The sequence below is a fragment of the Halichoeres trimaculatus genome, unplaced genomic scaffold (genome assembly GCF_033239565.1).
Source record: "Halichoeres trimaculatus isolate MK-OKI-2021-1 unplaced genomic scaffold, fHalTri1.1 fHalTri1_scaffold_19, whole genome shotgun sequence".
Classification (NCBI taxonomy): domain Eukaryota; kingdom Metazoa; phylum Chordata; class Actinopteri; order Labriformes; family Labridae; genus Halichoeres; species Halichoeres trimaculatus.
The window spans coordinates 24,912,078-25,200,435 of record NW_027437197.1 but is presented as its reverse complement, the minus strand read 5'-3'; the positions used below and the strand labels follow the sequence as shown (position 1 = coordinate 25,200,435).

At 39.1% G+C, this 288,358-nt stretch overlaps 1 protein-coding gene across 2 annotated transcripts; it reads right to left on the bottom strand.

Moving 5' to 3' along the window:
• Positions 1–105,982: 105,982 nt before the first annotated feature.
• epha3 (eph receptor A3) lies at positions 105,983–269,933 on the bottom strand. 2 transcript variants are annotated; one of them, XM_074694185.1, is made up of 18 exons: positions 269,749–269,933; positions 259,111–259,175; positions 245,711–246,371; positions 182,187–182,342; positions 175,565–175,924; positions 165,098–165,222; positions 154,141–154,303; positions 152,594–152,699; positions 152,091–152,155; positions 149,926–150,051; positions 142,964–143,149; positions 137,137–137,198; positions 132,461–132,670; positions 129,099–129,248; positions 128,405–128,598; positions 117,813–117,968; positions 112,245–112,357; positions 105,983–110,526 (listed from the first exon to the last, which is right to left on the bottom strand). In XM_074694185.1, the coding sequence occupies exons 1-17, from the start codon at positions 269,840–269,842 to the stop codon at positions 112,276–112,278; spliced, it is 2,961 nt and encodes a 986-aa protein (XP_074550286.1). In that variant the 5' UTR covers positions 269,843–269,933; the 3' UTR covers positions 105,983–110,526; positions 112,245–112,275. The 2 variants fall into 2 exon arrangements, with proteins under 2 accessions (XP_074550286.1, XP_074550285.1); XM_074694184.1 differs by lacking the exon at positions 112,245–112,357 and having other exon boundaries at positions 269,749–269,932.
• Positions 269,934–288,358: the final 18,425 nt, after the last annotated feature.

Here is a 288,358-nt window from a genome sequence, read left to right as displayed (position 1 = left end):
TTGAACAGCAACAATGCCATCCAGTGTTCACTGAGGTAATTGCCAGTTAAAGGGCACCTGGTGTTTCAAGAGTTAAAGAGGGTTTCATTACAACACACGTGTGCACTTGCACATTGTAAGTGTTGTATTCAAAAGCAGAACTACACAGCATAGACTACAGAAAATCTTTGAATAAAAGATGTTTTATTATTTTTTTTTTCCTTGGGGTGTTGTTAGATGTGTGAAGCCTGAATGAAAAGCTCATAGAGGTTATTACTATAAACAATGGAATAAGAATCAACATTAATGGATGAAGCTGGATGTCCTTTCTGGCCTTATTTCTTTCTTCCTTTTTCTTTTTCTTTTAAGACTGTTGAAAGAAGTAAAATAAGTATTTTTATTTTTTATCTGATAAAGCTTAAGTTGCTCCCTAAGAAAAAGTCACTTCAACTGCTTCACATATACGAAAAAAGGTCAATAAATAAATAAATAAATTAATTAAAATATTTATTTTAAGTTAAATAAATAAATAAATGTATTAATTTATATTAAATAAAAAAAATAATTTATTTATTTATATTAAATAAATAAATAAATAAATAAATAAAATTAATATTTTAGATTATCTATTTTATTTATTCAATAAAAAAACAAAATGCAATGTTGTTGTACTTGTCATAATGACAAATAAAGTTCTATTCTATTCTAAACAAATAACTGAATTTATGTTGGTCCAAATGTGATCTTTCTTTTTGTAAACTAACCCCATTTGGTCTTTATTTTGTAATATGTAGAATAACAACATCTTATCAGATCATCAATAAGACCAAAGCACAATCTGGAAACAAGTCTAAATATGTCACAGGGTAACAGGCTGCAGTGAAGCTTTCCATTATCATAAAGAAAAATCTGTGAGAGGAAATGAAGCAGTATTTCTTCGCTCTCAGAGTGGAGCAGCGGGGATCTTGAAGCCTCTGCTGACCTGTGCTGAGCGGGAGCGAAGCCTCATGGGGTAAATATCAGCTGTCCTTGAGAAGACCGGGCCATGGGAGACTACACAGCGCTCAGTTCAGAAACCTTTTTATATCTAACCCTGAGGCAGGTCAGTGAGAGTCACCCGCATTTCACCCACAGCCTTCTCCCTCTGCCTCCTTCTGTCTCCCTCTGTCCTCATTCTCTCAGCACCAGCCTCCCTGACTTTCAAGCGGGTACGCACTCTCTGAGCCACCCTGCTCTACGAGACTTGTGTAATGTTTATAGGTTCCACGGTGGATTTATCGTGTTTACCCTCAGCTCTTAAGTTGTTATCCGATATTTCATCTGAAACCACCTTGCCTGGAGCCAATCAGCAGTTGGTTCCAGGTCCTGGGCGAATCAGATTTGACATTTTACTCTTAGATCATCATTTTTGTTTTGACTAGAAGCACTACTGACTTTACAAGAACATCCTGTGCAAGGAACTTCTCATAAAGTATGAATAATAAACTGACTCACTGGACAAAAAGTTTTCTAACCGTGGTTACTGGGTCAGAGTCGAGGTAGAAAAATGTTGTTTTAATGTGTCAAATTAAGCATTTTAACTTAACACTCTCATTCAGTTGTGTGTTTACTTACATTTATCCCCACAAACACATGTTTACAGAGAGTCCCTGCCCTCTTTTTGGACAAAGCCCATCGATCAATGATTGGTTGATAATGTCCATGTGCTCACAAAGCTCATTCTCGCAGACAGAGACGTAGTGATGTCTGTTAGCGACTGTGTTTTGTTCATATTTCTTTTATCTGCCCCGTCACTCACAGTGTGATCCCAGAGACACCCTCCAAACATCTGAACAACATCAAAGCGGCCCTCCAGTGAGTAACAGCAGCTGTGGTTATAGAGAGCTGACATTACTTTACTGCCTGGTTTTATCACTCCCATCAAAACCTGAACGGGGAGATATTAGGACCCTCACAAAGTGATAAATCATAAGGGAAGAGTACAGTGAGTCTGGCAGCAGGAATATACAGCGGTAACACAAAGGCTACACTGATTCAGATAACTGAGTGTACATAATGTTGAACGCTGTTCAATGAATGAACACCCATCACATTTACCCCACAACATGAGCTGGTAGGGTCTGACTATAAAACTTTTATTAGAGTGGATGCTGAATCCATTTCCTAAAGTCTGTTTTAAGATAAATAACTGAAAATAACTCAACAAAAATAAATCCTCTCTTTGACTAAAGAGCTTTTCAAGGACATCCTGTGGCAATGATCCTACTCATGTCACTTCACTAACACACAAAACAAAAACTAAAATCTAAAATAGGTAGTGTTTTTTGTCTTACTTTTAGAAACAAATGTCCTAATTTTAGCAACAATGTCTCCTTTGACTTAAAATGAGCCACATTCTGATAAGACCAGACAAATGTTTTGCTTTAAGATATTAAAACACAGAAATGTCTGATGTAAAGAATAAAATTATATATATATATATATATATATATATATATATATATATATATATATATATATATATATATATATATAATAAATCCACAAGTACATAAAGTTCCTTGTCAAAAATACTGTCTTAATGTAAGGAATATATTACTATTTATTCATTTAATTTTATCTATTTATTTATTTAAGCACATTTTTCTTAAAGGAAAAAAAAAGTTCAGGCAGCTAAGGTTTTTTTATTTATTTATTTATTTATTTTTTATCTTCTGTTTATTTTGGTAAACAAAACACAAAAGACAAAACAAGTAGTGTTTTATCATTTTTATGAGCATCATCCACCACTGGTGAGATATGGAATCCATATGTTGTGGAGGCGAGTAATGGAAAAGAATAAAAAAAAAAAAAAATAATAAAAAAAAAAAAAAAAAAAAAAAAACACTCCTGGTTGTTTATGTAATCCTTGGTGACAGAATAAGACTATTTGAAATCTGGCATATAAGATCAATAAATCAGTAAATAAATAAATAACATCAACCCTACTTTCTGAAACCACACATTAAAAACCCCCAAATCCACCACCATCCACCATCGTAACATTCAGACCCACCCTCTCATCCTCTGCTTCAGAAACTCTCATACTCCTTCATAATCTTCAGACCGGACTAGTCCAACAGCATCTTCCCTCTTCTGAACTGCTTGGCCGCTCACCTACTCCTGCTCCAGAGCTCACCCCACACTCTTCCTTCAGCACCTTCACTTGCTCCTCAAACGGCCGAGAATCTACTTCAAGATCCTTCTCATCTCCTGTAAAGCCCTCACTGACCTTGTCGCTTCATACCTAACCAACTTTCTTGAACGCCTTTACCCATCTCTCCACCTCTGGTTGTCAAATGAAAAACCTCCTCACTTCCATACCATGACCAAGCACCACACCTTTGGGGACAGAGCGTTTGTAATCGCAGCCCCAATTCTATTATTATTATATTGTAGAAAAGAAGTTTGAAAAGGCTCGAGTATTGCTAAAACTATAAATCTATGTCTCTATGTCTCTATGTCCTGCTCTATGCTAGCTAAGTAAGGGAGAGGTGGCTTATCATTGGCTGCAGCTAATGCTTCATTCAGGAAGAAATTATAAAGAGATGTTTAAAATTTGCTGAACAGATTTTGAAAACTAGTTCCACATTTTTGTATGTAGTGACTCAAGCAATGAAATGAAGACTGTTAATTTTACAGCGAATGACCACTCGACATTCATAGGTACACTTAATTTTGAATGACATGGCATAAGCGGATGATAATAATATAAAACAGCAGAGATTTATATGAAAGCAGCTGATGTCCAAAAGCATTTGAAATTTGCTGGAAGGAACGAGAAACTGCTGCTATAATGTGCAAAAAATGACTGACTTTCATGGAGGTTGAAGAAACAGTTCTAATAGTTTTAATTCTGTTGTGAGAAATTCACCAAAGTCACAGAGAAAAACTGTTTAAAGAAAAATAAATAAATAAAAAAAATTTGGAGGCAGAAGTTTACTCAGTGGGTACACTTGGTCTCAACAGTTTCTCTAGTTACAGATAATATCAGGAACCTTTTTTCAGCTCAGTGAGAACAAAGGAGCTAAATAAAAGAAGCCAAAAGGAATTAACAATATGCATAGTGAAGCCAGTCAGAAAGAAAATACATGTTTGTTTTTTTAGTCTTAAAATAGGTCAAATAAACATAATATTAAGAAACTAATATTTTAATATATATATATTTTTTTGGGGGGGGTTGTTGCCTTGAGGCAATATTGTACCATAATGGTCAGTAATGAAAAAAGTTAATTATTTATTTATATTTCAACACATTTAACAAAAACAAAACATGGATAATGCTTCATGGCCTCAACAGTTTACGTGCCATAAAAAGTGTAAAAACTAAAAAATAATAATAATAATAAATACATAAATGAACGTTTTCTTTATTTATTTTTATTTATTTATTTTTTAATAAGATTTCACATCTGAATGTTGGACGAAGTAAACACTGTACCATTGAGGTGACAACTGTAGAGTTAGGAAAAAAATAAAATAAAATAATAATGACCAGTTTGGTTTTGAACAGTATTTCAACCCAGAGACAGTAACCAAATGTTTTCATGGTGAAAACGTAATAGTTCAGTGTTGTCTCAGGGCAACATTTGTATTTTTACATGTTTCTTCAACTTAATTAGCGAATAAAGTACATAAACTATGAAGGATTAAGCTTTACTTGTCTATTAATGTGAATTTTAATTTTTTTAGACTGAGAAAGGCCTGGTAAAAAAGCTATTGGACAGTTTTTAGGACAGAATTGGCTGAGTTGGTCCTTGCAAAAAAGTCTGCAAGAAAGGGTTTATGTATGACTTTCAAAGAGTTATATGACAAAACCAATCTTTTCTCTTTCTCAGTGTCTCATGACAACTGAGATGTATTGTGTGAGTGTTAGAGAAAGAAAGAAAGAAAGAAAGAAAGAAAGAAAGAAAGAAAGAAAGAAAGAAAGAAAGAAAGAAAGAAAGAAAGAAAGAAAGAAAGAAAATCCACCAATTTGATAGAAAAAGTTCCTTGTCAAAACACTGGCTTAATGTGGAGAATAAACTAGTCCTTTTTTTTTTTTTTTGGCCAAAAAGCACATGTTGCCTATTCTAACATGATAAGAGAAAACAGTAAGTTGATATTCTATTGTTTTGTAAGCAAGTTCTACACCACTGGCAGACTTTTTCAAGGCATTGTTTTTGTATTTTAATTTCTTAGAAATAAAGAAATAAATGAATAAATAATAAAATAGACAGAATAAGATTATTGGAAACTTGACAAAAATAAATAATTGGGCCAAAAATGGGTTTGTTGTCTGGAGTCAATGAGGAACTATAAAGGGTTTTAATATTATACAAGCAGTGAAGACGTTTTGATATAATCTGCTAAAGCAATATTATTAACAAAGGAAACAACTGGTTTATAAAGGTTTAGAAGACATTTAATGGCATTTTAAAAAGTGGAGCAGCCCAAAGTAGATATTAAAATGTCACATGCTGTCGAATGTGAAGCTGCTTTATATATACACAGAGAGAAAGTGGTTGTGTAAAAATAGCCTTAGAAGTATATACAGTAATTGACAGTGATAGATGATGTATGTGTTGATACAAAAGCTGTATAATAAACTGTAAAGTGTAAGTAGCTGAATGTCTGGTGTCACACATGGATAGAGTTTTAAAGGCTTCTGTAATGTTTGTGTTTCATTTGGCTAATTCCTCTTTTAATCTTCATTCTTTTCAGAGTGTTAAGTTGATCAGAGTTAATGTTAGGAGAGGGATAGAGAGGAATAAAAGCGTATATTTTATCAACAGTTATTTCAAAGCCTTGAGCTCTTTGCCATTTTTAGCTTCTTGTAAACAACCCGTGCGACCCCGACTGTGCGATTCAAGCTAGGAATATCTTAATAACAAACAGTCTGAAATTTAAAGGTAAACCATCGTCTGTCGCCCCAGTTTCGTTAACCAGTTAATGACAAGAGCTGGCTGTTATTTATCACCTATCGAAGGACAAATGTTAAAACTTAAATATTGTGTCAGGGTGATGTATGAGCTGCAGTAATAAGAGCTGTGGGAAGGTCGCTGCATGTTAAACGCGTGTAAGCCATCTGTGTAGATTCCATGCAGACAGTGAGCGGTTATAGACACATGTGTGTGTAGCTGTTACACTGACTTTAAAGATGTTTTCATCTTTTCTGACAGGGGGATGGATGAATGAACACTGTGTTTAATTCTCAGCACATGTGTGGCTGGTGTAAAACAGAGGGGAGCATTTAAATGCTGTGTGTGTCTATGTCAGCTCACTGTCACACTGTGGCCACTGTTTTTTTTTTGTTTTTTTTTGTATGTGGTGATGTAAGAACAAGGAAACTAAATGACTCTTTCCATTTTTTGAATCTTGACAAAGACAACGTGTCAGTGTTTGATAATCAGGGTCTTTTCTGTCTCAGGCTCTTTAGCTCTTCCCTTTGCTCTCCTTCAAACAAGCTGCGTCTGTCTTCCCAATCAAATGATGTTGTGATGCCGGCGGATGTGAAACACCACACGAGGAGATGTGCCGACACTTTGAGCAGAAATGATGCATTCTGCCGCAGCTGCAGCTGTGAAGGCAAACCTGTAATTATCCTGCCAGTCACATCACATAAACAGATTAAATCCTGAGCCTGCTTTGCTGTTCTCCTGCAAAATTAAACACACGATTACGAATCTCTCAGATAAGTCGTTCACGTTCTGAAGAGATAAGTCAGAGCGGAAAACAACTGCTGCGGTGTTTGCATCAAACTGCCATTCAGCTTCAGCATAATAAACTTTGATTTGAGGAACCAAAACTTCATATCATGAATCTCTAAGTAGAGTAAAGCCATTCATTCTCACTTGTGCTGACAGCGCTTTTAGCTTAAAGGTGGTTATCGGTGCAATTTTCTATGCTTGTATCATACTTGAAGTTTTTCTCAGTTGCTTTGGTACATTTATCAAATCATCCTTGCTATTTGCAAAACAGTCAGTGCAATTCTCAAAACAGCAGAACACCATGGATTACCTGCAAAAGCCAGTCTCTGTCTCAAAATTCTTAGTTCCTCTCTCAAAAGTAAATTTCTGTCAGTGAACATGTCAGTGCATCAGAATGATGAGTCCTGGTGTCAGTGTGTATGGATAGAACAGTCATAGTGCTGAGTCATGTTGACAGTATAACAGTGTACTCTGGAAGGACGTTCTGATGGAAATCAGTGATTCTCAAATGGGGGTACGTGTACCCCCAGAGGTACGCACGGGCACTCCAGGAGGTATGCAAGATTTAAAAATGCATTTTTAAAATACAGCAACCAAGCAAAATTCCTGCAAAACACAATTTAATCAATCAATGTTTGAATCCAATACAAGATAAAGTTCATAAATTGAATATAACAGATTAGTCCCTGCTCTCTGCTTGAAGGTGAGGTAATCAGTGAAATCAGCTGGTGGAGCTTTTGGTTGGAAAGAAAACCTGCAGCCTCTTGGCCCTAAAGGGTAGTAGGAGTTGGAGAACCCTGCAATAGACACTCAAGTACAGCACTGTGTTTCCCATTTTTTTTCCAACCACAACTGCTTTGCACATGTTAGGGGGTACTTGGCAGAAAAAAAAAATCACAGGGGGTACATCACTGAAAAAAGTTTGAGAACCACTGATGTAAAAGTTTTAAAGGCTGTTATCGTAACTATAAGTTACATCTTAGTGTATGTGGGAGATTGAATACAAGGGACTGAAGAAAATTCACATTTTCTCTTTCACTGTTTGTGTTGTAATTTGTTGACTGACCCCATGATTGATACAGAAAGGAGAAGAAGGCACTGTATAGCACAAAGGAAAAACAAACAAACAAAATAACAAACAAAAAAGAACAACACTAAAAAAAAAGAACAACACAAAAAAAATACAAAAGCAAAAAACAAAACAAAACAAAAGATACACAAAAAAAAGGTAGAAATGTGAACATAGAACAGGCTCTCTAGGGAAGTTCATGCAGTGCTGTGGGAATTACAGGTCAGTGCAGTCTTCCTCCACCTCCTTATGTTCCTGTATGCTGGGACACAAATTCTCATCCACATCACAACAAAGATCTTCTCTGTCCACAAAAAGTCTGAATGATTGAGGACACAGTTGTTCTCCCAACTTTTGACTGCATCCTTCAACCATCCTCAGCCAGCGTAAGTTGATGACTGAGATCATGGTCCACAGGTGTGATAGGTCTTTATTGTCCTTTACAGAAAATTTGTTGCCCCTGTCTGTACAGAGGAAAGTACACAGACATACTTACCGGTTGATGGTTCATGAGCTGAACCTTTGAGCTATTTCAGAAAACTGGTTGATCTTTGGCTGATCTAATGCTTCTCACATTTCCATTTGTTAGTGAAAGTCAAGATTAACCAGGGAGCAATTTACCAATCCAGACAGTTAGAATTTTTTTTTTATTTTTTTTTTTTATAGAATTGTGTAGAAATATTGTCTTCCGAAACTTTGTTCAACCTTTTTTCATGTAAAGACTTGTATGATGAACTCATAATTAAATGTTGTGGGGGGTGAGACTATTCAAGGGAGATCCATGATAATCCATTTTGATCAACATGAAAAAAGCAGCTGATAATGTGGGAAGCAGCAGAGGATTGAATATGATAATTTCCATGGATGTCCCAAAGTACTTGCAACTTGTTCAAAGAAACGAGAACCTGTTTTTTTATTATTATTATTATTATTATTATTATTATTATTTACTTATTTTTTGATGAGCATAAGTGACACAATGATGTAAAGCTTGAATAAGGAGTTTTGAGAATTATAAATCTGATCTGAGAAATGAACCAAAGAAACTGAGAAAAAAATGTAGTACATTGCCCTCGAAAGAGAGACTGATTTATTGTCTTGACTAATAGGAAGCTTTCTCTTTGACCCTCAGGGAAGTAGGAAATGGCCAGCAGAGGGAGCTGATATCCAAGTTTTATAGAACATCTGTTTCAGTGTACATGTTGGTGAGTTCTCCTGCACATAATAAAGTGATAAAAAGTCCCTCTCTGGCTTTAAACAACAGTTTGAGAAGTTCAGCTGTGAAAGCTTCTACACTGAGGCAAACTATAGCAGCATTCAGTGCCCCATTGCTGCGTTCTTACTTCACCCAACAGCAGCTCTTTCTGCTCTTCAGTTTTCAGTATTGATTTATGCTCCCAACAATAGAAGCTGAACAGTAGGAGGGCCGTCCAGGGCGCAGCTGACGCACATGTCAAGACGGAGGAGAGGTGAAAATGAAGTGAGACGTGGGTGAATAAAACATGTCTCTGAGGACGTTGCCTTGTTTCACCGCTCTTTAGAAACTGTGAACCTCCCTGATGGTTAATCCTATCTCTGAAGAGGGAGCAAACACATCCAGCTTCACAGCGGCACATTTAGACGAGTGCAAACATCCGACATGCAGGCGAAGACAGAGCGGCTGTGAACTCGCTTTTTCTCCAGTATCCTTCCTCAAGCAGAGACTTGTTTGTAAAGAGGGATCATCAGTCTAACGGCATCATAAAGATGTGCACGCATTTTGACAGCAGAAGCAGCGTTTAGTTCCGTTCATTCAGATGAGTTAGCATTTTTTAAACACTAAATTCAACCTGTTAGCAGCATGAAAATGTACAGTTGTTCTGTGGTTAGTTATCAGAAATGATGCTATACAACAGAGGAAACTATCAAGTTTGGATGGTTATAGAGCAACTGGTGTTTTGGAGTTAATAGCGACCGTGCTAACTGGTGACTCTCAGCCAAAGGTATTGGTACGGTGGCCCTGAAAGCTCACAGCGCTGCAGCTTGTGAAAATGCATGCTAAAAGACAAAACACAAGCAAATTGAGAAAACATCATCAATTTGACAACATGTTCGCAGCATTCAGAAAACGCGCTGCAAAGACCACAACACAATGAAAGTGTTTTCAGATGACACTTAAAAGTGCTGCACCTGTCCAGTGTAGCTTGTTGTTGTTGAGGTGGATTTTCAGTCATAGCGATAGGCAAATATCTGAATCATGAGATCACAAATCAAAAACACTTACTTTTATCTCATTTTCCAACACAACTGATGCGCAACATTTTTAAAGCTATGGCTTATGATTTGGAAGCTTGGTACTTATTAATAACACTGTTTTTGAGGCCGTTATGGTCTAATGATCCGATCTATGTAATGTTAAAAGCAAAAAGACCACAAAAAAAAAAAAAAAAATCCATTCAGTAGTTCAGCTGCAAAATTGTATAACAATTGAGCAATCTGAACCACCGTTCCCCTCATTTTGGGTTTGTGTGTGAGTCCCCTGCTCCGCACCATACCGTCCATGGTCCCGCCTCGTCCTTCCCCACTACCCCTCTCACGTCAGCTAGCTGCTCAGCTACTGAAGCGTCATGGAGCTGGAGATAGATTTTAGCATAAATTAGCCACGCATCTTAATCATTGTAAACTGAGCTGGTAAAGCCTCGCCCACAGTCGGCTCTGCTCTGATCAGCTGGCAGTGGCAACGCCAGACCTGCTTCGCCCCGCTAATTTATGGCTTTGATTGCGCCGGTCCAAATAAAAAAGCTACCACTGTGTTTTACAAGGGGGTGACTGTCGTGTTTGTTACATTTTCTGCCGGCCGCTTCTTTCACTGTCGGAGGGGGCGTGTTGTTAGGAGGCAAGGTAGGGCGATACGAGCTGGGGGGCGGGGTCTTGGAACACGGAGGGGAGGGGAGAGTGAGGCTGCGTTTTTCAAATGTGTCTCATCAGCCAAACTGGGTTTCAGATCGTAGACCATAGATTTAGGTGTCGTCTGGAAGAACTTTTGTTGTGTTGTGGTGTGTTTGCAGTTAGTTTGTCAAATGTGTTGTGTTGTGGTCTTTGCAGGGCCTCTTCTAAATGCTGCCCATGTATTGTCAAATTGATGAAAATGTTTTCTTAATTCGTTTGTGTTTTGTCTTTTTGCACATGTTTTTATAAGTTGAAGCATTTTGAGCTCTCAGGGCCACCGTATATCAGTGATTAACAGCCTATATTCACCACTTAACAGGGTCACACTTTACACTGAAACACCTGCGACGTCTGCGGGTGTGTAAATAAATGTGTCTTTTTTATTCAACCTCAGTTAACCAAGTTTGACCCATAGACTGTAAAAAAATGGACGTCCGCTTGCTTGGCTTGAAGTGAGGCCTTCACAAAAACTGCTCCCCCTGGTGACTGGCTGCAGTACAGGTTAAAAAAATCTGGCTTTCCAGCCATTCCAGATGGGCTGTGGTCAAACTTTAAAAAATAATTACTCCTCGTAGAAATGTTTCTCTCGTCTGATTGTTGTGTTGATTTGAAGATATTATTTGGCTGTCTTGTATTCAAGTCCTCTTTTTTTCTGAAAAGTTTTGTTTTCTTTGGTTATACGAGGTTAAAAATGAGGCTTTACATAACGTTTAACGATGATTGACAGCTGCCATTCTTGTGTATTTTTTTCAGGGATTGTAAAATATGTCACGAGGTATATTCAAGAAGTGATTAGACTCTCGATAGAAAAAATATATTTATTATTTTTCTCACCCAGCTCCACTTCTGATATTCAAAATCCAGATTTGACTGTGCTTGTTTAATGAAAAAATTGGTTTGGGGCTGAGGTTATGACCAAACATTGACTCAATGTAGAGAGGAAATAATAAGTGAAGCTATCAATGATGAGTAACAGAAAGAGATTTTTTGATCAAAGTCAAATTAGGGAATATTATGAAATGATAAACCAGTCTGTTAACCCTGAAATACTCATACTGGTTCTTTTATTATGAACTGGGTCTCTCTGTTTAGTTTGGGGGGGGTTTCTGATTTATTGACACATGTTTACGTCCTGGTCTGTCACAGTCTGGTAAGTGTCCACGGATAATGCAGTCGTGAGCAGAGTGTGACAGTTGTGTGTTTAAATTGCTCTCTGGGTACATGCTGGATTTCTCGTCTGTCCACCTGATATCTGTCCACTTGCTGATCTCTTCTATCCACTCACTGCTGTTTAATAAACCTGGGAGCCGTTCACCATCCGTAAAGTGATGATACTAAGTTAAAAAATGTGTTTTTTGGGGTTAACTCACCCACGTCAGTCGACCAACCATTATACTTCACAGTGCTTCTGCAGTCAAGTTGTTTGCGCATCCGCTGTTGCTGATAAACAAATAATCCCTCCATACGTTTGGAGGTCATTCCTTTGCCCTTGCAAAGTAGCACTGAAGCTATTAAGACCAATCCAGCCGATGTTGTCTCCGTGCAGACCGGTCCATGTAACAAGTAATCTGATCCTGACTCCGCGCTCCACTTTACCTTGTCATCAAACTCTACAGAAATTGATTAGATGGCTCCCTAAGCTTCATAATGTTATTTACTCTATTGGATAACTGTGTGGAGGCGGTAAGTGCATTCAGCACAAATTCTGCGATCATAATCAAAAGTGGAGGCTTGTGTCTGGTCTGCAAGCCAGAGAGTGAAGGGATTTTGCTGACATTAAGATGAACTGTTAACCGTGCTAATGCACAAATAACAAAAAGAAAAGCCTATAGGAAAAACAATGATGTCATTATTTCATCAATATATGAAAAGTAGACAGATTCCTGATGTAATTTAGTATTTAATTTAGCCTAATGTAAACGTCTCAACATTGTATCATGTTAGTCTGATTACTCAAGCCAATGAAACACTGCAGATTATCAACAAAAAATCTGTTGGGCTTTTTTAAGCAAGAAGTAAAAATCATTTAACTCCTCTATTGTTGATATGGTTCTTCTGTGAAGATAACACATGGGATCGATTTGAAAGAAACAACAGTAAATGTCACAGAATGTCTCCGTCTCCCCATTCAGTGTCACATTCCTTTTGTTGAAGCGAGGAAAGAAAACATCTGTGATTTTAGCGATTTCTGCATCTGCCGTATCTGCTCGTATCATCAATCCCCTGCAGTCAGGATGTATTGTCTATCTGTCAAATCTTATTCTGCTCTTATTTTTGGGGAGAAAAAAAAGAAACAAAAAGTTAGACATGGAGATGGATGAACTGTAGAGCGAGTCAAATTCTTTTCTATGATGTTATTCAAAATATCTAACCACACAGTTATCAGTGCATCATTTACAAAACTGAGTCAATACATTTGCAATTTCATGTGTGGTGAAGCTTTGAGGCTAAAAACACTGTATTAACCTAAGTATGAAATCAAAAACAAAAACAAATTGCTTTTTCTTTTTCTTTGAAGTTCAAGGTTTTGACCTTAAGCACTCATTTGTCCACAACAGTGACCCATACTTCAGGGATAAAAAGTGGAGTATCACTTTGACCGTCTGCATCAAAGTGGTGCAAAAGTAGACCAAGTTATTCATCCCCAAACACAAAGCTATGATATTGATTTTAAGATAATGATTATTGTAATATTTTAAGATATTATATTATATTATATTATATTATATTATATTATATTATATTATATTATATTATATTATATTATATTATATTATATTATTACAACTTTTTATACTTGCATGTTTCAACCATTGTAAATAAAATAAAAAGTTGACCTTTTGTCAAAAAAAAAAAAAAAAAAAAAATGAAACCCAGTGCTTAAAAATCAGACAGACTTTAATTCAAGTAAAATCAACTGAATTATTTTATAAATTATTTTGAGCATGCTAAACTTTCCTTACATTTTTACTTAATTAATGCAACTTTGGTGATTCTGTGTGGTTACTTGATATCCTTATCTAAACTGCACCAATTGATTAAACTTTTTGTTGTGACAGTGTTATGTAACAGTAAGTGTGGAGAACAGAAAGCTGGTCTGTGCCATGTGAAGCATAGACAGCCTGTGCCCTTTGCACATCATCTCAATGTACAGCAAGAAACTCAATTTTTATGGTATTTTACTTAAATCCACAAACAGCTTAAGTGAGCTTAAATTTTATTCTTAAGTATATTGAACCCCTGTTTTTTCTTTTTTTTTTCTTTTCTTTTCTTTCTTTTTTTTTTTAAAGATGTCTTAAATAAGATACCTCAGTTTTATAGTCTTTTCAGATAAAACTGATTGTTTGTTAAAAGCCTAGGATGTGTATTGCATCAATGCTTGGAAAATATATTACCTTTGCTTTTCTAAGTTAACTAGATAATTTTCTTGTAATTAAATGAAAAAAAAAATCTAGAAAAAACAAACGGAAAAAAATTACACCCATGAAGTATCCTTTTCCAGCTGACCCTGCAGAAGCAATGCAACCTTCTGCAGATCTGCTTCATTTATGAAAACTTGTGAGCACTGACAAGTTCACTCAAATGATTATGATTATGATTATTTATCTTTCAGAACCAGTCGGAAATAATCCTAATGTTTAAAATTATTAGACGGACACTTTTGAGTCCTCTTCTATTTTAAAAGGTGTTCAGTGAGGTTTTCAACCCTTCACATAGCTATGTTTTCTGAACCCTTAAACTGGTACCATCCAAACATTAGATTTCAGATCCTGTGACTGATTTTTCACAAACTTTAATAAGGGCTGACATTATCAGTATGAGATGAGTAACCTAATGCTACAACCCCAAACTGAAATAAAACAGGATCAAAAACTCAGTCCATGTTTGTTTCCTCATGTTCCTGACTGAGAGCCTCTACAGAGTTTATCATCAAGTCAGATAATCAAACAGATTTTTGTTTTTATGACGTGTTGCTTGTAGCTCTGAGATGATAACATTACTGATTAAAAACAAGCTTTTCACTCAAAAATATTCTTCCAAAAATAAATCTTTAAAGTGAAGGGCTAGTGTCAGTTTTTGATGAGAGTTACCTCATATGTAGATCAATGCAGTAGCTTTTAAGAAACTTAACAGATTTTGTTTTCCGTAAAGTCTTTGTGGTTTGAACTGTAAACACCTTGACCCGTTAAAAAGCGTTCACAGTGTTCAGCCTGTTTGTGTTTGTGTACAGTTTATAGCACAGACTGACGATGTTTGCTCTGGAGCTTATCTTTCATCCATCTCGTCATCCACCCATCAATCCAATAATTTGTCCATCTTGTTGGTATCATCCTCATTCTCTATCGTAACACTGTCCATACACACTCCGCCTGAGGGACAGAAAGAAAGCTTTCCCTACTGGCTGACAAAGTATAATGAGGAACTTCTGAAACTCATGCTGCAAATTTAAAGCAATGAAATAGCAGAAGCTAGAAGACAAAGCATGACGCGTTCTCTAAACAAACATTGATTGATAGAATTATAATCTTCCTGCTTTCCTCTCTCTGATTAAATACGTCCTGCAGCTCCACAGAGGGGGAGCTGAGCAGCCAACAATCATAAGTGTCACTGGGTTATGGATTACAGTGGTCTCGCCCCAGTCCAGGACTCACCTCAGGGACCTCATAAAGCTCCTGACTCCTGGCCAAGCCCTCATTAGACCCACACATCCTTTTGCCCTCTATCTGACAACGCTTGGCAAGTGTCTTCCTAAATGTGTGTGTGCTGTATGTCTACATTTATAAGGTGGAACTTTCCCAGCTCAGTGATGACAACACAAACACACACATTAGGAAAAGGTGTGTTGTTGTGGATGACTTACACAAGTCACAAGTTGTTTGTGTTAAACATGTCACATTGGTGGCTCAGTTTCCTCAAACTGTGACGTTTTTTGAAAAAAAAAAAAAAAAAAAAGAACAAGATAGAGGAGGCAGTGGGAGGAATTGTGTATAGAAAGACTATGAACTGAAGACCCAAAGGTGCCTGAAGACAGATTTCCCAGGCTCAGGACCAGACGTTTCCTCCACACCAAAAGTCCATTATGTTAGTTTTGAGGGTTAGTCCACCCAATTAATTTTATGGATGCTTTCACCACATGGTGCAGCCTCCTCTTAAACACTGCAAAAATTGAAATGTGAGCCACACTCACCTGAGAAGTCCAGAAATGTCTTGAACTTGTCTTGTAGTCTTTTTTATATCTTAGAATAATAAAATAAAGCAAATAAAACCATTTTATGTTTTGGCTACTAGAGGTACAATATGACTTGAATGAATGGTTTCAATGATTTTTTTTTATTTATATTTTTTTTTAATTTGGAAACAAAATAGTTTTCCTTTTATTTATTTATTTTCCTTTTTTAAAAATTTTGTCAGTGGAATTTTTTTTTCCAGTGAACTTGCTTCCTCGAATGCCAGCTTTTAGACCTTAAAATGAATTAAGAATTTTTTTCCTTTTTTATGTTTTTTTTTTGTTTATTTATTTTTTGTTTGTTTGTTTGTTTGTGTCTGTAGATTTTATTTTTTTTTATCCCCAGGACTTGCATCATGAAACCTACCAGTGCAATTCAAATTTTTCAAAATGCACATTTATATGCATTACAAATTAGAAAATGTAAATAGATAAAAACATATTATTATTTATTACATGAAAAAAAAAAAAAAAAAAAAAAACATGTATCGGAACAATCTCTTGACTATTAAAAGATTAAAAGACACCCACAGCAGAAAATCTGATTTTTATTTTTTATTTTTATTTATTTATTTATTTTTTGGGCTCATTTGATGTTTTGAGTAAAAATAGAGAATTATAACTCTGTTTTTCTCAGGAAATGCTTCGGAGCTCAAGCTGTCCGATGACTCATAATATTTTGACAAATTTGAAAGCTTGCACTTGGAGCTTGCACTGGGAACTGAAGCTGTGAGATTAACCATTTGTATTGAAACAACTCTAAGAAATTGGTCTTGTCTCATTTTAACAGCTAAGATCTCAGAGCAAAACATTAACAGAAATATAAGTTAGTTAGAAAAAGTTACAAAAAGTTGGAGCACTCATATGGGCCTTGTTTGAGCCCTGCAAGAGCCCATAATGTGAATTAAAAGAATATATAATAAAACCCTAGTATAATGACTGACCCAAAATGTAATATTCTTTTGCCAGTCGGTTGTTACATTATGTTTTTTATTACTTTTTTTTATTACGTTTTGGGTTCAGCACTTTCGTTACATTATCAACCAGTTGTTACATTTGGGGCTCTATGTTAATTTCTCAGGTGTCACAAACAAAACATTGAGGAAATTTTACAAAATGTCTTTTTCAATCTGAAAACATGCTGATTTGTGTCCATAGACACAGACAACATAATTATAGGATCACACCCTAAAAGTCATTTTGGAAATGACAAGATTTATGGCTTTATGGATGGTCTTTTCAATTCAAATTCAGACATTGCTTCCATTTGCTCAATTTATCACACTTTACCTGAACTGTTCTCTTTTAACTTATCAAAGAGGATCTCAGCTGAGGAGAAACGTCACTCACCGACTGCTTTCTTAACACCATCCAGTTTTTTTCTCAGTGAACAGCCTCCAGTGTCTGTTTGAACTTTATGCATTAAGAGGAGATACAGAACTTAACCCTGAAAATAACTTGTGACTCTTTACAGATATTCACTTAACTCAGAGCTGGTAATGGAAGCAGAAAAAAAAGAGTAATTGTGAATACATTTCCTATCATCCACATGGCCAAGATATTCTATTTACAAGCCTTTCTTTGGGTCTTTATATCCAGTTAATGAGATCTGAAATACATGTGAAGTGAATGGCAGTTAAATTGCTATTCAGTCTGGAGGCATGGCGCTGGAAAGAGAAGGAGGAGGAAGGAGAGAGGAGCTATTACTAGACCAGCTACACGCAGCGGACACAGCTGGTCTAGGAAGTGAAATAGTGACTGCTGCTGGTGTGGATTGTTTGATAGTTTAAGACTCTTAATGTACTGGAGAAGAAAAGAGACGCATGGAGCGACGATAATACAGAGGAGGTGAAAAGCTGTGGTTGTTTGAGAGTGAGTATCTCATTGTTTTTAATCGTAAAGTGGAGTACTTTAATTGCTTTATTCTTTTTGAAGCTGTGATAGAAGTGATTTCACTGCTTTTAGTGGACGATGAGTGATTATTGAGTTTAACATTAACCCAAAGCTAATCACTTCACAGGGAGAAGCACTAACAAGTATCCTCTCCTCTTCTCCATCAAAACATTTCGTCATCATGAAGTCCAGAGCACATGCAACCCTTCCTGACCCCTCTCTCAGCGGGTGACGCAGCCCACCAGAGGAATGAATAGTGATGAGCCAGAGATCACATCAAGGCTCCTGTAGGCTCCAAAAACTCATAGAGAGTACAAGATGAGTGAGGGATAGGCACAGAGAGGAAGAGGGAGAGTGTGAGATCTGACGGGCTGAGAGCTTCAGGGTCTATTCACGGGGGACCTGACGATTCCTGACACCCTCCACGACACCCTGTTACAACAGGGACTGCAAGAGTGAAAGGATGAATGCAGTGTCACAGGACACTTTTTTTTCCAGTTTTCTTTTTTATAACAACTTTGTACTGATTTGTTTATCTTACTATGTTTATTTGTCTGACATAGTTTAGAAACAATAAAAGGTGAAGTAAGGTTTTGAAGCATGCGGTCTTGAACTTTACACTGTGAAAAAAAGAAATCTAAGTAAAGCAAAGCTACCAAGATGTTTTTCCTGACTTGTCAAGTGACTGTAACCCAATAATAATAATAATAATAATAATAATAATAATAATAATAATAATAATAATAATTTATTTTACCAACACAAGACACAAACACTTGATTTGAATTTAATTTTGCAGTATAATAATTCTATAATTTCATAATTCTAAATACCAATAGGATAAAGTATTTTCACTCTAACTCCAAACAAGAAAACTGAAAATAAACAAGAACTAGGATAGCAAATTTCACACCACAAGAAACAACCATGAAAAAATTACCATCTTCAGTGACCTCATGGTGTGCCAGTACTCACTGGGCTGTGAGAAATATTTTAAAAAACATGTAGTTTTGGAATTTTCTGCTTAGCAACTTTAAATCGTAATTTTTTTTTTTTTTTATTTTTTTTTTTTTTCCAAATGTAATTCCTTCATTTTAGTCTTGTTTAACTGGGTTGAAAAAAAAACAAAAACAAACAAAAACTAAGATGTTACATCCCCTGAATAGATGTGGTGTTTTTTGGGGAGACAATTTGGCTCCAGATTGTGTCTATAGACATAATCATCAACATCCAACTATTTTACTTGGTCTGGTAAAAGAATCGAACAGGAAGGAAAGCATATCATCCCAGCCCTACCACCTCATGCCTTGAAGTGGTTATAGCATAGCAATGAGCCTGCCCGAACATTTTTTTCCCTATTTTTGTTGGAAAACATTAACCTGTTAGTATTTTGACATTTGGAGTTTCTAGTATTGTTCACAGAAAGTAATTGTGAAATTAGAAATTTTGATTTAAAACCAAAGTTACCACCATGTATGCTAACGTCTAGCAATGCAACAAAATGTGAATAATCAACCATGGACTTATCAAGCACAAAGGCTAATGATGTTGACAAATTGAACCATTTTTAATTAATTCTTTATCGGAACTGATTTACAACTCCCTACATTTACCTCAGTAATAGTAAAAGTAGACCTCAAAGTGTATATTTGCTGTTATATATTATGAATCCAGTACTGAAACAATTGAGGAAATGAAAAACGGACGAGGCAGAGGTGCCCACCACTTCATGGTACTGATGATGTGCATTTTACGTATTTTCTCTATTCAAAGTAACACACAATAAATAAATAAACAAAAAAATGGAAGTGTCAGCCTAATGTAACTTTGACAACTTTGTACTTTGTATTTTAGTTTTGTTTTCTCCATATCCTGACATCACTTTCTTCTGGCGGTGCAGGAGTGAAGCTTCCAAGAAAGACCACTGAGAGGGAAGGTCTGCAGCTGGACTGTCTCGAGGGAAAAACTCTCCAATGTATCTTCAGGAACCTGTATTAAAAAATAATCCTAACATTTGAAGTTATTACACAGGCACTGATGAGTGATACCATCCAAACATTAAATTACAGAACCTGTGTGTGATTTTTCACATACTTTAATGAGGGCTGAGGTTAATCAGATCCAAAACAATGACTAAAAGAAAAAGATTCTCAGATATTCAATACTAATTTCTGGTCAACCATTGAAAAACAAGAAAAAGAGTAGAAGTTTTAAAACCAATAAAACTGAAGAAATCAGTGTTTAGCCCTAAAACACCTCACCACCATGTGCTATAAGCTTCCTGCATTCTATTATTAAATTTTAACCTTTACAACCAAAACAGCTGCTGAATGAATCATGTGATTTAATGGTTCTTTCGTGACCAGCCTTTATTGATTATCTCACATTAACACAAAACAATATAAATGATCAACAGGTAAGGAGTCTCAGTCATAGACCATAAAGCAGCATTATAGATGAAGATTCTTTTTTTTTTTTTTTTTTTTGAAAAATGGAAAAATTGAGTTATATTGGACTGAAACGTTTTGTTAGAATATTGCTTTTTAAAATTATTTTCGTGGTCAAATATTAGTTAGGGTCCACCCCTTTCCAAATTATATTTTTCTAAAATTATTTTCCTTTTGTTTGACTGGAAGCACTACTTCTTACCTCTTCCCATGAGGTTGTCATCCTGTGTCAATCCAGGTTCTGTTCTTGATGGATGAAACCAACACTTAAGAATTTTATACAGAAGAAAAAAGGTAGAAGTCAAAAGGGTGCAGGCACCAGCCCCTGACATCGAAATGCCACAGCTGCCACAGTCGTGCTTCTAAAATGTCCTACCTGAACAGCACTCATAAATACTCACTGGACGCTGTGACTGTTGTACAGCTGGTTTTCTACTGCAGCAACATTCTTTTATAATGGTTTTAAGGGCTTTTGGAGTGCTTTTCCTCACAGTGGATGTCAGGAACCAAGTACAGGTCTCATTCATCTTGTCAGGAGTCCCACAGTGAAGGGAAATACAGCTCAAGAAAGACGTTTATCTCCACCCTCACCAAAAAGTTGTGCTATTTGTGACTTTTTTCACTGTAACTGTTGACTTCTTGACAGATTATCAGAACTTGGAAAAGGTGTAATCATATTATATAACCTTGGGTTCTTACTGAACTTACGAGGGAGGGCTGAAAAGTTTGTAGCCTGACCAGGAAGTTGTGCCATAGTAATGAAACTTGGCACATATTAAATTCAACATTTCCTGATACTTACAATATGGTTTATTTTCAGCTCAACTGATGCTGATGTCCTGTTAGAGGACTCTGAAGAGTAGAACCAGAGACATTGTGTAAGTATGGATCAAATTTGGCACTGTAGTGTCATCAAATACCTGCAGAAAAAGGGTTAACCCTCAAGGACATTCACGTCAACATGGTTGTTACATTATGGGATAACGCTCCAGCTGTATCAACTGTGAAAAGAGTGGGCAGCTGAATTCAAAAGGGGAAGGGAGAGCTTTGAAGATGACCCAAGGTTTGGACATCCTGCCACAGCAACAACCCAAGAAAACATTGATTGTGTTGAAAAATAAACCATGCTGTATTAGTCAGAAAATGTTGAATTCAATGCATGCTGAGTTCCATAACTATGGCAGAACTCCTTCCTTTGCAGCCCCCACCCCTTGTATGGCTGTGTTAGATGTTTGATTGTGATTGGTCAAAACCTCTTTACTACCCTTTGACTGTTATTCAGAGGTAGATGTCAGCAGTGTCTGCAGAGCAGGTGAATGTAACTTTAGGTTACTGGTCACAAGTAGAAACTTCAACCATGAGCGCTGGTGATGACAGCAGCAGGGTTAAAAGTTGTGACATTTGCCAGAGAGCTCAGAGCAGACAGAAAGCACATGTTAAATCAACCCGCAGATAAAGCCTGTTTTCACCAAGTGGTCCGGTTAGGATCAGATGTTTAAGCCTGATCTTTCCAGCCAACCGGGCCCTTCTTTGTAGGCGGCATATGAACCAGATGCCAAGAACCGCGTCAGTTATGCAATCGTGTGATGCCACAGCAACGCCATAGCAGTGTATCCCACTGATAAATCCAACCAAGATGGAAACGGATTGTAAGCGCTGCCCAAGTAGCTGCCTGTTGCAGAAGCTCTCTCTTCTTTATCCGTTTCTTGTAATTTTTTTCATCTCTTTTTCGTCATCTTTGTATTTGGAGTGGATCATTACTTTGTATGGTTCATTGTTGGTCATGGACACCAAACTTTTTGTGTCTTCAGCGACATCTTTACTACTTTTCTCCTGTGTTTGTCTGGAGATCCTACATGTAACCATGGCTGCATTGTTTACATGTGAAATTAGCTGTTAGCAGCCTGTAGCATGTCAATGCTAAATGGTGTAAGGCCTGATGTTTCCCTCAAGGTGAGGAGGAGGAGGTGAGGACGACGTGCTGGTTCTCGGGTGTGAGCTGGGAGGTGACGACGTGGACCTGTCCTTCCATCCATCGTTGTTGGGAATGTGGGATCTATCTCCGGTGGGATGGACGAGCTAGCCGAGCTAGCCGAGCTAGCCATGCTAACCCAGCAGCAGAGGGGCTGCCAGAGGGCAGAGTGGCATCGTGCTGTTCACAGACGTGGCTGACGGAGCTGACACCAGCTCACATTGGAGGAGCTTCACCTGCTGTGAGCAGACAGGATCCAGGAGACAGAGACTGAACAGACTGCTGGGGAGGCTCAGTCCTGGACCCTGTGGAGGTGGAGACTGGCTGGACTGGAGAGTGGTGGACGGGATGTCATCATCTATTTTCTTATGGACCTTTTTGCACTTTCTATACACTTTCTTACTTTTGTTTTCTTAAATGCTGCGGTGACTCCTGAATTTCCCCTTAGGGATAAATAAAGTATTTTCTATTCCAATCTATTCTATTCTGAACAAAGAGCAACAATGGAAGACATCCAACAATTTGTCCTCTTTGTGATTGGCATGTTGCTTTTTCTTACAAAGCATGATCAAGTTTTGTTTCAGAGAAGGCTGTGAACCGCCAGGAGAAATACAGCATCTGCTGTTGCACTGCAGTGTTGTAGCTCCACCCTCTGGGGTCAGATCAGAATCAGAATCAGAATTAGAATACTTTATTGATCTACTGAGGGGGAAATTTCATTTCAGTTACATCCCTTTCAAGACATATAAGAAAACAAACATGGGGGAAAATACAGAAATGAGATGAAACCAGGAGCTGCCAGCTAAGAAATGACAACATTGGGAGAGGAGAGGGGAAAAAAAGGTCAATTTCAGGTTTTGTCCCAGAGGGGGCGTAGTTTGAGATCGAGAAAAAAACACCTCAGTATGAAGCACATGATAACAACAGACAAAAAAAAAAACCTTGAAGACTTGCACAAGTATCACTGCTCAGCCACGCAGCCTCCTTGGGCGCTCACACACCACCCTCTACAGCTGAACTGTGACAGAGCCAAAGAAGACGTTGAGTCCAAGGTTGTGTGTGCCATGTGAGTTCATATGCAGATCGGTTTGTTTGGCACCCTGACCGAAGGGTACCATAGAGTGGGCTGGTCATCTTGGTTATTTGAGGACCTGCCCCGGGATTCGTTAACCTGACGCACCAGACGGACAGTTTCATATATCAGCCACGGAAATATTTCACGAGTCCATCTGGGTAGCAGCTCTTCAGATTTGTTTACAGAGGCGGACCTCTTTTTGACTTCTGACTCAAACTAACAGAAATACACAAACCAACAATGAAAAAAGCAGCTCTGTGACAGTCAAGACACTCACAGGGATATTTCCCTTAAAGCTGAAGTGACTGCCGACCATTACTGAACCCACTGTCCTTCCAACGTAGACAAAATGACCCAAATTACCCTTTCTTTGGATTTTTCTCTTATTTTCCTGCAGATCTCGCACACTTTGGTTATATTATTGCAGAATAATCTCTACTCCTCTCTTATTTTCTCTGTGGGTCTACATTTACAGATGAATATCTCATTATTCTCATCTCATCTGCTGAACAATTTACTGTACTGCAGTTAGAAAGACAGTTAGCATTACAGAGCGAGAGCACATTTATTACTATTAGAGCTTTTGGCAGAGGTAGATGTGCTTATGTATCATGACGGGGGATAAGTCAACTCATGGTAGATTAACATCCGCTCCTTGGTTTTCATCATCATCAAACAGTTGTCAAAAGAAACCTGACGGGGAATAAATGGATAAATGTCACATTACCAGATTTTCTCAAGAAACTTACAGACCAGTTACCAACAGTCACATTCTGATTGATTTCTGACAAATACCCAAGTTTTTGCACATCTTTCTGTGTCTATAAGGACGGATACACAAGGTCAGGTCATGATATTATTTTCCAGCATGTGACGTGAAACTTAATGGTTAAGTTTGAGGGAATGTTGAACATTAACTTATGGTTTCACACAGGACTTCTGGAAATCTGCGACTGTTTTTCCAATCCATTGCCCCATCTACCACAAGAATATTGGTCTTTATCTGTGTTTCTTTCCATCCTGTTTGAGAGGTTGTTTGTGGATGGCTTTCCATCGGAAAAGCCAGAGGGACCATGACAGAGCGGTGGTATTCGACATCTTGGGAAAATAGTTCTTGTGACCTGGGCTTGGTTTGAATTGAGCTGTAACCTCAAAACCAATAAAATTCATTTTCCTTACCTTCCCACTCGTATTCTGCCTCTTTTTAATTTGGCACGGTGCTTCTCTCCTTTTTTCTTATCCTCCCCTCTCTTTTCTCCACCAGCCTCATGGGTCTTCCTGACAGCTGGTTTCACTGACATGTGTTTGCCAACAACCAGCCAGTGAACAGTGATCACTCAATCCTCCGCTGTCCAAATATTTCAGACTGTTTCCATATCAAACTCGAATCATTGGAAACTCCACAGCATCTCTTATTCATGCTAGCCATAAATTATTCTCCCTGATATGAGCTCCAGTCACGTAAGGCTAAGCTGGAGACCGTGGCACACTTTGACACGGAGGAGATGGAAAGCAACAGACAGAAAGAAAAGTTGGAGGGAGGAACAGACAGTGGCGGTCCGAGGCAGAGATTGGCAGGATGGTCAACAAACTGGGAGAAATAAGCTGGAATAATGGGATAACTCCCAGTGGATGCCACACAGTCCCATCTGACAAAGGTTAAATAATGTGGAGGTTTGAAATAATATCACTCTGTTTTATGGCTTGGTGATATTTTTCTCCTCATTCAAACATTCATCATTGATTTTATAATTAATTTATTATTTAAAAACGTACATGCATGAAAATATAAAATGAAAGAAAACACATTATTAAATAAGATATCTATATAAAAAGTTGAATTCACCAAATAAACCCCCAAAAGTCCACTTCTGGATACACATTGTTTAAAGTTTAAATTTCATGTGCTTTCACAAGTTTTGCATTTCACTTTTGTTGTATACTTTAAAATAATAGTGAAGATGTATTCTGTTGTATTTAATATTTATCTGTTGCAATTTCTTGTTTCTGTTTTGCATTCATCTTCATAGAATAGTTATTAAACCTTTTCTTTCACTTCAAAGTTGGGTTTCTATAAGACTGTCTGATTTTCTTACTCAGCTTTCATCAAACCTGAAGTCTTTAACTGTTTTAAATCCAAAACTAATGTTTCCCAGAAGCTCTTCATGTGAAAGTTGTAGCAGGAAGTGATGATATTAAACACAGAAGTCATTAAACGTGTTGCCAGGATAACAGGCTTCACAAACCAGCGAGCAAGAATGAGCTTGTCTGGTTAATAACATTAATTAATTCTTTTTTATTATTATTATTATTTAATTTATTTATCTATTTATGTATTTATTTCAGAATTTTTATTTTAGATTTTTTATTAATTTATTTATTTACTTTATTTTTCTCATGATGTGATGCATACAGTGAAATTTAGTGAAACATTGCTAGTGACTTCTATATGTTTGACACAAAGATCTGGATTTTTATAGTGTCAATATGAAACAATCTGAGTGTTTTGTGTAGGATTTAACCAACCTTTTGAAAGGAGAATAACAAAAACAAACATCACAAAAAAAAAAAAAAAAAAAAAAAAAAGTTAGTATGATTGGTATTCACATGTTTCTATGCAAATTATTCCAGGAGAATGCATATACTTTGTGGCTCTTGCCTGGATGTGCAGGTATCACAGCTATATAGCCTTAATGCACATTACACGTGTAAGAACTTGCATTGCCACAGTCTGCTGAGAGTGTGTGACCTGACATTATTGATGTGAAGAAGAAAAATAAAGGAAAAAAATGTTATCAAATTATGACGACAACCTCAAAACCTACATTTAAATTTAAAAATTTTGAGAGGTGATCCTCTTGAAATGATTACCCCCCCTTGATTTCACAGTTTTAATATCACAGTGACTGAATATGAGCTCTTCTTACCTGTATGAGAAAAGAGCTCGTCATATGACCTATAATTTATTTATAGAAAATAGCTACCTGCAAATATTGATTGTGATTTGCACCTTAGTTTTGGTGCATTGGTCTGTTTGATCTTTAAAGGATATGTTTTTTTGTTTGTTTGTTTTTTTTATTCATTTGCTTTTATTGAATTTTTTTGTAAAGGAAAGTTCATAAAACCAAAGTTAAAATCGTTGTTTGAAAAAAAAAAAGTCTTCAACCTATTCTGTTTTCTATATAAAGAGAATAAACTGTGTGTATGATGCAAGCTTCCGTTATCACACTGCTCCTTTTCCCTCTGTTTACTGTCATTTCATCACATCCAACAGCTTCACATCTCACTGCCAGTTTTATTCAAAGACAGTTAAACACGCGCTGTAAATACATTCAAGGTTGTTCCTACATGTCTGCGAGGGCCACTGAGCTCCGTCATAAATCAGCTCCCTGCTTGGTTTGGTATTGTGTATTATTGTTGAGCCACTGCAGCCCTGCACTTAAAGCCTCTGATCCATGAAGAGTGTGTGTGTGTTACAGTGATGGATATCGTCATTACCGTGTCCTCCTTGTCTTTGTGTCTGTTCCTCTGTTCTGGGGCTTCTTCTGCTTTCACGTCCCATGTTTTGAGCTCAGGGGGGAGTTGAGCTGTGATAAAAAGGATTATTGTCGAATCAAGAGAAGAGGCAGACTGTGGTTTGTGTGTGAACAGAGGCAAGTTGTCTGGTGTTAAAGAAGTAATGTAAATTTAACCTCACAACATCACTTGGAATTATAGCAAATTTAATTTTATCTTAACATTTATTTTTGTTTTACCACTTTCTTTGTTTTCTTTCTTTCTTTCTTTCTTTCTTTCTTTCTTTCTTTCTTTCTTTCTTTCTTTCTTTCTTTCTTATTATTTATCTAATTATCTATCTATTTATTCCTTTATCTATTTATTTTTAATTTCATTTCATTTTTTCATTCTTGTTTTGAAAAAGTTTGGGTTATGACACTTTAAAGTCAAAATCTAAAGATTTAACGTGATGAAAATAAAAGATCTTCTTTTAAAGCATTTAATATTGGCCTTAATTTTAGCTTTTTTCTCTATTAACAAAACAGTCACAGTTATTCACCCAGTCGAAGGGATTTGCTTGCTGGTGTCACAGTTTTGTTTAAAACAAACTAACAAACAAAAAACACAAAAACAACAATAAAAAATAAATTAAATAAATAAATAAATAAATTAATTAATTAATTAATTAATTATAAAACAAAACAAAAAAACCCGGTAACAGACATGAAATTTAAAGCACATAGCCACTGCAGAGTTTTCACCTTTATTTTTTTTTTCCTTCGAAATAAATTAATTTAAAGAAGAATTTCAGCCAGACTACAAACTGCCCTTAGTGTTGCTGTCCTTTGTGAGCTTTGCTCCCTCTAAGCTATTTTTCCAGCTGTTGGGTGAAGGAGAGTTATAATTTTTCGTGATGGCATCAGCTTTCACATTTCATTCTCAGCCTCTGCGTACGAATTCCCGACTCCGACCGGCCTGGTGTTTGAATTTCACACCACACTGAGGAGGAACACCACATCAGAAGGTGTAAAACCACCTCAATTCACCCCCTGAAGGCCTTCAAGTATTCTCACAGTTTCCTGAGTGTTGTTGTGGTACATTTGTAGTCTGACACGTTCGGGGGTCCTGTGAATTAGTTTCCTCTCTATTACACCGAGAGGGAGAGGGGAGTAGTGGTTGGTGCATTCAGGAGAAATATTGACCGAGAGTCACCCCACCGCTAATGATCCCTATAGGGACAAAAGGCCACACACACATCGACCTCAATCTGGGGAGTCCATGAGTAGTTAAAGATTAGGATTGATCCAAAAAACTCTACAGTCATATACAAGGAGAGAGTGAACTGATAGTCTGCTGTGTCCATTAATATCTGTGCTTTTATTCTGGCTTTTGCAAAAAGAGGTAAAAACAAAACATGTGGAGCATCATATTCTGGGATGGTGTTGAAGTACCTGACAAGAAGAAACTGATGTATGCAGAGTATCCTCGAAAAGAGAAGTCAAACATGAAACTAAAGCTTATAAACAAACATGAAAAACACAAAAAAACACTTTTTTTTCCTTCTCAATGCTTTATTTGTAAGTCAGGTTTCAGCTACTGACTATTGTCAGGTGTTTTCTCAGTTTTTTTTCCATTCATTTATTTATTTTCTTTAACTTCCAGCTCTGGAAATCAGCACTGCTGGTCATATCAGGTATGGGTTTTGATAAAAAAAATTCCTTAGTCCTATTGTTTTGAAGAAAAAAAAAGAAAAAAAAAAAAAAGCAACAACAACAAAAACAAAACAAAAAAAACACAACAAAAAAAAAACAGGTTAACTCTTTAGCTTTCTATGTTTTCTGGAATTTTAGACCAAGACTAAAGGGGCCTTTGTGATTGCATGTCCAAGGAAAGGAAAAGTTGAAAGCAAGAAGCTCAAATAAATAGAAAAAAAAATATGGAAAGACAAAACAAACTGAAAACAGCCAAGCACAAGAAAATGCATCTTCTGAAATTTCTGAAAGTTTTATGCTAGAATAACAGAAAACTAAGCATTATTTTTTTCTACTCAGTAAGTGTACTGACTGAGGCTGGTTTCCTGCACTTATTTTCACAATTTCACATTGAAACAGTTTCAATATCAACAAAATTCAAAGCCAATCATCTGAAATTGAATAAAGTATAAAATTAAAAAGGTCTTCTGAAATAAAAACACCCTTTAAACAAAAGTCAGTGTGTCTCATGCGATCCCAGCACGGCTGTTTTTGACATTTCAGATTTCCCTGCCCGGTAAAAGAAAACACAGACGAGAAGGAGTGATATCTTTTATTCCCTTTCATAATAAGGTGGGCCTCATTCCCATGCGTATGCGGTGGAGGTTTTAATTGAAAATGGAAATTTCTCTCTTTAAGTCCTGATTATCATAGCAGGTGGAGAGCAATTAAAATAAATGAATGGTGATGTGCTTCTGTCCGTGTGTTACAAAACGCTGGGGGCGTCCAAACACATACCGAACCCCCCACCTCTTAGATTCTCTTATCACAGATTTCATTTAACATTTGGCCTATATTCAAAGAAGAAAGAAGAGGGTTGGACTGGTGTGTGTGCGAGAGAGTGAGTGTGTGTGTGTGCACATCTGTGTCTGCAGTGTTCGGGGTAAGAAAAGGAGGTTTACATTCAGCTTTTGTCCACTGAACAGCTGAGAATGCAGAAAACTAAGAGCAAGTGCTGTGCAAAGCATCTGTCATCCGCCACACAGAAAACTGAAACACTCACATCGTACATCATCATCATCAACATCATCGTCACACACGCAAGAGCTCACACCCACACACACATAGAGAAGATGACAGGATGTGGGAGAGTCCCAGCAGGGAGGGGACTTCAGAGAGTTTTATACAAAAATCTTCTGAATTGTAGCCAGGATTTATAAAAAGACAGAGATTATTTCTTTAACCTTTACTGATTTTTTACAGATGTGGAGTAAAGGCAGAATGGGTTAATTTTCAACGTACAAACGGCTCAGACAGTATGTTACCAGAGACATACAGTTTCATGAATTTAACATGTGACCTGTCTTTCATGATTGAAAAACCCAGGAGTCTGTAACCTTTACTTTCATAGGAGCTATTTTACCCAAGCTGACCTGGAAAAAAGTCCTTCAACAGCCATAAATTCTGCTTCATCTTCACAATGAAGGCAAAATAAATAAATAAATGAAAAATAGTTCTATAAATAGTAAAAATCTAGTAAATAATGATCTCAAAGAGAAGTTTCTTGTGTTTGTAGGATAGTAATAGTTGTAGTAATAGTAGTCAAGTGATGTCTTATTTTCTTTTCAGTTTTTGAAAATTAGCGAATATTTTTTTTTAAATGAAAAATGTGTAATGGCATAAATTCAATAAATCCGTAAAATTTATGAAATTTCAAAACATTTATGATTTTTTTTTAAATTGCAAATTTAAAAAGAAGAAATTTAAAAAATTGTGCAAAAATTTGCAAAAATTTAAGAAGTTTGAAGTACCAATGTTCCATAAATTTTCAAAAATAAAACAAAGAAATTTTAAAAAATTGCTTGATTTAAAAAAATGTAAAAAGTAATAATAATAATAAACAAACAAAAAAAAAAGTATTGAAAAATTGAATTAAAATAGTAAAAAATGGAATTATATACTTTAAAAAATATTTAACATTTCAGAAAATTAAAATTTGCAATTTGTAAATTTTAATTTTAAAACTGTTCACAACATTGGTAAAAATAAATAAATAAATAAATAAATAAATAAATAAATAAATAAATAAATAAATAAATAAATGGGAAAAATTGCATAAATCTCCAAGAACTGACAGCTTTTTTTGCAAGAGATGATGCATATTTTGTTCTTAAAATATCAAAGCATGATTTTATTTATTCTGACTGTCCTTTATCAACAGTAACATTTGTAAAAAAAAAAAAAAAAAAAAAAAAAAAAAAAAAAAATCTTTTTTACAATAACGTGTTTTTTTAAAACTACAAGGAGCCACTGCAAAGAAATCAGAGAGCTGCATGAGGCTCCAGAGCCACAGGTTGCAGACTGGAGTAACCCATTCTGTCCAAATGATCATCATGGGAATAAGAACTGTCATCTTGGTCAAATCCACTCCACTACACTGATTACATGCAGGAATATCTAAACCGGGAGTCTGGATTGTTCTGGTGTGGGTTTTAAAATTAAACTGCATGTAGGTGTATAGAAAGCCAGGCCTCCGTTTACCACAAAACTTGCGTAAAGTATCACTTTACCACAACAAGGACGGCCTGGGAGGTCAGTTTCATACAAACGAGGGAGTCGGTAACATAGGGTGGGTTTTCCTCTGATTGGAGCATGCCTTGTTGATATCGTTATACCCCTTCAAGCAGACGCCAGCTGTTGAGGTTGAACTCAACAGGATTCTCTATAAATAGACACAATAATTCACCGCTTTACATTTTCACTAAACACTTGGTCAGAAAAGTCAATGTAAATGAATGAAAAAGAGCAGTGTGCCGTGTTTTGTTTTTCATGAAAACCACCGAGAACAAAAGATAGAAGACAGAGGAGGAAAGTGAGATAACAGGAGACAAGCTGCTGAAGAAAAATGGGCCAAATGACACAGACACACAAGAGGATATGACTAAAAGGGAAGCAATGATGCACACAAATGCAGTAAAAAGAGATCTCAGAGGTGTGTTTGACGGGAAACACAGCCCCAGTGTCATGCTTCGCCCCAGTTGGGTGTCGTCTTCGACTTCAAGCCTCGGTGATGGATGATGAGACACCAGTGGGAGACTGGCGAGGTGGGAACGGCCGGAGAATTGGAACCAAAGTCTGGGGCAGCCTCTTTGCCATAAATTAAAACAGGACAGCGAGGGATTGAATAGCACACGTTGCTGTGTGTGTGAGTTTTTCCATAGCTGTATCTTTGTGAGAACGAACTCTGAGGTACAGATTGTGGGATGTTTAGACTTTCTTCTGATCTGGGGTCATTCCTGAAAGGCTTTATGGAAAGAAAAAGGTTAATCATGTTGTAGTTTTATGGATTTTCATAAGATCAAGGTGTTCATCATCATATTTAATTCTAATTTTTATGACGCTACTTTCCACGAATTGTTGTTTTCCCTTTTCCCTCAAATCATTGTATAAATGTTGCTTTTTGGTTCATATATCACCATGTCAATTTCTGATTTTTTTTTTTTGTTTCTGAGCAGTTTTGTCAACAGTTTTTAAAATGTGAAACATTATTTTCTATGAATGCAACTTAGGAAGTGTTCTTGCCAGTAGAGAAGCACAGATGACTATGTGTGTATATGTGTGTGTGTGTGTGTGTGTGCGTGAGATGGAGATATAGCGTAGCCGTGTGAACGATAACAGTCCGTGCATATGGATGCATATGTGCATGCTTGTCCGTGCATGACTATCTGAGAGCATTGACTAGCATGTGTTTGGAATCTCATATTGCATCCAGATGTCACGGCAAATCAATTCAAGTCAAAGACAGCCAAACGTGTTTCATAAGGCTCGCAAACCCACAGCAGGTGCTGCCCCCTCCACAGCTCTCAGCAACATGCTGGTGCTTGGTAAGATGGGTGGAAAAATGAACGGACATAATGAGTTATGTGGAGTGTTTAACCAGCTCTTTATTAAAAAAAAACTGGGTATGTACTAGTTCAGTCACAGAGAAAAATGCTCAGCTATGAAAACTTAGATGTCAACATTATAGATTCATCTACAGAAAACTAGAAAGCATGGAGCTACTTCTATGTCTGACAAATGGTTTAAAACCCTCCTTTATTCATTAACAGTTCAGATCTATTAACATACAAAATGCTACTGCTGCTGGCATCAAATATAAATGCTGCCTTTTTAAAGTCCAAAGTCAAGATGCAAAGTCAAGGTTTTAATTTCTCAGGTAGGGCATTGCTAGGGCCTGTGAACAGCAAGTTTATTTACAAAAAAAAAAAAAAAAAAAAAAAAAAAAAAAGGAAAGTAAAAGAAAGGAAGACAGAAAAGTCAACTAAAGCATGGTTATTTATAGCTTATGTAAAAAAAAGAATTTTTATATCACTGAAGCTGCTCCAGCCAGACGATCATCATAGAATATAGAATTATGGGGACAAAATGCCCTGCCTTAGGTTTTAGTCAATCACCCAAAAAATTTGTGGATTTATAAATCTTCTCTTCTTTGTGTATTCATTTGATTAGTCATGCACTACAATTTTGTAATGTCCCAGAAATCAAATTCTTTATTTAGGGACCTTAAGCAGAAATGAGATTAAAATGTGATTAATTAGATTAATTAATAGATTAAATACAAATTAATTGGATTATTTCTTTTAAATTGCCTAACAGCATTAATATATATATATATATATATATATATATATATATATATATATATATATATATATATATATATATATATATATATATATATATATATATTTAAAAAGAAGATTTATTTAACTAAAGAATAAAAACTGGCAGTACAAGACCATATCTTTCACTGCAGCTGTAATTAGATTACATAACATTATTTATAGAGTTTCTGCAAATATCTGATAAGTAGATGAATAAATGAGTGTTCTAGGTGATAAATTTATATATATATATATATATATATATATATATATATATATATATATATATATATATATATATATATATATATATATATATATATATATAGTGTCACAATCTTCATAAATAGTATTATAAAATGACAAGGGCTGTCAATGGATTACAATTTTTATTTGCGATTAATCGTATGATTGCTCAAAGTTAACTGGCAATAAATCTTAACTTAATCAATATTTTTTTTTTTTTTTTTAATTTAAACTTTAACATCTTCTCATCTTTACCTCTGCCAAGGAGGTTGTGTTTTCCGGAGAGTTTGTCTGTGAACAACATGGCTCAAAAAGAAAAGGATCTTCATGAAATTTTCAGCAAATGTTTAAAATAGGACCTGCAACCCTGAACAAGATAAGCAGTTAGGAAAATGAATGAATGAATGAATGAAGAACTGATTTGATTTTGGAGGTGATTTTGGATCACAGTCTGGATCCAGGTTTTTCTTAAAGGATTCTTTACCATTGTGAGATGGGGCTGTTTTCACCATATCTGCGATAAATGGTCAATTTGCTTTGCAAAACAATACAAGACAAGTTCGCCATAATTTCTGGCTGATGTAAAAGTACGATCCAGATCCTGGCAATATTCTGGCTACTAAGATCCAGAATATGAAATATGTACTGGGTCATCATCATTTTAAACACTGTCAGGCAACTAACACCAAATTGCAGACAGTCTACTAAAAGAGAGTATAACATTAAAGTAGGACTAAAGTGTTGGTGACAGTCTCGATATGCTTGGTGGAGGTCTGCACTGAGTGCTTTTATAGTTTCCAAATGTAACTTAAAGGGATAATTTTCAAGCTGTCAATACTTTTATCAACATGGAAGAAGACAAATAGTTTTATGCAATGCATGTTTATTATTGCAGCAACCTAAAACATTCACAAAAGGGCATCATGGCCTGAATGTAAAATTACTTTTTAATTCTACCACCATATTATATCTAATTATATGAACAGACTGTATTTTAGACAGCTTAACACAAACTGATTGAGCTCATGCATCACAACAGACACACACATCGTCCATCCTTTATAGAAATGGAAATTGAATCAGAAAGATAAGGAATTAGACCCTGTATTTATTGAGACATTAATTTTAAATTATGGAGCAGTTCTGACAAAATTGTTGTTTTAACCTTTTAATAAAGTTCAAACTTCAGATTTTTTTTTTTTTTCATATTGTTATTTCATTGTGGTCACAGAGCACAGTCTAAAACCTACAGCTACAGCTGATTTACTCCATTGATGCGAACTCAAGTGATTCATGGCGTATTCAAGTTCCTGCTGTTTCAATCACTTTTCATTCCTGGACCGACCACTTGGACAGAGATAACCCTCTTAAATAAAGACACAGTGGTTTCCTTCAGACTGCTTCATGGGAAAGTCTCATAAAGAAAGTTATATATGATCGGAGAAGTGTGATGTCTCACTGATTTATGCCCCATGTTCCAGTCCACGTCTCAATCAAACTCGTAACAGTTGCACATTCCCTGAGGTCCTTGTTACCGGTACGATCCCATGACCCACATACAAGCTGGATGCACTAACACACACAGAAATTCACTCATGGAGGTAAAGCAGGATCCATGTCTGACATATTTATGAAAAATATCTGCAACTTTAATAGTGTCTGCGTGCCAACTATTTCGTACCTCCAGCGTGGAATCATCTGTCATTGCAGCACAGCAGGATCCATTATACCAAATTTATATGACAAATAGTTTTTAGCAAAGGGAATAAAGTGAGAAGTAAGAGGATAGAAGAAAGAAATCTCTGCTGGAGAGAGGAAGAGAGGCAGCAAGGGACACTGTCATCCGTCTTCTTTGGATCTTGCAGCAGAGAAAATTTACTCAGGGTGCACAAAGAAAACACAATAAATTACGTGCTGTGGTCCTCATTCATAACCCAGGATTATCATCCCCAATCCATACATCACATGGAGAGGGTCGTTTGCATTTCGCACACATGCACAGCCATATGGATAAGGCTATGAATAAGGAAACACACACGTTCAAGCAGTCACACGGAGCCAAAAGCCATTAATCCACTCTGCGACTTGGAACTGGTCCAACGGGGCTTGTGTTTGTGTGTATCTAGGTGTCTGATGGTTGGGTATGAGCCATGAAGCAATCAATCCTCATGTACACTAATATGATTATTACTCTGTCTTCTGTAAATGCACCTCTGGGGGCTGTAACTTTAGCAAAGAGCTGACAACGAGGTAAAAACTGAACATGTCCTCTGATTGAAAAAGAAGCTTAAAGCTGATTTTCTCAACAAATGTGATTATTTTATGTTGCTCTTTGGTTAGTTTCACATTGGAAGTGCAAATGGGGATGGAGCCTAGTTTACCTGTATCATAGCAAGAGTCTTTAATGAGGACTTTTTGTTTGATACTGACCTCTGTTTGACTCAAAGGAGCAAATCTCACCATCAGCTATGAAACGGATCCTTTCTGTATTGTAATGTGTAATTCTTGCAGCCACTGCTGTGGGTAAAGTGCCAGATCAGAAGATTGACCTGACTCTGCCACAACAATCTGGGAAAATTAAGGCCCTTAAAAAGTATTAAAAAGTTTCAATCATGATTTTGTGAGGTATTTAATTCTATTGGTTGTTAATGTTTCTTTTTTCCTCCTTGTGACTACTGCAAACTAACCTGACAGTTCCCCATATCCGCCAAGGAAATAGTCTATCTGAGAAAGATACATTTGAAATTGTTTTTTCAAAGGCTCTCGAGGGCTGGTGGGTGTCAGACGATCTGCAAAGCTACAACACAAGCATCGCATATCACAACTAGTCCGAGCTGGTTAAATAAGGCAAAAATTATACCAGCATAGACCTCTTCGACAAACAAAGGCGGCAGTTTAACAGTCAGAACAGAGATATGCGATAAATGACTTTTTAGTTGTTACATGGAGAGTACAAACTCCCTTTTCTCCACAGTGACCTCTCTGGGCTGAATGATCCACGTCTCCCGCTCCGCTATCTCTTGCAGACAAGACGAGTCTTTAGCTTGCTTGTTAAAGGGCAACTCCGGTTTTTTGACAACTTGGCCTTATTTATAGGTGTGTGCATGCTCATATACTCACTCAGACAAACATCGTGCAGCTCAGAGTCCTTCAGAAGTTATTTAGATCTAACTGATTTTAGCCGCACTTAGCGGGGGCCACGGCAAGGGAGCTTCAGCGCGGGACACAATCTCTGCAAAATCGCTCATTTCGGCTAGATTTTTTCATCCATCGCTATCCATCGTTATCACAAACACACTCCTCTTCTGTTGCCATAGGCGAACACGGTCCACAAACGCACCACCAGTTTGCATTGAGTCGTGGACGTGCTCCGTTTGTTGTTCTCGAGCCAGCTCTTCGTCTCTCTCCCTCTGCATCCTGCTTTCATGGAGCTCCTCGTCCGTGTACTCAGGCTCAAACCGGTAAGGACAACCGTCAAACGTTTGTTTACCAGGTCAGCTCTGGGTCAGCTGACCCACCTGAAGACGGCAGACGAGCTGACTTTATGATAACACTGGCGATGGATGAAGAAATATAGCCGAAATGAGCGATTTTGCAGAGATTATGTCCTGCGCTGAAGCTCCCTTGCCGTGGCCCCCGCTAAGTGCGGCTAAAATCAGCTGGATCTAAATAACTTCTGAAGGACTCCGAGCTGCACGATGTTTGTCTGAGTGACTATATGAGCATGCACACACCTACAAATAAGACCCAGGTGTCAAAAAACCGGAGTTGCCCTTTAAAGCAATACATTTGTGACTCTAAGACACCTATATTTACAATCTAAACGTTATGACAAATGTTACCTGTTGTGTTTCTCTGGAGCTGGAGGCACCCGGGAGGCTGTCTCCATCCGTATTCAGCTCCATGTTTACCTCTGTGGCTTGGGTATGCGCAGTTAGAGGAGATCAATTGCTTTTCGTGTGACCTGTGACCTCAGTGACGTCATTTCAGCACTTTTTGATTCGTACTCGTAATCTTGGATTCGTATTTGTAGGGAAGAATTCATAGTCGTAGAAAGTTGAGTTGTATTCATAAGACTTTACACTCGTATAAAAACAACTGTAACCTGAACCCAGTTTCACAGACTTACGTATATGACAGCAGATTTTTGTGTGAAATAACTTTATTGACACTGAAATTTTTTAGATTAAAAATATGAATCATTAATTACGCATACGTCCTTTTTGACAGCTTCCTTGCACTATATCAATTGACCTGATGAGCATGTTTTTGGACTGTGGGAGGAAGCTGGAGAACCAGGAGAGAACCCACACATGCAAAGGGAGAACATGCAAACTCCACACAGAAAGACCCACCGGCCAGGCTGGGAATCAGTCCGGTGACCTTCTTGCTGTGAGGCTGCAGCGCTAACTGTTGCATCACTGTGCAGCCCATGGTTAACATCATCTATGATAGATATAGCTTTGTAGGAGTGTAACCTTACGATATCCTTCATAGTACTGATATTTCTTTATTTACATTGGCATTAGAGCTGTATTTAGCATAGCCTAAGTTGTCAAAAAAAAAAAAAATAATAATAATAAAAAAAATACTTTCACAACTTTTCTGTAGCCATAACTGTCATCTTAACTTCTGTTGTGGCTGATCTTCAGATCAGTCGTAGCTTTTGCATTCATCTTGTGATGTTTACATTCGTGTTGTTGCTTTTTTCACTCATCACAGACAAATCCAAATTGCTGTTGTTTCCAATGTAGAGTCGCTTCCTGCTGTCTGTAGCTCATGCTTCCATGTCATCAATGACATGCTGATGGACATGGAGAAGCTGATGGAAAGCAAACCACACAATCTCAGGCACATGTCCTAAATTTTGATAGAAAAGGATTTCTTGGCTTGATTTGGAAGTGACAGGGTTAAAAAGTAGGAGAATCCTTCCTGAATCAGGAGAGTTGGCAGGTCTCTCTGACCTGGCTGGCTCAGCCAGACACAGGACAGGAGCTGCAGATTTAACATGAGTGAGTGCTGAGCAGTTTGTGGGTTAAAACTGGTGTTTTCAGGATGGGAGTAAACAGACTCTACTTCAACGTCATTGATGTAAAAGGCAAAAACAGACGTGATCATTATTTCCCAGAGTAAAACCTGCTCAGAAACTGAATTATTTTGCAAAATTAAAGGTTTTTTTTTTTTTTTTTTTAACTAGCATAATAATCACTTCCCCTGGTAACTAATTTTGAAAGAGTAATTCAGTTACTAATTTATTTATTTATTTATTTATTTTTTTTTGAAAAAGTAACAAGTAACTTTAACTACTTTTAAAAATAATTTGCCCAACACTGCATTTAACTGAAGAAGGAAAATGGGAAACATTTGACAGTTGCCCTATCTTCCCTACCACTTATATACTTTATATCTTCTACAAAGACATCATTGTTGCATTTGTTTTTTCACCCTCTGTCTGATCTGTAAACATTTTGCCATTAAGCTCTTGCCTTTTTAGAATCTTTGAAGAAAAGAGGACTGAATGTTGGAAACTGTTTAACTTCTGCTACATTACTTGTCCTTTGCCAAGAGCTGTCACTGTGAAAATTGTACAAAGAGTTTGGACGACGTTATGGTCTTTGACACTGAAAAAGAATCCACCATGTCCTAATTATGCACAACCAAACAAAGCATGATGTCTTTAAGGCTTACATGAATATGAGTAGATCAAAGGCAGGAGAAAAAAAGAACTCATGATGCAGTTCCCAGCGCCAAGGCCAGCTTCTTGATTACTGGAAAGAACTGCCTGCTTTAACACTGAGTCCACCTGTAGATAATTCTTCTTCACTTCCTGTGCTTACCTCACTCTCTGATACTGCTGGGAAAGAAGGCGTAATTCTCCTTTTCACACTTCATTTCTAACCCTGTCCATAGCTCTCTCCTGTACATAGGATGTGATAATGGAAGACGGTGCCGTATATTCTCATGGAGCCAGTGATGATTCTGTCACATAATTCACAGCTTTCCATCTTACCAGCTGCTCCCACGCTAATTCACTGCTCCACCACATCTTTTCACCTTTAACACACTGACCAACGCACTCAAACCTGGTCCAAAAAGGTACATTTGGTCTGACACCATTTAATGTTATTACCCACGTCTGATCTCTACAGCCTTCTGGTGTCTGTTGCTCTCTGAGTGAATGACCTTCCCCCAGTCCACGATGAGATTTTCTCTGTAGCAGTGGCTGATTTTAAGTTTTCTTGGTCTTTTTTTTTCAGTGTTGCACATGCTTCTGTATCATTGTTGGAGTTAAGGTGAAAAGGAAACCGATGAAAGGAATGAAGCTTTATTTGTAAGAGCTCATACATCAAGTCTGGCGTAACACAGCCACACAACAAGAATACGATGACAAAGTCATTAAAGGTCCCATATTATGCAAAAATCACTTTATTAAGTCTTTTAGTGAAGTTTGTGGGTCTTTAGGTTTCCTCACAGCCCACAAAATGTGATATTTGATGACAAAACCTGTATTTAGTAGTGCTTGTGAATGTAAATCCTGACCTAAAACGAGCTGTTTGGATTTTGTGAATTTGCCGACGTCAGCGTTCCCTTTTTTTTTGACCAATCAGGAGCAAGTCTGACCTGATTGGTCCACCGGAGCAGATACCCCGGCACCCACTCCCCAGAGGAGGATGCCAAAGTTGAAGAGCCATCACTGCTTTGTTTTTGGCTGTAAACAGCCACATAGTTCCATGCTCAAGCTTCCCATCTGAGAAGAAGACAAGACTAAGAGGTAGAATTCATTTATGAGGGAAATGTGCCAGCTACACTCAGTAAAACTGTGCATGTGTGTGCTTGTCACCTCACTGCTGACTGCTTTTCCAACTTTGGACATTACAACAGAGGGCTAGAGAATAGACTGGTCCTGAATCCAGGCGCATTACCAACCATCCGCCAACAAACCTGGGACCCTGGAAATGTGAGTATTTTAAATGCTGTGTGCTGTGGAGCAGATGTAAGAGCTTTTCCTCAGTGTCCCCCCTGTCTCTGTGTTAGCTTCAGGATGCTAACTTTAGCTGTGGTTAGCCTGTTGTTTTAGCCTGTAATGTTACGGTAAACGAGCTTCGCTGTTTTCTAAACATTGTGCACTGTGAGCTTGTGGCACCGCTCTCAGTGACGCTGAAGAGCGGGGCGGTGTCAGCGGTGGCTCATTTACATATGAAGGACACGCCCACTGAATCAGAGCGTTCTGAACAGAGGGGCTATGAGAGCCTGGAAACAATGCTGCTGTGCTTGATTTATTGGCTTTCTGGAACAAAACATGTTACTACCATTTCATGAAGACATCAATGATCCATATTATGGATATATGTATATATACATATATGTTTGTTATTCTTTTATTAATCCCTCTAAGACAGTTGACAAAAATGAACCATACACTCCCCAACAGAGACTTAGAGTAAGATCATCTGAATCAGCAGTCAGTTGATTTAACTATCCAACAGATAGGGCTCAATGTGTGCATCCTCCTTTTTCAGTAACTGAAAGAGTGCCTGAAGGGTCTCTGTTAGGACCACTGCTATTTTATCTTTAATTATATAAATTATAATGTATCAAATGAACATTCAAACCTTTATGCCAATGACACTGTGATTTACTGGTCCAGATCAAGGGGCATCATCTGGTGAGTAAAAATGAAGCCAGTGCAGAAGTGCTAAAAGTTGCTGTTCATCGAGGATCCACTCGAGGCTGGCTTAAGAAAGACCAGAAGTCATGTACACACCCAGCCTTAAAAACAGACTTTTACGGCATTAAAAGCCTTATTTACAGCCTGGTTCACAAAACAGCTTGGGTCTGAGATGCTGATTTCACTATGGCACACACTGTACGGTGAATGAATTTTTTTCTGACTCAGCGGTTTAAATGTTTTAAGGATCGTTTGATTTTCCAATCAGAGACACAGCTCAGATCACATGACTGACGAGCACCTTGTAGCTGTTTGAAATGAAACTCAGAGCCAGTGTCATAACAGATCAGTTCAAGTGTCAGGGACAGACAGATGGTGTCGTGGCAGCTACGTCCATGTTTTTTCAGTCTATGGTCCAGATCCACTCAAGTCCCGAGCTCTTTGACTGTTAAAGTTTGCTTTTAATTTAACAGTTTTCGTGACGTTAAGTTTGTTTTAAATGCTGTAAAAACATAAATCTGACCCAAAAGATAGTTTGAGACATAGAATCATAAATAGAAATAAAAACAGTTTTGCTGGAAAAGACTGAAAGGGAAAGTGTTTGATGAGTGACAGTCCACTTCTCATCTCATGGGGTGCCCTCTCCCAGTTGTTTTCTTCTTTCTGAGAGAGGGTCCCATCTTTCATCTTTGCCCTGTATGAACTGTACTGACGCAGCACTATAGACACTGTACACCTGCTGCTGCTGTATGTGTGTTGATTGATGTATCAGTGTCTTCTCAGTAAAACCACTTTTACCACCTGTGCATCTCCATGAGTGCACTTTCATGGTGAACTTTTCCCTCTCAACCCTCTCTCAACTGTCTCCTGTAACACAAGTCTATCTATCTCTATATGTTCCCTTTACATTTTTGCCACTGCATGATTTCAGATACGGACGGTAGAAGCATTTAGTTTCCTTTTGTAAATCAACCTGTTTTTTATTGTTATAATACAAGAGTCATTCATTGACTAAATAACTTGCACATGTCAAAGCATGAGCTGTTCTCGATGCTTTGTTTTGTTTGTGTTAATCAGAATAAAGACATGAATAATCACAGCTCAAAGTAAAACTCGCTAATCCTGGTTCCTGGTGTTTGCCAGTAAATCCCATCCCTGCAAGGAAAGCTGCTTCACAGAGAGATAAGACAAAACACTTTTTCCCTATGGACTGCTGGATTAGTACAAAGAACATACAAGCAGTATTGCCAGTTTAGCAGTTTGTTGTAGCCTGGGATTTACTACAGTATCTCTTTTTTGAGGACTGCGGTTTGAACCTCTTGAACTTAAAACAACCAAGAAAAATATTTATGAAGGCAATAAGCTTACCACGTCATTTCCGCCTAGCTTGGTATTGAGAGACAAAGTTGTACCTCTATATAAAGCTGTTGCCTGGTCTAAGTTATACTAAAATAAGCAAGCACATATTTTTCAGAACACCTGTAAAAGAAGCTCCCGTCACGTCTGAAGTTTAATAAGATAGGAAAAGTTTCTTGAAAACTCGAAGTTTAACTAGCTGAAACCAATATCTAACAACTTCTGAGCCGACTGAAACTATGCGAGATTGTTGACATCACCACAAGGCAAAACTCCAAAACTCCAGAAAAAAAATAAAATAAATAAAAAATCCTGATTTTATTCTCAAAAGTGTCCCTTACAAATACTCAACTGTTTCCAGATTTGCAGTCATAAATGACTACTGTGTCATTTCCATACTTATATTTCCTTAAGCCACCAAAAACAAAGTCCCATTTTATCATAAGAAAGACAGACGCACTCCTAAAATTGGGACTTTTTCACAACTTTTTTTTCATTTTGATTGGGGAAAATTCCGACAAGCCTTGAATTTCTTATATGGATAAACATGCTAATATACCTAACACTGAGAGTTAAAGGTCGTAATTTAAACCCACAGTCTACTCTGCTAATGAGCAAAATGCCACGGGCAAAAGCAAGAAAAACCAACAACAATGCATCAATGAATCATATTTAGGAGACTAAGAAATGGATGCACTGTTGAAATCTAGAAAGCCAAGGCTTATTATTTCTTACAACATCAAGCTGTTTTAATAATGCATCTAAATTTGAAAACCCATCAATTCCTTATCTGACAATGGCTTATTCGACAAGCTTTCACTGCAATTCAAAGGCAAGGTCAAAATGCTTGGTTGTATTAATCAACATTATTTAAAAAAATAAATAATAATGTTTAGTATATTTATTCAGCTCTACACAGTCCTACAGCTGTCAGGTCAGAGTTCCAGCCTTGGTCAAGTGAGTCTTAAGAAATACTCAACGCTCTTGAACTTTTGGGTCAAATCAAGTAAATCTGGAGCTTTCCTTTTAAAAGATAGCAGGTTTTATGCCTTAACCTCTCACACTTGTTATTTATTTATTCATTTATTTCTTGACAATACGCGGCACTGTGCAGCTTATTCCATTGACCTCCGTAAAGCAATTTGACAGGAGACCATACACTTTACGAGCAGAGCCTTTTTCAATGCAGGGCTATCTATACAAGCAGTCAGTTATTCAAAAAACTTTAAGATTTTTCTTCTCTAAGAGATGTGTTGTCTTCCCCTTGCCCTCAAAATGAAAGGGCCAAAGGGAGGGTTAAGACAAGGAGGATAGGGTAAGAGTGAGCAGTGTTTACCTTAAAGGTGTTGGTTGGTCTTCTTTGTTGGGTCGTAGGCTAAAACACGTGCAAATTCTGACTTAAAAGTCTACCTATGGTCCGTCTTTTAAGTCCTCTTCCTTCACACCTTCTTGGCAGGCAGAAGAGTACAAGGACCTGGGCACTGGATTTTTTTTACGGTGTGTCACATTAAGGCCACAACTGAGATGGGTGAAAAGATATTTAGATTTGCTGCTCTAGAGAGCGAGACCTAAACGAACTGGTCTCAGTCAGAATGATTTTAAGGTGATGTTGATCAATCTGTACACAGAGATATTAAGGGTTCTGAATGTCACCTAGAATTTTGGACAATTTTTATAATGACTAAATCTGAAACTATCTGAACCAGATCAGTAGATTGTTGATATTGTTCTTTCTCGAGTCTTCGGACCTCTTACATTGTCAGTCAAATTCACCAATCAACACCACCTTTACAAGAGAGAGCTCCTCAGTAATAATTAATGCTATCCATGCACTGATGGTAGAGTCAGATCAGGGTTATGGGTCTTGCCCAAGGACACTTCGGCATGTTGTCAGAGGGACCTGAGATCAAACCCCCTGCCTCCCGATTGAGAAATGTCCAACTCTACCACTGAGCCACAGCTGGCTCACAGACATCAGGGACTTGGCAGCTTTTGAGTCTGCCTCAGCGATGGTTTGAGTAAGATAGAGATGACCAACAGGTGTTGGTGTAATCATTGGAACAACAAATCAAAAGAAGAGATGAAGACAGAGGACAGGAGAGATTACACCACGAAACCAAAAAACAACAGATGGAGCCAGGACCTAATTATGACAGGTGGCTAGAAAACCCTGGTGTCTCAGATTATACCTGGCTAACTGACCAGATACACTTAACCCCGGTCTCATTTGTCTAAATATCATTTTGAATTTCACACTTCTATTTATATCTCCATTATGTTATGTATATTATGTTTTTTTTTCCGTTGCTAGGCGCTTCCCAAGTAGCTGCCTGTTGCAGCAGCTCTCTCTTTGTCTTTGTAAGTTTCTTGTAATTTTTTTAGTCTCTTTTTCATCATCTTTGTATTTGGAGTGGATCATCACTTTGTATGGTTTGTTGTTGGTCATGGACACCAAACTTTTTGTGACTTCAGCGATATTTTTTACTACTTTTTCTCCTGTGTTTGTTTGGAGATCCTACATGTAACCATGGCTGCATTGTTTTACATGCGAAATTAGCTGTTAGCAGCCTGTAGCATGTGAATGCTAACTAGTGTAGGGCTTGATGATTTCCCTCGAGCTGAGGAGGAGGAGGTGAGGACGACATGCTGGTTCTCGGATGTGAGCTGGGAGGTGACGATGTGTAACTGTCCTTCCATCCATCGTTGTTGGGAACGTGGGAACTAGCCCCGGGGGATGGACGAGCTAGCTGTGCTAACCCAGCGGCATCGTGCTGTTCACGGACGTGGCTGACGGAGCTGACATCGGACGCCGGTGTCACATTGGAGGAGCTTTGCCAGCTGTGAGCAGACAGGATCCAGGAGACAGAGACTGAACAGACTGCTGGGGAGGCTCAGTCCTGGACCCTGTGGAGGTGGAGACTGGCTGGGCTGGAGAGTGGTGGACGAGTGGTGGACGGGATGTCGTCATCTGATTTCTTATGGACCTTTTTGCACTTTCTATACTCTTTCTTACTTTTGTTTTCTTAAATGCTGTGGTGACTCCTGAATTTCCCCTCGGGGATAAATAAAGTATTTTCTATTATATTATATTCTATTCTATGTTTCCACATTTATATTCTGTATGAGGGTAACTGAATTGTCATATTTCCCCAAGAAATAAAAGCATTTCTGTACGGTTCAGTTCAGTTCAGTGGTTGGACATTTTCTTGCTGTAAACCCGAAGGATTGCAAAGCAGCTGTTTTGCTGCCATTTCAAGAAAGTCACAGACATATATACCTGAACTTCACTTTATCACCCAGTTTCACTCTGACAATAATGCTGCAACAAGCTCTCCGGTCAAACTTATTTCTCACCTCACGGAAGTAAAATTCCCAGAGTGTTTTTTTCTTTTCTTTTCTTTTTTTTTTATTTTTTTTATTTTTTATTTTTTTTTTTTTTTGGGGGGGGGGGGTTACACTATTGATTTAAGTCCTGTTTCCACCAAGCTGTTCAGTTTGGTTCCTGTCACCTGAACAGCTGCCCATTACTGAACCAGACTTTCCCACTTTTTTGTACCCTTCTGTTGGGGTTCCAGACATATCAATACAACCCCAGAGAGGGGAGCTATAACACTGCAGACTGTTGATTGGTCAAAAGAATCGTCACTTCCTGTGCAACATTGGCTGTTGTATTTCTCCTGGTGGCACACAGCCTTCTCTGAAACAAAACTTGATTGTTCTTCGTAACAAAGAGCCACATGCCAATCACAAAGACGACAAATCGCCAAATGTCTTCTATCGTTGCTCTTTGTTTACTGTGTCACATTTTTTTTCCTTATTAAATGTATTAGCAGGGTACACTGTGTCATAATGCAATTTAAACATCACATAACTGACACAGCTAACGGCGTCTGGCTTACATGCAGCTTACCAAGAGGGGGCACCGTTTGCTATGGAAACACATAAGCCCTGTTTCCACCAAGCAGTTCAGTATGTCTCAGCACAGAACACATTTTACAGTGTTTTTACAGACTTACCCCAGAACAGATCTCCAAATAACCCAGACGAGCTGTCTCACTTTTTGGTACCCTTCTGTTGGAGTGTCAAACTAAACCGATCTGATCTCGGAAGGTGGAGCTACAACACTGCAGTCTGTTGATTGGTCAAAAGAATCGTCACTTCCTGTGTGACAGTGGCTGCTGTATTTCTCCTGGTGGCTCACAGCCTTCTCTGGAACAAAACTTTGTTGTTCTTTGTAACAAAGAGCCACATGACAATCACAAGACAAATTGGTGGATATCTTCCATTGTTGCTCTATGTTTAATGTGTCATGTTTTTTCTTCTTCCTTGGATTTATTGGCAGGGTAAACTGTGTCGCGCTGCTTTGCTGTCACACTAATCTGTTACTGATGCAGCTGTCGGCATCCAGCTTACATGTTGCCTACCATGAGGGGGCACCATTGGCTGTGGAAAAGCAAACAGGATCAAGCTTTACTGATCCAACCCGTACCAAACCGCACTCGGTGGGAAACAGGGCTTGAGAAAACCTCAATTTCAGGCTTTGACTCAAACATTTTTATGTAGCTGCTCTGTAAAGCTCTCCTCTCCAGAAACGTCCTTTCTGCTAATTGGCCAACCTTCTTTAGGTCTGTCAGGGGCAGGCCTGTGGGCAGACCTTGGTGTTTGAGGCCCTGGCACATCTTCATGTCATGAACCTATTGTTATGTGATGATTTCATGAATTCAGCAAGTCTCTAATGGATCTTACAGAGATCTTTGCATCCAGCATTGTTACTTTATGTTCATGTTTACGGTAAGAGAAAGCATAACACCCCTACTTTAAAGTCTGAAACCAGTGGCAGGGGTTTGGTGTCCCTCAAATCAACAGATGCTGCAGAAACACAATAAAGCAGGATGAGGGTTATTTAAATGATTATTTGCTAGAAAAAACTCTGTTCCACTGGAGTACCGGAATTAACACAACCTCTGTCCTCAAAGGAGCCTTACATCATCTACAGTAATGAGGTCATACTTCCTCATACACTGAAAGAAATTCAGGTTGATTAAAATTGTAATGTTTGGTTTAGCTTATAGGAGGAAATGTCATTTATTTTCAGCAGCTCCAGGCTTCTACAGTTGTTCACATGCTTCACCCTTATCTCCTTTACCTCCACTGTTCAATTTCTCCCTACAATGAACAGGTAAGATTAATCAGCAGGTGGGATGAAGAGTCTGGGACAGTAATATCGATGGTGTCTTTGACCTGTACAGACTCCTCAAACTCGTTCCAAATCAATCTGGCGTTCCATCAGGGTGACCCAGATGTCCATCCTTCTTCTCTGTCTCCGTCTCCCTCTCTATCTGTCCCCAATCCCCATTCATCAGCCTCTCTATCTCCATTCTCTCCTCTCATCTTTTCTTTTAGAATTACAAGTTAGACTGACTTGATTGTGAAAAAAGTTTGTCTCTCTGTGCGGTGCTTCTGAGAAGAAAAAGAAACGCGAGAATGTGTTCGACTTTTAAAAGGAGTTTGCCCTGAAACCTTTTGCTCTGTGGCTCTCATGCAGTATTCATATCCTCAAAAAAACTTTCACCGTCTTTTCCTTCACTTTTCCCCTTTTACTAATCAGGTAGACTTAATGACCTTGAGGCATGATGTAAAACAGTGTGACTCACACCTGCCGCCTTTTTGCTGTGTGTGCGTGTGTGTGTGTATGTGTGTGTTAGCGATAGAGAGATGGGGAAATGGAACCTTGTTTTTTCCATATAAGATGGGTAGGGTACTGCAGAAGTTACAATACAATAATTCATGGCCCATATTTAACTTTGGAAAAAGAGTAAAATCAGTCAATCTTTGACCTTGCATACTCTTAAAACAGGGGGCACTGTGATTGTTTTAGTAGCATACCATGATTTAGAGCCAACCTTTGTTATCTCAGCTATTACAGATAAGCTAATGAAGCTAAGCTCCACTAGCTAACATTAGTTTACCTAGAGCCCCTTGGACAACAGCTAACAATGATGTACAATCACCAAAAGAACAAAAACTAGAACAAAACAGGCCAATGAACTCCCAACAAACAGAGAGACAGGATGAGCAATACAGCGAGGAGCTAACGCTAGGCTAACATTAGAAATAATCCCAAAGCGTTCGTCTGACTGCGGTGGTGGTTCTAGTGTAATAGATAACTTTATATTTCTTTACAGAAAAGTGCACAACTTCATCAAAAGACACTTTTCTCTATTCAGCAGGGGTGGGCGATACTGGGAATTTTGGTTTTGATCGATACCAAGTAAACACAGGGCTAGAATCGCGGATACGGATACCGATACTTTTTGCATGAAACACAATGATCATTGAATAATTTTGTGACTTTGCCTTGAGTTGGTTGATTATGATTATGGTAAAACACAGCACAAAGATTTTAGGCAGTAAAAATGTTTTTTTTGACTAACCACAACAATAGAACAACATTTTCACTGTATAAAAGTAACAAAATAATTACTCTACCACCACAATTGTTTAGGGAAAAAAAAAATCACAAGTGCAAAATAACAAAAAGTTCCCACACATTTGCACAGAAAAGCGGCAGACGGAGGAAAGGAAAGGAAAGTAAATTGCTGGACAAGATAAGAGAAACTGCAGTATCGATCTCATCACGCTAGTATCGATCCGATACCAATACTTATACCAATACATCTTGGTATTGATACCTTTTCTATGTGTCTTAGAAAAGGGTCAGAAATACACCCCGTTGCCTGGCCTCTCAGGATACCTTGTGTTGGAATAACATGTACCCCATGAGCACCATTTGACTATTTTTAAACTGAAGATCTCAGAAAAAAATCATATAACTGAACAAAAAGTGACTTTCTGCAATATATTTCAATGAACATAGTAGTTATTGGCAAACCTTGGTGTTTGAGGCCCTGCCCCTCACACATGTCATGAACCAGTCATGAATTCTTTATGTGATGACCCCATAATTTCAGCAAGTCTCATGAAAAGAAATAAGAATATTGAGTTATATCTTTCCGTCAGATTCTGGATAAGGATGTTTCTATGCAGGACCCTTCAGTTGTTGAAGCTCACTGGCCACAAGATTTAGTACTGATGCACAGTTAAAGCAGACAGAGCACTGGGATAGAAGTAAATTCTATTTTGTATTAAGACAATCTGTTTCTTTGCTAACATTTGTCCAAAACTGCAACATGTTGCTGTTAAGAATTCACTTCATCTACTTGGAAACATTAGAAACTGTGACCCATTTTTATGACAAATCTTCTTCCCCTGGATGAAAATGCCAGTTTTATTTACAGACACAAACATATTAGAACTTGGAATACGAGTTATCTGCATTTTCAGTATCATTTCTCTTAATGAGACCTCGTTGTCAGGGTGGAGGACATTTTTAAGTTTAACTTTACCTTACTCTTCTGAAGACAAGCAGGGAGAACTCAAGGTGATTTCAAGAGTTGATACAGTTGTAAACAAAATTAACGGCAATACTTGATTGCATGCACAGTCAGATCTGAGGACTTGTCAGCCTAAGTAAAACTGTTTAATCAAGTTCAAAGAACATACATATCCTTGTGCTTAATGATTAAACTTTATTAACTCTCGAGATAGTGAATTAAAAAAGAGAAGAGACACAAGGGAGGAAAAAGGAGATGCTGAAGTTTCCTGTGAATTCTGAGTTCTGTTAGAGGCTGCGCTGTAAAAGAAACAATCATGAGCACCAAAAAGCATGGCAGGCGACTCAAATGTGCTGTGCAGTTTACCCTTTCTTCAGGGGCACTGATTTGGGTAGATGATATCATCAAATCACCATGGACCCACCAAAAGAATATAATTCTGAAATTAATTAAAACTCATTGACATTGCCACGTTATTGTCTTGTTTTCATCACAGTTGTAATTGCTGGACGCACATGGCCCCTGTCTTAACATTTCAAACATGTCCCATTTTCTGCGATAGGCTTAAAAACTCTGTATTGAAATCAAATGGGTGATGTCACAGAAAAGTAGTCCAACTATTATAAAGTTTGGTTGGACCTTGTATTGGCTTATTTGATTGGAGGTTTAATTCCTGAAACGTCATATGTAAATTCACTTATCTCTGAATATTTGCATGGCTCTTGACTGAAAATAAGAAGTTTTCTTACTTTTTTCCTGTGTTATCGTACTTAATTCCACAGAATCATTATTTATGGACCTGAACATTTTGATTTCTTTTCATGTGTGGATTATTTGAGATAAAAGTAATGTCTGGTAGAATTTTTTTTTTTATTTTTTTTATTGCATCTTTGGAAATAAATGTGATGAGAGAAAAGTTGACGCTTTCAGTACTTATTTTCCCCACTGTATCTCCCTAGTCATTCTAGATGGGCTGTGGTCAAACTTTCAAAAACTGATAGACCTTGTAGAAATGTTTATCACATCTGATTGTTGTGGTAATTTAAAGATATTATTTGTATTCAGGTCCTCTTTTTTTCTGCAAAGTTATGTTTTTTTCAGTAGTTATAAGAGATTAAAAATGAGGCTTTAAGTCACATTTAACGATGATTGGCAGCTTCCGTTCTTATACATTTTTTTTTTTTTTTGAAGATTGTAAAATATATATATATTTTTTTTCATCCAGCTCCAATGGTAAACGTCAGAGCCAGTACAGTTAAGGGTTATGACAGTTTGTTGCCATAGTCGAGTTAAATACAATCTCATTTGGACATGGTGTAATTTGTTTTGAAAGTCACTAGGCATTTTTGATGGTTTCCATGCACAACTTCCTGTCCCGCTCTATCAGCTTTTTTGTAAAATTGACACGTAACAGCTCCAGCATAAAACTGTGACCAGCCACTGACAGAACAAAGCCATCATTGCATTATTATTATTATTATTTTTTTTTTTAATGTTAATGACTGCTCAAATATTTGAAAATAATTATCCCCAATCCCTAATAGTTGGTGTTTCTAAAGAACGTGAAGTTTAGGTTGTGTGACACTTAACAGACTAAGCACTCCTAGTATGGACATTTGTTACAGCTAACACTGGGATTGTTTTGTCTCTTTTAACAAATAAGGACAGACTGCAAGATCACTTTAAAGGACAAGTCGTATGGGATGAATTATATTGGTGGCCTTTCATAACATATACATTAATTAGCAATAAAAACTGTCTATTAATAAACACACCCTGAGAAGTGACTGGTTCCATGTTTCATTGATTTATTTAAATTTCCTGTACGACATTGACCCAGTTCCTTGAGTCTCTCAGATGAGCGTAGGAAGCTCATACCTGATTTTAAAAGCCCTTCATTACAACCATGCACCCAGTTTTACTCTAACTTATCATGTCATTGTGATATTTTGTCGGGAGCAGAATGAGATCTGGACAAATCCCCCTTGTATTAGATTTGTAATCCCGTGCCTTCTCACCGACAGGGTATTGGAGCTTTAGCTGCGATATGAGTTGCTCATGCTATTTGCACAGTTCTTATCACACTGCCTATCTACTGTCACAGAAACCTGGGGATTACATTCACCTTCAGCTTAGCGGTGACAACAATAAATGGAGGGGCAGCTTCTGCTCTTTCTTTCTTTTCTTTTTTTTTCTTCCTTGCTTTCTCACCGTGATGAAGAGCCTCCCTGAATGCAAATTACATTAATGTGTGATGATGTGTGTATCTCACCTTAAGTTATCCTGACAGGGTAAATGGATGAAAGTTTTTCAGTTCAGTCGGCTTGATCACAGATCATCAAGGATAGGTATGAAGAGTAACATTATGGGACATTAGACAGGAACAAAGCCGAAGGCGTACATGGGGCTCACAACATGCAACAAAGGCGAGGACACAAAAGAAGAAGGGTGGAAGGATGCAAACTGAGGAGAGAACAAAGCCGAGAGAGGAGGGGAGGATATATAGGGGAAAAATATTTTTATCTGAAAAGAGATTCTGTACAAAAGTAGAAGCTATGGTTGTTTTGTTTCTTTTGTTTTAAGGGCCCGTGTAGGGCGAGCGGTGCAGTGCCAGAACAAAGAGCTGCAGCGCACATCTGTCCCTGCTGCTCTGCATGCAGAAGACCACCTCCAGCTGTCTGCATAATAAACACTCTCTAACACACACATACATACATACACACTACAAAACAAGCAAGTATTCAAGCCTGCATTCACACACACACACACACTCACACACACTTGCAGCCTCAGCTAGCTCCCAGTGAACATTGCTGTGAGAGCGAACATTAAGATGTTGTAATTTTGGGGATAATTAGTTGGCCTGTCAGTTTTATGGCTGTACCTTGCGAGCTCTGAGATTAGGCCTCAGAGACCTCCTGCTCTGCTGCACACACACACACAGATACACACAGCACAGCACCATTGTGTGTTTGTGTGTGTGGGAGAAATGGAGAGACTGGAGAAAAAGAGGGAGGCAGAGTGAAGGCCGCAGAGAGGGAATTATAATGGCGCTATTTAATTAGCAAAACCTCATTCAACTTCATCTCTTCCATCAGAGATTCTGAACCACTATCACCATTAAAAAGATCGAGATTTCCCCCACTAATATATTCTAATGTGTCTTTGCACATACAGTAATTGGGAATTCATCGCTGTAATTTATATTCAAATGTCCTTTCTAATCACTGTACTCATAACTTGGAGAGGGTGATGGGGAAAGTTTGAAACTTAGAATAGCATGATCTAAAAGTTTAAAGAACAAAGGGATGGGGGGGTTAAATGGTAAACTTTCATTTCCTTCATCTTCATCTTCGTGGAAGCAGTCTTTGCCTCACACATAATGAAAGCAGCATGTTCTTCTCTCAATGAGGCTTCATGTACGAAAATGTATACGTCCTTTTCAAACGATGCTACCATCACTGCTCACATACCTCCATGCCTCCTTTATGTTGGCACTGCAGTTAACCAATAGCTCCACCAGGGGGGGCAGGCCAGAGTCATATGTTTCTGACAACAATAAACTCAAAAACAAACATTGTGGAGGAGCTATTGCTAATGAACCGCTTGATACAGATTTTTTTTGCTTTCGATCTGATATCAATGCCTTTGTCAGAGAAATCCCGTACTCTGTTGGGTGATTCCGTTGTAAGTGAATCATATTCGTTGTATTACAGTGAGCCCTGTTGGTACCTCCTTGAGGAACACTCACTTTACAAATGTTGCAAGACACTGTTTTACTATCATTGCTCTCTAAAGAGAAGTAGTCCCGCACAGTGGTGGCTGTGGCTCAGTGGTAGAGTTGTCGCCTCGCAATCAAAAGGTCGGGATTCCAGTTCCTTCAGTCACATGCCTTGAGCAAGACACTGAAACCTGGGTGTGAATGTGTTGGATAAAAAATGAAGGTTTCCATTCATAAAAGTCTGCCATTAGTGTGAATGTGGTGTGGATAGGTGAATGGGGCTGTTTAAGTTCTGGTCCATTTACCATTACAAGTTTGCAACATGGTTTGATTTGCAGCAGCCATAAAGCATGGTGCTGCTGAAAACATGTGAGAACTGAGTTGATCCAAATCACGTAACAAAATCCAATGCTATCCATATCAGGTGCCAGAGCCAATCAGTGTATAGGATCTGGACATCGCTAACCTCTTGCATTAAAGATAAAAATGGAGGCAGAGTGTGTAAGGCCCACAGATGCTCAAGGCAGCGCGCATGCATGGGGGAAGGACTGTTGTTTGAAAGGACTGTTATTTTGTGAATGAACCAGGGTGTCATTATATGAATCTTTGGCTGTGTTTCACACTCTGTCTTTAGCTTATTGCTCATAAATTACGATTTTTGGTAAGCGACCATTTCCAGAGGAGCTACAGGAGATTCTTAGAAGGGTTTGGCCGGTTCTAAGCAACCTAAGGAGGTTTTTTGGGGTCGTGGGAAACTCACTCTCAATACCATTGATGTGTGGCAGGCGCAGCTTCCTTTGTAGCTCAACTATTCCCTTTTCTTTTAGATTTTTCTTTCATGGTATTAGATTTGGGGACTTTTGGACTTTTTATTTCAGGTTTGAAAACTGCGGTTTTTCTGTTTATTAAATCTGTCTCAGTGGGAGGGTGTTGTTGTGCTGGTTGGATGGTGGTTTTGTGTTTTTTTGTGTTTGAATATTTAATTATTTCTAGAGGTCGACCGATATGGGTTTTTTTGGGGGGCCGATGCCGGTGCCGATGCTTTCCAAATTTGGGCAGCCGATGCCGATATGCATAGCCGATTTTTCCAATTTGATATTCAGGCCAAATGTTAAATAAATACATATTTATCACATTTTTGTGAAACGCAGCAATTTCTGAGCAACTAAAAGTTGCTCTATTACAACAAGTCGTGTCCAGTCCTCTGAACATTTATTCAGCTTTCAAAACAATGAAATATTTTGTCTGAGTAAACACACAATGTAACAAGCAGTAGTAAACATTCACACTCTTCTTAAAATGTCAAAAAATAAATTTAAACTTATTAATATAATTTGAACAAAAGTATGTAATGTATCCAAGTGGTTCCACAAGTTTGAGGTGCTCATCTTTTTTGTGCCTGATCAAAAATTGCGTCATTTTATACAACGGATCAAAAATCGGCTTTTTAAAAGAAAATACGGCCGATGGCCGATAGAGACAAATGTCCAAATATCGGCCCGATATATCGGCCGGCTGATATATCGGTCTACCTCTAATTATTTCTGAAATTAAGTGACTTTTTTTTGTTTCCCGGAAATCATTTCATGAAACCCAGCTACTCAAGAGGTAGGCTATCAGGTCACAGAAGGTGGTATTTCCTTTTTGTTTGTCAGTTCGCTACGAATAATTGCTGACAATAAGAAACTGCCTGCCCAAGTTGTATGAGCCGCTGGTTGGTGAGGCCGTTAGATACATCGCAACAGTTCCGCCATTGTTAGTTCTTCTTTATGTTTCACCAAAGCTTTGTATCAGGTAATAACATTAACAGTGCCCCCACGGTTTCCTGTGGTACTGCTCTGTTTATGGAAACGTGAAGAAATGCTGACAAAATGAACGCAGAGCACGTACAAAGGCCTTATCTGTACCCAGATCCATATGTAACGTTGAGCATAAACGGTCTTTCACATGCATGTTAAACAAAAACAAGAATTATCATGGTAAAAAATAAACAAATAAATAATTTTTCAGAAACACAAGCACATTATTTTCTCCTTGTGTGAAATGGTAACGTTGCGTCAACACACACTCATCAAAGGATCTGACTTTGTCTTCTGAAAAGCCTAAACCATTATCCAGTTGTCACATTTTTTTACTAGGAGAATGGAATTGGCAACAAAATGATGTCTGAGATTTTCTTTTTTTCTTTTCCTTTCATGAGAACAGAGTCAGTTTGAGACGGCTTGAGTAAAAGAAAGACAGAAAGCTGAACAGAAAGACTGTTCACTGTTTTTATTTAGCACACGGCGGCAGCTTGTGGACATCTTAAACACTGAGTTTACTGGCTGCAGTCCATTAGCTCATGCAGGCTGTTAGTAATTCATTTCCGTAGAAGCTTACACTCATTCACCTGCACGCTCACACACAAAGTAATTATTCATGACTTGAAACAGGAGAAGACAAGTAATTGAATTATGTCCCCTATAAACAATAAACTCAGGAGAAATAAACCTGCTGTTTCCATACTCCCTCCTTCACATCCAGTCTTTGGCACGCAGCCTGGATATAACACAAATGCGCACACACAGAAACATACACACCCGTGAGCCCTTACACAAACTTTCTTAAAGCTCAACGCGTCAGACTTTGAACACAGTCAGCCAAATGACCATTTCTCAAGTCAGGAATGTTCTTCAGGGCAAAAATATTACTTTACACATTTTATAACAGGAAGAGTTGATATAATTTTTGCAGAAGTGACAAAAGATAAAAGCAACTGCATGTTATCTTGAAGGGGCTGTTGGGAGTTTCAAACTGATCTTGAAAAAGTCTCCTTTCCAAAAGTTCGAAGTTTAGTTGTGAGAAGAGAGATCAGTGTTTTTCTCCGCCAAAAACAATTTCTGTGATTAATTTTGTAGTGATGGTGGACACTGGAGCCTAACTGTCAGACAGAAAAAGGACAGAAGAGCAGAAGAAAGATAAACAGGAGAGAGACAGAGCACGAGTTAAAGGCTAAAACATGAGCTAAAGGCTAACACATGAGCTAAACTGTTTGTGCTAATGTCCATTCCAACCCACAGTCAGCAGTTATTCTGCAGTGGTCTGTTCAAACTTGAGAGTCTACCAATAAAATGAAGAGTGAGGTTACGTTAGCTCTGCTTGGTAGATGACTGACAGGACATAACCAGGATTCACTAGCGTTACACATTACAGACATGTCTTAGAGCACAGGGCTACCTGCAGCGCTACATTTAGCTGGCTACTTAACTAAGCTTCAAAATCAGAATGTTTGCTTGTCATGTTTTAAACAACAGTGCTACTTAACTGTACTGATAAATACCTTACCTTGGCGTGTTGTATCCAGTAAAAAGTTGTCTTGAACAAAGGAAATTTGTTCCGATCCAATCTCCACTCATTTCAGAAACAAACACATGCATTAACTCATTTACTGCCATCAACATTAATAGACGTTAAAACAATTGCAACCGTTGACTGCGTCAATAGAAGTAAATTGTGCTTTCTGCAGGACGAGGCGGGGTCTAGCGGAGCTTGTCATTCAATATCAGGCTTGCAAACTATTTTGGGTGAGAGTGGTGCACTTTTTGGGTGAGATCAGTATTGATATAAGGAGAAGATGTGAGATGACAGAGGCATAGTGAGATGTTGAAGCAGCTCACACTTGAACAGAGGATGTGTCACAGTAGTTCAGAGAGAAAGAGCGGGATGATGGTGAGAAAAGACAACAGAGATCATGGAGAGGATTAAAAGATGGAGTGCCGAGAAGATCACAATCTAAAAAAGTATGTGTTCCCTGTTTTTTTTAATCAAAATAAGAAAGAGAGACATGAAAGAGGAGAGTCCACTCTTCTTCAGTAGTTTTGGTAAGGGATGGGCAAGAACTGATACCAGGGATCGGTATCAGGCTGATACCAACCTTAATTTAAGGTATTGGTACTTGTGAAGGCTGCCAATACCAGCAGCTGATATTCAAGGGAAAAAAAAAAATCTTATGTCGAGCAAGTCCTCCTCCTAAGTCGATGCCACTACTTAACATCACAGCAAATGTGCATCAGGTCCTGTTTAAAAAATTACTTAATGCCTGACAGTTGTTAGGGTTTTTCTTTGTTGATTACTTAAAAAAAAAAGAAAAACAAAAAAAGAAGGTTAACCCAGAGAGAGTTGACTCAATGGCAGAGTGACTGTGCTGTCTTTGCTCAAAATGCTATGTCACCAATAATTGAAACTCTATGTATCAAAAGTACCTGTGGTATCAGTACTTGATATGTGTGACTACTGAAGAGACAGTACTTGTACTAGTATGGGTCCGAAAAAAAGTGGTATTGAACTTTGTGATTGTGTTTAGTCATCGAAAAAAAATATGATTTGGGACTTGAAAGATCAATCAATAAGCTCTGAAAATGGGTGCAGCCGATGAGTTAAGAGCATAGAATGTATAAAACATGGAGGTAGTCTCCCCGATGTCACCTGTCTGTTAATGAAACAGAAAATGAAGCACATTGGCAATAGCAGCCATGTTGGTAGTGGCAAGGGCTTTGCGTACAGCTAGGGCACCTGTTGGTCACTCGACTCTGAGCTGTGCCTCTGATTGGGGGACCTCATATTCTTAATATCCTCTGAACGGCCAAGTTAGAAAAAAAAATCACCCCTGTACAGTGTGTGCTGATGGTAAAATTAGCGACTCAGACAGGAGACTTTTTTTGAACCAGGCTGTAAATAGGTTCATTTCTGCTTTGAAAATGGCTTTTTTTGCTTGGTGTGTATGTGACTTCCGGTACTTCCAGAGCCAGCCTCACACAGACACTCGAGAAACAGCAGATTTTAGTACTTCAAGCATTGTCTCATATTCTTAGACTGGAGGTTGCTGCTTGGTTAAGTCACATCTTCATGGCAGTGTGCGTCAACACCTGGCCATAAGGTGTCACTGTAGTCCAATTACAAGTAGTCCAACAAGTCCTCCTCACAGCATGTTTTCGGAAAAAGATTGGAGGCAAACTCAGTCTGTTTTTTTCTTTTTTTTTTTCAATCTATTTAACATCCACTTGCAGAAGAGTGACAGTGCACTGTTTGTTTTTTACTTAATGAGAGAAACCAAATTCAAGGACATCCAGAATTTCAAACCAAAGATAAAAGACAAACAGGAGAGACTGAGAGAACAGAGGACTAAAAACGTCAAGCTTTAATTGATACGTGCTCAATGTACCACACATCACAGCGTTACTCCAACATTATACTTTATTTAAAGGAGCTGTTTAATTAGCATGTGTTATATATTTCTACCCACATAAATTTACATACCAGTCTGTGATAATATTCTTTATCCTGGTAGAGATAATAGTAGCTCAAACCAACAACTCTTCACACATCATGAATAATTCTCCAAACATGGCAACAATTCAACTCCCACCAATAGAGTCAGTCACTGCAACGTTACACACTCCACAGCGACCCAACAACCTCTGTGAAACAGACGACATCTAACAGTCTTCATGGTCTGAGACTCCTGTGTGATGGTACCCCACACACACACACACACACACACACACACACACACACACACACACACACACACACACACACACACACACACACACACACACACACACACACACATCTCCCCAGGCTCTGTCCTGAGCAGCATATGGCAGACCTTCAAGTTCAAGGACACCAGTGTTCCACAGATTTAGGAGATTCATCACTGACAAACACACATTCATCTCAGCTATACCCTGTGGAAAACGCTCACGCAGCCACATGCATCAAAACCAGTCCCCACACATATGCACAAACACACACAAAAAGGAGACTGTGACAGAAAGACAGAGAGATGTAAGGATAAGAGTAACTCAACACAGAATAGTGTCTTTCTGATGATTGGAAATGGCTTGACTAAAAGGCCCCTCAGGGAGAGCTTTACACTGAAACACACACACACATAAAACACACACACACACACACCATGTTTTCATTGACCTTGTGTGGATCTAAGAAGACTTGTAAAGTTCCCTCTGGTAAAGTACTGACGCACATGTCTCTTTAAGATTTCTAAACTGTGTCGATCCCTGTGTTTATTTCCTTCAAGTGAAAACTAGAGATGCTCTTGCTTCATTTGCTGAGGTGAATAGGATTAAACGTAATCCATCCACACAAACACAGCAACATGCAGGCGTGATGGCCTGATGTGGAACACTGACGCAGACATGCAAAGTGCTGCCGACGTGACATAGAGTCAACAAACCATTAGTGTTCGTCTGCTCCTCTTATTTGTCAACAGCCGAGCTCTGGTGTCACAGCCTGACATGTTTAAATAATCCTCTTGGTGCTCGAGTAAACACACAGCTTCTCCCAGCCTGACGTACTGCTGATTGATCATATCTTAAACAAACACAAAGACTGGAGCTCTGATCCCTTTTCATGTCACAGGTATGGATATAGAGGAGGGGGATGTTTTATCCATAGTTAGTGTCTTAGCTTAATATTTTGTTTCTTTTGTCATTAGTTGCTTTATTTTAGATTGTTTGTGATCAGTATACAGTTTTTTTTATTTTTTTATTTTATTTTTTTTTTCAATCATCAGTTTGGTGGTATTAACCAACTGGGTTTGCTTTCAAAAGTCGAGCCCACAAGTTTGGGAGTCGAGGCACTCAGGGTGAGGGCCCTCCAGCTTGCACGACTGTCCCCCCACAGTGTTCCGCAGTGTTCCCCCACTCAAAAGTGCGGCCTGCAGTCACACTCCTTCATAACCAGACTTAAGGAACACACATGGCCATCATCGTAAGACATTCATTTACATCAGAGGTCACCAACCCATCGATCGCGATCTACCGGTCGATCTTTGAAGGTTCCCTGGTAGATGTGGAAAATTATAAAAAAATGAATCGCTTCACATCAGGCATGATGGAATTCCGCCCTGACATTATAGAAAAAGCGGACCATTGCTTGAGGAAATCAAATCCGCACTTCCTACGATCATTTACCAGTGTTTACAGATGCACTATCATCTACTACCTCTGTGTTTTCTATGCTGTAATGATTCATCATATCTTGAGTATCCGGTGAGTTGTAGAAAAAAACTTCTGTTCTACTCTATGTCCAGATTAATAAGATTTAGAAGCAGTTCCTTCTGTCACTTTGTGTGGGTTATATTTACTTTAACCTTCATCTTAATCAGTTTGTGGATACCGCAATGATGAGTGCTGCGCTCCACCACTCGTGTATTTGCATCATCTGATTGTTAATCCACTCATACAGGAATCACCTGTCTGCTCCCTCTGGGACAGAAGTTATAGATCGTAAATTGTAAAAATAAAATTCTCTTTTAACCTCAATTTTGTTTCTGTCTTTTGATTTAACAAACGTTTGACCGTATTTTGAAACCCTGTCTCTGCCTTCATCAGTCCTTACCTGTGTAACCTTATTTAATCTTAATTGAGTCTTAAGGTGTAGTTCTTAAAGTGTAAGTCCCCAAGTGGTGTTGCTGTTTGCTGGAACTGTTTACAACTTTAGATATTACTCCACTCTATCACACTACCTTGTGGTAAATAGAAATTTGTCATGAACACTGCTGGAGCTCCCTGCTCCTCATCGTCTCCTCAGAGTCTGGACAATACGGAGGCAGCCCTTACCTCTTCCCGGACAGCTGCTGTACAAGCCATCAGCCGAGTTAGCTGTGCTTTAACATGGGTAAGACTTGTTGGTTTAATAACTTTGACGATTTATTGAAAAAAAAGATTACTCACCACTACTGTGTGACGATTAGAAAATGAGCTATTCAGACCTAAGCCATCCGTGATTCGGGCTGTAAACATCTTGAAGTTTGTTGTTAAACTGGCTCTTTTGAATTGGTGTGTTGGTTATTCCCCATGTTTTTGCAGCTAGCTGTCCACACCCACTGCCACTCCTCTGCTCAGATGTTATCAGTTACCATCATGCTCATTCAGTCACACAACTATGACCTGTTTGGTAATCACTTATCAGGTTTTAAACCAGTCAGTTTGAGTCAGTTTTGTGCAACATCACTGGAGCTCCTGACTTGTTCTGTGTCCAGGATGGTTTCTGTTTTTCTTCTTCTGCAGGATGTTGAAAAGAGTGGAGGATTCCTCTGTCTACTGTTTAATTTGATTTCTTATTCTCTCCCCACTTTTCCCTCTGCATCATTTTCTGCATGTGTGTGTGCGTGTGTTTTCTGAACTGACAGAAAATTGAATTTATTTTTTTCATCTATGGTTTCTTGAAGGCCTGAAACTGAAGTCCACACTTTGAAATGAGTCAAGTAGCCAACTGTTTGTGATAAAGGAGTGTGTGTGTGTGTGTGTGTGTGTGTGTGTGTGTGTGTGTGTGTGTGTGCGTGCGTGCGTGCGTGCGTGCGTGCGTGCGTGCGTGCGTGCGTGCGTGCGTGCGTGCTAATTAGCCTGTTTGTTCTACATGCTTTATAGGTCCTGGGGGGATGACAGGAGATGGGCAAACACACACCTTGCTCCCTGCAAAGGCCCATCTGTTGTACGCACACACACACACACACACACACACACACACACACACACACACACACACACACACACACACACACACACACACACACACACACACACACACACACACACAGCCTCAATAAAACTGCTGATGAGGGAATAGATATTGATGGGATCACTCATTTGATCTGCCTGTTTGGAAACATTGCTCTACTTCTCTGCTGAACTAACAATAAAAGCAGGAAAGACTTAAAAAATAGGGAAAACAGTGAGAAACTAAATAATATTTATATCGTGATTTTACTGTTAAAAAAAATCCTATTACAGGTTCTATATTCTGCTCCTTCACTGATAAGTCCCTGCTCTCTACTTGAAGGTGAGGTAATCAGTGAAATCAGCTGGTGGAGTTTTTGGTTGGAAAGAAAACCTGTAGCCTCTTGGCCCTCCATGGCACGAGTTGGAGACCCCTGCCATACAGCATCATGACTTTAAACTTTCTTCCTTGTTGAGTCTTCTACCCTTCACAATTACAAACAGGGGTGAGGAATTCCAATCGGAATTTAGGTTTTTGATTTTAGCCATCATACTTGAATTCTGTGGGAAGTCAAAAATCATTTAAATTAATAAACAACCACTAAAACACTTTTTTCTGTTCAGGAATACAGGTAAATACCTTTAAATTGGTAATAATGGGCCGGGTTATGTTTTTTTTTTTTTTTTTTTTTTTTTTTTTTTTTAATGGTACAATTGAAAATTCATAGATAACAACAACAATTATATTTTAGAATTAAATATAGCACTTTGATTTAAGGGCTAGCATTCACTGATGGGTTACTTTTACAGGAACATTAAATATCTTGATAATCAGCAACATCGTGTTCATTTAGGGCAGATGTGGCAAGTGCTTTTTATTTGCTTAAAACATACAAATAAAACCTCTTCAGTCCCTGGCTGATAAATTTTTTTTACACCTGTGGGACTTTACAGTACTAATCTCTCCATGTGTAAAATATTCACTTGAAAGGTGATAATTTCTCACATTCAAACACACATTTTATTCTGACACTTTTCAAGCTGTCAGTTAATCAGGGTGTTTACTATGAAACTCACAATATTTTTCTAATACCCCCTAAAATATCAACAAATGAATAAGCTGACTACAATCCCCTCAAGCAGTTTTATGTTTACTGTCTAATGAAATGCACTAACTGCAGCAGGGAACATCTGATTCAAAATTAGATTTTGTTTAAATGCACAAAGGTATAAAAGTTCACACAAAAAGTAGAAGGAACACACACTTCTCTCCAGTTACAGCCTAAAGCTGTGTACCTCCCAGTAGAGTTTTTTTTTTTTTTTTTTTAATTATCACACACATCGTGTGCTCACATACATACTGAATACAGCCCACGGTGACTGAAACAATGGGGATCTACTGCACACTCTCAAACTCCCCAAGAAAAACAAAGAGAGGTAGAGAGTCAATATTACACCTCTCTGAGAGACACATGGCTGTGAGACTGAGCGCTAACACGTCATGTGGTTAGCTCTTTCTCACTTGGCTAACCTTGAATGAAGCTTCAGATGAAAAGAAAATGCTATTTTCACCTGAGTCCAGAGCCAGATGTGTCTCTGCTATGAGCTCAGTGTGTGTGTGTGTGTGTGTGTGTGTGTGTGTGTGTGTGTGTGTGTGTGTGTGTGTTTGTGTGTGTGTGTGTGTATGTGTAATATTTTCAGCCAGAGATTGCTTTCAAATCACCAGGGCCATCTAATTACTGTTACAAGTTCATGAGATGATGAATAACAGTCAGATTGAGCTGGTATAAACAGTGTATAAGAAAATCATCAAAAAATAAAACCAATTTTTCTTCATTTATTTTAATTGTTCACTTCTTTGGATGACAGAGATCCACAGGAGTTCAAACAAACATGTTAAAGCTTGGGATCTGACTGGGATCAACCCATTTGAAAGGAGATGATGCCAAGCGAAAAAAAAAAGTGAGGACAACATTTTACAACACAAGTCTTCAAAATAAATCTCAAAAGCTGACCAGGCTTCTGTCAACTTAAAGAATCTCAGCCAATGACATAAAAGGTTAAAGATTTTATAAGCAATCCCGTACATATAGTCTCTTATTACCTGGTCTATCACAGACATCTACAATTTAATTAAAATAGAAAATAAATCAAACATGTAAGAATTCTTTTCTGTTTGTTAATTTTTTCAACAAAGACTGTGACGAAAAACATTTATTAACTAACATTTTTCATGAAGGATGAATGAGTGACAACCAAAATAAAGCCAGACATAACAAACACTTTTATCAACAAGTAATGATGAGAAGAAAATGTTTGGGTCCCAGGCCAGGGTGTCTCTGGGTAAAAATTTAAATCACAGTTTCCAGGATGTTTTAACAACAGTTACTTCTTTTACATTATATTTGACCAAAGTCTGCTAATATTTGGTTGACTAAAACTAAAATAAGACTAAAAGACTTAAATCTAGACTGAGACTATAACTCCCATGGTATTTAGTCGACTAAAACTAGACTAAGACTCAAATATGATCAAGACTAAATAGTGTGGTATTCAAAAGACTAAGACTAAATCAGAATTTGCTGTCAAAATGAACACTGCTGTATGCGTGTATCCAACGGGTACATCTGTTGGGTTGAACTGAGACTGCATGTTGCTCTGTGTATCCAAATGTGCTGTGGGTTTCTCCTTGTTCAAGAGACCTGGGATGGTTGTTACATTTCGGAGATCTCTGTCTGTTACTTTGGGCTTTTTAACCAAGTGTCTTTAAACTGCAAAATACTAAATAGCTTCTTTTATCAGCTGATAAATGGCCTGGAAATGCCCGTGCAACACAAACAGAAAATGGCTTAGGGTTTAAAGTGATACTCCGGGATGGAACAAGTTGGGTCCTATCACAAGGTTTAGGGCAGAAATTACCCCTACAGCAGTGTTTTGTGCAGCAGAAGCCCAGAGCGCTCGCACCAAACACCCCCTCCCTGCTCCTCTGCTGGTTTCCTCTGCACTAAGACGGGGCCATATTTAACTTGACCAAAAACACAAATAAACGGACTCCCACCAAAAAACTCTGATATCGGTCTGCATTCACGCTGTATTTAGAGAATTTTCAGTGCGTTACTTTCACACAAAAACACCGCTAAATAAGGCTCTAGTTCTCATCGTGTCTCTTTGTCCTGGCAGCACGCCGCACGCGTGCGGACTGATACACCAAGAGGCGAGCGCCTCGTAGCCAGCTGTGGCTCTGCAGCAGAGGTAGCACCGTTTTACGACACGATGAGAACTAGAGCCTTATTTAGTGGTGTTTTTGTGTGACAGTAACGCGCTGAACATTCTCTAAATAAAGTGTGAATGCAGACCGACATCGGATTTTTTTAGTGGGAGTCCGTTTATTTGTGTTTTTGGTCAAGTTAAATATGGCCCCGTCTGAGTGCAGAGGAAACCAGCAGAGGAGCAGGGAGGGGGTGTTTGGTGCGAGTGCTCTGGGCTTCTGCTGCACAAAAACACTGCTGTAGGGGTAATTTCTGTCCTAAACCTTGTGATAGGACCCAACTTTTTCCATCCCAGAGTATCACTTTAATGGCCAATGGCTTACTGATTGGACACAGAGTAAAACATTTTTTACTTAAATTTTGCTCCGAACGGGTTGGTAAAGCTGAGGCAAATGGGGTATCATTTTGAATCAGTGCTGAAAGAAGTGACTGTCTGACCACATGGTAGTACGAGCGTAAGGTCAAAGGATCGTCATAAATATGCAATCCAACCTGAGAGGGACATGAGTGTCTCTACTAAATCTAATGGTAGTCCATTTGAATGACACTTAAACATGCTTCAGTTAGCAGATCTTTATTTATTGAATATCGCTGTTCACTTTAATGAGCACCACCTCAATCAATGTAACATGTCCCAAGCGGGTGGAAGTGGAGAAGTGGAATTTAGTTTTCCTTTTACATTTGAAAAAAATAACAGGTCTGTTCAAACCCCATAACATTATAAACTGAGGAACACTGTAAGCCCAGAAGAGGGCTGTAGAACAATGACAAAAGGCCATTCAGTAAAGATGACACCATAGAAGGCGTAGATGAGCTGGCACTGCAATTATGTGCACTGCAATTAGCCTGTTAGCACAAACAGTATTTAGCCCGTGTTGGTTCTGTTCATGCTTAGTTGCACTATAGATGGATTCACTGAATCGTTACTGGGGAAGAGACAAGAGCAACTGAAAAGCCAGTTTGAGGGTTGTTGTGTGGTAAGTCCTGTTTGGGCTTTTTAAAACAGCTTTGATTGGTAAACACTGGTGATTTAGCTCATAGAGCAACCCTGTAGATTGAAGACTTTGAATGAGTAAGTTAGTAACCCAAGAACCAACATAGATCCTTGTTCCTGTGGCCAAAAAGTATAGTTAGTGAAATGTGCTATTTTGTCTTCAGGGTGCATTGTCATAAACTTAAATTTCCCAACAGGAGCTCTGATTTTCTAACTAGTCAACCAAACCAACTAAACTACGGATTATTTGATAGTATTTATACCTCTGGTAACCAAACATTTGGGGTCCTATCTCAGTCCTTTCTTGATGTTGTTGTCTGTGTTTTCCTCATCACACACCATCTGCACAGGATGTATTTTCTCAAGTCATCCCTCTATTCATCAAACAGCCAATGTTTCTATCTCTGTGGGATTCAGGGATCTTAACTACTTTCCCTATGGCCTTTGACCCTCCAGGTCACATCCTCCCTGTCCCTGACCTTTCAAGTCCCAGCAGCCTTGGGAAAGCGTTGGCGGTCTGATTTACTGATACATGGGATGGTAGAGCTCTGGGGAGGTCAGCAGGGGCTCGCATTGCCTCACTATCCCATGTACTAGGCCTGTATTCTGGGTTAGCAGTGATTTAGTGAAACTGCGTTCCGGATCTGAAGAGCGATGTCAGAGGACATGTGGGAGACATGTCGAAATCTGAGAAGTGTGTTGCAACAGAGTTATGTCTTTGTTTGCTGCTCCATCATCTTGGACAGGCCGGGGTTGGGAGGGGAACGGCTTCTGGTTCAGTTAGTCGACAGTTCTTGTAGAATGAGGATCGGGGTCTCTAGCCTCTTGGTATTCAACATGATTGATGGCTGTTTCTTGGCAGACCAACCAAAAGCAATATGAGCAGTGAAGTAAGTATCTCTTAACTTATGGAAAGTGCTGTGTGTTCTGGATGTTGGAGGGTTGGGGATATCAGACAGCAATAGTTCCATAAAAAAAATGTTTGTCCCTTATCAGATTTAAAAAAAAAAAAAACTCTTCATAAGGATAGGTTTGCAATAATGCAGCATCTTTTACAATCCCAGTAGATATACTCTTTATTTCTTCAAGGAAGGGGTACGTAATGTTAGGAGACACCTAAAAGGTCCCCGTAGAGAGGTTATTTCTCTCTGCCCCCTTTCACAGATAGGTCATAGTTCAGGGTCAACTTCAAAGCCACACCACTGGAGGTGGAAAATGTTCAGTCCCATCTTGTTGATGGTAAAGCTGTAGTTTTTAAGGGACCCATTAATTTGCCTGAGGCGGCTGTTTATCAGCATGGTGTCCATAATGAGAAAGGCAGAGATCTTTAGCGCAATGTTTTGAAGTTCATACCAAATATCTTCAAACCATTTGGTCGGAACTTGAAGAGATGTCATATTCACCTAACATTTTGCAGTTCAAGGAAGTATGGTTTGTTATCTTTACTCAAACAGTGCCCCATCAGAAATCCCCCTTAGTAAGTTATGTTCTCAAATTAATGGGGATGCCAAATCACCAAGAGTACTGTGTTGGCTAAAGCCAGGGTTTTCAGTCTGCTTTAACATCTGCTCAATATACATTATCCTTCTAGCGTTAGCAGTCTCAAGAAGTATGCTAACAGGCTGGTTTGTCATAGTCCCCTCAAAGCTTTTTAATATCAGGTTCCTCTGCTAAAGAGACACACCCCATCAACATCAACATCAACATTAGGAGTGGTTTGGATTAAATAAATAAATAAATAAATAAATAAATAAATAAATAAATAAACAAATAAAAACCTGAAAGGATTTCTATGATAGCTGCATTCTCCCTGTACATGAGCAGAATGCAGTTTCAAGTTTGTGCATGTTTATCTGGCAGAGAGGATTAAACAGTGTGCTTACAAAACCATGTCTCACCTTCATCACTTTTGCTTATCTTAGCTGTGTGAAAGAGTCTTCCGTTATATTTTTTTCAGATGTATAGCATATTAATCACAAAAAGAGGACCTCACATACACATTGAGTAAGTGACTCATAGGGGTGGGTGGAGCCAGCTGAAGGGTTTTTTTTTTGGTAGTTGTAATGATTATCTGAGAAAATGGATAAGTATAGCAAACTATGAATGGGTCATTTCAAGACTCTCAGGACACCAAGATTCATTCCTGAAGCTCATTTTTGGACTATATTAAAAGTGGACAATGCCCAAAGACTGATCTCACACATGATGAAAAAAAGAACTCAGATATCTTATAGATTATCTATTCACCCTTTATTTATTTATCTTTTTATCAATTAATTAATTTTTTGTTGCTTTATTAGGAAGATATGTTACTTAATTTGACTATGTCCTCTACTTTTTTTCTTTTCTTTTTTGCCCCTCTTTTTCCAGTGGAGACAAAGGAAGGGTTAGGCAGGCAAGGGATACTGCAAAATGTCCAAGGAAATGTGTTGAACTGGTCATGTTTAGAGAAGAGAAGAGAAGAGAAGAGAAGAGAAGAGAAGAGAAGAGAAGAGAAGAGAAGAGAAGAGACTTTATTTATCCCCGAGGGGAAATTCAGAAGTCACAGCAGCATTTAAGAAAACAAAAGTAAGAAAGTGTATAGAAGGTGCAAAAAGGTCCACAAGAAAATAGATGACAACATAAAGTTTGGACTAAACTGTTGAACAAAAAAAATAGAAAAAAAGGACGATTTTTTTTTTAAATGAAATAAAATATGGAAAAAAAGTTGCTGAAAATTGGAAGTGAATATACATGCAAATGCAACAAGGACACGTTATTTACCCACTCATTGCTACAGATTAGCTGCAGGCTTCTTGAGAGGAAGGTTTGGGGGCAACAGACAAAGCAACTTCTGAGAGCAAAGCTCCAATGTCTACTGATCAAAACTTGGCTTGTTAAAACAATTAAACAATGAAAATGTCGATGCCTGGTTTTATAGCGACTATATATATATATATAGGCAGGAGAATTGCCTGTTGTAGCTTTACTAAAATAACTTCTGATACAGAGTGATATAATAAGCTTGGTAAGGACTGAAAGTGTGTACTGCCTGTTATGATAGCCTTTGGCAATCAAGGGAGTTTTTCTTGTTTACGCCTGCCAAGAGTTTCTAGACTGGTAGGAAAATATAACAGGCCAGGTCAGGGTTGAACCCACCCCATTTCCTAAACCCAGTTTATTACCCAAAGGAAACATATACCACAAAAATACAGTTTAAAATACACACAGCCCCCACTGGCAAGTTTACTTTTCCTAAATGTGCAAAACATCCTTACAGTTATTGACAACTATGGCCACCTTTACAAGCCTCTATGACCACATTGTAAGTAGTAGTGATGTAGTGAATACATCCTTATTGTTGTGTACAATTTTGCTTTGCTTACATCAGAAAATGAAAGAAAACATGTGTTTTGAAGTTTTCATACTGCAGAGAATTGTGTTAATAGCCAACTAGACAAATTAAAATAATTGAAAACAACCCCCACTAACACTGAGTTGTGTTTTGAATTAAAACACACACAAAAAAGGGGGAGTTAACTGTGTACTAGGGTTCCGGGGAAGTGTCGGCTTGGTGTACAGAGGCTGCACCCACACGTCACTCTCGAGGGTCCACAATCCTCACAGAAAGACAACCCTTAGGGGCTACAGCTCACTATGCAGACTAGCGACTATGTGCAACCCTGTTTGCTCTGGAATGCTTTCTTTCCAATGCTGAAACTGGATTGGTGATGGCAGACCAACAACTTTGACAGACATATCATACAGTGTGGTTGTTTCTACTGCATAACAGTTTCAGGTCAGTTATCCATGACACATTTTAAATTTAGATACAAATACTACTTCTGGCACCATCCTGAATTTAACTGTAATATTATTACCAACAAAGATGACCCAAGTTGTCATATTAAAGTGCTTAGTAGAACTTAAACTGTGCCTTTGGCCTCTCTCTCACGGTGGTCCTTCATTTATTGCCTCCATTAATCATATGGCAGTCATTAATTCAGCCAGGCTCAGAATTACACAGATTTGTCCCATAACAAACATAAGCCATTTCTGACGTGTTTGGAAACAATGTCAAATCACCTAATGACAGCTCTCGCTAAACAGACAACTGAGAGCTTGACGTGCTTCCAGATTTGTTCATGTGCAGGGCTTTACTCAAACAAACATCATCAATTTTATTCACAGATGTTTTTACTTTTTTTCCTGTGGGGGGGATAAACTCCTACACCACATAAACACTATGATGAAGAGTTTCCTTATATGAAGTTGTTTCCTCTATTAAACAAAATAGGACCACTGGATCAAAACATTGGTTCAAAATAAAAAAAAATAATAATAACTTTTTCAGATGTTGATGGTCCTTTTCCTTAACTTTGAACATACTGTTACAGTTCTACAGATTCATTTAGCAGACTTTTGTCCAAAGTGGAAAGAGGAAAAACCATAGTTAGTGTGACAACAGTGCTACAAGTTATTCTGCTGCAGGTGCTGCCATTAAGTGAGAGAATATATATATATATATATGTGTGTGTGTGTGTGTGTGTGTGTGTGTGTGTGTGTGTGTGTGTGTGTGTGTGTGTGTGTGTGTGTGTGTGTGTGTGTGTGTGTGTGTGTGTGTGCAAAAGCAACTGTCAAATGCAAAAGCCACAACAAAAGTTGAGATAACAGTGATCCTTACAGACATGTTGTGGCTTTTGCATGTGTGTTGTAGTTTTTGCATTTGCATTGGAGCTTTTGTACGTGTGTTTTTGCCCTTGCATTTGTGTTTTGGATTTTGCACTTGGGTTGTAGCTTTTGCATTTGTGTTGTGTCTTTTGCATTTGTGTTGTAGCTTTAGCATTTGTGTTGTGTCTTTTGCATTTGTTTTACAATTTTTGCATTAGTGTTGTAGCTTTGCATTTGTGTTGTGCCTGTTGCATTCATTTTGTAGCTTTTGCATTTGTTTTTTGGATGTTGCATTTGTGTTGTGTCTTTTTTGCATTCATATTGTTGCCTTTGCACTTGTGTTGTAGCTTTTGCATTTGATTTTTTGCTCTTGTCGTTGTGTTGTAGCTTTTGCATTTGTGTTGTAGCTCTTGTGTATCCATTGTAGTTTTTGCATTCCTGTTTTTGCTCTTGCATTGTGTTGTTGCTTTTGCATTAGTGTTGTAACTTTTGCATTTGTGTTGTGTCTTTTGCATTCATATTGTTGCTTTTGCACTTGTGTTGTAGCTTTTGCATCTGATTTTTTGCTCTTGTTTGTGTTGTTGCTTTTGCATAAGTGTTGTAGCTTTTCCATCCCTTTTTTGCTCTTGTCGTGTAGTAGCTTTTGAATTTATGTTGTAGCTCTTGCATTTCTGTTGTAGCTTTTGCATTCCTGTTTTTGAACTTGCATTGTGTTGTAGCTTTTGCATAGTCTCTGACACCCACAGGTCACTCTAGTTAAATATATATTCAACAGATAAATACAGTGTCCAAACCCAGGGATACCTGCCTCCAGAAAATGATTTACTTACATTAGTGAGTGAACCAAAGAGTAAATGTATTAGTTATATTTTTTCTGTCAATGTGATTTTGGTTTGCAACTGTTTTGAGTTCAATATTTAATATTTTGTAGAGTTTTAATTGAATGGATGAAAAACACTTTTTTGTGCGAAGTGCAATGTTTTCCTTTAGTCTCTCTGCATATTTTCAATAAGCTCAGCCATTTTTTATGTGCATACACTAAAAATGCACACACACACATCTACAGCCCTAAACATCAATAACTGCTCAGCAAATCCCCAAAGAAACTCCAGCCGGCAGCTCTTCACACATTAGAGAAGCAGACATCATGCTGGTATCAAACCCCACAGTCTTTAATAGTCACACAGCTTACATTAAGAAGTACAGTATAAACATCCATATCCATACTTCAGACTGTCTGAAATGCAACAGTTGCTTTTAAAGATCTGTAATAAGCGTACTAAGCCCAAGGGCACGCATTAAACATTAACACTGGGCCTATACTGTAATCCAGCCATTCCTTGATGTGAGTGAGGAGGCCTGTCCATCCAGCTCTATCAGCGAAGTGAGTGAAGTCTGAACACAGATCGTCAGCCACAAGTGTTCCACTTCAATGAAACGACAAGTTCAGCTGGTCTCTTTGAACTGATCTGCCTGCTACTTCAGTGAAGAAGTTAATGCACGCCGTACCCAAGGACCAGAAACCAGACTTTGGTGTCACTGAAGGAGACAATTTATCTGCAAGGGTTTTAATCAGCTTCACTGTTCTCAGGCTGAGGCGTAATGTGGGTCTGTTACTGGTTTTGTTGTCTTTGTTTGCGACCCATGGAGCATGTGGATAGTCAATGAAGAGTGGATTGTGCTCAGTGAGTAGCAAGTTCTCTTCTTCTAAGATCAACCAGTTGTATGTTCCTGTTTGATGCAGCTGAGAAAAATATAAAAAATAAAGTCCTGAAAAAATCTTGAGGTCATCATTCGTGCTTTTATTTCCTCCCGTTTGGACTGCTGTAACTCTCTGTGCATGTGTTTAAACCAGTGCAGTGCAGAGGTTACAGCTCGTCCAAAACGCAGCAGCAAGACTCCTCATAGGAACCAAAAAGAGAAGCTTTTACTTCACTTTTAGCTTCTCTTCACTGGCTCCTCATACACATTTTAGAATTGATTTTAAGATTTTATTATTAACTTTTCAGACAGGCTCTGGTTTTGATCCAAAGTACATTTCGGATCTCTTCAGTCCATTTGAGCCCAGTTGTAACCTGAGGTCCTCAGCCAAGGCTCTGCTGGCCGTCCCAAAGTCAAGGCTGAGGACTGAAGGTGACCAGGCCTTCTCTGTCCGAGCTCCCACCCTGTGGAACAACCTGCCTGAGGAGATCAGAGCTGCAGACACTTTGTCCTCTTTTAAATCTCTTCTAAAACACGCTTTTATTGAAGATTTTAGCTGACTGTGTTTTGGAAATGCTGTTTGTATTTTATTTTTAACTTATTTCTTTTACAATATCATGGGTAGGATCTTAAATTCTTTATCTTTTGTTTTTCTAATTGTTTTAATCTTTTATTGTTTTTGTTTTCTGGATGTTTTCCTTTCCTTCATGTGGTAGTGGTTTTTAGCCGTAAAATAATGTTTTATTTTTTCCACTCCTCCTCGTATTACTGTTTTACTTCTCCTTTATTTAGTCTCATTTCTATCATTTTAATGTTTGTTTTTATTTTGCAAAGTACTTTTTTTTAAATTCTACGTACATACATTTATTATTATTATTATTATTATTATTATTATTATTATTATTATTATTATTATCCACAGTTGTTTTGGGTTTTGGGGCTGTTTGAGATTCTCACCTTAAAGGGCTGTGAGGAGTTTCTGAGTGATCTTGAAAAAGTCTCTCTTCTAGATATATGCCTGATCATAATCCACACTTTAAAATGAGATTATCAGCACCAATATTACAGGTTACAGCTATTGTAAAATGCTACTTCTTGACTATGGCGACACCACTGACGCACCCCTAACAAACTTTAGTAGAGAAAAAAAGAGATTTGTGTTTTTCTATGCTGAAAACGGTTTCTGTGATTAATTTTGTAGTGGTGGTGGACACTGGAGCCTAACTGTCAGACAGAAAAAGGACAGAAGAGCAGAAGAAAAATAAACAGTAGAGTGATAGAGCACAAGCTAAAGGCTAACATAGGTGCTTAACTGTATGTGCTAATCAATTCCAAACCTCATGCAGCAGTTATTCTGCAGTGGTCTGTTAAAACTTGAGAGTCTATCAATAAAATGAAGAGTGAGGTTACGTTAGCTCTGATTGGTAGATGACTGGCAGGACATAACCAGGATTCACCAACATTACACATTACAGACATGTCTTAGAGCACCGGGCTGCCAGCTGTCATGAATACAGCCGGCTACTAAACTACTTACGAACTGACAGTGTTTACTTGATGTCACATTAGCCTACAGATATGTCGAAGCACCGGGCAGCCGATAGCGCTACATATAGCCAGCTACATCAACGTTTGCTTAAAGTCACGTTTTAATTCATAGCGCTACATAACTGTACTGATAAATACCTTACCTTGTCGCATTGTATCCAGTAAAAAGTTGTCTTGAACAAAGAAAATTTGTTTAGATCTAATCTCCATTTAAATCCAAAACAAACACGCGCCTCACTAAAAGTCATCACGACAGTGTGTGTGAGACACCGGGCCAGAAGGTAGCACTCTATTTAAAACAGATCCCCTTCATAGTATGTTTAAAGGAATTAGTTGCTTCGTTTTTACTTTAACTGTCTCTCAGTGATTTATTTTTAAAATGACTGACATGTCAGATGATATTGCTGTATGCTACTGAGATCATTGGATTCATCTGTTCTCCACACGCTCCCTGTCTCTTCAGCAGACAGTGATTGTTATACAGCCTCAGCTGTGGAAGCAAACTGGTGATGGGTGATGATTAGCTGTTGTTTTGTGCACATGTGTGTGTTGCTGAGTTACTAAGTGGTGGTCTACACTGGGGATATTACTTGCATACTTCAAAAAGACTTTAAGTGAACTTTTCCCTAGAAGCACACACTCATATGAACACACATACACATGCAAAGCCTGGTCCTATTTAAAGAAGGAGAAATTAAGCTGCATTGCTCTGTGGTTTGCAGTTCAGCTCTGGTATTAATTGGAAACTGGATAATCTGTTTTATCGGGAGCAGACTCTGGGGTTCATGTGACGTAAACTTTCTTTAATACTCTTCCAAATTGGCCTTTTGTGTGACTCTAAATGAGAAAAGGATGCTGTTTCGTTTTTAAGGATGCTGCTACCACAGCAGCAAAACATTTCTAAATTTTCTAACTTTAAATTTTGAAGTTAAGAAGTTTTTAGAGTTGCAAGTTTTAAGTTGTTTACTCTAAGAGCCTTTAACGGATTGGAGGACACAGCAGATGATCGGGTCAGGGTCTTGACTTTGGGGCGCTCAATTTGCTCATTTGGTATCTTTTAAGTAAATAGTGTTTTCAAACCTTGTGACACTACTTCCCTATTTATTATCATACTTTAAACATAGCTGAAGCATATCAGGAACTGCACAGCAGAACATTTCACATAAAGAAACCTGTTATTTCATATAAGTACATGAACTCTGCATTTCTTCCCTTTTTCATCCTGCTCCTCCCCCCTCCCTCCCTGCCCTGCGTTGTCTTTGGTTTTCTTTGTTTGACCATAAAAGGAAAGCGAATAAACTTTAAAATAAACCCCGTGCAGTGCTGCAGAAAGTGCACTTCATAATCTGAGCTATCACCATACCATATTATGCTTTCAATTTAACGCTCAAGTATAACAAAACCACTGGAAATACTACACTGTATCTCCCTCAGGCCACTGTCAAACAGAGAACAACCTTAGTGAAGGGAATCAGACAAGCTACTGCAGCTGCTCAGTCGCTCTCTGGTTTCAAGTACAGGGAGATGTGATGAGTACACACTTGAAAGGTAAATCAAAATGAACCAATGTGTCATAAAACATTCTTAAATTTTTAAATTTGTGAAATTAAAAATAATAAAACAGGTGAAAAATCAAGCCTTAGTCAGATAGGTGAGCCAGGCACAAGTTTAAAATATATAATTGCAGATTTTTAAAATTTTTGGGCAGAAAACATACTTACTAGATACAAAATAAATGTGTTGTGTAATAAAGATAATGATGGTAATAAAAAGACAATCTTCATGGTTCGTACCCTATAGAACTGTCACTTTGCCAGCATCCATAAATAAACAAAGTAACATTACCATATTTACTTTTTGGGACAAGAAGACAAACAGTTCTCTCTAACTGAAACGGGACATGTACAGTGGCTTGCTGGAAGGGGACCTGGCATCTCTCACAGCTTGTCAGTAGTTGTTGAGTGCTCTAAAACTGGCTGATGGATTGGTCCAACACCAATGGGTGACATTGCACCCTGAGTCGTTACAGACCCCTCGAACTTTACATTGGACATTGGACATCTTTTTCACTCCATCAAACTTTACGGAACCTTGATTTCTAAATGAAACACAACATTGGTTTTCATATGGACCACAGTGTTTACCCTACCATTGTATAAGGTGGGCACCCCCCCAGAAGTCGAATTAATTTTATTTTTTCATATTGCGCCATGACAGGATGTCATCCGTACATCTTCGCGCCAACAATTCTCCTCAGCAGGGGGAAGTTCTGCCCTAACACGTTACACAGACAAGGACGTGAGCACATTTACACACACAGACAAGCACTTTACGTATAGTGGATAGAGAGCTGGGAAAACTACTTCCCCAACTGCTGACAACATCACTGCCCCCCCAAGGCTGTAAACCTAGGGGAAACACTGGACCATGAAGCAACAATCTGGTTGACTTTCCTAAAGATATCCATGCGTGCTGACCCTTGATGCACTGACATTAGATTTAGCCTCATTTTGTGTCCTCGACCTTTCTCTCAAGGCTGTGGTCATCCCTGTTGCCTGTGTACCTTTACCTGATCCAGTCAACTTTCCATTACTATGCTTTTATACATCCCTATGCTAAAGCCCCGTTCCCACCAAGCGGTTAAATTTGGTTTGTCTCTGCCTGGACAGATCCCAAAATAACCAAAACGAACTGACCCACTTTTTGGCACCTTCTGTTTGAGTGCAAGACGTACCAATCCGATCCCAGAAGGTGGAGTTAAAATACTGCAGTATGTTGATTGGTCAAAAGAATTGTCACTTACCGTGCTGCAGTGGCTGCTGTATTTCTCCTGGCTGCACACAGCCTTCTCTGAAACAAAGCTTGTTGCAGTTTGTAAGAAAGAGCCACATGCCAATCACAAAGATCGCTAGATGTCTTCCTGTGTCTTAGTTTACTGTGTTGTGTTTTGTTGTTAGTGTCGCTACTATGGCGTCACACTACTACGTAACTGATATGAGTATCCCATTCTGGCTTACATGCCACCTACCACAAGAGGGCACAGTTGACTGTAAAAATTCAAATTTTACTGATGTAACCTTTACTGAATTGTACTGATCCAAACCAGACCGCTTCGTGAAACAGGGCTTAACAGTCAGCCTTCTCAACAATGACCCTATGAGCATCCTCATGTAGGGTATTGCGGATTATCTGGACAACTGTCATGTTAGCAGACCTCTCTGTGACTGTGGTTGGTTACTTATTCTGAACTGGATCGGGAGACAATTTGTATCTTTTATTTGAAGCAGGGATGGGCATATCAAGCAAAAGAGCTCTTTGATATTTGCTTCTTATTTTTCGAAGATAACTCAAATACATATGCCAACAATACATTTTGAAGAAAGATGGAGAAGGTGTTTGTGCTCTGAATGTTGATCATCAAACTCACTTCTTCAGGTGACAAAGTCTACCAATGACTGTCACACTTTCCGCTGCATGCCTCTCTCTCATGGCTGTGCATAGTTGATGATGACTTATGATATGTTAGACCAACCTTTGCAGAGTTTGCACTGTACCTCTTTTTTGTTTATTTTTTGGAAGGAGTTCCCGCACATCATGATCCATATTTGAATGTCTCCTCGATTTTGTTTTGACTGTAAATCCTCCAACCTGTTCACTTCTGGTCTGGCTCCGTTCATTATGTCAGTTTTTTGTTGCCGTAGTCAAGTTAAATAGGATGTGGTTTGGACATGGTTTGTTTTATTTTTGAAAGTCATTGGGCATTTTAGATGGTTTCCGAGCACAATTGCCATTCAACCCCCTTTTTTTGTGTGTGAAATTGAACAGCTTCGGCATCCTGAATAAAAGCTGTGATCTACTGCAGACAGGTCAAAAGGATCATGACATTAAGTATTTAATTTTTTTTAATGTTATAGACTATTTGAATATTCGACAAATTATTGCCCATTTTTTAACCAGCAATTTGTTAAAACTTGGAATAAAAGAAATAGTTTATTTCTTATTTTTCATGTGCCGTGGGTCATTGGAATTTAAAGACAAGAATTGTTTGAAACATTGTACCCTTCACCAGTAGTGTGTGGTCAGGGGAGGCAGGGGAGGCAGTGCCTACCCTAGGCTAACAAGAAAAAAATATATATTTATATACATATAATATATATAATATATTTTCATTAAAAAAAAAAAAAAAATTCCAGTTGTTCGCCTACAATTTGTCAAAATTAAAAAACAAAAAAAGGAAATTGCTGATTTGTCAAGAAGAAGGAGGCTAACAGAGGGCACGGACAGCGTTTCGCACTGGCTTCATGCTTGTAATGTGCGTCGGAGGCAGAGAATCAGAGAGAGAGAGAGAGAGACTGTTTACTTGAAATCACAACGTTTTGCAGGTTCGCGCATGTGTACTAAGGTCTAACGCTGATTAACGTGGGCATCGATGAGGCACAGCGCTTCTCTGCCTCTGCAGGTTGTAGTAACGCACCCTCTTTGAGGTCTCGCGATAGTTTGTTAGTGCAGACGTTTGATAGAGTATACCGGAGGTGCCTGGCCTGTGTTCTTGTGTTGTTGAGATACGAGTTATTTTTGTTAATATTTTGCTCTTGCTCCTTTGATGTAAATCCTGTAGAAATGCAGGTGAACGTATGTTTCGTGTTTTAATTGGCATTTTGTCATGTTAACTCCGGGACTTCAGTCTGTTTCCAAACCGTAGATGGGAAAGCTGATTAACATTTATTTACTTGGCTCGTTGCTGGTAACCGGTGTCTAGGAGTCCGGGCCAAAGTGAGAGAAAAGACTAAAGAGGAGGAAAAAAAGGTGCACCTTGTGCACAACCACACATTTATTGAGGAAACAAAGACCAAAATAATGTACTCCCACCCCACACACATCATGCATGCACTCAAACCGTCTCTCCTTCTGCTGTCACACGCGTGCACACGCACACACACACAGCACAGACTGTCACCGCGTTAAAGGGCCAGGGCTGGCCAGTAACAGTTTGTATTAGCAAATGTGGGCAGTGCACCGTATATATAACACACACATATAGAAATTTCAACTTTAGCTAGCTGCCTGCCTCCCTCGTCATGGACCTCACCGCACGTTACTGCCCTTCACATAGTTAGTGTAAAAATGTAATTATTTGACTTCTTCAATAATTATAGGAAAATAATGAACTTCTCCATATTCGATTTTTTGGGCTGTACCTGAAAAACAGAACTAGAACATATAGCTTACCTAAAGCATACTCACACACATGCGCACACACACATACAGACATCAAAGGGACCAGTCGAGCTAGTTTTTCTGAAATTAAGGACAAAGTTTTATCATTAAAAGTCTGGTCTCAAACACCACTGAGCGACAGCACAGACCTGCCTTTGCTTTTGATGTTAAAGCCCACATTATGTGTGATATATTGGAGGCCATACGTTTGATGGCACAGTAATTAGGAGCCATATATTTTCCTGAGCAGTGAGACGTCAGAATCATTACCTCCTATTGCTGTGATGAATGTTTCATGAGACTTAGCGGCTATGAATACATTTGTTTGTATAATGTATGTTCATATTCAAATTGCGGAAAGCTCCTCTGAGTGGTTGGTTGGAAAGATTTAAAGTCAATTTGTCGCCCTATTATTGGCATCAAACCTGCGAACAAATAAGGAAAATACAGAAAAATAAGCAGGGTGTTTCTTTTAACAGAGGATTCTTGGGGAAATTTTGAGATCTAATAACAAGTGGAACACAACTTCAGCGATTGGCACCACTACTTTAAACATGCCATAGTTGTCTGGGACTTTAATACATCAAACTATATCAGTTTCTGGATCAGTGAAGGCATCATGGAAACAAAGAGTTTTGGCCAAGCAAGGGGAAATTGAAAGTACTGTAATCCTCAGGCGAAAGACGTAAACTGAGCATAAAGAAATGTAAATACAGACCACTCAGTGTTTCCGACAATGTAATTTATCCCTTATACAAATGTGGCCACACAGGCCTGAGCAGTGTGTGTGCGTGTGTATGTATGTCTCTCCTCTCCCACTGTAACTCACATAAATACTGGTGCAGGTGCAGCTCTTTTGACTGATGAGCCTGTGAATGTTTCCACAGTACGAGCTACTCTGTGACAGCTGTCTCTACATACACCAACATGAAACTCTCCATCCCGCCCTCCTCTCCCTTTGTTCTCCTCTCCTCTCCACCCCTCCTTTGTCTCTCTTTCCACTGTGCCGGAGTTGCACTGGAGTCAATCTTTCATCCCGAGGAGCGAAGTGCCAATTCTCAGGGTACGGCGAGAAGAATAAAACTGAGTCATCCAAAACAAGTCCTCTCTGTACCATGGTCCAGTACAGGGCAGATTGAAAACCAATCTGTGGTGGTTAAGGCGTTCGGACCTAAGAAGGGAAGCAGCTGCAGCTATGCCACTGCCAGAAATGCATTTCTATGTCCACACTTTGACAGAAAGTTCAACAATGACCCCAGAGCCCAGCCTCAAAATATGATTAGCATGGACCCAGATGATAATGGCTTTTACATGCAATTACTCCAAAGGGGGAATCACCCTGTGTATGGGAATAGTGTAGCCTGGGAATGGGACGATTGCTCGCTAATGTCTGTTGTTGTCTGTTCTGTTTGAAATGTATTTACTATAGGTTTTAATATTCAAGATGGCTGCAGTTTAAGTAATTCATAGGACAGATATTTGCGAAAGAGTTTTATTTTTGTGAGTAAAATATCTGCAAGGTGGCTTATTGCATTCATTAAAAAAATCCTGTTTTTACAAATAAATATTTTATAAAACAGGAATTCATCTAAATTTGATTTTCCTGATTTTTACAAGAGACTCTCCCATTAAAACAGGAATTTCTGAAAAATCTTAATGGTTGGTCAAGTGACATGAGGGTGTAACCACCAAAAAAACACACTTTTTACTTAACAGCTAAAATACACCAGATGCTTCTGCAGTCCATCTCTGCTCCGTCAGTGCAACAGTCAATGTGTGACCCTAGGCCTTGTACACTCGTAGCCAGACTTTTTCAAAAACAAATATCTCCCTCTCATTTGTTTTTAAACTTTCTTTGTCCACACAGACCGGAGAAACCTGCTCATAAATGCCGCTCAAAGAATGCCAAACCCATATTTGGAAACTTTGTTTACTGGTGTCTATTCGAAAAAACCATTAAACCAGAGTTCTCCAAACCTTCACTTTGGCCAAAGTTTTCCGAAAACATAATTTAGTGATATTCAACTGTGGTTTTGTGCGGATGGCAGGCGTAAACGTATAAAAATATATGCGTCTTCTTAGATACCCGGCTACATGTGGACATGGCCTAAAACTGGATCTGTTCCATTGCAGTCTGCCTACGTGGCTGCTCTGTCATATCGCAGGTAACCCGCAGCTATTCTATTTTGAGCTGTGATCCATCCTGAAAGTTGTTTTTAAGGGCCTAAATGGACTGGCCTCACAAGTGGTGTCTCCCATCTTTAAAAAGACAGACTGCTGTAAGACAATGACGAGGAGCATAAAAAAGCAAAACTGTAAAATCCGAAGGTACAGGACAACATTTGGACCATAATCCCTCTCAGAGCAAGGTATGCACCTATGGAATTTCTTACCACCAGAAATTAAATCCCGAACAGAACTAAAGAAGTTTAGTGTGAAAGTTAAACACTGGCTTAAGCAGCAGCAGAAGTGTGAACATTAATTTCTCAAAAGTAATTATAAGTGTAGCACTTTACTACTGTTGTGTTAAATTTCACTTGTTTTTTAACCTGTAATTTACTGCGACTGTGTTTATTTATTTATGGTACTGATTCATTGTATCCACTGTACTACTCACTGTATTTTTTTTATTGCATTTCTATCGTATTCTGTAGATTTTATTCGATTCTAAGGCCTGACCAGGGACAAAGACTGCAAATAAGCTGAAGCTAGATGCATATATGCATCACATTTTCCCATTACCTGTGGCAATGTTGTATGTATTGTCCCTGTTAAATAAAAATTAAATAAATAAATAAATAAATTCAGCATAGGGAAGATTGAGCGGGACAGGAAGTTGTGATCGAAAACTATCTAAAAACACCCAGAGGCTTTCAAAATAAAACAAACAGTGTCAAAATCAGTTTGTATTAATTCTAACTACAATAACAAACAGACACAATGAGTGGTCTGTCAGTCATACAGATTGTTGGACTGAACAACGCACAACGAACCAGTCTGATTGCAGATGTTTCTGGTGTATAAGTTGCGTAAATTATGTTGCCCAAATGTGTGCGCATATTTATGATGACATGAATCCTGTTTTTATTAGAAAGTATCTTGGAAAGACAAGGACATTGAAAAGGAATAAATTCCTGATTTTATGAGATATATTGTAAAAAGGGGGGAATCCAGGTGAATTCAATACGCCTGGGTATAAATGTGACACTTATTAAGTATGTTTGGAAAGTGGAGAAACTGAGAGGAGATGACAAAAACACATCGATCAGAGCTCACAATCATCTGACTTAACCAAATCAGCCGGAGTAAGTTAACACCCAAACTGACAACCTTCCTCAGCCTGTCTCCCTCTTCACTAGAAAGCCACTTCTTAGGACAAGTGAGAACTCACACAAAGACGGCAGAATGTTTGTGAAGATTGTGTTAAATTGAAAACCGCTATCACACAACTTGTATGATGCACCACTTACTGAGGTGTGATACTGTTTGTCTCCTTCTGTTGATTTCACTGCAGCACAAAAACAGTCATCACTTCCAGTCACTCTGTTCAGTTTCATAAAAGTTGCAGACAAAAAAAATCTGAGAGAAAACCAGAAAAGGCATAATTGCAAATTGAAAATGTGAATTCTTACAAACACACAAAAAAAATCTTTTCCATCAGCTCATATGCATCCCAACAAGCAACAACATTTTTCAGACAGTAAAATACAGAAAACATACAAACTAAAAAATGTAATTATCGTCTTTGTGCAGCATCCAACCATAACCATGTTGCTAAGATCTTGTAGTAAATGGGTTTCAAGAATTTCCCACTGCTCTTTAAAGAAGACCCAGCAAGAAAGTGGCCAAACTTTTTTTATTTTTTCCCCTGCCATGCTTAGTGTTTTTCATTTTATCTTATTGTGGGACGGGTGTTTCACCTGCACTCCTGCAGCAACTAAGCTACATACAAAATGACAGTGTTAAATTGTTGTCACAATCCAAAGAACAGCCCTACATGACTGTTGATACATTACCTTTGCACGTTGTATCCAGTGAAAAGTTGTCTTAAACAAATAAAATTAGTTCCAAAAAACACATGCCTGGTTAAAAGTCACATCTTCAGGACAGTGTGCGTGAGACTCCAGGCCAGAAGGTGGCGAGGTAGTCCTATTAAAACAGATCTTCCTCAAAGAATCTTTTACAATTCCATGCAAAATAGAATAAATAAATAAATAAATAAATAAAATTCTACCAAATGAATTTTGAAAAGCAGTATATCTTTTTTTTTTTTAACTTTTATTTATTTATTTTTTTTTTTTTTTTCAAATATAACCTGGTAAAATATAAAAACAAAAAGAAGAAAGAAAATAAACTGCCAACACCAACAAATGAAAGAACGCAAACAGACATATGAATAGGCATGTCAGTCCACACATTAACACAAGAGTCCAGAAGAGGGCCATATAGTCAGAGATCAACCCTTGAAGTATGATTGTTCAAAGCACCAGGTATTGAAAATAACACAAGTGGATACAGTTCAATGCAGTGAGTCTTGAGGTTGCTACATGTCCCTCTAGATATAATCAATAAAAGGGGCCTGTGGAACCTGTGGTAAGTGTCCAAAGTATACCGGATCTCCTCCAAATTTATGCAAGAAACCATATCATTCAACCATTTTTGGTAACATGGAGGATAGACCAATTTCAGCTCCCTCAAAATAACCTGTTTAGACCAACCATCCCAAACATGAGGGCTTGTTGAGGTGGTAAGGGACAGGTGAGAGAAAAATTAAGCAGCATATTACTGTCAGGAATCAGCTGCATAGCATTCAAATCACTGTACACATGAAAAAAGTCATCTCACTAATTCCTAAGCTTAGGGCAGGACCAAAAAAAGGTGCCCCAAGGTCTTGTTAGCAGATCTCCATTCATCACAAGTAGGAGAGACAGAGGGAAAAATCCTGTTCAGTTTGGTCTTGAAAAGTGTAGCTGGTCTGAATAATTTTTGGTCTAGCATTAACTGAGAAGGTTTTTATCATAGCCAGTACCTGAGCCCGTAACATATCTGAGATAGTATCACCCGTACCCATTTAAAAAGCAGTATTTTAACAGAACTTAACATTTCAGGAAGTCTTGTAAAGATGTCATGAGGATCTCGTGCTATTTTGTAGAACAGATAAGAGCAGGCAGGAGTGGAGGACCAAAAGCATCTGAGGAAAACACTGGTCATGTAAGACAAGCCTTTTAGCGTTCTCTGATTCAATATATCTACTCCCCATTTGGTAACAACTTACACATAGCTGTCTCTTTGCTTTTGTTATAAGTGCCTTAACTCTTTCACTGCCATTGACATATATAGACGTCATTTCAGTGCAGAACGTTGCCCGCTAAAGAACAGAAAAAAGTAGAGACAATCTTTTTTTTGATGAAAGAAGAGAGTCTACTCTTTATTTCAGTAGTTTACAGAGTCATACAACTCAATATTCTGTGGGTCTTGAAAGATAGGTCAAAATGTGCTAAAACGGCTGGCAGTGAATGAGTTAATTATAAAGATACTTTATGGAAATCCTAGAATTTTGGGGGGCATGTAGATATAGGCCTGAACCACACGTATATGGATATATTCCTAAATGCGCATTTTTCTGTCCGATTGGGCCTCTCAACCACACGAACACGGAGATTTCACCCACGTAAACGGAGATTTTTAAGACGGATAAAAATGTGAAGAAATAAAAAAATATCCGGTTGAGTGGATCCGTGTAGCGGTGTTAAACGGAGCTGGTGTTGACATGATGGTGTCAAGCGCCCAGCAACAAGTCACTGTGTTTGACTGCGCATGCTCATAATGTTCTTCTTCTATGGTTTTCACATTTTGCTAACCTGCCATTTATCGGCCAGGCATGGCCTTGCAGGCTTCAGAGGCGATCGTTTTCAGTTTGGCCTCTTCGTATGGACAGAGATATTTCTGTGGTGTGGACGGAGATTTTTTTTTAAACGAGGGAAAAAATATCCGATCAAAAAAAAATCCATATACGTGTGGTTCAGGCCATAGTAACAGAAGTGTAATACTCTCATACATGTATTTAGATTCAAATGTCTTTGTAATGTGTTATACAATAAACTCCATTGTACTCACCACATGAAACATGTAAAATAAGGTCTGAGTAAATTGTGATTCTGGCAGCAGAATGCATCAGCTTAACTCCAGTCATAACTATCACTTCCATGGCGCTCCACTTGATTTCTGTTGTTTAGAAAGTCTGCAGTCAGACTTCTTACGAAGTGCTGTGGCTGCTGCCTCACAGCGTCTGCTTTTTCACTGCGAGTCAGCTGCCTCGTCTGCTGGTGTTGGGTAACCTTGAGTCAGAGCTCTGTGGCTTGTCTTGGTGTAAACAGATGGTCTGGGCTCTGATGACTAGTTTCTGATCTCGCTCAGATAGGGATTCAGGCTGTCAGTTGAGATTCCCCACTCAGCAGAGGTGAGATGAGTGAAACAGTTCAAAATATGCAGAGGGTAAACAAAGGCCCCGGTCCGATTTCCTGGCAGAGGTTGTATTTGGACAAACACAACTGAACTGTGTGAAGAGTGACATGCTCTAATGAAGGAACCCACTGTTCGAGTGACTACGGTGTACTATTCTGGACTTAAGTGTGTCTGTTCAAACAAAGAAATCTTATTTATTAAGAAGTTGTTCAAGAAAATGCGACCATTGACAAGAAACAGCCTTCTGTCCCGCTTGCTCAAACACTGTGTCACAGGTTCTGCAGTAAACTCGTTCTAGTACAAAGACTGTAATTTGGAGTGGATCTCACAAGCTCTTTTTGCTCCATGAGGTGTAAAGGTTTAAAGCTGCCCCTGTGTAATTACATTTCAAAGGTTTTTCACTATTATTATTCTAATTATTATTATTATTATTATTATTTTTATTTTTATTATGTTATTAGTAGTATTATATTATATTTATTTATTTTTAATTTGTTTATGTTTTTATTTATTAATTTATTTATTTCTAAGAAAAAAAAATAAGTAAGCTCCCATTTAAATAATTTATGTCCATGTGTTGATTGTTTGACAAGTTTTGTTTAAATAAGTTATTTAATTTTAAAAAAGCGTTACAACTCAGATTAAAAATGTCTCCTACTGCATGCCATACCTGATTAGTCCAATAGAGGAGGAACAGTGCGAGAAAACGTAAAAAGAAAAAAAATCATAAAAAAACTTTCCATAACTGTAAGTGCTTTGAATCGAGTCGCTGTCTCTTTGTCGGAAGGTCGAGGGTTTGATCCCAGCTTCTGCAGCCTTCTGCTGAAGTGTCCTTGAGCAAGACACTAAATCCCAAATTTGTCCTACTGTTGGTCAGTGGTGTGTGGATTGGTAAAACTGGTGGACAGCTGGTCCATTTACCAAATCTTTACAAGAAACCAGTGGCGTGGCGTGAGAATTTTTTTAGAGGAAGCCAAGTGAGACAAAGCCTCTAATCTGTATGATTTTTAGAGAGTGGGGTACAAAGACTGTGTTGCAGCTTGTATATCGCTATTTCATGTAATGGAATAACTTGTTAAGAGCGCCCAGAGAGCGCTCACTTTACTTACACACACTTGTTATGTAACCAACACTTTGAACACCGACACACACCATTTCACTCTCCCAACCTCAGTCACTCATTCACACATGTAAATTGTCCTCTTGACTTTACTTAAATATCGTATTAATTTACTCAACCATCCACACAAATGCACAACCGGCCGCTTCATGCACACTGCTAAAGTGCTAATCTCCCTGATTTTCATTCATTTGATTCATGATGATACTGTGATTTGATTGGTTTGAGGCCAAAAACGGGGTCGCTTCCCTTGACACAGTCTTGGCCAATCACAGGTGAGCAGCGTCATGACCCATGTTAATCATTTTTGTTGTTTTCACCAAGGGATGCCAACTCGGTTTGGCCTCCTTTCGGACAACAGTGTGCAATATCATGTTTTCACCACTCATTCGCCACATAACATTTAGGAGGGCGCTGTTTTACACATCGTAAAATGCTCAATAAGTAGAGGAGACAAATAAGGAAGAGATGACAGTGACGAAACACAGAAGAATTATAGAAACTGTTAAAAAGGACTTTTTCATTTAATCACAGCTACAGTCTGAAAAAGAGAGGAAGTGTGGCCTCTCCCTCTGGGAGAAAAAGCCACTGCAAGAAACTGCTGTGCAGTGGACTGAATCCATCAAAGGGACCTTCAGTTTCGGGCCTGGTCTGCCAGCTGTCAGTTGTGTCTTCTTTTGTCTTCTGACCATTCAAAGCACTTTTACATTACATGTTCAATCACCCATTCACAAAACATCTTGCACTGATGGCATCTAGTCCTGTGTGAAGCCTATCAGTTTTTGACTTCTCTTAAAAACAAACTGATGCCACATCATCCAACCATCAATCTTAAAACTGACAGACTCAACCGCTGAGCCACAGCTACATCGTTACACATCCATTTCATCCCAGTTTAACTATGACAACTTTAGTTATAAAGGTAGAATGTTGAGTTGCATGTAACTTTTGTCTAATTTGATTTGACTGTGGGCCTTTAGAGAGGAAAAGTCTAGACTAGGTTCATAAAGTGTGCCTCGTGGCTTAAAGGAATTACCTTGGCAAAATACACACTGGCTGACTTTTTACCTTGGGGTAAGCTGGCAGTGCTCATCACACATCAGGGTACAACACATTCTATTCAAAAAGTATTTGTAACAGTTGTACAAGCAGTGGAAAAAAGTGCATGTTGAAGAAACTAAGTTAAAATCTTTGAATGAACTTTCTGAGGTCATTATCCACGTGTACTTGACCCACAGGAACCCCCACCTAAAAAGCCTTTTTGGAGTGTAAAGCCTGAATCATGCACCAGCCTTGTAAATACTGTACACTGACAAATGGTGCCAGGCCTGGCTTTAATGAGAACCAAGAGCCCTTGACCTTTACTCACCATGTCCAACATCCTTCCCATTCCTCACACACTGATGGCATTCATCTCTTCCATGATGTCACTTCAAGAGCAATGTATATTCTCCAGACAAGAAAGGAGAGAGGAGGAAGGACTTTCCACGTTGGATTAAGTGATCATCCTTTGGGGTATTTTTCTCCTGAAGCTGACAAGCTTGAAAAGGGCCAGGTTATCCAAACCGAGCTGCTTAATACAGCAAAAATATCCCGCCAGAGCTCTGCACCTTGCTCCTGAAACGGTAGACACCGTGAGGAGGGGATTTGAAGGGTTTGTGTGGATTGTATTTGATTGGACTGGACCTTTACGAGGATCTCCTCACATTTTCCATCTAAGAGACGGAGAGGCTAGCAGACCATCACATCATCGCAAAGGCTTTGATAGCTCTACTGCTGTTATAAGGGAAAGTAGGAAAGGTGCCCTGTGTGTGTTTTTGTGTGAATAGATACGTGTGTGTGTGTGTGTGGCCATCTGCCTGCCCATCTGACTGAGTCATATCTGCCAGTTTGGGTAGGTAAAAGATTCCAAAACATAGCCTGCTGTTTTGTATACTGTGTGTTACGACTTCAATACGTCTTTAAAACGTTCTTATAACTCAGTATCGAGCTGTGAATTGAAGATCCAGATAAAGTTGTAGATTGAACCATATCATCACAGTCAGTGGTTTTCAATTTCACAATAAAAAAGAGCTAACTCATGGTTCAGTTCATGCAGACTAAAATGAAATAGATTAACATCAAAGTTCATTCATTCATTTTCTGTATCGCTTAGCCTATTCAGGGTCACAGGTGACTGGAGCCTATCCCAGCTGTTATTGGGCGAGAGGTGGGGTACACCCTGAACTGGTCGCCAGCCAATCACAGGATGACACAGAGACAGACAACCATGAATGCACACACTCACACCTACAGACAATTTAGAGTGACCAGTTAACTTGATGAGCATGTCTTTTTTAATGTTTTTTTTTTTTTTTTTTTTTTAATGTGGGACAAAGCCAGAGTACCATCAAAGTTTTATTTATTTATTTATTATTAATTCATTTATTTAAAAAAAAAAGAAAAAAAAGTTCATGTTTTGAATCAATTTAAAATACATGAATTTATGAATTAACATTGTCCACAAGCGCACCACCAGTTGGCATTGAGTCGTGGACGTGCTCCTGTTAGTTGTTCTCGAGCCAGCTCTTCGTCTCGCTCCCTCTGCATCCTTCTTTCATGGAGCTCCTCGTCCGTGTACTCAGGCTCAAACCGGTAAGGACAACCGTCAAACTCGAAGTCGTAGTCTGAAGACGGTAGACGAGCTGACTTATGATAACACTGGCGATGGATGAAAAAATATAGCCAAAACGAGCGATTTGGCATAGATCATGTCCCACTGAAGCTCCCCCGCTAAGTGCGGCTAAAATGGGTTGGATCTAAATAACTTCTGAAGGACTCCGAGCTGCACGATGTTTGTCTGAGTGAGTATATGAGCATGCACACACCTATAAATAAGGTCCAGGTGTCAAAAAAACTGAGTTGCCCTTTTACTCTTATCAAGTGTTTTTGTCTTGTTTTAAGTTGTTTAAAGACAAATACGACGCCTGAATTGCTTCTAAGAAGTAAATAAATAATTTAATCAATTAATTAACAACAACAACAACAATAATGATAAAAATAATAAAAAATAATGATAATAATAAAACAGGTAACTTTTCTGTCTTTTTTTTAACTTTTTACAAGCAATTCAGACCTCATTTTTGTCTTATAATAGCTTGAAATTAAACATTTTTCTGGACTGGTCAGGTGAATGTGGCTCATATTAAGTCTAAAGAGACATTCTTTGCTAAAAACAAGACAAAACACTTGGTAAGATTTCTTTTTTTTTTTTTTTTCCAGTGTGTGATTGATTACTCTTTCTATTGGATATTGGATGTAGATGACTTGAAGGTCATGTCACACTGAACTAAATCTGAACTGTACAAACTGAAATTGAATTTTGTATTTTGGAAATTTAGGAATACAGAGTGTAATTTTCTAATAGCTTAAATTCAACTTTAAGGCAAAATAAATATATTCGTAATTTAAAAATATATATATTTTCAGGGCACGGTTTTCAAATATAACACAATAATTCAAATTCAGTTTATTGTGGCACCAGTGTCAGCCCATAGAACACCCAATGCATATATAGAGTTGGATTAGAGTTCCTGTATCTTGCTCAGTCTAGGTTAGGCTGGAACCATCGCTACTACTGAGCAAAAACACTGTTGTTTGGTGTTTTTTCCAAGCATGCTCAACAGAAAATGGACAGGAATGGAGTCTTCTGGATAGATTAGCATTTGTGTTATTTTGTAGCTCCAAATATGTTTTTCAGTAGAGCTGTATTGGATTGCACAAATGCTTTAGATTTTTAGATTTAGCAACATACCACTGCACATATTATAAATCATTTCAAATCACACTCCACTTTGGCATCACATGTTTCTATACATACTAATATACATGTGATCAATAGAGCAAAAAGGCTTTTATTCCCCCTAAATGCTAAGTTTGTTCCTTCAGTGGTCTGCTATAATGCTGTATTAACTGCATAATGCCTCCATTAGGACAAAGTCTCATCTTACTGAATCAATACCAACATATCTGACAGTCCCCATGAGTCTGTCCTCCTGTCCGTCTTTCTGTCCCCTGCTAGCTGTTTATGTCATTAGTCCATTACAAGCAGGCACTTCCCTGAACTGTTTGGATGACTGTAACTGGAGAGGAAGTAAGAATCAGAGCATGAAAACCCAGCCAGCCCGGCCTGGCTCGCAAATGTTGTTTTCCCTCTTGTGACAATGATCGGAAGTGGACTGGTTTTATCGTTCCAGGTTGAAACAAATCTGCAGCATCCGGTTCTTGAAAGCCCTCACTGGACCTCCAAGTCTGTCAGTACATACAGGTTCATGTGTTCACATGACAAAAAAGACACATACAAATGTCTCATACCTGCCAGCAGACCTTTGGCTCTGCTAGCACCGCGCATGCTAGCATTGATTTAAAACTGTTAAAACAAAAGCACAAATCACAGAGTGGGTAAAGATTCCCACAAACATACTTCGCTACTCAACACACACACACACATACACACCCACATAATAATGTCCCATGAAAGGCAGGAGGAGATCTGAGGGGACCTAACTAAGTTTGACAGTCAACAGCCCTATTAAAGCAGGGCCCGCTGCAACCAAACACAGCGGTAATTGTAAATGTCAGGCAGAATTAACACAAATACAAATAGCTTCACTTTCCTTGTGGTTACATATAAGAGAAGGAATGGGGAAACATTACAGCGCAGCCCTGAGACACAGCCTTGCACAAGTCAGTCATCATCAAGCTTCATAGCATATGAGCTGTATAATCTTAATCTTACAGGGAATATGAGCCCAACTCAAAGGCATCAACTTGTACATTTTGACTGTATAAACAGATTACACATATGTAAAACACGTAACATTTAAGGCTTTCAACACAACACCATACCATACCATTACGCTTATTTTTCCACATTCTCTTCCCCCTGTGGATTAAATTGCAAAAGAAATGACCAATGATGAAAAGACTAACCCAGAGCTGGACTCTTCCTCCACATTCCTGCAGGACTCGTGTTGTATGACTGACTGACTGGTTGGCTGGAAAACAGGCAGACTGTGGTCAGTCTGAATCAGCTTTCTTTGGGAAAAGGCCGGAAAGAGCTTGTCACGTCTCTTCTGCTGACACGGAAACCTCACAGGAGAAAAGGAGAATAAAGAGAGGCAACGTGAGAGAGATAAAAATCTTGCTTTATGCACAATGTGGAAGCATTCATGCATGTATGCTTTATGGTCCCAGTAGTAGTCTGCTTGTGTCATTTGTTGTCACTGTATCAGGATCCCAGTTTCCTGATTCAAACAGCTCTGGTGCTGTTTGGTCATGATCTCCATTCCCTAGACTGGGGATGAATTAGCCTTTACCCAGAGAAATACCTTCACAGAAGCTGCATCTGATTGGTTCAAAGAGTTGCTGTTTTAATACCTAGCATTTTCTTAAAAATAATAACATGTTAAATTTATACAATTAGGGCCATAAAAGAGTAAATAACACATTCATTCAGGGTATTGTGATATCAGGTCAAGATATGAGACACAATCATCTAAAGGAATGTATCACCAAGCAAGCATACTTCAACTGTGCAAATGCAAGGTCATCAGCAGTGGAAAACACATATTAAGATGTTGTTTTAGAACAATGGTAATCACATAGAGCACATGATATGAATGAAAACATGTATTTTTTCTTTGTATGGAAATTTGTGGCCCACTCTGTAAAGCTACAACAGTGCCTGATGTATTGAACTCAATTGTGACACTGTTTAAAGTGTTCAGTGAGATCATCAGATAAGACAAATCCTGGGACAAGATAAATTGAGTGGACATAATATCTTTTAAAGTGCAGAAAAGCGCCGAGGTTGCAATCTTTTTTGAGACCAACAGAGGTCATCAACAATGAAAAGTAAAACTGAGTGGAATTAGAAAACAAAAGTACTCTACTTTAGAGTACTCTACTAAGCAGCAACCTTGGGCGGTAATGTGAAACTGCAGAAACATTCAGTTCCCTGGGTGTCCACTTGAGGCAGATAGCAAAACCCCTGGAATTTTGGTTGGGACCAGTGTTAAATCTAAAATTGTACAAAAATTAATTAAAAAAAAATTATTACTAATGTACCAATTTGGCTAATTTGTCTATTCTTAAAAACTGTATTCCTACCCATGCTTCAAAACATATCTCTATAAACAATGGTGACATCATGTAGACAATGTCAATATATGATAAAGCTAACCATCCAAACTGAGTCACACAAAAATGTTCCTGATCCAACAGTTGCTGGTGACATGATGTTTTTGTTTTGTTTGTTTTTTGTTTTGTTTTGTTTTTTGTTTTTTTTTTTGTTTTTTTTTGTGCGGCATATGTACATAAGATAGTTACTGAGGAGTGAGACACGTTGCATTCTTACTATTTCTGCTGAGAGTGGCATAGAACAGCGTCCCAAAAACAACAGGTAACAAAGCAAAACAATGCACACACTGCCCCTGCTACTAGCTTTGCGAGGTAACCATTGTTGGTGTTGTGATTTAATTTATCTTCAATTTTTGTATTGTATTTTTTGTATAATATTCTGTAATGTTTGTGTTTTGATATGCAATGTTTTTTCTTCTATTTATTGTAATGTCCATACTGTACAAGTTGTCCTGTAATGTTCCTGTTGTGTATGTATCTTTGTTTGGGACACCCTTGTAAACGAGATGATTCATCAGAATCAGAATCAGAATCAGAATACTTTATTGAGCCCCAAGGGTAGATTTTATTTTAGTTACATCCCTTTCAAGACATACAAGAAAAAAGACATAAGGGAAACACAGAAATGGGATAAACCTAGGAGTGCCCAGCTACCAAGTGCCCTTTTGCAATAGATATGAAAAAAAATAAAAAAATAAAAACAACAATGGGAGAAGTGGGGGTAAATTCCAGACAGTTCTCAACAGAGGGCGTAGTTTGAGATTGAGAAAAAAACACCTCAGCATATAAGCACAGTCTTAGTCGGGCATGTGCCCATCAACCCTCTGCAGCTGAGCTGTAACATAGCCAAAGAAGGTGTTGAGTCCAAGATTGTGTGTGTGCCCTGTGACTTCATGTGTTTGTATGTGTAAGCCCATGGACTTCATCCCCACCCAGACTCAATGATGCCTCTGCCATCTGATGATGACAAGGCGACGATCTCGAAGAGTTCTGATCCATAGACGAGTTCACAGGAGAAGGTGCACGATGGGAGGGGGTAGAGCATCTGTCTGCATACCATCCAGGAGAGTAGAGCTCTTATCAACCTACCAAGGCAGACGCGGAGGAGCTGAAAGAGAGATCTCCAAGTTGTTATCCATCCTGCGAAGAAGTCCAGGAATCACATCCGGCCTGCAATTAAGTTTGCATATCGCTAAATCAGGAAACCGCCAGCTCCAAATAACAGAAAGCCTGTTATCAAAATTCCAAATCCTCGACGGAACGTATCGACAGGCATGCGGTCCTCCAGTAACCCCAGGAGTCGATCATATACCCGGCTGCAACCATTCCACCAGGGCAGGCGGGCTCCCCTTTGCACAGTTTCCTCGTTGAGGAAATTTGATCAATTGCATTGAGAAACCAGCAGATCCAAGATTTGTTTTTGTTTTTTTTTTTTCAAATTCAGTCCTGTTTTAGGGGTTTATGAAACTGCCAAGGGAGTGTTTTTTATTATTATTATTTTTTCACCCAGAAGGGCAGTTTAATGTATTTTGCTAACCAAGAGAGCACTTCAGCCCACATTTTCAACAACAAGGACGGGCAACTGCCCCCCCCCCGTGCACGCCACTGGTCGCCTGGTAATCTTGACCCCAAAATTGCCCTAAAATTCAATCATGTTTTCTTCCTCCACTAAAAGACTGCACATGGTTACTACATTCTTTTTCTTACATGTATAAATAACTTGAAGGCATGTCTTAAGTTAAATACAGTGATGTTAAATAAAAAAAGCTAACTACTAAATAAACTGTTTCCTTTTATTTCATTTTAGTAAAAAAAAAAAAAGAAAAAAAAGAGGTTCTTGATTTTTTTAATGAAGTATTTCATATTCCCAGCAACTTTTTAAACAATTTTAACTTTTGGTAGAAACAAGTCACTCAAGCAAAATAAAAACAGGAGGTTATTTTCATAAATAATCTTTATTGCCACCCGACAGAGGAGATACAGTATATGACCAATCCTTAAACACTGCAGCAGCTGTTCTGCTGCCTGAAACATCTCCTGGACCTCAGCTAAAGTGGCATTAACATGTGGCCTTTCAATTGGTGCAGGTCAAGCTGGGAAGGAAGGCAGGAAAGTGCCAGAAACACCAGTAGTCAAAGACAGACCTTGTCAGAAATGTATCCCTGTGTCCCTGGCCCTCGACCTCAATCATAAAACTCACAGACACAGAGGAAACTCTCCAGTAAATCAGCCTGTCGCTGGCTGACAAACCGGGTTTGATCCCAGTGATGTATGGCCTTAATATGTGGATGGAAAGATGGGGCAATGAAGAGAATGCAAGACCGACACTGAGGGAAAGAAAGAGGGGGAAGAAAGAGTGAGGATAACGTGGCATGGCATATAGAATTACTTTTTGAGTTGGTGTGAGAAGAATATTAAAAATGTCCCTGAAACAAACTGGCACAAGAACACAGAGAAAAGGCTTTTCCCTCCTCACCTCCACCAGTTCTTAAAATGACTAAGTGCTCGACTCTTTGCTGGAGTGTGAGCAAAGATTTTAAGTAAACAAAAACCAATCATGCTCCTGAACAAATGCTCTATCACACTCAACTATGTGAGATGAATCCAAGTGTATGATGCAAAAACTGTGGCAGCAGTGGAAATTGGGCTCATATTTAGCATCATGAGCTCATCAAGTAATCATCCTGCCTGCTGTATGGGGTGAAAGGCAGAGGGAGAGCCTGTGTATTTCATTTGAGTTAATTGTAATAAGCTGTAAATGTCTAAAAGCCAAGGCTCATGGACATGATGTTAATTGCAATAAAATACCAATGATGAAAAAACAGACTTGAAGAGCAAAGGACAAGATAAAAAACAGAGAAAAGGAGAAAAAGAGGAGTGCTGAAAAGTGCTCACAGAGGACGAAGAGGGGAACAATGGAAAGTTAGAAGAAAATAATGAGGAAGAGAAGTGAGGGGGAGGAAAAAAAAGACTTAAGGAAAAGGGGAAAAGTCAGTGACAGAGATGATGTAGAGAAAAAGAAGGACAGATAGGGATGACAGAGTGCTGACATCAGAGGGCCAGCAGCTCCTCCACATCACTCAGCCTTCATGGAAAATCAATTCTCCCCGGTATGGACAACGGTGTCGACAGCAGGCAGGACCAGCAGCTCTACAGCCTCACTTCAGCCATTAACAATAACAGACAGAGTGGTAATAACGCAGACTCTTCATTACAGTCACTCCATATAGAGGTCTGGGCTGGGATCCAGACTGGGGTTTTTTATACCTTTCATTGTAATGACAATTTTTTTTTTTGGAAGCCATTCCATTGAACTGGGTTATGGAAACAGAAAATGTTTCCTCATCGTATCAGGTCCCTATATATATATATATATATATATATATATATATATATATATATATATATATATATATATATATATATATATATATAGGGGAAAAGAAGTATTGAATGCATCAACTTTTTTCTCATCACATTTGTTTCCAAAGATGCAATTCAAACAAAATTTCTACCAGACATTGGTATTAACTCAAATAACCCACACATGAAAGAAATCACAACGTTCAGGTCCATAAATAATGATTATATGGAATTAATTACGATAACACAGGAAAAAAGTATTGAACATGCTAACTGAGACTCATCTAATACTTAGTGGAGAAGCCTTTGTTTGCAATGACAGCTTCCAGACACTTCTTGTGGGTTTTAACTAATGGCCCACACTGCTCAGGTGATATTTTGGCCCATTCCTCTGCACAGATTGTCTTTAAATCTGAAATATTCTTTGGTGCCCTCTGGTGAACCCTTTTCTTCAGTTCTTTCCCCAAATGTTCAATTGGATTTAAGTCAGGTGATTGACTAGGTCATTCTAACAGATTGATTTTCTTTTTTTGAAACTATTCGAGAGTCAACTTCATCATCCTGGTGGATGGCAGCAGATTCATATCAATAATTTCCCCATACATGGCTCCATTCATTGCTCCGCTAATTATTTGAAGTTTGCCAACACCATGAGATGAGAAACAACCCAATGCCATGATGCTTCCAGCTCTAAACTTTACTGTTGGTATAGTGTTTTTTGGGTGATGTACAGTGCCATTTCCCCTCCAAACATGGTATGTAGTATGACAGCCCAAAAGTTCAATTTTGGTCTCATCTGACCAGACAACATTCTCCCAGTATTCTACAGGCTTGTCAAGATGCTGTTTAGCAAACTTTAAACCAGCTTCAACATGCCTTTTCTTGAGGAATGGAGTCTTGCTGGCTGAGCGTCCATAGGGGCCATTGCAGTGGAGTGCATTGTCTATTGTTTTCTCTCTAACAATTGTACCTGCTGCCTCCAAGTCTTTCTGGAGCACTTTCAGGGTGGTCCTTGGCTCGTTGAGTACTCTTCTGACTATTTTTCTGACTCCCTGGTCAGAAATCTTGTAATGAGCTCCAAGTACCAATTCAAAATCAAGCAGTACCAAGCAGTATTCAAGCAGTAAATTATGTCCACTCAACCAGAACCCATTCATGTGACTGTAAGAGAGTACAGGAGAAGTTAATTTTCCATGCTAGACACCAGCACAGCATTACAAATTTACATGTGTAGAAATAAATATGTAAAGAACTATCCTATTCAAAAAAAAGTTGAGATTTTATTATCAAACAAATTCATATTCATTACCGCATAAACACACTGAAAAAAAGTACCAAAAACTGATACTGCTGAGTTTTTTTAGTTAACACACCAAAACCTGTACCTCTGAGCAATGGGACACGCAGTAGAGTACACCTTGCTGACGGTGGTTGCATTTCAGGCCTAGCTTCAAAAAACACAGGCATACCTGAGCTTTCCACTTAAAATGACAGATGTTGTAGTTTTCTCTCTGCTGTAACCACTGAAGAGGCTGTGATGATAGCTTCACTTCCCTTTGTGATGGCCCCATTTGTTAAAGTGACAGAAGTGGAGAGAGCACTGCAGTCCAGGGACCTGTGTGTGTGAAAGGGGGTTGTGATGATGCCACTGTCAAGAATCACTGTGTGCTAAGGCTCCTCAGAGAGCACAGGCTTCACAAAACAACCACCCAGCAGCCATCTATCTTTGCATGTGCTTATGTACATGTGTGGCACAGACAGTGTTGTGACAGCTTAGGGCTCCCTGCAGTGTGGATGTGTACAAGAGGATCTTCTTTGTTTAATCAATGCCTCATTTGTGTGCTCTGCAATCTCCAAGCGCAACCCCACAAAACAAAGGAGGTAACTGTAGAGTCTTCCCCAGTCTGCTGCTGCAGACAGTAAAGAAGTCTGAGTAACTAAGAAAACTAATGCATGGATTTGTGCTCCTATATCAGTGAACCTTCAACCCAGGAAGTGAACTTACGAGGATGACACTTTCCCAGTGGGCTGCAGGGGTGACTGAACCGAGCAGTATGAGTTTGAAACATGGCCCCTTCAGGCCCAGCAAAGCAGCTGCACACAGCTGGAGGCCTTTTTTTTTTTTACTGGAAACCAAGGAAGAGAGGGAGGACCAAGAAGGGTGAGGCCATCCAGGGAGGGGACACCTTGACATGGGGAGTCCAGGATATGAGCTTCTATCCTGCCCTGTTCCCATCACCTCTATAAAATTAGCTAAAGCCCCTGCCCTACACTCTGTGCAGGTCAGTGATTATGTCCTTTAAGCAGCCAGAGATGAAACTTGCAACCAACCATGTGTCCACCTGCCTACTGAGACATAGCCAGAGCAGTCACTGGGACAATGGTATGTTAGAACAATACTGTGACACACATGGAAGCACTTGATGAACAAAGTTTTTGATGGTACAGTGGATTGCTTTGTTTCCACTCCAGACATCACCAGATCAGCCTTTGCTATTGGGCAGTAATCCAGAGCAGGCTGAAATCTGACTGGCCAAGCCACAGAATGTCAACATATACTCTGTCAGAAGCACACTCTCTTTAATGTTCAGATACATGCATTGAATTCACTGCAGGCCAATCAATTAAAATTTAGATCTACAGATATCAATACAGACTGACACAGATTTTAATTGAGCCAAAAAAAAAGAGGTCAGACTGTACCATGTAGACAAAATAGATAACTATATTTAGTTCAGCCTGCGTGTTAGTTTATTTATTGAAATATGTACCCGTCTGTTTACACAAGGCTGAAAAAAGCAGGACACCAGTTTCAGACTGCAGCTTACAAAAGGGTGCAACCTTTACTTTCAAAGAAGCTATTTTGCCTCAGCTCACCTGGAATAAAGTCATTGTGGAGCCACAAAATCTACTTTATCTTCACCATAAAGACTACAAAGTGTATATAACCCTACACATGGTTAAAATCTAGTAAATAATTATCTTAACAAGAAGTTTTTTGAACTTTTGCAAATCTGTTTGTGATGTGATAGTTTATTACTTTAAAAAATAAAAAAATTCAAGCAGATTTGAAAAAAAAAATGCCAATATTACAAAGAAAATAAAATAAAAACTTGACAATTTGAAATAACAAAATTGCAAAACTTTTCAAATTTTAAAAAGTGAAATAAAAAAATGCAAATTTAACAATATTTGCTTGAGTAAAAAAATAGAAATTTAATTAATTTGAAAAAAAAATTGAAACTTTTGAAATAGTTCTCCAATTTGATAACATATATTGGTAATATTTCTCAACTCATCACTTTTTGTTCTTTGCCAATGTCTTGCATCATAAAAAGCATGTATATTAAGCCGGCCCATTGGCAGGTAAACTAATCCATCCACACTGAATTAAAATCTGTACTTTCTTCCAGATTTGTCTTTTTGTAGATTTAGTTATCTTCCCAGGGCTGTAAAACTTCAGGTTAACCACAGGTGCATGGAGAGTTGGTGGGCTGTTGATGTTGTAGGAGGTGAAGTAGAGCGGTCGCAGTTTTTTTCTTTTAGTGTCAATGTCTTTAATCCTCACTGACTGCAGGTTACACAGATGTACACAGGTCGCTGTGTGATATTCGTTGCTGAAAAGTTGACTTAAGCATCAGCTCTTTGCTAAAAACATGCCAAAATGATTGTTTTCATCATTACTTGTGTGTCTGATGCTTTTCCCCCACATTTAATTTGCAGCTCCTTCCTTGGGCCTGGCTGAGCGAACCAGGTAGGATACACAGTAGCATGCCTCATTTCACTGTTGGTTACAGTGTTTTAATGTTTGAAATAGTAATGAACTAGATAACTCAATACTGGAAAAAAGTGAAAGGGTTGGTAATGCTGTTAGTTTTAAAACTTCTATTCCCAACTTGGAAAGCAACTAACACTTGTTTTAAAGGTCAAAACTTGATTTTAGCCATAACTTTTAAACCAGGTAAAGTGCATGCTTAAAATCAAAGGAATAATCAACCAATGCAATAGGTCATACAACTGTCTAGTACTCTTAATACTTTCTATTTGCATTCACATTAAGTACTGGTAAACCAGCATTCACATTGCTGAGTATATACTCTCAACAGAGTCCTAAGTATACTTCAAGATATTAAGAAATAGCATAAAAAAGTGAGCCACAGCTAAAAGCAGGGTCTGCAGGAATTTTCATTACTTGTAAGTGAACAGATTGTGTTTCTACATGGGAGAGACTTGAGAACCGTGCACCTGACGGGTTAGCAGAAAGCCAACTTGCATCGCTCTTTGTCCCGTGCTGCTCTCCAAGTTCCTGAAAGTGAGTGAAAGTCAAACCAAGCTTCAACCTTATTTAGAAAAAGCTTTATCTGTTTGGCGTTGCGTTTCACTTTGGTTCCACTCTGGATCATGAACATGCCATTTCACTTGTGCACTTGGTGTACTGTGATTTGCTGATGTAACCAGGGTTACTGTCCCTCCAGAAATGTCCTGAAACAACCAAAACATTAACATCCAGGCAGAGGAGGGGGCTGAGGCAGACACAGACACTGACACATATGTATAGAGGCCCAGAGGAGATGATTGAGCAGGATTATTCCTGTAAAAGTTGACATTTTAGTTTTTAGGGAAATTCAGCAGACTCTACCTTTAAGTATATCTACACATTGAATTAACAAAAAAGTTACCTTTGAATATATATCACTAAAACAAAAACAACAACAGTCTCAAAGTCATCCTGAGAACAGCTTGTGTTGTAAACTCTAGAATATTTTAATGCATCTTTTCTTGCCTTGGTTTTCACACCTGAAGAGGCTCAGGGAACACTCTGGGCCATGACAAGGGTAATTTATTTACTGAAATGAAATCTAAGATAAAACCACAGAAGCAAATCAGTCTGATGGTGTCGTAGCACAGAGCACATAGAGCAACAAGGCTGCTTGTCAAAAAATTTGAAAGAGCAGAGATGAATTTTGGATGATTGCATATTATCCCTGTTCAACAAGGGAAATGAATTTTACACACCATGACTTTGCTTTCTCATTATCATTACTCTTCAAGTGGAACCATGCGTTCTCTATCTGTAGCAGCAAGTTGACTGCATTCAAGAGCACATTGCCAAGCAAGATGATGAATGTTGCTTGTTAATCTTTTCCCATGTTATCACTTTATCTCGTGTGATTGCCCGAAATGTTATCTGGTTAAACCGAGCTGCCACAGGGATCATGCCTGTGGCACACCTGCCTTCTATCATTCTCTCTTTGGCTTCATCCTTTAACTTCCCTCTCTGCCTCCTCCACTTCCGCTCCTGCTCTGTCTTTTTCATCACCCCAGTGGTTTTAATACCATGGAGGCTCTTTGGATTAAAAAAAGACAGATTGGTGGCGTTGTCAAGCATACTGTGTTCATTGTTTCCTGAAAGGGGGAGGGCAGTGTCCTGTCTTCTCTCTTTGCACATCTGCCTGGGAACATCTGGATAGTGTCAGCTTTTCAACACTAAGCAGAGCAACCATCATTCTTTCCCCTGTCTGACACATCTCATCTCCTCCCAGTCAGCAAAAGAAAAAAAAAAAAAAAAAGATAAGAAGCCAAAGATCTTCAAAATTTAAATCACGAGACAAATCAAGTTGGAAACATGGTGCTGTATTGGATGTGGCTGCTGGGAGGAGGGGGAGATTGAAAACAGAGACCGAATGGTTTAAAGGAGGCTGGTTAACAGATGTGGGAGGGTTTCTGGATAGAGTGCGGCAGGTTCAAGACAGGAAGAGTAAAAATAAAAAAAATATGAAAGATGCATCCTATAACCACACTTCATGTCGCTACTGGGTAAACTCATGGATCCAGTGTTAATGTTTTGATGTACAAGGCATTTGGCTAGGCGCCGCTATGGCTGCCCTTTGCAGCAGCTCTCTCTTTTTTGTCTTTTTGTTGCCATTTTTTTCGTCTCTTTTTCGTCATCTTTGTATTTGGAGTGGATCATCACTTTGTATGGTTCATTGTTGGTCATGGACACCAAACTTTTTGTGGCTTCAGTGATATTTTTACTACTTTTCTCCTGTGTTTGTCTGGAGATCCTACATGTAGCCATGGCTGCATTGTTTACATGCGAACTCAGCTGTTAGCAGCCTGTAGCATGTCAATGCTAACTAGTGTAAGGCTTGATAATTTCCCTCAAGGTGAGGAGGAGGAGGTGAGGACGACGTGCTGGTTCTCAGGTGTGAGCTAAGAAGTGACGCAATCGACCTGTCCTTCCGTCCATCGAAATGAAGATCTATCTCCAATAAAATGGATGAGCTAGCCGTGCTACCAGCAACAGAGGGAATACCAGAGGGCAGAGGAGCATCATGCTATTCACATGGCTAATGGAGCTAACATCAGACACCAACACCACATTAGAAGAACTTCACCTGCTGTGAGCAGACAGGATCCAGGAGGCAGAGATGGAGCATGACTGAAGAAGCTCAGTCCTGGACCCTGTGGAGGTGGAGACTGGCTGAACTGGACAATGATGGACAAGCTGTCAGCATCTATTTTCTTATGGATCTTTTTGCACTTTCTATCCACTTTCTTACTTTTGTTTTCTTAATTGCTGCTGTGACTTCAATTTCGCTGTACTTGTTACAATGACAATCAAGTTCCATTCTATTCTATTCTATTCTATTCTATTCTATTCTATTCTATTATCTATTATTATATATATTCTATTATGGTAATATGAAATGTCAAAAATATGATTTACAGGAAAAATAATGAAACTTAAATGACTTCAATCAGAAAATAAAGGAGGAAAATACATGTTTCCTTTACGTTTGCTTAAAGGAAAGACACGCAAAAAAAAGAAAGGGTAACTACATAGGCCTGATCTTTGAATTCAGAGAAAAGTAAACCTCGATTTAAACAAAGATTAATTCATTTTTCCACTTTTTTTCTGTCAGTGGCTCAACTAAATGATTAAAATTAAAGAAAGGTTTGTGCTCAAAATCTCTTCATCACTGTTTAATTCTAGTACTAAAATAAGTGTAATGAAATAATACAACTTATTTGCATTGCAACCCAATAGAGAAATACATAGATCAGGTAAAATGGGATGGGAAAGCTGGTTGGATAGATTCCTTGCTGTTTGAGGCAGATAATGTTGATTTAGAAAAATGACATCATTCTTTACTGTATGTGCTGTCACAACCTGGCTCTTAAGGCCTGACAAAGAACAAAAATGCACAAATCAAAACGTTTTAAAGGGTTTTATTTTCTCCCAGACAAATGTGAAAACCAAGCAGGAACACAGGAACTTAAATAGACCACACCTGGGAGACCAGTCGTGTCTTCCCAGGTGCGGTGAAACACCGCCCAGGACCAACCTGCAAAGACAAAACAGAGCTAGTTTTCCAAACTGGGTACTACACTAGCAGTGCCTTGTATTTTGGCTGATATTCAGTCTATAGTATTCAGTATGTGAAAACTTGCAAAATCTGCATTATGCCAAAAATACCCATATGTCCTACTGATCCAGGGAAATTTCTCAGTATGCAACGGACCAGTCTATGTGGCATACTGTTTCCCACAATGCACAGTGCTAACGCTGTTTGTCAATGGGGGTGGCAGGTTTTGGTGAATTACTGCCATCTACTGGAACGAGTTGGCATTATAACTACAACACAACACTAACGTTAGACAGTCTGTGAGACAGAAGTGATGTGTTGCGAAGAAACACCAGTAAATCTTTTTACTTCCAGTCGTAAAAGAGGTGTTCTACAAATTCATTAACCCTATAAACCACTAATTCACTTTTTAAACCCTATGCGGATTATACAGAAGTGTTTTTCCAGCAGCTGTAAAAAATAAAAATTCCTTTCAGATTTATTTTCAGTAAACAATATAACTTTTGGTGCAAGATTAGAATTAGAATGATTCTGCTATGATATGAAATAACTAAAAGGCCGAGATTTGCCCATAGATTGTTTTGCATATTTATAATAAAGGCAAAAACATCATCTGTAGCTCTGCTTTTGAAACTGGAAACCAGAGTAGTATACTACAAAACAGACCCAACAGATCAGTCATACTACATACTGCAAGCAAAAGCAGTAGGTAGTGTGTAGTGTAGTGTAATGTAGTGTAGGGGGTTTGGTAAACAGCCAGAGAGAGTGCACTGAACAGCAGAGCCTGCTGGTGGTAGAACATCACAGTATATGAATTTATTTTTTTGATAATGATAAATCTGATGGTTTACGGACTGTATTCAATCACCTGTTTACCCTGTTTTACCAAAATTATTTGCACAACTTAAGCTACAAATCAACTACTCAGCTTTGAACACTGATTAAACTGTTACTATCATAACTTTTCATCTCTCTTTCTGCATCTGTCTCTACTCTTCTTTCAAACCTTATCTCCCTAAGGTGGATGTCTTTTTTACAGTGGTCTGGTTCTGCTTGTTGAAAGGAAGTTTTCCCTTGACCCGGTAATTTTCTAAATGCTGCAGGTGCTCTGCTCATGGTGTGTTAGGATGAGACAAGACCCCTTGTCTTTTCGTTAGTTGGAAACTTTGTTGATAACGTAAAGTCATTTGTTGCTATTTGATGCTTTATAAATACAGATTGATCGATTGTTAGGCTATAATTTTCTGGATTGATGATTATGACCCAGGTTTCTACATGGTGATCTTTACAGTTTGGGTTTGGGTCAACAGAATTTTTTTCTTTAAGATACAAAACTTTGAAACAGATGGTCCACTTATATTAAGTTATGAAGTTTTCCGTTCTTTGTGTTCTATCCACCCACCTGTATTAAATAGATCTAAAGGTCATTTATCATAGTTTGATGGTGAATCCCCTCACATGGCTTGACAAACTTTTATGATTTACCATAATTCTGTTGTAGAACACACAATCTATAGAACAGTACATATTATGGTATAGTATCATGTAGTCTTGTGATCATCTGAGCAATGTCACACTACATGCCATGATGTCAAAGGATGCTGTAAAAAGTGTTACACTGTGTTGGATGAATCTCTGATCTAAGGAAAACATTTTTGCTTTGATACTTTGACTCTAGATTATGTTTGCTGATTTGTAAAGTTGGCTTCAAGTGATTTGCATGAACTTCTTCTTGGTTCATGCTGACTGACCTTTGACCTCCGTGATTCAAAACACATGTCCCGTGCACTTAATATGTCACGCAGATGATTGCTGGCTTTTATTCTCAGGAAAGCAGCACATGCCAAAAGATTGATCTATGGAATGTGAAATAAAAAAGAGAGATGACATCTGAGTTATGATTGTTTCACTTGTGATCTTTGAAACATATGGAAACAGGCGTAATGTTAAAGTAAAAGCTAATGTTGCTTAACTCTATCACCACATCTACAAATAAAAAAAAAATAAAAAATAAAAAAAAAATAAAAACACAGGACCCAATCTCTCATCATCCATTTTTTGGAAAATATTTTGCCAATATTTATTATAAAAATATAAATGTTTCCACTACAAATCATTTTACATTAGTAGACAAGGCCATCTACATTTGCACACATAAACTCTCACACAGACACACGAGTCAGTCTTGAGACAGAAAATGAGGGATCTGGATAAAGGGTGCATAACAGTATTGCTCTCTCAGATGTCCCAGGTTTATAAAGTAAGTCAAAAAGCAAAACACAGATAACACTGACACATAATTTACTGTATGCTACAAAAAACATCAACATTGCGCTGTATAATGTTAACAAATAAATAATAATGTCATAATTGCCTTTTTATTGTAGAAAAGAAAAAAAACAAAGCAGACAAATATAATTCAAAATAAGATAAAATATAATACAGATGATTTTTGTCTCTTTTTTAATTAAAAATGTTGAACAATTTTTATTTATTCTTTTATACATACAAACATTTGTACAAAGAAGGATGGCCATGTACATGTAGTGGGATCTGTAGTGCTAGTTGCTATCATTAAGATGGTTTACATTATGTACATGCTAATTGGAACACATAGCAGCAACAGCAGCATCCACAGGTAGACCAAGTAACAGAGGACTGACACACTGAACACGGCTGGGTTCCCCAAAAGCACCAACATCACCATCGTCCCCCAGACAAGCTTGATCTGCGGCCATGGCAAAAACAGTTCCATTTCAAAGTGCTCGAAGATCTCGTACCACAGGAAGTGCTTGAGAGAAACTTGAAGATACCACCTTCAGGGTTTAAAACACCCAAACCAACAGCACCAAAGTACCAAAGTGCCAGTTTAGAAATACTGGGAACATGTCAGGGCTGAGGGATGGAGTGGGCGACATCAAAGCAGGAAACAAACATCTTCATGGTGCCTTTGGGAAAACCCAACCTTGACATATGGTGTACTTCAATACCATCTCAGAAAGCAATCATTTACTGGATGTGTTGCATGTTTCTCAGGGTGTTTTCACACCTTGCTAGTTCAGGGCAGTGATGAAAAACCTCATGCTCTTTGAGAACATAAGAAAAGACCATGACTTGACTGAAAGTAAAAATAAACTGGACCTTTTTTTGCTCCGGGGATCCCAGTGATCCAACCCAACAGGAGGCACTCTACTTTTTGCATTACACACACCAGAATTTAAAGGTTAAGCACTAATTTGACACTAAAAAAAAGATCTTAATTATATTTAATGAATGCTTTTGTTAATAAGTTATGAATGCTGGCGAAACAAAGGGACCAAGACATCCTCTAATCGGCTTGTTTGTCTTACTCTGCAAAAAAATTGAATTATCAAGTGTTTTTGTCTTATCTTAGGTAAAAATTGTCTTGTTCTCTATGATATGAGCCACATTCAACTTAGACCAGAAAAAATGTCTTGTTTCAAGTTATTAAAGGCAAAAATGAAGGGTCTGGATTAGTCTGTGTATGTTTTGGTAATAGGATTTTTCAGTCAGGAAAAAAATACTTTAAAAAAAGACAGTTGGTTATTTGATTTTGTTTAAGAATTTAAAAAATGAAAAGCTGTCTTTGTTATGGGTCACCCATATTTTAGCCTACACAGCACCGTCCTGACCAGCACTCTTACTTCGAAAGGCAACTTCCGGTTACACAATATAACAAATACGGGCGTTTATTAAATTTTATTTTTTTATTTTTTTATTTTTGTTTCTGTCTACTGACAGAAATGACGGAAAGAGAAAATGAAAATCAACCAGTTTTTCAATTATCATTTCTGAATTTCAAGATCTACGATGGTGTATTACGACCACTAAAGAAATTAAATAAATAAATAAATTTTCGAGAAAAAAACTCTAAATTTTTGAGTGTCTAAAGTCGTAAAGTTATGACTCTAGAAACTCAAAAATTTGCAAGTTCATAAAGTAGAAAATTTACGACTCAATAAACTAGTAAATTTGCGAGTTATTGAAGTCACAAATTAACAACCTTGTAAAGTCAAAATATCACCAGTTTATGAAGTCAGAAGTCCCGGATGTTAGTTGAAGCACATTGGATGCCACGCTTGAGAGATGCAGATGTGATAGACTGAAAAAAAGCTAAACTGAAAAAAAAAAAAAGTAGAATTGAAGGTTGCTTTGTGACAGATATGGGAGATATCCGATGTTTTCATGTGTCTTTCTACGATCTATTTGTTCATCTATGATCTACTAAGAAGTCTGAGAGGACTGTAAACTGTAATGGATTGCTCTGGTCTCCACTGCAGTAACGTGAGATCGCCTGTTTACTTTTTTTTCACTACTTCTATTAAAAGCTACTGAGGAGGAAAATTCAACGAATTGCTCTTTCTTTCATGTGTGTCCATCTGTATCGCTTGGAGATGTAACCATCTATATCCCTGCATCTGCTCACTGAGTTGAACTTCTTGTCAGATTAATGCAAACACCTCCTCAAGTCAAGTGTGGTGCTTTCTTATGAACAGCCCAATGGCACAACAACGTCTTTTCAGAGTCCAACTGCTTGTCAGAATGCAATGACTCTGGGCTGAAACCATCAGTATCTCCTTAATGCTGAGACCGACCCGAAAGTACAATCTGATGAGGCTGTCAATTTGGTCCATCTTACAGTGAAGTACATAACAACCTACACATTCAATGCCACATGTAAATCTTTGAGAAATCAGAATTTACTGGTCTAAAGAGTCGTAAATTTGCCACTTTATATACTGGTAAGTTTTTGAGTTCAATAAGCCGTAAACCCTGTGACTTTACAAACTTGAAAATTTCTAGTTTTTATCACAAAAAATTCTACTTTATTTTATTTTATTTTATTTTTTATTTTTATTATTATTTCTTTAAGTGGCCCTAATAAGCTGCCTTATAGATCAACTTTTTTTCTTTTCTTTTTTTTTTTTTTATATCATTTTCTGAACGGAAAATCAAATAGCCAAAACATACACAGACCTGGATTGCTTGTAAAAAAAATAAAAAATAGAGAAAATCTGCCAATGTAATAAGAAAAATTTACTCCAAAATTTGCTTGAAACTACAAAAATGTCTTTATACAAGTAACGTTTCTCTTGTTCCATTGGCAGATTTTTTTTTTTTACTTTTTACAAGCAATTCAGACCTCATTACTGTCTTTAAATAACTTGAAATAAGACATTTTCTGGACTAGTCGGGTGAATTTGGCTCATCTCAAGTCTGAAAAGACATTGTCCACTAAAAATAAGACAAAAAAACATGATAAGATATTAGTTTTTTGCAGTGTGACCTTCTTCACTGTACAGAAATCCATATTTTCCATGATACCTGATGTTATGTTGACTCTGTAAACCTGCTCTAACTGAAGTAGGAACTCAAGTATACACTTGCTTCTAGTTCAAAACATTTCCACAACATGCAAAGGAGCATCTTAAGACGATGTCTGCATGACCCCCCTCATTCAAGTTTGCTTTTCCCTTTAGTGAACACTTCTCCAGCAGTTCCCCATTATCCTCCTCTCATCTTTCTCTGCTCTGCTCTGTTTCCAACTCGTAAAATTAAATAATGTATACATCCTGAGATTTCACACAGAGGGCATGAGGAAACAGCAATGTAACTGTACAATATCAGATCATAAGCCAACAGAGCAAAGATGTCCCCAGAAAGACAGATCCGTGTGTGAAGTGTGTTATGGCCCCTGCATCTCCAGATTATAGCGTTTCATAAATTGCACATGTGACAGACTTACAGCTTCCACACAATGAGACAAATTAACTGATAATCATGGTTATTGCTTTTATGTGACATGTCTACTGAATGCAAATGCTATAGGTTAGAGCTACAGAGTTAAATGGCTCGGTTGTCATCTTGGTGTGTCCGCAGAGACAGCAAATGTAGGTAGTTACAACATCTCACGCCTCAGACCTCGTAAGTCCAGGAAGGGTCCACATCCGGGTGAGGTGCTGCTATGTGCCATGCTCTACCTGCAAGGCATCTCAGCGACTTCACCTCCTTGTTCCGCAGGTTGCCGGTCAGGCGTGGTGTGGGGAGACTGTGAGCATGCCTGTCCCCTGTTAGCCGTAAAGGGAAGGCTTTCCTTTCCTGCTAAGCTAATTCTGAAGAGCCCCTGCTTTTTGTTAGTCCAGTCCTCGCCTTGTGTCACAGTCCACATTAGGTCTCACAGACCTCCTCGTCTAGCCTTTGCTCTCATTACCCTCCTTTTTGTCTGTAAGGCATCTCGACTTGGGCATGGAGGGATGGAGAGTTGAAGAGTCCACGCCGACCCTCTTCCACGCCAATTTTCTGTCAAAACCTGATATTGTCTTTCAAGACAAGAATCATTTCTTTTTACCACTCCACTTCCATTCCTTTCCGTTTCCAGTTAGAGTTTGAAGCCACCGTGTTAGACTGTGTTTGGCAACCACACCGACAGGCAGGTCTCTGGTGTTTTTATTTGTTGGGTTCATTTTCTAAACAGGTACCGGGCCGTTCTTGGTGTGAGAATCAAGGGCTTTGAGGCTGCTCACGATCTTCTTCTGCGGTGCTACGATAGTCACTCCAACCTTCTTCAGATCCCTGGTTAGCGAAGGGGAGAGGATGAGAGAGAAAGAGGGGGGAGCAAAAAGATGAAGAGTGTGTGTTAGAGATGGAGGATATGACACCCAGGTGCTACTTAACAATACACTTCCAGTGCTGCTCCCTGCTCTTTCCCATGCATCTGTCATTCACTAAAAAAACTACATTTCCCAGAAGGCCAGTGGGCTGCCATATCTTTTGAAGGAGGTCTTGTGGGGAGTGTTGCTTTCACTCTCCGTCACTAACTAACAGGGAGGTGGGCCTATGGGGGCTACGCTGACAGCTGTTGTTATGACCCTGCCAGTAGGGAAACAGTGAACGGGCCGTGGCAGCCTGCAAGACCTACTTTCTCAGACTGTGCTGGATTCGTTTGACAGAGCAGGTAAGAGGAAGGAACAGCACGTACATGTTTAGGATAGCACATTTTAATCTAGGCTGATCCCGTAACTTTATTCATAAACTCTGCAACTGTTGGTGTATTAGTTTCATGCATTCAAATGAGACAAAAGACCTTTTTTAGTTTCATGTTAGGCTTTTTACACATCATATTCACAGCAGTTAGTCACATTTCAAATATCTTCACATACATCAAGTAAGAGCATTACCCGCTGAAGCATTGTTTTTAAAATACAAAATCTCTCATCCCATGTTAAATCACAAATCTTCCACTAGTGATGAAAACTTTGTGCTGTATTAGTAAAAGCAGTGGGATTGCAGTCAGTGTGGTGGCAGAACTACATCAAACACATTAGGGCATTGAACAGTTTAGTGTCATGAATGACGTCCACTGTAAAGTTTGTATTATTCAGGTGCAAGCGGAGCGTAAAGTTTCTCTTTAGTGCAGCCAAAGAAGAAGACATTTCAAACATTTTTAGGAGGCAGCTTCAAAATCACCATGTCGCTTCACTGTGTGCTAATATGTAAAGGGATAGTTGACTCAAATTAAGTAAAATAATTAGCGTTTACTTTGACATATGACACATGCTTACTCATTTTAAAAAGAAAATAAAAGAGTTTTATTTGTCTACTTTTGGTGCCCCATTGGCTGTTTTTTGCATTAAGTTTAAAAAAATATATTCATTCGACCAAATTAATTAAAAGCTGGTTCAAATTTGTAGAATTCAGAGTGGTTATGTTTCTACACGGCAAAAACTGAAATCCAAGCAAGTGGTTAAACTATTTAAAGTACAAACTGTACAATTAAACCTAATTTTGGCCATATTCACCAGACAAGTCCAGAAAAAATGTCATATTTAAAGAAACTATAAGACAACAATGACACCCTAATTTAACTGAAATGCTCAAAAATAAATAAATAAATAAATAAAATGAAATAATAAATAAATAAATAAATAAATAAATAAATAAATAAATAAATAAATAAATAAATAAAATCTATCTATGGGATGTGAGGAATATACTTGTTTAGTTTCTTGTATTAAGACATTTTTTTAAGAAACTTGACAAGTAAACTATTCTAACCCCATTGGGTACACACCTAAGGCATCATTTTGTCTTTTAATATCTGGAAACAAGATATTTTTTCTTGCCTTGTCAGGGGAATGTTGCTCATAATGGCTGCAGTTTAAAACTGAATGTACTCAAATAACTCCTGAATATCAACTATCCCTTTAGAAGACAAACAAGTGAAAGCTAATCAGTGGTTCCTGAAGAAGGGTGCTGATCCCAGGCAGGTCTAGTTCTTGTCTACCACCCACCATCCAGAGCCTGAGGAGGAGGAGCTGGGTGTTAGAGAGTGGTGATTCCCATGGATGGCTCCCATTCTGGGCAAGTGGCCGGTGTGACATGGACCTCCGTCAGAACCACTCTACTGAGAGACAGCCAGGCCCAGCAACATTAACACTTTGGACTTGATGCCATGAATATGTGCTCTCTTAAGAATGGATTTTTAAAGTACAGTTCATAAAGGCTTCATTTAACACAGTTTCATTATCAATGACAAGACAAATCATTACAGTTAAAATGAGAAAAAACTGAAAACTTCCCTTGTTAAAACAGGATATGTAATAACAACCTGAAATGTAATAATGACCTAAAATGTATTAAAATAAGAATAATGATAAAAAAGTAAGAAAGCCTGAAATTGAACAACTGATCCAAAATGTAACAAAAGGGCTGAGTCCAAAATGTAATTTTAAAAAATGTAATGAAACCCCAAATGAATTAACTCTTTTCACATCAACTTGTTATATTTTGGGTCAGTAATTAAATTTCATATTTAATTGGATTTTTTTTCTAAATAACATTTTGGGTCATTGTTATTTTTCAGGCTTTATTATTATTCATTTATTGTTTTTTTTTTTTTTGTTATAACATTTTGGGTCGTCATAATTCAGGCTTTATTATTTTTTATTTATAATTTATTTATTTATTGTTTTTAAATTTTGGGTCGTTATAATACTGGATTTATATTTATTTATTCTTTTTTTTTTTTATTACATTTTGGGTTGTTGTTAAATTTCTGGTCCTAACAAGGCCCTGACAAATAAAAATATATGTCTTTTTGAACATACAGGAAAAACTTAAAGACCTTTAAATGCACGATATATATATATATATATATATATATATATATATATATATATATATATATATATATATATATATATATATATATATATATATATATATATATATTTCTCTTTACTTTAAGTACAAAACAAACTGAACAGAGGGTGCTTTTATGAAAGTTTTACACTTCTAGAAAACTGTAGAAATTTTACACACAACAAACAACACAACAAAAACAATTTGAACCAACACAAAGAATCACATCTATCATTGATGTTAATCCTCATTGGCACCACTTAAGGCCCCTTTAAGTGCTTTACATCTCAAATGGTTAAAATGAGTAGTACACCTGGTATAGTTTGGGAGTAAAAGTGCTTTTTTAGCTTGAACCAGGGTTTGTTTTCTAACTTCAAACTGACAGAGGGGCACAACGCCTGTGAACACCTTACAGATCCCTTGCTTGTACAGCACCATTGTAATAGATAATGTCAGTATTTCTTCTCTTCAGATTACTTTTCTTTTGTTTAGCAGCTTGGGTCAAGTTCATCACCACCTTAATCAAATGTGGACAATGAACTTTGCATGCACTCTCCTCAGATGAAGAAAATAGAGCAAATGATGCGGCATTTCCGAGTCAATCTATTCAATCCCGGTTTGAAAAAGGACTTCAATTACTGGAGCAGATGAGTCAGCAGACTGCAGCCAAGTATGATTACTGTTCCTCAGAGGTCAGAGCATTGCCAAGCCTTGTGCTGAATATCAAGGACTAGATTAAGACTGTACAAATCAATAGAGAAATCTATATTGAGCAATGCATAGTCTAAGCCAAGGCCGCTTGCTGTGTAGCTGAGGTAGCCTTGGATGCCTTCGCCTTAGACTTCAGTGGATTAAAACTGCACTGATTTAATTTAGCATTCACCAAGAGAGAAAAGCATCATGGTCCAATATGGCTTCCTGAGTGTGAAGTTATTCCAGGGCAGTCCATCTGTGATATATTTCATCAGTTCTCAGTGTGTGGTGTAAGCTTTCTGTTTTGTAAAGACTGAGGGGAGCATTTCATTGATGATGGATAGACTCCAAAAGGAAATATATCTTTTGTGTTGTCAACCTTCCAAACGTAAATGCATCAGAGCTGCTAAAAAGGAAATATACTACAAAGGATTGGCCAAGAAACTAGATTTAAAAGTCCCACAAGCATTATCCGAAACTGCTTCCTCCGCAGTGATGGGCCTGAGATCCTGCTCTCTTAAGCTCATGTTTGTGTTCTACGGAAAAGTTCCCTTTGTACTTTCTAAGTGTAGTTAAGAAGATTCTTCATTGGATTCTTTAAGTTTAAGATTACATTGTTGAAAGCAATTGCTTGAAAAGGCGGAGATCACATGTAAAAAAAAATAAAAAATAAAACTGTTGGTTTGCTAGGTTGGGATAAGAGGCTCTAACAGACACTGACCACCACTCACACACAGGAGGCGCTCACGCTGCCTTCTCCAAGATTAATGGCCTCTTTGATTACAATGATTGGAAACGTCCAATTATTTACTCTCACATTCCACATCAATAAAAACAGCAGCAGGCTAACCAAGCTAATGAGAAAGACAGGACAGAAAGGAACAGTACTCTAAAGGAGACTGGATCATCAGCATGATTACCCTGTTTAAAATATGGCTTTAAATTAATGACTTCTATTCATCTACCAGCATAGCAGCCTTTGTATATGCTCAAAACCTTTTGTCAGGAGAGTCAGACTGTGGTACCGACCCTCATTTATTCAGGGCTATGATTTACTAAACCATATTCTGTGTAAAATGACATTGATATGATCCCCCCAGCACTTAGTCGCACTTTAAAAAGGGTTATACTGGAATACATTAACAGGATGTATGTATCTAATCAGTGTTTAAAGTCAGTCGAATTTAAGTGAGACTGAGTACAAACCCCTCTGCTTCATCTCAGAGACTTGTATGGAATCAATCACCCACTCACGGATACAAAGATGTTGACTGTATGTATTGGTTTATGAAGGATTTCACTGACTTAAAGGTGATTTCTTCATTTATTTAAGTCTTCAGACATGAAAGAGTTAAGGTTAATATTCCAGTTTCTGAAACATTTGGAATAACCTGTTTACAAGCGTGAGCAATCAGCATTATTCCTGTTTACATGGACGCCTGATCAAAACAGCGACGTGCAGACAACATCTCGACGCATGGAGATCGTCATGACGCATTATGAGTCATTTCTGCTTCTTCCTGTATCCATAGCAACAGCAGCAACAGCAGCAGCAGCACAGCGGACTTCCTGTACTCAAAAGACCAAGATTCCTTGCGAACAGAACATGTGCAGAACACAAATTAATGTTCTTTGATGGGGATATCCTGATAGGCGTATGCATGACCAAATACTAGGATTAGAAAAGGAGTAACCCAGAGGTGACTTTGGAGTTTTTAAAAAACAGAAAATGAGCAAACTCCGGTTTTTGAGCACATTCTAGTTTTTAAAAAGGGTTTTTGGTGTTTACATGTCTGTGTGCAACTGGATTATTGCAAATATTCTAAATATGAAAAGGTTACCAACTGCATGCAAACGTAGTCACAGTGTGTTTGAACCATAGACTGTATAAAACATGGACATAGTCTCCCCGACGTCTGTTTCTGAAACAGAAATTGAAGCACATCGGCTATAGCAGCCATATTGGTGGCAAAGGCTTCGCGTACAGCTATAGGGCACCGGTTGGTCAGGTGACCCTGAGTTGTGCCTGTGATTGGGCGAGCTTGCGATCTTAATATCCTCTGAACTACCAAAAAAAGTTAGAAAAAAACTCACCTCCTGTACAGTGTGTGCCAATAGTAAAATTATGACTCAGACAGGAGAAGGTTTTTGAACCAGGCTGTAAAGGAGTTAATTTATGCTTTGAAAACTGTGTTCTTTGGCTTTGTGTGTTTGTGACTACGGGTACTTCCAGAGCCAGCCTCAAGCAGGCACTCAAGAAGCAGCAGACTTTAGCACTTCAGCATTGTCTCATAATTTTAGACCGGAGGTTGCCGCTTGGTTTTAACCAAGGGGCATAATCTGGTTTAAAAAAATGAGGCCTATGCAGACGTGCTAAAAGTTCCAGTTCATTGATGGTCCACTTGAGGCTGGTTGCAGAAAGACCAGAAACCAAATACACACCAAGCCAAAAAACACCACCCCAACTTTTGTAGCATTACAAACATATTTACAGCCTGGTTCAAAAACAGCTTGGGTCTCAAACTCTAGTTTCTCTATTGGCACACTGAATGGGAAGTGACATTTTTTCTAATTCAGTGGTTTAGAAGACATTAGGATCATGACTCTGTCCAATTAAAAGCACAGATTAAATGTTTGATAAGGCTGGCACCCTGTAGCTGTTAGTAGGGACACTGAAAGCCCATCTCTTGAGTTAGCATTTCCAATACAGCCCCCGCCAATGGAACTACCTTAAATGCCCAAAATACTCCAGATACGTCTGCAGTCTGGCTTCAGTGCGTTGACCGTGTTTGTTAACTCACACAGCTAGAATTTTAAGACCGAGGAGTTCCTGCTCTTCCCACTCCATTGATAAGTCTCTCTTCATCCATGTTGGGCAACCTCAAACCTGTTGACTACTGGTCTGGCTCCTCTCATTATGTCCATTTGTTGTCATAGTCAAGATAAATATGATCTAATTTTGACAAGGTTTGTTTTATTTTGAAAGTCACTGGGTGTTTTTAGGTAGTTTACGGTAACGTCTTCCTATCCTGCTCTATCTTTCCTACACTGATATTATGCATCACGTCCATCAAAAATGGGATGGTTGCTTATTACATCATGACACTACATCCATATATTATCCTGTCTATGGTTTTAACATCACCCACAAGTGTCTAAGCTATTTACAAAAAAATATCTTCCTTTCTTTTTTTTAGCAGTGGAACTGAAAACTACCATTTTGGCCAAATTTTCAACAGAAAGTGGTGACATCATAAAACAAGGTCTTTTTTGGGAGCCATGTTCTTTCTGACCTCAGAAAAAAAGGGATTTTTGAAAAACTGACCACTCTAATTCTAAGTCCCTCTCTATAATCATTAATAAAGCACTATCTGTGCATGCTCTGCCATTTGGTCAGCATCACCGACAGGACACGCTGTAGGTCCTGCACTGTGTGCCCTCCACATGAAAGCCCTCCAGATCTGGCTCCCAAATAAATTTCAGACAATCTTTGTTTGATCTTCGCTTTGCATTTTAATGCTTCTCAGTAAAAAGAGAACCATGCATACCTATTTGACAGCTATGCCTTTATTTGCACTTTCAAAGGCCCCTCTCTTTAGCCTTTTATCTTGTCAAATCTCCCCTCTCACTCCCTCCCTCAATGATTTCTCTCTTAATCCCTCTCAGTAAAAAGACCTCACAACCCTGCATCTCCCTTTTTCAATTTTTTTTCTATTTATCTCCCTGTCTTTTCATGCCCTCACCTTCTCCCTCTGTACTTACTCTCAACACTGAGAGCGTAGCTAAAGGCCTGTCATTATGAATTACCATAAGTCTCATCCAGACACCTTTAGTAAGGACTCTATAGCTTCCTTTACGAACTCAGAACAAGTGTGTGCGTGCATGTGTGTGTGCGTGTGTGTTTCACCAGGAGCCTCTTCAAATTCCTGGGCCCTGCCACAGGTTTTCCGGGGCCTGTAAACACTGCTGACATGAATAGGCAGAGTATCCCAGTGTGAGTGAGTTTAAATGTGTAGCTGTCTTACTCTGTGGAGGTCTTGGCCAGGGTGTCACAGGAGCTGTAGCTGACCCCAGAAAAGGCCTCTTTGCAGGGTAAGGTTCTCATTCCATCCATCCAGTCACCCATTGTCCCCATGGAGGGAACCTCTGCACTGCTCCTGTCCAACAACAAGTTTGCCGGCCTGAAAGGACACAAGACACACAAAAATAAATGGAGGAAAAGACTTTTTTTGATACCGGTACCATAAACATACATGTATGTGATGACATAGTTCCAGAAAAAAACATCATCTATTGAAATTTCTATTACAATCTTGTCTTTCTGATGATTTCTGAAATGCGTCTCACCACCAGAAATCGCACTGCCTTCTTATAAGTTACAGTTAAAAGTTTGTGTTGACCATCTCATCACAGCGTCTTGCCTGAGAAGCCATGATTGAAGTGGTAACAAAAAATGTAACATCAAGATGTGGAAGATGCTATCCCCATGATAACATGATATCATGTAGTAGGGAAAAAAGCACCAATGATGAAGTTAAAAGGCATCTTTAAAGTAAAATTCAGCTGTTTGAAATGCTCATGCCAGCTGTTTACCTGATACTGTAAAGCAGAACAAGCTCCTGTCCTGCAATCCAGGCAACATCAGTAGTATAATAAGTAATATAATAAGTCAAATCATCGTCATCACTATCCAGCTTTCTTGCTGCTCTCTTGTAAGATCCTTGATTCTGATTGGTCAAAGCCACTTGATAAGAGTTCTTTACATTCACTGACGTGAGCAATGCTAGAGGGAAACTGATCACAGGTAACATCAAATCAATCTGCTGTAAAGAGTTCTGCCTCATTTTGCTTCTGCTTGCTGACGGCATAGTGAGGTAAAACTGTTAGTTAGCAACACGTTTGGTAAACAACATGTGGCTGAAACATTAGTTTTGATTCTCATGCTCAGTATTTATTCAACTTTTAAACCCAGAGCAGTGGTGATAATAATGTTTAATGCTGATCAACCACAACAGGCAGATAAGATTCAGTGGGATGCTAACTGCCAAGAGATCAATGGACCATTTTTCAATGGGCGGAACAGTCACGGAACTGTATACATAAATAAATATTTTTAAACCAATGACATAACATTTTCATTAATGCTTTTTTGCCTAAATGTTTGTATATTAAGTTAGTTGGGTAATAAGCAGGAAAACGGATTGTTAGCGGGCAGTTATTATTATTATCCTTCATGTAGCAGTGATAACAGCAACAATACTGAAAGATGCTGCATTTCCAAATTCAATTTCAAAGGCGTGAGGGAGGGCTGAATGAGGACAGAAATGTTGATTAAATCTTCCTGCAGAGGTCTTATTCACTTTGTCTGATGTTACTTATAGTGGGAACATTTGCTTTAGAAATAGAAATAGAAATAGAAATAGAAATAGAAAATACTTTATTTATCCCCGAGGGGAAATTCAGGAGTCACCGCAGCATTTAAGAAAACAAAGTAAGAAAGAGTATAGAAAGTGCAAAAATGTCCATAAGAAATTAGATGACGACATCCCGTCCACCACTCGTCCACCACTCTCCAGCCCAGCCAGTCTCCACCTCCACAGGGTCCAGGACTGAGCCTCCCCAGCAGTCTGTTCAGTCTCTGTCTCCTGGATCCTGTCTGCTCACAGCAGGCGAAGCTCCTCCGATGTGTCGCGGTGTCCGATGTCAGCTCCGTCAGCCACGTCCGTGAACAGCATGATGCCGCTGGATTAGCACAGCTAGCTCATCCATCCCCGGAGCGAGATCCCACGTTCCCAACAACGATGGATGGAAGGACAGGTCCACGTCGTCACCTCCCAGCTCACATCCGAGAACCAGCACGTCGTCCTCACCTCCTTCTCCTCAGCTCGAGGGAAATCATCAAGCCCTACACTAGTTAGCATTGGCATGCTACAGGCTGCTAACAGCTAATTTCGCATGTAAACAATGCAGCCATGGTTACATGTAGGATCTCCAGACAAACACAGGAGAAAAGTAGTAAAAAAATATCGCCAAAGCCACAAAAAGTTTGGTGTCCGTGACCGACAATGAACCATACAAAGTGATGATCCACTCCAAACACAAAGACAATGAAAAAGAGACGAAAAAAACACAAGAAACGGACAAAGACGAGAGAGCTGCTGCAACAGGCAGCTACCCGGGTAGCGCCTAGCAACCGAAAAAAAAAAAAAAAAAAAAAAAAAAAACTTTACTGTGTTTTAATACCAACAGGTAGGATAATGTTTGACTTTAACCATGAATTGAGATGTTGACATTACCGGATTGACCCAAATATAAGACGAGGCTTTTTTCTTTGAAAATAAAGTGAAAAAGTGGTGGTCGTCTTAGAATTGGGGCTATACTATTGACGCATGCTAATAGATGTCCAGGGTCGCTACACAACCCCAACAGCAGAGGGATCTGTGGCTGTGGTCATCTGTCCAAAAAAACTGGCTGTTAAATGTGAACTGTAAAAGAAAAGTTTATTGTCATCCTCAAAGAAACCATTTCCAAGAGACTGGGCATGACCATTACCAGAGCTGTCATCAGAATTACATTTGAAACAAAGAGCTTAGTGCTTGTATTTAAAGCCAAAACTTAAAACAGTCTCTAGTTATAATTTCACTGATGTTCCTCAGAACTTCAATTAAAAACAGTTTCTTGAAACAAAGTTTATTTTGCTTATCAGAGTCTTTTTCTGAAGATTGATCTCGAAAAGAGAAAGGCCATCTTACAATTGGGGTTGTCCAATATTCAAGTCAATACGGTAATTTAATTTGTGCTGCAAACAGGCTCATAAGGATCTGTTGGCATGAATACATAAATCACCTTCAAACCACTGGAATCCCTTTAAATAAATGTCGGTCAACTTCAGTACATCTTTACTTGTTAGCAGAGTAGAATAATAACCAGAATAATGTGTCATGTGTCATGTGTGTGGTATTGCAAATCAGAATATCATCAAGGAAAGTACTGGAGAAAGTGAATGAATTCATTCATTCAACATCGTTTGCTTGGAAAAGCTCAACAGAACCAAACATAAACCAGATCCACAAACACTTTCCCACACACTGGCCTTGTGCGTCTGCTGCATACAGCAAACCTGGACAATGCATTGGGCTTTGAATACACCAGGGAAATCAAGCTATGACAGAAAATATTGTCATAATATATTTAACATATCCAGAACGAGATTAGCAACAAAAGCCCAATCAGTTTGTGTCTAATGTCATTACTGTTTCCTGCTGTACATACAACATGCAGCAGAATTCAACGCTGGATTTGATTGGACTTGATGGTTTCAATTGGATCAAATCAAATGAAATGCTCTGCACTGGGCTTCAGAGTGTGCAGTCGACAGTAAAGGGTGAAGGAAAGGCTGCAGGCGCTGTTCTGACTCACTCTGATTGATGATTCAGGAAAAGAGGGGGAAAGGAGGGATGAGAGGCAGAGACAGACATGCAGAGAGCAGAATGGGTGAAAGTCAGGAAACCTTAAGATGACAAAGAAAGCTATTTCCTTTATCGGCGTCTAATCTCTGATGTCGCGGCTGATGCTGCGTTTTGGACAAATGCCATTCACTTCACTGTTGTGAAACCTGACCACGTCAATGCAGGAAACAGGAAAACCAGGTCAGATTACATCAGGTCAAACAGAACGACCTATTAAACAACAGACAAATAATGGATCAGTTAGAGCTGTCTGTTTGTTTATGGCTCAGTTTAATGACGCCAGTTAAGACTGGGGAGCAAAGACACTCTTTTAATAAGGACACGCTGCATCTGTCTTACAGAACAGACAAAGGCACCTGCGTCAAGACTAACATAAATACACACACACATATGCACACACATGCACACGAGGGAATAAAGCCTTGCAAACAAGGCAGGACAGGGATTAAAAAAAATGAAAAAGTAGTTCTCCCTGAGGGAAAACTATTCATAGCCTAGTAAATAAACTCATTAGAATACCAGGAAGTCCACCTCCGCCTGGCTGATTTAGATTGGCAGGGGAGGTTTGAGCCGCTGTGTGTGTTTATATGTGTGAGAATGTGGGAAACATTACCCTTAGTTAGGCTACCTTCAGGGAAAAAGGGGGGGTTTAGGCTCCATATCATGAACGGTGTAGCATTTTTAACAGATTGAGTTTAGTGGAAATAATCTCTTGTTTTGATACCGGGCACATATAAAAAGGTGGAAATCATTTAGAGATTAAAGATTGGGGATGTACCAATACCAATCCTGGTATTGTGTATCGATCCGATCCAGCCCCTCAAAGCTGGACCAAGTATCAATTGGAAGGGCCCGATCCAGGCAACCAGCTTTTTGCCTACTTTTTAACCGCCATTCTTGGCTACTTGATTTGAAATGTGACCTTTGATGCCCTTTTTCTTTTTTTTTCCTGCATTACAAGTTTACAGGGTCTATATGTTAAACATATAATAGTACTTTTTTCCTAATTCTAAAGCTTTGTTTGTTAGACATTTAGATATTTTATTGTTACACTAAATAAAATAAAGTGCAGTACAGGTAAATAAAATAAAAAGATAAAAACACATACGAAAAACAATCGTATAAAAGAAAACATATTAAACATGACCAAAAGTAAAGAAAAGGAAAATAAAAGATCACGCAAAACACCAAGTCTCAGTAATTACATATTCTCATTTTTTGCCAGTCTTTTCTCATAGTACGGCATGCAGTTCATTTTTCAATGCTGGTATCTAATTGGAATCAGTCAATTCCCCAAAGCCCAGGTACCGCTATCAGAACCAGAAGAGTTTGACCAGTGTATCCCTAGTAAATATACTTTTTTTCTGTCAATATAAACTGTTTTTGAATTTATTTAAACCATTAAATCATGTAAATCAGACATCCCCCACCTACAACCGATGACTGGCTGCATTCACACTTACATGCAGTTGATATTCAGGTTGAGGTCAATATTCCAGTTTTGAAACATTTGGAAAAATCTGTTTACATGAGTGAGCAAACAGAGTTAATCCTGTTTACATGGTATCCTGATCAAAACAGCAACACACAGACAACAGCTTAATGCACAGAGAAGATCATGACACAATGTGTGTCATTTCCGCTTCATCTTTCGGTATCTATAGCAACAGCAACAACAACAATGAAAGCAGCACAGCAGACTTCCTGTACTCAAAAGACCAAGGTTGTGTCCGAAATCATTCACTCATTCCCTACTCAGTACTCACTATATAGTGATTAGATGTAGCAGACTATGTAGTCCATTACATCAGCTAAATTACAACAACATTTTGGACACTACTCACTCACTCTCCAGCCACTGACAGTGACATAGTTACTGTGGATTTACAGTTATTATTTTTCTCAAACACTGCAAAACTGTATTTATTTCAGTGATAGCTAATATTATATTTAGAGTATTTTTAGCAACAGCCAAATATAGCAGAAACAGTAATTACAATGTATTTAACCAATTAATAAACCATATATTTGCACAGCAACTTATGCTGTGTTTGAGAATTACAAGGTCCAGTGAATGCATCACCCGCGATGAACGGTTTAGCAGGTAACATCCATGTTGTTTGTGTCTAATATTCTGAATATGAAAGATTTACTGACTGCAAGTGAACACAACCACTGTCACCACTGAAAATAAGAGGAATGTAAGTATTGAATAAATTGACTGCACCTAAGTTTTGCACTTCTTATATCCAATTAAATGAGAAAACTCTAATCAAATACATTAAAAAAGCAACAAGTTGCCACAAAGCAACTTCATCAAACAAAGAAAGAAAGAAAAAAAAGAGAGAAACAAGCCATCAAAGGGAAGCGAGATGACATCTTAGTCAGACACTGGAAAAAGGGAAGAAAAAAGACGGATTTGAGGGAGTGGAGTGGAGTGGGTGTTGTTACAATGATTGAGTCTTTTCCTGCCAGATCAGAGGCCTGTCAAAATGCAGAGGGCCCCCCAGGACCCCCCGGAGAGACTGGTTTGTAGGAAAAAGAGGGTATTGGGGGCGAGCGGTGACGGTGGTTTACATAGGGGGAGGAACAGTGAGCAACTCTCCTCAAGGGAATATCTAAAGGATTTGAAGAGGAAGTGATAAAAAATAGCAGCAAACAGGACATCTTGTTTTTCATACACCTTAAAGAATAAATGAGGTGGTTAAGATCTTTTTTTTTTCACCAGGTTACGACTGTTCAGCTTTTTTTGTCAGATTATTGATCCCCTCCTCTCCTCTCCTGTACCCAGCTCCTTCTTCTCCTCCTCTGATCTCATCTCCCCTTCATCCTCTGCGTTCTTCCCCTCTCCTGTCTCCTGCGAGAGATAAACTGCAAATGACCTTGTTTCCTCTCCAATATCTATTTCTTAGTTTCTTTTGTTGTAACGTTTTCAGCAACATCTCACGGCAGCTCAGGAGACAGGATGATTGGGGAGGAAACAGGAGAAGCAGAGGCAAGCGATGAAGGGGGAAAATAAAGAGAAAAGAGAGCATCTCTGTGATGGCGGAGGAAGGGTCTGAAACCCCCTCATGGATTAAACACAAAATAAGAATGCAGAAAACACCCGCTTGAACAGAAGGCTGTATAAATCCACCACAGAGAGAACATAAAGTCTACCCCCAATCATATATCCACTTCCCCTCCACGTTCCTGCTCCGTCTTTCATTCTTTTGACCTCTAAATAACCAGGACTGTGTAGTCTCTGGTTTTTAGAGCTCTCAGGAGAGGAGAGAGGTGGACGGGGAAGAGTCTGAACAGATACATCTGTGGGCAGGGCAGAGCAGAGGGGGAGGATGTTAGACAACTACTCAGGCCCCACATTATGCTTTTTAATTGGCATTTTGATATGTGGCCTTTGAGTATCCTCTGTCTCTGCTGGGTGTGATGGATAGGATGTAGTTTTAATCAATACTACTCAGGTGGTCTGAGGGAAGCTATTAACCTAAATGACTCAGGTGTGACATTTTGATTTGATTCCAGTCAAGCATGCAGAGTTCTGTGAAGTAGACAGGGTGTTCGGTTTCCAATGTCTTCATAAAAAAAGTGTGAAACTTCTTTAGCAATAGGTTTTCTTTGAAACATATTAAATGTATAACACACAAATATCTTCACTTTATTTTACCAAACATATGTGACCTCCATCTAGCTGTCTGTACTAATAGGCAGAATTGTACTACTCCATATCTTTTTGACATACTAACATATCTGCTTTGTCATTACAAAAGTAAATTCTGATTCTCAAACAACAACCCATCCAAGTTTATCAATAAGCCTCAGAAAAGCCCAAGATCAACACTGTCTACATCATCTCACATCTCGGGTGCATCCTTTCCATGCTGCAACAACTGAAATCAAGTGTTGACCAATTATGAGCCCCATTCAAACATGGGGAGCTGAGAAAAAATATACAAATGATGTACTATTTATTTGTAAAGATGGAGATTTTTATTTTTCCAAGAAGCACATTTCTTTCCTGTTAGCATATTCATTTTTTTCTTTTTTTTTCCCAAGAAGCTTTAAACTAGAGCTGCATTGTGACCATCTTGGTCACTATTCTAACTGCAATTTATAATTGTAATAAATAGTAATAATTCATATATATATATATATATATATATATATATATATATATATATATATATATATATATATATATATATATATATAGATAGATAGATATAGATATATATATATATATATATATATATATATAGATATATAGATATATATATATATACTCATCTGTAGTTATGAAATATTTACTTTTCAATTCACAACAACAACAATAATAATAACAATAATTTGAATTTAAAACAACTACAAAAAGCTTTTGCAGTACTGTTTTCAGTGAAAACTGTTTTATTACATTTTTCAAATGTATTTTTTCTCAATGCTTTGATTAAGTCTTGTTTGGTTTTAATCAGTTTTATTCTTTCTTAAAGCTGTGGTCTGTTGATCCTGTATTTTTAATACATACTGTTAGAACCGTGGTTCAATGCTATTAAACAGCACGCTTCATACAGACGTCTATTAGAAGCTTTTTATCTCTCATCCTTCCTCAGACATTGTGAAAACTATGAACACAACTAGAAAATGAATCAATGTATTGATCTTCTTTTGAGTAGAGATGGGTACCTCTCACATTTGAAATGATACAGTACCAATGCCTGGTAGTTTTTTGTGTTTATGTGGCAAAAAAAATATTGATTTGAAAATGTTTTATTTTTTTTTTTCAATTGAACACATTTATTCTTCAGTACATAAACTTGAAATGCTCTGTTCATGTTCAGCATGGAGAACCGCCTACTCTTCCATTCCCTTCCAGTCACAAGGATGCATTTAGGTACCTAAACATGGTACCTTTTAATTTTACGTGAATCGGTACCAGGTACTTTTGACAGAATTCAGTTGGTACCTATAAAAGTACCTGATTCTATACCAATCCCTACTCTTGTGTAGTATTAACAAAATAACACACAACAATAAAACAAGTACATTAACTGTGTGCACCGGTCAAACTGTGTGCATTTAAGTGTCTTTCCAGAGCCAGCTCTCCTCTCAACTCTCCATTTTTTGATACGCAGGAGATCCCACTTGGACCCTGGATCCAGTCATGTCATAACATATGACCTCAGATGACCTTACATAGTCTGAATTAATACGTTTTTTAACAGCAGCTTTTTTTTTTTACATTTTGAGAATTAAATGTTCTGAACGACCTTTTTAATCAATATGTAACTGTACATTTAAAACATTTAAGAACTCATCTACAACAATAACTTGTCTCCAAGCAGTTAGACATAATAATAAGCAGAGTGAATGCTATTCATTGGATTGCGGGCTCACATAATTCATGCCTCCCTGCATAAGTCAATGCTCTGGTTGGGGTACCCTGACCAAAGTCTAAAAAGTCTGGACATGGCCTTGCTTGTCAGCATGCACCTCATTGAAGGTATGTTGCTCTGCTCTTCGACGGTGAGTTTAAGCTGAAGGAAGGGTTCAGTTGGTGGAATAGACAGAGCTACAGTGAACTACGGGACTGAACTTTCCCTCAGGTAAAAGTCAAACAAGGCCTCAAGCAATCATGCCCATGCAGCACCATATCAACAAAAAGAGGGGATTTTCCTCAGTAGAGTCAGGTTGTTTAAAGAAAAACTCATGTAAATTTCTTCACTATCTACCGCAAAAAGTGATCAGAGTATTATTTTTTTAAAGCATCAGGTTTTATGCACATGCCAGTCACATCATTAATAATCTGCAGGAGCATTATAAGAATTAATCTGAATAAAATAAACTATGTGTGTTTTAATTTCATTGTAAAACCTTTTTCCTCTTCCTAACGTTAGGTTAATGACGTTAACTGCAGCCGCTCGGCAGAGGGAACTCTAAATCTTTCACCATCAAAGCAAAAATGCACGTATGTTATTTCACATTCAGTTATATGTTTTACCATCAAACGTAAGCGTTAGCTATCATGAGAGCTGCTTTGATCTCACATGGTTTAATACATCCTGTAGAAAGCCTGTCCGATAGATGGTGGTCTCTAACTCCTGACCGGGCTCCTGTTAGCCCATAATGAGTCTCTGACAGCCCACCTCACCCACTGACCCTGGCGCCTCTCCATCCACATGCAGGGACAGTAAACTCTGACCAGGTCCCCCCTCCAAAGCCTCCAGATGCTCTACTTTACTCCCAAGCTTTACTTTGGGCTTTGTGGAGGAGGGAGGGCTCCATTAGCCGGCCAGGACAACCAGGAGACAAACGAGGTGTGTGGAGCTGAGTGCAGCTGCTCCCGCTGCGAAACTGCCACCGCCACCACACACACAAAGGGAAAAAAACCCACACATACACACACAGTTCTCATAAATCACCAACGCCGCCTCGGTCGGCCAGCCTGTGCTCGCCCAGTGTTAAAAGCCAATCAGGGAAATTACATGCAAACTCCAAGGGACCTATTTTCACTTTCTTAAGAAATCATTAGTCAATGTTATGAGCTCCGACGTCTCCATAATACCACAGCCGTCTGCTGCACACCCGACGCCTGCCCCCTGCTTTGCTCAGAACTGACAACTGTACAGGGGCTGCCCTGGTTCCCCACTGCCCCCCTGGGACAGAGCGGCAGTCCCAACAAAGAAGTAAAACACAAGGGTGGGAGGAAAAGGAGGGAAACAGCAGCTTAAGATTAAGGGAAACATTAGAAAAAATAACTCCATGGGAATGAAAAAGATGAAAAAGATGAAAACGCAAAAGTAAATTGTTTTGGGAAACGTGTAGGGGAGGCGTGATAAGCTGTGCTAAGTTTCTTGTAACACCCTTAAATGCAGGAAGCAGGAAGGCATGCACCAAATGAGGAAACCTGACTTGAATGAAAACCTCCCCCTCTTTCAAACAATAACCTTTCACCTTTAAATGTCTGACCGTCCTGTTGCCCTTTGGTTCCAGAACAGAGAGTGCATTGCACCTGTTGTGTGAAGGGAAAACAGGAACAAGCTCTCGAGTTGCTTTTTGTAAAAGCACTAGAAGCAAAGCACTGGAAGCAAAGCAGGGCGCAGAGAAGAAGTCAGGAAACTTGCCACATGAATGACCTCATAAGTTCGTTTTTGTACCTTGAAGTTGTGTTCGCCGTTATTTTGAGGCTACCAGGGTTTCGGATGAGTTTATCCAAGATGCTGACGATCTGCTCAAACTTCGGCCGATTGTTCCTCTCTTTCTGCCAGCAGTCGAGCATCAGCTGGTAGAGGGTGGCGGGGCAGTCCATGGGTGGAGGGAGACGGTACCCCTCATCCACAGCTTTTATTACCTTGATGTAGAAAACAGGAATCTTCACTGATGGGTTACACACATTATTTAAACTGATACCACACATTCTGTTGGATGAAGCTATGACATGTTATGACTTCTTTTGTTGATACGTTTGAAGTTTCAAGTGTTGTGTGTTGCAAATACCAGAGGAAACAAAACCAGTTTCTGCTTCACTGAATGAAAATTATAATAAAATAAATCAAGTTACGCTGTAAGGAACCATTTTGAAATGCATGGATGAATTAAGCGCCCCAGGATCAGTCTTTTGGGCTGTAACATCAAACGCTTCTAGTGTTTTGTCTTAATACTTTCATCATTTTACAGCAGCTAGCATTACATCCTTCACCCCAACTGTGTAAACAGAGCCAAAAATATGTTTTAGCTAAAATGCCTCACTGCTTTTTCCATCTAATGCGCCATAAGCCCACTTGTACAAATCTGAACATGAAACAAACACCAGAGAACCCTGAGTTAACTTTGCAGCATGGAGGTACTTACGTCCTGATTTGACATCTCCCAGTATGGCCGCTCTCCGTATGACATCACCTCCCAGAGCACGATGCCGTAACTCCAGGCATCACTGGCTGATGTGAACTTTCGGTAGGCGATGGCCTCTGGAGCTGTCCACCGTATGGGGATCTTACCTCCCTGAGAGAAAGAGTCATTTAGAAAAAAACTTTTTAGTAATTTAATCAATGGACTTTCTTATGAAAATGCATATTTGAGTGTATTCTGGTAACTAAATAATCACAACCACTAGGTTAATCAAACTTAAATAGAATCAAAATTATTATCTTATCTTATCTTATTATATTATATTATATTATATTATATTATATTATATTATATCATATTATATAATATAATATAATATAATATAATATAATATTATATTATATTATATTATATTATATTATATTATATTACGTTATATTACGTTATATTATATTATATTATATTATATTATATTATATTATATTATATTATATTATATTTTATTTTATTTTATTTATTTTATCTTATTATGGGGATATTCATTACGCCTTTTTTTTACACTGGTTCCAGTACGAGTACTCCCTCTTGAGTGCTCACTAAATAAAAATAAAAATAAAAATAAACAAAACACAAACAAGTCTCTTGATTTTTTTTAAATAAACTGTAGTGCAAAATAAAACAGTCTGTTAACTCTCACTTTTGCCAGTGGCAGCGTTATATTTTTAGGATGTATATTATGATTATGTAAACTATAGGTTTTTGTGTCACTGAGTTCACACAGTTTGCTTCACAAAGATTTATATACACATAGTTTGTTTCACAAGTTTGAGTTTAGATTTTTTCCACCATGCAGAGGCAAGGTCATTCTGCTGATTAGGAGAACAACAGCCTGGTTCATCCTCGTCACCCTTTCTTCCCTACTTCTCCCTCCTCTTTTCTTTCTTCATTCCAGATAAACGTCTGAGAAAATCACACACATACGCAAGCATAACACATTTTCTGAAGAGATATATATCTGTTGGTGTGCACATTTACAATTTTGGCCCATAACAGATGGTTGCATAGAGGACCAAATTTCTGTCTGAGGTTGGGGAGGTGAGCTTCTGTCAGAGAGAGACCAGCGCTGATTTTTACATTAGACCAATAAACAGTTGGACTGAGATCAACAGATTCACCAGTCTTCATTCAGGGGTTACCAATACAAGGAACTTGGGGTCAGCAACTGTTGCATTAACTCCTGACAAGGAGAACTCACTCAAAATACTTTTTTGCCTTTAGTATCAGCAGCCTTCACAAGTGTCCAATACCTTAAAATAAGACTAGTACCTGCCAATATTGATACCTGGTATTAGGGATGCACGATATTATCGGCACAATATCGGTATCGGCTGATAAAAGCTTAAAAACACGTTTATCGGTATCTGCAGATATGAACATTTCTGCCGATAAGCAAAGCCGATAAGGTGCTGTTCAGTTAGGATTATTATTATTTTCCATCTGAAAAATAAGCTCCTTAAATAAAATGTAGCACTTCATTTATTTGCACTGCAGAGCTCTGTCTGTCACCAGGTTGTTACAGTAGCTCTAAAATAATCACATGCAACTTGGTTATGTTTAAAAATGCATTGTACTTTTAAAGTTCATGTGATCTAAAGAAATTGTTTTTCTGTATTTCAATACTGAATGTCTTGAGTTTGAAAAAAATAATACATTTCTTATTTATGGTAAAATCAAATGTTTTTTTGTCTTGTTTTATGTGTGTTTCTTAAACAAATAAGACCGTCACAATAAGAGTAACATGTAAATTCCAGTACAGGATAGACTTAGCTTTCCTTACAGTGAAAAAAACAAACAAACTTGTGATTATCGGTATATCGGCCAAAAGGGGTTTCTATATATCGGCATATCGGATATTGGCAAAATTCCAATATTGTGCATCCCTACCTGGTATCAGTAATAGCTCATCCCTTATATGATACTGTATGAATACTTGAAATCAAACATATAATATCTTTGAAAATTAGCCGCTAAAAAAGGACACAACATAGTGATACTCTCAAATGTCCTAAAAGGCTTCAAGTCTGATGGTCTCTGTGTTTTAAAGCCAACAAAATGATCTCAACCTGAAAACCAGATCTGTTTCCGTCACCTGATGTATCAGTGTCATGTAGTATGATTGACTTGTTTGGTTAATGTAAGTAAAAGCAGATTAAAAAGTAAAAATATTTTTTTCCATTCTATGTTTTGGAGGGATTTAAAAAATAAGAAATAAAGTTTCTCGGAAAATGTTGCTGTAACATAGAAGGGTTGCTGAATCAATACTCAATAACAGTAAGAAAAAAAGTACATCAATCAAACCATAATCCAAAGTTCTCAGCCTGACCTCTCTCTGTCTGCCACATTTGTCATTTTTAGCTGAGAAACAGACAAATGAGAAAAATGGAGCTGTGGAAAGAAAGACTACACAACATCCAAGGCTAACAGGCATCTGCCAAGTCACTGAGATCCTGATGGGTCCTGCCACCACCACACACACACATATAGACACAAACTATGCTCTTAAAACACACACTCTTATCTGCCTGAGCTGTGAACCGGCGGTTCTGTTCAAGACAGAAAAAACACACAGTAACATGATGGCTACACAAACTAAAACAGCAAATACAAAAAAAACACACAATCATCTTCTACAATGTATGTATACTGTACCCACCTTTTCCCCCAATACTTTCAAAATGTGTGAACACCACTGAATGCACATGCACAGAAACAAACAAAACAAAAAGAAAGTAAAGACTCCGCCAAACAAGCATAAAAGACCAGGTGGAAAAAGAGAGTTGGGAGGAAAGTCTGGTTACATGTGGGAGTGGTGTCAGCAACCGTGACATGGCAGGGTTTATTATTCTATCTTAATATTTTAGATCATGTATTTCTGGGAGAAAGGCAAACGTCTCACTGACTGTTTATTTGACAAGCAATTCTCAGCCAGAAAATTAGACTGTGTTTAAGAGGGCTGCACGCACGGTTTAAGACCACAGGATCCTGTGCTGAATGCGACCACACACAGACACAGACAGACATAGACAAAAAGGGATAAAGTGCAGATGCACGTTCCTGAAAAAAGACCGGGGCATTGTATGTCAGATTGTTGTCAGGATTATTAAACAAAATCAGTTCTTGGGCTGAAAGATTTCACATAGTTCAGTAAAAAGTGATTTGGGACTCCACTCCATAACTCATTCATATTCCCATTTATTGTGTTTTTGTTGAGTAGGTTGGAGAAATCCACTCGACATTTGACCTTATATGCAAACAGATTGACTTCATCAGCATAAATGAGCATCATGCGGTGACATTCAGCTCACCCTGGTAGTGTACGCAGCTTCTGGGTCATCTTCCAGGACTCTTGACAGGCCAAAGTCCGACACTTTACACACCAAGTTGCTGTTGACCAGAATGTTCCGAGCCGCCAGGTCCCGGTGGACGTAGCCCATGTCTGAGAGATACTTCATGCCCGAGGCGATGCCACGTAGCATGCCAACCAACTGGATGCCTGTAAACTGGGCGTCGTGTTTCTGAAAGAAGGAGATAGAGAGCATAGGGAAAGGATGAGGTACGCTTATGTCGGAGTGTATCTTAAACAACACAAAGGGTGACCTTTCTGACTATATGCATTAAATGAAACCTTTCTGCATTAGTAGCCACAGCATTTTCATTAACCTTTAGAGCCCAGCCTTGACATTCTGTACCTCATCTTCAGTTCAGCTGTGAAATATGTAATGCCAGAGATGGGGTAATGTATGGAAATCAGGATAAAAGCAACATTTCACTGGAACAGCCTTTATTGTTCAGTCAGTTTTGATCCAGAGCTCACAGTGGCTGTTTTCAAAATCGTCTACTACACTGGCAGTGCCTACTATTTCAGCTGAAATTTAGTATGTACTAGGCGGTATATGAAAACATGAAAAATCTGCAGTATGCCAAGAATCTCTGGCTGTCCTACTGATCCAGGGGAATTTCTCAGTGTGCAATGGGCCAGTCTATCTGGCATACTGTTTCCCACAATGCAAGGCGCTAAAGGTTGTGTTATTCTTTCTGCGCAAACATGATGCACAGAAATAAGACGCACAAGACCCGCGCAAGAAAAGGAGTAAAGTTTTAATGCATTCTAACCAAAGACTGTATAAAATGCGGACGTGGTCTCCCCAATATCACCCGTCTGTTTCTGAAATGGAAAATGAAGCACATCGGCTATAGCGGCCATATTGGTAGTGGCAAGGGCTTTGCGTACAGCTAAAGGGTCCTGAGCTGTACCTCTGATTGGGTGAGTGGATCTCCATAGTAAAATCAGCAACTAAGAGAGGATACTTTTTTTGAACCAGGCTGTAAATAGGTTAATTTCTGCTTTGAAAATGTCTTTTTTTGGCTTGGTGTGTTTGTGACTTCAGGTACTTCTGGAGCCAGCCTCAAGCGCATAATCAGGAAAAAGCAGATTTTAGCACTTCAGCATTGTCTCATATTCTTAGACTGGAGGTTGCCGCTCCATTCTAACACCCCACATGGTGTCTGTTTGTGTCCATCCCCAAACTGCAGGGGGCGGTGTATCACAAACGTATGTCTTCCAGAGTACCAAACAAGAGTCGAAGAAGTTTGCCTTTGTTAGCAACACATTATATCTGTTCCAGAGATTTTTCCAGGTCCTTTTGACCGATTCCTCTTCTGTACCGAGAATGGCTGCAATTTCACACCATGAATTATTTACCACTCGGATATCACAGTGAACTCTGTGTGAAGAGTCATACGGATGCCTATAGCACTTTGACCACTAGGAGATCCTGTTTTTTTGCCATCTTGTCCATGTGTCTGTCCAGCAGGTTAGAAGTTTTTGAGTGTGGCGTGGAAATTTTCTGTTTGAAAAGGACTGGGTGATGGGGGTCTAGGTGCAAAAGTGACATTTGTCCCTGCAGACTTCAAGCATATCAGCCTTGACTTAGCTTTTCAATGCAAGTTGCAGGTTTTGGGGAATTACCGCCATCTACTGGAATGAGTCAGCATTGTAACTACAACACAACAACACTAATGTTAGATGGTCTGTGAGATAGAAGTGAAGCGATGCGAAAGTAACACAAGTAAATCTTGTGACTTCCACTAATAAAAGAGGTCTCTACAAGTTCACCAATGCCTGTATGAACCACTAATTCACTTTTTAAAACCGTACATGGATTATTTAGAAGTGTTTTTCCATCAGCTATAAAAATAAAAATTCATTCCAGATTTATTTTCAGTGAACAATATAAATCAAATGTGATGATTCTGCTGAGAGATGATTAACAAAATAACTAAAATGCCAAGATCTACACACAAGTTTGTGTTGCTCATTTATAATGAAGGTAAAATATAATCCATCACATGTAGCTCCATTTTCTGAAACTGGAAACCAGAGTAGTATACTACAAAACAGACCCAATAGAACAGTCAGACTACATGCAAAAGCAGTAGGTAGTAAGCAGCGCCTACTACATGCTTCATTCACATGTAGTAAGAAGTAGGCGGTTTGGAGAACAGCCGATGTGATTTTATCGTGTACTAATTGTGTTAAAGCTTGTTGATGTGATGACTAATGAGAGCCCTCATCTGGACTGGCCTGGTTTTTGTGACATTCTATCCATCCGTCCGTCTATTGTTGTTTTCTTGCAGGATTTGATCTCCTTAGCATGTGGTAAGTACAGTTTGTCTGTGTCTGTGTTTCCATTCATTTCTCTTCACATGCACTCATTAACTCTGTTTGTCTAAGACCACGTCATTTGTGCGATGAGTGTAAAATGAGTGTATTTTCCTTTGAAAGCTAACTGGGCCCACCTCGGCTCTTATTTTGTCTGGAGCAATTTGTGGCCAGAACCACCTGGCTCGTTCACTTCGGAGCTTTCCAGATTCAGGACACGGACGCAAGCTTCACAATGCACACGCCACGCGTTTGCGTGCATGTGTGTCCACATGTGTGTTGGAATATATATGACACATCTTCAGTGAAAAAGTGCAGGCCTCTGGGAAAACGTCAGGAAACAACAGCTTCTCCTCCTGCGTAGGTCTGGATAGTGTGCAGGCACATGTGGGAAAGGCTTGAATCAGGTCTCAGTACCAGTGCGTTTATGCCAGTGTTGTGGCTTGGCTGTTGTGTTTCAGCTAATTTCAGTGAGACAGGTCAATTCCTCTTTAAGAGACAGAGGCATGGTAGGAATCAAATTCACTCCTGGCCAGACAGCTGGGGATTCAGTTCGTAAAACGTGTCATTTGATAAGTCTGGAGTGCTGACTTCAGCTATAACAGCCAGACCCCATCATTTTTTCAGGTACTCACACAGGTACCTACAAAAACGTTGAACTTTTTCTGAAAAATATGTGCAAACTTAATGAACTTTTACTACTTCAGCTACTCCTACTGCTTCACAGGGGGAGGCAAACAGCAAAGAGACTAGCGAAGGAGACAAGGATCTGAGTGAAGGAGACATTAAGTCCAAACTAAAGAAAACAGACACAAGAGCAACCGCAAAGTGCTACATCACACAGGCTTTGGTAGTGTCAAAGATCTGGTTGAGTCAGAAGAAAATCACGGCATACAGGATCTGCCCCCATAGCTATACCTCTTACTGGCCTACAGACGACTGGCCAATCAGAAGGAAGGGGGTTTAACAGAGGGTGAAATATATATATATATATATTTTTTAATTGGGAGTTTTTTTTTTTCGCTGTAACTCACCTAAAACCACTATAGGCGTACAAGGGGGGAGTATAACATCCCCCCCAAAACAACAATTTAATAAAAAAAATAAAATTAAAAAAAAAAAAAAAAAAAAAAAAAAACACGATACCCCATCTTTAAAATCTAGACACATCAGCCTGGTTTTGTATTGTCTGACGATTTTTTTTTTCTTTTTTCTCGTCAGATATCCAATCCTTTGCTACTCTATGTAAATATTGGTTATGTTCTGAATTGTTGGTTGTAATTTGAAATTGCTCATTATAATGATCTAGCTAAAACTGCTACAGCGATGGCTACAGCTAATGACAGCTACACTGATGTCAGACCAGGGTGACAAATTCACAGCAAACAGATTCACCAAATTGAACTGCATTTCATGAATGATTAGACAGCTAAGCCACATTAGCTACATAAGCTTTGATAAGCTAACGTTACAGTATTCAGAAGCTACATGATATAGCTTTTGAATACCTAGCTTAATTTTCATAGCTTAGCTGTCTCATCACTTATGTAATGCAGTACATGGTAGTGAAGTCTTTTTGCTGTGAATGTGTCACCCGAATCTGACATCATTGGGCTGAGGCTGGAAGTACTGGTAGTCACATACACACCAAGCCAAAAGAAACAGTTTTCACAGCAGAAGTTACCGTATTTACAGCCTGGTTCGAAAAACATCTCCTGTCTGAGTCGCTAATTTTACTATTAGCACAGTTCAGGGGATATTAAGATTGCAAGCTTGCCCAACCAGAGGCACAGCTAAGGTCACATGACCGACAAGCGCCCTATAGCTGTAAGCAAACCCCTTGCCACTACCAATATGGCTGTGATTCCTGATTTGCTTTATTTTCCATTTCAGAAACCGACTGGTGATGTCGGGGAGACCATGTTTTATACAGATGTACTGTTCTATGTGTAGCAGGGATCCCCCCCTGACCCTCAAAACAGAGGGCCAAGGGAAAGGGGGAGACGAAGAGGAAAGGGGAAGAGCCCCTTGTACTTCTATTTAATCATGACTTATTTTTTCAAGGGTGTTGGAACCAAATGTCACTGTCAAGTCAGATGCCATTTTTTAAATACTTGATTAAAATTGACTGGACTGTTGACAGAGTAACCAAATTCATATCTGGAGTATTTGTTTTGAAAGGTGAGTTCTTCTAATATAATCTAATCTTATCTAATCTTTATATGACAATCAATTATGACTTATCCACATTCATTGATGCGTGTATTTGTGCTCTAAACTGGACTCTGAGTGTGTGTGTTTGTCTGTGGTATTACTCACCCTCAGGAAACTGTCCAAAGACCCGTTCTCCATGTATTCAGTGACGATCATAACGGGTTTACCTGTAACAGAGAGGATTCATCAGTCTGTGGGGTTGGATCAGGGCAACTAGGCCCAAAACAACAACCATGACCAAAATAACCCAACACCATGGTGATTTCCACTTTATTCACAGACACTGGAAAAAGTCATAGGGAGTCAACATTAGCTGTTACTTGACTTAAAGCAGACGTACATGAGTCCTGATAGGGACCAGGTTGGACTCTTTTTACTATCCTTCTCTCTCTCTCACACACACACACAGATACACACACCTACTCAGGAGAATGAAATGATCTGAGCCATAGTTTTAGGGCTCCAGCAGGTCAGCTGTCAAACTGTGACATCTTTATTTCTGTGGAAGACCTGGCTGTAAATCTTTGCTGCCTGCTATCATCTGCACTTGATCAGACTTTGGCCAACACAGGTTTATTACAGAGGGAAAAAAAGCTTTAAAAAAGCTTTAAATCAGCATTTGTTGAGCGGACCGTGCTGGTGTCAGGGCCTGTTTGTGTCCCAGATGGTTCAGTTCTCTGAGCTTCACTCTCGACTCAACACCATCCGTACACTTCTCCTTTACTTTATCCTGATTAATGTGCTCCTTTCTCCTCCTGAGCTCCTCTCTGCCCACCAAACCTCCCATCCCTCTCTCTTCTCTCCTCTTTTGCATGTTTCAATGCGATCCCTCCTCACATCTGGCCCGGCTGACTTTTTCATCGAATGACGGAGGCTGAGCGGTGATGGAATCAGTCACAAAAGGAAACAAATCCATTATTCTCATTGGAAAAACAAACTTTCCATATCTATAATGATGGAAGTTGGCCGCCTTCAAATGTTTAATTAAATCAGAGCAGAATGAGGAAAAAAAGCAAATCTGGTGTGAGTTACAAATAAGAAATATCCCTCTGAGTCAATCTGAGTGGAAAAAGTTGTTTTTGGCACAACAAACTTATTCAAGTAAATGAGCCAAGACCAAAGGTGTGCTTGATTTAAACTAGGCTGGAGATAAAAACAAAAAAATAACAAAGTCTTCCAGTTTTTGATTATCATGAACAACATTTCCCAATTTAAACAAACACTTCTCTTTCTCTCTCCTGATTAGAGCAGCTTTTAGTTTTTCACTCTGACGTTTGTTTTCCTGCTTTCCAAAGGGCATGGATTGTTTCAATACAATTGCAACACACTCTCCTACAGTGAAATTACAGTAAATAGATAAAATAAGGTTAAACAACCTCCCCACCTCCCAGTCCCTAAAGCTGGTGATGGATTGCATCGTTTACTAGGAACACGGGAACACACACACACACACACCAAGCCCTCCCTCCTGTCCTCCGCCCTCTTCCCGTCCCCCTCTCTCTGTTCTCAACACAGGCAGCAAAGATAAAGGCCCCAAAGTCCCTTTATTCTAGTGTGACTATGTGTGTGCATGTGTGTCTGCATGTGGGCAGAGAGAAGTACATGCATGTGTGTGTGCAGTGTGTGTGTGTGTGTGTGTGCCAGCAAACACGCAGCCTGTGGATCAGCCAAAAGCAGCAGCAAGGTAAATGGGGTGTGAAAGTCTCAGGATTATTAAGAATTAACAGGAGCAGCTTAATAAATCACCCTGCAGCCCTGTGTGTGTGTGTGTGTGTGTGTGTGTGTGTGTGTGTATTGGTGTGTGTGTGTTCTGTGCATGTGTCTAAGTGCATTCGTGAGTGTGTAGGTGTGCATCTGTGTGTGTCGGAGCATATCAAATGGACCTCCCGAAACTATGCCCTGCACTCTTGTTGCAATAGCTCACGCACATGTGTTCAGGGTATCCCTTCAAATGTCATGTGTGCTTACACACGCACACACACACACAAGGCGGGACACACACAAGCTGAATATAAGGCCTTCCTTTTAAATCTCCAAGCAGCAAATGAAACCAGGAAGCCACACGTTTCACTGACAAAGAAGGAGTGCTGCAGTTTAAAATGGAGGATATACAAACTGTGTCACTGAACACAACACGATGGCTCTGAGACAGAAAATGTGAAGTAAAGGCTGAAATCTGTGGGTTAACTGGTTTTGATTTTAAAGATTTGAGTCATTTTGCTTAGTGGGGTAATTTATTTATTAACAAAAAATGGTCATATAGGTGTCTGTTTGAAGTTAGCATGTTCTGCCCTCTTTGCATATATGTAAACTGTATTCATTTTTTTGCAACTTGGTTTAAAGAGAATGGCCAAAGAAAACAGCAAAATCAATAAAAACTCAAAACTAAGCAAATGTTTTTGACTCATTTCTGGTGAAAAAGTACTCAACTCTGTATGTCACTTTCACCGAAGAAGAACAGAAAGTGTTGTATTTTAAGATATTGGAAGCCAAAAGTAGCCAGTAATTAGTAGGAAAAAAAATCTGCCAATGGAATAAGATGTACTTGTCCTAAGTTGGGATGGGTACCGAATTAGGAACTTTTACAGGTATACTGACCAGATTTCATTTGAAGTACCAAGTACTGATTCATGTAAAATCAAACGGTATGATATTCCAGGATGTACACACATTCTTATGACTTGGACATGAACACAGCTTTGCAAGTTTATATACTGAGGAAGTGCACAGATCTTCACAATCTACTCCTCGGGCAGGTGTGTCGGATGAAGACAAAAGAGTCCAAATTTAACAGATCAAAATTAAAACTTCCGCACACTGGCCAACTTCCAGAGAGAAAAAACTTTGATAATGCAACGTTTCAGTCATAGACCTTTGTCAAGCGAATGTTTGTGCCAATGATGGCTTTGTTTGCCGGCTCACACATTTGCTTGACAAAGGCCTATGACTGAAACATTGCATTATTAAAGTTTTTTTCTCTCTGGAAGTTTGTCATTGTGCAGGATTTTCCGTTTTTTCTGTTAAGTTTACATATTGAGAAATAAATATGGTTTAATGACAAATTTTGAGATTTAATTAGTTAACAAATTGATATTTGTTACCACATACACACAAACAAAGTTACCAAAAAAAAAGTGCTGTTGAGTACTGATACCGACTGCCAGGTACCAGGTGCTGGTACCGTATTGTTTCAAATGTAAACGGTACCTATCCCTAGTCCCAAGTCAAGACACTTAAATATATATTTTTTGAAATTCCATTGGCAGATTTTTCTCACTTGTTACAAGCTATTCAGGCTTTGCTTTTTGACTTGTAGTGTCTTGAAATAAGACATTTTTCTTGCTGAGTGCATTTAAATTGTCCCTGTGAAGACTTTCTAAGTGATCTTTAAAAAGTCTCCCTTCCAGATTGGGGTTGCCAACTTTGAGGCAGAGGACTACGGGAGAGGGGGGCTGCCTACCTGTCAACTGAGCGGTCGTAGTGCCTGCAGTGTACAGCTGGCCATGCAGGCAGGCAGCCAGACACACAATGCATGGCACACAGAGAAAAATATATCTGCATCCTGCCTTTACCTATGTGGCCTGGACAAACAACGTCCCATACGGGACACACCTCTTTTGGCTCAAATACGGGACGTCTCAGCTAATAACGGGACGGTTGGCGACCCTACTCCAGATACATGCCTAATCGTAATCCACACTCTGAAATGAGATTATCACCACCAATATAGGTTGTTCCTAAATGCTATTTCTCCCTTCCCCTGTCTTGGTTGTCTAGGAAAATATTGTTTTACAGTACGTAGAAGTCCTGATGTTAACACCATGTCAGCTTACAAAGTTTATCAATGAGAAGAAAGATCTGTGTTTTTCTCTGCTGAAAATGTTTTCTTGGATTTATTCCCTAATAATGGCTGACACTGGAGCTGAACTGTTAAAAATAAAAAGGACAAACAAGCAGCAGAAAGCTAAAGGCTAAAACACGTAGCACGGTAAGCTTTTTTGTGAGAATGTGCAACCAACATGCAGCATTTAGACTGCAATAGTGTTTTTAAAAATAGGGCATGATTAACCTACACTACAAAGTAAGTTTACAAAGTTGACTTGTCACGTTTCAAATAATAGCGCTAAGTAATCCATTCATTGCCTTGTCACTTTGCATCTGGTAAAAACTTGTGTTGAACAAGGAAAAGCAGTTTTAATCAAATTTGATCTGCATTAATTTGCTTCAAAACAAACACACACCTTGTTAAGCACAAACAGTCACGTCTATATGATAGTGGGTCCTACTGCTCATGGGAAATGGAGTCTTTATCCTGGAAAAACCACGAGCTTTTCTGGATACTCCTCATCGCCCAACTAACTAAACTTTTTTAAAATAAGACATACACTCACTTAGTTTGGCCTTTGCAGTGAAATCTCTTTTTTTAAGTCATTTGATTACAGCATTAAAACATCAAAATCCCCACAATGCATCATTTCAGCAGCATTATTCCTGCAAGTGATGACTCAAAACAGTCAATTAAAATGAATGATCTGGAAAAATAATTGCTGTTTTTATTCTCTGGTGACTTAATGAATTAATTATCATCATATGACTCCAATCCGCTGTCGTGTCTGTCTGCACATTCCATTTCCATTCCTAATTTAGCGATTCTGTTTTAGATTAGGGGAAGTCATGCAACTAAGTCGCTAAATTTAGTTGCCTGAAATTTAAGAGGCAGGGAGCAATTAAGGCATGCAAACTAAACAGAAAAAGTAGAGATGAAGAAAAGAAAAACAAATGAGAGAAAGTAAAAGGAAGCATGAGCAGAGGACAGTGAAGTACGGGGAGGTTTCAGTGCACTTAGTTCTCCTCTTTAGGATAAACGCGCTGGCAGAACTACTTAACAAGCCCAGTGCCGCAGGGAGAGATAGCAGCTAGGCCTGTTTCTCAGTGACAAAGTTCAGACTCATTATTTCCCTTTTTGCAGTCATTCTGTTTTAAAGAGGCCTTCTGTGTGCTAATGATAGGCTTATAAAGAGGCCCAGAGGGGAGCAAGTCAGTGATATGGATTTATGGATTTATGCCCACTTTGGACACAGGCTTTGATCAGAGCACATTGATCTGCAGAGATTTACACCGCGGCAACTCAATAAAACTCCTGCACTCCTTCACAGAAGTGTCGGCCACTTTAGAGCCATTTGTCAAAGACAATTTGAAATCTGAAATCGGTGAAAAGACTCCGGTGAGGGTCTGTGATGGAATGTGAATGCAAAACTATTTCTGAGGTTCATTGCACCATTCAAGTTAACTCTTTTTAAATGTCTCATGACTTTCTGTGCTATTCTCCTTATTTGTCCTTAATCTTCATCATGGTAAAATTGCCTACTGTTGCACAAAATGTGTATTCTTATTTCTGATGCTTATATAAAAACTGCAAAAAAGAAATCTAATCAGGTGTTTTTGTCTTATTTTCAGTATCATTTTAGACTTAATATGAGCCACATTCACCAGACCAGTCCAAAAACATATCTTGTTTCAAGTTATTAAAGAAAAAAAATTAGATCTTAATCGATTGTAACAAGTAAAAAAAAAAATTGCCTGTGGTGTAAAAGAAAAACTTTCTTGTTTTGAGACGTTAAATTCTAATTTCAAGAAACTCAACAAGCACATTTTTCTTAAACCCGCTGCCAGATATTTTTTACAGGTAACAAGCAATTAAGATCTCATTTTTGGCTCCTGTTTTTTGAAATAAGACATTTTTCTGGACTGATCAGCTGAATTTGGCTCATATTGAACAGTAATTCCTGAAAATAAGACAAAAATGCTTAGATTTCAGTCTTTTCAGTGAAGAAAGTTGTTTAATACTCATCTGACCCCCAAAATGAAATGAATCAAAATGTGTGGAATCTCTTCCCTAAGCTCTGAATTGAGAAGTCCTGAATGCACTTACTGCGTGTCACCACTCCCTCCAGTCTGATGATGTTGGGGTGGTCAAACTGTCCCATGATTGATGCCTCAGCGAGAAAGTCCCGCCTCTGTTTGTCTGTGTATCCTCCTTTCAGGGTCTTGATGGCCACACAGATCTCCTTCTTGCTGGGCAGCTTCAGGCGCCCACTGCACACCTCACCAAATTCACCTACAGATAAAAACATGAAAGAAAGTTAACCATTGCAGTAATGCTATGAGTTTACAGTTTTTTGTGTGGATAGAGCAGCATTTTTTGTCTACTGGACATAGACAAAGCAGTGTATGTTTAGAGGAAAGTTGTTGGTTTTTTATGTTTTTTATTATTTAGAAAGAAGTGTTTCCATCCTCTAGTCAGTTTGAAGCAATTGATTAACATTTGCTTTAAAGTTCTATAAAAGTGTTTTTTTTTTTTTTTTTTTGACTGCTGCTTAAAACCTACTGGTGTCCTTAAATGAGCTTATTTTGTCTGATGGATGCTTTGGGATTTTCTCAACATTAGCTAAAGTTAGCCTAGCCTTAGCTCCTAGCTGCGTAATTAATCATGTCTCTTTCTTTGATTGTTGGAAGTTCATTGGCCTGTTTTGCTCTTTTGTTCTTTGGTGTTCATACATCATTATTAGCTATTGTCTAAGGGGCTCTAGTCAAGCTAACATTAGCATCTGGAGCTTAGCTTCATTAGCTTATCTGTATTATCGACCAATGGAACAAGAGAAAAGTTACACTTGAAAAAACACTTGATAATATTTCTGTTTTTGTTTTTTTTTGTGTGTTTTTTGTTTTTGTTTTTTTTTGTTTTTTTTGCAGTGTGTCTCCAAAAGTCATCAATAGCGTACTGTGAAATGTCTCCTACTGTAACACCTGCCATAGCTCCTGTCACTGAATGTTCATTTGTAGTCTGAGTGAGTGGAGGGGGCGTGGCTTAGCCTCAATTGGATGCAATCCAAACAAGCTTAACATAACCAGTAAGTATGAAGTTCCTGTGCACTGAAAAGGAAATAAGTCCTGTTTTTGTGGTGTCAGGATTGACCACTCAATCCTAAAGACAAAGTGTAAGATCAAAAAGTATAACAATAAAAATACCCTATATATACCCTTATTAATCCTGAAATACTTTTATTGAATTTGAAGAGATTACTATTTTGTGTTCAGATGAATAATGACCCCTGAGTAGTAATATGCTTTTAAATGGAGCCACCTGAATTCACAGTCCAGATGGTACCACCTCCCAGAGTAAACTTCCCTGTTGAACTGGACAGTACTGGAGCTCCACGTTCACCATGGGAGAGGGCAATTAGCATTCTTTGCTACTGAGGCTATGATTGTACTTCAGCCTGTGCCTGTGTGTGTTTGCATGACTGTGTGTTTTTCAGTAGTTAGAGTAAGCTCTGTGGGTAGCTCGGCCACTTCAAAGGCAGCCAGCCAATTTTCCAGCTGGTGGCGTGGTTTGGATGGACTGTTGGAGGGAAGCATGTGTGTTTTTGTGTATGCACTCCTGTGTGTGTATGTTTTTCTCCATACTGTAAACTGTACGGTGTAAGGTGACATCAGAGCAGAGACATGTGCAGATCTCTCACAGTCCGGTACAATCATTTCCCATAGCAGCTCTGGATCAGGGAGCATGGGGAGAACAGGGTCTGGAAAAACTTAAGCCGGAATAATTACAACCTGTCTAAATACCGAATGCATGCCTGTTCTTTGGTCTCTGTTCTCCTTTCCCTCGGCAGTGGACGGACGAGCCAGGCCAAGGCACCTTTTTTATGTGGTCACTCTGAGAAAGAAGATCTCGGCTCGACACTGCCTGATTAAGGACGCTCACTCCTCCCGTGCTCTGACTAAGGCTAGGTATCCCACTTTGATGTCTGACTGTGACCTGTGTAAGCAGAGTGGAGCTTGTGTTCTGTCTTTTAACACACAATCACTGACTGGAAGGAGATCAAAGTCTTGTTCAGGTTTGTAATGAAGACAGATGAGGTTTGGGGAAAGGTTGGACAAAGAGGAGGTATGCTGTGTATTGTTCTGGGCGCTTATATGGGTTCATAAAAATCACACGGATGGGTGGTATGCTTTATTCCAGCTGACAGATAAAAATGTTTACATCATGGCTTGATCCCTGAGGTTCAGCTCTGGTGTTCACTTCTCATTAACTTCTATTTTATTTTAGATTTACGTATGGGGGCTGAATTTCTGGTCCTTATCTCTGTTAAAATCAGTTTTGAACGCAATTGTAGCTCAAGTTACCCCACACAGTGTCTCTTGCTTTAAAAAAAGCATCTGAAATGCAACCAAATTTTCTGTCCACCCACCCAAACCATTGCTTGTAAGTCAAATTAGATAATCTCAGGGTTAGTGCCACAATTTAAAGTGATCACAGCATTTAGATGTTTGGCAACTGGAAAAAATTATGTCCCCCAGGTTTTGTATTGCTAACAGGTGAGTCTCATTGCATTCCAGAGGCTCAATAAAGACCCAGTAAACGTGAAAGAAAAAATAGGTTAATTGGCAGGATTAATTTCTTGCTTTTAGGAGAATAAAGTCAAAAGTTTACTGAAATAGAGTAGTAAAATCATGAAAATGAAGTTGTAAATTTAAAAGAATAAAGTCATACATTTAAAAGAATAAAAAAAAACATTAATTGATTCTATAGCTTCAGGCTATCTGGGGGTGCTTGTCCAAAAATAAGGATTAATCTCATACATTTATGAGTTTTTTCTCCTTAATTTTGGTGATTAATCTTGAAAATAAAAAAAATAAAAAAACTTTTCTTTCTTTCTTTTTTTTTTGAACATGGCCCCAATCCCCTGTTGTAACCAACAGAATAAAAATACAGCACCAGAAGGTTAATATTTTACAACAGATGTTAGACAACATTCTTAAAGATCTCTCTTTCTCTGTGGCCATCCATAGCTGCAGACAAAGTGCAGATTTCTGATTGTGGATCTCAGGTGGATAAAATGATCAACAAACATCAGTGAGTATAGTTTAATGGGGCAGCAAAAGCTCAGTCCATAGAGACTTGCAACCGAACGGTTGCAGGTTCAAGTCCTGGCATGGACCAAGACTGGGAATTGGGTTGATGATTTCATCCTGAGCACTGTTATTTGTTCCAGAACTTCTTGTCCTTGAGCACTAACTGCGGAACCGTTTACGTCCCTTTAGTGAAAAGTGTCTGCTAAATGGAATTGTAAATTGCAAAAATATTTGGGCAACATGTCTGGACTACATGATTGGGTGATGGGCTAGATTATTTCACCATCTACCCCTGGCTTTGAGACCGTTTCTGTTTTTCAGTAAAAACCTCTTTGGTTTTCTCAGATGATCCCCTCATTTTGGAAATGTGGTTGGATTGTTTTTAAGCACATGTTGTAGGATGCTAGGTTTTTGTTTGTTTGTTTGTTTATTTGTTTTTTGTTGTTGTTGTTGTTGTTGTTGTTTTTCTGTTTTCTATTTTGGATCAACCAATACCAACTGTTGAAATAATTAGTTATTCCTCACAAAAGGGTCATCACACATCCTCACTGAGTTGCACTGAATGTTTCTACATTACTTTTTTTTCTTTTTTTGTAAGGTTAGGGACTATATATCCGGTACATGCATATTAGCTATTAGCTTTACATGTTGCACAGCTGAATATTTTCCTTTTTTTTTTTTTTTTTTTTTTTTTTTAACAAAACCATTATTTCAGCCTCTGTGTGAGATAATTTTAGTTACTGCCTCTTTAAGGCTCCCTGCACTGAAAACCCCCTTTCCTCTGATTGGCCGGCCCTCTGAAAGCCTTGTACAGTTATCGTCTGACACAGCTTGACGTTTTGAACAGTTTACAGACAGATACAGAGATTCCTCCTTCACATTCATACAGTTTAAAAATCTGCACAAGTCCAGTATTATCATCCAGCTCTCTTAGTTTATATGGATGTTTACAGTTTGGGAAAGCAGAATACCTCCTCTTTAAACCAGGACTCCTTTCTGAGGCTTGTTATGTTTATTTAGGAGCTCAATCTGTCAAACCTGCAGGGAGCTGTAGTTAGTGCTGTCAGGTAGCTCTATGTTGCAGTAAAACAAGTAAACATGAAATCAATAAAGCCAATAATTGTTCAGAATGTTTGGTGTAGTGTTTATATCCTTAGCATGATTTTAAAGTGGCTTCCCAGTTTGGATAAAAATAGATGTTTTGCACCGTCAGATGTTGAGCTTTATGTCAGCTTGGAGGAGCACTAAAATAAATATACTTTGCCTCAGCCAGGCACTGTTGGCATTAAAAATGTATATCATGCTGCAGTGTAGTCTTCCTCAGTGTGAATTCAGCTGTGTGCGAGGGCATCGGGGTCAACTGGTATTTGTTCTGTGATACACATTCTGGTATCACTTATAGAGCCTATCATTAACGCTGGGCTTCTTTTTCTAATTTTAACAACTGCCTCCTTTAGTCCAGCTGCAGCTCCACTGAGATGACTATTATGTCTCTACAATGAAGTCTGAAGAATGTGTTGCAGAGTGTATTCTGGTGGAGAGTCAGGTATTACACTCCTAGGCCGTCCTGACAGTTTTACAGCGTGCAGGACTGGTGGGACTCTGGAGAGTGGCCTGCTGTTATGTGCTGTGTTCTTTACTCTCCATCTATTCTGCCTGCACTCAACATGAATCACACTGCATTACCCTCTCCCGTCTGCACTCCTGCTCAAGTGATCAGGAGGAACATGTGGAGAGGAGTGGAAGCTTGTTTTACTGAGGCCATCATTAGAGTTCAGAATTAGAGCATCAGCCTGTTACCTGTGGGAAACACTGAGCAGAAAGGAAAGAAGAGGAGTGAAACAGTGAGAGTGGGAGGTGAGCAGAATAGTGTCTAACTTCGTCAGCTCCCCCTCCATTCAAAGAGGAGGGTGGGAAAGAAGGGACTTCAAGCTGTGGCTTTAAATGCTTCTTCTTTCCAGCTGTGCAGAATATGGCACAGAGTTAAACCAGCCTGCTGCTATGAAAATGTAGATATATTGGAGCTCTACATGCAGCTCATTTTTCTCTATTGTGCACTTGGTGTGTATCTGTCATTTAACCAGAGCATGAAAGAGTAAGAACTTTGTACACTGGGTAAGAAATGGAGAGAGGCTGTGAGGGAAAGAAGACACCGTTTATTTTTCTTAATTGATTTGTAGTCTTATTTTATTTATCTTATTTTTTTTAACTGGAGTTACTCTTAAGTGTCTGTTATTTGCACAAATAGGTAGTAATCCTATCTTAATCCCCAATAGATTGAAAATCATAACCCTTAAAAGAACGGCTTGACTATTTTAGAGACATCGCTTTTATTGAAAGATGGTTAGCAGTAGTTCATAAAGCACTGGCATCCACAGGTTTAGGTTTTCCTTATTTTAGATCTTCCAGATCCGGTTTTTCTTCTTTCTTCTGTGATCAGTTTCTATAAGCAAAATATACACTTACACTTTTTGTGACTGTTTAATTGAATTATTCTATTTTTAATTATTTATTAATTTTATAAGCTGTCAGTGGGTTTTTATTCTGCATGTGCATGGGTGTATGTATACATTTGTGCGTGTGTGTTTGTGTACATGCATATCTTCATTTCGTTCTGCAATTTTGTCTCAGTTTCAAGTTTGAAGTTTGTTTTTCCTCATTAAGGGAATTGCAATCCGTGAATAGTTTGTATGTTGGATAATGCCGTTGTAGGTTTCTGTCATTAAAGCTCATGTGTACTTAGACCTTCATCAGGCAAACAGTTTGATCAAAGGACAGAACATGTTTAATAGGAAGAGGTGGTCCAAGGGACAAAACCTCGTAAGAAATATTCATTCTCTCTGCAAGTTGGACAGGTGCGGGTGTTAACCTTTGAATTGTCTGAATTGTTTACCTGACCCTCAGACGCACCTGTCCTGAAAAATGGGGGTGCCAAGAAGCGGTTCCAACTTAAAAAGATTATCGAAAAACAAAAAAAACAAAAACAAAACAGCAACAAAAAAAACCCTCAATTGTGCTTGCATATCACCTACTGTGTTAAATACCTGATTCTCATTGGCTACAACAACATTACAACAATAGTTATTTCCAAATGGTTGCACCAATGTCAGATCACACACACATTACACCAAATCGGTCTATGGGTGGAGTCAGTTAAAAATGAATGACTTCAGCTCCTCATACTGAAAATGGCGCAAAGGGTCTCCTTTCAGATAGTTTATGGTTAATAACACAGGGACGATCAAAATGCTAAGCGGAAAACTCGGAAAAATACTCATGGTCTGTCTGTCCTAACTGCATGAATAAATCATCTTTAATTCAGTCAACCTGTCAATAACTTTGTTTAGGTATCTAGGTAATATTGTGAGCAGTTGGTTCATATAACCTTCTTTCATCATGTCGATTAATGGCCGCCTTTTAATGCCCTCTGGGCAGCGCCATCTCACCCCTCAGAGGAAACAAATATATGTGCCAGCTCTGTTATGACTTCTGCCATCAGGCAGCTAAATGCTGAGGCCAGTTCTAAACAGTTTGTTGTTGCTTTTCTCCTACAACTTCATGTCCTCCTCTCTACTGACCTGCTGTCACAAACATGTTCAGTGTTGAATGTTGTGACTTATTATGTTTGTTGGTTGTTTTTGTTTCACAGTAGGTTGTTACCTGCATAGCCCTTATGGGGTCAGTAAAACTGCCTTCTAAACACATTTTCATGACACTTACATAATTTTTTTACTTTGGCTCTTTAGGCTAAGAATTTTTCTTCAATTTCAATCAAGTACTCTTGTATTTATAGCACACAAAATAATTTACATTTACATAATGTTAAGCTTCATGATTTGAGACTATCACTATAAGAGATCCATTTTAATCCATAAAACAAACACTTGGAAAAAAAACTTTAAGGAAAAAGGACCAGACTGATTGGTAAAAAAAAAAAACATCTGCTCAGGTCTGTACAGTGTGTGTGCCTGTTCTCACCTGCTCCCACCACTTTATCAATAGCGATGCAGGAGGCGTCCAGCTCCTTTGCAAACTCATGCACAGCCTGGCTGGGGTCTTCGTAGGTGTGAGGGTCCACGTAGGTTCTGATCCCTGGCAAACGCACTGCAGAAGCAAAGAGCAAGTTGTTTAGGTTCAAGTCTCATCAATGACCTGATGTTTGCATGAACATTTGTATGGCTCTGAGAGAACTTGCAATTATTGGTGCTTGAGTTGAGTTATAAATATAAAGGGCTGGGTTTAAGAACCTCCCAACTAAATTCAATTTTGATTCTTAATATTCTGATTCAATATTGATTTGATTTGTTATTTAAATGCTTCAGTGCTGATTTATTAAGAGGTACAAATACCCAAATAATTACAGTTTCTGTGACAGTTTTTAGATATTTATTTTCATGCCCATGTAAACATGTGGTGTGTCATCTCATGTTTTTTTTTAGCTATAAAACAGCCTAAAGGTCAGACTTAAATGTTGAAGGAGCTGCTGCTGCTTGATTTGGTTGTCATTTTGTTCTTGTTTGGTCTGGTGCGGTCTTCTTTCATATAAGTGAATAACAAACACAGCACCCCCCACTGGCCAGGAGGTGAATCCATTCAGAGGATTGACATTGAAATTGATATTGAACTGGACGAGGACATATTACAATGTGTTGATGAATCAATATTTTTATACACCCCTAAGTATATTAGCTGTTTGCTTTTAGTTGGACTAGATAATATAAGATATAATCTAATTTAATTTACAATTTTACTCATTTAGCGAGAATTCACCCATTGCACCTGATGCAAATACACAGTTTGACAAAAAGGAATCTACTTAACAATTTGGATATGCTCTCAGTTAAATTCTTAATAATGTGGCAAACAGAGGCTTGACCAAATCATAGGTCTGTTCTATTTCAGTTATTGAAAGGTAAGAATGTTTATTTCTCTATTTGTTTTGCTCCACTTGATGTCAATCGTTCGCAAAGAGCCTGTTTTAAGCCTGTTTTGTTTTACATATATACCTGTGAGTGTCAGCTCAGGGTGGACTTAAAAGATGAAGAGAATAAATTATCCCTCCCTTAAGTAATAAAGTTGTTTTATTTATTAGTCCCCGTGGAGAAATTAACGCTGCGCCTCTGAACCAACCCAACAGTTCATGAACGTTGACAGCCCCACTTCAGTGTTTTGGGAGTTCGGGGGCCCGATGCTTAGGTCAAGGTTACAGGCAGGAGAATTCCCAATATATAACGTGACGTATATAAATAGAAGGAGAACATAAGGAGAATAAGATACAGCGAGGGAGGTAAAGAAAAGGAGTTGATTACAAACCTGTTGTCATACATTTGGTGATATTTTTCATTTTCACCCACGGGTTCGATTTCAATGTGAAAATTGTGAGCATTAGATGAAAAAGTGGGACTGTGTCATTGGTGTTTGTCAGTACACTGGAAAAAACAAAATCTTATTAAGTGTTTCTTGTAATATTTAAGTACAACAAGTGAAAATAATCTGCCAATGGAACGAGAGAAAAGTCACTTGTATTAAGACATTATTCGAATTCAGTAAGTTTTTTGGCGAATTTTTCTTTTTCCATCGGCAGATTCTTTTTACTTGTTACAATCTATTCAGACCTCATTTTTATCTTCAAATAACTTAAAATCAGATATTTTTCATATTGAGTCCAAAAGGACATTTTCTGCCGAAAATAAGACAAAAACACTTGATAAGATTTCAGTTTTTTTCCAATGTACATCAAGAGATGGACTTTCTTCTTCAGTGAAAGCTATAATTAAAGGATGTTTAAACTTTAAGTCTCATATTTGCTGCAGCCTATTGGTCGGATAATCTGATCCTCATCCCTCCAAATGAAACCTGAAGGATTGGTTTGCAAATGGACCGAGAAACCTCCACTCAACACAGTCTCAGCCTGATTCCAGTCATCTCAAATGACTGAATGAAGCAAAGAGCAGAAGAAACCAGTTCATGCTTGAAAAGAGCTGCTCTAAAACAAAAAAAAAGGTGATGGTATAGATGTGTAGAACAGAGAGCAACAACACGTAAGCTTGTAAAAGTAGCAATCTGTAGCTCTCTCCTCTCAGAGAGTGCTGTGGAGCAGAGGGCAGATCGAACCAGGCCTCAGGAAATAGTTCAGTACTTACAGTGGCCATTGCCAAAGTGCAGCCTTTTCTCATCAGGATGTTTGGATTTGCTGTGGCAACAAAACCTGCCAATGCAAACAGAGAGAGGTCACAAGTAGTGCCACATCGCCCAGCAAGAATTCACCCGTTGGCTCTGCCTGGAGGTTAGCAAGAGCTCTGTGCGTGTGTGTGTGTGTGTGTGTGTGTGTGTGTGTGTGTCTGTGTGTGTGTGTATAATCCCAGCTCTTATAAGTCAAGAGAGGATCAGTAAGTCTTATAATGAGCCGTGGATTTATACTCTCTCTGAACAGTACTGCCTGCCAACTTTAGCCACACATACCCACACGGATAAACACACATACACTCAAATTCACACAAAATCCTCAACTTTCCCCATATACACTGCACAGACACCCACACACACACTCAGGGGAATTTGAAGCAAAGCATGACTATTTACAGAACATGATGTTGACGAGTGCTGTAAACGGTCATTTTGTGATTCAGGACCCTGATAGACACACCTGCCAATCAGCACGTAGAGCAGCACAGTGAGCAGGATGATGGCCACAGCAGAGGAGATGGCGATCAGGACGACTTGGCTGCTCTCACTGGAGATGGAGAAGGCAGCTGAAAGACAAAGAGAAAGACAATGTGCTTAAGAAGAAAAAACGAAAGGTAAATCAATGTTGTGCTCTGAAGAAAACAATTAAATGTCACCACAACATTTTGTGACTTTCAATATGTGAAAAAATCACGAGTGTCTGGCTGCAGCCCTTAATTCTCAAACCTTTTGCCTGATTTCGATACAAAATCTGTCTACTCTGTCTACTTCCAGTTTATCATTTCTGCTATAAATTAACGTTGATGTAGCAGTATATTCAAAACAAAATAAGGAGGTCACTCCTAGTTCAGTGTTTTAGTCATGTATGTTCTATGTACTGAATACTTGATCTTATTTACACACTTCGTTGCTTGATTTGGTAAAAATCGGGAAATGCACTCTGCAGTGTGAAGTGTATTTTTTGAAAAAAAAAAAAGCCTGGTGATAGAGCTTAATTGAAAATGAATAAAAGGCACATCAACTGTAAATCATAGTTCCCCAAAGAGGGTTGGTTAGCAAAAGAAAGTTGCCTACAGTCCTTAATTAACTGTTCTATAATTTGGAAAATAATAATAAAAAAGATATTGAACCAGGTAAAAAGCCTCCTTGAGGTTTACATCTATTAAGCCTGGGCCAAACGGCAGCATACAGTCAGCTACAGACAGTATATCTGCTCACACTCAATTTGTACTCGTCACAAATTACAATGAAATGCACTTAATCATACGAACATACGGCTGAATAATTAAAGCATTCTCAAAAATAAGTATTAAGAACAGAAACGAAGGCCTGGGCTGTTTTTTTTCACAAACTTTGAATTCAGATTTAAACTTTCCCTGAGGTGACCACTCAGGGAGGATCTTCCTTATGTCAGTTTACTCTTAGACTGTGCTGCATTAAGCAGAAATCTCTGTACATACGACATCCACGCATTTCTATTCCCCCACCCAACCTCTCTCCCATTCATTCGGTGTTTTCATCTTTTTGAGTAACGTTCACTCTCTGGTACATCATAGAAAGTATGATGTCATAATAACTAGAGGTGTCCCAGTCCAATATTGATACCGGATATCGGTCCAATATCATCAAAAAAACAAGTATGGGTATCGTATCGGAATGCATCTGAAATCTCCGATATAAGCAGTTTCTGTTACCCATTGGTTAATAATAAATGAGTCAGTTTTTCCTCATACCTACTGTTGCTGACTACTGTTCTTTGTTTGAATAATATCACTTAATAAAGCCTTTTCTAACATGACAGACTACTACTACTATTTAGTTGAAGCTCTGTGGGCTTTTCCATGTGATCATGTTATAGTGACTTAGCAGTAGAACACCAGGCATGTGGCACTGGACTAATAAGACTGTTCAGGCCTTTACAGTCGTAGTCAGTTAACCCTTAAATGGGTTTATGTTTATTTCCTACAGTGTATTACTTATAGAACTTGGCGTCTGTGCTGAACTTACAGTCAGGGCTGGTCTCAAACTGGAAGCTGGGGCTGCTGGCTCCGTATCCTGCAGCTGTGCGCGCTCTGATCTGCAGCAGGTAGGCAGTGTTGGGCTTCAGACCATTCAGAGTCACATTACAACCCCGAGCACGCAGGATGGTGTAGCTGGTCTCCTGCTCCTCCTGTAAGACACAGAGGGTACAGGAAAGACAGACAGGGGAAGAGGAAAGGAATTCAATATTTGAGGGATTCTTTTTTTTTAAGCTGACCACTTTTTAACGCAGACTGGAGTCTGAATGAATTCAACATGATTCATACAAGAAAACACTGCATGTTCTCTGTTCTTGCACATTTTCACACACATGAACACACCCACAAACATCAGGGACAGTTTTGTAGCTTTCCTTCCAATCTGATGAATTATGCCTTTTATATTTTATGACTTCTCTCCTACTGATCTCCACTGATAAAACAACAGGAGGATTTACACACCGAGCCTGCGTTCACCGCATTGTTTCCAGATGTGGAGGGAAGAAAGGCGGGGAGGAAAAAATGAGTGTGTAGGGGAGATTTAGGAGTTTAGTCAGAAGATACCCCTCGGAATTCTTTGCTTTCGCTTCATATAAGTTTGAGGTTTTCCAGTGTTACTTCATGAAATTAGTTTTCTTTTTTAATTTATTTTAAACAAATGACATGGTTTATCTAATTTAGTACTTATCACCAATTTTGGTTCTTACTGCCACTTTATTGCTGATTTTATTGTGTATCTATCCGTTATACTATCTACTGACCCTCTTAAATCTCATTTTCCAACTGCTGTATTATGTGAAGAGCAATGGTCATACCAAATTCCCCCCTGGGATTAATAAGTATTTCTGATTCTAATGTTGCCCCTTTTTTTGTTGGCAAGCTCGGGATGGATATCTCTTAAATTAGAAACACTGAAGCCGGGACCTGGCAATCAGTATCAGTTCTCAACGGTACCAAATCTTTGGTACTTTTGTGTAAGTTTATGTGTTTAACATACTCATTTCTTAAAAGATGAATTTACAATGCTGTGTTCAAGTCCAGCATGAAACCCGTCTTCTGGTGGTGTAAAGGAATAAAGTAAAAGGACTTTGTTATGGTATTTGAATAGGTTTTGGGAGGATCTATACTTCACTTGAGTTACTATATTTATAGTAACATTTACTTAATTATTTAGCTACATTGAAAGAAAGAAAGAAAGAAAGAAAGAAAGAAAGAAAGAAAGAAAGAAAGAAAGAAAGAAAGAAAGAAAGAAAGAAAGAGAAAAGAAAGAAAGAAAGAAAGAAAGAAAGAAAGAAAGAAAGAAAGAAAGAAAGATATGTTTACTCTGCTACTTTTTCATTGTCACCTTCAATACTGGCCACATAAGTAAGATGTGAATATAATTGTCTCATCATGTATGGATCATCTGGACCGTGTTTTTTTGTGCAAACGGTATCCCTCAGTGTCCACAACATGATGGGAGCAACCTTGTCCATTTCCGACTGGCCACCACCACCTGCTAGTTTAGCTTCAGACAGGAGACAGAAGATGGACACCTGTTGCTATATTCAAAATATTTTTTTTTTACTTTGTCAGGATTAAAGGTTCATTCTACAGAATGAAGTACGTTGTGTGTTTGCAGAACAACTAACCAAAAAAGGAGGGAGGAAGGGAGGGAGGAGGCAAGAGGAGAGGGGAGTTGAGGGAGGGAGAATTAATCTTAAAGAAGCTTTTGAGAGAAACAACTTTTTTTCTGTTTTGTTTCTTTGTACTTTTACTTTTGATACTTCAGTTCTTTTAATTGGAGCTACTTTTAGACTTTTACTCAAGGGATTTTTTTAGTGGGTGACTTTTACGTCAACAGGAGTGGATTTTTAAGTAAGAAATTGTTACTTTTACTTAAGTACGAAATATAAGTACTTTATTCACCACTGTCCTCTGCTCTTCCACTCCCCCTCAGTCACAAGGATACGTTTAGATACCTAAACATGGTCTCGTTTGATTTTACGTGAATCGGTACTTGGTGCTACAGACGGAATTGGGTTGGTACCTATAAAAGTTACTTGTTCGGTACCCATCCTTACACCCAGGAGTAGGGATGGGTATTGGTTGAATGGTTGTATTTATTTATTTTTATTGTTTATTCATTCATTTATTTGTTCATTTATTTATTTATTTATTTATTTATTTATTGTTTTTTGGTAGTTTGACAAGAGCTTCAGCCAAAAATGCCAATGTATTATAGAATAGAATAGAATAGAATAGAATAGAATAGAATAGAATAGAATAGAATAGAATAGAAAATACTTAATTTATCCCCAAGAGAAGATTCAGGAGTCAAAGCTGTAATCAAGAAAACAAAAGTAAGAAAGTGTATAGAAAGTGCAAAAAGCTCCATAACAAAACGGATAATGACAAGAATAGGTCAAAGTGAGGCACAAGGGAAACAAAAGTTACAAAAATGCAGCTGAACCTAGTCCAAAAAAGGGGGGAAATTAAAAAAGAGACTTCTAAACATTATGTTTCTCTTTATTCCTGGTTGTGCATTTAAACTGTCCATGATGAAAATTGCTGAGCCCCTCTACGCTGCAAAAAAAGCCTGCAATGACATTATTATAGGCCTAAATCTATGCTCCCAACCAAACTGTTCAATGGGGGGAAATAAGGGGAAGATAATCTTAAATCCTGATGACAGCCTATTAGAGATGACTTCAACAGTCCTGAAAATGAGCTACAAGTTTTGCAACATAGCCGAGCTCATAAAAACCATCCAATGCAGAACCGTGTTCAAGCATCGTCAAATCTTCATTTTATAGACCCAGCTGTAAAGAGAACTCATCGGTCCAGATACAAACACACACAGACACACACAGGCATACACAAGCAGCACCTAAGAGAAATGTCCCAGCCCATTAATGGAGTGGATCAGACGTTTATGGAGCACAAAGCTTTTTAAACCGCTCGACGTGTGAGGAGGAAACTGATACAGCAGACCTGCGCCGGGATAGCTCCTCATCACAAGCATAAATCTACTCACAGCTTGTCACCGATCCGTGTTCCGGACAGCATGTGATCCCCTGAAAATCACACACAGGTGTGGCACAGGCACCCTGGAGTGTGTATGTGTGTGTGTGTACTGTGCAGTGTGTGAGATACACAAAGACCGAGATGGAAACTCAGGTCATGCGTCTCCTTTTGAAGCCTGACAAACTGTGTGATTATGATCTGGTCCACTTGTGTGTGTGTGTGTGTGTGTGTGTGTGTGTGTGTGTGTGTGTGTGTGTGTGTGTGTGTGTGTGTGTGTGTGTGTGTGTGTGTCTGTGTGTGTGTGTGTGTGTGTGTGTGTGTGTGTGTCTGTGTTTTTGTGTGTGACCAAAACACTGCTAGAATTTAATATGGTCTCTGTGCTGCGTTATGCTTTGACAATCTAAACAAATCTGTAGCAAATTATGGCTTGTATAACACACACACAGTCACACACCCCAAAACAAGAGATGTTCAGCAAGTCTTGTAAATACAGTGTTTTACCCAGCATTCCTTCCACCTAAGACTAAATAAACAGGCCAAATTAAAGCAGATTACGAGCTTTTTCTCTGCTTTTTAGATCTCAGTGATAAAACATTCAAAATAAACAGTCAGAGAAGTGTATTCCCATAAACTCTGTTTGCCCAAAGTGCTCTTGAAAATGCCTTATCTGCTCTAGATTGCTTAAGCCGCAGCTACACCGTCAGGATGGTCATACAGTTAGTCTGGGATTTCCAGAGATGAAACACTCCTGGTCTTCTGGGAAGCTTTTTAGTGGGGAATTCCCAAGAATATTGCTACACATTCCTTATGAACTTCCATATATAGCATGCAGTGTTAGAGAACAGCTTGGGCCTCTTTTTTTTTTTTTTTTTTTTTTTTTTAATGGCAGTGTGACAGGGACGTATGTGATGATAGAAAAGGCTTTTTCAGACAAGTCAGGGAAAGAGATAAGCTATGAGGGATTGGTTTAGAAAAACTGAGGCTCAGATGCTCAAATCATGCACTTCTTAACAGTCAGCAGCAATGTATCTTTATGTTGAGGAATACCCCCCCCAATATATATATATATATATATATATATATATATATATATATATATATATATATATATATATATATATATATATATATATATATATATATATATATATATATATATATATATATATATATATATATATATATAAAATAAAATAAATAAATAAATAAATAATGAACTAAAATTAAATTAAATTAAATTAAATTAAATTAAATAAAAAACAGAAAAAAAATCACATCAAACATACTTTTGTTCATTTTAAGTTTATTGAGCAGAATCTCTCAGTGAGCTCTTTATATTGAAAAATACATATGTGTGTGTGTGTGTATATATATATATATATATATATATATATATATATATATATATATATATATATATATATATATATATATATATATATATATATAATCATTCCATACAATCATTCCATTTGACCACTCAATACCAGTTACTGTTGGTTGTATCCATGTTAAAAAAAGTAACACTTGGTTCTCTGTTTAATTCATGGACGAGCATGTCTCACAGCTCTCTCAGAAAACACACACAAAGGTTGGCTGCTGAACTGCCGATCGTGGGTGATGCATTCACTGAGCCTTGGGATTCTTAAACACAAAATAACCCATCTTGACAATAATATTACCACTATTCAGTATGTCACAATGTTTGACGTGGAAATTTGGGAGAAAATCAGGAGAAATTACAAATTGTGAGTTCAGCGGGAGAGAGAGTTAAAAAATGGGAGACTTGCCACAAAAAAACAGATTGTTGGCAGGTATGGTTTCTTCGTCATCCTTCCCATTTTCCCAACTGATTTGTCTCGTTTCAACCACCTGTCCATTGTTATACACCTGGCCGGGCTATCGTGAGCATGCAAGAAAAACCCTGCTCACTTACTGACATCAACAGACATTGACAGGTTAGTCCAAGCAGTTTTACTTTTTGAATGCTCAATTCTGAAAATAGTGCCCTATTTGATGTTGAAGATGTAAAAATTAAATACTGTTGAAAAAGTTGTTCACAATCAGATTTTTTTTTTTTTTAATTGTTGTGAAGCACCTTTTTTAAAATCAATTAATCAATCAGGCTTTATTTATAAAGCACTTTTCATAAACAGGAGTGGTAACACAAAGTGCCTGAAAAAAAGAAAATAGGAAGTAATGGAAAAATAAAAAATATAATGATAATCAAAATTGAAAAAAAAAAGAAGTGACCGGACAACCCCCCATGAACGCACCCATCAACAAAACCTCCACCCCAACGCACCAACCCAAACCCCCCTAGTGCACATTGGCAACACAACCTTATTAAAATCTATGCAGATAAGCTGAGGAACTGTGGAAACGCTATCTAGAGACCTTAATGAGGAAACACTGAAGGTAAAATAAGATGTTAGCTCAAGATACAAAAACAAAACAACCAAGTTAAACAAATAAGATAATAAAATATAAAAAGACTAAAGCAGTACAAGAGAAAACAATGTTTTGAGTTGTAAAAAGTTTTCTTCCATCCATGATTTAATATCTGAAAAACAGTTAAAAAGGGTAATGACGGGTCCTGAGCCATCAGGAGACACAGCCATGTACAAATGTGTGTCATCAGCATAGCTATGACATTTGTAAGGGGACCTAAAACCAAACCCTGTGGGACACCTGAATTTACTTTGTGTCTTTCTGATGAGAACCCATACTAACATAAAACTCTCTGTTGGTAAGATCAAATCAGTTAAAAACAGTGCCAGTGAGTCCAATAAAACAGTGAAGCCTGGCTAAAATTTTTGTCAAGTACCCCTTGTTGAACTCCCACATTCCCCCGTTATGAGAATTATTGGAGCATAAGTCACATGAATGCAAAATTAAAAACAACCAAAATTAAACAAATAAGATAATAAAATACAAAAAGACTAAAGCAGTAAAAGAGAAAACAATGTTTTGTCCTGGTCGAGTTATAAAACGTTCGCTGCCATCCATGCTTAAATATCTGAAATACAGTTAAAAAGGGTATCGACTGGTCCTGAGTCATCAGGAGACACAGCCATGTACAAATGTGTTATCAATAGCTATGAAAGTTGATGCCGTGATGACATTTGTAAGGGGACCTAAAACCAAACCCTGTGGGACACCTGAATTTACTTTGTGTCTTTCTGATGAGAACCCATACTAACATAAAACTCTCTGTTGGTAAGATCAAATCAACTAAAAAAGTGCTAGTGAGTCCAAAAAAACAGTGAAGTCTGGTTTAAATATGTGTCAAGTACCCCTTGTAGTACTTCCATGTTCCCTTATTTGAGAATCATTGGAGCATAAGTTACATAATGACCAAAATTCTGTCCTTCTGTTTGGTGTTAACACATTAGTCAATGGAGGGCGCCAGATTCAGCACAAACCAACAGCCCCTCACAGTAGCTTTAAGCCCATATGAGCAGTTTCAGTGACCAGCAGTACATTACCTTCAGCTTAAGGAGTCCAATCAGTGCAGGGAGGGATTACAGCGCTATGAAACTAAATGGCTTACAGAGCTCACGCTAGAAAAGCCCAAAGCAATATGGACAAATTACCTCTGCCTCCCTTCTGCCTGCCTCTCATTGTCCCGTTCCCGACATGAATCAGTCTTCTTTGGTTTTTAAACTCCAGGGTAAAGAACAGAGCTGTCACTGTACGACTTTTCTCTAAGCCGCTGGTTTGACCCAAAGTTTCTACTGAGTAAATCATCAACTACACTAAAGGATTCTAGTTTGAGTGATGTGTGGTTGTTGGCAGAAAGCTCAGTTTTAAACGTTTCAGAGAGGCTTACGTCATTGCTTAAATTGCTATTGGATTAGAGGATAACGTACGCTGTGTACGTCTGTTTTAAACTTGTGTAAATACAGACAGAGGAAACCACAGAAGGAACAGTAAAAAAGTCTGGCTGATGCTGCGAATCTGAACATCTTCTCGCTTCAAAACTCCACTTTGATCTCTGCTTTGTTTTCACCATCCTGTTTATGTGTATATGCAATTATGTCCGCCTGTGTCTGTGTGTGTGTGTGTGTGTGTGTGTGTGTCTCTAAAAGCCTCTTTCCGTCTCATGAGTGAGTCATGCTGTGTCTCTTGATGTGGGGAAATTTGTGCTGCGACTCTTGTCCTCCAATGGCCTTGATGCTTGGTGTGCCAGAGGCCCTCAGCGTCCCTCTGCCTGCCACACGGAGAGGCCTCTGTCCCAGGTTGTCATGGGAGTCTCCCCCTGGTTGTCCCAGTTCCCTCCACTGCATGGAAAAGCCTTTTGTCTGGGGTTTAAAATCCATGGGTATGTATGGCTGCTGTGGAGAATCCTCTGGGAACCTTGTTTGTGCGTGTTTTTTTTTCTTTCTGTGTGTCTGAACCCAAGTGTCTGCGGTAATTCCTCAGAGACGATGTGATTAACAGGGATCAATGCGGAGACTCTGAGATTTTTCATAAAAAGGACTCTGTCACACTGAGTCTTCTCTACGCCCTTTTCATGAGTATGCATCTGCGTGGGATTTAAAAGACCCAATTTAGAATCAGACCGCAGTGAGCCCTGACCTGGTATCAGCCGTTAACTTTCCCCTGCGCTGTTCCTGAGCCTTGTTTTAACATCTTAGGTAAGGATGGCTGAGCAAGGAGCAGAGTTTAGAGAGGAAACAGCTTCTGTCGGCCTACTAATCAAGAGATTAGGGGCCACTGTTGGCATTCAGGCAAACTGTGATCTGGGACACACACAGACACACACACACTAAATCTGCCAGAGTGATTAAACTTGCATCCACGGCTAATTTCACCATCAAATGTCAGCCATAGCACAGCGTTGGTGCTGAAAGCCATTGTAATTCGTTCTGCACTAATTTCCCTCACAGAGGAATGAGCGACCCCACAGACGCATTTACTGTCTGCCATAAACCTTGTCTCCATTAGGGCGCAGAGGGGAGAGGAGGACAGCGTGAGGAATGGAAGGGGGTTGGAAAAAAAAAAAAAGGGATGAGGCGAGGAGAGAAGGGTGCAGACGAATTAAAGAAGAAAGAAAAGAGAGGTGAAAAAGTGTCGGAGGGAGGATGTGGAATAAGACAATAAGTTGAATTACAGGAGCAGGGATGATGAACAGGGGAAAAAAATAGGGGAAAGATTTGTTTTGCATCAAGACGAGGCATCAAACTTTGTTTCAAATTTACATATAATCCAATCTCATTTTAAAATCAATATTGAGCCACACTGGATGTACACTACGTATAGCCAACTGCACTGAATTGTATTTCCATACATTATCTTTGTTTTCCGACAGAAGAAGTAAACCACCGAGACACAATCCCTAACAGCAAGAAATCAAAACTGTTTGTGAAGAATCTTGATTTATGAAAGTTTTTCTGTCAAACATTTTAGTTTCAGAAATAAAAAGAAATAAAAAATAGTTCACTGTCATAGAACTCACAGTCTGCACTGTCTGCTTTTATTTAAAAAAAAAAAGGTTTGTTGGAAAAAACTTTTAGTTTTTTTTTAAATCATTGGAGAAAAGCCAAATGAGCTGTTGACGCCAACAAACTGTGAAACCAAGCATCAAAGAAACGTCGTTTATAGCAGGGATCTCCAACTCCTACCCTGAAGGGCCTAAAGGCTGTAGGTTTTCTTACCAACCAAAAACTCCACCAGCTGATTTCACTGATTAGTCCCTGCTCTCTGCTTGAAGGTGAGGTAATCAGTGAAATCAGCTGGTGGAGTTTATGGTTGGAAGGAAAACCTGCGGCCTGTTGTTGTTTTTAACACCCAGATTGCCATATATCCCAATAACCCACCGTTAAAAGTTTTTCTTTGTCAATTTTGCCACATTTTATTATTTAAACCTCAAAGCATGAGGCAGTTTTTCATTTAAAAAATCATTAATGCTGGTGCCAACTCCTCAGTAAGGAAAGTCACCATTGGCTGTCCCAGAAGTCACTAAATGATGCCATTGCTTAACTTGCACAATGAGCTGTTTGCATGTAAGTGTCCTGGATGCTGTAGGAGAGAGGAATAACATGGGAGAGACCGAAAGCAAGTAAAAAAAAAAAAAAAACCTTCATTAATGTGTTTAGAGCTGCAAATGAACTTTGTTCTGTCGGTTCTTGTTAATTTGTCAGAGTAGCCCTCCTTCTTTATCCAGGACTGGGACCAGCAGGAGTGACCAAAATACCCAGTTACGGGATTTATATGAATGCAGTTTTAGGGTGTATTCACACCTGTGGCTTGTTTGTTTTGGCTCACAGTACGCGCTATATGATCAACATGTGTAATACAAGTCTGTAGTCCAGACTGCGTCAATGCACTTCGATAAGGCACTTTTTTTTCTTTACTGCTCCTGCACGTGAGCCCACGACTCATTTTCCTCAGTTCTTCAGTCTTTTCTTCTTCTGCTGCTGTGGTTGATTCCTCTACTTCTTCATCTACTGCTCATTACTGCCCCCATCACTGCAGTGTGAGCCACAGTTATGTGGGGTGTTTGTGTTCTCATCACACAGGAACCGCTACAGAGCTGTAGCGAGCCGAGACCACCTATTTTTGGTGATCTCGACCTGCTCGTTTTGTCCCGCATCCGAGTGCGATTGCTGTGTTCACATATGCCCAAACAAACCGGACTTTCGGGGGGGGCTGCCAAACGACCCAGGTGTGAATACACCCTTATATACGCCCTGTGATTTGGATAGAGGAGGTAAGGTGGCTGGTAGGTGTCAGCTGATTTGCAGGTGGATGCAAATGCAACAACACAAATGCAAAAGCCACAATGCAACAGATATGATAAATACATCTTTGGGGCTAACGCTATTGATTCCTCAAGCTAAATATAAGATGACATATTAATCTAGTGAATAAAGAAATATAAGTACTGTGAAGGATATCACAAGGTGAGACCCCTACAAAGCTTTATTTATCATAGATGAAGTTAAAAAAGATAATCATTTACTTACTTTTGCAACTTTTCTGTGTTGATTGGGAAAACCAACCTTTTTAACTTTCATTGTGGCTTTACTTCTGTTGTGTTGTAGCTTTCGCAAATTGTCTGACACCCACTGGCCACTGTAAGGAGGGGTTCACAGCAGCACCTGCTGCTCATTTGGGAGAGTAAGATCAAAACATGCTTTTATGTCACAGTCTCCAAACTCCAGAAAAATTGCTAAGTGTGTCGCTAGTTGCTTGTAGAAAAAAATAAAAAAAAAATCTTGGCATAGGGTTCTGTCACTAAATAAAGAGTTAAAGTCACTAAGTTGGCGACACTCTATCGTAGTTCTATCCACCCGTCATCAGAGCTCACACTGAATTTAAAGTGCTCCTAAACAGTAGAATGATAGGTTCATCCTCTAACTCTGTCTTAACAAACACACCTTCCTCCACAAGCATCCTGCTGTACCCCTTCACCTCACATTGCTCATGAGTATGATTGTAACTACACACACGCTCCAAAGTGAAAAGTAAAGCAAAAGACAAAAAACAAAAAAACATAAACCAGACTAGACACGTGCCCTTAACCAAGTCAGGTAAACCAAACAGTTCTGATTATTTTCACAAACAGTTTCATCCCTAGTCATTTAGCATGCTGGTGAACTTAGGTAATGCACCTTATGAATCAGTATCTGACAGACACAAACCCAACAGGCTTGTATTATAACATAAAACAAAGCTTAACATTGAAAATATACTATCATCAGAGTATTCATTTAAAAAGTGAATATTTGTATTTCCTAAATTTTCTAATTCATGTGTGGAAACCCAGCAAAGTGCAGATTTTTTTTTCTTTATCAAACTTTGAGCAAAAATCAGCTGAAACACAGCAAAGCCTTCTACAAAAATGTTTCACAAAGATTTAAGAAGCAGCATTTACAAAGCTGTCTTTCCTATGGGCACCAAGTTAAGTGTTTAGTTATATATTCCGCACCAACCTTTTCGTAGTATTTGATCTCATAGTCGAGGATAATGCCGTTGGGTCTCTCCGGCTCCTGCCAGGACAGGGACACGCTGTTTCGAGACGTCTTCTCCTTTTTGATGACTGTTACCGGGGAGGGAGCTGGGTGGGAAACACAGAGTGGGAAAAGGAAGAGTGAGTTCCTTTAATGGTGAGGTTCAATGGAAGTTCAGTCCCTGGTGCTGCATCCTGGCAATTGTCTATGGTTCCTGTTAGCCTAATTCAGTTTGCTGCCCAGTGGGGCCGCGTTAATAGCTGCAGCCAAGAGCTGGTGGATGGAACGGGCCCATGAGCGAAATGCAAACACCAGCTTGAAGAGAATCATAATGTCACACAGGCTTTTAAATACATCTCTGTAAACATGTTGTGCAAAATGGGTCAGAGATTGTCTCAAAAACAAACAAAACAACACTTTTTCCTTTTGTTGTTATTACAGCTTAGAGTTTCTCAAGTTTTACTTTATTTTTCATTAATAAATCTGTATTTTCCTTTATTACTTAACTGTAGAATATGTGTGAAATTGTGACTTACAATGTTTAAAAATTCTAAACTCTTGAGTAAACATCAGCTAAACAACAGACATATCTAAGAGAGTTTGCAATTATAAAACTGCAGGACACTATCAGAGTACAACCAATCAGACTTCATCTATTAAGCACTTTCCATTAGGGGTGGGTACCGAATTAGATACTTCTATAGGTACCGACCGAATTCAGTCAAAAGTACCGGGTACCGATTCATGTGAAATCAAAAGGTACCATATTTAAGTAGCTAAATGCAAACTTGTGACTGTAAGGGAGTGGAAGAGTAGGTAATTTTACATGCTGGACATGAAAACAGCATTACAGGGTTATATTTTGAAGAATAAATATGTTAAATAAAAACAAAATTTACATTTTATTATAAAAAAAGAAGATATTTTTGCCATCTACACACACAAAAGTACTGAAAAATTGGTACCGTTGAGTACCGATACCGATTGACAGGTACCGGGAATTGGTACTGTATTGATTCAAATGTGAAAGGTACCTATCCCTACTTTCCATACATAGGAGTGGTAGCACAGAGTGCTTAACATAAAAAAAAAATAAAATAAAATAAAAAATAAAAAATAAAAAAATACTAATACTACTAGTGCTAGTACTACAACAACTACCACTACTACTACTACTCCTACTACTACAACTACAACTACAACAACTACTACTAGTAGTAATAATAATAATAATAATAATAATAATAATAATAATAATAATAATAATAATAATAATAATAATAAATTAAAAAAAAATAGTGAGAAATAAGGAAGTAAATAGAGAAAAGTAAATAAATAACAACAAAATAGGAAGTAAATAGAGAAAAATAAAATAATGATAAGGGAAAAATATTTTAAAAATAATAATAATAAAAATGAAGACCCGACAACCCCCATAAATACACACATCAACATACAACCCTCCATCCTCCACAATTAAAATCTATCTATCAGATGAGCTGAGGAACTTTGGAAACACTAACTGGAGACCTTAATGAGAAAACACTGCAGCTAAAGTACAATGCTGAACGCAAGTAAAGAAAATAGAACAACCCAGTCAATAGAAGAAATAAGATAACAGGATACAAAAAGACTAAAGTAGTAAAGCGAAAATGACGTAAAACTACAACTTGAAAGTGCAGAAATTAAAAGCTGATGGAAGCAGTGAACTAAATAACATAAATAATGAAGTTTAAACAGATAAAAGATAAATAAATATATATTTAACTAAAACTTAAGATTTCAAACAGAATAAGTTCAGAACTTATGTAGATAAATAGTTAAATAAGTGAAACCTTAGCTAAAAGCTACACTAAAACGGTAAGTTTTACGTTTGCTTTTATACATATTTAACTAATTACATGAGTTGCTGCAGGAAACTGCTAGCTTCCATCTAAGCCCAGCATTTAAACCTTTTTTCCTCCATTCCTGTCTTTAACTGTCTCTTCTGTTATGGCTCTCCCTCTCTTGCCAATCTTACTCGCCAATCCTGCACCCATGCATTGCCGTGCCTCAGGGAGTTCACATGGTCCCAATCTAGTAATTCAGCACATCCCTCCTCTCCATCGGGCACCGCCATCCCCCACCCTTCTCCGTCTCTCCGTCTCTCCTCACTCCCTTTCTCATTTCCCTTTTTTACTGCTCTCTAATTGCCAGGCAGCTCTGGGGCCGGCTCGGCATCTGAGGCATCGACTTTTAATTTTATTAGACCACAGGAAAAAACATGTTTGTCTTTGAAATGTTCGAGCCTTTTCTTGATTGTGATTATATAGTTGCTGAGTGTGTCCGTGCTTGTGTGAGAGTGTGTGTTTGTGTCTCTTCGTGCATAAACTTGCGTGTATTTCCGCGGGAAGTTATTTTTTCTCCCGTAATGAATCCAGATGGGGAGAATCTGTTTCTATACCCCCTGCTCCTCCTCTCCTCCTCTCCCTCTGGTTCTGATAGCGGGGTGAGGCTGTGTTTTTTATTGGCTCTGTGGTTTATGGTGGTAATGATTTACTGTGTCTGGGCCGCTTGGAGGCAGCTTCAAGTTCCTCTCCTCCTCCTCCTCTTTCCTCCTCCTTATTCCCCCTCTCTCTCACTGCATTGCTATTACTGGGCACTTTATTTGCTGTCACTCTGTGTTTCTGTCTGTGGTGTAACTGTAAAACTGATACAGCATACAAGGCCCATAATGGTCTTAAAAAGTGGCCTTCAGTGCCTCTCACCTGTGATTTCAAGGATAGGATACACACATTGGTATTCTGCACCAAACTGGCTGAGAGTCTGAAGTGATGCTCAGCTGTTTTGATAGCTTCACTGATCCTGATAGTAATACTAGTTATGGTACCAATAATCAGGCCTATCACTGTAGTGACAGTCTCAGAGTGGTTCAGTGCTTAGCTTCATAGTTTCACAGGAAGTGAATAAACCCACACACATGAAAACACCATCCAGTACAAAGACATGCTCATTAAGCCAATGGGTGACTCAGCGTTGAGTCTGTTTGTTAACAACTGTCTGTCTTAGATTGAACCTCAATGACTGCTGTGGTTTGCTACAACCCTCCATGTGACAATAAAATAGTATAAGCAGTTTGGAGAAAGGATGGATGATACAGTACAGCTGTCAAAGAGCAATGCTAATGTTGTTATTGTTGTGACTGTTGACAGGGTACAAATAAATAAATAAATAAATAATACAAAATAAATTAAAAATATTATTAATAATAATAATAATAATAATAATAATAATAATAATAATAATAATAATAATAATAATAATAAATTGAAAATACATTAATTGATTAATAAAAAAATAAATACATGAAGTGGAATAAATTACGGTATTAACCTGAATATAAGAAATGAAAGGGGGGGTTGCATCATAATCGGGGTCTGACACATGCTGATAGTTGTCTAGGGCCACTACACAACCACAACAGCAGAGGGCACCAGCTTTTTGTTAGGCCTGTGACCTCACTCTGACCTCACTCTGACCTCACACTGACCAAGGTCATCTGTCAGTCACAGCAGAGACGCAGTGGCAGGGGTTTAGACATAGCAAGGTAAGACAGAAATTAGACAGAGCAAGGTGGACCAACAGTTGGGTGATTTAACTGACAACTGAGGTGGAGTTATGATGCTAATGTTAAGATAACGACGGTCAATGCTGCAGAGATGTTAAACAACTGTCAGGCAGACAAAAAACATGGAGTTATGGAGTGAAATGTCTCAAGATTGCACGTCCAAAAATACTGTCTAAAAAATAGAAACTGAAAGAGAAACACTCATCGTGGTCCTCAAAGCAGCCTTTACCAAGATACTGACAAGAGGGCTTTGAGTTTACTGAAAAACGTAACGTAGGCATGACAATTAACAGAGCTGTCATCAGAATTACATTTAAACACAGATCTTAGTGATTGGATTCAAAGCCAAAAATGAAAACAGTCTCTATTTATTATTCCAATAATTTTCTCAAAATTTCAATAAAACAGTTGATTTTGATAGTAGATTTTGGTTATCAGAGTCTTTTTCTGAAGATAATTGGGTTCATTCTATATAAACAGGTCAATACCATAAAGAGAAAGTAATAAATTTCAATAGAATTAAATAAATGAATCAAATTATGTTGAATCAAATAATTCATTATTCAAACCAAAACATACTCTCATTGAGCTGCCATGTTTTTAAAATGCTCAAAAAAAGCAAAAACAACCTTTTTTTTTCTTTTCTTTTTTTTTTTTAACAAAATTGTTCATTCCTGCCCCTTGAAGCTGTTAAAGATGCCTTAATCCCCACATATTTAAAATGTACTGTTGTGAGGTAATGTCTGTTATTAATGTTTGTTCATTAATGTGTTTTTCTGTGTTTTAATACTCCAATATGTTTTTTTTTTTTTTTTAATGCACATACATGTTATTTTTTTCACAAAGTGAAACACTTCAGTATGAACGTGTGTAAATGAGCCAATCTTGACTTCTCAGTCGATCTACTCTCACTTTTTTTAAAGTCTGTTGGTATATTTTATTTCATAACAAAATTAAAAATATTCCTGTATTTTTTAAACACCAATGACCCACAATCCCTCAAGCATCGCCTGCCTGCCTATGACTGTTTGATTTTGTTTGCCAAAAGCCCTTAGGTTGGGCCTTTACTGTGTGGCAACAAGGCAGAGATTTCAAGCTACTGTAGCGGCGTCTTAATAAAGTAACTGCACTGAGATCATACATCAACTATCAGCCCCTAAAAGGTGATGATGAACAACAGTGGTGTGATGCTTCAGGAAGGTTTCAGGTCAGTCAGAGTCTGTGAAGTGTCACTGGTTGGTGTTTATTAAAGGTAAACATGGCATCAGTCCATCTTCAGACTACATGACGGTCTGGCCAATGAAGATCTGTCTCTGATCACACTGCTTTGTTGGTACATTGATCTGTTACCCCCTGACTTTCTGAGTGTACATTATTGATATGTAAACACATGCTACGATGAAATATTAATGAGAGCATTAACCTCATAATAAACAGTCCAGAGAAGGATCCATCTCTGTGTTGACCATCATTTAAAGTTGATGCTGAATGTTGTTCACAGTTGTTATGACAATGACTGAAGGGCAAAGGAGATGGAGGGAGGCGAGCTGTCTGACAGCACCTTGACAGCACAGCCAGGACACACAGCTTCTTCCCAGGGAAACGCTTAATCCAGCTTTTAACAGCTTTGGCATCTGTACGTGTGTGTGTTTATGTGAAGCAGAGTGTATAGACGGGTGGGGCTGCTGCACTGACATACCTAATCCTTGTAAACTCTCAGGGCTGATGGAGAGTGTGCAGCTGCAGGCGCAGATATTTGTTCGAGAGAGGGCTGTGAGTGTGTGACTGTGTGTGTGTGTGTACTAGGAAAAGTTGGTACCGTGACACAGTGTGTGTTTAATGTATACGTGCTTCAGAAGCATAAGTGTGTGTTTGATTTACGAAATGGAAACACCATGATCCATCTTTACTCACAATCACTCAACTATTGAAGATGTTTCTTGATATTCAGAGCACACCCACGACTCTCTTAGCGTTAATACGTCCTCTTCAGATCCAATATATATTCTAATCACAGAAAATCCTCTCACCACACAGATTACAGTGCTTACTAACAAAGACTCCAAAGCTTTGTCTAACCATTCTGTCTTTTTTATTTAGGCTTTCTTAATTTTCAGCAAAGAAATCTCTCCGATCTTTCAGCCTGGAGACACACGCACGTATATATACACACACCACATGATCTATATATTCCACTCATCCCTGTTTGTCACTTTAAAGAGGTCATGTCTGAGTGTTGTCACCTCTAATACACTCAGGCAGAAACAACACAGAGTAAACAAAGCAGGCATTAATTTGCATGCTCATAATGGCTTCACTTGACCTTTCACATTTCTAAATTTGTCACAATGACAAGCTCCTTTGGAAAGTTTGCTCTGTGTGTGTGTGTGAGTGTGTGTGTGTGAGTGTATTTATTTTATCTCTGTCAGTGTTTGCCTGTGAGTCTGCCCTCAGAGCTCTGCATGGCTCAAGCTTGATGCTAAACAAATGTAATTTTACCTTTTCTCACAGTAAAGAAGTGACATTTGTTTCTGCACCTCTGTAACTTTAAAGAGGGGGTACGCTTCTTTTAAAGAGAGGGTAAGCTTCCCATTCTTTCAACATGGAAATAAATCAACAATGGTGGATGCCCATACTTAATTTTTATAAGTTGTCAAAGAGTTGATCCCTTAATCATGTAGCCCCTGAAATACACCAGATATGTCTGTTCCTTTGCATCTTGACTGCGTTTGTCAACTTACACCGGTTGCGTGTTCAGTCCAACAAGCTGCATGACTGACAGACAGCTGGAGTCACAGACCGAGGATGTCATGACTTACTGTCCCGCTTGATCTTCCCTATGCTGAGTTTTTGTGTCACAGCTCCAGCGCCTGGCAAAAATAGGATGTCTGCGTATTACCTGCAGCCTGCCAGACCACCTTGTCAGCTGGACCACTATTACTTTTACACACTTTCAATGTCTTTACATACAACAAACTTTCCACTTGCAGACGACGCCAGCTTCAAAGTCAAGTCAAAAACTTGACTTCTGCAGAGTATCCTCAGTGGCTTTTATTCACCTTTAAGCAGCTCCCTGCTTCAATCCATCCTGACTTCAGGCATTTTTTTAGGGGACATTTTTTGAACATTTTGTGTTTTTCTGTTGAGCCATTATTCCATGCCTAATTCTTTGAGTGTATCAAGCAAAAACAAACTCTCTGCTGTAAACCAGCTGCCATGTTTACATAGACTGGAGGAGTAGAGGGGTATGAGGCGGAATGACGTCTCTTCTGCACATGCCCAGACAGCTGATCAAATCTGTGAGTGCACGTCAGCACCAGACCTGATTAAATCTTATACCATGTTTTCACTGGAGCCAGTATTTTCAGAGGAGAAATGTAGTCTATGTAAACACGTCTGATGTAACTCTTATAGTGAATTCTGCTTTCTGACCTAAATAGTAAAATGAGGTTATTTGCAACTGGTAAAGCTTGGCAGTAAGAATAAAGTTTTTTTTTTTTTTTTCCCTAAAGAGATTTAAATTAAGGTTATTTTAGTTTTGTTTTTCTGCTCTGTATCACTGGATCAAGGTTCACAGAAAGATGAACCTGTTCTGTAGAAGTAATGTTTTTGACTGAGTAACTCTAAAATCCATGAATTTGCAAGGTAAAAACTGCTCAAGTGTGTTGGGATTCACTGCAAACAAAATAGACTACCCAATAAATCAGCGTTTAACCCTCAGTGGAGGCTTAGTGATACTAGTTAGAAAAAGTGTTTTTTAATTGGGGTTTTTCTTTCTTTCTTACTTTCTTTCTTTCATCTTAAAATAGATCAAATAAACATAATAAAAGGAAACTTTCAAAAAAGTATTTTTTATTTTTTAGATATTTTTATTTGATTTGTTGTCTTGAAGCAATATTGTGCCATAATGGTCAGTGATGACAAAAAGTATTTTTTTTATATTTCAACCTTTTTTTTTCAAAAACACATGGATAATACTTGACTTTTTATGCAAAAGTTTTATGGGTTTTTATGCAAAATGTGTTAAAACTTGAAACCATTGAAATGAATGGGTCAAGGAGTCTGAATATTTTTTTTATCTAACTTTACATGAACTATTCAATTAAAGACTTCACTTCTGAGGCTTTCAGGAGACTTTTCATTGTAGGAAAAATGTGTGGAGGATATCTCTGCAAAGAAGGCTCACAAAGTTTTTTTTTAGTTGACCAGAGCTTACAGTGTGAGTCTGAACTTTACTAAAACTAACATCAAATTTATCTAGGTGAAAACTTTAGAGGTACAGAATTAAATCTAATGACCAGTTTGTTTTTGAACAGTTCGTAAACCTAAAGACAGTAACCAAAATACTGGATACTGGTACAGTGTTGCCTCAGGGTAACATTTGTATTTTTAAATAATTATTTCAATTAATTATTGAATAAAGTACATTAAACTTTTCTCTTTATTTTTAAAGTATTTTATGACAACTGGGATGGATTGTGTGAGTGTAAAGGCCAAAAATGGGTTTGCTGCCTAGAAGCAACGAGGTACCATGGAGGGTAAAGAAGTTCTAAAACTGCTATGTCAACTGATTTCATGTAGCCGCAAATCAGAGCTTTATCTGGTCACTTGTTATTTTGAAGGAGTATTAAAGAAAAGATCTGTATTTCATTCATTTGTATCCACAACAAAATCATGCTTTGGCAAGAGCTGCATCTTTAATAGCGTGTGATGGTGCAAAAGCAGTTTTTCTCCAGGATGAACATGACTGAGCTTGGTGTCACACAGTGAGTGTATGGAAATAGACAATGTGCAAACAGTTAGCTGGAAAATAAAGAGACTCTAAAGCTCCTGATACAGAGCAGGTGGAAGCCGATGTCTTGTCTGCATTGAGAATCAAATAAACAGAGCTGAAAGCACAGTCGCTTCCACTGAATCAGCAGTCCCACCACTACGTTTGAATTCACAGCTCTTGCCATCTGCCTGTCATCATCTTGTGATGGATTGTGTTGGTCTGACCTCGTTGTATGGCAACTTTCAAGCCTTCAATAAAGTCTGGAACAAAAATGCCCTGATATGCATGGCGAGGTACATTAAGAAGAGGACGACTGTGGGTTTTGGATAGAAAAGTGACTGGGAGTAAAAGAGGATCCTGTGTCTCCTTTAGAAGAAAAACAGAGATGAAAAACAGATTAAAACTCTAATCTGCCAAAACAAAAATATGAACAAACACAAAGCAAGCTGTGTCAGAGAACCGTGAGGGGAATGGGGAGATGGAAGGGAATACAATGATGCTCTGCTGTGGGACCTTTGTACATTCCTTGCTTGACTTTGGGATTTCTGAGGTTTGGCGCCATTTACAAGAGCTAGATTTATTTTACTCTTGGAATTTCACTGCTTGACTCTCTTCTTCTTTTCAGGCCTGGATGTGTGGAGAGATATTTGTATAAAAGATTGATGGGAGTTTTAGGAGCCCATCCTCACTTTAAGATAGTCTGTTAAAAGGATGGGACACTTTTTCTGGGGAGGAGGAAGACATCTGATCCTGGTCGTTAAAGACGGGGATAGTGGTCTGGGATGGCCTTATAAATGTCTGAGCTGATGGTTGGAGTACATATGTTTGGAGCATATAAACTATGGCCAGTGTATAATGGGATAAGGTTCTGTGGAAGGGGAGAGAACGGGATGCAGAGTTGGGGGACTGACAGTTGTATCACATATGTTTGACAAGTTGTTGCATAAAAGTACAAAATTTGATTTTTTTTTTAAGAAAAGCAGCTTGTACTCAAAAACAATGTTCATATCTATAAGTGATATGCATAAGAAAGATAAGTCCTGCTTTGTTATGTAAGACCCATCAAGAAAATATTCATTGTAAACCACATTTACAGGAGCATAATGCTGCCACACCATGAAAAACATAATCTGTGTCATATAATAACATTTCTATAACAGACGTGCTCCACTAATCAGACACCTGCAAAACCAAACTTCACACAACTGCTGCTTCACGTTTGAAGACAATGATTACAGCAAAGTAATTTTTGTTGAGATAATGTTTTGTAGCTGTGAGTAAGAAGGTAACGCAATGGTTATGAGACGCTCCTGTATGCAGTTGTGATGTAACATGGGGGGGGGGGGGCAAGGCTGTCTGTGCCACTCACATCATGAATTGGCTATCTGTGCTCCATGGCACGTACCTGCTGTCTGTGTTCCACAGCACGGACTGACTGTCGGTGCTCCACAGCTTCACAAAACATGTTTAAAAATAAGTGGAAATAGAGTGACCTTTTATCTTATCTGTTTATTTGTTTATTTATTTATTCATTATGATCCATGTTTTGGTTAATTTAACAAAGCATTTTAATAGAATACTGAAAAAAATTATGTAGTTGAAAAAAAACAGAATTGTAATTAATTTGACCCAGAATTTCAGGCAAATATTTAATTCATTTGTTGGGTTATAATAGAGCAACCTACCTTGCTGGGTCAAATTAACTATATTTGCAAAACAATAACTTTACTGCTGTAATGTCTTTTTCCAGGCAGTTTTTAAAATTCAACCCTTATATTTGAGGATCATTGTGCATTCTTGTATTTTTTACTTTCCAGTTACAATGTCTAAAACTTTTCACCACTCAACCACTCAGTGGACCTAGTAATCATCTTTGAGTCATTGACCTGTTAGATTCAGCTGAGTGACAGTGGCTCTGAGTTCACAGGAATTTTGTATTGCTCTCCAAAAACAGCTACTTTTCAGTAAAAGTGACTACTACTGTCATTGAAATGAAACCTTGAAAATCAAATGCTTTGAGAAGTATATCTGCCTGATTATCTGAAGGCTTTCCGTCAACTGAACTCACCAGCTTGGTTGGTGGTGATGGTGACAGCAGCGTACTGCCTCATTTTGGGCGCCAGCGATGACACTCCGTTCTGTGCTTCGATCTCAAACGTGTAGTTGGTGTGAGCCAGCAGATCTCCCACTGTCACGGTGGTGTTGTGGAGGCCCGTGGCTCTTGGCAAGAAGCGAACGTTGCTCCGACATGGCTCGCAGCGCAGGGTCCCGGGGTTGCTGCCGTTAGCAGTGACCCCGCGGCAGCGTTTACAGAGGACGGTGAAGGTGATGTCTTTACGTCCGCCTAGGTCCTCTGGCCAATTCCATTCCAGGATAACGGAAGTCTCGTTGATGGAGGAGATCACATTTCGGGGAGCTGATGGAGGGCCTGAGTGACAGGAGAGAGGTGAGACGGAGATTATTGAGTATTTTATAGTTTTGGTGAAAGGAAAAAGGTTTAGATGAAAGGAAAGCACATAAACTTATTCAAGAGCGATTGAAGCCAGTCACAACCTGTGAAACAGTTTTAAAAATGCAGAATATTGTTTTATCTCAGGGCCCAGTTTCTCTGTCACTTTAGTTACATTGAGGTTGAGTGTAATCCCAGGTTTCAGTTAAAAGGCCGAGTGCATCTAATACAGTAAATATCTGTTTCCCTTTCTGGATCAGTAAGAGAAGAAAACAGCGTGACATGAGCTCCTTCACAAGAAAGCCTCTTTCAAATTCAGACTGACGTATAAAAGTAAAGACGTCTTATTACAAACAGATTTCTCTGAATACTTCCAGAGATTTTTTTATTTATATCAAAGCCTGTAAGACTGTAATTGCATGGAGGACAAAACAAAACTGCCAAATAACTCCAGGAGCTTGAGCAGGGAGGAGGGAGGAGATTGAAACAAGCTTAGAGGACTGTGTTTGAGACAAAATTCTTTTTCTCTTTTTTTTTTGACTGACAAGTATTTACTTCATTCTCAAACTATGCGTGGCTCCAGTTTTTGAAACGTGCACTCACTGCCTGAGCTGAAATTCAAAAGGAGAATTCTCAATTATCTTTCAAAACTGTGGAAAGCACATTAGTGTTTGTGAAAGTCTGTAAAATCTAAGACTCATGCTAACATGTTTTGTGTTGTCAGGGTAGTGGAAGCCCAAAGCAGTTTTCCTAGACTAAATAATCTCTCACAGACAGGCTTTAAATATGAGGGTGAAATATGGATAAAGGATGCATTCATCAGGAGTATAAGACCGATGTGCTGAAAATTGCAATTTAGAATTGAATAAGACTTTTACCAGTAGAGATTAAATTTGCTACATGAAAAAAGCCCATCCAAGACACAGTAACTATTGGAAAAGGCACTTTTAATTAAGGGAATCAGTCACTAGTGAACCATTCTGGAATATCTCCCAACCACCAGGATCAGTTCACTTTGGATCAACAATAAACATGAGACAGTTTGTCAAGTTCACCCTCAAAACTGTTTGTCCTTCACTGTTGAAATGTGCTAAAAAAAAAAAAAGGAAGAAAGAAAAAAAGAGAGAGTAAATTATCCTGCCTTTTACATATATATGCCCGATCATTATCCACACTTAAAAATGAGATTATCAGTGCCAATGTAAGTTATTTAGAAATGCTACTTAGCTTCTTTGTAGCCTTCTAATCAAGGTCGAGCAGGACCAGATTGATTTATGGCATGTCTAAGTCTCTATGACAACACTACGCCGACTGACAAAGGAGAGAGATCTGTGTTTTTCTCTGTTGAAAATGATTTCTGTGATTAATTTTGTAGTGATGGTGGACACTGGAGCCAAACTGTCAGACAGAAAAAAGGACAGAAGAGCAGAAGAAAGATAAACAGAGAGTGATAGAGCACGAGCTAAAGGCTAATTTAGTTTGTGCTAATGTTGTTTCCAACCCACAGTCAGCAGTTATTCTGCAGTGGTCTGTTCAAACTTGAGAGTCTATCAGTAAAATGAAGAGTGAGGTTACGTTAGCTCTGATTGGTAGATGACTGGCAGGACATACCCAGGATTCACTGACGTTACACATTACAGTCACATATTTTACAGTATTGGGCTGTCGGCGCTACCTATGAACGGCTACTAAACTACTGTATGAACTGACAGTTAGCCTGTTGTCACGTTAGCCTACTAACGTGTCTATGTGTCATAGCACCAGGCTGCTAGTAGAGCTACATATAGCTAGCTGCTGACCTACAGTATAAACTTACAGCGTTTTCTTGTAGTCACGTTTCAAACAACAGTGCTACGTAACTGTACTGATATATACCTTACCTTGTCGCATTGTATTTGCTAAAAAGTTATCTTGAACAAAGACATTTTTTTCCAAAATACTCACACACCTCGCCAAAAGTCATTACAACAGTGTGTGGAGACTCCGGGCCAGAAGGTGGCGAGGCAGTCCAATTAAAACCGATCCTCCTCATAACATCCTTAAAGCTACTGTAAGGATATCTCAGCTTTTTGGTTTTACATCCAAATGAACCCAACAGTGATGCCTTTTTTAATTACCCAAATATATACCTCTTATCAGCCACACCTTTGACAATATGGACAAATTCCATATTCTATATCCAACGAGATGACAACCAGCTTTCTAAAAACAAGCTTTGTTTACTTTTTCTCAGTAAACCCATGTGTTCACAGTCAGGGATATACTTGACTGTTGCAATAACACAGAAAGAGATTTGTTTGGAAACACTATCCCTGCCTGACATGCACAGGACGAGATGAGCAAAGAGAAAAGGGTGCTGCTTTATACACAGAGGGCCTTTTTGACCAACGGATTGTGCAAATGAGCCAAAACAACATCATCTAATTCACAAAACATGTGCAAGGGGTTAAATGCTTGCTTTTCATTGTTGTTTTTTCAGCTTTGTTTTTCTGATCTTTTTGGTCGTCTTTGTATTTGCAGCCTGTTGTTACTTTTTATGTCTCATTTGTTGGTCACTGACGCCAAGGTGGTTGCATTTGCAGTGGTATTTTTTTTTTTTAAGATCCTACGTATAACCGTGGTTGTATTGTTTACATACAAGATTTCACCTGTTAGCAGCCTGTAGCATGTCGATGCTAGCCAGTGCTGGGGCTGGTGTTCTCTGCAAGCTGAGGAGGAGAGGTGAGGATGACAAGCTGGTGCTATGGTGTGAACTAAAAAGGAACGACATTGACCTGTCCTTACATCCATCATTATAGGGAACATAAGATCTATCTCTAGTAAGATGGATAAGCTAGCCATGCTAACCAAGCAGACCAGTGAAGAAATCCAGCTGAGTCCTGGATCCTGTGAAGGTGGAGGCTTGACTATAGAGTGGTGGCCAAGCTGTCGTCTCTGAAAGACATTTTTTATTGTTCACACTTATATTATTATTCTATTTATTCTATTTATATCAGAGCATGTAAGCAAAGCATACGCAAGGGGGAAGCAGAGTGGAAAAATTTTGAAAGGAGTGCAACAGGGGATTTTTTTCCCCCTTTTTTTGTTTATATACGTGGGATGCTCTCCTGCTTAATTTTCACTCGCTTTTGCTCACAGTAAGAGTCTGATCTATGCTCAAATCTGGGCCAAAATCTATGCGAGTACAGTATATGAGTACAAATATTTTATTACCTCTGACCTATTTGAGATCTGTGATGCGAGTGTGGAACGGGGACGCAGTCTCCATTGAGCACTGAGGCATGGTGGGACTTCTTGGGCCGTGAGGAGCGTTAATTCTTGCCCTCCACTCTGCTCACAAACTCAGATTTATATATCATTGAATATTTTGCATTATATACTTTCTTTTTTGCCTGAATCTCCCTTGGGGATTAGTAAAGTGTGTTCTTAGTTAACCTAAAACTGAAGCAAACAGCACATAAGTGCAGAACTTTATGAACTCTTTTAAGTTTAAATATCATCAGAGCCATGAGCTTTGTAAACGAGACCTTTAAACAGAGCTAATAGCAGGGAAATGATTCATGTCTCTTGATGTTGTTGGCTGAGTGAACTCCCTCATAGTGTGAAAAATCAACACAAATAAAAAGATCCTCACACAGGCTTCAGTATGTGTTAGAGGTAGGACTGTGTCTTCAGGAAAGATGTTTTTTTTTCTTCTTCTTCTTTTGATTCTGACCCAGACAGCTCACCTTTACAGTTAACTGAACTGACCACATCAAACACATGTAATCCCTGAGAGATAAATCCTGCACTGGCATGCACATGTGCACATGCAGGCAATCATATCGCAATTTCAAATGTCAGGATAAAGAAAAAATGGACGGAGATATGAACATGTGAGATGAATTATGTTGTGTAAGACCTAAGGATATGTGAGTCCTCTCCTCTTCCTCACACTGGGACTTAAATATTGATGGTTCTCTTTGGGCATTTTTTCCAGACTCCTGATGTTAGCAGATGCAGTTTGGAAAAAAAAAAGAAGAAAAAAAGAAAAGATTTTACTTTGCGCGCTCAAAAAGTTAAAGCAACAGTGATTATTAGTGAGTCAGACTGGCACTTTTTCTGCCCTTTTGTGCTAATTTGCTGCCGATGCTGTGGGACACAGAGATTTTTGATGCATTTTTAATCGCTCGAGCTGAATCCTCGACAGTAGACAAAATATACTTCATACAATGCTGCACAGCTGTTAAAAAGCGTCTCATGTCAGATATAACAGGAAATACCATAAGGTTGGGAGTATGTGTGTGAGTGAATGTGTGTCTTAAAGGGGACATATCATGCTTGTTTCTCCTTTTCACTATGCCAGACTAGGATGCCTGTAAACCATTTTTGCCCTCAGTACAAGTCATTTAGTTCCTTTATTGCCCCACAATAGCGTTCTCAATATCCTCAGTTTAGGCCATTCTGAAGATCTCGTTGAAACGCTCCGTTTGGAGAATGACCTCCAGTAACCTCGCAACGTCACAGCTCTTTGTGCTCTGATTGGTCAGTTCTATCAGAGGGGCGGAGGGGGTAGAGCCAGGGGGCGGTTTTTGCAGCATGGCAGTATTTACAAAATCGTCACATTGAATGGAGCAGACCGAGCGAGTTTGCTGTTTGCCAAAACTTCACTGTAAGGCATTGATAGCACTAATAAAATGGCAGAGTGTAGGATACGTCCTTTTGTATTGGACCCCGAGTCAGACCCAGACGATTCTGCAGCACAGGAGGAAGAAAATCCACCTGGACACAGATCATCTCAGGACGCTTCGTAACATGTACAGTTTATACTCGGCTCTTGGTGGGTGTATCACACCGAGCGGTGGTGGTTGTGTGACTAACTGACATCACAGAGGAGGAGCTGCTTTATCAGATTACTCCAATAAAAAGAAAGGATCCTCGTGTCGTCACGACGGTCGAAATCTCGAGGCCAAATGGCAATTACCTATTTTCAGAGGCATCAAATCTCGTTCTGGGATATCAGAAAAAATACAATATCTCATTTTTTGAAAATTCAGGGGGAGAAAGGTCTTGTTTTCAAATGTATTATATTATATGTAAGTATCAAATCAGGGATCAGCATGATATGTCCCCTTTAAAGTTTTCTCTATCCCTGCTATATGAGGTTTTTGGTCGACACTTTTGAGTTAATTCTAAACAACCCTTTATCACAGCGCCAAGAGTAAAATCCCTTCTGAGATAATCACGATCATTATCTTCTAACAATGTGTCTATTCATCTGCAGCCATCATGTCGCTCAATCTGTCCCAATGAGGTAAAATTTGCCTAGTTGACAAGATGGCATTGAGATAATGACAACAGGGACCCTCCGTGACTGTCTTCCTAATTAGGATTCAGTCGATGGCTGTGGGCGTTAGATTGTAAATTCGACTGTTCTCCACACAATAAAGCATTTTTCTTCCTCTTTCCTTGCACGTTTAGCAACGGATGTATCCATAACCTGACATGAGGGAATGCAGAGATTTATAGTTTTATGGGGGAATGCATTTTGGAAAGCTTGCATCTGCAATCCATTCGCATCAGAGGGAGACAAAGGAGGATCGTGTAGGGGAGCGGGAGAAGGCGATGGAGAGATTTTAGCATTGGTGACCTTTAGATAACAAAGGAATTTCGAAGCTGTTTGTCTATTAAGCTACTTTTACTGCTTAATTTGGAAACCGCACAATGGTTTAATGATCATTAACGGTTTAATGAGGAGAAATCCAACAGCAAACGAGATCACGCCTTATAAAGGTTCTAAAACTCCTCACACGGGATCCTGTCTGGGGACATTTAAGTTGTGTTTTAAAGCCTCTGGATGTCACAATCATACACTTACTGTTCAGTTATACGTCTTTTTTTAATTAAATAGCTTTATTTTTGCCGTGTTTTGAGAGGTCGCATTGACAGATTTACTTTTCTCCAAAAAAAGATTCAAAGTGAAACGCATCTGAAAGCATTTAGTCCATTATAAGACACTAAAACTCAGTGACAGGCAAACTAATGGGTTCAAACATCTCTCCAAGGCAGATTTCATCGCATGTTTTATGGACTAATGAGAAAAATCCTCCCACACTACACCGAGGGGCTTCTTCCCTCAGATATCTGATCGGAGAATAACAGGAGTAGCTGCGTCAGATCCAGATTCCTCTGACTCCTCGTATATATCAAATAGCTCCATATGTTGGGATGTGCTGTATGTGGTGGACGTGAGCTCGCTTACGGGTGCAGGCCATGGAGGCAGGGTCTCCGTCAGCACGGAAGTAGTTCTTCTCACAGCCACAGTGCAGAGAGCCTTCATGGTGGGAGAAGCTGTGAGGTGGACACTTGGAACACTCTGAATTTCCGAGCGCAGATTTGTAGAAGCCGGCCCGGCACACTGGAAACAAAAGAGCACAGACAGATACATGAACACCATGCTGAGCCAGCACATCCACAGCTACCTAACAGCAGTATTTCTTTCTTCACAGTGCAGACGAAAAGAGCAGCAAGAGAAAGAAGGATGGGGGTTATTTAATACTTTCACACACATGCAGACGAACAAGGCGGAATTCAGATCCGCTGGTAACAAGAATCCACTGACTGCTTTAAAAAAAAAAAGAAACAATAATTCTGGGAAATGTCTTTGTCTCTATTTCTCTCTTTGTTCATCTCTCAGAGGGCACAACATGAATAATGCAAACTGTCCCCTCAGATAAAAGGGCTGCTCTCTTTAAATATCGGTGGTATTAAATCTGCTCCCAGCAGCTCTTTTAACTCCTACACGCCACAAATCTGTTGCAATCTGTGTAAGTAGGGTGACACTCCACCTGTGTACAGTATATCTTGTGTGCGAGTGTTTGTGTGTCTGTGTAGGAAGAAAAGATCAAGGAGGGGGGAAAAGACTTTCCCTTGTGCTTTTTTTCTTTTATTTATTTAGTTCATCTTTTATGCCTTTGCTCTCTCCTTTTCCTTCTAAAGCAGGTTGTAATGTGTGTCATCAAAAACAGACGAGGTGCTTGAATATGGAGAATTTAAAACACTAAAAGCAGCAGTTTGAGGATGTTTCACAAAAACAGAGTATCAAAATCTTCAGAGGGGACTTTAGCCTTGTTTCCACCTAGAAGTCCAGTTGGTATCACTGGGGTTTGGTACGGGTTGGATCGGTTAAGTCTGATCCTGTTCCACAGCCAACCATGCCCCCTTGTGGTAGGTGGCGAGTAAGCCGGATGCTGATAGCAGTTATATGATAGCATGACGCTATAGCAGCTAGCTAGCATTTTTACATCACTAAAAACAATGTTTTCTGAAAGTGAATGTTTTGGAAAACTCCGGTTTTCATGGCCTCATGTAGATGTTGGAAAACAGTGTTTTCTGTTCTCAAAAATCACAGCTGAAAGATGGGCTCATTCAGATTGGCTGGCACAGGTTTTAGGCCTAAAAAAACACTGCCAAAAATGGGTCTGAAATGCCTTGAGCTGCATTTATCTGCCCAGTGCATGTGGACGAAAATGATTTTGAAAAATTGAGGGGCAGATATTTGTTGGTGAAAATGCCCAGCAAAGGGGGTAAAAGGCCACAGTGTATCCCACTAATTCATCCAACAAAGGAGAAAAATGTTACATAGTAAACAAAAGCCCTGTTTCCACCAAGAGATTCAGTTCAGTTAGTGTTGGTACGGCACACATTTTGTGATGTTTCCACAGAATAGTCCTGAGACAGATCCCCAGATAACTAAAACAAACCATACCACTCTTTGGGACCCTTCTGTTGGGGTGCCAAACTAAACCAATCCAACCCCAGAAGGTGGAGCTACAACACTGCAGTCCGTTGATTGGTCGAAAGCATCATCTCTTCCACACCCTTCTCTGAAACAAAGCTTAATTGTACTTTGTAACAAAGAGCCACATGCCAATCACAAAGAAGACAAAATGCTGGATGTCTTCCATCATTGCTCTTTGTTGTGTTGCTTTGTCCTCGTTTAAAAAATAATCTCCATCCACAGAAATATCACTGTCCATATGAAGAGGCCAAACTGAAAACGATCGCCTCTGAAGCCTGCAATGCCATGCCTGGCCAATAAGTGGCAGGTTAGCAAAATGTGACAACCATAGAAGAAGAATGTTATGAGCATGTGCAGTCAAACACAGGAAAAAGAAGCAGTCGACGCGAATGTTTTGAGTAGATGGAGTAAGAAGATGGTGAAGAAAACAAATAAAATTGAGTCGTTTGTGTGGATGGACTATGAGGTGGAATTGTTACTTTGTGTAACATTGGATTATAAAAGCAAAAAGGCCTGAGAAAATGTCCACTGGGAATCATGTTACAACATTACATTCATTTGTAGAGCTGTAATGAGGGCAAACAGTGCACAAAACAGAGAAATAGCGTGGTAAATGTTGGCCACCATTCTTGTCATTGGCAATTGTTGCTAAAGTGACTTGTTGCTAGCCGCTTGACGTCATCGTGTTGACACCAGCTCCGTTTAACACCGCTACATTGATCCACTCAACCAGATATTTTTTTATTTCTTCACTTTTTTTATCCGTTTTTAAAAATCTCCGTTTGTGTGGTTGAGAGGCCCAATTGGACAGAAAAATGTGCGTTTAGGAATATATCCATATACGTGTGGTTCAGGCCTAAGATGTACTCCATGTTGTGCTGCCATGGCATCACGCTATTGTGAAACTGACATGGCTATCTGCAGCCGGCTTAAACGCTGCCTACCACAAGGGGGCACTGCTGGCTGTGGAGATGCGACCAGGATCAGGCTTGACCGAGCAAACCTGTACCATACTAAACTAGATCTAAGCCGGACTGATTGGTGGAAATGGGGCTAAAGAGTCAACGATGGGAGACTTCCAGCAATTAAATGTTTTTGTGACTGGCATGGGGCTCTTTGTTACAAAGAACCATCAAAGTTTGTTTCAGAGACGGCTGTGTGTCGCCAGGAGAAATATAGCCCAGGGAGTGATGATTCTTTTGATCAATCAACGGACTGTAGTGTTGTAGCTCCACCTTCTGGAGTTGGATCGGTTTAGTCTGGCACCCCAACAGAAGGGTCCCAAAACATGGAACGGTATGGTTTGGTCATTCGAGGATCTGTCCCAAAATTAATCAGTGAAAATGCCGCAAACGTGCGCCATACCAAGACAAAACAAACTGAACCACTTGGTGGAAGTGGGGCTTTTTCCTGTGTTTGAAAGGAGAGAAAGGTTTTTGCATATGCACTCGTATCTGATGAGAGATGGTTGACCCTAATTGATCCAGACGTAATCTTTATTTAAACCCAAATGTTAAAGTTTAATAGTAATATGATACTATAGGAGACATCTTTCCCATACTCAAGCACACTCAGAGTAGAGAGATAAAAATGGCGAGCAGCGAGCACGCAGTCAGCAGAATGTGTGGGCTCAGCAGAACAGGTCTGACAGATCCCAGTGGTGGACAACACACTTCTGCAAAAGCCAACATTGCTGATACTACTGCCGAATCCATCACTGACACTGGCACACCAAGGTCCCTGTGCTGCACTAAATACTCTTCAATCTCTCCCTCACAGTGTGTGAGTGCGTGTGTGTGTGTGTGTGTATGTTTCTGTGCAAGCCTGTGTGTGTGTGTGTGTGAGAGAGAGTAATAGGATGTGAAGTGGGTTTAAACAGCCCTATATGATCCCACTGATGGAATGACAACCACAACGCTTGCTGACACACACAAAACAGACCACCCTGATTGGAGGAGAGGCGAGGAAATTGGACCTGACAGCCAGCGCTCCCAGCCAATCAGGTAACAGAAGCGGGGAGATAAAAGCTGGGTCAGCAGAATTAAAACACAGACATGAGTTAAAATGAGCTAACTTAATAACATCCTTCTGTTCACACGCAGTCTCTGGCTCAGCCGCATGCGACTAACGGCTCACCTCAGGAAAATACCAAACAAAGATGCTTTTATAGCTGCTAAAACGCTGAACCACTTGGCGAAAGTTCAACTGGGTCTGTTTCCATTTAGCTACCGCCTGTGCCAGCTCCTGGCATTGATTTAAGAGAAACCAATCAAAAGGTTTTAAAGGTAAAGTTTGTTCATTGTAGTCGCACTTCAGAGTCCCATGGTGTATATCGAAATCATAGATTTACATGCTATCCTAACTTTGGCCAATGTTTCCTTTTGTTCATGCTTTGCTAAAGCATCACATATCAAACAATCATAAAGCAGCATTTGGTTTTATTCAGCTCAAATCATCCAAAACTGCTCTTGAAGCGTTGAGAAAGTCTCCCAGATGATAAGTCCACACCCAAGCTCAGTGATTCCAACTAACAACACTTTAAAAAAGGTTGTTTCCTCAGGAAACTCCCAAGACAGTCCAGCTGCAGACCTTGATTCTCAATCGACTCTCCTGGAAGCTTCACTCCTTCACCGTCAGGAGAAGGTGACATTAGGACATGTCAGTTACCTTGAGTACACTTCTGCTTTTTGTGTGTTTTGATGACCTTGGGTAACCTGATTCCTTGATGGTGTTACATTGAAAAAAGAAAATGCATAAAAGTCACGTCATCAGTAAGACAACACCTCTGCTGTGTCTGTTTTCATTTCCTCAATTGTTTATTATCAGTTTCATGATGTATAGCAGCAAATATATTCACGAGGTCTACTATTACTCATACTGAGGTAAATGTAGGGATGGGAATCGAGAACTGGTTCCTGTTAAGAATTGCTTAGAAATGGTTCAATCCATCAACATCATTAACCTTAATACTTGATGATTCCATGGTGGATTATTCACAGTAAAGCAGGGCAGCTAGACCTTAGCTGAGCAGATGCTAACAGTTTAAAGAAAACTCTGGCTGTTTTCCAAACCACTTATTACACTAGCAGTGCCTACTATTTTGGCTGATTTTCAGTATGCAGTATCCAAAAAAAATCCCTGGAGCGTCTACTGATCAAGGAAAATTTCTCAGTCAGCAACTGACCAGTCTATCTGGTATACTGTTTCCCACAATGCACAGGGCTAACACTGTTTGTAAATGTGGGTGACAGGTTTTGGTGAATTACCGCCATCTACTGGAATGAGTCAGCATTATAACTACAGCGCAACACTAACGTTAGAGAGTCTGTGAGATAGAAGTGAAGTGATGCAAGGAAAACACAAGTAAATCTTGTCACTTCCAGTCGTAAAAGAGGTGTTTACCTCCTCAAATTCCTTAGCCCATTTAAACCACCAATTCACTTTTTAAACCCTATGTGGATTAACAGAAAAGTTATTTCCATCAGCTGTAAAAAATAAAAATCGCTTTATTTTCAGTAAATAATATAACTTTTGGTGTAAGATTAGAAATCAAGTATGCTGATTCTGTGTGATATGATTAAGAAAATAACTAAAAGGCAGAGATCTGCCCATAGATTGTTTTGTACATTTATAATAAAGGCAAAACATAATCTGTAGCTCCACTTCTGAAACCGGAAACCAGAGTAGTTTACTACAAAACAGACCCAACAGAACAGTCATACTATATACTACAAGCAAAAGCAGTAGGCAGTATGTAGTGCCTACTGCATACTACATTCACATTTAGTATGTAGTAGATGGTTTGGAAAACAGCCTCTGTGTAGAAATTCCCCTCCCTGAGCTGGTTCATTCCTACCATCACTTTACCTGAAGAGAGGAAAACTAAGCCACACACACATGGATCCATTTCCTGGGGGGTGGAACCAGGAGGCTATGAGGCCAACCTCCTCACCTGCAGCCTTCCTTTGTCCCCAGACTGAGGAAGACTATGAACTGTATGGCTGCTACAGTCTTCCCCTCCATTAATGTTTGAGTGTCAGATGACAAGTCAGTGTCCTATGTTGTAATACCTATACATATGTGTTTCGTATGACTTCTCTCAGTCCATTATTTCCGTTTTCAGTGTCTATTTTGATTTGACTGGTGAATTCTGCCGTTGTTTGAAACATTTAAGCTGCTACAGGGACACTTTTTTTTTACATTTAATACCTTTATTTTTTGTCACTTCTTTACCAGAAAAAAGATCAAACTTGGAGTAATTAAAATCCTTCAAGTAGACTACTGACTGTGCTCCCTTGTCTTAACATACTAACCGGTGAGCTGAAAACACTCCCTGAAACCAGCCAGCATAAAACACAGCAAATATTCTTCACTCTGATTCAGGCTTTTCAGCTCAAAGTTTTACTGAAGAACTGAACACACAGAGAAATGAACTTACTCTTTCACGCCAGATTCTTATTCAATACATCCAGCATGGTATACATTTCCGAATAGACCAAAAACAATACAGAAGAAATAGTGCTAGCTTGTGGCTAACATATATGGGAAATTGCAGTTATATGCTAGTGGTTAGCATACGCCAACATAACTTCTGTTTTAAACTGGAATTTCAACTTAAACCACAGAAACACATCACAATTACTCTTTGTTGAACTCCAAATGTCGAAATACTGACATATAAATGTTTTCGACAGGAAGAGAAAAGAAAAGTTACTTGGAGGCTTATTACTCTTGCTATAACCACTTTAGGACACTAGATGGCCTACTTCAGTCAGTGAACACATAACAAAACAACACATCATGACGTGTGATTTTTTGGTTATTTTTATTTTATCATGTCCAAGGATATCCAAAACCTCTGACCAATTTCATATTTCTTTAATTGTAAACTCGTAAATTCAGTAAAATGCTGTTTGTTTGTTTTTACGTCACTTCCTGATAGAGGTGGGTACCTTTCACATTTAAAACAATATGGTACCGATGCTCGGTACCTGGCAATCGGTACCGGTACTCAACGGTACCATTTTTTGGCACTTTTTTGTGTTCATGTGGTAAAAAAATATCAATTTGTTTCATTATAAAGTTTTTTTTTTTTTTTTTTTTTTTTTCACTTTGACATATTTATTCTTCAATATATTAACTTGCAACGCTGTGTTCATGTCCAGCATGGAAAATCACCTACTCTTCCACTCCCTCACAGTCACAAGGATGCATTTAGGTACCTAAACATGGTACGTTTTGATTTTACATGAATACCAGTACTTTTGACAGAATTCGGTCGGTACCTGTAACAGTACCTAATTCGGTACCCATCCCTACTTCCTGATGTCATTTCCTTCTGAAAGTAGAGGAGCGAAGCCTGAGAGTGGAAGTCTGCACTGTAGCTTTATCACAGTATCCACAGAGTAGAGTGTATGTTTAAGCATTAGATCATACTTGTGGAGCTGGGAGTTTGTCGAATGGCTAACATTAAGCTGAATGTGATAGCACTGCTTCAAGGAATTTATCAGCCATTGCAATTCTTTAGCTCACTGATGTGTTTAAAATATTTTAGGATAAGGACTGTGATTTATGGCATGGAAGAATGAGCTGCATCTCTCTTTGGCTGAACCCAAGGCGCTTAGTACTATCTATTTGTTATCCAAGTATTTATCCTCTAAGCGTGGCAGTTTGCAACCACTGGGATAACTTATCATCTCTCTGGACTTGGAGGAATGACACAGGCAAGTCAACACTTCACAAACAGAAGAAAAACAGCCACATTTCCACTTGAAAGTAAAAAATATACGGGGATGTTTTAGTGCATAACACAGCCGTGAAACTTATTAGGCTCAGAGAGGAACCCATAAATGCTCGGCGTTCAAATTAATAAGTTAAGCTGCTCTCAGAGCACGAGCTTTTCACTTGACAGTATGGTGATATGTTGTATTTTCTTAACCACAGCCCTTAAAATATTTTTATAACAGTTGGAAAAGGATAATAGAGGTTCTGTTTCTTCCCTGAGAGTGTGCCAGGATAAAAAGCAGCTCTGACGAACGCTGATGGTAAAATCAGACTCAGCTCACAGGAGGTTAACGACTCATCCAGAGGAGACCTGGGATGTGTTACACTGACACTCAGCAGCAGTGTGTGCACAGGCATGAGTATGATATCATGTGTAGTGGCATGTGTGTGTGTGAGTCCCAGGAGAGGACACACAGCACCTCCTTGGACAACAGAGTAAGTAAGATTAATTAAAATAGAAGTGTGTGTGTGTGTCTTTGAGGGGTTTCTGTGTGTATGTAGGTGCACACAAGAGCATAGCTGCCTTGACAAATAGACAGAAAATGAAATATTTGCAGAAGAAGAGGAGATGAAGGTTATCACCCCTGGATCATCTTTTTCTTTATTTTCAAATCAATAATGGCAGCAGAAGCACAGTGCGACGACAGCGTCTCTGTCCCTTTGTGACACACATGCAGGCATCCATTGAAATCTTTCACATTCACAGAGACATAACATAACTCTCCCTGCTTTGATGTAACATAAGATAAAGAATAACTCCTCATTATTCCCTTTAGAGGAGCAGCATACATCTACCAGGTGCCGTAAGGGACGATATTCAGAAATGCCCTCTCATATACACATATGAAACGGCAATCATTCACACACACTACTGAAAACTACTTACAGACACTAGTAAAACCTCTCATATATAGGGGAGACCGGGGCTTGTTGTCACACTTTTCACACTCTTGTGTATTTCTTGGAATGAGTACATCAGATTAAAAACAAATATATACCTGATGAAAGACCAAAGTCCCAGGTTAAAATTTTGCATTCATGTCATTTTTCATATCTCCTATCAGTGCAGTGCTTTTTTTTTGTTTGTTTGTTTTTTTACTGAAAGTAAGAGGCCAGGAAAGTAAAAGGTTAATCAATAACCTTAAAAAAGTCATTGAATACAGCCACTGACCAAACTTTAAGACAAATCCTAACTCTTTCTCCAGGTTGTCAAAAAAGACTTGACATTTTCCTTGTTAAACGCATGAGCTCTGGCGAAGCTAGTTGTGTCTGGTTTTCTAACAGAGTGAAAGGTGCCGCTAAGCCTGTGGACCAGTCCTGCCTTTTTCTTTGTCAGCCCAACTTTGTGGAAATTGCTTACTTCTCAATCTGCAGCTCCAGCTCTGGGCTGGTTGTCCACATGTGACAGTTAACCCCAAAATGACTGAGACATGTTGCCCCAAACCACCATATTTGCTAAAGATAGCTCTAGCTTATAGCTAGCTTACAACATAACAATGACTGGACTACAACAGGATGCCTCAACCTGTCCTCTTACAAGTTCACATGAACACTGTCAGGATTTTTATCTCAAAGAAAATTATTCTGAAATATATCAGATGATATTTTTACTTTGGGTTGATCAAAACGATTAACTCAGCTGTTTGCTACCTGTAGCATGTCAATGCTAACTGGTGTAAGGCCTGATGTCTTCCCACGGGGTGAGGAGAAAGAGTTGAGGATGACGTGCTTGTTCTCAGGTGTGAGCTATGAAGTGACGACATGGAACTGTCCTTCCATCCATCGTTATTGGGAACACAAGATCTATCTCCAATAAGATGGACAAGCTAGCTGTGCTAACCCAGCAACAGAGGGAATACTAGAGGGCAGAGTAGCATCATGCTATTCACAGACATAGTGCTAACATCAGACACTAACGTCACATTGGAAGAGCTTCACCTGCTGTAAGCAGACAGGATCCAGGAGACAGAGATGAAGCATGACTGAAGAAGCTCAGTCCTGGACCCTGTGGAGGTGGAGACTGGCTGAACTGGACAATGATGGACAAGCTGTCATCATCTATTTTCTTATGGAGCTTTTTGCACTTTCTATACACTTTCCTACTTTTGTTTTCTTTTGATTGCTGCTGTGATTTCAATTTCGTTGTACTTGTTACAATGACAATAAAGTTCTTTTTTATTCTATTCTATTCTTTTCTATTCTATTCTATTAATAAATGCCCATTTCAGCACTCAATGTGCCACTCTCTTCTCAGACAGGACATTACACCTGACCATATGTAGGAAAAAAAATGGTGTCCCATTTTTTAGTTGCACCCTCTGGTGGGAAAGATAACTGCAATGTGACAACTTACACGTGACAGCAAGCCCTGGTCTCCCCTACTAGTAAAATGCTCTCTTACACCGTACTGGCAATTTAACTCTCACATACACTACTAACACTACTACTACTGAAAACCTCATACACACTATCAAAAACATCACACACACAACTGAAAAGCTTTCACATGTACACGCATGTGCAAACACACACAGCTGCTGCAGCCACATGATATGGGGGCTGTAAAATAACTAGGGCTGCAATTTGCTCAATCAATAGTCTGGGTCATAGGACACCCTTATCAATAATTCACATGACTGCTGAATGCTTGTGGTCACATGTAGTCTTTTTTACTACATGCTAGAGGAAAACCTGACCTGACCTTGGTGAAGGAGGATTTGGTTACCTTGCAAGTTTTATGTGGAACCACTGTGAGAATTCATTCTTCAGTGAGAGTTAACGCTAACAAGCTTTACAGTCTGAAGGCTTCTAAAATAAAATCTCAAAGCACACTGAAACTTTTATTCCACCAATAAATAAAGGAGAGAAATAGTCAGTAACTCTCCAGAGTTGTACATAGTGTTGTAATTATTAACAGAAACAGGACTCACTGTCACCAGCAACACGTGATCTTCCTCATGGGTCATGCTCTCTTAACAGCACTTTTAATTGTTATTGATTGGCGTGTTAGAGAAGGTGGGAAAGTACTGCTGCCCTTGACCCTTTTTTTTTTTTTTGTCAGAATAATCCAAAGCTTCAGCTCTGGTCACCGTCTCCCTCTTTTTCTTTCTTTTCTTTCTGTTTTACTTGCCAGAGCAAAACGCGACCCAACAACTGATTTCCTGTTTCCAGACCACATCGCCTCTTTTCCTTTTCAATCCGACAACATCCCATTGACTTTCACTCCCTCTCTCCACCCTTTCCATTTTGCCCCATCTCCGCCTCCCCTTCATCCTGCCCAGCCTCTTCCAGCTCTTTTCTGTGGCTTTCCCTTCCCTTTCTTCTGCTCCATCCTTCTTTCCTTAATTGGAATAGCTCTCTTTGAAATGGAAAAGTTATTTACTTTGACAGCTTAGGCATTTGGCGGGCGGTCTTATCCGGAGCCACTTGTAATGTTAGTGGAATCATGGCACCAGTAAACATGTTGCCTCCCTGCCATGAAAACCTCCTCGAAGGCCAACCAGTAACAAGTTACAGAGATTTTACAAAAGGTCAAAGTCTTTTATGAACCATTTAACATTCTGGTGGGATTTTTTTTCCACTGGCTTGTAAATGCATCATTGTTTAAAAGTAGTGCATCACAGTCTCATTACCACACTGATGAGATTTCACACTAAAAATAAACCTTTGTGAAATACTTGATTCTGACTGGTCAACATTCAATAACAGTTGTCTTTGATTCTTAGCAGCACACTGTAGCTATGCATGGGGCTCTGGGCAGACTCTGGGGTACTAACTGAAATGTGCTGCTAGGAGGATCTGTTTTAGCGCCACCCTTTGGCTGCAAGTCTAATGAACACCATTGTGAAGATGTGACTTGCACCTGTGATGTATTTGATTCACTCTGTTACCTTTCTTATACATTGGTCTTCCCTCACTTCTCTGCCAGATTATCACACTTATACTAGTTGATACATCAGCCTTCTTTAGAATTAGATCTTTGTGTTTAGACACTATCTCTGTTCCAGTGGGAATTGCTCTCAGACTGCAAAAAAAATGCCCTCTCCAAAAAGTGGTGATGTGTTCTGCTGTGTGTACATTTCATTGACAAAATATGCGCTAGAATTCCTTCATCTTTTGTTCAGACTCAGCTCCTATCACAGGTAACTGGCTCCACCTCCTTCTCATTCATCTCCGCAGCGTCTCAGAGCTTTAACACAGTCGGACCCTGAGCATCTTCTGACTTCAGCGGGGAAGTGTAGAGTGGGTTGTTCCACTGTGGAAACTGGACAGTCATTGGATAAATGCTGGACTTTGTCCCGCCCATCGGACGCTCAGCGTCTCTGGGGGTCTATGAGGCAGCGTGCTGGCCTGGACACTCAGCTTCTGCATGATGATTGGATGATCTGTCTGAGGCCGAATCCCTTTTTGATTTACAGTGAAATGAGCCAGTCTGTGATCTCTAAGTATAACCCTCCACTGGAGTATCTTCTCAGATGTTCTGGACTGATCCGGAGGCTTTATCGATCCCCAGTGAGTTTCCCTTTTTTAAAAAACTATGAGCGTATAGAGAACACTAGTAAAATCCGTGGAAAAAACACCTGGTTGGTACAACAGGGTCACAGATAATTTTCTTGAAAAGGAACAGTGGGTAGAATCTACGTTTAGATAAAAAAAATTATGATGTAGGCCGGAAAAAAATAGCTCTCCCTCCTTGACTGACCAGCAGCTGCCACTGCTCTGTTCTTTCTCATTTTGTGAACTTGCCAGCCGGACATGTACCTTTGCCTGTCTTGGACTGATTAGCGTGTGCCAAACACTTTTTCTGGATTAAAGGCTTCTATGGATGGAAGTTTTCAGTTGAACGTGAGTAACAAGAGCTAAGCTGGCTCATTCAAAGAAGGCTTTGGTTTTCTTATTGATGCATCTACTTTAAGAGAGATGCATCAATAAGCTGAGACAGAACAAAAGTGTCATTTCAAGACAGAAATAATAATTGCGAGACAGTGTAAAACTATTGGTTATTAGGTTTGTAGTCAAATTATAAATGAGATCGTCCAAAGTGAACAGGTTGTCTAACACCTTCAGGATAAGAAAACCTCGTGGTTAAGTCTTGCTCACCCTCTAATGTACAAAGTGATTGCTATACTTCTCACTTTATAACACAAAGCTTTTCCTGCTAATCCTGATCTCACTGGATGGTGTGAAAATGGATATGTTGGCTTGAGTTTTTCAAAATTTAAAGACACTGAATCATGACAAACAGATGCATTTGAGCACACCGGAGAAGTCATGCACACGGTAGAAATCACTCAGAGATTTCCGTAATTACCAGTATATGTCTCAAAATGAGACAAAACGGAAAACAATAGACTGAATTATTGTCAATTTGTATAAGATAATACGTCTAATCATAGGAAATTGCTATGAATCCACTCCTCAATTATTGTGTCATTTGCTATGATAATCACATTGGGACCATACTGGAGTTGATGCATATGGCGGCAGGGCAGACATATGTGGCGCTGCTTGCCAGTCCAAGCAGAGAAATGATTCTGTGTATCTGCTCGTTCCAGAGCCAGTATCCATCAGCTGCAGGACACATTAACCGTCAGCGACAGTGAGGAGAGCTGCCAAAGCTAATCAGAATATAACAGAGTCGTGTAACGGGCTTTTGAGGTCATAACTGACCTCTGATGATCAGTTTTGTGCTGGTATAGCATAAGCTGGAGGAGTTTTGCAGCATTTTTGGCACAATTTAGTGGTTTCCTAAGCTGACATAATACTTGCACTGAAGACTTCTTGTAACGCAGTGAAAGCACACATACCTATACATTCCTATACTCTTTGACCTAACCTTTCAACTAAAATTGCGAGAGCACATGGACCCATTAACTGAGGAGAAAGGAAGTGTCTGCAGGATTTTCCTAAAAATAAATAAATAAATAAATACATAAACAAAAGTAAACTTTAGAGGAATAATCCTGCTGGGCCTCTATGCATGTGTGCCAGTGTCTGTGTCCGCCTCATCCCCCTCCTCTGCCTGGATGTTGATGGTTTGGTTGTATCAGGGTGTTTCTGGGCAGAGAGTAAGCATGGATACATCAGCCAATCACAGCGGGCTCAGTGCGCAAGTGACTTCGTGGCGTGACTAGCAAGTGGAAGAAGCTAATCAGAGCAGCTATGATAGTGGACGTAGCACTGAGAAAGAAAAACACAACCAGAGTGACAGGAAACGGCAAACAGATAAAGCTTTTTCCTAAACAAAGGTGAGGCTTGGTTCAACTTTCACTCTGTTTCAGAAACTTGGAGAGCAGCACAGGACGAAAAGCGACACAAGTTGGTATGTGTCAAATAGCCGCGATTAGCTTATGCTAACATGCCAAGCCAGGTGCATGGCTCTCGAGTCTCTCCCATGTAGCAACGTGATGCTACAGGTGGTTGCTGGGCTGGTGAATGCGTCTACATCGCTTTGGTTGGAGCCAGTGGGTGTGCGTTGCAGCTGGCACTGAGCCAACGAGGAGGAGCCCAGTTTGAATGTTGTGTTTAAGAACATTCAATGAAAAGTCCTGCAGATCCTACCTGTAATTGAGTTTATGACCCATGATTTACTCTAAATGTAGCTGTAAAAAAATATCTGTGAGGGAGACTGAACAACTGTGCACATCCAACTTTCCTACAGCACTGAAAGTGTTTCTTTAGATCCCTTCCTGACCCTGGTGTGCAGTACTATCATTTCCATGATGACCTCATTAGCAGCATATTCAGCAGTGAAAGAAATGAAGCGCTTGGCTCCATCGGCTGAGCAGTGAAGGGCCAGATTGGAGTTTGTGATGATAACAGTAGGCCAAAGGCCTGGAGAGCCCTCACTATTCAAGTCTGTTTATCTAACCCTGCTTGAAGGGAATCTTCTGCAGCCGTGTGTGTGTGTGTGTGTGTGTGTGTGTGTGTGTGTGTGTGTGTGTGTGTGTGTGTGTGTGTGTGTGTGTGTGTGGATTTGTTGTCCAGAATATTAATTATTATGCCACACAACCGCCAGCGTTTTTTTTTTTTTTTCCCTGTGTGAAAGAAAGTTGTCTTGTGTGTGCCTGCGGATGAGAGTACTCAATGCAAGTGTGTGTCCATAGCATCTTTGTGTGTGTGTGTGTGTGTGTGTGTGTGTACAAAAATTGGCAGAGTAAAGCTTAATTAAGTGATCTGATCCAGCTCTTATTTGCATAATAAAGCCGTCTGATGAGAAGGATAAGAGGAAGACCAAAGGAAGTAGAGGAAGATGAGTGCAGGCAGAGGAGAGAGGAGGAGGAGGATGTGGGGAGGAGAGCTATAAGAAGAGGGGGGTTGCAAGGTGAGGACATAGGAGAGTCTGCTCTCTGCATGTATGGTCCCAGACAAGAGAGCATAAAGGAAACATGTTTGTAAAAGCAAAGGGACAAAAGCACATTATCACATATGTACTGCATGTTCTTTCAATTTCAAAGACGTTGATCAGCTGTTTAAAAAAAAATGTCCAACAAAAATGTAAAACAAAATATGAAAAGAAAAAAAAAAGCTATTCCTTTTACACACTTTTGATTTTTTTTTTCTAGGAAATAAAATTCTATCCTGTGTTAGCCGGTCACGCAGGTGCAGGGCACCTCCTCGAGAAGTTTAAAGGAACTAAACATTCTGACCGTCTGGTCTTGATCAGGTGATTGCCACTTGCAGTCTGATGGACCAGAAGGTTGGAACCTTGTCATTAGTGAACTTCCTTTGATATTGAATAAATGTGCAAGGTTATCTTCTCTTCCAAGAAGAAAAACAGAGTACAACTTTTCCAAAGATGTCATTTGCAAAGATGACAGTGAGGGTGACAGAAAATTGGAAGGAACAGTAGGATATAGTTACAGTGTAGATAATGAGTGGACAGGAACATGCTAATGTGTAGAGAAGAGTATAAAGCAGTTATATTATGTGCATTGAGGTTATTGACTTAATATTAAATGGTTGGTGACATCATCTATTTGTTCCTTATTCAGGGTTTTGAAGCCTATCGTCGATGGTTGCCATATTTAAAACCCTGAACTCAACTTCCTGTGGGGATAGAGAAATGAGGTACTTGGACCAAACTTTTTTCTTTTTTTTTTCCAACCAGGTTGTAAACATTTTTATTTTGTGCGGTAAAAATAATCTTCTTTGGCTTGGTGTGTACCTGGTTTCTGCTGTTTCTACAGCCAGGCTCAGGCGTACTCTCAAAGACTGGCAGTTTTATGGGACTCCAGCATGAGCTTCATATTCTTAAACCAGGGTTTCCACTTGGGGTGACTTCTCTGCTCTTTCCTCTTCCTTAACCTTAAGTTTTATAGTTTTATACAACAATAAACAGGTTAAATAGTTTATTTTGGCACCCTATACCAGTTTTATAAAATGGTATGAGCATGGCAGCTAACATCTAAAGATCCGCAAAAAAATTAAAAATAAAAATAAAAATAAAAAATTAAATAAAAAAAAAATGACTTGTTATACTTGATATAAGCCACATTCAGCTGGTCAGTCCAGAAAAATGTCTCATGTTATTCAAAGACAAAAATCTGGTCTGAATTGCTTGTAATGAGTAAAAAAAAATCAGTAGAACAAGAAAAAGTTTGCCCAAAAATTTGCTTAAAACTAGAATAATGTCTTCAACAAATTACTTTTCTCTTGTTCCATGTTGTTTTGTTTTTGAATAACTTGAAATAAGACATTTTTCTGGAATGGTCAGGTGAATGTGGCTCATATTAAGTCTAAAAAGGCATTTTCTTCTGAAAATAAGACAAAAACACTTGATCAAAATTCAGTTTTTCCAATGTAGAGACACTTTTAAATTTGTGAAACTTTATGATTCTTAAAGACAGAGCTTTGAAAAATAAGAGTGACCTCTATCAAACATTTTTAATGAACTGCTGACTTATGGATGATCTTAAAACTCCATTAATTCACAATGTTGTAAATAAAACGTTCTCATTGTTAAGATGCCGTAACTTCTCAGTGAGTCCATTTAGAAACTGTATTTTTGCCTGTAAGATTTTCGCATTTCCCAACGCAGTGGGACACTTAGCATCTCTCCGTCACACTTCATAAGTAGAGCACAAAACAGAAATAGCTGTTTATTAAAAAAGCTTGTGTGTGTGTGAGTGAGTGAGTGTGTGTGTGTGTCTAAGTCTGTTGTTGTGTGAAGGACAATAAACTGGGGCAAAACAGGGCAAGTACTGTACAAAACCCACACACACGCAGAGGCACGGATCAACTCCCTGCTGTATCCATCAAGGATGCAATAACTGTTTCCAACACTCCACACTCCAGAGGTTAGCCAGGTCAGTCAGAAAATCCAGGACAACCAGCGCAGCAGCTCAAACACGCTCTCCAGACACACACACACACACACACACACACACTGAGGTGATGATAATTTCACAGGGATGAATGTGGGGAGACATGACTTTGCCACACACATAAACACAAGGAGATGAACAGAGCGACAAAGGACAAAGAAGATGACGGAGGTTGTGGATTTCGGGCATGGACGGGAAGAGAGAAGGAAATCTCAACCCAAAACACAAAAACACATTAGGGCATTCCTAGACGATGCGCACACATCAACAACAAACCTATCCGTCTCGACCTATCACACACCGTGCTATCACAAGTGTTAGCATTTCCTGGGAACCAACGCACCAGAATGTGATTGTGTATCTATCTGTATTGTGTTGTAAAGATGAGTCTGACCTCTCAATGCCCTTTCACTTGTTCAAACACAGATACACACATGTGCATACCAGTGTTACCCTCCCTGGAAACACACACTGCACCACTAAACCAGCCTTAAAACCATTTGCTTCCACTCATCCTTTACAGGACTATTGTGCTGCTTTGAATACAAGCGATAAACAGTCGTGTACACCAAACACACTCATTCAGCTGGTGATTTAGAGCTGGACCAGCTATTGTACCATAATCCCATAAGGGGACAATAGTAGCTGGTGGCAACCACAGACACCATTTTCATGCTGATATGGGAAAATTGATGGGAACTCGTTCAGATTTCTTCTCTAGGTTTCATGTGGAATGTGTAAGAATTACAAATCAGGGCGACTGATATACAAACTGAAGGTAAAACCATAGCTAGAGGTCTGGATATCAGCGGATTCTGGCTGTATTATTCCTGTGTTGGTTGTCTATTATATAAAGTTAACCCATATCAGCCCTTTTCACTCCTCTCAGCTGTCTTTCTGTTAAAATCTAACCATCTAACATTGGGAAACCACTCCTTTTGGGAGTTATTTCACCTCAAAGTCCATCTTTGAACACCTATGAGGAGAATCTGTTTTAATTGGACTGCCTCGCCACCTTCTTTCCTGGAGTCTCACACACACTGTCGTAAATTACTTCTAGCAAGGCGTGTATTTGTTTAGGACTTAAATGGAAACAAATTTTCCTTTGTCAAGACCACTTTTTACTGGATAAAACACACAGAGGTAAGGTGTTTATCAGTACAGTTATGTAGCGCTACGGTTTGACACGCAACATCAAGCAAATGTTGTAGTAGCCCGCTATATGTAGTGCTATCGGCAGCCCGTTGCTCCGACCTTTCTGTAGGCTAACATGGCAAAAAGTAAACACTGTCAGTTTGTTTGTAGTTTAGTAGCTGTCTATATGTAGCACAGCTGGCAGCCTGGTGCTTTAAGACAGTCATTCACAAAGTCTGGGTCCTGACCCACAGGTGGGGATTTTTTATGGGTCACCAAATTAGTTTCCAGAATGTGTACATGAAATTCATGCATTCCTTAACCAGAAGAAGTCTCCCCTCATCGATTCGTTCACTGATGATTGGCTCCTCACCCTGTCATAACTGGTCATCTTTTCATCGTAAAGGGTCATTGCCACAGTGTTTACTGTAACTGGAAACATGTAACTGCTTAAAAAAGTCTGAAGCCATAAGCTAAAACAGCCAAAGCCAAACCACCATATATTTCCTACTGTTTTACAGCGCTCAGAGGGAAACGCTGTCACTGTGTCACCATCACACAAAGAGCTGGCCCATTGATTACTTTGGTCGTTAGTTTCCAAAAGAAAGATTTGAAGTTTTTTTCTTGTCTATCACGACTGACAGAAACTTGACTTTGACAAACCAATTAAAACAAATACGAATTGGAATTCTCCCAAAAATGAAGACAAAATACAGAAACAGAGGACACTGCGCTCAATACACATGTTGCTCTAATCTTGTACTTGTGACTGGAATACAATTCTGAAAAGCAAGCAGGCTAACCCGTCACAGTAAAAATGTAAGTATTTTCAGAGTTTAAGCCTAACAAAGCTGTAATGCATTTGTCAAATGTGTCTCTTAGGCCTGTTAGCTGGTACAAAATATGTAAGATGATGCAGAAACATCATTAAAGAACTGTTTTTTTTTTTTTTTTTGCACACTTATCCTGTCAATGGATTTACAGATTGGACATATTTTGGATCGGGTCGCCGTGACTTATTCCTCCAAAAATGGGTTGCCGGGAAAAAAGTTTGGGAAACACTGATCTAAGACATGTCTGTAATGTATAATGTTAGTGAATCCTGGTTATGTCCTACCAGTCATCAACCAAGCAGAGCTAACGTAACCTCACTCTTCATTTTATTGATAGACTCTCAAGTTTGAACAGACCACTGCAGAATAACTGCTGACTGTGAGTTGGAATGAACATTAGCACAAACAGTTTAGCTACTGTGTTAGCCTTTAGCTCGTGCTCTATCTCTCCCCTGTTTATCTTAATTCTTCTTTTCTGTCCTTTTTTTGTCTGACAGTTAGGCTCCACTGTCCACCATCAGCACAAAATCAATCACAGAAATTGTTTTCAGCAGAGAAAAACACAGATCTCTCTTCTCTCTACTAAACTTTGTCAGCCAGTGTGGTGTTGTCATGGAGACTTAGACGTGCTGTAAATCAATCTGGTTCTGCTCGACCCGATCAGGAAGCTACGAAGTTGCAATTTAAACTAATCTGTAACCTGTAATATTGGTGCTGATAATCTCATTTTAAAGTGTGGATTACTATCAGGCATATATCTAGAAAGGAGACTTTGTCAAGATCACTTTCAAACTCCTCACAGCCCCTTTAAATAGGTATTAGTGTGTTTATTGTAACTAAGGTCCCTGTTTGAGAGTCCACCAGTTTAACTGACCAGTGCCAGAGAGGACACTCACTCTCTTCTTTAGGAGAAAATAGGCCATCTACAATGCTGGTGGACACACACATCCAGCCGCACACACACACGATGATGGTGACCCACTTCACTCAATGTGCTCAGTCGGCAGGACTCAGAACTGCGAGAGAAAGAAATTGATGTGTGGCACTTTTATAATCCCATTAATGCAAGACACTATCAGTGACATTATTAAAGTTTAAAGGCAATTCATACAGTATAAAAGTATATAAATCAAAATTTGATCTGGATACAATTTCATTAAAAGCATTGTTATTTTATCATGATCATACAATTTATTGAGTCTAAGCAGCAATTTATAGGCTACTTCAGAAACTTCCACCATCGTGTCCCTGTTTCATCTTTTATTTTTAATTTAACGGGAAAATATATTACACTTAATCTAAACTAAGTCATTACTCTAACTTTTCTTGAACACACATATTGATTTAATGTCCCATTATCAAGACTTATGTGTTCTGACTTCAGTTAAAGCTCCTTCTTGTGTCTCTTGTAATTCAGACGAGGAGACGTCCGTATGGTTGCTGACATTGAGCCCCAACAGGGAGACGCTCCTCTGCCTGCTGAGGTCTGAGTGAGGAGTTGTAAAGCCCCCCTGAGGGAAAGACCACTTTCACTCCTGGACCGCCTGAGGACGAATGAAGGACAAAAACATACCAACACACACACACACGCACGCTTTTTGCATATGCTGACAGACACCTCCTCACACGTCTCTGTGTGCCGCTGCTGCCATATGGTAAAGAGCCCCCAGGCTCCTCTCACTTCAGACAACATGACATTGTGGCTCATATTGCCCAATGTGTAACTCTCACTGGGAACAGAACCACCTCGACTACAGAGCAGACTTCACCATGAGCTGAACGATGAAGGAAAATGAAATATTTTTGTTCAGGTTGATAACCCAGCTACTTCTTTGTATTCCTTCGCCTGCATCATCACTGGGGAGTATTGCAATTCTAATTTAATCAACACATCTTGTTGTTGGAACAAATGACAGCAACTCTGGTCTTCTGCTGTCTCAATCTCAACATCTGCTTTGCGTTTGTTGCTATGGGAGACATCTGAAACTACTGAATAAACAGAGATATGCTCCATACAGATTTTATCCCCTTTAGTTTCCACTGTCTGAAGCTAAAACTTTATTTTCTCTTTTACGACATTTCTTTTCCCCAATTAAAGCCTTTCCTGTGTGTTTCTTGCCTTCCTCAGAGTCAGAAACAGTCTGTTAGAGACGTGTGTGTCGTGGCAAAGAGGATTACAATTTCAGATTGTGAACGGTGTGCGGCCGTGATCACAAGGCCACAGGTGGAATGACAGAGTACAGAGCTAGCACCTCTGACGGCACTTTTTCAAATATTCATCCAAGAACCACTTCATTTCACAACCATATAATCACACCAACCAAATATTTCACATGTATCTCATTAGTTCTAACCTTGAAGTGAACACCACCCAATGAATCACTGACAGGAGCGGGAAGGTCAGAATCTATTAGTTAAGGTCTGAGAATTCCTCTGTGGAGCCCATGCCTGAGGTGGCTAATAGGATTCTCCTGCATGCCACAGGGGATGAAATGAAAGGCAATTTGATCAAGGTTTCATGTAACAAAATAATAATCACACCCACAGCTTTGTGGCAATGTTCGACCTTCCACTTGCATTGTTGTGCATTTTTACCCATTAGCCTAATCTCATTCCTAGCTTGTTATGCTGTGACTTTTCTAACCAGTCACATTCTTTTTGTGAGAGACCAACAAAGGACTCATGGAGTCATAGATGTGGATGCCTTTGTATCTGAAGATAAGCACTGGAAAGAAAAATTCCTAACAAAGAGCCAGAATGACACTTATGCTAATGAATTTTTGTGTGTAGTATTTGGTTTTCCCACTCATCAACTGACTGTGTGTACTTGTTTTTGATTGGTCAAAACCCATTGACAACCTCTTGATAAGTGTTATTAATTCAATAATAAAACCATACTTTCTATTTCTTTTTTTATACTACATAATCTTTGAAAATGCACAAACTCATATTTTTTAACATATATTTAATGTATCATGACACTTACATATGCTTATAATTTGTACCTTCCATATTTTGACTACTTTTTGAATGGGAATGACTGTAAAAAATAAATAAATAAATAAATAAAAATAGAAAAAATAAATAAATAAATAAATAATAATAATAATAATAATAATAATAATAATAATAATAATAATAATAATAATAATAGTAATAAAACATTCTCCCCAAGGGGATCAATAAAGCATTTCTGATTCTGATAGAGAAATGGTTTACAAATGTAATATCAAATTAATCTGTGGAAAAGATGTCTTTCACATTTTTAATCTGCTTACTGACACTGAGGCAAAATAATCACGTTTAAACGAGTGTCAGAAACTGCATGTTGTTACATCAACATGCTAACTTGGTAAACGTTACAGCATATTTTGGTAACCCTGGCATCTCCATGAAAGGGATCACTTCATTCAAGAAAGAAGAAAAAAGAAAAAAAAAAACACGAGTTATGAAAGCAATAAATTTCCTTTTTGTCTGGGAATAGTCTCACCATGTCAGGATTCTAGTTTACAACATATTATTGGGGCTTTTTAAGCCACAAAGGACAGCACAGTGGATGAAGCAGGAAACAGGGAAAGCGTGGGGAGTGACACAATGGAAAGAAGCTAGGATTCCAACCCAGGGTTTGCCTTGTCGTGTGTGATGATTGTGGTGATGTCTTTGCCTCTGCTCAAAGCTTGCACACTCTGGATCCTGTGTATCATGGAGCCTTGAGGTTCATCACAGGTTTTGAAGCACAGGTCGTCATGCAGACTAAAACAGTGGTATCTTTTTATTTATTTATGTATGTTAAGGTCTGCTCACCCATACTCGTGGTCTTTGATTACAAGATCTTTTTTGACTGTCTGTGCCCAGGATCAGGGCTGAACTTAGCAAATAATCTTTTGAGTTTGCTGCTCTCTCTGGTGGAAACAATCTACAGAAAGACTTGAAACTTAATGAACTGTGCTCTCTGGATGCTTTCAAATGGATCCTGAATGATTTGAGGGCGGACGTCTTGTCTGATGTTTATTTTGAATCCTGGAGTTGTGTGTCATGTATACATGTTGTGTTGGGTGTATGATGTACATTTGTGTTGTAATTTTTAACTGTGCTGCTGCTGTATTGGTCAAGACACTTTTAGAAAAGAGATTTCAAATCTTAAGTCTTTTCCTGGTAAACCTATAAAGACCCAGCGTTGACACATAAACATTCTGCCTCTGTGACCCATGAAACATTTTTTTTTAAAATTAATATTATTATTGTTTTAATTTTATTTTAACTTTCACCTGTTAGCTGCATTTAGGAACACTGCCCACATCATCTTTTGGTGGTATCACAACATAACACCCATTTTAGAGAGAAAGAGAAAAATAAATAAATAAATAAATAAGGTCAATAACACTTATAACAACCAACTACCCAAGAAAACATAACACAAATAATCAAACTTCCCATTCCAGTTTAGCCATGGGGCTTGTTATTTTGAGCCATTTTAATGGCTCAAAAAAAAAAAAAAAAAAAAAAAAAAAAAAAAATAATAATAATAATAATAATAATAATAATAATAATAATATAAATAATAATAAAATAATAAAAAATACACTAAAATACCCAATACCAACCCAATAATAATAATAATAATAATAATAATAATAATAATAATAATAATAATAATAATAATAATAATAATAATAATAATAATAATAATAAATTAACAAATAAATAATTATAAAATTGCTAGGGAATAAAATATATAAATTTACGAAAAATTAATTGTCCTTTGATATATTTTAATTTGCACCTTTCAAGAGCTTTAACTGTGAGAAAACGTTGGATTTCATCACAGCTTCAGCCTAAAAACCCAACAAAATCACTCATCCTAAACCAACCCCCCTGTTTGGCGCACATATGTGAACAAAGAAGCTTGTTTCTTCAACATTTGGTGGTCCACTTAAAGACTCTATGCTCCACTGAGTCTCTAATTGTCTGTAACATACATTCAATCGTGTGACTGCTCATGCAGTGGCGATGTGATCAGTCCCCCGATGCTCTGTTCTAGCGATGAGCTCTCAGGAGCAGTGTTCCCCTCCTTTGAACCCAGTGCATTTTGGGACAGACTCCAGTGCCTGGTCCGTCTGGAATAAAAAGAGGCTAAAGAAAATCCAGGATTTCGTAACCGAACCTCTCGGTTTATGATGATCCACAAAGAGCAGGAGCGCAATGATTTGCGGTAATAGCAAAATAACAGGGTCTACTCATGCAACAGGGACTATGACTGCATGAGGAGGGAGTGCTTAAGTACTTTGTGAATGTGTGTCCAATTTTCTACACATTTTGAAATGCATTCATCTCTGTGTATGTCCACAGAAATATATGTATGTGTCTGCACGCCAGTGTGTGTGTGTGTGTGTGTGTGTGTATGAGTGTGAGTGTGTGAAGCTGGATTCCTGGGGCAGGTGTCTCAGCAGTGGTTGGGGCAAAGCAGCGCTAAATCACTCCTCAACTGACACACCTCACCACAGGGTGCCCCGCCATGTGTTACTGCAGAGGGAGGGTAAGGAGCCCTGGGTTAGCGGTTACTGGGTCAGAGAGGGAGAGAGATAAACTTCCCTATAAATCAGCATCTTGTGATGTGTGTGTGAGTGTGTGAGTGTGTGTATAAGCGTGTGTGTGTGTGAAAGACAGGGAGAGACAAAGAGATAAGGTAAATGCTGTGCCCTTGGAGGAGTGTGAGTCTCTGTGTTACTGTGTACATGCATACACCATCTCAGCCTGAGTGTGTGTGAGTGTGAGTGTGTGTGTGTGTGTGTGTAAAATTGACAGACCAGCGCAGGTGAGCCACAGACAGAGCTAGACATCCTGGCACGAACCAAGAACACATCAAGACTCTCGCCTTACTCCCTCTACAACCTTCTTCTGACTCTACCTCCCATCATCCTCAGCTGCTGCTGGGTATTTCACACACATACAGTCACACACACATACACACACACAAGGTGCAAATACATGCTTACGCCAAGGTTTTGCATTGTCTTTTTCATACATTTCCTCCAAGGTGTCAGACCTTCTTTGTGTTCATTTTACATGTTTACCATATGAACACGCATTATGTTCACAGCACTGCCACCTGTTACAGTTTAAACACATATATACTGTGTAAACACAGGCACAGACTCCTGCTGAGTGTGTAAACAGCACGTTGAGTGTATAATGCAGTGAGTCATCACTGAGGACACTAGTATGGAAAGTATTCACAGGGGTGCATTCAAAATAAACTAACACTCACACACACACAAACACACACTCTAAGATGCTGTGAAGATTCATGAGGCACTTACGCAACACACTAGAGACAAAAAAAGATTTAACTACGGATACTCAACGTTCAAAGACGACTTGAATTACAGCAAATTCAGTTTCCTGTTCAGCACAGACGCTCCCTCAGTGATGCAGAGCTACGTCAGGATAGAGGGTAGGGATAACATTAAAGCTCCAGCGAGGAACTTCCAGTTTGTCTTGATTTTGGCGCCCCCTGTGGACAAGCAGAACATCCTATGTTTTTATGTCTTGCTGCTCAGGGAGTGCTTTTTGAGGAAAACCAATTACATGTATAAGACTTTAAAAAAAGCAAATCTTTACATTGCACTATTTTACTTAAGGCCTACCCTGCTGCAGCCACGTCAGGCATTGAAAATAAATAAATCATTAGATATAAGAGCCAGCTTGTCATACCTACAGTCTCTGAAAGTAGTAAGGCACCATTTAGATGACCCTTTGCTCAAAAACGCAAACAAAAGGAGTGAAAAAAAATCTGTGTTTACACTGAAACACCAAAATGCTGAATATGCTGTAGTAAGCATGCCAGGCCTGTAGTTGGCGCTTTAACTGTCTAGTCCAAAAGCATCTTTTGGAAGATCTTTGGTAGAAGTAGAGTTGGGCCGATCATCTGGTGTATTGGTGACTGCTAATTGCAGAAATGGAGCAGCAGATACACATTTTTTTAAAGAAATTCAGCAGATTCAGCAGCATAAACACAGCATGGTACTCGGCAATGATGTTTGTGCAAAGTGTAGCATGAAGTTAGCATCCACTGAAAACTCCAGCTCGCTGTTTACATGGCAACGGTGGCTGCAGCGTTTCAGAAAAAAAATCTACTTTGAAGGCCGTTTAATTAGCCATTTCCGGGTAAACGAGAGGCCGAAACACAATAATGCTTTTGCGTTTCATCCTGAAAGAGTTGTCATGTAAACCAGTGGACCCCAACTTTTTTTGTGCCACGGACTGGTTTAATGTCTGACAATATTTTCACGGACCGGCTATTCTTCTGTCTCCTCACTGGCTCTTTTACCCTGCCGATAGAAACTTTTTAAAGATGTTTGTTTTTTGTCCATTTTACAAGCTTGGGGGGTTTGGCGGTCAAGAATGAGTCATAGATGGGTATGACAGAGAGAATCTGGTCATTTTTCAAAATTAGACATCACTCAGAACCATATAATAAATCAAACTGAAATAATGTAAGTTGAGAATTTTTCGATGTGCGGCCCAGTACCAGTTGACCCATGGATCAGTACCAGTCCATAGCCCAAGGGTTGGGTACCACTGATGTAAACAACCCCTGAGAGTCCCTGAGCTCCCTTGTCCCGTAGGTTTCCCTGTATCGTTGCTGTGAACAACCTGCTGCTGTGGACCTGCCAGACTCAAGCTGCTATGGCTACTGCAGTCTCACCATCATCTTCAGTGTTTTGGCTACAAACTTTATCCATCTCTCCAACTCCATCTCTCCAAACCGACTTCATTCAAGGTGAATGTTCATCTGACATGAGTCTGATTCTACTCATTGGTTCTGCTTGGTTAAAAGCTTTTCCTTGTTACTCGCTGCAAAGTGTTCGACTCATGGTGGGTTAAGATGGGATAAGTGTAAATAAGCATTGACTGGTTGATTGATTTATAGAAATGACCATTTTCTATGATACTATTTCTGTTTCTTTTAATGTTGGATAAGATTATTTTTTGTCTGTTTTATGACCGGTACAGAAGAATACCTGTAGAAGCTTTAGGCTTAAAGCAAAAAAAAAAAAAAAAAAAAAGAAAAAGGATCTGAGTTGGAGGAGGATTAAGGATTTGTGTTGAGTCCTTGTCTGAGACCATATTGCGAAGACCAGCTGAATACTTTCTGAATCATATTGAGTGACTGAGACATGACTTTCCAAACTTTATACCTCCAACTTTATGTACCCACAGTTCAGTACAATGGCTGTTTTGTGGTGTTGGGGTTGAGCTCTTGAGAAATGCCGGTTCAGCAAAAGTGTATATCCAGTCTGGCACCCTGCAGGGCTAACCTTGGTGGGAGTCTGTAGAGCCCCAGCTCATCTCAGTGGGAAGGAAAAGTTAAAAAGCCAGATTCTAGTACTCATCCTCCAAAAGCAATGTTTACAGGTTCTGCTTGGGGTTCTGTTCTGTGGAGATGCAGTGTTTGCATCAGTAAGTACGACTGAACGAACTGTGCAGAGAATGAAACACTCAACACGAGTGTGTTTGGCTCACATCTTGTTTCTAATATTATCACCCTGGGATCTTAAGGAATAATATGTGGTGGTATTTTTGTTGATAACATGTCATTTTTATATAACTTCAAAAAGCAACACAGCAATACAAACTTGAGTTTAGCACTAACTTGCCCTCCTGACTGAGAAAAAAAAAACAGTATGTGCAGTTCATAAATGCACACAAACACACATCTTATTTCAGTCAAAAAAGCACTTTTCTCAGACAGTATTAACCAAAAGAGATGATGTTGGTCTTTTAACAGAAATCAGATTCTGCCAGATACTGTCTGGTGTTCGCTATCCTAGCTGACCACAGCTGGTGAAACTTACCTCGACACCCTGTTAAACCTGCAATGAAAGGTATACCTTCACATGTCTTTAAAACCTACAAACTTTCAAGGTGTTGTCAAGGTCTCGGAGCTGCTTCAGAGGCCTCAGTCCACTAGAAGACTCAGTTTTTCGTTTCTTGGCCAAATAAAAAAATACTTTTTGATTATTTTCTATTTCTAGATGGATCATTGATATGCTGAAACAACTGTTATTACCAAGTCCCTCTCTTAACATTAGGTAATTTATGTATTGGCAAGGCCTCAAAGTTTGCATGTCTGGGTAGTTTGGGATCTCTCCTGCTCCTGTTATCTCCAGTTTTCATAGAAGGTTCTCTCTGCTTTACTCTGATTAGTCAAGTCATGTTTCCCCTCCTTCAACTCCAGGTCATCCCATGGAACATTAGACGTCTGGAGGATACCCAGATCAAGTCTATATCACGTCCGTGGGTTCAAGACTAGCTAGGATGTTTACTATTCATGTGAGTACTCTTCTATGATTGGCTGAGCAGGGAAGGCGTTTTAATATTCATTAAGAAAGTGGTCTATGAGTCGTGCTTTGCGATCATATGCATATCATGTTGACGTGAGCCAATCAGAAGATAGATATCAAAGAGCTTCCGTAGCCACAGGAGCTTGTGTCTGAATTGTGCATCATGGCTACCGCTAACGACCAACCAGAGCTTGAAGAGCCTCCATCCTCGCTGTATAATGGCAAGTTTATGGTTTAATAAACATGCTAAACAAGCAAATGGTTTTGCGTTGTTCCATACTGTACTGAAAATGTACCGAACCGTGACCCTAAAACTAAGGTAATTACCGAACCGTGATTTTTTTGTACTATTACACCCCTAGTATTTACTGTTACCATCTGCCTCTGAGAAAACCCAGTGAAGCTTTAAAGAAATTAACCATGACAGTGTGATACCTTTAGACTACACAGAAACTAAAAGGAGGAAAAATAGCGATCAGTGAAACTTCCAAAAAGTTTGTCCAGTGATAAGATGTTGCCATGTTGGATCTCGCCTCTGAGTGCGGGTCTCTTCACATCCACTTCTGTTGAACTGAGCTTCTTACAGTGTGCCACCCCTGCGGGCCCCCTTTCCTCCCCTCTGGGTTATGTTCTCACTGCTGCTTTTCTGTTGCTCCGGTCATGTACCTGCACGTGTTTGCCGTTGTTTTGCCGGTCGCCTTTTATGGTTTGATGGTCTTGTTTGTTTTGAATGTTGAAATATTTCCTGAGCTTTTTTTATTTTGCTTTGTCCTCACCAATAAAAGGAGAAAGACACTAGTTGTGGCTTTGAAAATGGAGTGACACTGATTCAAGGTCTATCATGGACTAAGATTTGGACTTAATATGGATCAGCACTGTGGATGTCATAAACAGACATTTACTAGACTTCCAAAAAAGACGTCATCTGGTGTAACAGCCTGCACCTTCAGGAAACCAAAATAAGACACCCAGAAATGACGGTTAAAGGACGCTCTTTGAACGTCTCTTTGCACTGTGGGATAGTGGTGTTTACTTGTGTCTTTGTGTGTATTAAATGTCAGGGCTGCTGGATTGCTTGATTCAGGTCTTTCTTAGTTTTGTTGTGTGTGATAGGGTGTGCCATATCATACTGTCTACGAAAATACCGGTATAATTTTTATTATATTATATGATATTTGCAGTACAGAGGCACACTGACATATGACGCTCTCTGCTGTGTACAAAACAACAATGACCAAAGTGAAAGTGGCATGGCAGCATCAACTTTGTCCTCACATGGGGATTTAGTGCCTAAAAGAGGTTTTTCAAAGTTTTCAAAGTTTTTCACCTGCAAGATTAACTTTTCCTCCTCCAAAACATCAGATTTCCTCTGGATCTGACCTACTTACAATGTTTACATTTCAAGCTTGTGTCGTAGTAGTAAATGATTGGAAAAGTGGCTTCTATACTGTTTGTGCAAAAAAAAAAAAAATGCATTTATTTAGAAGCAGCAACCACTTATAATAACTTGTTTATTTTTTCCTTTCATACTGTAATAAAAATCGTTATCGCAAATTTATTTAAAATATAGTGATATAATTTTGAGGCTATACCCCCCTAGTGTTCTTGTTTCTTTTAGAGCCAAAACTAGAGAACTAAAAAATAAACAGTCTACAACTGGGCCGTCTGATTGCAAAGTCAAGCATTGGAAAACACTGAATTCTTGACGACCAATAAGAATTGGACACCAGCGAAACTTTCTTTTCTCTCTTTTTAGCTTCATTGATTAGCAACACTGTAGCCTAATGCTATGAGAAATAGCAAAAGCAAGAAAGGCTCTTACCGCTGCCATTCATCACAGGAGAAAGTGGACATTCATCATTGGGTTGCTAAAGAGTCCAGTAAAGAATGGACTGCCACGGCCCATTTATACTCAAACCAAAATTGGAATGCTTTTGTGTATTATTTTAGAATTAAGGAGCATTATTAAGAAGCCAAGTATATTTTCTCTGGCCATTTGAGAAATTATTTGTAATTAGTGTAATAGAGAAAATTTGACAAAACACAAAGCTGGAGAGAAAGTCTTTCTAACACACAGACAGGCACACACACACACACTCACACACACATGCATACATGTAATGGTGTCCCCGTTAGTACCAGGGCCAGTGACGGGCTGAAAGGCAAGATTGATGGATGGGCAAGGCTTAATCACCTTTAATCAGCTCTGTCCTTGAATAATGATGAACAGCCCCTTTTTACACGTAGAATAAAGAGAGAAAGAGGGAGAGAGAAAGAGGGAGGCTGAGAGAAAAGATGTGTTGCACACTCTTTGTTGAATTCGCAAGTAGCGGCAGATGCCACCCCTCCTCCCCTGCTTTCATCCCATCCATACATGAAGTTAATGCAGCACATTCTGCACGGCACATTCTGCAGAGCGCATCAGTTTCCCTGCTAGTCAAATCTGTGCATCTTTAAAGTCCAACAAAGCAAACTGACAACAGACAATGTCTGCTTTTAGCCCAACAAATGGTAGATGGAGGTGTTGTTTTACTGGGTGACTGCCACTTTTCTTTGGAAATTCCACAGAAAGCTGAGACAGAAATACAGTCAGTGCCAGACGTTGTCGATGCTAAAACTTGCTCTCAGCTCTGCAGGTGTGAAAAGCATGCTGGCACTCAAAAGAGAGACAGAACATTTGGAAATTTTCAGCTATTTTGTGGTTGAATGCGTCTGAGAGCACGTTCTCTTTGTCGCCAGGATTTATGGACATTTGAAATATTCATAATGTGTCAAAAACAAATCCAAATTTACAAACTTCTCACAGAGATCTCACCAGCCTCCATGACCCCTCCCGCTCTCGAGAACCCAGGGCCTGCTGGTTGACTGGCAGCCGAGCAGCAGCGCTGTCATGGAGGCCAGAGACTGAAGCGTGGGGGGCCTGACGGGGCAGCTAAGCCCCAGGACAATGCCATTACAGTGGGGATGAGGATTGCATGAATGACCTGAGGAAATCATGGGGCTAGCAGGAATGTTCACCCGCTGGGCGCACACATGGTATTTCACTCTGAAGCGGGGTGATAGCCCCCACTCTCCCCGCAAACAGCCACCCAGAACAGCCTATCATTAAAAAAAGCATCGTGAAGGGCTCTCAGTGCATGCAGATGCAGACCAGAGCATGGTTTGGTATCATTTAGATAGTACATGCAGACAGCTTCTTAATCTCTATGCAGACTTAATATTTGAAATCAATGTCTTCAAGATTGATAAAAAAGTAAAATAAAATTTATATATATATATATATATATATATATATATATATATATATATATATATATATATATATATATATATATATATATATATATATTTATATATGTATATATATATATATATATATATATATATATATATATATATATATATATATATACAGAGAGAGAGAGAGATATATAGATAGATAGATAGATAGATAGATAGATAGATAGATAGATAGATAGATAGATAGATAGATAGATAGATAGATAGATAGATAGATAGATAGATATGGAGTAACAGATTACATGTTACATGTGCAGTGGATATGAAAGCCGCAAACTGTTATGTGAAGCTGCAACCTTCAAGTTAAAGCCCAGAATGCTTTTATGAATTACAATTTGTCTTGTCACTGTAGGGTAAGCTATGGATATGAAACCCTACTACACAATGTCCAGCTTTACAGATGATTCCAGACTGTCTGAGCCTGGTATGGTGTATTGTCTACCTTTCATGTTAAGTATCAGGTGTCTGTGCCACGTAGCACAGACTTGACTTTTAAACCACATGATACAGTCCGTTTTTCTGGGAAATAGATTTTTAGTGTCAAACAACAACCTGGAGAAGCTGAGGTAACTAACAAATATAATTTATATACAAAAAAATAAAAGGTTAACATTACTGAAACATTTAGTTGAGCTGAAATAGAATAATTATTTCCAAAAACTACCTGAAGAAGTTGAGTTCTTTATAAGTCTAAATCAACAAAACTAAGACAAGGGTTGACAAGTGTAAAAGCTGTTTAAACCGAACTTATCCTTTAATCAGGAAAACTTATGTTGGTTGATGCATGCAACATTTCAAGTTTGCTTTGAAAAATCATACTTTTTGTGATATTTGTAAACAATACTGTTTAGTAGACAAATACTTGTATAATTTTGGAGTCAGTAGGTGTACTGCCTGAATTTGCTTTATAGTTGTTTCTTTATTTAAAAAAAAAAAAAAAAAAAGAGCAGATGACACATCTAATATACTGTGTTGTCTAAATGTGCATTTTTGGTATTGAAGTAATCCAAAAGTAATGAAAAGTAATCAGCTAAACTACTTTAATATTGTGATACTTTGAGTACGTTACTGTTACATTTTTAACAGGTAACTAGTAATTGTACTGGATTATATTTTTAAAGTAAGCCTCCCAACCCTGCGAGTGGCTCAGGCAGGTGCAGTATGCAGGCTGTTTTACACAGCTGCTGCCTCTCTGTTGGACTGCAGTTTTGCCAGCTACTTCTGAAATATTTTTTTTTTCTCCCACCTCAAAAGTAAAACTCAGATTCTGATTCTGTTTTTCTAGAAAACATCTGGGGCTTGAGCCTAAGTAGCCACCCCCTAACCCCGCCCCTGTTAGAGTGTCATTATCCCAGGTGTTAAGGAGACCAATAGCCACTCATCCTGGAAAGGTCATGAGTAGATTGCTTTTGCACTTGACAATATAAAGTGAATTAAATAATATATCCATATTTTATGTTGATAAACTACTAAACTCCTTCCTCTGTGGAGGATGAAGCATCTTTCTGTTGTTCTGCGACATGTAGGGCTGTTTCAGTAAGTTAATTGGTAGACTGTACTATTACAAATACCTTGTAATGTCAAAAAGAGTGTCTGTTATATGTCAGAAAACATACGTACATGCATGAAAACATTTCCAATGTTAACCAGATGTTAAGAATTGAGTGTAATTAAGTGAAAGTGATGTGGTATGCTCCATCGAACTCAACAGGCTTCCTCATCTTTCCCATGTACTGGAAGTGTTGGCTATGTAAGTAAAACCCTTCTTCTATTTCCTTATTGTTTTTACAGGCCCATAAATAGTCCAGGCTAAATTAATGAGGCCACAGAGACACTGATGGAGGAGTTAGGGGATAGAGGAATGGAGAGATGAAGGGAATGATAGATGGCATCATTATAACACAGCACATCTCACTTATCAGAACTGTTGGCTTTGGAAGTTGCGTGTTTTAGCAAGTGCCAATTCGCGTCTCGCCTGGCGAAAATGTACAAACACACACACATGGAGCAGACGAAGAAAGAAGGTTAATAGCTCTTTGAAGTAGTGTAGTTACACACATACACCCTCACACACAGAGACATATACACACACATACAATATGCAAGCTGGGACAATTAACTCATATTTTTAACCACACACACACACACACACACACACACACACACGCACACACACACACACCATCAACCTTTCCAAGCTAAACTCTGCTGCACACAAAACACACACCATCATAATTAGCTCAATTGCAGCAATGAGAAATGAAGATAGCCTATTCTTTTCCCACCTGGGGACAATTTACTGAGAATCTCAGTTAAGCTGAACACACTAGTAATTAACACCGAACCACAGTCAGCTCGCTGGCTGATCGCAGAGTTCTTCATTGTTTCAAGTGAAAGACAGAACAGAGCCTAATTCCGCACACCACAGAGAGCTCCTCTTCGCTGCAGCAACCTCGATTTAGAAAAAGAACTCAGAGAAATGCTGTGAAATGTGGAACAGAAATTGGATTTCAGAAGTGCAGAACTCACAACTCTTCAGCTCTCTGTGAGAGTGGCAGACCTCACTGATATAAGCTGAGAATGAAGCTTCAGAAGTAACTTCAAAATTTGAGTCATGTCTCATTTTTTGTTGGTTGAATGCAAGTTACAACTGCAACTTTAACGTTATAAATCTAAAAAACAAACATATGTTGCAGGGAAAAACTTGCAGTGAAGTGTCATCAGATTGAAATATCTAAGACCATAGCTCTATTGGACGGGATTAGTTTTACCTGGGGACCTCTGATAGTGTGGAATAATTGTGGAGGACGTCTGCTTTCCTTGTCCCATGTTAATCAAACCATGTCAATAATTCTTGAAGTAAAAACTCCAGAGCAAATCACCACCAGATTTCATGACACACATCAATCCTCTGATGATACTATTCCAGTCTGAATCTGGATCTCTGTGATTTCAGGTGGTAATATTTTATTAACCTCCTAAGTAGGGATAGGTACCATTCACATTTGAAACGCTACGGTACTGATGCCCGGTACCTGGCAATCAGTATCTGTACCCAATGGTATCAATTTTCTGTACTTTTGTGTGGCAATAAATATCAATTTGTCAAATAATAAATTAAAAACAAAGAAAACTTTGACCCACTGGCCACATTCAGGGTCATCTTTTGGTGATGTCACAAGATTACACAGACTTCAGTGAAAGAGAGACACATTGAACATTGTTTGGCTTGGGATATGGACGTCTACTTGTACGGGCTGGCAGTGCGCTGCAGAGTGAGGCACTGTCGCTAAATCACAGTGGGTCTGTGCAGCGTTTTTGATCAGAACCGTGACAAACACCAAGTTATTTATGGGCTTATCCAGTACCAATGCTCCACACCAATTACTTAAATAACCAGAGGTCCCCACATAACGCTGATCCCTTCCAAATGTGTTGTTAAAAGCAAACATCAGGTCATCAGGCAACAAAACCACAACACTAAGCTAGTGTTTTGAAAATTCCATGTAATAAATAGACAGATAAATAAATAAATAGGCTAAATTTATGTCACCAAAAAAAAAAAAAAAAAAAAAAAAAAGGCATCACAAGCGTCTTGAAATAAGGATATTGTAACAGTTCCAGATGTTAACATGAACAGGTTTAGACCGACTGTAAACAAATGGACGTCCACTTGCTCCGCTCAAAGTGAGGTCTCCCCAAAAAAACTGCTCCCCCTGGTGACTGGCAGCAGTATAAGTTAAAATATCCAGCTTTCCAGTCATTTCAGATAAGCTGTGGTCAAACTTTAATTTTTTTTTACTCCTCATAGAAATGTTTCTCATGTCCAATTGTTGTGTTGATTTGAAGATATTGTTTGGCTGCCTTGTATTCAAGTCCAATTTTTCTGAAAAGTTTCGTTTTCATTAGTTATACGAGGTTAAAAACAAGGTTTTACGTAACATTTGACGATGATTGACAGCTGCCGTTCTCATGTGTTTTTTTCGGGGATTTTAAAATACGTCGGGAGGGAGAGTCAAGAAGTGATTATACTCTCGAAAGAAAAGAAAAATCTATTATTTTTGTCACCCAGCTCCACTCAAATTCTCCCAGAATCCCTCACAGTCTCTACTGCGCAGACTCTGGCTGCAACTGCTACAATGGCTGCGCCTGTGACGGGGGAATTTAGGCTTCAAAGCTGTACAATGATAAATGGCGGAGCCACGCTGTCCACTCTTTATACAGTTTATGGTTTAGACCTGTTAATGTTAATTTTAATGTCTTGAGATAACGTTTGTGATTATTTTGCGCTATATAAATAAAGATTGATTGATCAAAGAAACTTGTAAAGTAAACTTGTCTTATTCCAGTGGCAGATTTTTTTAATGCCCTTACTACTTTGATTTTATTTCTCTCAGACTTGCCAGGTAAATCGAGATTAAATTATTTATTTCAATTTTTTTTTTGTTTTGTTTTTTTTTTGTCTTTTAACATAAATTAAATTGTTATAAATTATAAATTGTTAAAGAAAACAAAGCAAAATGTAGAAAAAATGAGCTTATTAATTCTAATGCAGAGCTCACACATATATCCTGCTATCAAAGAGAAAGCACCGGTTTTTCTAACATCATACGTAATTGTCAGTACAGGGGAGAAAAAAAAAGATGCAGGAACCCTGACATGGAAATAAATTGGGAGGGAGTGGAAGGTTTGATTAAAGATATTTGCTTGATAATTAAAAGGTGTGCACGCCTGCTGTTAAGTGCAGCTCTTTAATTAACACCTTTTTCTTGGTTGTGGGATGCAGAGGGCGGTCTATCAGTGTACAAGCAGTCATATCTTTCTCCTTCTCCTTCTCTTTCAACCTCACAACCCCTAAATTTCTGCATGTGTGCTGGCAGCACATGTGTCACTCAGCACGAAATTTGCATGGTAAGTGCATGCAGATGGCAGTCACAGCCAGAAACCTTTCAGGAGCCATTTGCATGTAAATCGATGGATTAATTGGCTAAAGCTCATTAGGAGTTGGGGTCTCATCAATACCTCACATCTCAATTACCCCTAATATCGAGCTGTCAACCACAAGCCATCATCCCCCCCAACTGTCACACACAAACAAACACAAAGTGTGTGCACAGGAGCTGCTGGTGCACATGAGGACTCTTTCATTTTAAGTCCACCACAGACCTAAACTGTGGGATACATAGTTTGATATCTATTTTCAATTACATCAAACAAGTAACCCTTTTGGGTTGCTTTTTATCTGCAAGAACTCAGTCAAAAAGGCACTTTTTTTATTTGTAATATTTGTTTGTTTGTTGCTGTGGTTTTGTTTGTTTGTTTTTTAGTTGGCAGCACTCACAACCTCCATTTGTACAATGATCGCCTTTCAATGGCACCTGATACTTGGCACTGGTGACAATGAGAGTTACCTTCACTACCTTTGTTTCCCTACACAGTAACCTTTAAGTCTGATTCAGAATTATCTAAATGTCATATCACAGCCAAGTTAAAGCTAGACCTATAAAGTGAAACCTTTGGAAATTAAAACCTTTTCTTAATCAGTATTCCTCGTCTGTTCTCCACGATTTTCTTTGGGAAAGTTAAAACCTCTTTCTACCTCATCTTGATTTCAATCAGTCGGTGAAGGAGAGAGCTAATTAATGATTAAAGCAGTGTTCCAAACAATGAACTGAGAGTGTTGACAATGGTAAATTGCACTGAAATCAGGATTGCCAGCATTTTTTTAAGTGATGTGATCATCATGATGTGCTCTAATGCAGGGGTTTTCAAAGTGTAGGACAGTGACAGTGAGCCTCCGGACAGAGAACATGGAGTTACAGGGGCCTTCCCTATTTTCATAAAGCAAATACAAATAATAACAAAGAATAATCCCCTCTTGGTTTCAACCACAAAATATCTGAATATTTCTCTTAAACATTCAGACCTGATACAGTCTCCCAAATTTGAGTAAAAATGGGTAATAGGGGTGCACTGATTTCAATTTTATAGCCAATCACTGATCTATAAAAAGCCTGACCTGCAGATACCGATTTTTACTTAGCAGCATATACCTTCAATGTTCCAATCTTATTTTATTGAAAATCACTGAACCATACCTTTGAAACAATAAAGTCTTTATGTTTTAACTTAAACAACCAATAAAGTGTCCTGAGTTTTAGGTCTCAAAGCAAAAAGCAACAATGGCTGGCTGTCAGACCTTCCCAGAGGTATATGAGATCAGTTTCATATGTAAGGATGGGCCAATCACCGATCTCTGATATCTGATCTCTGATCACCGATCATCAATCCCTCAAAATTAAGGAAATCTGCATTGATCGTGATTGATCCGTACATGTCTAGTAATTGTTGAATTGAATTTTGGTCAATGCCAATTTGTGCATTTATGATAAAAGCTACATTAATTACAAATGTGAAAACAAAATGAGAATACAAAGAAAACATGGCCACTGTGACAGCAAAGAATAAAAGTTTAAAAAATGAAATAATTAAAACAAAGAAACTATATACAGAGCTGTTGTAAGCATTTACAAAATTCTCGTTAAGGAGACCATCTAGGGAACCTAGTGATTTAAGTCATGCTCCATGAGGATAAAGGTTTGCCCTCGCGCAGGTGGTCTGCGTTCGAATCCAGCCTGTCGCCTCTTTCCTACATGTCACCCCCACTCTCCCCCTGTTTCCTGATCTATCCACTGTTCTCTCTGCTATCCTATTAAAGGCATATAAGCCCAAAACTAATTGAATAATAAAAAAAGGAGACCATTTCAGATAGATTTTGCAAATTGCAGATTGCAAGTTCCGAGGTCCAAGAAAATCTCAACTTTAAATTTTCATTGCTATCACTGTGCAAAATACAGGGGACCTAGCAGGGTCTGAGACCGCTTACTTAAGAGACCTCCTGACGGTTTAGTCACCTGGTATTATATATTCAAAAAGTTCTGCCCCAATGCGTACACAGACACACAGACAGAGTCAGGAAAAACAATGACGCAACCACGACACTCTGGTTATCATAATTTCTACACTTATTGCTGAGTTCAGACCTTCTTTTTTTTATGATTTGTTTTCGCGAGTCTTTTCACACATCTCCTGGAACTCTTTGGCGCCCACTAGGGGAGGTATGCCACACACTTTGAAAACCACCGCCCCAATGGAAATTTCTAACTACTACAAAAAGCTTTTTTTAAAACCACCTTTTGTCTGTGTGTGTAGCTTAGGAATAAAGATGTCAGAGCTGGAGGACTAAAACTCATTTTAAGATGCCAGCGAACAGCCAGCATCGTTCTTTGCAGATAAATGTAGCTGTCCTCTGCGATCCAAAGCCATGCAGTTAAGCAGGGAATCCAGCAGGACTTAGCACAAAGGTCTTGTATTAGTCAGTGATATTTCTCGAACACACCTCCAGGCTTGCACTTTGGCATTCTGTCCAGGTGTTGAAATGGAACACTTAATAGCAAAAGACTAGCAGAGCGGAAGAAATGGAAAAATTGGTCGGTTGTCTTGCTAGGCGTGGGCTGCGCTACCTTCACCTTGACAAATGCCTGGTGCCATCCTTTTGAACAGGCTGAGATGAAGTGAAATGAATCGGAGGAGGTGGGAAATCTGTGGATGATGAGTACAGAAATCTTGTTGGACACTGCTGTCTGCCATTTCTCTCCGCTCATCTCCGGCGTTTCTAACTTCCTATGCATTTCTGTGTGCATGTGTGTGTGCCTGTGTGAGAGAGTGTGTGTAATCTGTAAGAAAGGTCAGTGCTCATCTCCACAGTATCCCTCAACCTTTAAAGGTTGGATCTTTTGTCCCGACATAAGTGACACTTTATCCCAGCCTCTTCAGGAGGAGAGACTCAGACACAGACAAAGAGAGGGGCCTCTGGTTTGAGGGCAGGAGCGTTTTTGGCAGCACAAACACTTGTTGACACACTCTGGTGCCTTGGGTAATACTAATGTTAAAGGAGAAAGATCACACAGGGGACACTGTGGCTTACCCCTGTACTGACTATAACTCACTGGAATCAGGAACAAGCTATAAAAGTTTAACACTAACATTTTAACTTTATTCCTCACAGTTAGTTTTAACATTCCCTTTGAGACCCAGCGGTCTCCAAACATAACAAACCACATTAACTTTAGCACAGCACTGGGTCCCATAAGTTTATCAGTACAATCAAGAAATGTTAAATACAAGAGCACTCACTGCTAAGACTTTTAAATGTCAGATAATATTACTCCAAGGTCTATTGTTGAGTAGTTGGCGCAATGTAGTGGACCATAGACTGTATAAAACATGGATGTTGTGTTCGCCATGTCACCCATCTGTTCCTGATACCCTGAAATGAACGGACGGGTGACATGGCGAACACAAAATCCATGTTTTATACAGTCTATGGTCCACTACATAGCACCAACTACTCAACAATAGACCTTGGAGTAATATTATCTGACATGAACGGATGCAGCCACATTGGTTATGACGCAGGCTTTGAGCTTCCTTTCTAACAGCTACAGGGGGCTTATCAGTCACATGAGCTGAGCTGTGTCTCTGATTGGTCAATCAAACGATCCTAATGACTTCTAAATCTAAGAGCAGGAAAAAAATTCTACCCCTGTACAGTGTGTGGTGTTAGTGAAATTAGTGTTTCAGACTCGAGCTGTTTTTTGAACCAGACTGTACATATGTTTTTTAATGCCATAAAAGTCCACTTTTTTGACTGGGTGTGTAGGTGACTTCTGGTCTTTCCGCAGCCAGCCTCAAGCAGATTTTTAATGGCCAGCAACTTTTAGCACTTCCACAAAAGCTTCATTGTTCTTAACCAGATGTTGCCCCTTGCTCAAAACTGAATTAGGAAAACATAGTAGAAGTCATGCTAGCTTGTTATTGGTTGGTAGTCACGTTTGACTGTGTAAGTCCAACTTCTGATACAGTTAACATCGGTGATTTTCACTACTTTTTAATCAGGTAAACAAACATTTTTATATTTATAGATAAAATAACCAGGTATAGAATTACAGTTTTTCTTTTGTGAGGCAGATATCGTTAGAGTCCTGTTTCTTATTAACACCATTGTGCACTTAGTAAGCTAACACTCGGCTGATTTCAAATATAATTTTGTTATAAACAGTTTGAAGCAAACTTGCCGTGTTGCTCTGATGAAGAGAAAACATACCTAGGAACCTCTGAATTAAAGCTTTTTAAACGTTTGCTTTATTACCAATAAATACTACTAACTTGACTGATATATGTGACTACTTGATTTCTTATTTCGTTATAGGTTCCTGTAATATACATATTTTCAAATCTTCAATTTGTATTTATATATCTTCTTTGTATTTCAGTTAGAGATATTTTATTTTATTTTATTATTTATATTTATTTAAATTTGATTAAAGTGTTTATTTGCAGGTTTTTCTTTTATGGACATAAAGTCACTTAAACATAGCGCTGTATGATAGTTTTGTTTAAATATGTAAAAATGATTATTGGTGCTGGAATCAAAGGGGCACCAGATGAAATCTTGCCCAGGGCACCAAATTGGTTAGGGCCAGCTCTGGCTGTTAGTGTAGAGACTCAAAACCCGCCCCACTCCCAATATGGCCACACCAGCCAATTTGCTTCAAGAATTGGTTTAAGAAACAGTCAGTTGTTGTTGCAGAGACTACGTCCATTTATTATACAGTCTATGAGTAGAATCCAACAGGACGACACAGCCCATTCAAAACACAGGCAGCCTCTTCAGTTAAAAAGAAGAAGAAGAAGAAGAAGCCAGAGCATAATTAAAAGACAACAGTGGTTTCTGTATTCAGTCCAAAAGATACTGAAATAGTGATTTTTGCACAATTAGTCATAATTAAAAGAAACAGCTGCTTATTCCTCTGTTTAAGTCGACACAGTTTTAGGTTGAGCTACAATTCTCAACATGGTAACATCATTGTTGGACTTAAAAACTTGCCTTTAGAAAGTAATGTGTGAATCCTTTTTACTCTTTTGGCAAATTTTGAGATTTGCAGAGAACTAAATTTTTCATTTTTTATTTGAAAGTGTGATTTTTCAAGGTTTATGCCCTTCATTTGTTTCAAACAACTCTCATCTAAATTTAGCTAAATCAATAGCATTGCAAACTGTATTTTCTATCATATAAATTTAATTTAAATGCAAAGGCCACTCATTATTTCAGCAAAAGAATTCTAATCCAGGGAAACAAGAATGTCAAGAGAGTTTTATAGTTTAGACGTTGCAGGTCGTCCACACTCACACACGTTCAAATTTCTGTTTTTCAAACTGGTGTCATGAGACAAAAATCTGCTTTTTCCTTTGGATTGTCTTTTCTGACCCAGATTGCTTGGTATGGTCAGTGACGAGCGCAGATGAAATGAGAAAAGACACTCAGACAGATATTCGTACTCACAGCTGCAGACCTTTAAGGTTGTCCGGCGAGGTCTCGCAGTGCAGTCGCCATGCTTGGCTGCTCTGGGCATGCTCGGTTGTGTTTGGCATTCCGAGTGCAGGGACAGCTAAAGGCCTGATCACTGAGGCCTGACCGCCTTTAATCAGCGCACGCAAACTGACTCACACTCATGCATACACAACTGTAGGACATAACAGGCACACAAATGACCCCCTCTGCTCATACAGATGCACATTTGCACGTTTGACACAGCAAAGGGCATGTCATTCCAGCTGACACCATTTCTTAGTCAACTGCCACGGCTCAAAGGTAAAATGTCACCACTCCGCTCGGATGGAAAGGGATGGCTTGAGTATGAAATAGATCAGTGCAGGGACCTTTTCTTTGCCTCTATTAAAGGGAGGTTCAGGGATGCATGGACTCCAAGTCTATTGATGAATTTACAAAGAGGCTCATCTGGGACATCACTGACTTGGTGTTTCGGGTGGGTCTCTTGATTTAATCTTCTTTTTGTGATCCTTTTATTCTGAGCCAAACTCAAGATATCATGTCTCCTTAGCTGACTCGGGTACTTCAGGGATCTTTTGGATCTACCCAGCGGTTCCTCCAAGCCAGCTCTGCCCTGTGCTGATGTGTCATCTTACTCCAAGGTCATTCCCTGAGTTCTGCCAATGAGATTAAGGACAACAACCATAACATACACTTTTAACTGTATAGTCCACAGAGTCCTTTTCTCCAGGAATATGTCCAATCTGTCATGATGGCTGAGCTCACAGCAAAATGAAACACAACAAATTGACCTCCTGCTCTCGGACCTTTAAACTCTGAACTCAATCACGAACAGTCACTAAATAGCCACAGGCACAAACAGGGTCTTAGGTTTTCTCTTGGACTCTTATTTGTCTCAGCCTCATGGGAATTTATCATAGCAATACATGAAGTTGTTACCCCTGCAATTTGAAAAGTGCAAGATGCATCATGGCTGTTTTCCTTGACTCCAGCTGAAACAAGACTGTTTTAAAACTTGGTTTTCAGCACTGACAGAAACATCTTTTTGATCTAAAACCAGCAAAACCAGCTCACATTAAAAGTTAATGTCAAGCCCTAGACACCGTAGTGGTAGTGTTGGCTACTTACAATATGAATTACAATAAATTTGAGAAAAAAAAATGAGCATCTGTGTCTACTACCAGCATTCTTTTTTAGCATTGACAGTGCTCATGACCTTTGTTTTAGAGCACATCTCACCAGGGCTCACTGTTGCGAGACACTCTAAGTGATCTTGTGGCACTTATCAGAGCGACCTTGAAATTTGATTTGAGAAGAATATCTTGGAAATAAAACACAAAAAAAAGTGATATGAAATTACCTCATACCACCAGCATCTACATAGTCAACTCAAAACCAATGAATATGGTGAGTTCTCACAGATGACCACCATTGCTGTTGTCAAATCTCCTGCTGTGTCTCAATTGTAACATTTTTGGAGATGGAAAAGTCACATTGAGAAACAGTGTTCAAAAATTATGATTATTTTCATATGTGAGAAGCAGTCACGCTGTAAAAATGAAAACTTGAAATTGTTCAGCGCATTCTTTCATTAAGAAAACAAAACAAAACAAAAAATTCTATGCATAAGTTTGATGTGTTAAGTTGGTCTCATTTCAAAAGTTGGCAGAATTTCAATTGGCTCAGTGGTGGAGTCATTGGCTGTGTCCGAAATCACTCCCTATTCACTATATAGTGCATTATCTAGTGAATATATTTTGTAGTGCTGTCCAAAATCTGAGTGAGCATGGTCATTCACTATATAGTCCACTCATTGTATCCCACAATGCATTTTGAAAAGCAGTGTATTAGCGATGGTCACTATATGAGCAATATATACCACCATGCATTGCGGTTCAAACAGAAGGGATGACTGATTACATGATACATGGTTACTGATAACATGAAACAACATTAAAAACTGTCAGAGAATAACACTGAGCTCTCTGTTTAACCTTTCAGACAAACACGTCTCACAACTTCGAGCAAAAAAACAAACAACACGGACGTTAACCGCTAAACTGTTTATCGAGGGTGATGCATTCACTGGACCTTGTAATTCTCAAGCACAGCATAAGCTCCACGCAAATATAGGTTTATTTATTTAAAAAATAACGTGTAATAAATGTTTCTGTTGTATTTGGCTGTTGTGAAAAAAAAGCTAAGTATAACATTAGTTGTCACTGAAATAAATACTGTTTTGCAATGTTTGAGAAAAGTTAGAACTGCCCCCCAGCCGTCCGTGAGCGACGCGAGAGTAATTATATCACTGTCTGCGGCTGGCGAGTGAGTGAGTAGTGTCTGAAATGTTGTTTAAATATAGCTGATTGAGTGGATTAAATAGTCCACTACATCTAGTTCACTATACAGTGAATTCACTGTATAGTGAGTAGGGAGTAGAGAATGAGGGAATGATTTCGGACACAACCATTGCCTTCCAATCGGAAGGTTTGGGTTTGGTGGGAATGAAATGTGTAAAATTGTTGGTCCCCTACCATTGGTCTGTGTAGCTAAAATAGACTGGAAGTGTAAAGTACTTTCCTCAACAGAGAATAGAATAGAATAGAATAGAATAGAATAGAATAGAATAGAATAGAATAGAATGGAACTACTTTTTTGATCCCGAACTGGGGAATTGTTGTTCTACAATTACTTCTCTGAATTGTTGTATGCAGAACTCAAAATTCTACGTTAAATTAAATGTGAACAATAGGTTATCTCAACAAAACTTGTCAGTTGGTGCAAATACAAGATTTCTGGTTGGCCTCAAAACTTAAAAATCCAGTGAAGACAGTTGCCTTGAAATTTTGAGCTTGCACTTACTTACTCAGCTGTATTGGTTATGTATTATGGATTGGAGCTGTCATTGCAAGAATAATGCTGTTAGTGAACACAGGCTCTACAGAGAAGGGAGTGAGCCTATGGGGATGACCTGGCCAAGAACTCAGTAGATACCTACATCACTCGACCTCCATCACTCGACCTCCTTCCTCTTTTCTTTAACTGTGAGGTTTATTTAAATTGGGAAAAGGAGGGAAAGAACAGCCGTACTCCACAAGTCCACATCTATGGCATTTGTGTTACAGCTCTATCTGCTGGAGATGACAAAAGTTCTGCTCTGCAGCTTTAATTCTAATTTATTTCACTGAGGTCCAAATATAATAGCACAGCTCTATTACCACATACGGCTGGAGAGTTTCTGACAGTGTACCTCGGGGAGCGAAGTCAAAGTGTGCATGAAAAGAGTGAAACAGAATACAGACAACCTCAGGACCTGTAGCTGGACCTGAAAGCTCAGGGAGCTGCTTTTTCACAGCCTTTCATTTCAGCCACTGAACGGTGGCCAGGACTTTCAGGACTTTATTCTGACCAGTTCTCTTTGATCCATTTCCGCCTTCTCTGGGTCAAAGAGGAAAAAGATTGATGACAGACAGCCATATCATCCCAAGGTGGTGTAATGAAAAATCTACTCTGAAAGCATGGGAATTTTATATCCTGATGTCTGCAGGTCAGTGAAAGATTGGTCTGTGGAGCTTAACGAATGCACAAACCAGGTCAGAATGTGTTTATTTTTGTGCACTGTGTGTATGTTGGCTCATACGTGTCTGTTAGGAGCAGGGTCCTGCTGTGCTAAGCACTTTGTCTTCCTTTCCTCACCTCTGCTCACGTCTGCTTTACTAATGACCTGTGTCTATTGACAGATATGTCTCCCACACTCACGTCTTTAACTTTCTCTCTTTTCCCATGCACATACAGAGCCTGGTGGAGCTTCCCATCTACGTCCTGCAGAGCTGATGAAGATGGAAGACGCTTACAGTAAGAAAAATCAAGGTTACCATGGCAAGGTCACAAACACAAAGACATAGGCAGAAGAAAATAAACACATTCAGAAATACAGAGCTGCACACTTTGGCAAAATAGCATTTCAGAATATCTTTCAAGACCCAAATAATATAGTTTTCCTTGACTATGTCAACGCCAAAACTACCTAAGAGTGGACTCTCTCCCTTATGTCCCTCTTCCTGTTTTTGATCAAAAAACAGACAAAACGTAATTTTTTTATCACATTCGTCTCAGGCGCTCCATCCTTTGATCTTCTCATTGATCTCTGTTGTCTCTTCTCACAATCTCGTCAAACTTTTCTGACTTGCAGCGTCTCGCTATGTCTCTGTCATCTCTCATCTTCTCCTCATATCCATGCTGATCTCTCATCCAAAGAGCACACCGCTCTCACCCACAGTACTTTACGAGCATGATTTTGATTTACAAGCTCCGCCAGACCAGACCCCGCCTCCCCCTGCTTCAAAACATAATTCACTTCTATAGTAAATGATTGCAATTGAATTTGCATCTATAAGTTTCAATGGCAGCTAACATGGATATTTCAATATTGGCAAAATCTTCTCTTCTCTTCTCTTCTTCATGTATTTATTTGATTAGTCATGCACTACAATTTCATTAAGTCCTAGAATTCGAAGTCTTTATTTTGGGGACCTTAAGCAGATATAAAATTGAAACGTGATTAATTAGATTAATCATTTACAAACCCTGTGATTAATTAGATTTTTTTTTTAATTGCCTGACGGCACAATTTACAATTTTTAAATTTTTCCTACATTACATAATTGCCTGTTGAAAGTAGCATGCTGCAATATTTATTTTTTTCATTTTTTTAATTTTTTTTTTTAATCTAGTTGAATGTCCTTTGGAGGGGACAGTGGAACTTCCTTACACTGGAAAATAGTGTTTCTTCTGTCATCTTTTTTACAGTTTTAAAGGGGGAACCAGGAGTTTTTCGTGATTAAAACAAAACATGCTATTTAAAAGTTAGCTTGTGGCAGTTGTAGCATATTCCCCCTCCCTTTTCCAGGTGTATAAATGTCTTCAAATCTGGGAAAAATACATAGAAACCTTAAAACTTAACTTAGATTGAACTATGTATGTATGTACGTTTTTATTTATGGTGTATGAATGTGTGCTTAACTGTGTGTGTTCATGTATGTGTATTGATGGATTCTTAGATGTGAATTTGTGAGTACATCAATCCTCTGTCACCTGGACGACCCTGCATTACACATGAGAAAATATATCTAGCGAGTCTCCATGTCCACCATGGAGGGAAAAATTGTTTTAAATTAATAAAGTATGACATCAAAACTTCTCAAAAAAAGATTAAATGTTTACAAAATCAGGATAGTGAGCATGTTCTATTAAACAGGTGAGCTGTATCTCAATAGACTGATGCCAGATCCATGTCTGATCCATCTCTGCTCAGCTGCAGTTTGGCTCTGTTATCCCTCCTCCATCTACACCCATCCACTGCAATGTCAGGATGCTACACGTAGCCAGACCGCAGCACAGCTGGAGTCAGGTGACTGAGTATTTCCCACGCTTCCTCCTCCAATGATGAGCCTCTGCTCATTAACGCTGCTGTAACTAGGCTCTAAAATAAACCACAGATCTGTTGACTCCTGGCTTTGCTGTGCTCATTTGAAAGGTCTGTTTTAGTCGGGGGTGTTTTATTTTTAAAAGCCAAACAAATGTTTATTTTTTATTTTTATTTTTTTACCATTTGGGCCATTGCTCAAACATCAGGTGGGAATCGAAAGTTTGTGAGAATATATATTTTTTGACTCATGACAATAACACAAAGGCTGAAACCATCTCTGTCTACTAACCTTGTTACATTTATCTCTGATTTATCTCAATCATTCACAAATCTTTGATAACGTGTAACATATGAACGTATAAAACTGAAGGATCAGTGTTTTTGTTTATCATAGATGAGTGTGTGAAACTTGACTCCATGACTACAGCAGCATTTTTCCAATGTCTGACCAGCCTCCTGAGGTTAACCCTTCACGCTGTGCAGGGACATGTGGAAACTGTCAGCTCAGGAGAGTCTTAGGTGGCAGAGCTCTTGAAAAGTTTCAAAAACTTTTGCATGTCTGAACACAGCTTTAACGTATTATTCAGAAAGACCAAGCAAGCACTTGGCAACAACGTCAAGGAAAAACAAAAAGAAGCAAAACCAGGCTCAATGGTGAACAGCTGTCTGCTGCAGCTTGGTGGCCCAGAGAGCTGGAAACAGGAAGAGACAGAAGTGGGGTCCAGGTAGCTCTCCTGTTACAGCGATATTAAACTCTGAGTTTATAAATCTCAAAGCAGTGACTGACTGACATTTCTGTTCTTGTACAGATAACTGCTGCAATTCTTACATGTCACTACATCAGTGCTGGCTGTCCACGAGCCAACGAGCAGAGACCTCAGTTTGGAATCACCACCAGATTTCCATGCTGTGCCCTAACTCTCAAAAGTGTAAAAACAGACATCTCTGTTTTCGCCTCGCTGTCATTAGAGAGCAATGTTTGTTGAAATGGAAAGGTTGTTACGCCTGCATCTGTAGCGTAGCAGCACACCATGATCAGACAGCTGCTGGAAGACAGTCATTTATGCAGTGACGCTTTGGTTTTTCAAACTGAAATGACAGTCTGGGGCCTCTCCTCGCTGAACGCGTCGCAGCTGTACAACGCAATGATGCCTGTGACAACTCCTCTCACTGTCACTATACGAGCGCACAGGACGTGTTTAGATAAGTGAGACACTTGACAGCAGAAGCAAGGAGACATGTCTGAGGTTGCGGCTGAGGGCAGTAACACATCTTCAACACAGAGAACAGCAGACATCTTGTGTGACCGGGCTACAGTGCAAGGCCTTTACGAGTTTCTGTTGTTTAAAAGTACGATAGAGGATCAGGGTCATGTTGGGGAAAAAGAAAAATAAATTTACAAGATTAAGCACATACATTTACAAGAAAAAAGTCATACAGTTACGAGAAATATAAAATCATGAATTGATGCAAATAAATTTAAAACTTGGAAGAGGAAAAGGTTTTTAGATTTACAAGATAAAGGCAAAAATTTCAAAAGACTAAAGTCATAGATTTAGTGGAAAAAATCTGAAGTTTACACAAAAAGACTAATTTTCTTAGTCTAAAGCCATGGGCTATGAAAAGATCTAGGAAACCAAGATTTGTCTCATGCATTAACAAAATTAAATCACAAGTTTGAAAGATAAAAAAAAGAAAAAAAAAATGTACAAGAATTAAGTCATACATTAACAAGAAAAAAAGTCATATATTTAAAGGAAAAAATGGCATAGATTTAAAAGAAAAAGTAATAAATTAAGCAAATGAAGTCAAAACTTTATGAGAAAAAGTTGTACATTTATGAGATTAAGGCAAAATATTGTAAAAATTGAATAAAAAATTCTCAAATTTACCAGAATAACTTTATTTTTTTGGTGTACAGCCCTAGGTTTTTAAAAGATCTAGGAAATCAAGATTTATCTTATACATTAACATAAATTTAGTCATTAATTTAAATTAAAAAAGAAAAAAAAATCAAGAATAAGGTTATGAATTAACAAGAAAAAAAAATTTGAGAAATGAAGTCATATATTTCAATGAAAAAATGTCATAGATTACAAAAAAAGGTATACATTTATGCAAATGAAGTCAAACTTTATGAGAAAAAAGTCACTAATTACGAAATAAAGGCAAAATGTCGCAATAATAAAGTCATAAATTTACAAAAAAAAAAAAAAATCTTAAATTTACCAGAAATACCTTATTTTCTCAGTTTATAGCCACAGGCTATTAGAAGATTTTGGAAATCATGATTAATTGTATAAATCTAAGAGAATTAAGTCATAATGTTACACAAAAAAAGAAAAAAAATCTATGAAAAAGAATATAATTTAAGAAAAAAAACAGTTAAAACTTTATGAGAAAAGTTGTAAATTTATGAGATAAGCTCATAATTCTACAAGGATTAAGTCATACGTTGACAAGAAAAAATAAAAAAATTTACAAGAAAAATTCATAAATTGACCAGAATAAACTCATCCTCTTAATGTATAACTATTGCCTATCAGAAGATCTAGAAAATGTAGTCTGTTATCACCTATTTAAAACTATTTTGATGGCTTTACACCTCTCCTGGATGAAGTTTTTTCATATTTCTGTATTATATTTTATTGGTGCTGCAATTTGCAAACGTTTCATTCAAACAAGAGCCACCTCTGCAAATAGGACAAAGCAAGTTCTCTAGCGCTGAGGATGACTTTTTTAGGTATGTTTGTAGCTTTCAATCTACCTTGCTGTGATTGCAGAGAGGCTTGGATTTGTAAAAGTAATGTTCCACTGATGAGTTATTGATCGGGAAAGACCAATCTGTGAATATTATATTTTTTACCTCTACTGGAGTTTTTGACAAAGCCCCAGTTTATCCAACACAACATCAGCATAACATCATCATAAGTACATTTTTGCTCATTATGTGCTACAGATGAAATAATTCCTTATTTGTGAAACCTGTACTAAAGAATAACTCCACGGGTTGCTCCACGCTTCTCAGATCTGTACAGGTTGCTCTTCTGATAGCCTGTAGCTACAGAGTTAGATGTATGACTTTCTTCTTGTAAATCAATTACTATATTCAAATTTATGAGATTTTTTTTTCTTTTTCTTTTTTTAACAAACACCAATCCTCTGTCATATATAAGAGCGTTTGCATTGAGTGAAAATCTGTTTCAGTATTAAGGAACTGTCTTTTTGTCAGGTCTCCTTTTTTGCTGATTTCCGAGCTAATAGAAAGTCTATTCCCTGCTGAAGGTGGACATGTGCATGATAAAAGATAGAGCTGTGATGTGAAACACTGATAGGAGTGGAGAGCGCTAACAAAGGAAGGAGAAAAAGGTTAAATGTAAATGAGCTGCTGATTATGCTGAAGATCATCCAGACCCCAGAAATGAAAAAAAGGGAGAAAAAATTAAATAAGAAAAAAAATGATGAAAGCTCACAGTGTTTGTTGCAATACAAAGTATTCTTCTATAACCAATTATTTAATGGTGTTTGGAGAGTTTTATGTTGAAAGCCGTATCCCTTATGAAAAAAATACATTTTGTCTTTTGTTTGTGTTTCTTGTAGATTCTTCCAACGTCAGGGACCTGTGTCTTCATGATGTGATACAAAATATGCTTATCAGTCACCATGCTGGAACGATTGAGAGCAATGCTCGTAGGAAAAAGACTGGGAGTGTAAAATGTGAGGAAATAGATAAATATATAAAGCTGACACATGGCCTCAGAGGATCCTGAATTGATAGCTCTGAAGTCACCAATCACAAAACAAGCATCCTGTGCCGCACCGCTTTCAGCAGGGGTCTGCGTCCCTGTGACAGCTTGCTTTCTTTCCCTCCCTCTCCCCAGCACCTCCCTCTCATCTATCAGGAATGATGGAGTGACTCCCCTGGTCCTCTCCCCCATGTCCCTCCCCTGTTACATTACATGTGAATCCAAACATCCACCGTGTCTGTCAAACAGGACGTCTCCCGCAGCGCTCATCCCTCTGTCCTTGCCTAATCCAGCCCTGCACACACACACATGCACACACACATACACAAAATAGTGATGTCAAGAGTCCCTTAGTGATCATATTGGTTTGCAGGAATGCACTAAAATAACACACACACATTTCTTCATATACGGTTAAAGTAAATATTTGTGTTCTCTTTTTTTGGTGTGTGTATGTGTGTTGCACGCACACACATGTATACACAAATACAAAGAATGACCCCTATGAAGTGATCCTGTCAACCATCAGTGGTCTCTCCAACAAATAAACAGCCCATCTATCCATCCTTCTATCCCTGTTTGTGTGTGTTTGTCTGTGTGTATTTGTCTGCGTGTGTTGAGTTGAATTCCTAAGCATGTGGTTACCAGCAGCTTTGAAGTCCTAACAGCACCAGGACCCTGGGGTGACAGGCTTACCCGCCACCCCGGGCCTGTGGGCCTGTGCTGCAGGGCTCATAAAGAGAAAAGCAAACAGGCAATAACAGAGAGAATGAATAAAACTCTGCTGCACCTTTGGCTCAGGCTTCCTCACACTCACACAGTTGCACACACAAGTACACACTGCATCAGCACAAAATGTAAACTCAGAGATTTCACACACACAAAAAAAAAAAGTTTGATCCAAGAGGGAGTGAGAGGCCTCTGTTTCCCTCCATCTGTCTGACTCACGCAGTGTGGCACACGTCTGAAAACAGGAATACAGAGGAATCTGTAAGGAGCCTTATTGCTGAGTCGCATCATTTAATGTGACAGACAACAGCTGAGTGTGTCTGTAATTAATGCAACACTCTTCTTTCTCCCTCTATTCTATTATTCTCTCTGTCTCTGTCATTCTCTTATTTCCGTCTGACTCCTGTATTTCCGTTTCCTTTCTCTCCCTCTGTCTTTCACTCTCCTTTCATCATATCTGTCTTTCTCTCTTCTTTCACTCTGCCTCCTTTCTCCTTCCACTCCCTTCCTCCCTATCTTTCTTCCTCCCTTCATTCTTTTTGTCTTTCTGTTCTTCCTCTCCTCTTCCATTTTTTCCTCTCTTCTAGTCTTTCTCTGTGTTTCCCCTGTTCCACCAGCGCTCATTCGGTGCTGGCATTTAGATGGTTCTGATCATGTTTTTTCAAAGAACAGGTTTGGTTTTCCACCAGCAATGAGCCAAGTCAACGCCATGTCATAGTGTCATTGTAAAATGTAAGTACGCCATTGCATACGAAATCGCTCCTGGGGGAGCCGGGTCGGTTGTGGATGCATGGAGCAGGAGACGGCAACAAAAGTTTTAGGCTGTATTCAGACCAGAAAAGTTCTTTGGTCCACTTGTTTGGTCCAGACCAAAAGTGGACTTTATCTTTTTTTCATTTGGTGCGGTTCGTATTCAGATTGTACTTTTTGCAAGTGGACTATATTCTGTAAACACATCCACCTGTGTGACGATCAATGCTCTCATTGGACAGCACTGACAAAGGGTGGCACACAGAATACAGACCCGGAAATGGAGGTAAACGTGTGTTTGTGCTCTTATTAGAGCTGCTAAATCATTTTCAGTTTCAAGAGCAGCTCCTTCAAAGCAGGCTTAACAACACCGTTTACAGTTTTGGAACAGCGAAGATGAATGCGCGCAGCAAGGAGACGCTATGCTCTGCGTGTCCTGACCCACAACATGCTAGCAACAGCGTGGCTAAACAGAAGACTGAGGATCAGGTATGAACCAAAGACGGTTAGGTTACGGTGGCTTTATAGGCCCAAAAGGCGCCTATATCCTGTAGTTAGTTCGGATGGACCTTGGTTTGTATTCAGACCTGCACCGGAGAACCACAAACCGCACCAGGGTTTGTTTGGAAGCGGACCGAGACCACCTCAAAAAGTGGGTCTCAGTCCGGTTGTTTGGTCCACACCAGGGTTCGTTTGTGTCTATTCACACCTGCATGAAAAGTCCACACCAGCATGGGAAACGAACCCTAGTCCGTTTAAAGTGGACCAAACAGTCCAGGTCTGAATACGCCCTTACATTACCTGTCCCGACTTTCTGCTCGTCTCTGTCTTTCTGTGTGTGTCTATCAACAGAGCGGATCTCTGCCCTGTTCAATGCAGGGCAGGGGAGAAACGTGAATGCATGAACATGAGGCAAACATCCAGTCAAAAAAATGAGATAAATAAGATAAAGCTGTTAAGACTGATAAACTAAGGTACAGACCTGATCTGTAAAAGACTGTGCACTGCTGCTTCAGTTTCTCCTCTAGTTTAAGTTATAAATGAGTAAACACCAACTAACTAGACGACTCACTCAGCAGCCTTCCTCTTTAAGTAGGATAAATAACATGAGACCGATTAGTCTGTTTTAATAAAATAATACGGTATAGACCTGATCTATGAGAGAGGAAAGGCATTAGTGCTTTAGTTTTTCCTTCAACTCAAATCATGAATGAGGAAACTCGAACAAAACAGCTTCCCTTTCTAACATTAGCCCTGTTTCCACCAAGCAGTCTGGTTTGGATCAGTACGGTTTGGTACGGTTAAGCTTGGTCCTGTTTGCGTTTCCACAGCTAACCGTGCCGTCTCGTGGCAGGCGGCGTGTATGCCAGGTGCCGATAGCCACATCAGTAACGTACTAGTGTGACACCATAGCAGCGTGACACAGAGTACCCTGCTAATAAATCCAACAAAGAAGAAAAGTGTGACACAGTTAAGAAAGAGCAATGATGGAAGACATCTAGAAATCTGTCTTCTTTTTGATTGGCATGTGGCTCTTTGTTACAAAGAACAATCAAGCTTTGTTTGAGAGAAGGCTGTGTGCCGAAATACAGCAGCTGCTGTCACATGGGAAGTGATGATTCTTTCAACCAATCAACAGTCTGAAGTGTTGTAGCTCCACCTTCCGAGATCGGATTGGTTCAGTTTGGCTCCACTATGGAAGGGTGCCAAAAAGTGGGACGGCTTGTCTTTCATTATTTGTGGGTCTGTCCCAAGTTTAGTCAGTGCAAAGACGAACCGAACTGAAACACTTGGTGGAAAGGGGGCAAATAACTGTTTTTCAAACTGATCGTTGGTCACTGTAGCCCCGCCCCCGGCCCCTCACGTAGTTAGGTGCTATGCTCTGGCCCAGCTAAAAGTTGATGCTTGTTTCACACCAGTTTTGAGCATCTGGAGCCAGAGCTTTGTCTGTAGAAACACAAAGAGCCAGTGCTAAGTCAGGAACTAGAACTAGCACCAGGACCAGTTCGGTGGAAAAGGAGTATCTCTCATTTTGTTGTCTCTCTCTTTTTCTGCCCTTCTTTTCTCTATTCGTTTTTCTGTCTTCCTGCCTTAATTCTTTATATCCCTTTTCTCTCCTCTGTCTTTCCTCTCCTTTTATTCTATCTCTTTCTCTCTTCTTCTTTTATTTTCTTCCATATTCATCCCCTCCTGTTTCCCTCTCTCTGGCTTTCTCTCCCTTCACTCTCCACATTTCTACGCTCTCTCTCTTTCTCTCTGTCTTTTGCTTTTCTTCCTCTACACTTTTCCTCCTCCCTCTCTGGGCTGCAGTGTGTGGGACTAGTCTGTATTATTGCTGAAGGCTTTGCATCATGCCTAAACAGTTTTTACTGGGTTAAAGTACATCGAGGTGATGGGGAAATTATCCCAAAGTCAAACTGGTCAACGTTGGATTCAGCATCAAAAAAAAAGAAGAAAATGTTCCGTCACAAAGACTAAGTCAAGAGGAAAGAAAGAAATGCTGCTGAATTCATAGTAATATGAGACATTTGGAGTTGACTCAGAAATAACCAGATGACATTTGTTAAAAGCAAAACATTAACATTTAACAGCCAGAGCAATCAGCTGCATCTCTTCAGGACATTTCTGTTCTCCAGCTTTAATGGCTCACTTTAAAGGGGAAACTCTTGGGTGTATTTTACAGTGAATTTTGTATATTGGGTGTTAACAAAGTGATACAAGACCTTGCTTGTTGGATCACTCAATCCAGGCTTTGTCCTTTCTTCCCCTCTCTCCCCTTTTCTTTTCCAGCTCCAAAAAGGAACAAAGCCAGGCCGCGCACAGCCAAATGGCTGCAGCAGAAAAGGCCTCCACACTAAACTGAACTGACAAGAGAGGAGGAGGCTAATGCAATGAAACACCAGCGTTGGAGCAGAGCAGAGTACAGTAATTCACTTCTTTCACCCAGACACACACAGGCAGGACAGCCCTCACTGATGGGACTGACTGGTTGAGCTTTGGAAATGTGTTACAGAATTATGGGAGTAACAGGCGCTGTCACCCACAGCTGTGGAGGTGCTCTATACCAGGAGCTGAAACGCTTAGCGGCCATTGTTGTAGCCCTCTATACTCTGCGGTTCCCATAGGACAATGTGCATCTTGAGTATGGGATGTGCAGCAGGGCGCTGCTGGAAAAAGAACAATGGCTGCGAGGACTCAGTGGATCGAATAACTTAAGGCTTTAAACACGTTCCCACAGAGACACAACAAATTTCTCAATAAAAATGAAGAAAAACAAACACTGTGATAGATATCGGTCTGGTGATGGATTAAAAATGCTGTCATTGTAAAAGAGCTGTGTGTGTGTGTGTGGACTGGTCTGTTCTCGTGGAGAGCCTGGCAGTTATATAATAGCCAACAGAAACAAACAGAAACCTTCCAAGGGACCAGCAGAGAGCCAATAGCTCCATGGACTCAAAGCACTCAGCCTTAACAGATTGCTGAAGAAAATACAGACAAAAAAAACACAGTCTGAAACAATGCTAGTGATGAAGAAATGTGAAGACCGTTTAGAGCTGCATCCCCTCTGCTTGTGTACTTCACTTTCAATGTGTGCCTTTAAAACTGATGTGTGAAGACAAAACAAAGTGTTAGAATAAAGTTTTCTGAAACAAGAAAAAAAGATCAGAGAAAACGTCGGCCAGAGAGTGAAATAAACAAATGCTACTGTTAAAATCAAAAGAATGAGATGGCACTCGTTTTACATTCAAGGGTGTCCAAACCTTTTTCAGATGAATTTATGAAAACGTCCAAGGGCCAGCAGATTTTTATAAAATAGTCATCCAACATAAAAGTTACATTTTTAACTTGCAAAATATGTTTTTCTGTTTACATTTGCATTTATTTTACTGATTTCTCTAAAAAAAAAAGAAAAAAAAAGCCATGAACCCTAAGTCACACATACAGCATTAGCACCACGCTGTGCAGCACCAAGGTTTTTAGGCATGCAATTCATACTGGATGCGTCTGTGCTGCACAGCACAGATTTTCAAACAAGAGCCGCAAAATGGTGCTTTATTTTAAAATGACTGAATACTTTGATCGTTTTTTGCAGCGACCTACGACAAAAATAGACTTGCATAACAGCCAAGCACAGCTTTTGGTGGCAGTGCATGCTGTATGAATGATCAGAGTGGTTTCTAAGTACAGTGCAATGCACAGTTGATGCTTAATGTGTGAGTTAGAGATAAGTGTCTTCAAACATACTTGTGCCATCGTTACAGACATGTGGAACCAAATTAAAAGTCCTCTGTTTCCTGCAGTGTTATGTTGTGTAAACATTAGAAAACTCTGATTCTCGTCAAGAAAAAGTTCTCCACTAGGATGGGATATGAGGAAAAAAAGCCAGGAGTTTAATTTTTAGACAGGATCATGATCTGGATTTTCTCATGATTGTTTTCCAGGATGATTTTAAGAGCAACCTTTTCAGCCCTTAATACTTCTCATTCTGCATTTTTAACTATTTGAATGCACTGTTTTTTTTTCCCTTTTTTCACCATTTCCTGACTTTAATTGGGTTCTGTAAACATATTTTAGAACATGATTAATCTCAGTGCCATGATTAATACATTGTAAGAGGAGACCAGGGAGCAGCCACCAGGTCTAACTTTAGCTGAGTTACTTTAAAAGATTTTTTAACACACAGGGTCAGAGCCAAGAAACCCAGCCAAACTGTCTTCAGAAACTTAACATCAACTGATCTGGAATCAAACCAATGCAGAGAAAGTTATTGGGTTGCTAACTTTGAATTTGTTTCTCCACCAACCATGTGTCAAACCCAAGGTCAAAGCTCCCCTAAAGAATTATCATCAAGAAACTCTACTGATTGTTGAATGAAGTTGAGGGATTTCTTGAATCCAACTGATACAGTAAAGGCTGAGCTTGTTTTTCACTGGTCAGGTTCGCTGTAGGCTTGCATGACGAAGTCAGTGAAAGATGTGTCTGCCTGAAAGCCGAGCACTTCCGTGCACATTTGCAGCAGCTAAATCACTTAAGAGCAGAGGGTGGAGAGTGATATGAAACATCAACTTGAGATCAACGTTAGTCTTTGAACCATCGCCCAAAATGATCAGCAGCTGGGGAGGAGTGGAGAGACAAGGAGGAGGGAAAGACCGTAAACATGGAGGAAGGAGGGTGTTCTATTTGAAAATGCTGGAACCATTGCAGCCATAAATAATGTAAAAAAAACTTGAAGAATTATTTACATTTAAGCTTAAACATGTTGTGAGGAGGATCTGTTTTAATTGGTCTGCAGTGCCACCTTTGGTCCAGAGTCTCACGCTTGGAACTGAATGGAGATCTGACTGAAACAATTTTTCTTTGACTTTTTACCAGATACAACGCAACGAGGTAAGGCATTAATCAACAGTTACATAGAGCTGTGGTTTGAAACATGACAACAAGCAAACTTTGTAAGTTTGTACCATAGCTTAGTAACTATATGTAGCGCTACTGGCAGCCTGATGCTGTAAGACATGTCTGTAATGTGTAACGTTAGTGAATCCTGGTTATGTCCTGCCAGTCATCTACCAATCAGAGCTAACGTAACCTCACTCTTCATTTTATTGATAGACTCTCACGTTTTAACAAACCACTGCAGAATAACTGCTGACTGTGGGTTGGAATCAACATTAGCACAAACAGTTTAGCTCCTGTGTTAGCCTTTAGCTTGTGCTCTATCTCTCTCCTGTTTATCTTTCTTCTGCTCTTCTGTCCTTTTTCTATCTGACAGTTAGGCTCCAGTGTCAACCATCACTACAAAATTAATCACAGGAATCATTTTCAGCAGAGAAAAAAAACACAGATCTCTCTTCTTACTGCTAAACTTTGTCAGTCAGTGTGGTGTTGTCTTGTTTTTTGTTTTTTTTTTTTCATTAAAAAAAAGCAACTAAATATGGCACATAATCTGGGCTAAGCACAGAAACTCAAGCTTACACTGACCTGAGTGTGAGTGTGCGTGTCAGTGTCTGCGCTTGGATTTACTGTATGTGTGTAATTATAATAAGCATTATGGAGCTGGCAAGTTTGAGGATTGTGTGTCTTGATAAATCCAGTAAGAATGTAAACCTGGGTCTCTCCTTTACATGCAGCAGAACAGCTGCTTGCATATGCAACACACTTACACACACACACACACACAGTCATCAGACATACATCCGTTTGCTGTTTTAGGATCAAATTATGGTTGCCGGAATTTCACACTAATGCTAAATAGCAGTTAGCTCACCTGCTCCAGTCTGTTCTAATGACAGATGAAAGGGCAGCTTAGCCAGATTAGATCTGGCCTCACATTCTCCGTGGAAAGGGTGAAGCCTGCTCACAAAACATTTGGTAATCCGGACGATGACTGACGCGTCCATTCACCTGGTGCACTTGGAAAAAGACTGTTTATGTCACCACTTTTCTCCAGCCGAAGATTAGATGCTTCAAACTGGATGATGGAATATCAAAATATGCCAACAGTGACACACACTTCATCCTGTGAAATATGCAGCAACATACTGCAGCCGTCACCCACACACACACACACACACACACACGCTGGCACATGGTGTCCCATCGCAAAGCCAGACAGAAGTCATGTGTTCTTTTGAAGGCGCCACTGAAAAAACATCCTCGCTTTCACAAATATCTGTCTGAACACACATACACACACGCACACACTCACACACGCACAGAGCCAGGCAAGATAATGACAGTCTAATACTACAGTGTATTCTATTAAAGCCCTTAAACACACTTTGGAGGCTGTACAAACAACTCCAACTGCTCTCACACTCACGCTCTCTTTTCTCTGCTCACTCTCCTACAAACACACATACATATACACACACAGACATATACACACACATACATAGACGGGGGCTTAGGTAATCGGAAGATGCTGCATTAAGGCATTCAGTGTAAGAAAACAAAGCATGAAATATTCAGCCAAGGTGCTCCATCCTCATGACTCAGAGCTAACAGTCGGAGCCAACAACACTCAACCCAAACACCTCACTCTGGCTCTGAAACGCTGCTGCCCGACAGGGATGTTGCAATTCTTTGATTTGATTTGATTGGCTAATGCTGGTTTACATCAGGGAACAGTTTCTGAAAACAAGTCCAATTGTAAAAAAAATACACCCTATCAGTGAGGGATGATGTAATGATAAAGTGATGTAATGTATTGTGATTGGGGGGTCGTGAAATTAGAACACTTGAAAGTGAAACCTGCGATGAAAAAAACTAACTTTTAATCATGTTGGTGGACAGAGTCGACAAACGCTGTAACAGTTCAACTGTTCAAGTTGATGTAGGAGGACGACCAATTAGAATCCAATATTTAAGATTCCTTAAAAAATAAAATATCAACTTTTACAGAAATAATTCTGCTCAGTCTTCTCCTCTGGGCCTCATTACAAGTGTCAGTGTCTGTGTCTGCCTCAACCCCCTCCGCTGCCTGGATGTCGATGTTTTTGTTGTGTTTGGGACATTTCTGGGTAGGGAGTAGACGTGGCTTCCCCAGCCGATTATAGTACACCTAGTGCGCAAGTGACTTTGCATAATGATGACAGCAAGCTAATCAGAGCAGCTACAATAGCACACTTAGCACAGAGAAAGAAAAACACAACCAGAGTGAAACGAAACGCCAAAGCTTTGCTCCACTTCCCCTCGCTTTCAGGGACTTAGAGAGCAGCAGGGGACAAAAAGTGTCACAATTTAGCTTTCTGCTAACCAGGTACGCATCAAATACCCGGGATTACCCATGATTTGCATGTAGAAACACGATGCTACAGGTGGTTGCTGAGCAAAGTTCACGTAGCTTCTTTCGGAGGTAGTGGGTGTTTGCTGCCGCTGACACTGACCCAAGGAGGAAGAGCCCAGTTTGAATGTTGTGTTTACTAACAGGTAACAAAAATTCCTGCAGACCCTACATTTAACACAGCCTCATATAGGAAAGGCAGGTAACAGAAACTAACACCAACTAAACTCTCTCATTATAGTCAAAGGATAAAATATATCCAAGTGGGTTCATGGGCTCCACTTTTAGGCCTCTGGTATGTAAATACTCGTTAAACTGTGCTTCAGACATCTGTTTCACTCTGTTGAATCTCGCCTGAGCGCTGTAAATATGTTTTCATCTTATTTGCCGTCTGTCTGAACAGCGACCTAACCCCATGCACTCATCTATCTGTTAACACAGAGGGCCTGAAGAACGAGCTACGCGCTGGGGGCCCCTGACGGCTGCACGCGGGGGCTATGGGGCCTGTTGGTGCAGCTGTCCCACTCCACGGTAACATAAGACCTTATTAGAGTCCATTAGTCCTCTCTGAAACCAATAAGAGATTGTCGAATACATCCAAACATTCGCACAATTCACAGGGAGACAGGAAGTGACAGGAGGGTGAAGGGGTCTGACATCTGACGGTATAATGTCCCATTCTGTTGCTGCAACGTGTTCAAACTTCAGGGAAATGTGGAAATTTTAGAGCCATGTTGATTCCACATAAAATTTCAAGCTAGAAAAGAGTTTTATTTTCTTAAACATATTGCTTGAAGGTTTAAAAATACTCAAAAATTGTCAACATCAATTTTATGATAACAAAAAAAAGTCACAAGTCATTGCTGTTGATCCAGCACATTCACATCTCGTGCAACTCTGTACTCTCCACTTTGGCAACGTCTGACTCTGTGTTTACATTTTGTTCATATAAGGATCCCATCTAACAGCTGCCACAGTTTCTCTCAGCATCTGGACAGTGAGACAGGCTGGTCTGGAGTCCACTGCCCCCCAAAAAGAGCTTCCCTTGGCCCTGACAGCAGGGGCTTGACCTGGGAGACTGCCTTTGATCTTTAATTAACACTGGGCAGGGCTCTGGGGAGCACAGAGTTGATGAACATGGAGGCATTCGAGACCAGCTACAAAACACAGGACTGCAGTAGCAAGCTGCAGACAGACTGGGTTTCCCTTTTTCACTTTTACTACTGTTTCAACTTTAAAGACTGTGTGGAACAGCCGCAGTGCAGAGATGGCTGCCCTCAAAAAACACTCTGTGTCTGGTGTCTGGAGCAGAAGAAGTCTGTAAGTCAGAGAAGAAGAGCACATCCAGAGGAATAGAGTTGGCAGGAACCAGCCCCAACAATAGGAAGGTGGAGTTTCATATGACATGTAGGTGAAGGGTCTCTTGTGGCAATGCTGAGACAGTCAGTCTGTGGTTATGAAACAGACTGATGCCTCTATATGACCCATGAACACACATTTTAGAAGTTTATATCTTGTTTTTAATGTGGGCTCAGAGGAAAATTAGGTCAGACCTTCATTTTTTTTTCTTTTCTTTTCTTTTCTTTTTTTTTTTTTTGTTTTAAGGTTGTAGTAGGGTAACCTTAAAATTAGCGTTCTTAATGCTTTGGAAAAAAAGGTCAAAACTGCGAGAAACTTTTGTTTTGTGTTGACTTTTGCAACCCCTGTGGAAAAAGAGGTTTGGGAATTGCTATTGCGTTAATTAAAAAAAAAAAAAAAAAAAAAAAACGAGTATCCTTTTATAATGTGAAAAGTTTCTTGTCGTAGCAATATTTTTTCACTTTATCACAACATATTTTTATCTCTACAATACAAAATTCTGATGTTACGCAATTCTTTCTTTGTGTAACAGTTAGGGATGGGTGAACTAGGTACTTTGAGAATCAGATTCAGAAACAGAACAGTCTTTATTGGCCAAGCATCGTCAAGGATCCAAGACACGTGACTCCGGTTCAAGCTGCACTCTCTCTGTACAAATATTGTGAATAAACAGTTAAAATTACAAAAAGAGAAAAAAAAATAGAGCATAAGTAGTAAGAAAAACATTTTTTTTAATAATAATGATAAAAATGATAAAGAACTTTGTATACACACATTTAAGCTACCAGGCATTGGTACCGTATCATGTCAAATGTGAAAGGTACCCATCCCCAGTAGCATTAAGTTGGTGACTCTGTAATGTTAAAAACACTTTTTTTTCTAACAAAAACTGTTCACATTTTAACGTGGTACCAATCTTTATTGTCCCTTTCAAAGCAGCAATACACTTCCATAGTGTATTTATCTCTTGCTTACTTTCAAAGGTCGAGTGCATCACGTGTGGATCTCTAACTTTGTAAATGCAGATAAGGTCACTGTTAATATGCATCTTTCAGCTGCTACATGCATGTTCTTATTCTTTTAGCCAGTAGTTTATGTATTGTTAATGCTCTGTACATTATTTACAATAGACACATCAGTATTATTTCCATCTCTTTCAAGACCACTAAAAACCCGCCCTGTGCAGTAAGATGTACAGTTACAAAGAAAAACTTGAGTCAAATAAGAAAGTAAAGTATGGTTCACGTTGTAAAGTGCCAGTCTTCTTCACAGGAGCCGAATGACTCTTCAGTGACTTTAATCACTGTGACATTTTGATTTTTTCCAATAACCAACTGGTAATAATTCAAACCAGACCCCCTGCTGAACATGTGGGATGATGATGATGATGATGATGATGAGTTGAACTGAAAAGCAAAGCCAGGCAGCCGGGCCTTCTTTTTGATTTTTACAACCACGTCCTTGGCGACAACAGACACCAGGGTGAGATCGAGTATCTCCAGACTCCAAAGTCTACCCACTCATGACTCCACCAACACCCACAACCACCACCGCAACTTTTCCATTATTCACCATCCACTCCAGCCTGCTGCTTTCTTCTGTGTTATCAGCCCCATCCCTGCTGCTCTGCCTAAGATCTCCCCAAAGCTAATGATGTGTCACAGAGAGGATTACTATTGAACTACTGCACGTTGCTCCTGCAGCTTGGAGATCTGGATAACGCATCACACACATGCATGGAGACAGACATGTACAAGTATCCAGCAACACGATGGGATCTGGGATGCTTTAATGTCATCAGACATACAGAATGCATACACACACACAAGCATACACATAGGTTGGGCATTGCAGGTTGTAGACTGACGAATATGAAGTGTGACAGTGCTCTTATCATACACTTTGCACTTTTTGGAGTCTTGACAAACTTAGCTCTGTATCTTAAAGTATTTCAGTATGGGAAAGAAAAAGAAATACTGAGAAAGTACACAAGAAGAAAAGTAGGCAATGGACTCATGGGAAGTACCATGGCTGAAAGGAGAGCTGACTTACTTTGGCAGGTGTTGCTTCTTTCCTCATATCCTGGGTTGCATAGACACTTTCCAATAGGAACAAGCCACTCCCCCTCGGTGCTGCAGTACATTCGTGGAGGCTCCTCCTCTTTGGAGTGATTGACACATAAGCCTTTGACCTCCACAAGGGACTGGGAGTCCATGGGCACTGTATCAGGGAAGGAGGCCAGATTCCTCACCGTGTTGGGGCACTTCTTGAAGTAAACCCTCACTGAAACCAAAGCTACGCAGGCGCCCACATCTTGGAACGCCAGATAGAAGCCCTTCTTGGTCATGGGACCAACCTCGCGCACCTCAGTATTGAGCTTGAGGATACGATCTCCCAGGTCCATTTGAGTAAAACTCTCATCGGCTGCGATTGTATCGATCTTTGAGAACTGGTGCTCTCTGAAGTGGCTGCCCTGGTCGTCGTCTGCTTCCAGGTAGAGCAAGTTGAAGGTCTCCTTGCAGGTGCCCAGCACCAGCGGGATGGAGTTGCAGTCCCTCAGGGTGAACTTCAGCTCCACGTAGATCTTCTGAGCAGACTGGCGAGGGATCCAGTTGGTGCGAAGCCAGTTGTTCTGGCTGTACTCCATCACGTTGCACACCTGGAAGGTCCTGATGGGCGTGTAGTGCTCATCCACCCCACTGATCTCCTCCCACTGGAAGAGATGGAGAGAGGGAGAGGTGGAAGAAGGAGACGGAGAGGAGTAACAGGCGAGAGAGGCAGGGAACCAAGGCAAAGGAAAAAGGATGCATATTGGAGGAAAGAGGAAACAAGGGAGGAATGGAAAGAATTATAGAGGAGGAAGGAATTAAAGGGAGAGGTAGGGATTAGGAATGTGATCATTGAGGTAGATTTTGGAAGATTAGTAAAAGCAAATATGATCAAAAGGGTTAAGGGTCAAAATAGAAAGATAAAGGAGTCAGGGCAATCGAAGGAAAGTCAAAGAGGAGGGTGTAAGAGAGGGAATTTGGGGCAAGAGAAGGAGGTAGAAACAGAAGAAAAGGGGAAATAGAAGAAAAAACAAAGTTATCTCAAGCCTGTAAGCATTAACAGATGAATTATTTAGATTCAGACTCACTTTTGCTGAATACTAAGCATCTAATAAACACTTAAGGGTGAAAAATCACACTACCAGATCCCTTGTAAATGACTCAGATTAATTAAAAGCAAACTTGCTGGCTTAGCCAAATTTTCTAGTTTAGAGCTCTGTAAAAATATCTCAGAGAAAAACGATGAGGTGCAGTTTCCCCATCGCGAGCCGACTAAATTTGTGTGAAGCTGCTTAATTGCTGTTAAATATTAGCAAAATCTCATAGTGTGTTTTTTTTTCCACCCTTCTTCTAACATGTTTTTTTTCTCTACAAGTGAGGACTTTCAAGCTGCAGTCTTGGTTATTTGCATCACAGTACTACTTCTACTGAAAAGGAAACGTGCTGAATCCACTATGAAACAAAACAAAAGTAAAAAAAGAAGAAGAAGCTACGAAGTATAGACAGATGTGAGTGTATACCAGGAACGTTCGTGTCTATCTTACATTTTCCCTCCACTGGGAGAAAGCAATGAGAGGAGAGGAGAAAAAAAAAGAAAGCCGGGTCATTGCTTTTGAATTCAACACAGCGGGAAGTCTCATTGATCATGCGATTTGGCTTCGCTGTCCAGGCGAATCAACACTGAATCGGAGCGATGATGGATGGGGAAACACCTGAAACACTGGGCTCATTGTGGTTAAAATGACAATCATTAGAATGAATGGATGTAAATGTTTAAATGGATGCTTTTTTTTTTCTGTTGTTTCCTATCCGTGAAATTCAGAATGGATGAACGCCTGAGCGAGCAGTGCTTTGTTCACAGACAGACAGAGAAAGAGGAAACCCACTCCGGGTAAATGGAAACTGAATTATCACTGCTTTCACACAAGCATTAATGGAAACATAACCCCACACTCACACATATATAGTCACATAAGGCTCATGTGAAGTGTTTAGAGCCCCATAGCAGGCAGACACAGCAGGTGCTTTCAGCCTGAACACAGAAATTAATGACGAGCTAAGAAAGTCTCGGTTCTCTATTACATGTGTTTTTGTCCCTGTGTGTGTGTGAGGAGGTGTGTGTGGGAGTTAAGAGTCTCTGTGAGTGTCTGGTGTTCGAGGAGCTCTTAGGCTGAAGGATGACCACTTGCTTTTCATCTCGTAGTGAAGTTAATGAAACACCCCTGAGAGGGAGAAAGAGAGGAGAATGAAGAGGAAGCTGGAAAGAAAAGAAAGGGGGAAGAAGCGGAAAAATAGCAACGGGGAGAAGGAGGGAGAGATAAAGTGGGAGGAAAATTGAGGGGAGAGATTCCTTTGGTGTTTAGTCTCCCCCGTCATGCCTTCTTTGGCGTCACCTCATTCATCAGAATGCAGTCGGGGCTCTCTGCAGGCCCAACAATAACAGGGGAAAGTGGAATGGAGTGGGGCTAAATATAAAGAGGTGAAGAGAAACTTAACATTTCACCTCTTTTTACTCGAAAGGTTTAATGGCTTGACTGAAATTATATGCAAAAATAATGATGTGATGACATGCAGGACGGTTTGATGATGGATCCTGACATTACAGGGAGTAGTGGGAAGACATGATCTGCAAATATAATCAGTGGTTCTGGTGACATTGTGTGTGAGCTCACAATGGCTGGGTTTACATTCAGTCAGTAACCCTTTTATAGTCGTATGGCCATGTAGACACCAATAACCCTTTTGAAAAACTGGAATATGCGCATATTCTGTTTTTTAAAAAACCTGAAAATCCCCACTGGATTACTCCTTTTCTAAACTGAATATTTGGTCAATGGAAATGATGCGCATTGCATTGTGATGTTCACTGTATATAGAGTGGACAGCGTGGCCCCACCATTGTACTGTTTTGAAGCCAAAATTCCCCCATCACAGGAGCAGCCACTGGCAGCAGTTGGGCAGCCAAAGTCTGCGCAGTAAAGACTGTGAGGGATTCTGGGAGAATCTGAGTGGAGCCAGGAGACAACAATAATATATATATTTTTCTCTTTCAAGAGTCTAATCACTTCTTGACTCTACCGCCGACATGTTTTACGATCCTCAAAAAAATACAAAAGAACGTCACCTGTCAATCATCGTTAAACGTGACATAAAACCTCCTTTTTAACCCCGTATAACTAATAAAAACAAAAAAAGGAGGACTTGGATACAAGGCAGCCAAATGATATCTTCAAGTCACCAAAACAGTCGGACGTTAGAAGCACTTGTACGAAGTGTATCAATTTTGAAAGTTTGACCACAGTCCATCTGGAATGACTGGGGAGCTAGATTTTTTTTACCTGTCCTGCAGCCAGCCACCAGGGGGAGCAGTTTTTCTGGTGACCTCACTTCAAGCCAAGCAAGAAGACATTCATTTTTTTTTACAGTCTATGGTCAAGACATGGGGGCTTTCCAGAAAGTAATTTTGAATCTTTTAGAAACCAGAATATTGACCTCATCCCAAGTGTTGACTGCATGTAAATGTAGCCAATGTTACAAGTTGAACACACAAAGGAAAGCATCTCTGGCTTCCCATGATGTTTTACTGTCATACTTTAACCTTTTATTAAACCAGCAAATCAATTTGAATGTAATTTCTGTTTGTACATCGAGCTTCTTTTGAGAAATGAAGTTGCCAAGAGCTTTTATATCTCACCATCCTTAGCTCTGCGGCTTCATAAAAATCTGAGTATGATTGAGCAAATGTAAAGAGTGCACTCAGAAGTATCTCCAGTGGGTTCCTCCTCTCCCTGCTCATTTCTTCAACAGCTTCTTCATTTATTTAGAAATGTTTTGTACATTTTTTGGTGCCACACTTCACTCAACCTTTCCTTGAAAGTATAAAATACACAAGTAGAATTGGTTTCTAACAGAACATGTAGCCACAAGGTGAAAGCTGAAGTGCATATTGTATTATTTGTAAAACGTGACCAGTGCTGTGAATGGACTGCTATGCTTTGTTACAAAAATAAATAAATAAATAAATAAATAAATAAATAAATAAATAAATAAGAAACACACTTCTAAATGTAGCCCCATGACTTCTTACCAACTGTTAGTACTTTTCCCTAAAACATATAACAGTTTCTAGCAGAATGGCAACTGAGATACATGAAAATGCTCACACCCTGTGCAGGGTCTTATTTACTTACTATTACCGGAGGTAACGTCTAATTAATCCACAAAATGAATAAACAGTCGTCTCTACAGTGCTGGATTAGCAAAAAAAAAAAAAAAGTTCCTTATTGTCGCAGAAACGAGAAGGAGTGAATTGTGTTTTGACTTGGTTTTTTAAACAATATTAAAACTGAAAGTTTTTGCCTAACCTGAAGCACAGCTGGCCTGATTGACAGGCAGACACACTCCAGCTGTTAGCTAAGGGGCTCAAAGCCCACCTCTCTACCTCAAAGTACACCGACCAAAGTTTGATTGAGTTCAAGATTTCCAATATGGCATCCCACAACGATAGGGTTCAAAATTCCACTTCAGGGGCAGATGGATGACATCATACACTGCAAAAAAACTAAAATCTAACCTTGTGTGATTGTTTTATTTCTAGTGAAAATTGTCTTATTATACTTGATATGAGCCACATTCACCTGACCAGAAAAATGTCTTTTGTGTTATCAATCTTACTTGTTTCTTGAATTGGAAAAAAAAATGTCTTGAAAAAAACTTTTCTCTTGTTCCCTCGGCAGATATTTATTTTACTTGTTACAAGCAATTCAGACCTCAATTTTGTCTTTAAATGACTTTTATAAGACATTTTCCTGGACTGGTCATGCGAATGTGGCTCATGTTAAGCCCGGAAAGACATTTTTAACTCAAAATAAGACCAAACACTTGATAAGATTTCAGTTTTTTTCCAGCATAGGTCTGCAGTTTGACTCTATTCTGTTACGTGTTGACTGCATTTGTCAACTCACATTGGCTGCATGTTCAGCCCGTCAAGCTGTATGACTGACAGACAGCTGAAGTCACAGACCAAGGAGTTTCTACACTTCCCACTCCATTGATAAGTCTCTCTTCATTCATGTTGGGCTGTAAAACCTCAAACCTGTCGAATCCTAGTCTGGCTCCACTCATTTTATATATATATATATATATTTATATTTATCATCTAAGTCAAGCTAAATACTAACTAGTTTTCGCACGGTTTGCTTTATTTTGATAGTCACTGGGTGTTTTTAGGTAGTTTCTGGTCCCTGTCAAGCTCCGTGTCCAGTAAAAATAGGATGGCTGCCACACCTACGACTTGACGGACCAGCCACCAAACGGATCTAGTGTAAGTTGACACATTGGCTTGAATGGACACTTATCTGATTTGTTGCTGTGATGGAGCGGAGATGGACTGCAGATGCATCTGGTATATTTTAACCGTTTCTTATTGATTATCTGCCCAAATGTTATACTTTCCAAAATGGAACCAATGGCAAACTGCTGCACAACACTTCAGTGAAAATGTGCAGATATGCAAACCTGACTTTATCCAAAGCAGTGGAAAGACATTTCTGCTCTGCGTTTTGGAGGAGGTCCTAAACTTTCTGCACACAAACACATTCAAAATCAAACCCAGGTGTACAAACGCCTCTGCAGGCATGAGCATGTGATATCTTTAATTCCAAAGTAAAGATGACTTGACTGGAACATCCCTCTGCCAAAGTAAATAAGACCTCCAGTGTGATGTGACAGTCCTTCTCCAGCATCTATTACATCGACTCTCCTCCTCCTCTGATCCAAAACATTACATCATTAGGAAGATATCCTTCTTTCTTGAATCAATTCCCCCAGCTAATTAACTGGGCCTTGTTTTTGTCCTTTGTGTGATAGTAAGGACGAGGAATGGAGGTGAAAGATATCTGAGCATAAGATTTGATCTCCAAATTAAAAGATTTCTTAAATGAAATTCAGATAAAGCTACATTTTTAGTAGCGCTGCTTGTTGTTTCTCGCTTCTTCCAGCAGAAGCTCTGACAGCATGTGGAACTGTTTGTCACCCAAGGTAAATAAAGGTCTAAAATGGGCAGTCCTCCCTTGTTTCTCTCCAGGGGGTGTGACAGGCAGGACTCCCTGCCCTTTAATTGATATATAACAACACCATGACCCTACGCCAGTCCTGATGACCTCTGACCTCCCCCCAATGGTCACAGTGGGGGCACAGTTTGGTGTGATCTTGTCCCTGGTTTCTCTGATCTGTGCTGTAGGTGAAGCAGTTAAAGGGACAGTAAAGAGGAGGGTTGTAACCCAACCCGCCCAGGGCGTTATAACGATGGCAACAGGCACGACTCAGAGTCACCGAGTCAGCGCACCAGTTCAACCACTTCAAAGACGCACAGGTCAATGGGAGTTAATGGACCAGTTAATGGTGCGTATTGAATAACATTGTATGTGTTTAAAGTTGTATGTGAGGAAGCTAGGATTGAGCTTCTTTTGTTTGGTTTACATCTAAAAAGTTAGCTCTGTTACTTTCTTGACAGTGTCATAGCAGTGGTTTCAGTGTCCCTTTGTCAGCAACAATGGACCAATGGTTTAAAAAAAAAAAAAAAAAAAGTGATAAGATTAAATTTCCCTACATCCCTTTGGCCGGAAAACAGTTAACTTAAAAACTGGATCATCCACAACAAGTGCTTGCTTGTGTTCATGCTTTGGGCTCCACCGGAGCAGGAAGGGGGCGGGGGTCAGTGGGGTCACAGACCGACAACTGCAGCATATCACTCAGAGGACGTTTCATCAGCTGGTCTTACTGGATGGAAACCTGAACACATTCTTCCTCCTTCCTCCTCGTTTTCGACTGCTCCCTGTCTTGCCCTCCTAATCCTTGTTTATACTTTGCTCAAGGACACATCAGCAGCATTTGCTCAGGGATGCCGTGAAGCATTGTTCCAAATTCCAACCACCTCTTCACTTTATTTAAAACACCATGAGGTGTTATACATGCAGTAAGAAGAATTGATTTTTAATTATACTAAAGTTTTAACTTGTATCATTGTTTGGGGAGATGCTAAGCTACAGCTGGGGTGCATTTCTTGGACTAATTGCTGCATTTGTATGAGTTTTTGTGAATGTCATGTTTCTGCCATTTGTTGCGTAACACCTGCAGGGGAACACTTCAGACTCCCTCCTCTTCCTCCTCTTCCTCCTCTCTGGTCCCTCATCTTACCCCACTAATCCTCGTTTATGGACGGGCTTTTCTCTTTACCCTCTCCCTCTCTGTCTGTGTGTGTTTGTTGGAGGTGGAAAGGGGGGACGTGGGAAGTACTGGTCAGGCTGATTTCACAGATGGGGTGGCACCAGCTTTCAGAGCCCTTGGGCAACTACAGAGGTTGAACCGGCATTTTGTACTCTGAGAGCTGACAAATAAATAATCAAAAATGAAAAGTGGATCACTGAAGTGGAGGACAGAGTCAGAGACATGGAGCGCCGTGTCCTTTGTTGCACAACAATCTATGCTGTTTCCTTTATCTTTCTCGCTTTGTATGCACTTCCCTTTAAGCCTGGTTTGTACATCTACATTGAATCAATGTCATACCCTGTGCTGTGTGTCTGCATAGCCAGAACTCTAAACTTATAACATCACGCGGTCCTCCTTCCAAATATAACATGGATTGCCTGTCCTGTGATTGTTCCGCTGAGCGGGCTATTCTTCCTGAATTTCCAAATCACCAACCATTTGCCCTGAATTGTATGCCGCAAGATCCTTTCTTGTAACAGTTGCTGTTTGATACACAACTACATGCATCAGCTTAAAAATAAGATAGTACAAAAAACACCCTGCGAGGGACTTGATTCAAGCGATCTGACCTTACCACACAGAGCACACTGCCCCCCTGTGTTTCGGAGGAGTACTGCAGGGTACACATTGGTGCTACAGTGTTAAGTTAATGCAGGAGTTTGTATGTAGGTTATACAAATATAATTTAAACATTGTCAAAAAAAACCATATTTTAAAAGTGTATACATTTTCAAAAATGTAGCAAAGAATAATACTGATCAAATCTGATTTGTTTCATCAAACATGGACTATTTAAGTTTTGTTGTGGAGCGTACTAGCTCATAAACTCAAAGTTTGAAAAGTCTGATTTGTTCGATTGTGGAACTGTGGAGCAGACTGAGTGCAGAACTAAAACAAATTCAGAGCACAAGTCTGTTCAAAAAGATGTGACACACAAGGTGCTAGCTTGTTGTTGGACCAAAACTGTACAGGGTCTGGTGAATACATTTGTAAAGACTTCATAGGTATGAAAGTATTTTTCTGTATAAGTGATATGCTGTATATTCACTGTACATGTTTACAAATTGCTGGTTTACCTAAGACAGTGTTATCTTTTTTAGGATAGCAAAATATAAAGGGGTAGGATTAAACAAGGTGATACTTCTTCTTTTTGGCTCATGTAAACTAAGAACCTTAAAGATGCTCTGAGGAGGATCTTTTTTAATTGGACTGCTTCGCTACCTTCTGGACCGGAGTCTCTCACACACTGTTGTAAATTACTTTTAGTGAGGCATGTGTTTGTTTTGCAACAAATTTTCTTTGTTAAAGACAACATTTTACCAGATACAACGTGACGTATTGGTATTTATCATTACAGTTACGTAGCGCTGATGTTTGTTACGTCAGTTGCTGGCTATATGTAGTGCTACTAGCAGCCCGGTGCTACGACATATCCGTAGACCAAGGTGATAACAAGCAAACTGTCAGTCCATACAGTAGTTTAGTAGCTGTCTGTATTTAGCTCAGCTGACAGCTTGGTGCTCTGAGACATGTCTGTAATGTGTAACGTTAGTGAATCCTGGTTATGTCCTGCCAGTCATCTACCAATCAGAGCTAACGTAACCTCACTCTTCATTTTATTGATAGACTCTCAAGTTTGAACAGACCACTGCAGAATAACTGCTGACTGTGGGTTGGAATCAACATTAGCACAAACAGCTTAGTCCTTTTAGCTCGTGCTCTATCTCTCTCCTGGTTATCTTTCTTCAGCTCTTCTGTCCTTTTTCTGTCTGACAGTTAGGCTCCAGTGTCCACCATCACTACAAAATTAATCACAGAAATCATTTTCAGCAGAGAAAAACACAGATCTCTCTTCTCTCTACTAAACTTCATCAGACAGTGTGGTGTTGTCATAGAGACTTAGACGGGCTGTAAATCAATCAACCTGCTTGACCTGATCAGGAAGCTACAAAGTAGCATTTAGGAATAACCTGCATTGGTGCTGGTAATCTCATTTTAAAGTGTGGATTAGGATCAGGCATATATCTAGAAGGGAGACTTTTTGAATACCACTCAGAAACCCCTCACAGCTCCTTTAAGAAGTTATTGTCTTGTTCTGTTGTAATCTTTTCTGATTATCACTTGTGTGTGTTTTTCACCGTTTAAGGTTTTAGCTAAATGAACAAAATGAGGACTTATTCATTCGATCAGTTCAGACACAGAAATCAATAAGCATCAGCAGTAGCAAGCTTCCCTAGCTGGTTCCTATAGAAAATGGACTTCACTTGGTGTGTGTCCATTAATTGTGTTTTGCATGCACAGCCAGCGTCTGGGGTGTTGGTTTGTAGCTGAAGAATGCTTTCAAAGCACGCAAGAATGTAATCTTTAACACTCTTTAGTCTAGTGAAGGGCTAAGCCCCCCGGACACTGCTCAGCAATCAGCCTGCCTCCCAGACAGATAACTGTGTATCTGGATCACACGCACCCAAACACACACACACACACACACACACACACACACACACACACACACACACACACACACACACACACACACACACACACACACACACAAACACACAGTTGTCAGTCTGGTCTCTGAGTCCGGAGTGTAACGTCCTGGGGAGGCTAAGCTCTTAATTTGTTGTGACCGGAGCACGTTGCGTCTCGGTAGGCCGTTAGCTGCAGCCCCCCATCAATGTGAGCAAGTGTTCGTGTTTATGTGTGAGTGTGTGTGTATGTGTGTGTGTGAGGGCTGTGTGCCCCTGCCACATTATGAGAAATCATTTGTGAGCAGCAGTCTCCCTGGGCAGGCTGCTTATCGGAGTGCAGTCAGTGGATGACGTGAGTAATTACAGATGATTCACCTTGAGGACTTGATCATCAGCAATATCTCTCTTTCCATGCCTCTCTCATCCCCTCCTGTCGTTCCTTCACTCCTCCTTTTTCATCCCCTCTCCTTTTCTGCCCCCTCTCCTATCACTACTCTGTCTTTCTCTTCGGAGTCGTTCTGCTTTAAGAGCGACACTTGCTTCATTTGCTGATTTTTATCAAACAACTTGCTCTTCGTCCGAACCCACTCGCTGTGAATAACGCGAAACAAAGCAGAGCCGGACCCGGGCACACAGCATAAGCTCTGTCTCACATTCCAGAGTCCAGCGCTGGATCACATCCCCGATATCCGCTTGTATTTTCCAACTTACTCACACGTGAATAACTTCTATCAGCAGAAGATCAATCTTTTACTCCAAGTGGTCACGCAATTGTTCTGTGGCCTGCAGTTGCAGTTACAGCAAATGCATTTTAAACTGCATGCAATTTTCCTTTGGGTCAGTCCTTCATTGTGGTTCAAGCTCGCAGAGAAACTCCTGAAGGTTTGGACGGTGCCAGCACTGTATACGGCCCAGGGAAACAAGGTTTGGCAGCTCCACGGAACAAATGACTGGATTACCTTAAGCCACTGCCAAGGAGTAATTCTAACACTTAATAAAGAAAAAAAAAAACAAGGAAGTGTGTGTGTGTATGTGTGTGTCAGTGGGCCAGCCCTAAGGCACAGAAGTCTAACTAGTTAGACAAATAAACAGGGAGCGAGAGCCCACTGGAGGGACTCTGGTAGCAGAAAGAGGCTGTGAAGCTTCAGCCAAAGTCTGGGAACACATCTCTGCTGCTCAGTTTTTAAAAAGCTTTTCCATTCTACTTTTTCTGGTACATTTTAGTCGAAGTTTGAGAAAGTTGGGCCAAAAATTCTCCTTGAAGTAATTTATCTTTAAATTGCACGTATTGTTTGCACAGTTACCAAGTGGCTTTTGTATAAAACTTTGTGTGAGTCTTGGCAAGAGCCTCTCGGTTCAATGTGATACGATATGATACGCATCAAGAAATCATGATTATAAACAGCTTTTCTATTTATTTTGTGGTTAAAATAAAGAAAGTCAGACAGTGTTTTTAACATACACGTAACCCTCAACAGTACCCATAGTAATATCAGTTAGAAAAAAATCTTTTAAAGTTGTTTTTGTCTTAAAATAGATCAAATAAACTTAATCTAAAGAGATGTTCAAAAAGTATTTTCTATAGATATTTTTGGGGTTTGTTGCTATTAGGCAACACTGTATCATAATATTCAGCAATGAAAGAAAAGAGTGATTTGTTTATATTTCAACGTTTTCTTTTTTTTTCAAAAACATGAATAATACTTAATGGTCTCAACAGCTTACAATGCCGTAAAAAGTGTAAAAAGTGTAAAAAGTTTATTGAAAAAAAAAACTCTTTTTATAGGATTTCATGTCTGAACATTGCCTTCAGGCATCACTGTTCCATTGAGGAATGCTCCATTGAAATGAATGGAGTCTGGACACATTTTATCCAACTTTATATGAACTTTTTAAAAAAGACTTCACTTTTGTGGCTTTCTGCTCGTCATTGTGGGAAAAATGTGTGTAGGATATGAGCCTGTGCTCTGTAAAGAAGGCTCACCAAGTTTACTCTAGTAGACCAGCGCCTACAGTGTAAGTTTGAACTTTACTAAAACTAACATCAAATTTATCTGGGTGAAAACTGGAGAGGTACAAAAAAAAATTTAATGATTAGTTTGTTTTTGAACAGTTTTTAAACTCAAAGACAGTAACCAATATGTTTTCATGGTGAAACTGTAATCGTACGGTGTTGCTTCGGGCAACATTTGCATTTTTACATGTTTCCTTCAAGTAATTACCAAATAAATTCAATTAAACTATTTGAGATTAAGCTTTACTTGTCTATTAACAAAAACACATTTTTTCTAGACTGAGAAAGACGCAATAAAAAAGTTATTGGACAATTTTGAGGAGAGAATTCGCCGAGTTGGTCCTTGCAAGAAAGTCTACAAAAAAGGTATTCAGCCTGACCTCCAGAGGGTCATGTGACAAATTCAAACACTGTTATTGGTTCGTTAAGGTCTTTTTTTCTCTTTTTAAAAAAAGTATTTCATGACAACTGGGATGGATTGTTTGAGTGTAAAAGGACAAAAATGGGTTTGTTGCCTAGAAGCAGGTACCATAGAGGGTTAACTTGAAAATATAAAGTGCATCAAGTTTGTTACAAAAAAAATTTTGAATGAAAGACGTGGTCAGTTGGTAAAACTGATGAATGTCACTTGGTGTAACCAGTGTTACTCATAAAAAAATTTGATTTGCAGAAAACATGACTGTGATTGTCATTTTATCAGTCTACTACACTGTAACAAAACAAACTTCCAATGATTTTAAACTAACTGACCCAAGAATAGAGAGAAATCATTGATGTTTATGGCATCAAAACCCACATCATCAAGTTTAGGAATAAAACATTTTTAATATACTTTGAGATTATATTTGTTATACAGTTTATGGGCGACAACAGCAGCGTAGCTCTTCAGCGCCATCTCCTGCAGTGGAGGTGCAGAAGACATATTGTTCTTCCAACTCACCTAAAATGTGATTTTTTTCAGGTAGATGTATCGTGATATATTGCTTTATCAATATTTTTCACCCCTCTACTTTGTGCAAACTTTGACCCCCGTGTCGTTTCCTTTCTCATTTACTTCATGAGGTATTAATGTGCACATCACAGACGTGACAATGGACCAGTCATGGTATAAATACATATGCAGCGGACAGATTAATGGTGGACAATTTTGGATTACAAGCAAATGACCTAAAAGTGAAATCTCAAAAATGGAATTACAATGTTCACATGCAACATCTTTAAAATACTCCATCTGTTTTTGATGTCATGTTAACAAAAGCAGGGTTAGCTTCCTCTTCATTTTTGTACAGATGCTCATGTGCTGAAAAGCTAAAATCCTTTAATGCTGTAATCTTTTGTTAAACACCCTGACATACAAGTTCAATTTTCTGTGAGTGTCTCCACCATATGGCGAGCTCTGAATACTTAACCTTTGACCTGCGTGATGAAGAATGGACAGAAAACGGCTAAAGAAAAGTGGGTTAATCTGCACTTGGCTCATTGAGTCAACATGATAGTGTGAACCCCAGGAGTTTGTAAATCCTGGTTTCATGTGGTGCAGAGGCTGAATCCGGCGTCCCTGTTCCTGTTGGGGAAGTCTGACTTCCAGATGTAAGCATACTCATACATGATGTGGATGAATGTAGATATGTGGATACAGAGGATACTCACCCCGTGTGACGGGTAGGAAATCCATCCTAACTCCCCCTGGCTGGCTTTAGAGTCTAAGAGGTTCACTGTGATGAAGACAAGAGAAAACAAAGCCAACATAAGTGTCTAGTCCTTGTTAGCCCCAATTAGCTCTCATCTAATCCCAACGGAGGGATCACCAACCTCAAACACTGATCATGACTTTATTTTCTCAGCTGCTGCACACACACCATACACACACACACCGCACACATATCTTATGCTAACCAACAGTGAGAGCAGACTTCTTTTCTTGCTGCACTGCGTAAAAGCAGATGTTGGCCGTGCAAACTGGCTACAGCACAGAAATCTTGAGGTGATTTTTGCGCTAAAGTAGAGCCAAAAAAAAAAAAAAAAAAATCAAATACCAGAAGAAGTTTTTCATTTCCAAGTCTCCAGCTTTTGACCCATCCAACCCCCACATTGTTCATAGCCAAACATACAGCCACAGTGATTGGGCTGTCACCAAGTAGAACTGCATCAAATCCAGAAATCAGATCCAATCACTAGTTTCAGAGGTGGTTGGGGATGCGATTGGCCACACTGAAACAAAATATATATCCACTTTGAATGAATGGAAATACAATTTCATGTGGGTCTTTGGCCAAGAAGTCTTTCATGTCAAACCAAAACCCAGATGCAGAGAAGGAGAGCCATGTTGATAAAAAATGTCAGAGAACAGTGAAGACAAGGACCTGAATTTAATTTAACACTCTACACTTTGGGTCGCTGTAAGAAGTTTCAGATGGTGAACAGAAATGTGTAAAAATGAAAGTTCTTATCAGTACATAAAGCTCCCTCTGAGTAACTTTGGGTTTGTGTTGATTTCTATTCTGTTCTTATTCTAACCCTTGCAGCGTTACATTTCAACCATCAGATAAATGACCAAGTGGAAAATCTGCCATGTGATACAAAATTTAAAAAAGAAAGTTCTAGAGCAGGGTACAGTTAATCAGTCGACCCTCAAATAGTGAGTTCATACAGAGGTGTCAGTGTTTCTTTCAGTCTGTTGAGTTGCCAGTAAAAACTCCTCACAGGAGCTTTATGGTACAGAGCAGAAGAGTTTTGGGGTCATGTTTCACATGTTGTGAACATAACAGAGTAAAAAAATGATCAAACACAGTTCAATGATATTCACATTTGTTTTCCATTTGGATGTTTGATTCTTTGAAGAAACATTTTCCTCAGATTGTGTTGGTGGTCAATTGGTTAAAACATTAAAAACAGTTAAAAAAAAAGGGTTTTAGAACAAGTTTAGGTGAGTTGTAGACCTGAGTTAAAGCTCCTGTTGAGAGCTGTTGCATTTCTTTTTATTTTTGCGCCCCCTGTTGACTCAGTTCCTGGAACCTATTTCACTGAAAAAATGATTTTTTAGACCAACCTAAAAAAAAAATTGTAAAATAACATGTTACATCTAAAATTATTAGTTTTTTTTTTTTTTTTTTTTTTTACCAAATTATATTTCTTTTTTGGCTAAAAATTAGAATTTGATGCAGTGTCGATCAAAATAACCATTTCATTAAATTTAAAAAAATTTACATTCACACAGAGTGAGAAATATGGTTTCGTCATTCTCACGTTTCATCTTCGTTTTTCTTTTTGAGCAAAACTTGTGTTTGTAATTCCGTCTGAGCTGAGCTTTTCCTTTTGAGATAACTAGTTAAAACACTCTAATTTTGTTACAAGACACATTATTGGGTTGAGATGGTACAAAGTAACACCATACAATGCCAACTTTGTTTATACAGCACTTTTTAAAACAACCATGACTGTAAACAAAGGGCTGTACAGGTAGATAAAATATAGAGGTTATAGCAGATAAGAAAAAAAACAGACAAACATAAAAAACATATTAAAAACAACTTAAAGCAAATAAAGGGAATAAGATCAGGCAAAGAAACCAAGGCCTTGTGCACATGCAGCCAGACATTTCCAGAAACGAATATCCCCCCTCATTCATTTTTAAAAATACCTTCGTCCACACCCAGCGGGCAAATTTGCCGATAAGTGGAGCTCAAGGTTTTTCAAACCCAAATTTGGCAGTGTCTTCCAGACGCAAAACCCATGCCAGCAAGTCAGAATGAGCCCCTGACGTCTGAGAACCAAAAATTCTGTTTCCCGTGTCTACATGAAACCATGAAACTGGAGTTTTCCAAAATCTCCACTTTGGCTGAAGTTTTCAGAAAACAACGTTTTTAGGAATATTAAACTGTGGTTTGGTGTGGATGACAGGCATAAACTTATAAAAATATAAACCATTTTTCATATACCTGGCTATGTGTAGACATGGTCTAAGTCTTGCTGAGGCTAAAAGCCAAAGAACAAAAAATGGGTTTTAAAAGTGGACAGTGAAGGGCCCTCTCTAATGTGCAGGGGAAGATCATTCTATATCTGGGAGCAGCACTAGAGAAAGTCCAGTCCCCTCTGAGCTTCTTTCTGGACCTCAGCACCTGCAGGAGCAGCTGGTCAGCTGACCTGAGGGACCGAGAGGGTGAGTAGGAGTGAAGAAACTCAGGGAGGTAAGGAGGGACAAGACCATTTAAACATTTTAAAACAAACATTAGGGTTTTTAAATCAATCCTAAAAGTCATTATGTATCAAAGTCATTATGTATCATTTATTTATGTATATTTTCTTCAGTCTCAAGAGAAAATGCTGTCTAATGTATATCAGGGAGCTGGGCTACGATCTCTCAAGTCATAGAGTGCACACCCCTCCTAGTGCACTTTCACTGATAAGTGAGTGATCCTTGGGTCACGACCAATTTTGAGACAAACTGTCTGTAACATTAAATACAATATGCTATGACACGGCTGAAATGCATTCTGGGAATAACTAAGATAGGTTTAACCAGCACTGACCCTCACAGCACAGAGCAGCGAGTCACAAACAGTTAAACATGAATCAGAGGTGACGTGAACCATGTCGTTAGTTTTGAAGTAACAGCGATAACTCTGTGATTCAAACGAAAAAACTTAATTGATATCCCTTTTGTTCCTGAAAAGTCCAGAATAATGGCGCTAGCAGAAGTCTTGCAGAGCTTATAAGAGCTGATACATGATGATGTCATGTGGTCATGTGACGTGGAAACTTCTGGTTTGAAGTGAAAATGCTACTTCAGTGAAATGGTTTGTTTTTATTTTCGACAAATTGTTTGCTTTTTGCTTTCAGGGAAACTGTACCAAACAGGTGTAAAACAAAAACAGGTTTTTAAGTTAGACCAAATAAAAAAATTGAATTTGACTAAATGACACAGTTGTTTCCATTTTTTCCAGTGCCTGCAGCAGTGTTCTAAGTAGAGATGTCCCGATACAGATTTTTGGACTTCCGATCTGATCCGATTTTTTCATTATGTGTTTCCCCGATACTGATCCGATCCAATACCTTTGTCTGATAAATCCTGTACTTGGGTGATTCAGTTGTAAATGATGAATCATATTTGTTGTATCAAAGTGAGCCCTGTTAGTACCTCCTCAAGAAACACTCAGTTTACAAATGTTGCAAGACGCTGTTTTACTATCATTGCTTTCAAAAGAGAAGTAGTCCCACACAACAGACATGTTTCCAACTTGGTTTGGTTCACAGCAGCCGTAAAGCGTGATGGTGCTGAAAACATGTGAAAAATGGCTTACTATCCAATCCTCCAACAATAGCCTTATGGGGCATCAATACTGATCAATGTATAGGATTGGGACATCCCCATTCCCATTAAATTCAACATTTCCAGACACTTACAGTATGTTTTTTTTTTCAACATGGTCATGTTTTCTTAGGTTATTGCTGCAGCAGGACATCTGGACCTTGGGCCATCTTCAAGGCTCTCCCTACCCCTCTTGTATTCAGCTGCCCACTTTTTCACAGCTGATAAAGCTGGAGCATCATCCCCTGAGCAGTGTACCATGTCATGTGAATGTCCTTTTTCTGCAAATATTTAATAACACCACGGAGCCAAATTTTATCCATATTCACAACATTTCTCTGGTTCTACTTTTTAAAGTCCTCAAACACGACAGTTTGGGGACTTTGACATCACAACGTCAGTTAATCTGAGAATAAACCATGCCTTAAGTGTCAGAAAATGTTGACTTTAATGAACGCCAAGTTTCATCTGTATGGCATAAGTACTTCCTAGTCAGGCTGCAAACTTTTCAGCCCTCCCTCGTGCAAACCGTTTCATACCCGACTAAAGAAATCTTACAAGGACCTTTAAAATTCAGAGTATCTTCATCCTTTCATTAGTAAAAGATCATTCAAAAAGACAAAGAAAGTGGTGCAACTTAAGAAAAATAACAGCAACTCATATTTGGTCATTTTCAGGCTGTCTTTGTTGTTCACATTAAGCTAAACAAACCTCTGACATATCTACTTGTGAGATCATATTGTTAGGGTTAACCTTTAATCATGCTGATCCCTGATACATTTGTCTGACTGTGGCACATGGCCGGAGGATTGACAGGAATATCCGTGTTTTATCCACACACTCGTGCTCCCTGACTGACTTGAAAGTCACAGATTCATTATCAGTTTCAAGTTGAACAATCATCCATCAACGGTTTCTTCTTTTAAGTTCCCTCCTGAAAACTGACTCAGCCTCTTTCTCCTCCTGCTGAGAGCAAATCAGTCCACAGCTCAGAACACACCAATACAGACACACAAACCAGTGGAAGCTACACACACACACACTTTCCCAACAGAGACCGCGCAAACACAACAAAGTGAAGCAGTGGTGCAGTCAGGCCCTGCAGCTGTAACTCTATTCACTGTGAAAAATACAATTCCTCTGTTTTCTTTCATTCAAAGATTCAATAAGCAGAGTGTACACGTCTGTGAGGACTGTCAAAGAGAGGATTGGAGGGTCAGGGTGGAGAGCCGTGGCACTGTGGAAATTGTTTTAGCCATGCAAAATGTCCCCCCTCACAAGCAGGACGGACGAGGAGGAAGAGGACGCTGCTGCTGTGAACTAATTGTTGTTTCACACTGGAGCAAAAATGATGTTTGAAATGATAATTTTCCTCAGGCCGGCCTGATCAGTATCAGCCAGAAAACAGGGCTTGAAAAGGAAGCAGGAGGGGGAAAGAAAACAGACACACAGGGAGACTAATTATCAAATTCCAGCCTCTGAAAGCCTCTGAATGGAGGCTCACCTGAGCCGCAGCCGCGCTGAGCCACTCAGCCAGATGAGTGGCAGTCGACACATTCCTATTAGAGTCTAATGAAGCTATCTGTTCATGTCAGATAATAGCAGCTCAGCATCCAGGGCCATTGCTTCCAATTTACATTTCTCAACGAGCCGAGCCCACCACTCAAATTGAGCCGAGCGAGGGGGAATTTGAGAGCAGAAAATTAGACGGCTCTCGTATCGCAGGAGGGAAAAAAGCCCCCTCCAGCTGCACTTGGCTTTGGAAATCAGCACCCACACTCACACACACACACACCAAACATGTGCATAGACACAATCATGGTGCAGTTATGGAATAAACAAAATTGCAGGAAAAAAGATGCATCCCATTCAAGAGAGCAGAGGAGTAAACACATGCTCCAAAGAGATGAACAAACATGCACCTTCAGAATAAAAGCTTGGAGAAACACACATGCACTCAGACGCTAAACCAAAACACGAGCACATTCCCACACATGCGTCCTGAAAATAAGAGCGTACACAAACTTGATCTGACAGTGTTTCTTACTCTTCCTCTCTTACACACACGCATACACAGTTAGCGAGCTAGCGTCAGCCAAGCATATAGCCCTTGCCCCCAACAGGGAGTGCCTCTAAACGGGAACTCAGTGTATTAATAGCAAACTGAGCCAGCCTGTCTGGGAGGGAGCAAAACATCGCCGAGGTAGAAACAGGTGAATCAATGTTTGACACATATGTAGACCCCTATCAGCACACACTTCCTGAACACACCCCAACAAAATGGAAGCAGAAGACACCCCGCTACAGGCAACAAGGCAACTCCAAATTTTCAGTATAAAATGATGGCTTTGAATTGATTTCTCTTCTCAGTTGTAAGAACTGTCTGCAGCTCTGCAAATCCAATCTGAGACCACTCGTCACGAAGCATTAGTTCTCCCTTTTTTCGCCTGCTAGTGACCTAGTATCTTGGCATAGCTCTTGTTGAAATATTAACATGAAAAGCTGGAGCAAAGATCTACAGGGTGCCCATTTTGATGTCTATATTCTCACAGTTCGACGCCATCGTGACCGTCTTGCTCAAACTTTAATTCAACAGTCCAGCTATTCCAGTAAAATCTGATGAAGGCAATCTGTTTCCCGGCAGATGCATGAGGAAACCCAATCCTCAGACATAATTAAAATGTTGGAGGAGTGGAAGGAGGAGCTGTCAGTCAGAAATGCTGGTCTGGAATCAACAAATGGCCAGATAAGCCGAGCGAGGACCCTCCCATCTTGACTGGTTTATGTGATGTGGAGGGGGAAAGGAGACACACAAAGATGCAACGTTGTACTTTTTGCTTGTAATATCCAGTGTGTGATATGAGCATGCGGTGTTAGAGGGCACCGTCTCTGCTTCCTGGCTCTGAGCATGTGAAGACTGGCAAGGCCGCAGTGCAGGCAAAGCAAGGCGACTTGTGTCTGTGTTAAAGGGTGAAGTGTTCACCTCCCATTATGAATTATTCAAGTGCAGAGTCTCTCTGTCTGATGTTGCTGCTGCCTGCCCAACCCCTCTGCCCCCATTCCCCTTTCTTTCTTTCTTTCTTTCTTTCTTTCTTTCTTTCTTTCTTTCTTTCTTTCTTCGTTTCTCTCATTCTTCTTCCTTCTTACACCAGATGCCTTATATATTCTGTACACACATATATACTGTAACACTCAGATAAAGCCATGCAGCACTCCTGCACACATACTGTATAATCTTATATCTCCACCCATAAACACACACACACACTATATACACATACACACCTTTTCTTTCTGTCTTTTTTTTCTAATGCTTTGAAGATGTGCTTTTGTAAAGAAGGTGCCCCATCCATCTCTACCTCAGTTTGGCCAACTCTCATACATAAATATAGAGACTCGGATTTGTACACACACCCACACCCACACACTCATACACACACACAGTGGGTCATGTGTAAGCATATTTTCTAGCAGCACCTCAGAAAAAAGTACCATAGCTCAGAAACACCCATGTGTCCCAGCGGGACTGCATCACTGGCCTCGCCGGGCAAAGCCTCCCCACCGCCGGTTAAAAATACCCGAGGCCTCCCGACGCCCCCTCGCCAATCTCAGAGCACGCAACCACGCACAGGGACGTGCTGCTCAACGAGGAAAAAAATCACCCTAGCCCTTGTGTTCTTTTTTTTTCGATTAAATGTCCAAACCGTTTTTTTTTTTTTTTCTGAATTTTACCTGGTATTAATTCTCCAGAAGTGGAAATGAAACCGAGCCTCAACTTTCTTTGAAATCAACTCACCAAAAAGTTTTGCACCAGGATGCAACACAAACCACACAGTGCATGCCCTATTTTTTATTCTTTTTTTTTTTTAATTTATCTATAGTAAATCAAAATCAAAATGAGGAGTAAATATCCGAAGGCACAGTTTCCAGTTTGGAGAGATTATTCCAACACTTCTGGTTTCCTTCAGCTTTCGTGTCTGTGTGTGTATGTGTGTGTATGTGTGTGTATGTGTGTGTGTGTGTGTGTGTGTGTGTGTGTGTGTGTGTGTGTGTGTGTGTGTGTGTGTGTGTGTGTGTGTGTGTGTGTGTATGTGTGTGTTTATAAGAGGAGGACTTTCAGTAATTATTGAAAACAACGTGGCAGAAGTTTCCTGTATTGTCAGGAACAGCTGTGTTCAAACTTTTGGTTTTCCCCGAACTTTCTTTATTATTATTATTTTTATTTGTTTTGTAATCGAAGCAGCCCTCACCGAGTCACCAAGCCTTAACTTTTTAAACCAGAAGGCAACCATTTCATTATCAAACTAATAACACACCACAAAGAGACGTGGGAGAAACGAAACTTTCTGCTGAAATGAGTAAAGATTGGGAAGTTTACAGACGGACCTTCATCTGCGCGCTCGCTGGGTTCAGAGCTGCAGTCTGTGAGCGTCAGGAGGAGCCTCTTTAACTTTATCTCTACTTTTATCATCACACTCCGTCGATATTAGCTTTAAGAACTTATAAAAAAATGTCAGGATTTTCTTGAAGAAGTAAAAACTTTGAGTTTCTTCGTGTGTCTGATCACCATGTTTCTCCAGCAGCTCAGTGAGGAGAGAAGCGGCTCTTCTTGCCCATCAGTGAGTGTTTACCTCTCATTATTTTCATCTACTTTGTTGCTTCACAGCTTCAGTTGTTTGGAAAACTTCATGTTGGCTCCTGTTCTGAAGGAAAGTGTCTGGAACCGATTTCATGAAGCAGGAAAAACTGTTAAAGTTTTTCTTCGAACTGTTTTCCTCTTTTTTTTTTTTTTTTTTTTTTTTTTTTTTTTTTTTTTTGTAATGGAGCTGTCTGTCTGATTTTTCTTATAAGAAAAGGACGGGGCGGCTCGTTACTGACACTCTGGTGAATTGCAGCCTGCTAACGGAGGTGTTAGTCTTATCGAAAATTAGGCTTAGATGAAAAAAAATGGTCAGATGATCTCTCTCTCTCCCTTACACACACACACACACACACATACATACATACACATACACACTCACTCTCCCACTCACACTCCTACAACTTTAAATTATTTCAGTGTTATTTCGCTTATTATGAATCTCCAGATTCCCCCTTTATTAAGTACATATTCCCCTTAATGAACATTTCGATTATATGTGTGAAAGTGAATATTTGTAGGAAAGTGTGTGACGACAAGAGGTAGGACTCAAAGTCTGTTGTAGCTGTTGTTTGCCCCCACTTCGATGTTCTTCTTTAAAAAAAAACTGTCTCTTTCCACTCATCCTTTCATGTTAAGTATAAAAAAAATACTGATTTATTGCTCGACATAGACTCACGGAACCGGGCTGCGCTCCTCGCCTCTCACACACAAAGTGCGCACAAAGAACCAGCTCTATAAACTCCAACATTTGTCATATAATTTGTGTCCTGCTCAAACTTTCGTTTTTTATCTTATTTTAGGCTTCGATTTTTTAAAGAGGCGCATTTGAAATGTTAAAAGCAAGTGCCAAGACTTTAAAAAAAATTAAGAGGTGTATGTTCAAGTTCGTTGATGTTCGTGTCTGAAGTCAGAGTGGGCTGTTTATTCTTGAATTATTTATTTCATTTCATGTAGCCCTCACAAGCAAAGAATCAGGAAACTTTTTGGACTTTGTTTGAAGACTCAAACTTTTCCTTCAACAACATCAGCAGGAGTTTTCTTGAAGTTATAGATCAGTGCGTGTGCGGGCTGGGGCACCAGAAGCCTGTTATGTGCCTTTTTTGTTTGTTTCTTCTCCTCCTGTTTGTCCAAACAGACAAGACTGTGAACCATCTTCGTCCAAAGTTTGCTCTGGCACATGTCATAACCTCATATTTACCAGGGTTTTACTTCCTCTTCCAGTCTACTTTCCTGTGAGCGTGTGCACATTTTATTAATTCGTTAAATTTATTTTAATTATTTATTTTTATTCTTTTTTTTTTTTTCAAGGATTAACTGGAGCTCTGATCACTTCCCTTTATACAGTGTGACCTAAATCTTCTCCCAAATGTATTGTCCCCCCTCTGCAGGCAGCTTAACCTTTACACAACTCAGAGCAACTCCAGGACGCGCGGACCTTGTCCCTTTTTTCTTATCTTCCAACTGAAAAACACCTCAATTACGACTGTTGTGTACTTTTTTTGCCGTCACATTATATAATATTTTCTGTACACTGTCTCTTTCTCTCAAGTGCAGCTCCACGTGTTCGAAGAAGCGACTCTGCAGAAAGTGGACTGCTCTGTCCTGATCTGCGGGGTTTCCAAACATTGCCCTGTGCTCGTTCTAACCACACCAGTCCGACTAATCTGCTCTGGAAAGAGGTGGACCAGGTCGTGAGGACCTTCCTTATTTTTTTAATCGTCCTATGAATGTCATATTTAATATTTAATCTGAATCATAGTCGTTCGATGGACACAGCAGCCCCAAAAGTCAACTGTTTCGGGTCTATCCAGGTCACAGACATAAAAACACTCATCCGCGTTTTTTGCGCACTCCATGCATTGGAGCTCATCTTGCGTTTATTGCTTTTAAATCAGCGTGTCTGCCTGTCTATGCGGGGCGTCTACCCCGAATAGATTCTTTGTTAAAAGAAAGCAACATGGACCTCTGATGAGCACACAGGCAGCGGAGTTTCTGGACATCTTTTTGCCCCGTTATAACTCTGCGATGAGCGCTTCAGGGGCTGTCTCGACATCTCATCCCAATTTAAACAACTATTAACCCCCAAGTGCGCGAGACAACCAGAATGAGACAACCTTGTCTGCCCCGTTCTGGTCTTTTCAAGTTGAAATTATCGTCTTTATGAATCATAATCAGGCTGCACGTGGTCCTCTTCCTGTCCCCACGCGCTTTGTATCACCTTGATGTTGTTATCGCCGTAATTTAGACAGTAGCAAGTCCGCGAGGCGTCCGACACATCCACGCGCGCGCACACACATCCACACAAACACACATGTCCGCAGCCTGAGAGTTGTCTTACCTTCGTTCGGGGGGTAGATGATGGAGAAAGCGGGAATAACGCAGGAGAATAAAAGAGGTAAAATGAGAAGAAGTGATCGCGGATTGCAATCCATGGCGGCGGATCAGAGGTACATAACTCCATGAAGCCACTGACTGATCTGAGAGCGTCTCCTCTCCTCTCAGCTTTCTCTCCTCTCTCTCGCTCCGGCTCCCTCCGGCTGGAGCATTTTTCCGCTGGGTCCTACAGAGTCTGACAGACGAGCAAAACACAGCGCGCAAGTTCACCACAGGTCACTTCAGAGCCTCTGACGCTTCCTTTGATTCAAACAGTCAAAGTGCACAGCTCTAAAGAGCATTTACAGGCGAAGCTACACTAATACTTCGTTAACCAGCATGTAAACAAAATCAATGGCACATCGGGAACAGTGGGAGAAACAGCCAGCGCTGACCCACTAACGCAGTTATGCTGTCACATTGCCGTCAGCCTCTTTGTTCCCTGTTGCATAGCTGGTTAATTTCTCTCACTCCATGATCTACAGACTACAAGTGAGGGCGACTGAATGCTCTCAAATAATAACTGAGAGAAAATGATTTAGGAGCACGAATGAGGGAGAAACCTGCTACTTAAATGTCAGCTTTCTTCACTCACAGCCATCAGGATCCTCTTCCTTAACATGCAAACACATCAGGAAAAGAGGAGTGTGTTCTTCAACACTGTACAAACTGTACAGTGTTGGGCTTGTTTGTTGCAGGAAAGTGAGATGAATCAGACAAAAGTGTGTGTCTGACAGGCAGAGGAAGACTCATGGAAGACTGGCCTGTCTGATCACATTATAAGACTTCAACGCTGAAAAGAAAACATCCTTTAATCTCTATTGTCTCTGTTTCTGTAACAATGGCTGACTTAAGTTTTACTCATTAGGACAGACACATTATACGCCAATGTATGCATCTACTGTGTGTATTGTTTTTGTGAGGGGGCCATTAGGGGCCCCTTACACAGAGTTTGCAGTGACAGGCTGGGTGGCAGTGGGCCGTACTGGGACACCAGCTGTTGTGGTGGGTGGGGGGTTGGAGGCTGGGAAGGCATCTGACAAACAGGGAAAGTCTGGGAAGACAGTACGAATGAGCCAGCAACTGGGCCTTTGTTTTTAACTGTTTAAAGCAGGGGTCACCAAGCGGTGGGTGCGGGCACCTGGGCACCCACAAGAACCACCTAAGGCACCCACGAGGCACAACAATAATAACAATATTAACAATAACAATAATAATAAGAAGAAAAAGAAGTAGAAGAAGAAATTTATTTGTAGAGCGCTTTTAAGAAGAGCAGTTTATGAAGTGCTTTTTAAGTCAAGACATGAAAACAAGTAACAACAGCTTCAGCAAACAGAGAATAAAACAAAATGCTTAATTCAGATGAGACAGTTTTAGAAATATTGTGGTCTCATGTGACAGATAAACCCAGACAATACAAGAACCGCACAATATTAAATGAGACAACGAGGATCAAAATAAAAGATAAAAACATCAATCAGCAAGAAAAAGACAAGGCCAAAAAAGGGTTTGAGATCAGGAAACAGGACAGCAAGTGTAAAAAGACAATATTAAGAGTGTTAATAGATTAAAAAATATTAAAAATGATAATAAAGGTGATAAAAATGAGCAAGAGATAAAACAATAAAAAAGCTAAAAAACAAAACAGTAAAACCCAAGAAGGATTGAAATAAAAGAAGGATTGAAATAAAAGAGATAAAAGAAGGATTGAAATAAAAGAGATAAGAGATACAAGACAAGATAAAGCAAAAACAGACAGACGGCATCACATAAAAGCCAGTCTGAAAAAGTGAGTTTTTTAAAGTGACTCAAAGGAGGTGTCTGACTCTGCACGCCTTATCTCCTCTGGCAGGTTGTTCCAAAGTCCAGGAGCTCTGATGGAGAAAGCTCCATCACTTTTTGTTTTGAGCCCCTTTGGAACGACCAGAAGGCCTTCGTAGGATGTTCTGAGGCTGTGAGCAGGCGAAGATCATTCATTTTACCAGTAGCTCAAAAATATAGTTTGGACCAAAACCCATGAGAGCTTTATAAGTAATCAATAAAATCTTAAGACCAATTCTAAAAACTGACCCGAAGCCAGTGTAGGGAGGCTAAAACGGGAGTGATGTGATGCCATCTACTAAAACCAGGTAAAAGCCTAGCTGCTAGCTGCTATTTTGCACAAGTTGGAGGCAAGAAAGGGATTAGTGCTGATCACAATGGAGTTACTACTAGAATTTTATTTAAATAAAAAACATTGTATCACTACTGTTATCCCTGTTAGCAAAAAGTGGTCTATGCAATTTTGTTCAGGAAGTTTGTATCAAACAAAAAGCCCTTCGTACCACTCAGTGGTACCACCCCTCAAAGTAGGGCTCAGTCTCAAAAAGGTTGGTAACTCCTGGTTAATAATAATAATAATAATAATAATAATAATAATAATAATAATAATAATAATAATAATAATAATAATAATAATAATAAAACTTCCCCCCATTGAATTTTATAGGTGTAAAAAAATATTGATGCTGCAATGTATCACAATACTTTGACCTGTGATAAAATACAAACATTTCAACTCTTAATATTGTTATTCATGTTCAAACAAAATTCACATTTCAGGTCATTTGCAAGTACAATATTTCTTCCACACCTCCACTGCAGTAGATGGCGCTGAAGGGCTTTTTTCACTGTATGTTGTCCATAAACTGTATAATAGCTTAAAGTATATTCAAAATAATTTATTCCTGAACTTGATGATGTGGGTTTAGATGCCGTAAATATTAATATTTTCTCTCTGTTCTTGGGTCAGCTAGTTTAAAATCATTTAAAGTTTAATTTTCAAAGTGTTTCAACCATTAATTTCTTTACAACATTAGTTTAATGTCACAGTAGTTTAAGTGACAAACTTGATGCACTTTATGTTTTCAAGTTAATTGCTTAATGAAACACTACATCTGACTTTCATAACTTCAAACACAATCACATAGAACATTTTTCTTTCAATCAAATAGTTAACTGTTTTGAATATCCCAATATATCACAATATTGAATTGTGATATTATCGTATCGTGACCCAAATATTGTGATGTGTATAGTATCGATAGGCTCTTGCCAGTACTCACCCCTAGTTAAATTGTAGTGTTGTGTCAACAGTTAGAGGTCTCAGTGCAAGAAATAATAGGAAGGAAATTATTCTGGGATAACTCGAAAGGGAAAGTAGGCGAGAAACTAATTTGTGTGTTATACTTTAAAGTTTGGGATTTCCCAAAAAACGGAAAAATTGAGACCAGTCTAAAATCTCTCAGCAGCTGCCACTTTAACTAATGCTAATGTCATGCTTCATTAAAGAACAAAATAAACTTTTTCTCCTCACTGTTAAAAAACAGTAAAACATGGTTTGAATAATCCTAATGTAGTGAAAATGTGTCCCAGCTTTTGAAAATGTGCTGAGCGTTCACACACTGCTGCTGTTGTGAAGAAAATCAATGCTGCATTCTATTATTTGTCTCTCTAGCTGTATCATGTAGCAGGTGGAGCGCTCCACAGCCCTTTTACACTCACTGGAGTTTTGTTGCAGTGAGTTTAACATAGATATTTTAGAACAAAGGACTTAACAACAAACTCGGAGCGGCGTCTGACTCTGACAGATTTATTAGTCGCAGGTCGTCAGTGGTAACGTGGAAGAACGATGCCAGCAGGTCTCTGGCCACGTTATTAAGTGGCTGTGGCATGTGGATTTACAGCAGGTTTTAGATGTGCCAGCCTTCTTCATACATCATCTTCTACATCCCACTAATTCACTTATTACACACTGAGAGAGATTAATATGAGAGGTCCCACGGCTAACCATCAATTCTGGGGCTGGTCGTTCTGGGCGCGTAGTTTACAGGAAGGAGGGTGGAGTTCAACGGGGAACAGCTGCATTGACTTTAAGGCACTAAGTATAAGTTAACCTTCTTCACAACGATAAAAAAAAACCTCTGAATGTCTTTAAAAAGTAATAAATTGAGAATTATTTGTAACATTTTTGACTACTTTCAAGGTTTTTTTGAGCAGCATGAAACAGTAGAAAGGCAAATAAGACTAAATTGATTCATTTGATATGGATTGTTGTGTTATATTAAAACATTTGCACTAAAACAGTTAAAGAAATCTGCCAACTAAGACAAATGAACCTTAGTGATACAACTTAAGTAACCGGGATTGTACTGTACCATAGAAAGAAACATACATTATCAATAAAATGCAAAAACTGGAATCTTATCAAGTGTTTTTGTCTTTTTTTCCAAACACAAATGGTCTTGTTATACTTGATATGACCTACATTCAACTGACCAGTCCAGAAAAAAATCTTTTTTTTTTCTTTTTTTTTATGTTATTTTAGGACAAAAATGAGGTCTGAATTGCTTGTAACAAGTCAAAATATCTGCTAATAGAACAAGATTAAAAAAAAATGCTTAAAACTAGAGTAATGTCTTAAAACAAGTAACTTTTGTCTTGTTCCATTGGCAGATTGTTTTTTTTACCTGTCACATGAATTTGAGACCTCATTTTTGTCTTTAAAAAACTTGAAATGAGACATTTTTCTGGACTGGTCAGGTGAATGTGGCTTACATTAGGCCGAAAAAGACATACTCTGCTGAAAATATGACTAAACACTTGATGAGATTTCAGTTTTTTCCAGTGCTGTAATTGTTCTGCTTGTTTGAAAGGTGCTTTCACTCTGTTTTCAGTCAATAAACCTACATGCCGGCTCAGTCTAATTGCTGGAAATCTGTTTCTGATTGTGGTGAATTGGAAAAATGTGACGGTTCCCTCCCGTCAATCCACTCCAGCTTTTTTTTTTGGTCTTCTCAACGAGCGCTTGTCCGTTCTTGAACTCTTTCCAGTGGAACAATCCAGTATGAGAAGGAGGGAAATATTGATTTAGAGCTGCAATTGTAACTCTCGATCTGTCCTGACATGGCTGCACGGCGTTCCAAACTCACAGAACAGATGTTGTTTCGAGGCAGCTTTGAAGCTTAGTACGACCCGGCCGTCCTACACCGTAACAAACAAACATACAAACAAACATACAGACAGGCCGACTGTGCTGACTGCCTGCTGTCAGTCCCTCGTCCTCCCTGTGGTTCCCAGGCGGCACATTCCTCTATACTCACAGCGTACAGGAGGAGGAGAAGCCAGCAGGGCTGCTGGCATGTAACACTATCCCCCCACACCAAACATCATACCAGGGACGCTTTCCTGCCGGTGCCAGCACCAACACTCTGTTTCCCTTTGTACTTTTATTCTTTCGCAGACTTTAATTTCTGCATGTCTCAAACTGTTGCAAAGTGACGCAGAAAGATTCATGATTCAGACTGAGGCAGCAGAACAAATGGAACAGTCAGATCAGGATCCAAAAGTCATTTTTCAGACAAACATTATGACAGCTTCCCCTTCCCGTGCACTTCACTTTTATTTCCTGTATTTACACCCATGATAAATAAGGTCATGGTTCATTTGGTGAATTCTCCCTCTGACTCCAGAGTGATGGCTCCGACAGAATGGGCTGACCTGCTCTAACAGGGCGCAGTGAGTGAGAACTCGGCCTTCTTCCACCTATAAACCAATCTCTGTGTCCACATCCAGCCGCAGTAATATCCCATCAGGCTGCTGAGGTGTAGACGGAGGAGGCTGGCAGCGAGCAGAGTAGAAAGCATGAGTGGAGAAGAGAAACTGTTTTTCTTACGTTAGTTTTACAGAATTTGGGAAAGGATCCATTTTTAATCTATTGTTTAAAAAAGTATTGAGCCAGTAATTTATGGTTCTCCACAGTGAGGGATGGGAACTTCTAAAACATTCAACATAAAAAGTTTCTGCTCTGCTGAAGTGTTGTTATGTATTTCTTCAAAGACTTTTCTCTCCCTCAGTAGAAACATTGGTAAAAATCTTTGGCGAGCGTGTGATGGTGGGAAGGCAGTCAGCAGAGGGACACATTAAACATTCGCAGCGAGCTCCTCACGTGAACTTTGTTTTGAAGGAATACAACATGCAAACAAACAAAAACAGTAATCACATATGTGGACTAGAGATGGGTACTGAAATTAGGTGCTTTTATGGTTACCGATTGACTTCTGTCAATGGCTCCTCCCGGTCTGCGCAGCCCCCAAAGGCAGCTTTTTCTTCACCTCAGATCTCGGTGCCTCCTCATGTCTCCTTATCAACAGCCTGTCTATGTGTGTGTGTGCGTGTGTGTGTGTATGTGTGCGTGCGTGTATGTTTGTGTGTGCCGGTGTGTATGTCTATGTATGTGCGTGGGTGTGTATGTTACTGTGTTGCAGTGGGTATATTTGTGGTGGTGGGAGGTTTAGGGTTTTAATGGTATTCCTTTGTTTCTTCTGTTTGGTTTTGCCTTTTGTTTTTATCCTCTGTGAGGCACTTCGTGTTGCACAAGTGCATGAAAAGTGCCATACAAATAAAATAAAGTTAAAGTTGAAGTTTTAGTACCAGGTACCTACTCGCACAAAATCAAACAATACCAAGTTAAGGTACCTAAACTCGTCCTTGTGACTGTGAGGGAGTGGAAGAGTAGGTGTTTTTCTATGCTGGACATGAACCAACATTACAAGTTTATATACTGAGAAACAAAAATGCTAAATTGAAAAACTTTGAGATTTTATTATCAAAGAATTTAATATTTATGATCACATAAACACACAAAAGAACCAAATATTGGTACTGATACCGATTCTCAGGTACTGGGAATTAGTACTGTACTGTTTCAAATGTGAAAAGTAACCATACCTAATAAATAAAGACACCTAAGTGTTAGTGCCTATAATAATTTTGAAAATGGAAAGTAAAAAATCGACTTCTGTTTTTTTTATTTATTTTTTGTTAAGTTAAACACTGTGTAGGGATTTTCTGGATTTTTAAAATAACTACAGATATCTAAAAGTCATTTAAAAAATCAGTAACAGAAGAATATAAATGAACAAAATTAATAGATTAATTAAAATACCTGAAAACAAATGGGGGAAAGTGCAGGAACTAAGGTATAAGGAGAAAAAAAGGGAAAATGGATTTTTTTTTTTTTTAAAAAGACAAAAAGTAAAGCAAGAAGGAGACAGAGCCAGAAAGGAAGAATACAAAATAACAAGGGAGTAAGACTGAAGTAAGAGGAGAAAAAAAGAAAAAAGAAATAAAGCAACTTAAAAATACACAGCAAAAAACGGAAATCATATCAAGTGTTTTTTTTTTTTGTCTTATTCTTCGTAAAAATGTTCTTCTTATACTTTGTATGAATCACATTTACCTGATTCATCTAGGAAAAATGTCTTGTTTTAAGTTATTTAAAGACACAAATCAGGTCTGAATTGCTTGTAACAAGTAAAAAAAAAATTAAAATAAAAAACTGGCAACGGGATAAAAAAAAAAAAAAAAAACGGTTACTTGTATAAAAACATTATTCTAACTTGATGAGCACATTTTTCCCATCCAATGTCAGATTTTTTTGTTAATTGTTACAAACAATTCAGGCCTCATTTTTGAATCTAGACATTTTTCTGGACTGGTCAGATGAATGTGGCTCATATTGAGTCTATTTATTTATTTATTTATTTATTTTAGGCTCCAGCCACCTGTGACCCTGAACAGGATAAGCGGTTAAGAAAATCAATGAATGAATGAAGACAAAAACACTTTTTGCAGTGTAAAAAGTAAAGAATGAAAATGATAAGGAAAAACAGGCTAAAACTAAAAAATGAAAAGAAAGAAAGAAAGAAAGAAAGAAAGAAAGAAAGGAAATGATGAGAGAAGATGATAGTGAAAGAAAAAAGAAGAAGAAGGGAAGAAAAAGATGACAAGAGGGGAAAAAACAAGTGAAGGGTCAGGGAAGAAACAGGAAGCAAAGTAATAAGTAAATAAATACACAAAACCTAAATCGTCCAGTGGAGCTCAGTGGTCTGGAAATACGGAAACAGAAGAATTTACCCTTGAGGAAGTTCTCAGAACAAGTACCTCAGAACTGGACTCAGCTTCCAAACTGTGTAACTGATACAGCTGCTGTTCAACTCTGGCTCTGGTTGATAGGAAAAAGGAAAAGTCACAAAAGAATCATCCATGAGATTGTTTTTTCTTTTCTTTGTCTTTAAGGGGATATTCACCTGATGAAATCTGAAATTGAATGTTCACCTCTGTGCGGTGTATCTGTTGTGACTTTGCGTGCAAACACAGCCAGTCAGCAGGGTTGAAGACATTTCATTTCCTGGGGAAGGACTTGGAATTCCTGTTGATTGTGCTTATTTCTTTGTCTTTTCAGGGTGGATATTGTTGCTTGGGCTGACCAACCAGTCCAAACTGATTAAGCAGTAAAATGTTAGACACGTAACTTTCCACATTCCTGAGGATTTTTTTTCTGGGAAAGATTGACCAGAGTATAGCAAAGCCTTCATGAGCTTGTTATGAGTATCTCACTGCTCATATGTACATCCAACGTATGTGTGACCTAAGAGAGCACTTTCACAGACTAAATGTGAATGTTGTTGATTATCTCTCTAAAAATTTACATGTGAACTTCGAAACTCATACAGGCAGCATGGCCTCAAACTGAGAAATGCCCTGAAACAAACAGTCTGACATGATGTTTTATTTACTGGAGGATAACTAAACAAGGCTGAACCAGAGGAGCTGGTAATTAGAGATCCAGGAAATAACATTTGGTCTCCTTGATGGCAGTGAGGTTTTGTCACAAGGACACACAGAAATGCAAACAGGCAAAAAGAAACTGTCTCTTCCTCTCTCACACACAGTGTACAAGTCCCCATAATGCAGAAAAAGAAGGGACGATTTGTGTAATGACCCATTAGCTTTTATTTCTCTGAATCTGAATCTGTATTCTCTCGCTCTTCATTTCTGTTGGTTATTATTGGAATTTGAGAAATTAATCGTTTTACAGAGGACAGCACTTGATTGGAGGCAGCATACTTTCTCACTAATTCCCTGTAATAATAAACTCATTTCAGAGTGTTGCAACATAGCATTTATAGCCAAGTACTGCTTGGGATAATTAGCTGAAATGAATGGAAGTGTCGTGTTTTCTGGGAACCAGTTCAGTCCTAATGCAAGAAGACGTCGGTCACAGAGGCGGCGCTCATCAATCTTTGAAGGACACTGTCTTCACCCCCATATGACTCCCTCTGCTGCTCACCCTGCCAGTACTGGCTTGGATACTGTTCCTCCTCCATCTGCTATAGGATTAGATCCACACACACTGCAGATCTGAGGACGCTGAATGCCAGACCAGACTTTAACGGCAATGACACAGTTTCATATTTGGCATTATAATTTTAATTAAAAAAGAAAAAAAACACTTTCACCTCTTGTTCATAAAGCCAAAAAGTGAACGTGAATAAAAAGTTTTTTTTGTTTGTTTTTTTTTTGTTTTTTTTTTACAATGAGCTTTGTAATTTGAATAAGATAGTCTTATGTAATTTTAACACACAAAGATATTACGTTATAACATGAATCTTCTCTTGGTATAATGACATAGCCTACTGTTTATCTTGTAATAACGTAATATATTATTACTTATTTGTTAAACTCAGGTTTAAACAGGGTCAGACAGAGTTTTAATTGGACTGCCTCGCCCCTTCTGGCTCAGAGTCTCTGCACACTGTTGTAGTGACTTTCAGCGAGGCATGTGTGTTTTAGAATTAAATGGCGATTGGAACAAACAAATTCTTTGTTCAAGACAACTTTTTACTGGATACAACACGCTGAGATGAGGTATTTATCAGTACAGTTACGTAGCGCTACGGTTTAAAACGTGTCATCAAGCACATGTTGTAGTAGCTGGTTATACGTAGTGCTATCGGCAGCCTGGTGATCTGACATATCTGTAGGCTAACATGACAACAGGTAAACACTGTCAGTTTGCATGTAGTTTAGTAGCTGTTTATATTTAGCACAGCTGACGGTCTGGTGCTCTACAAGACATGTCTGAAACATGTAATGCTAGCTCTACTTGGTATATCACTGGCAGGACACAACCAGGATCCACTAACTCTTCATTTTATTGATAGACTCTCAAGTTTGAACAGACCACTGCAGAATAACTGCTGACTGTGGGTTGGAATGAACATTAGCACAAACAGTTTAGCTCCTGTGTTAGCCTTTAGCTCGTGCTCTATCTCTCTCCAATTGATCTTTCTTCTGCTCTTCTGTTCTTTTTCTGTCTGACAGTTAGGCTCCAGTGTCCACCACCACTACAAAATTAATCACAGAAATCATTTTCAGCAGAGAAAAACACGGATCTCTCTTCTCACTGCTAAACTTTGTCAGCCAGCGTGGTGTTGTCATAGAGACTTCGGCGTGCCGTAAATCAACCCAGCCCTGCTCAACCCAATCAGGAAGCTACGAGGAAGCTAAGAAGTAGAATTTCAAAGTAAGGTGTAACCTGTAATATTGGTGTTGATAATCTAATTTTGAAGTGGGGATTAGGATCAGGCATATATCTAGAAGGGTGACCTTTTCAAGATCACTTAAAAACTCCTCACAGCCACTTTAAATAGCAGTGCTTGGGTTAAAACATGGTGAGCTTGTGCTATTGAGCACTGTGGATAGTATTAATAGTATGAAAACACCAAGATAGATTAAGAAACTCCCACTGTCCAAAACTTATCCTTTTATGACCTGAAACACTTTATGTTATATGTTAACAGTTCCATGTCAAAATAGCTCAAAATTAATCTTGTTATAACTGCAGATTAAGCTCTGGGAAAGAACCCTGAAGTGTTCAACCCTAGAACAACATGGCTGAATGATTTTCATCCAAGCAAATGTATTTTCATAATTCTCATTGAGTTGTGTTTGAGTTTCATGGGAACCTGGGTAGCTCAGGTCACTCACTGATGTCATCAAAGGTAGTTGTGTTTCCCTGCGACCGTCTCTGTTTTTTTTTTTGTTTTTTTTTTCAGCAGGCACATATGCCTGTGGTTTTCACCCAACATTAGTGATAAGGGGGAAAGATATTTTCATCATTATCTATAAATGAAAAAGTTTACATTTTTCTTACAATCTTCACTGGACATGCCTCATTTGTCCAAGGAATGAGATAAATCAATAAAACTTACCAGTTTAATAAGCTTTTTTTTCTTTTCCTTTTTTTAGGGAATTTTTCATTGATGACTCCCTGTTTTTTTTTTTCTTTTCTTTTCTTTTCTCTTTTTTAACAAATTTAAGAACCCTTTTTTTGGTCTGATCATAATATTTATTTATTTATTTATTTGTTTGTTTATTTGTTTATTGATTGATTGATTGCTTAATTGATTCATTCATTCATTCACTAATTTATTCACCCATTTATTTATTCATTTATTTAATTTTAGGAGATTCTGATGTGAAGTATCTTTTATTGGGTATCTGATATACCCTGTAAAATGTACCAGATGTTAGTGTTTGTAGTGATAGTGATCAAGGGTTAAAACTGCAGTTCTTTGAGCTTCAAACCAAAATAAGGAAAAAAGAAAGTAAAAAAGTACAGTTTTATTGAACATTTACAGTTTGGTTCTGAAGTGGCTTGGGTCTGAATTGCTAATTAATGTATTGGCACACACTGTATGGGTAGTGTATTTTTGAATAACTTTTAATTACCAGTATTACCCATTGTAAGAATAGGCTTAAAACTCTTAATTGGAGACAAATAAGGGAGACTAGACCCATATACTACAGTCTATGTTAACAAAAACAAGTTGTTATAACAGAAAACTTTTTATATTAAAAAAGGAAACTGATTTTTCCTGGTGTCGCAGCAACATTCCCATATAGCTGAGTGTAAAGTCTCTTTAAGTATATGACACCCTCTGAGAAATAATAGCTCCAGACTTAATCACAGGATATTCTGCATGTCAGCGTCAAACAAAGGTATGTATATATAGTAAGTGTATTCATGAGCGTCTCTGTGCGTGGGCCTGTTTGCTTTCTAATGGCTTCACCCTCAGAGCAGCATTAGGAAGACAGTCAGGTCTGTTGCTGCGCTGTTGCAGAGCCTCAACTAAAATATTCAGGAGAAAAGCACCTTAATTATACAGATGATGGAGTACAGGCCCTGAAGTCTTGTGTGTGTGTGTGTGTGTGTATGTGTGTGTGTGTGACGGTTTCACACAGCTTCCATACAAGCATGCAATTGGCCTATGGCTCCACAAATGTCTCATTCTCATTGGGTGCATCTGTGATGTCTAGACTGTTGCTGCATCTCTTTCTCTGAGACTGAATTTGTCACAATGATGATGATGATGATGTGTGTGTGTACCTTGGCAGAGCTTATGCAACTTATACATTTACACAGATGCAAATGCATATACGTGTGTGTGCGGAAACGTAAACTTTGTATTCACGTCTGCACAGACAAAGTGTACCGTGTCTGCTTTTGTGTTTACTTCTGGTGCTGCGGGAGAGGAAGATGAAACAACAAGGGAGACAAAATGACATGGAAGGCATGATGACTGGATTACAAATGCACACACATACACACATGCATGTGCTCACACTTGTTGCCTGCTTCCTGCCAAAGCTCCTAAATGAGGTGTTCCTCTTTCATTAATCATGCCTGTTGTTAGGGTTACCTGAGTGACTCAAAGTGAAAAAAAAGGCAGCTGGAGCACTGAGTGACACTGAACAGCCTCGCTTACGCACTAATTATAATACATTAATGTGATTATTTCAACACCTACTCATTAAATTACAATCTTAGCCTGTGCAGAACGTTTTCATTAGAGTCCATGGTTCATTTACCTGTGAGGGGAAATGTATACGGCTTTGACACGGGAGCATACACTGTAGATATAAAGCAACATGAGGATTAATGTGCTCTGCTGATGGATGACGTACAACAAGTTTTGCTTTGAGAGTGACCAGGTTTACTGTAAGCTCGAGCTTAAACAGAGCAAGATGTCGCACTTAATAGTAGCGTCTTTGTGTAGCTTTGTTATTTCTCCTTATGTGGAGTTCGTTTCCTGTCATCTGCTCCCAGGCTCTCGCCTGTGGAGCTATGAACTGCTGGCGAGCATGGTGAAAACCAAGGCAGGGTGTGGTGCACATCTACAAATGTAATCCCAGCTACATTAGAAATAACCTTGTGTTTAAACATCACAGCGTCCCAGCTCCATCCTCTCTGGAAGCCGAAGTGGAATGTTGTTTGTTTGTGGCTAAACTTTTGACTCCGCTATGATGCATAATGTGCAGATTACAAGCTGGCTTGGATACAGATGAGCATTTCTTAAGATGCATCTATTCATTAATCAGATATTATGAGACAGGCCTTTCAACACATCTCCACAACCCTAAACTGTGAAGCAGTGTCAAGAAATGCTTTTCTGGATATGTAATGTGCGTGTAAACAAACCTTTCCCATAACCAAACACAGCACATCACTGTGGATAAAACAGACTTAAACTCTCAACTTTTACCGTAGTGTGTGCTGCTTTGAGTGCAGCAGCAAACATGCATTTAATAGAGAGCTCATGGAGTGTTAAAAAGCTTTATAGAAACTGTTAAAAGTTTACTGTTCAAGCGAACAAAGCGCGAGTAAATAACTCCAGAAAAAAAGGTGATGGTTGGTGATTTTGAGCCGCTAATGTGAGCAAGCATTGAACAATTATGTGCACTTTTGGGGGTGGAATGATTAGATTTGCTGAGTCGAAAATAATCGCATCAGCCCATAACAAGAGGTTGTTACATTACTGACTGAACAACACTTACAATGCTCAAATTGACTGCAAGGGTAAAAGAGAACAACAAAGGAATGGAAATATAGATTTTCTGACTTTATTTTTTGCATTTTTTGATAATTACCCATCAGGCTTAAATACTTTGTTCTTATTGGTCAGAAGGCCTTACTATCAGGTTAAGAATCTGGGTGTCACTTTTGACTCTGAGCTCAATTTTATTCCTCATATTAAAAATGTAACTAAAACAGGGTTTTATCACTTAAAGAACATAGCCAGAGTCCGCCCGTTTCTCTCCCGGGCTAACACAGAGACGCTAATGCATGCTTTTATCTCCAGTCGTATTGACTATTGTAACGCCCTGCTTTCTGGTCATCCAAAAAGAAACATCTCAAGTTTACAATTATTACAGAATTCAGCAGCACGTGTGCTGACGAAGACCAGAAGGCGGGCTCACATTACCCCGGTTTTAAAATCACTGCATTGGCTCCCTGTGTGTTTTAGGATTGATTTCAAGGTTCTTTTAATGGTTTTTAAATGTCTTAGGGGTCTTGGACCTTCTTATCTTTCAGAACTACTTTTACCATATGAACCCTCGCGGACCCTGAGATCCTCTGGCACTGGCCTCTTAATAATTCCTAAAGCTCGAACACGGACTTACGGTGAGGCATCTTTCCAACATTATGGCCCCCGTCTGTGGAACAGCCTGCCAGAGGACCTCAGGGCTGCAGAGAATGTTCATATTTTTAAAAGTAGACTCAAGACCCACCTTTTTAATTTAGCATTTAACTAATCCCATATTTTTATCTGTTATTATTTATTTTTTTATTTTATTTATTTATATAATCTCGCCTTTTTACTTGTTACTCTTATTCTATTACTATTTATTTCATTTACTAGTGTTTTATTTATTTATTTATTTTATTCATTTTATGATTGTTAGCATATGTAGTTTTATGTTTCTACTCCATATCTCCAGTGTTTCCTCAGCAGGGGGCTGCCTGCACTGGGGGCCGCTGTTGGCTCTGGCTGGGATGTCTCTGTCTGTGGCGGGCGTCGTCTTGGCCAGGTGGGGGTCTGCAGCAGCGTTTTGCTGCAGTGGGCCCCTTGCTGGTCCTGTAGCGAGGCATGCCCGGGTGGAGGCGTCCTGGCTTTAGACTGTGGACGCCGCCCAGTGCAGTCGGCCTCCTGGCGTTTCCTGACCTGGCTCCTCTGTACTCAGCCACACGATTTTTTATCTACACATTTAAAATAATGTATTGTGTGTGCATATGTATGTGTGTGTGTGTGTGTGTGTGTGTGTGTGTGTGTGTGTGTGTGTGTGTGTGTGTGAGTGTGTGTGTGTGTGTGTATATGTGTGGGTGGGTGGGTGGTGCTTTGGGGTGGAGTTTGAATGGGGGGGTGGGGACTGTTTTTAACATGTATAGCACTTTGTGCTGCATTTCTTTTAATGTATGAAAAGTGCTTTATAAATAAACTTGATTTGATTTGATTTGATTTGATACTAAAACCGACAAGACCCAAGAACAATCAGATCATGCAAGTCTCATAAAAATCAAACTGGATTTAAGAGTCTAACCCGTTGTATTTATTTATTTATTTCATTATTTATTTTATTGCTCATATTAGAAATGAAACACAAAATGAACCATATGCATAATGACGTGGTAAAAGAGAAAAAAAGAAAAAAGAAAAAAAGGAACACAGCAACAGACAGTTACACTAGGAGATCTGCAGGAGGAGCCAATAAAACCCATCAGGGCTCTTTGACTGGGCCTCCTAAAGACAAAAACGAAATATGAAACATGTACACACGAATACACAAATAAATTTCAGCAATTCGAACAAATAAAAAACAGTTAAATGGGAGAAAAAAAACAATATAATGTTAGCAAAAGAGGGATAAAAGAAACATAGGAAAAGAAGAAAATGATTATGATTGTGAATTGATTAATTGATCCAATAAAAACTGTGTGGTTTGTTTCTGATGTGACTGGGTAAATTGTTCCATCAGTGGGGTCCCCTAAATCTTCAAAAAAAAAAAAAAAGGAAAAAAAAAAAAGGCCGGTAATCTAAATATTTAAACAATGTGGCACAAATGCTAGTTTCTGTCTCAGGCTAGTCTTGAGAGTCAGGATACAGTAACAATTACTGAGCACAGATGTGAGAGCAGCCCATGGAGTTATTTGGCCACACACATCTCCGATAGGGAAATCTAGCCCAGGATCCTTTCCTGCAATCCAGGAAACAGCTGCTGAGCACGAGAGTGCATCTCAAAGCTAACACAGCTGACAGTGTAAGCAGTGTCTTGCTTTGGGCAGATTTTTATTTACAAAACCCAAAATTTTCAAGTAATTCTTTAATTATGGAAACATTTCCGGTTTACAAAACTGTGCCTTTTGTGCTTCATATTCTATCTGTTTGCAAAGAATATACCTCATTGATTAGCAAGCTGAAGATCTATTAAATTTTTAGATATTTAAGCAATTAAAAATATATAAATAAATAAAATTGGTGCATTATTTTGTCATTTGTTTGCGTGTTGCAGACAAAAGTTCTGACCACTTTTTCAACATAAATTTATATCATTCCAGATATAGAGTTATTCAACAATTCCATGTCAGACCACACTCCCTAGAAATGTCCCTCATCATTTATATCACAGTGATGCCAAAATTTAAAAGAATTGTGGCACAAAAATCACATGAGACACAGCTGACAGGACAAGGAGAGAAAACTGTCTCTGCAACACTACATTTAGTGATGGTAACATGACATTTTCTCATTGTCTGGCCCCCAGTTTCTGGTCTGCTAACTGCAGACCTTGAACATGCCACCACCTGACCTCCATCACCTCATATTTCTGAACATTAATTTTACAGTCTGGTCCCTATAACATCTAAAGTAAGAACACCAGAAAATGTTGATGAACAATAAATGCGCCCCATGTACAGACAGTCATTCTGATGAAATATTGATGAGGAGGAGTTGAAACATACCCTACTTTCTTCAAGGTTCCCACCAAAAAGGGTGTGACCTCAATTGATTTGGGTCATGTGACTTTGGAGCAAACCATTGCTGATTTAATGGGTTTTTTTTTTCAATGGGTAACACAACTGAATGAAATGAAGAAGGATGTCTGTTTGGGATTCCCTCTAACGTTAGCTAAAGATAGCCTACTGTTAGCCTACTGTTAGCCTACTGTTAGCTCCTAGCTGTGTTGTTCATCATGTCTCTTTGTTCATTGGGAGTTCAGTTGCCTGTTTTGTTCTTTTTGTTTAGCTGTTGTCCAAAGAGCTTGAGTTAAACTAACATTAGCTTCTGGAGCTTAGCTTCATTAGCTTATCTGTAATAGTCAGAATAACAAAGGCTGTCAAACATGCTGAATGATTCAGTGTAAATACTGCAGCACCTAACTAACAGAGACACATTAAGATGGTTAAAAAGCTGTTACATTTTTCTCATGACCAATGCTGATCCTCTGTCTTGCTGTCTAAGATGATGATGGCAACGAGTTGGTTGATCACGTTTGACTTCTCAACAATAATATGATTAACACATTCCTTCAGTGTCTAGTTGAGACCCCTTTGGTGACTTCTAGATGATCTGTGATCATTCTGTCTCCAAAAATCATCAACAGCATCCTGAGAAATGTCTCCTTCTGTGTTGCCTGCCATATCACCTGTCACTGAATGTTCATTGTTTGTCTGAGTGAGTGGAGGGGGCGTGGCTTAGACGTAGGTCAAACGGTCAGGCTGTAGCTGTTGATACCTGAGAGTCCACGATGGTTCACCAGCTGATGAAGGGGGCCAAGCAGACCAACACTTACTGTCGACAAGTGCCTCAAACAACCCCACTTTTAGAAAAAGCAACTATCCCTTTAATGGGACATAAATGCAAACAGAAAGGATGAATGAATGTTGGAAAGCATCAGTACAGGTCAATTTGAGCCAATGACTCCATCATTGCTCATCCAAACCAACCCTGTTCCCGTAAATCCCAAGCAGCACTCCATCATGGATCAGGTATGTTGTTCTCCATTATCCCATTCTTTGTCAGTGCAGTCTGAGCATGTATATCCTTTGGCACACATGGTTACCATCAGCACCACTCTAACCACAAAACCACAGTGTTAGTCTAATCTCTAAATACTGTGTGTAATAGGCCCCAGTCATTATGTTGCTTTGCTTTATGACACACACACACAGTCCTTAGAACGGGGCTGCGATGAGAGTGTGTTTGTACCACAGCCAGGCAAAACGCTGTAATACTGAATGGTAAAACCCTCATGAGCTGTCGCTGTGCTGCCTTTCATGTGAAGAGTGTCTGATGCGCTTCCTGTCTTGTTTCAGACGTGATTAACACACTTTGGAGATGAATTAACATGCTTTCAGCCTCTGTGCGCTTGTGTCAGGCTTTTTATCAATGATGGGGGACGGATAAGGTGGGGTTGTGGCAGGAAGAGGAAGTTGAGACATTTTGATAAACTTCTCTAATCCTCTGTCTTAACTGAAGCAATATTCCTCTCAGTGTCTTTCCAACTCTCTTTCTCTGCCACCAAGACTCATTCTGAGAACAGAGAGATTACCTCCATTTGTCTTCATTAGCATATTAGCTAACAGGCCCTTTGCCTGAGCCCGTGGGAAACTGCTGTAATTGCTAAGATAGCCGCAGACTAAACCACTGAGTGAATCTGTAGAGCTGTGTGAGCATGTTTCAATAATGGGGGATTTCAGAGATGAACTTCACCTTGACTCTTATGTCTCCTGCTCTCCCTCCTCCTCCGCTTCTTTCTTCTATCTCTGAGACTGCACACTGTATGAGCGAGAGTGTACAAAGAGCTGAGAGGAAACAACAACCCAGAGAATTGCTCAGAGCAGCCAGCTG

Bases quoted from the DNA above. Each gene is read 5' to 3' on its own strand.
- epha3 (XM_074694184.1), bottom strand. From the start codon at position 269,842: ATGGATTGCAATCCGCGATCACTTCTTCTCATTTTACCTCTTTTATTC. The intron at 150,052-152,090 runs GTAAGTACTGAA...TTGCTTCTGCAG, and splicing joins GCACTTTGGCAATGGCCACT to TGCGTTTGCCAGGGATCAGA. The intron at 110,527-117,812 runs GTAAGACAGCTA...TTCGCTAACCAG, and splicing joins CTGGCCAAGACCTCCACAGA to GGATCTGAAGAAGGTTGGAG.